Source organism: Topomyia yanbarensis, unplaced genomic scaffold, assembly GCF_030247195.1.
Source record: "Topomyia yanbarensis strain Yona2022 unplaced genomic scaffold, ASM3024719v1 HiC_scaffold_9, whole genome shotgun sequence".
Taxonomy (NCBI): Eukaryota; Metazoa; Arthropoda; class Insecta; order Diptera; family Culicidae; genus Topomyia; species Topomyia yanbarensis.
In genome coordinates this window covers 96,619-384,976 of record NW_026684157.1, presented here as the reverse complement: position 1 = coordinate 384,976, position 288,358 = coordinate 96,619, and the positions used below count along the sequence as shown (strand labels likewise).

The following is a 288,358-nucleotide window of genomic DNA, read 5'->3' as shown; positions in this document are numbered from 1 at the left end:
CGTTAATGGTGGATCTATTACTTCGAAAAGCTCCAGAATGTCACTGTAGTACTTTGAGAAGGGTTCATCCGAACCTTGCAGGCGCCAGTATAAGTCGCGCTTCATGTTTTGGGACTATGATTGGGTTAAAAACTCCTTTTATATTTCCATTTTGAAGTGTTCCCAAGTAGGCCTGTTTTGATAGGACCGAATGTACCATTCCAGTGCCCGCTCTTTCAGCAGATGTTTTACGCCACGGAGTAGCGCTAGTTCGTCTACCTTCTTTGTGTCTGCATAGGTCTTCACTCGATTTAAGAAAACAGCCAATTGTATAATGTTCGCTTCGCCCGCGTACGAGAAAGGCTACTTGTGAATGGGTTGGGTTGAACGGAATCGTTGTGGTGTGTTGCCAGTACCATTGCGAAATGGATCCCCTCGACTTTGAAGAAAATAGCGAATCACATCATCTCGAACATCCGCGGGTTCGTTGTTTGCTTGCTGTTGTCTTTGGACTTCCCTCTGGTTCTGTGGAATTACTGAGGGATTCGCTGTGGTGAATCCTGGAATCTACTCGCCTGTTATCTATTGATCATGTCTGGAACTTTCTAGTGGCGGTTTGGGTAAGTCAAAATTTCCGCTAACCGACCCAGGAGGAAACCTGTGAGGAGTAATTGGATGTCGATCCCTAAGACTGCACTGCAGCACCAGCTGTTCCATCTCTGGTAAGATAGGTGTATCTTCTGGAGCCATGGGAACCGGTGAGCTTAACAATGTGACGCTACTGAAGAACTCGGCAATTCGTAGAAGACACACTTCGATGTTATCCTCCAGCTTTTTGGTGCGTAAACTGAAGTCACGATCCACGATCATGGCAACTCTGCTTCTGTAGTGCAGTAACTTGCTCTTACATATCGCTAATTCCGTTGAGTTCTCTTCCTCAAAAGCCTTCTTTAACCGCTTGCTGATGATTTGCAACTTCCGTTGGCAGTAGTCCACATGTTATGCTTGATTGATGACATAGTCTGCTGTATCAGGAACATCCTTCGTCGATCTTTCAAGCTCGATCATTGCACGCAACTTTCTGGTTATAAGTAGGGGTTTGCCCACTACTCGGGTTCTTGTTTGCCCGGCGTACCCTTCTTTTCAGGGCGGCCTAAGTGCTTCTACAGAATTTCGGATTTTCGTTTCACAAGAAAAAAGTGTAAACAAACAAAATAAATTATTAAATTTACCGATTTTTATTCTCCGCTACTCTCTCAACTGCTGCTGCTGCTGGTGATCTGCTACTGCTGTTGGCGGGAAAGACGGGCGGTTTCTTCCGACCGACCGGGACTACAACGGCCGAGTTCTCCCGGAATGGCGTTGGCTGCTCCGGCAGCGGTCCTTGGCGTTTAGCTTGGCTCCTTTGTTGGAACCTCCCTAGCGACGTTGGCGACGAATCGCCGGATCGTCTACTCGCCGTAAACGATCCCGGAAGTTACCGCAGTAAACTTCCCAGGGGGAACCTTTGTCCGCCCTGCTTCGTTCTCCTTGGCTATTAGCTATAGAGGAGAGCTAGGCTCGTTCGACTTATCCTCTATAGCGAGAACGGTCGATGTCGTGGTTCCTTATTATTTAGCCGGGGAAGCGAAAGCACTCCTTTACACTTAGCTTACCCCTATTGGCGAACCGACACCGTACACTTCACTAATGCCCGAACCACGGCCGGCACTTTTGACGGTTTTAGCTTGCCGTCGCACGCGCGCACTGAAATACTTTTCTAGTGGCGGGAAACTGTCCCGAAAACAAAAACAACTGATCGGGCGTCTGATCGATGCCGTGGTGCGTCACTATCTGTCCTCTCTAAAAAACTCGATGGCCGCCTTCCTCCTTCGACCCAAAACAAACACCAAAAACCAGCACCAAAAAAACAGCACCGCCGCATAGCTGTCATTGCCATGGTACAGCATAGTTAGCAATCACTTTTACAGCGAGAGGAGAGCGGAGACCTACCTAAACCCTATGTTATTTATTTACAAATACACAACAAAAATTACTACACCTATCTGGACTAATAACAACGTTCATGGACTATTATTTAAACGAAATTTATACCAAAAACATGAACGAGCATAATGAGCAGCGGTGAGTTATGTTGCAATAACAATACACTCTACGGAGAGAGTACGCACAAATAGGTATATTTCCACCCAGCGCTAAATTGTTACCCTGACGGGTTACAATCTCGCCCACACCGGGTGGAAAAAAATTGGCAACAATTTTTTTTCTAACCTAACACCTAACACCGATACAATAATAATACGCAATGAATAAATAAATAAATAAACAAAGAAAAACTAACTACACCTAATTATTTCTTCCGCAATTTATCAAAATTCATCAAAAAAAAATAATCGACCGGATGTCCTCATTGGTGAAAAGTTTGCCTGTGTTTGGTCTGATAATACTGACAGTATACGCGAAGCGAGAGGCTATCAGCCATCGTCATTACTCGGTTATGGGTTGAATCCTAAATCCAACCCGAAAACAAGATCGGTAACAACTCGATATTCCCAAAATTCTGCAAGTGGCATTGACAATTTTCAATGTTTCAACTTGCAGGGGAACGGTTGTCGGCATTATATTGTTCTTTTCATCGACTGTCCAAAAATGTCTTTCGTGTCCTAACGGTACCAGTACTACAAGCTTGTGCTGGGGTTTCAATCCAAATACATTCATACAATTATCCCATTCATTCATCCTCAATCACTGGCCTACTCGATCATTCACATTCCGATAAGCACTTCGAATTGACCCCAAAACAATTTCATCTTATCATTCACACATGCATTCATTCCTTCAATATGATTCTGCACTCATACATCCACACATACCATACCGCTTAACACGTCATCGTTTCTCCCACTCACAGACATTCCGGACAAATTTTGTATATTCGTCCCTTTTCGCCTCAAAACGCTTCGTACATGGCAAAAGAAACGTTTGAGAGGGACCAAAGAATGTCTTTCGCATAATTTAAACAGATCAAAATGATTCCCGCTGGAATCAAACGAACCACCCCAGGTTTAACCACAAACCCAAAATTATACGAAATAAAATTTAATTATTCGATTCGAGATCGAAGATGCGTGGCGCTTTTTAACCCACATCTCCCCCTAACACCCATACCATCCTGATCTGAATCGGGCTACACCTGCATGATGCAGAGCATTGGTGCGAATATCGAGGAAAGTGTCAAATCGATGATCCATTCGATATGATGAATGAATCATCAAAATTGTAAATAAAAACAAAACAGTTCGCGAAATTGGCGGTCGCAAATTGTTTTTATTCGCGATTTTTATACCGTTTCCGCGCGATTTCTCGTGATAGTTTCGGTCGGGAATCAGCCGCGTGAGTTTTTTTGTGTCCCTATCGAAGAAGGGAAAAGAATTTTTATTCGGTTCAGTGCCCAAACAAGGGAGATTTTATATAATTTAGTGCACCCGTAGGTGCGAGTGTTCCCCACTAAGAGGGTTTTTTTTTTTGGAAAAGAAAGTGTATTTAGATGCGTCCGGTACCCGGGAGAATGGCATGGATAGTGGATTTGTGTTTCTTTAGTGGAGAATTACACCCTATCCTTATCGTCTCCGGTACCGGAGCATATATTACATGTAAATAGTTGGTTACCTCACTGCGCGAGTGGGGCGCAAAAGAATTTTGTTTTTGTTTGCCGAACACGGCAGAAAGTGTTATTGATGCGTTCGGGGACAACGGCGTAAGATTTGTGTGTTTATTCAAGTGGATAATTCTATCCCTCTGTGGCCAAGACGGGTCCCCGACCATACATTAAGTGCGATAATTTGATTACGCCGCTGCTCGAGCGGCGCGCCGAAAAAGGTATAGAAAGTGTGTTTTAAAAACCTTTCATACGGCAGTTTCGGTCTTCTAGAATGAAGATAGAGAAGACGGAGAAACTTATTTTGGTTTTATTCGGACCAAAGTCCGTGGTGTTGCCGTCGGGAACTGACGGCAACTTTTGAAAAACTCCCAAGTGAGTAATCCATATAAAAGCATACCGTCAGTCCACAGACGGCACGGAAAAGATTTATGCTGGTTTAAGGAGATTTGCTGGCCAAACTCCAAGATTTTTACCTGCTAAATCCTCCAGCTCGTAGGAGGATACACCCTTTTTTGAGACAATTTTTGCCGGTAAGTATTATGGTCCAAGTTTAGCATTGTAAGACTCGAGTGCATTCGACAACTTCATGTTTCGACGGTACACCATTTGTCCCGTTTCAAAAGGTTTAGAGAACTTTCGATGACGCAAGTTGTACTGATGTCGAATGCCCTCGCTTGCCTTTGCCAAACTTTTGACCACAATCTCCCGGATTTTGTCTATCTGTTGGTGTCTTGTTTCTAGGTCACCCTCACCGGAAATCCTGCTGAAGTCATCGGCAGATGCCATTTCACACCCGTGTATAATGAAATGAGGACTAAACCCAGTGGAGGAATGAACGGTAGTATTTAGGATGCGCTCCACATCGGTGATGTGGACATCCCAGTTGCGCTGCTCGGTTCGAGCATATGCCCGGATTGCGGTGTTTATCGAGCGATTTGTTCGCTCCACTGGGTTAGCCTGCGAATGATAGCGGGAGTTCAGCCAATGTTAGAAGTTTGTTTCTTTTATGAATTGACTGAACTCCTTCGAGGTGAAAGTGGAGGCATTGTCGCTTAGCAGAATTTCCGGGCTGCCATGGCGATTGAACCACTGTTCGCGTAGTATCGTACAGAGTGACGTACAAGCGATTTTGCGAACTGGGGTTAACATGACGTACTTGCTGAAGACGTCGAGGACGACTAGCAAGTGTTGATTGCCACGTTTGCTTTTTGGAAGAGGACCAATATAGTCCACAGAAACCATTCGCCATGGTGCATTAGTCGCACGCGACTGACCCATTTCAGGCTGGACTGGGACGAAAGGAGCTTTCATTTCCTTGCACGTCCCGCATTCTCGAATAAACTTTCGTATTTCCGATCCCATACGAGGCCAGTAATATCGCAACTGCACTTCGTGGATCGTTTTATCGTATCCCACGTGAAGCAATTTTTCGTGGGTATGTTGGATCAAATCTTGACGGAACTCGGGTGCTGGGACGAGTTTCCAACTGAACCGCGAGTCGCACGGAACAACTTTCGAGTTTACATACTTGAAAAGTTGATCATTTTCTACTTTGAAGTCGGCATAGTCGTCAGGATTTTGGATAACTTTGGACTTCATGGAACAGTACCAGTCTGAGGTGGACAAAGCGGAAACGGCTGCTACGGCCCGGGATAACGCATCTGGAACGACATTGTCCTTGCCTTTCCGGTGCTCAATAGACATGTCGTAGAGTTGCAATTTTAAACTCCAACGACTCAAACGTGAACTGGTTTTCCATTTAGTCTTCAGTATCCATGTAATCGCTGACGAATCAGTGACCAGTCGAAAATGATAACCTTCCAAGTAACCTCGGAAGTGTTCAACCGCCATTATCACCGCCAGACCTTCCTTCTCAGTTGCATGGTAGTTCCTTTGGGGAGTGGTCAGTTTATGCGAAAAGTAAGCAACTACTTTCTCACCCTCGGGATACTCCTGCACCAGAACAGCAGCGACTGCTACGTCACTAGCGTCTGTCTGAAGGATGAACTCTTTGGAGAAGTCTGGTGGGACTAAAACTGGAGGAGTGACTAGAAGTTCCTTAATTTTAAGGAACGCGAGTTCTGCCTCGGAGTTCCAAACTAAGCTCTTGGTTTTCGTTTTGAGCAGATCGGTCAAGGGAGCAGTGACCTCACTGAACCGATCAATGAAACGGCGGTAATAACCGCACATACCGAGGAAACGACGAAGTTTCGTCACGGTAACCGGTCTCTCGTAGTCGAGAATCGGTTGAATTTTGTCAGGATTGACCTTGAGTCCGTCCCGATTCAACAAATAACCAAGAAACTTTAGTTCGGGGACTCCAAAACGGGATTTTTCCAAATTGATGGTTAGATTGGCTCTTGCTAGACAATCGGCCACTGCTTTGAGCAACTGTATGTGATGCTCGAACGTTTCGCTTACCACGATGATGTCATCTAGGTAGACGAAAACGTAAGGTTCCCATTTACCTCGTCCTAGAACCTGGTCCATCAGTCGCGCCAGAGTAGCGGGGCTGTTGACGAGACCAAATGGTAGACGAGTAAATTGGAACATACCCCTGCCGGGAACACTGAAAGCGGTATATTTGCGACTATCCTTAGCCAGGGGTACCTGGAGAAAGGCCTCCTTCAAGTCTATGGTAGACAGGTACTTCGCCTTGGGTAAGCCGCCCAATATTCGCCCAGGGTGGGGCAAAGGGTATGCATCCCGTACAGTACGCTCATTGAGAGGCCTAGCGTCTAGACAAAGGCGGATTGAGTCGTCTGGTTTCGTGACAGCCACAATATTAAGCGACCAATCCGAATCAGACTCCTCGATAATTCCCATAGACCGCCATCGGTCAACTTCTTCCCAGACCTTAGACAGTTTCTTTGGGCTCATGTAATAAGGATATCGGCAAACGGGTGCCGCACCTTGGAATTCATCTTTGATGACAATCCTGTGCTCTGTGAATGAGGTTGGGTTTAGATTTCCGGGCTCTACTGCCTGGAAACACTTCTTTACTTCTTCTACGCGCGCTAACTGTTCCGAAGTGAGTATCGACTCACGCGGTACTTCATCTTCTTCGTCGTCTTCCGATTCCTGACCTGAGTTCAACAGAGTACAGTTTTGTATCTCAGGAGAAATCCCAAAGGCGCGCCAAAAGTCCATACCTAGAATGGAGTTGACGGTCAGATGCTCTACTACAAGAGTGCATAGGACCTTTGTCAAATTTTGAAAAGTATACGGGAGATACGCTTGTCCAATGATTGGTAAGGATTGACCATTTGCAGAACGTAGTTCGAATGGTCGTTCCAACCTTTTCAATGGACTTTTCGAAAACTTTCGGTATAGCTTTTTAGTTATAATTGTGGCGTTACTACCACTGTCGAGCAAGGCTTTGAAGGATTTGCCGTACACTGCGACAATTGCAAATGGACGATTATCGAACGGGTCGTCAAGGACGATGGTTTCGACAGACAACGAATTATCATAGTCCTCATCACGAGCCGGTCGAAAACTGTCGTAAATCTGGGGATTAATTATTAGTTGTTTGGAGCGCTGCTTTACTGCCAACTGCGGCTTCAGTTGGTTCTGATCCCGTTTTTTAGGCAGTAAGGGCAACGAGAAACATCAAAGCCTTTAAACCCACACACGATACAGAAGACCCGTTTTGGTTTCCGGCATTCCTCATATCCGTGTCCTTTGTCTCCACAATTGTAGCAGACGCCGAGCACGGGAGGACGATGCTTTTCCACCAAATACTCCAGACACATTATAGGTTTCTGCGGTGGTTCGATTGGTTTTTGCTTGTTTCCTTCGAGATTCTTGCCATCCTGATTCCCTTGCTGTTTCTTTTTCTGGTTGTCAGGAGGCTTGTTTGAATCAAGACATGCCGGTTTGGCATACTTGCTCCAAAACGTTTTGGATTTTGCGTTGCCGTTATTCTGTCCACCTCCCTTTTGGTTTTGATTATTTTGTTTTTGTTTGTTTTGTGGTGGATTATCAGAATAAGCAGCAACTTCCCGAGAAGAACCGAAAACTTTCTGATAAATCGGCGTCTTGGAGGCGTCGATCGATTTACCAAGACTCATCAATTCTGAAAGCGTGTTCACTGGCCTGAGAATCAGCATTTGTTTATAATCGGCTTTCAGGTTCCGCTTGAGCACGTCGAGTTTTTCGCTCGGTGCCATTGGAACCGTCATAGCACGAAATATTTTTTCCATTTCCAGGAAGTATTCCTGGAAAGATTCGTTACGCATCTGCCGGCGCTGGAGAGCCTTCATTTTGAGCTCAGGATGTACGAAATTTACCTTGAGCTCGCAAACAAGATAGTTCCAGTTAAACAACCGGTTTTGCGCACGCATAGCCTGATACCAGGTCAAAGCATTGCCAGTGAACAGATGCATCGCAGAATTGAAAAGTTCTTCTTCGCACATTTGTTCACACGCAGCGTAATTTGCTACGGTGTCCAAAAACTCATTAAGTCCAGTTCCTTCATCAGTTCCAGCATACTTCCGAATCTTCCAATCAGCGACGCGTTGCGGGTTTCGCGAGTAATTCCTGGGGGCCACCATCGATCCGTTTCCCGCATGGGTGGATATCGAAAAGTTCGGATATGATTGTCCCGCCAGCTGTTCGGTCAATTCAGGAACGTAAGGCTGGTTCTGAGTTTGGTACGGGGCTGTGAATCCAGTATTCTGTTTCGGTTTCTCGATAGGAAGTGATGGACATAGATTTTGTTGACCCGAGAATCCTCGCTTCAACACAAATTGATCGGGACTGGGCGCCAGTGTTGGGCGAGGAATCTCTGGTGCATCAAATGAATCGGGTACGTCCATCAAACGCAAATCTTCCAGATCGGTCTGCAGATCCTTCTCGGGAGCACTTTCCTTCTGATGTACTAGTGCCCGAAGTTCATTCACGGATTCACGAAGTGAGACAACTTCTTGAACCGTCTTTCTCAAAACTGACGAAATTGTTGTCAGTGAAGCAATCCCGCCCATTAGCGTTTCGGTAGCTTTTGAAAAAGCATCAGACCCCTGAGACGCTAGGGCTTTATTATCGTCGGATTGCTGTCGCAATTGTCGAATCTCGTCCCTCATCTCGCACAAGACACGCAACAGGTCGTCTCCTACGAGCTGTTTGGAAAGAGATCCTTCGTTATCGGAAGGATTGGATCCCTGTGGAATTGCAGGTACGTCTGTACTCAGCAAATCTCCCAAAATTTCTCCATCCTCCCCTTCTTGGTTGTCGGGAGGAAGTGCTGCCTGTTCGTCACTGAAATGACTGGCATAAACTGCTAGAACTTCCTCCAGCAACCCCGAAATTTCCTGGTTGACCTCCCCTGCCGCATAATTTCGGATTACCTGGAGCCTAGACCCCAAATGAAGCAACCGTGTTCGGTAAACCTCCTTGTTTGGGCACCGGTACTGGAGATCTTCCTTGATTGTTAGTAATTTACCAAGGCAGATCTCCTTCTCTTCACCCACGTCACCCCGGAAATTGCGTACTAATTCCCTCCGAGACGACCGCTCATGCAACAAAATTTCCCGAAGACGCCGCTGCCGCTGGACACCCGAAAGATCCGAATCAGGAGAGATAAAAATGCTTCGAGATAGCAACTCAAAATCCAGCTCATCGAAATGCAAATGATCGACGCGCATGAACACACACGCTTGGTTGAATTTCTTCAACGCCATCATAACTTGCGCTATATTGGAAGAAATCACCAAGACACAAAGCATGTAAGTACTGACACGGTATTATTTTCGATTTTTCGCCCACTAACGATTCCCTCAAAATTTCAGGAAATCAAGCTGCTCCAAAAATGTCTCAAATCGAATTGAGAATTCAAGGCAATTGGCCACCGCAACCGAATAAATGACAACAACCTTCAAACTACTCGTCCGGCAGACCAAACACAAACAACGCAATCCACAAATTCGGACAAAAAAGGAAAATGCAAAAATCAAAAAAAAATATACCAGAAAATGTAAATAAATAATAAATATACGACCGCAGAACAATATTGCGGAAGAAACCTCACCGACTGTTCTACGAAAATCCTAGATTTAGTAGAAGCACACTCCGGAAGAAAAAAATATTTTCCAAAATAGGAAAATATTTTTTCAGTGTGTTTTGCGCTGTGCGCCAAATGTAAGTAGGGGTTTGCCCACTACTCGGGTTCTTGTTTGCCCGGCGTACCCTTTTTTTCAGGGCGGCCTAAGTGCTTCTACAGAATTTCGGATTTTCGTTTCACAAGAAAAAAAGTGTAAACAAACAAAATAAATTATTAAATTTACCGATTTTTATTCTCCGCTACTCTCTCAACTGCTGCTGCTGCTGGTGATCTGCTACTGCTGTTGGCGGGAAAGACAGGCGGTTTCTTCCGACCGACCGGGACGGCCGAGTTCTCCCGGAATGGCGTTGGCTGCTCCGGCAGCGGTCCTTGGCGTTTAGCTAGGGAGGTGAGCTTGGCTCCTTTGTTGGAACCTCCCTAGCGACGTTGGCGACGAATCGCCGGATCGTCTACTCGCCGTAAACGATCCCGGAAGTTACCGCAGTAAACTTCCCAGGGGGAACCTTTGTCCGCCCTGCTTCGTTCTCCTTGGCTATTAGCTATAGAGGAGAGCTAAGCTCGTTCGACTTATCCTCTATAGCGAGAACGGTCGGTGTCGTGGTTCCTTATTATTTAGCCGGGGAAGCGAAAGCACTCCTTTACACTTAGCTTACCCCTATTGGCGAACCGACACCGTACACTTCACTAATGCTTGAACCACGGCCGGCACTTTTGACGGTTTTAGCTTGCCGTCGCACGCGCGCTGAAATACTTTCCTAGTGGCGGGAAACTGTCCCGAAAACAAAAACAACTGATCGGGCGTCTGATCGATGCCGTGGTCCGTCACTATCTGTCCTCTCTAAAAAACTCGATGGCCGCCTTCCTCCTTCGACCCAAAACAAACACCAAAAACCAGCACCAAAAAAACAGCACCGCCGCATAGCTGTCATTGCCATGGTACAGCATAGTTAGCAATCACTTTTACAGCGAGAGGAGAGCGGAGACCTACCTAAACCCTATGTTATTTATTTACAAATTCACAACAAAAATTACTACACCTATCTGGACTAATAACAACGTTCATGGACTATTATTTAAACGAAATTTATATCAAAAACATGAACGAGCATAATGAGCAGCGGTGAGCTATGTTGCAATAACAATACACTCTACGGAGAGAGTACGCACAAATAGGTATATTTCCACCCAGCGCTAAATTGTTACCCTGACGGGTTACATGGTTTTGTCTCGTCGCGTCGTTAAGCTGCTCACGTTCTCCTTCCGCAATTGAATCTCATAGTCCAAATCGTTATCTGATAGGTGCAGAATATCCATGGCGATCCACACATCTACAACTCACGTTTCACTTATTACTTACTAATTTCAAAATTGATAGCCACTAAAGAGAAATAGTGGGATTTTTATTTGGGCGCTTTTATTACTATTTCATTTTGTTATATTAACGGAATGGAAATCATAAACAAACATTAAATCTAGTCAACAGACTAAGACATGCCATGCTCGACTCATTGGGTGAACGAGATATGTTCTCCTTTCTATTCTCGCCCGGTTAAAGCTCACTTAATGTGTATAAGATGCTCGGGCAGCCAATGAGCATTTAAAAGATATTTAATTTTAACATTCACTGTATTGTGCCCATGTTTTTAACAACGACTCTTAATTTCTAATGCTAGCCTAAAGTCATCTGCTACATCTACTGCTTTTGCCGCTCCATGCTGTTGTCGATGGACGATCCTGGATGCGAGGAAGAGGGGCCCCTTTTCTGCTTCATCACAGTTGTTGTTCGATCGCTCGCTTCTGAGCGCTAAATTATTCGACCGCGCTAATTGCGCACTATTTAGTCAGCTCGTCCATGTAACACAACACCAAGTCAACGAGAACGAAATTTTTGTGAATGGGCATGACGGTGAAAATTCACTAAAAAATCCTTCGTCCTAACTTGGCTTCCGAACTCTGTTTGGGTGATATCCGGAACATAAATCTTGGCTCTACACAAAGATGACTACTTGGTTCCACTTTTGGTTAGTGACAGATTTGCAAGAGTATTTTCGCCCATAGGGGCTACTACAGAAGGAATGCACTTGCTGAGTACGGCTACATATAATGTTAACTGCTAACTATAATTAGTAGCTATTATTTACAACTATTACATAGCACAAAAATAGTAACATATATATATATATATATATATATATATATATATATATATATATATATATATATATATATATATATATATATATATATATATATATATATATATATATATATATATATATATATATATATATATATATATATATATATATATATATATATATATATATATATATATATATATATATATATATATATATATATATATATATATATATATATATATATATATATATATATATATATATATATACCCTTAGTTTTTGGGTAATCGTGCTTCGTTTGTCGTCCTATGCTAATTCTTCTATCAGTTCTACCAGAATTTTGTTGAACTGGTTTTGTTACGTATTGTGAGTTGGTAAGTTGATTGTAGTATTAGAGGATGGAATTGGCGGTTGTTCCTCAGTTGGAGATGTCGTCTATGACGAGGTTTTGATTTTTGTTGTTGGTCCTCAAGCCAAAATCCGCGTTGGGTGTTTTTGTGGAAATGATGCTCGTAGTCAGAAAGCAATTTTGATGCTCTGCACATAGCTAGATTTTTGTTTTTCGTCGTAGTTCTGCTTCCTTACTATGTGGTCTAGGGAAAGCGATTGCACGTATGAGTTCTGGTGCCGCTCGTGCAGAACTGATCGGGTGAGTTTAAGGGTGAAATCGGTGGCGAAATTTCGAGTGGTACGAAGCGTGGAGTCAGTGTGGTCCTTCCTGAACGGTGGAATTCGTTTTCGATGAAGCACGCTTCGCTGTCAGCTTGTGCCGAGCACTGTTGTCAAACTGTTTTCCTTTCGTGTCCTTATTTTGTGTAATTCCAGTTCGCATACTGCGTTCTTTTGATTAACGCTGAACGGATTTTGTGAAGGTGCGTTTAAGGCAGCTCAATCGGAACTGAGAACATAGCTGAGGGAATAATTGCAACCGAGGTCGGTATCTACATGGTTGGTATTGGTACTTTCGCGGGTGGTGACTAATCCGCCTTGATGTCTTTGGGATGGCCAACTGCTGATGTCTTCACGTCTTCGAGGAGGTGGTTGTTTGCTCCTCGTACCTCTCGAACGTAACAGGGGATAAATTTCGGGCCGACTTTTTTCGTTCGTAGAGCTATTGCTGAGGACTTTTGGAAGGATCTTCGCCAGACAAGCTCTCCGACTGAGAACCTTGTTTCTCGCGTCCGTAAATCGTAACGTTGCTTACTCTTTTCGTGTGCCAAACGAATACGATCTACCACGAAACGCCGTATGTTCTGTGCCGCTTTAAGTCTTGCTTCTTGAGCCTGCGCTTCATCTTCTGGTGTATTCATCGCTGCTGTCGTGTACTGTTCCGTGAATAAGATGTGATTTCGGCCAAAATTGGCAAGGTGCGGGCTGCATCCAAGAGTTTCATGTTTCGCTGTATTGATTGCTCAAACGATCTGTTGTAGGTATTCGTCCCAGTTTCGTTGGTTTTGATCAACAAGTGCTCTAACACAGGTGGCAAGAGTTCTATTCGTGCGTTCAGCTGCGTTGCACATTGGCGTGTAGTAGGCTGTCCGCATATGCATGATGTTATAACGGAGTTGGAGAGAGCGAAACACATGAGACGTGAACTGAGATCCTGAGTCCGTCACGATGATTCTCGGTATTGAAAATCGTAGGAATACATAACTCTCCAAGTACGCTGTCATGTTGTGCGCGTTCGCTATGTGAAAGGGTTCAACAACAACGAATTTTGTGATACAATCAACGATCACTAGCAGAACAGTATTTCCGCTGCGTGATCTAATCATGGGTCCTACCCAGCCGATGGAGATGAGTTCCCAAGATTGCTTGGCAGGTTTGGTCGCTCTCATTGGTGGAGTTAACAGTGCTTTAGATTAAGTTGGTGCTTTAGATGATTTGCAGACTTCACAACGTTGAATGTAGCGCTTCACGTCAATCGCCATGTTGGGCCAATAGTTATCTTGCTGAATTTTACGTAGAGTTCGGTCATATCCCAGGTGGGCCGCTGTAGGGAGATCGTGAAACCTTCGGTGTTGTCGCTGTGAATCCGGAACGACACGCTTCCATCTTTGAGCTCGTGTGCCGGTCTCGTTCGCAGCCATGCAGTTCTTGTATAACAGTCCTTCTACAATTCGGAAATTTGGATAGTTGTCTCCGTCTTCCTCTACCTTTTTCAAGAGATCCTCATACCATTTGTCGGTCAACCCTGATGCGTTTGTTGTGACCGCACTGGTGTCTCCAATTCTGCTAAGGCAGCCCTGAACAGCATTAATCGGTATTTAATGTCGAAGGTGAACGCGTTGAGAGGTAGTATCCAGCGGGCCATTAATGGAGTTGGATTCTTCATCGTCTTCAAGTACGTAAGGCTTGAACGATCGCAGTAGACTGTGAAGCGACTTCCCTCTACATAACCTCTGAACTTTTCGATGGCCTTGATGACCGCCAGGCATTCTCGTTCTGTAACAGAATATTCGCGCTCCGACGGAGACAGTTTTTGTGTCATGTAGCAGATTACTTTCTCGTTACCTGCATCACACGCTATTGAAAATGACTTAGTGTAGTCTGGTGTGCACAACACCGGCGCACTGCAAAGGTGTTGCTTAAGCGTGTTAAAAGCGATTTCACAGGCTTCATTCCACGTAAACTTGACTTTCGCTTTTGTTAGTTCCGTTAGTGTCATTGCGGTGCGGGAAAAATCCTTGATGAAGCGACGGTACCATCCAATCATTCCCAAGAATCGCTGTAGATAGTGCTTGGCTAGCAGTGGATAACCCCAAAGAAACCCTTCGGAACTGGTAGTGACCCCGCTGTGGAATTGTGAAGGCCGTCTTCTGCTTGGATTCGTCATCGAGTGGGATTTGCCATAATGCATTTTCCAGATCAATCGATAAAAGAAATCGGCTTCCACTGAGATTACTCATAATGGAGGCTATCTGTGGAATGAGATAGGCCTCTTGGATTATTATTCTATTTAACCGTCGTGCGTCTAGACATAACCGAATTGATCCATCCTTCTTTTTACAGCTACAATGGTATTATTCCAAGGACAGCAAACCGCTTCTTCAATCACTCCTAAGGAGAGTATCCTGTCCACTTCCTTGTTAAGGTCATCCAGAACAAACTTGGAAATGGGGTAATATTTCTGCTTAAATGGTTTTGCAATTGCCGTGTCAATCTTATGTTGGTAAATATTGGTGCACCCCAACCGTCCTGTGTTTTCTGATGTAGGAAAAAGATTGACAGTTCTTCTCAAAGACTCTTGTTCTGCTGGGGTCAGTGACGATATTGTAGAGCTGCTGATTTCACTGGATGTTTAGATTCCACAGAGTCAGATGTTAATGCCAAATTTGGTCCAGAAGTTCATCCCAAGGACTAATGTTGCAGGAAGAGTTTCTACACATAATATTGGCAAAATTTGATTTTTATTGTTATACTCGATAGGTATGTGTACGAAGAAAGACAAGGAGTGTTATGTATTGTCCGCTGTTTTTATTGATCCCTGCACTGTGAACTTGGTTAATCCCAGCTCATCGACGATTGATATGAGTGATCCTCCCATGAGGCTGCAGGTAACTCCACTGTCCAGTAGACCACAAACAGTTTTTTCCATGATTGTTACGTCTGCGTACGGTGTGTTACCTCCTGCCGATGTGTTGAACAGGAATGGGATATGAAAGCGACCGGAGAGTCAACACCCTTCATTGAGGAATCCCCGGACGCGCGTTTCCTCGAACTGTCGAGTGATCTGGAAGCGCTTGGGCAAGCCTGGCGCTGCAATCTGGACAAATACGTGTTATTGCCCCCTTCTTTCCACAGCGATAGCAGAAAATGTAAATAAATGGGAAATGTGTGTCTCTGTTGCTTGCATTGCCAGCAGATGATATTTGGTGGTTGCAGTGATATAAATGTTGTCTGTACGGGCGGTCTTGGTTGCGCGCTTCATCGTAATCCTTACAGACATTGACAAGTTCTTCCACTGTGGCCACTCGAGATGCTGAAGCTATGGCTGTAAATTCAGGATTGAGATTTGACTTCATTATGTAGAACCTGTCCTGATGTGTTTAACGGTGGATCTATCACTTCGAAAAGCGCCAGAATGTCCCTGTAGTACATCCGAACCTTGCAGGCGCCAGTATAAGTCGCGCTTCATGTTTTGGGACTATGATTGGGTTAAAAACTCCTTTTATATTTCCATTTTGAAGTGTTCCCAAGTAGGCCAGTTTTGATAGGACCGAATGTACCATTCCAGAGCCCGCCCTTTCAGCAGATGTTTTACGCCACGGAGTAGCGCTAGTTTGTCTACCTCCTCTGTGCACGCATAGGTCTTCACTCGATTTAAGAAAACAGCTAATTGTATAATGTTCGCTTCGCCTGCGTACGAGAAAGGCTACTTGTGAATGGGTTGGGTTGAATGGAATCGTTGTGGTGTGTTGCCAGTACCATTGCGAAATGGATCCCCTCGACTTTGAAGCAAATAGCGAATCACATCATCTCGAACATCCGCGGGTTCGTTGTTTGCTTGCTGTTGTCTTTGGACTTCCCTCTGGTTCCGTGGAATTACTGTGGGATTCGCTGTGGTGAATCCTGGAATCTGCTCGCCTGTTATCTGTTGATCATGTCTGGAACTTTCTAGTGGCGGTTTGGGTAAGTCGATGTCGATGGACAATCCTGCTGCTTCATCACAGTTGTTGTTCGCTTCTGAGCGCTAAATTATTCGACCGCGCTAATTGCGCACTAACGTGGCAGCTTCGTTTCTGCCGCTTTATACAACCTGCGTCACTGGTTGAGGCTACGCAGACACCGCTTATCTTGATCAGAATGAAATAACAAGATTATAACAGAACACAATTTTTGTAACATATTGTGTTATAAATTAGGTCTCGTTATTAGTTAAAATAATAGCAATTTATAACAAGTAATAATGCGAGATATAATTTTGAAATATTTCTGTTATGTGTTTCTGATCTGCTGGTGCACTTTCCCACCACTCTCCCACACTATCACATGCCCTGCTTCCGGCGATCGCAAACTTGTTGCTCTTTTCTCCTCTCACGCTCACGCAGAGCGTAGGTAGGTGAATGGATCAAACCTCAAAATGGCTCTCACCCCGTTCTGTCTCTTCGTGTCACTGCGCCTTCCGCTGACGGCTGACTTTTGATACCTGTGTCGTTTGACAATTTCTGAACACTAGTTCACGACCGTGCATAAACGTCCCGCCAGCAGATGACTAACTATACTCTCCTCCAGTGACGACACGCACCGTCTGACGTTTCACGGCTGGCTGATTGACTACTGCTTCTCTGCAACAGCTTTGCCTTGTATTCTGAGGTTGACACGTATGCTTTCCCACCTACACTATCGCTCCTTATTTGGCTCCAACACGAGCGCCCGTGGATGCACTACTAGAGCACCGAACAGTGGTAATGCCTCGATCGGTTCGTTTGCTGCTTACGATTGAGGACCGGGGGAAAATGCCGGGAATGCCGATGCGATTGTACGATAAGGGCACGTACCACTTGTATAGCACATAATAAAAGGCTTTGAAAGAATCATTATGAATATGTATGTCATTTCGAGGTTGTGTCAGTTTTACCTCTGACGAGAGTCTTCTTTGCTAATCGTGCTGTGTGTGCGCGGTTCTAGTTCCTGTGATATGGTCCTGCTGAATTGCGTGTGCTGTTGGAAGTTAATTTCGTTAGTTAAATTCGAACGCTTCTCCGTCGGAATAATTCACCTAGTGGTGGGCAAAATGGCGGCTCAACCGATGCTGTGCTGAGGTGTTCTTTTGTAGCGGCTCCTTTTTTTTCCTCCGAGTGTACGTGCATTGAATTAAATTAAATTGAATTAAAGGCAAAGACCTTTGCATTGCTTCCAGCTACATTCCCCCTAGAGCCTCAGTTAGCCACCTACGGCTTTGCGGAACTCCTCCCCGCGCCGAGGTTAGTTTTAGGTGACTTCAACTCCCACGGTACGGCATGGTGTTGCCTTCATGAAGATAATAGCTCTACCTCTGCCCCTCCAGCACCTCAGACCTGTCCCTCTGCTCGCCATCGCTGCGGTTAGATGTGGAAGGTAGTGTCTGATCCTCACGGTAGCGAGTATCTGCCAATTGTAGTTAATATTGCTAACGGTTCAGGGCCGCCGAATACGATCCATGTTTCGTATGATCTCACACGAAATTTTGATTGGAAGAGCTACGCGTCCGCGATATCCGGAAAAGTAGAATCGACACAAGAGCTTCCTCCAGAGGAAAAATACGGATTCCTGGCTGGCTTGATTCTCAATACCGCGATGCAAGCTCAGACTAAACGCTTACCAGACGCGAACTCTCGAGGGCGTCCTCCCAATTCATGGTAGGACAAAGATTGCTCAGACATGTACGCGGAGAGTGCCGTCGCGAATAAGACCTTTCGAGACGACGAACTGTCAGCTAGCTACAGACAATACGCGATGGCGGAAAAGCGCATGAGAAGTTTGATGAAAGCCAAAAAACGAAGTTACTGGCGCCGGTTTATCGACGAGCTAACGAAAGAAACATCGATGAGCTCTGTTTGGGGCACTGTCCGGCGCTTACGAAACTGAAACAGTACAAATAAGAGCGTAGAACATTCTAACCGTTGGATATTCGATTTTGTCAAGAAGGTTTGTCTGGATTCCGCCACGGCACAGAAAATCTACCGCGACGCGCCCCTCACTATAACGCGAACGAAACACCGTTTTCGATGGTGGAGTTCTCATTTGCTCTCTTGTCATATAACAATAAAGCCCCAGGGCCAGACAGAATCAAATTTAACTTGTAAAAGGATCTGCCAAACTCTACCAAGAGGCGCTGTTGAATTTATTTAATAAGTTTCTTGAGGGTAATATTGTTCTTCATGACTGGAGGCAAGTGAAGGCCAATGCAATTAAAAACCAGGAAAACCTGCCTCCGACCACAACTCGTATTGACCGATTGCAACGCTGTCCTGTATCCGAAAGTTGTTCGAAAAAATTATCTTGTTTCACCTCGACAATTGAGTTGAAGCAAACGGCTTGCTATCAGATAAACAAATTGGTTTCCGCAAAGGCAAAGGCACGAACGATTGTCTTTCGTTGCTATCAACAGAAATTGAAATGGGTTATGCTAGCAAAGAGCGAATGGCACAAATTTTCCTAGATATAAAGGGTGCTTGCGATTCAGTTTCTATCAAAATTCTTTCTGAAAAGCTGCACCAGCATGGTCTTTCACAGACTCTAAACAACTTTTTGCTAAACTTGCTGTCTGAAAAACATATGAATTTTTCGCATGGTCATTTATCGACATCACGAATTAGCCACTTGGGTCTTCCCCAGGGCTCATATCTAAGCCCCCTTCTCTTTAACTTTTACGTGAATAACATTGACGAAAATCTTGTCAAATCCTGCACGCTAAGGCAATTTGCAGATGACGGTATGGTCTCTATTACAGAACCCAAACCCGTCGATCTGCAAGATACCTTGGACAATTTGTCTGCTTGGGCTCTCCAGCTGGGTATCAAGTTCTCCACGGAGAAAACTGAGCTAGTCACATTTTCTAGGAAGCGTGAGCCAGCGCAACTACAGCTTCAATTAATGGGTCAAACTATTGCTCAGGTTTCAACTTTGAAATGTCTAGGTGTCTGGTTCGATTCTGAAGGTACCTGAGGATGTCACATTAGGTATCTGAAACAGAAGTGCTAACAAAGGATCAACTTTCTGCTTACAATAACCGGAACATGGTGGAGCGCCCACCCAGGAGACCTGATCAGGTTATACCAAACAACGATATTGTCGGTGATGGAGTACGGGTGTTTCTGTTTCCGCTCCGCTGCGAACATACATTTCATTAAACTAGAGCGAATCCAATATTGTTGTTTTTGTATTGCTTTAGGTTGCAAGCACTCGACATATATGATGAGTCTAGAAGTTCCTGGGCGTTCTTCTGCTGAAAAATCGATTTTGGGACCTCTCATATCGATTGCTCATCCGATGTGGTATCTTGGACCCGTAAGTAATTGCAAATTTCAAAAGGCTTGTCAAGCTCAATTCTCAAACCCGATTTATGTCCTTGTAGTTCGATTACATAGCACAAAATAGCAATCCTTCTTCATATTATCCCAACCGTGTTAATCTCCTTCATGCTTCTGATTCAAATGTATTCTTCGACACATCCATCAAAGACTAGATTCGTGGAATCTCGGATCACAAACGTCCGCAAGTGATCCCAAGCATCTTTCATAGTAAATTTCTAGAAGTCGACTGCAACAAGATGTTTTACACCGATGGGTTAAACATCGACGGCTCCACTGGCTTCGGCATATTCAATGAAAACCTCACCGCCTCATTCAAACTCAATGATCCTGCTTCAGTTTACGTCGCAGAACTTGCTGCTATCCAGTATACCCTTGGGATTATTGATACTTTGCCCACCGATCATTATTTTATTGGCTCGGATAGCCTCAGCTCAATCGGAGCTCTCCGTTTAATAAAACCTAGAAAGCACATTCCATATTTTCTGGGGAAAATCTTGGAGCGCCTGTGTGCTTTGTTTGTAAGATCGTACAATATTATCTTAGTTTGTGTTCCCTTGCATTGCTCCATTCCAGGTAATGAAGAACGGGACTCTTTAGCTAAGGCTGGCGCTTTAGAAGGTGGCATATATGAAAGGCCAATTTACTTCAGCGAACTTTTCAGTATTACTCATCAGAGAACCCTCGAAAGTTGGAAAACTTCATGGAGCAATGAACTGAACAAGGAAGGTGGCTACATTCGATAATCCCTAAGGTATAGACGAAACCTTGGTTCAGGGGGATGGATGTGGGTCGGGATTTCATTCGCGTGATGTCTCGGCTCATGTTCAATCACTACATGCTGGACGCTCATTTCCGACGTATTGTATCTGCGCTTGTGGCAACGGTTATCATGAGATCGAACATATTGTGCGCCGAGCACTGTTCTGTCAGATCTCAACTATTCAATCCCCTTCGGGCCCGAGGAAGATCATTTAATCTCCCGGTTCGAGATACACTGGTAAGCCGCGATCTCCTCTATATGTCCCTCATATACACCTTCTTAAAAACCTTTAATATCCAGTTTTAACTGCCCCTAACGTTTTCCTTATCATTCTCAGAAGTACCCTCTTCCACCTGCCATACCCCAACGATGGTTTGATGCGATGCGTATTTCCAAGACGAGACAAAACATCTCTGTCGAATGGCCCAACAAACACGAGACCTACAGCACAACGCAGTGTGTTGCCGATCCGCGTCTGAGCCGTACTCCGAAATCGTCTGGGCGAACCCCTGCCGGCTCGAGGAAAACCGCCCGGCGTTCCAATACATGATGTATCCGTCCGAATCTGTAATCTTTACCGTTGATTCCCGATGCCGGAAACTGAAAGTTTTTTATCTCTCCCCCTGTCAGCTTTGCCCACCCCCTCTCGAATGTCTCTGATACACAGATGTAGGACTACACACCGCCCCCTCCTCCCCCTTGAATATCTTCCCAAAACTTGTGTGCCCCCTATCTTCTAATTTTAGATAATTAATAATAGTTTAATCTCGTTAAGAAATGCCACTACTTCCATTGATTAAAAATCGCCCTAATTAATCCCCCCTAATCTTAATAAAATTGAACCACTCCCTCTAGTTATTTCTAATAAATATGCTTGTAAAATGGTCCGCTTAGTCAATAATTAATTGCTCAAATAATATTCCTTCTAAAAATCCCGAAGGGCACTACTATGCAAAGAACACACAAAATGACCAACCCCCTTATCTTACGAATATATTATCCTCTCTTGTATAAGTTAGCTGTAAAATATTTTTTGTTGCATTATATAAAAACAAAATAATATTGCAATGTGTAACTCTTCCTAGTTTTAAGAAATTCAAAATGTAAAACAAAAAATAGCACCTTTAAGCTAACGCAAACGTACCTTATCCAATAAACGAATTGAATTTAAGTACACAAATAAAGACAGAGAGAACATTATAAGACTATAAATTAATGTTTGGCGTCCAAAAGTGGCTACCCTAATAAAAATAATTATACACGAACTTTAACCCATATAATCCAACGATTCCACATATCGTTTGGATTATACCCTGAACAGCTCGTTAGGTTCTTGGATCATAAGATGTTTATTAGGGTAACCCACATGTTTTCCGAAATCGACATTTTTGTATTTTTTGATAGATCTAAGTAGTCCACGTGTACTGCTATTTAAGAATTTTGAAAATAATTTTTATATTTTTTGCTATTAGCAATCAAAGTTTACCATGGAGGTAACCTTAGTACTAGCTGGCGTCCAAAAGGGGCTAACCCCACATTGAGTCTTATGGAAATTAAAGTTTTCTAGTTCGTTATCCGAGGTTTTAAGAAAAAGTAGTTATTCGATTCGCAATCAGTAAATTTTGTGTTATAGCTCACATATCGGTGAGCTAGATTTAAAACTGGTTTTAGTTGGATTGCACTGTAGGTTGACGTTTCGGCCCAAACAGTCGTTCCTGAAGGTAAGGGTCGCTCATACACTTGCTATGTATGGCTATTTTCTATCTAAAATATATTTCTTGCACAAATGCATATTATTGAGCAAATTTTTGCGAAAATTCCAGTGAAGGTATCATGCCTCTACATTGAAAGTTCACCGAGCAATAAGAAATTAAGAGAAAAACGGTACATTGTGGTCGGAAAGTTAAATAACGTGGAATCAGTTATCATCTTTCTTTATAGAGTTATGCTGTCTTCGGAAGAGATGCTTTATGACACTTTATTTGGTTTGGGCGCTTTATTTGGTTGAATCACTTTAGTTCGGAATGCAGTCGCTAAAGCAGCGCCGTTATCAACTTTTTAATGAAGCTATAGAGAAATGTGATATCTTCAAGGAAGATTTATCATTTTAAACATATCTTTCGCATATGCAAACTTCGTAGGTCGTGTATGTTTCGAGATAGAGAAAGTTTTAGTTGAAATATTTACTTACAGATTATGTTTTCAAAAATGTGCCATATTTCAAAACCTGTAAGACTTAGAAAGTTGGCATCTTCAGAAGATATATTTATAATTACCTGACATACAACTTTGCCGTATAAACCATCTTTCTATCGTATTCTTTTAAAAAGTTGATAACAGCGCCGCCCTAGCGACTGAATTCCGAACTAATATGAAATGGTCAAATAAAGCGCTAGATGTCACACGACAACTTTGCCAAAGGCACCATAGCTCTAAAACGAAAGATAAGGAAATGACGTGTGAATTGTGGGTTAGCCCATTTTGGATTCTAGGTATTTCCAGAGTTAGCCGAATTACAAAAATGCTCGTGAATTGAAAAATAGTATAAGTAATGATCTTATTTTTTATAGCAAACATGTGTCAATAAAATAATTTATTTTTGCAAAAGAAACAATGTTAATTTGGAAATGCGGAAGTTTTTTCCATGTCCTGTAAAAATGCAAAATGTGGGTTAGCCCCGTTTGGATGCCAGACATTCAAATGTTGATGCTTCCAGAAATTGTAGCTAGCATCATTTTTAATCAATTGGTGCATTCAAATTTGTCAGTTATTCCATTGAATTCAAAGCTCTTTGCTATATACGATAAATTTCTATATTTTTATGCAATTAACATAAATGAAAACATGAAGTTTGAATTAATAATTAGCTTCTGTTCAAATCCATTGGTGCTTGAGATGTACATCATAGTATTGTATTCGAGGCTACATTTTTGTAATAAATTATCCTAGAACATTACACCTACTTTTTTACCTTAGAACCTTGCACTGAGGGACCAGCACACCCAACGCATTTGATCGCAATTTTCGCAAAAATGCTAATGCAAACAAAATAAATGTAGGGTGATGTGCCTATTATGGCAGTAGAGCCTATTGTGACCCTATTTCGTACCCCTTGGTTTCGAACCAAGCATATGAGATAATGACACTATCGATTTGGCTAAACAGGTGAGAAAAAATAAGCTCAAGTTATATGCTTTATTTGTTGTGCACATATGTATTTAGAACTATCCTCAAAATCCAACTTTTAATTAAAACAAAATCACCTTATTGAAATATCTACTAATCCGCCTCACTCACGTAGTGAACCGAAACTGGATGCAACGGCGCTTAACAAAATAAACACTTACGAGCCAGCATTTACCGCCTCATATCTCGTTATTCCGGCACAAATATACTAAACATTGCACTGATACATACCTTTATTTTAGCTGGAGAACCTTTTTACGATAATTTCACTTTAAAATCACTCGTCAAACACTAGAATAGGCCTAGTGTTATAATAGGATAAAACTAAATACGGGGGTTCCTATTATTGGCATGTTTTGCTGATACACTACCACAATCAAAACCAACTTTTTGCATCCATCATACAGAAAAGAATCACCAGTGCGGCCAAACCAAAACATAAAATTGTAAATATAATGTAATGCAATTTCAAGTATAAGTAATCAATTATTTCAAGTTATTCAACTAATTGTTGATTGCAGATATTTTATTTTCATCTGCACATACAATTCGGATCGGGAGAAAGCAATATGTGATGTGAAACTTGTCATTCCATTTGCTAACTTTCGAATGGTTTTTTTTCTGCTTGCGCAATTCTGGGCGCTCTTCTACTAACAGCTGATGAGTTTCATTGATGTGCGTGATGTTTACGTTTGTTTTGATCGGCTGAAAAAAGCAGAGTGATTCGTTTTACAAATCACACGTTGGCGTCCATGATCTGGATACCTAGTTAGAATTGACGCAAATGGAATATGAGGCATTGCGTTTCAACTAGATTGCTTTTCGATGAGGTGGAAATTGGCACACCCATGAGGCGATATTTGGATCGTTGAGGTGGGAATAGATTCACAGAATGGAACATTTATTTTTATTTATGCCGAAAATTGAGGCAATTCTGCTAAATAAGCATTATATAGATGTTTAAGAAACAGTACACTGATACTTTATTCTGAGAAAGGTTATAGATAATATGGCTTCTTTCAAAGTTGTTCAAAAAATAGTGCAACCCTCTCCCTAATGGTGCCAAAATAGGCTCATCACCCTATAATATATTATTTTCTTCGTTATCGCCTTTCTCATATAGAAAGGTTATTCAATCGCTTTAAAAAATATCAACCTAATCCCAGCCCGGAGGGCCGTGTGTCATGTGCCATTCGACTCAGTTCGTCGAGATCGGAAAATGCCTGTGTGTGTATGTATGAATGTATGTGTGTATGTGGAAAAAAATGTGACCTCTGTTTTTCAGAGATGGCCGGACCGATTTGCACAAACTTAGTCTCAAATGAAAGGTACAACCTTCCCATCGGCTGCTATTGAATTTTTTATGGATTGGACTTCCGGTTCCGTAGCTACTGGTTGAAGAGTGCGACCACACAGCAAATTCTCATATAAACTGAAATGAAAAATTCTCAAAGGGGGAGAAATTGACTTTTTTGGACTTTGGCATATTTTTGCCTTTCTCATATAGAATGGTTATCACTCTAAAAATCGTCAACCTAATCCCGGCCTATGAAGGTTTAGGTAGGGGTATGCAATGAGGGGTTGCTACTTTAAAATTAAAACTAGTTTAAAATTTCTTAACAAGTTGAAAATTTTCGGCAGGGTCCGGACCCCTCGAATCTGCCACTGGTTTCAAGCGATGTTTCAGTGTCGATTCATAGTATCTCAAGATCTTGGCTGTCGATCCATTATATGTATGTGCAAATCGTACTCAATATGTAATATACATTTCCATCATTGTATTGAACATAACCAGCCATGGAATCGTAGTTTGGACAAAAGAGAAAGGCATAATTGCACCACTAGGTGGATTGAAACAGGTTTTTAATTGTGAAAACAGCTGTGTAGCGTGAAGTATGGAATTTATTGAATCAATGACACATAAATTGGCTTTAACAAAAAATTAAAAAAAGAGGATTTTTTTTACAAAAATCAGTAAAACTTTTCAAACTTTCAACCGATTTGAAAAAAAATCAAATAATTCTAAAAGTTGAAACCATGATCTGGAAACGGTATTAAATGGAGATTCGAGATTTCTAAAAAAGTGCAGCTACTGTTACAGAAGTTACTGTAAGGTGTAACGAGTACATATATGCATATAGGTTGTTTGCAGCGTTGCATACAAATATTGTTTGCAATGTTGTATACAAATAGTCTTGGTATATTAAGTTTAGTTCATTAATGTTTATGTTGTGAAATGCATGTTAAATAAGGAATGAAGATTAAATAAATAAATTCAAGTTGAATTCAAAGATTTGGTCGACTATTAAGTCGACACAAATCTTCAATTGGGATTACCGCATCCTACGCTCCCATATAGGATAGGACTTGGCATAATATAAGCAAATGAGTTCCTAGCATTCGTCTACCAATGAGACTGCTACCGACGCACCCGCTGATACGATGAAGATTTGCTACCGATTGAGGCCACTGACCCTTACGCAATGTGCCGGGGGAAAGATTCTTTTTCGCTCTTTCATGTGGGAGGGAAGCGGCTTGGTATGATTAAAACTGTCCGTTAGAAAAAGATGACCCTTGCTGCAATTTGGGATTTCGTGCATTTAAACACGATTTTCAAGAACTTCGCTAAGCAAGTTCCGGTACGAAGATTACCAAATGCCCGGTTAATCTGAGGATTCCCAATGCTAGATTTCTCACTTTGGTCTGACTAGTGGAAGAGGCAGGAGTTGTCCGTTTCTAAAATTCGCGTCGTGGTGTGTTTTAACAAGGTAGAAAAATGGCATGAAGAATCCTTAACAGTTTGCTAAAACGTCACGTTTCCTTTCCCAAACAGCTAGATAGAATCCCATTCAGTGGCAGTCAGTGTAGGCAGTGTCGTGTGCGTATTTGTGAGACTAAAGGTAAGCCTCGTGTTCTCGTCCAATGTGCAATGTGCTTATTTGTCGCGTCGTATGCGATCTTAATTTTCTCGCAGATTCGCAACGGTCAAACGCCCAACACACCACACCATACCGCTAGTGACAGCTTCTGACCCCACCGTCAGCTCTCAAGGTTTCCCGGTGGTACACGTGGCCGGAAGAGGGTCGCTGACGTCATCAACGCGCCCTTGGCAGGGCAGACCAGCCGACACGCTACGATCGGCAACCAACATCATCTACGTTTTCGGTTGCTACCGGAATTTGCGGCGTCCGTACCACGTCGAGCGAATCTGGGGTGACGACTTCGGCACAGATTCCAGGCGAAGAAAGACAGCAGAAAAACAGCTCCGTCGTCACCCGCAGTATGCAGTAAGCAGAACGTCAAAAGGTCGTGAGTAAAATAAATGCACGTTTTCCGTTTTGTGATTGTCCATGCGCATGTGACTTAAAACAGGGCCGCTACCCTTAAATTTGAAAGCGAGCCTTTAGAAGTACCGGCCGCTTGCATACAGCAGGCCGAGAAAAGCACACAAAAGAGAACACACGAGGCACGAAAATAGACGCCACAATGTGATCACAAACTATATAGGAGATAAACGATGGGAAAGGGCAAGGAAAAGAGAGGAGACTAGGCCTAGGATATGAATGAAAAACGCATGTGTTAGTATAGGAACGAAAATAAAATGTGTAAAAAGCTCAAGTTAAACTTTATTTGGAAGCAATATAAATGTGTTCAGGAATGAAGCTTTCTCCGTTTTAGATGCACCAAGAATGCATTAGATTTGCCTTACGTGAAATAGTCCCGTCTTGGTTTATTGTGCTGGTTTTTTCATGTCGTCGGTTTTCGTTTATTTTTTGTAGTTTGCTGTTTACTGGAGAGGTTGACTCCGAGAACATTCGGGACAAATCCCAATTCTTTCATTTTGTAGTCTGTGGTGGGATTTGTAGACTTTGCCAGTGATGAGAAAACCCGTGGCGACGGACATTGTATTTGAAGGTACGGATATCCTGACTGCCGTTTAGGTCTGTAGGTCGAGTACATCGGACACGTTTTGAGTCAGCTAGCTCGCTTCCCTTCCCGTATTAGGGATAAATAGAACCTTCCCTTGAAAGGTCTCAGGCCGGGCAAACCTTCATCTGGTGGGTGGTCTCTCAATTAGAGAGTGGCGCTTAAATCACCCACTTAACAGCGGGGAGCGGTTCGGCTGGCCAGTTACATTGGCGCCCAACAATACAAGGCTTTTCTGTTTCGTTGAAACCTGTTACATTGTCGCTCAAATTAAATTTGAGGACCGACAAGACAAATCTTTTTGTATTTTTTTTCCGAGTCAAATAGCACTTTCCATCCAAAAAAAATTTTATTTTCTTAAAATTTTCTGAGACGAACGCTACGGTTTCAAAACCTTCTATTCGGTTCCAAGAAAGGGAACATTTTTCAATCATACTTCCGGAATAAAACTCAAACATTTGCAACATTTTCGTTTATATTCATATATTTTTTCCTAACTTTGTCCTTATCTGTTATTTATTTATTTATTCACATATATATTTATTTATCTAGCAGTTTATATACATATTTACATATATTCGTTAGTTTGTTGGTACATATAATTGCATGTTATTTATTATCTAATTGTGCCATATAAGACACTTAGCCTATTGGCAACTACTATTTAATTGGTACAAACACATCAATTCTCTACTTACTATAACATCTTATAACTATAAACATACACACAAAATGAACCGATTATTCCCACATGCGGAAGATCTTACACAGGAAGAGGTTGATTACGAATTGATGATCCGCAATCAACCACAAAATGTGTTCAATCTGGATTTGACTGGGAAGCAGAGACTGCTAAGGAATTTATTTAGGGCGGATAAAACTGAAGGTCGGAATTTTCGGTCGTTTTTGAATATTACCGATGAAGCTCTCCACATTGAGGGACGAATCGGAGACTTACGGAAAGCATTGGAGAGAAAAGTGGAGCCAAAATTGGAATCGAGAGTGTTACATTATTGGTACAGGGTAAAGAGATGCATAGCTTCCAATGAAGAAGAAAAAATGGTAAGAAGGGAATTAACGAGGAAGATTGAAAAAGTAATGCAGGATTTCCAATTTGGTCCACCGCTGTCACCGTATAAAGAGCATATTAGCAGCATTATTCAAGGGGCCGAAGGAAACACGGGCATGCAAGGTGAAAGTGGTACCCAGCTTACTCCAAATTCGTCGAAAGGGGCCATCCCCAAACAACAGCAAAACTCGGATGAAACAGTCGTGGTATCCAGGGGGGAATGGGAGGAGATGAAGAAACAGTTAGCTGAATTGGTCGGACGTGTATCGAACAAAATCCAGGGGGACACGTCGCATAGGTTTCTGACACCAGAAAGAACGACTGAGACCTCACGACGGGACGTTAGAGCAAAAGGTAACAAACAGCAGTCATCAACATCTCTACCATACCAAACAGTCAGCTTTTCGGGACGATACCGGGACACAGACTCGAGCGATGATGAAAGTCAAAGCTCACGCGGATACAAAAGCGGGTTCAGAAACACTCAAGAGGACGTGTTGGACAGTACAGAAGAATCAAATGTCAGTTGCGGACGATACCCAACACCCAGATATTCCAGCAGACGAGCACAAGTTGGAAGAAGACCATACTACCACCGAGGACAACTTGAGGGCTATGGGCGAGTCGAAAAGTGGAAAGTACGCTTCACCGGGGAATCGAGGTCAATGCCAGTTGAGAACTTCTTGTACAAGACCAAGAAACTCGCTGAACGAGAGGGAGTATCGCAGCAGATTTTATTGAGGGACATCCACATCCTGCTGGAAGGAGCCGCGTCGGATTGGTTTTTCACCTACGTAGACGATTTTGTCTCATGGGAGGTGTTTGAAACCAATATCATATATCGGTTTGGAAATCCCAACAAAGACCAAGGGATACGATCAAAAATTCAGGAACGGAAGCAACAAAGAGGAGAACCATTCATTGCTTTCGTTACCGAAATTGAGAAGCTTAACCGTATGTTGTCCCAACCACTTTCTAAAAGAAGAAAGTTTGAAGTGATTTGGGATAACATGCGTCAGCACTATCGATCAAAAATTTCGATAGTGGAGGTGAACGATCTCCAACACTTGATCTGCTTGAACTATCGCATCGATGCAGCAGATCCCCACTTGCAACAACAACCCATGGATGGACCAGCCCGCCGCTCAATTAATCAAATCGAAGCAGAAGAGAGCGACTACGGTAGCGACCGGTCAGCATCGGTGAACGCGATCAGGGGACGATCAAACAACGATAGGCCATCAACGATCATGAGACCAAATAGCAGACAACAATTGAATGATACACATCAAGCTGGTCGAACGATGCAGGACCAATCAAAGTTGAAATGCTGGAACTGCCAAGGAGAAGGTCACGGATGGAGACAATGTACCAAGCCGAAGATAGTTTTCTGTTATGGTTGTGGAAATCTTGGGAGGACAACGCGGACTTGCGAACGTTGTTCCAGATCAGGAGGGTTCATAACTGGTCAAGAGTCTCAGGGAAACGAATAGGGGGGTGTAAAACTGGGAATCCTAGCATCCCATCTGGAAAAGAGATTCCCAAACAACTGAATTATGATCCATTATCGCAGATTTACCATATTAAAATTTCGGTGGGCAAATGCCCCCACATTAAAGTCAACATTTTTGAGTCGGAGTTTGAAGCGTTATTAGACTCGGGAGCGGGGATTAGCGTTATGAATTCGTTGGACGTGGTGGCTAAATATGTGTTAAAATTACAACCTGCCTCGATTCGAGTATCAACAGCAGATGGTACCAATTATAAATGTCTCGGTTGCCTAAACATTCCTTATACATACAAGAACGTCACTAAGGTAATTCCGACGATTGTAGTACCCGAAATTTCTAGGGAGTTAATTCTAGGTGCGGATTTCTGGGAAGCTTTCAAAATCAAGCTTGATTGATTTGGGAAAGGGGCCCGAGGAAATTCAAACGGTAAAAGAACAAAAAAGTGAGCTTCTTTGTTTCACCATAGAGCCATCTGGAGTTCCAGCATTCGCAGAAGAGTCGGAAGATGACGAAACTCTAGACATTCCAGTCTACGAGGGTCCAACGGAGTCGACACCGGACCCCGAAGCAATCGAAACTGAACATCCGTTAACGGCGGAACAGCGCAAGCAGCTTACAGAAGTGATCAAGTCGTTCGAGCTAACAGGTTCTGGAAAGCTAGGGAGAACGCACCTCATGCAACATGAAATCACATTGAAGGAGGGAGCAATTCCGCGGAATCCACCCAGGTACAAATGCTCACCGTACATACAAGAAGCCATTAACGCAGAAGTGGAGCGCTTTAAGAAGCTTGACGCGATAGAAGAGTGTTACTCCGAATGGACAAACCCCCTCGTACCTGTTCTCAAGAAAAACGGGAAAGTGCGAGTATGCTTAGATTCGAGAAAGATTAATAAGCTAACCATTAAGGATTCCTACCCAATGAGAAATATGCAGGACATATTTCGTCGATTGGGTAAAGCCAAATTTTTCTCTGTAATCGATCTTAAAGACGCCTACTTTCAGATACCACTGAAAGAGGAAAGTCGGAATTTGACAGCATTTCGCACAGCAGAGGGAATTTTTCGCTTTAAGGTTCTACCGTTCGGCCTAATGAACGCTCCATTCACCATGTCGCGGTTGATGGCAAAGGCGATCGGCTTTGACTTAGAGCCGAAAGTTTTTGTTTACCTGGACGACATTGTGATTGCAGCGGAAACGTTCGAGGAGCACCTTAGGCTATTGAAGATAGTGGCAGAGAGACTCCGGAAAGCAGGACTAACGATCTCGTTGGACAAGTCTCGATTTTGCCGGAAACAGGTCATGTATTTAGGGTACCTGCTAAACGAGAACGGAGTGGCTATTGATAACTCTCGTATCCAGCCGATTTTGGATTATGCTCGACCAAAAACACAGCAAGACATCCGGAGATTGATGGGCTTAGCAGGATTCTATCAGCGATTCATCCGAGACTACAGTAGGATCACGGCCCCGATCACTGATCTATTGTCGAAAGAGCACAAACGATTCTCGTGGACAAAAGAAGCAGAAGAAGGCTTTAATGAGCTGAAGTCCGTGTTAACATCGGCGCCAATCCTGGGCAACCCGGACTTCACGAAACCATTCACTATCGAGTCGGATGCATCCGACCGAGCGGTAGGCGCAGCCCTCGTACAAGAACAGGATGGTGAGACACGGATTATCAGCTATTTTAGCAAAAAGCTTAATCGGACACAGCGTAGATATGCTGCAGTCGAAAAAGAGTGCTTAGGCGTCTTATCAGCCATTCAGCATTTTCGCCATTACGTGGAGGGGACAAAATTTCGAGTCGTTACTGATGCCCGAAGTCTACTATGGCTATTCAACGTAGGAACAGAGACTGGAAATGCGAAGTTACTTCGGTGGGCTCTTCGTATCCAGGCGTACGACTTCGACCTCGAGTACCGGAAGGGAAAAAGTAACGTTCTTGCCGATTGCTTATCGCGTTCGATAGAAGTTGAGTCCATCATGGTTCTACAGCCGGATCCGGAATATGAGAAGTTGTTGGAGAAGATTAGAGATAACCCCGCAAAGCACAGTGATATGCGAGTGGTCGATGGGAAAGTCTTCCGATATGTGCGAACAGAAAACCGACAGAGCGACCCGCGGTTCACGTGGAAATATTATCCTCCAAAAGATAAGCGAGTAGAAATTGTCAAGAAGGAACACGATAAGGCACACTTTGGTTTCGAAAAAACTTTGGCAGCCGTGAAGAAGCACTTCCACTGGCCCAAGATGAACGAGGAAGTACGTAAGTTCTGCAGGGAATGTCTGAGGTGTCAGGTGAGCAAATCGGGAAACGTAAACGTCACCCCGCCGATGGGAAGCCAAAAACCCGTCGAGTATCCGTGGCAATTCGTAACTCTCGACTATATTGGTCCACTACCACCCTCGGGAAGGAATCGCAATACGTGTCTGCTGGTTGCCACCGACGTGTTTAGTAAATTTGTGCTAGTCCAACCGTTCCGAGAAGCAAAGGCGAATTCATTGGTAGAATTCGTCGAGAATATGATCTTCCGATTATTTGGGGTCCCGGAAATCATCCTGACTGACAACGGGTCTCAGTTCGTGTCTAAAGCGTTCAAAAACTTACTAGAAATCTACCACGTGTCGCACTGGTTAACACCAGCCTACCACCCGCAGGTCAATAACACCGAAAGAGTGAATCGAGTGATTACCACGACCATCCGAGCAACGCTGAAGAAGGACCACAGCCATTGGGCAGACGACATCCAAGAGATCGCGAATGCGATAAGAAACGCTGTGCATGACTCCACCAAGTACAATCCGTACTTCGTCGTGTTTGGTCGGAACAAAATTTCTGACGGCAGAGAGTACAGCTGGGTGCGGGACAGCTACCAGCCGAGCGAAGAAGACAGCAATGCAGTGGCTGATAGGAGGAAAAAGTTGTTCGAGGAGATAAGGGGCAACCTAACGGCAGCTTATAAGCGGCATGCCAAGACTTACAACCTTCGGTCCAATGCTCAGTGTGCTACATACGGTGTCGGGGAGAAGGTACTGAAACAGACCTTTGACCTTTCTGACAAAGGCAAAGGGTTCTGTAAGAAGCTAGCTCCGAAGTACGAACCCGCAGTGGTTCGGAAAATCCTTGGTCCCAACACCTACGAACTGGAAGATCTGTCGGGAAAACGGTTTGGAGTCTACTTTGCGAATAGGCTGAAGAAGATGCCTTCTTCTCGTCTAAGCCATTGAGTGGAACAAATTCAAGCTATGAACCTCCGTAAGGAGTGACCACAGATTACGACGAGCAAGAAAACACCTTCGAGGGTCATTACGGACAAACTTGAACTCGTACAGGAAAGTCCTTTGATTGACCTGCTACTGAGTGTACCAAGTTTGACCCTAAACCGAATTAATTTTGCCAGCTATGAATAAGCTTCTTGAAAGTGACGAAGAGTTGAACTCACGAAAACACCATGAATGGGCCGAACTTTGTTAGAGTCAACGACACAATAAGACCAAACGACAAAGTAACCGCGAATACGCGAGTATTTATTCCATATTCAATGGAACTTGTACATACATTGTAAATAGTAGTTTAGTTTGTTAGTTATACATAAATTCCTAACCCTTATCTTAGTATTAGTACTTAATCTATGTTAGTGCTTAGTCCTACACAGAACACTCACGGTTTTCCATCGTTGGTCGAAACCCATTCAAAGTGCATCCTTCCTTCCTTATGAGGGGATATTTGCCAACGAAAACCCTTAATGATTTGCATACGTCCTTCCTTCTGAATGGGTGGTTGCAGGATAAATCCTTTGTTTGTTTCACTATTTTTTCGTTGTGGGTTTTTGTTTTTTTCATTATCGTCTTCCTATTTATTAAAAAGTTAGAATTAGATTTGTATAGAAAATATTTACCTTATTATATTTCTCTTCTATTGCGCGATATTCCTTGATAGCAGCTTATTCTGATGAAGTAGATGACCGTTGATTTCTCGCTTTTCTTCCAGTTTTCCTTTCCAGCCATCCAGTATCACGTTTTCGTTCCTTATCACCATGCATCCCATTTTCAGTTATTCCTTGATGGCAAATCTGACGCCGTTTTTTTTAGAATCCTCCAATCCATTTAGTTTCTCCACATTTTCATAAAGTTTTTCCTTTTCATGTCCTTGTAGTTTTTCCTTCTTCATCCATCCAAACCGTCCTTCAAAATTTCCAGCTCCTACTTCAGTTAGTGTCATCCCATGGCAAATCTCATTTTTCCTTTGTCCTCTTTCCATCCATCCAATCCGTATCTCCTTTTAAATTTCCAACATCGACTTCAATTAATTGCATCCCATAGCAAATCTCTTCGTAAGTTTTATCCTTTCCGATTTTTTTTCATTTTTCCTTTGTCCTCTTCCATCCATCCAATCCGTTTCTCCTTTAAATTTCCAACATCGACTGCAATTAATTGCATCCCATAGCAAATCTCTTCCTAAGTTTTTATCCTTTCCGATTTTTTTTCTCTTTTCCTTTGTCCTCTTTTCATCCAATTTCCCAGTCCTTCTTCTGCTAGTACAGTACTCTTCTTCCATCAGCGGTTGATCAAGAAACCTGAAAAAAAGAAAACCAACCTTTACACCTGATAGGTGGAACGAACACAATTTTCACTCTCCTCGTATAAAATCATCCATAGAGCACTTATTCCATTTCACGTCCATAATGTACAGCATTCTCACTCGATTTTGACGGTTTGATCCACACATTTTCCACGTTCTAATTCTTTTTTCACCGACCGACTTTTTTTTCTCGTCGCGCACGCGAACACGATTTTTTCCCATTTGACGTTTGTGGTAAAAGGTGCAGTTGAACTTGAATGGTTGACAGACTGGTAAAGCTTGTTGTCGGAGTTCGTTCTAGAGATGGATTCTGACGCGCGCAGAGTGCAAGGGGTGTCTGAATGAGTTTGTGTTTTGTGTAATTATTTTTCTTGGAGAATTTTGTTGTCGGATTTATTCCGGTGTTTAAAAATTCTCTTAAGAAGTACAATTTTTGTTCCAAGGTCGCAATGAACGTATATCGCGGAGATGTTTCTCTGTGGCAGTGAATTGCGAATAGGAACGGGCTTATTTTGTGGGAAAATTTGGGTCCTGTATATCTCGCTACGTGCTGGGGGAGGACACCAAACTGGACCTGCTAGTTTTGGTTTTTCACGTAGGTGAATTATTTCGTGAGTATTGTTTTCGTGAATCGGTACGTCCAGGTGTAGAAGACAATACTCCAGTTAAATGTTTCGTGAGCTTGCTCGAAGTTTGTCGACAACTTCGAGTTGAAGCCATTTTAATGTTGTATGTTTTGAATGTGGGCATAATAGGGATGAATGAATGAGTAGAGTGAATGAGTTCATCTGTAACCAAAACTGATTCGTCTTAAATTCTTTAATTTCCTTTGTAGTTCTTTGCTTCTAATGTCTTTCTATGCAAGTGTAATATAATATGTTATAGTTGGCTTTAAGTCGTATATTAGAAAATTGCGAGTAAATTTTTGCTGGAGACTGGAGACGAAAGTTGATGATAGTCAGTGGCAGACTTTGTCTGTGATGGATGATGATCTGTAAATAGATAATGAGCCAACTTCGGTTGGTGATGACCATATATGACCCCGAAGATTGAAACAATTTTTGAGATACAATTTGTTTGCCTACGAAAATTTGATTGGTTATTTGATGATTATTCCAATGCCAATCAAATTTTCGTAAATTTAGTGGGGAATGATGTAACGAGTACATATATGCATATAGGTTGTTTGCAGCGTTGCATACAAATATTGTTTGCAATGTTGTATACAAATAGTCTTGGTATATTAAGTTTAGTTCATTAATGTTTATGTTGTGAAATGCATGTTAAATAAGGAATGAAGATTAAATCAATAAATTCAAGTTGAATTCAAAGATTTGGTCGACTATTAAGTCGACACAAATCTTCAATTGGGATTACCGCATCCTACGCTCCCATATAGGATAGGACTTGGCATAATATAAGCAAATGAGTTCCTAGCATTCGTCTACCAATGAGACTGCTACCGACGCACCCGCTGATACGATGAAGATTTGCTACCGATTGAGGCCACTGACCCTTACGCAATGTGCCGGGGGAAAGATTCTTTTTCGCTCTTTCATGTGGGAGGGAAGCGGCTTGGTATGATTAAAACTGTCCGTTAGAAAAAGATGACCCTTGCTGCAATTTGGGATTTCGTGCATTTAAACACGATTTTCAAGAACTTCGCTAAGCAAGTTCCGGTACGAAGATTACCAAATGCCCGGTTAATCTGAGGATTCCCAATGCTAGATTTCTCACTTTGGTCTGACTAGTGGAAGAGGCAGGAGTTGTCCGTTTCTAAAATTCGCGTCGTGGTGTGTTTTAACAAGGTAGAAAAATGGCATGAAGAATCCTTAACAGTTTGCTAAAACGTCACGTTTCCTTTCCCAAACAGCTAGATAGAATCCCATTCAGTGGCAGTCAGTGTAGGCAGTGTCGTGTGCGTATTTGTGAGACTAAAGGTAAGCCTCGTGTTCTCGTCCAATGTGCAATGTGCTTATTTGTCGCGTCGTATGCGATCTTAATTTTCTCGCAGATTCGCAACGGTCAAACGCCCAACACACCACACCATACCGCTAGTGACAGCTTCTGACCCCACCGTCAGCTCTCAAGGTTTCCCGGTGGTACACGTGGCCGGAAGAGGGTCGCTGACGTCATCAACGCGCCCTTGGCAGGGCAGACCAGCCGACACGCTACGATCGGCAACCAACATCATCTACGTTTTCGGTTGCTACCGGAATTTGCGGCGTCCGTATCACGTCGAGCGAATCTGGGGTGACGACTTCGGCACAGATTCCAGGCGAAGAAAGACAGCAGAAAAACAGCTCCGTCGTCACCCGCAGTATGCAGTAAGCAGAACGTCAAAAGGTCGTGAGTAAAATAAATGCACGTTTTCCGTTTTGTGATTGTCCATGCGCATGTGACTTAAAACAGGGCCGCTACCCTTAAATTTGAAAGCGAGCCTTTAGAAGTACCGGCCGCTTGCATACAGCAGGCCGAGAAAAGCACACAAAAGAGAACACACGAGGCACGAAAATAGACGCCACAATGTGATCACAAACTATATAGGAGATAAACGATGGGAAAGGGCAAGGAAAAGAGAGGAGACTAGGCCTAGGATATGAATGAAAAACGCATGTGTTAGTATAGGAACGAAAATAAAATGTGTAAAAAGCTCAAGTTAAACTTTATTTGGAAGCAATATAAATGTGTTCAGGAATGAAGCTTTCTCCGTTTTAGATGCACCAAGAATGCATTAGATTTGCCTTACGTGAAATAGTCCCGTCTTGGTTTATTGTGCTGGTTTTTTCATGTCGTCGGTTTTCGTTTATTTTTTGTAGTTTGCTGTTTACTGGAGAGGTTGACTCCGAGAACAACTGGGACAAATCCCAATTCTTTCATTTTGTAGTCTGTGGTGGGATTTGTAGACTTTGCCAGTGATGAGAAAACCCGTGGCGACGGACATTGTATTTGAAGGTACGGATATCCTGACTGCCGTTTAGGTCTGTAGGTCGAGTACATCGGACACGTTTTGAGTCAGCTAGCTCGCTTCCCTTCCCGTATTAGGGATAAATAGAACCTTCCCTTGAAAGGTCTCAGGCCGGGCAAACCTTCATCTGGTGGGTGGTCTCTCAATTAGAGAGTGGCGCTTAAATCACCCACTTAACAGCGGGGAGCGGTTCGGCTGGCCAGTTACAAAGGTACACAGGGGCAAGTTGAAACGGGGTTTTCAAAGTTGAAATTTGATCTTCTCTAATAATATTATAGAATAAACAATTTCCAATCTGCTAGCGGTATATATTAGCACATTTTGTCTATTGTTGATAAAATATAAACATTCATATTAAGATTAAGTTATATAGTGGTTATTGAAAATTCCAATTTTCAGGTGCTTCGTTTCGGCTTGCCCCTCGTAGCGGGGTAAGTTGAAATAATATGATTTCATGAGTTGAAAGTTTGGCCTTTGTACCAATTGCTACATAATACCGTAAAACGGGGGAACATTGATCAAGTTTTCTACAGTTTTTCGAATAACTTTCTTCAATTCAAGTAAATGTAACTGTTTGCATTTTTAAAACAAGTACTGGTACCCATTGATTGAAAATGTCCAAATTGTTTGGTAATCTACTTCGTTTTTCCGTTGTTTTCGGGATAACTTTGATCAGCAAAATATGTCTATCGATATGAGAAATAACGCTCCAAATGTTGTGTAAATCGCATATCTGCAGGCGACTTCATGGCCCGATATTGTGACGTCTCGAGAGAAAACAAAATTGCCAAGAAGGATACAGCTGATTTTTATCGAACTTTTTTAGGAAAATAGTCGAAATTAAATAGTTAACAATAAAAATTTCAATTTGAATTTGTGTTCATTAAAGGTACATTAAATGACGAAATAATCATTGCTGGTAGATGCTGATAATGTTTAGAATATGGTTTATATTTTTTTTTCGATGATTTTGGTAAAGCGAATCATCTTATCGATCGTTACTGAAAAAAGTCTCATTTGATCAAACTTACCCCGGTGATCAAAGATACCCCGTTTTACGGTACACATGTTTGATATTTTACGGTACACATGTTTGATGTTGATGACATTTTTTGATTAATATTCTTTTGTTTTATTATTTTTTTTCAAAAACTGCCTAAAACTTTAAGAAGGTACCGTGGATGACGTTTCTCAAATGTAGGTGTGTATAGAAACTATTCAAAAGTGCAGAAAAATTATATGTTTATTATTTTGATACACTTTATCCGATAAGTTTCATAAAACGTTGAGCTTATTCATTTAATTGATATACGTTACTATGTTTTAATTGCCGCAAGGTTCTACTGTATCGATTTTGTTGGCTATTTTCGGCAAATCTGAGAATAAGAGAAACGAAAGCAATGAAATTGAAAGACGGATAGGTATTCTTAGGGTTCGTCGCTGTGCGGATGTGGGCGGTAAATGGATTGTCCCCACCGCAAACGCAAAAAAAAAACCGCACCGCTTACCGCAACCGCACTTTATTTACCGCACTGCACCGCGCGGTAATGCGGTAAAATTTTTATATTTTAAAAAATAGTGTTGGAAAATTGTTCATTTGTGTAACAGTATACAATAAAATGTTATTTTTATTCACACGAAATTTAACGTTAAGAGACTCCTCAGAATGTATTGTTTATGAAAAAATCAACTTTTTCATTTTCTCTTAATAAAATTCCGTTCATTTTAAGGCAAACATTATACATTCAAAAACGTTCTACTGCAGTAATAGGAAAACTTTTATTTTAGCAACCCTTCAGTTAATTGTAAAAAGGGGAATAAAATGAAGTTGCATATTCTTTTCTTAAAATTTTCATATTTTCAATGCTTTTGACATTTGAAAATAAAATGTATGATTTTCGCATTTACGTAGTAAAACCACCTTTCATTCTTAAAGGAATTTCACCAAAAAAAATTTAAAGTCGAAATACCAGTACTTCTATATAGTAGCGCATATATTCCAATATTGTGAAATAAAAACAGATTGTATTTCATCAATAAGAACGGCGCCATATTTGACGAAAAAATTGCTGTATACATTACATCTAATCAGGTGTTCGGTAGGGCATCGCAAAAAAATTTTTTTTTTGAATTCTCAAAGGCCCCCCCCTCTCATATTGTGACAAATGTCAAAGTAAGCTCAGATGCCAAATTTTACATCATTTGGACAATTTTAGACCCCCGCCCACTTCGCTTGAAATTTTTTGAAATTGGTGCTATGGGAAAATATGGAGGAAAAATACATTAAATGCAATAACTTTTGAAGTAGCAATCAGAAAATTACAATTTATACCTCTTTTGAAAGGAAATAATTTTAATATTTGAATAAAGATGTATTTGTTTCTAGAAAAATACGGGAAAGTGGGGTACTGGGTCATTTTGGCCCAAAAAACACCTATTTTTAATGATTGTTCTGCTCCGTGATGCAAATCATACATATTTTGTAGTTTTTCTAATGTAACAAAATCTCAGAAATCGAACGGAATCCTTTTGACTTTAGTCCGAATACGAGAAGTTGGGGTTATAGGCCTTTTTGTCAGTCATATTAAATTTTATCATTTTCTCATGCATATATCTCTATTATTCTTCAATCAATTTTCATAAAATGTAACTTATTGAACGTGTAAAATTCTGAGGAATAGAACAAAAATAAAAACGTTAAAGGTAAAATTCAGAAACATCAAACTTTTTGATATTTACTCTACAAATCTCATTTTTTCATTATTTGTCCTAATACCTCAACTTCCCCTATTTTTCCAGGGATGAAACTTTTCTCATGTGATCCCTAAGCATATTTTACACTAAAAGTAGTAAATTAAATAAGAATTTTGTTGTTAAATGGAGTTAATATGTGCGATTTTATGATAAAAATGTGAAATCGACACTATATGTCAGATAATTTGATGTTCATGAATTTTACCGGTAACGAATCTATTTTTGTTATAATCCTAAGGATTTTCCACGTTCAACAAGGTATAGTTTATGAAAATTGAGTGAAGAATAATAGAGATATATTCACGAGAAAATGATGAAGTTTAATATGAATGACAAAAGGCCATTTAACCCCAACTTCTCGTATTCGGACTAAGGTCAAAAGGGTTCCGTTCGATTTCTGAGATTTTTTCACATTAGAAAAACTACAAAATATGTATGATTTGCATCACGGAGCAGAAAAATCATTAAAAATAGGGGATTTTGGGGCCAAAATGATCCAGTACCCCACTTCCTCGTATTTTTCTAGAAACAAATACATCTCCGTTCAAATACTAAGATTATTTCCTTCCAAAAGAGGTATAAATTTTAATTTTCTGATTGCTACTTCAAAAGTTATTCCATTTAATGTATTTTTCCTCCATATTTTCCCATAGCACCAATTTCAAAAAAATTCAAGCGAAGTGGGCGGGGGTCTAAAATTGTCCAAATGATGTGAAATTTGGCATCTGAGCTTACTTTGACATTTGTCACAATATGAGAGGGGGGGCCTTCGAGAATTCAAAAAAAAAATTTTTTTGCAATGCCCTAGTGTTCGGTCTCAACCGGTACAGAATTATTGAACATTAGAAAAACTGCAAAAAATGTATGATTTGTAGCATACAGCAGAAATGACTTTTAAAAATAGGGGGTTTTACGGACAATATATCTCAAAACTCTAACTTCCGCATTCTTCAAGAAACAGATGTATTCTCATTCAACAACTAAGATTGCTCCCTTTGAAAATGTATGAAGTGTAATTTTCCTAAGGCTAGTTCGAAAGTTCTAGCATTTAATGTATTTTCCTCTAATATTTTGACAATAAGCCAAAGGCAAAAACTTCAATTGCAGTGAACGGGAGTCAAACTATGTGGTATTTGGCAAAAAAAAGCTTAAAAAAAGCTACAAAATAGTCTTAACTGAAAAATATTAGGACTTAATTTGGTAGAAAAATATAGTAAATTTGAATGGAAGCACGCGAAAAAAAGTTATGCATACTTTTTGAGAAAGAGTCCATTAAAATTTACTGTAGAAAAATTCACATTGAATTTACACAGCAATCAAAGAAGATAGAAATACGATGCTGATGAACGAATGATAGAATAATCATCCAAATTTGGATCCCTCCTTATTTTGGACGCTTTCATACATTTGTATCCTTTACTGCCAATTATTGCAAATTCGTTTGGTTTGACGAAGATAATTATATTCTTTGGGTTTGTGTTTAAGTCCCAGCATAATTAGAGATCCTTTAAATTAGTCAAAATTCGCAATTGAAAAATTGATATCGATAACGATTCACAATTCCACGATTACCAACAGAAATCGGGAGAAGTGATGCACTTTTAAATTGGATTTAAGAGTACAAATTTATTGTTTTTAATTGATCTAATAATTTTGTCTCTATTTGGATCTTGCATTTTATGTATTTGAAATGGTTAGTTTGTGAATTTTTACTTAGAAATATCCAATAACTAGTCCAAAATATGTCGTAAAAATAATAGCGTCAAAATATTTCGGGCACAGCTAGATTTTCTTTTGTAATAGCAGTCTGTTTATCAATTTAGAATAATCAAAATTATCACTTTATCAATTATTTTTTTTGCGGTGCGGTTGCGGTAAAACCGCGCGGTAAAAGCTTTTTCCCGCACCGCATCTGCGGGAAAAAGTGTCTCACCGCACCGCAGATTTTGCGGTGCGGGTGTGGTAAATACCGAGCGGTTGCGGTAATTACCGCAACCGCGACGAACCCTAGGTATTCTAGAGCAAATCAGTTATAAACTTAGAACGGAAAACTAGAACTAGGCAGGCTCATATGGGCATGATCGAAAGGAAATGTGAAGAATTCTTTGCCTTCTGCAGAGTAGGAGTTGGGCGTTGCACCCAAGTCTGCCGCATGGTCTATGGTAGAACATAACTCATCATCATGTTTTACCGCCGACGCCGGCGATAATAAATTCAAGCCATGTATACTACCTAGTAGAGCTCTGAAATATTGACATCCCCATATGAGCTTGAACGAGAAACGAAAAAAAATCACGCTCGGCGCGCTGAAGGGTATGCTTCGGTTGTTTGTCTTGTTGTTCAATCGTGCGCCGTAGCGCATTCATTCAGTTATTTTCGATTCAAATTCAATTTCAGTTGCAAACTGAATTTTGATTCTATGCTGACTATGAGTTAACGAGCAAAAATGCATCAGGCATAGATTACACTCTTCACTTATACTCGAAAATATAAAAGATGTCACCTTCTGCCTACATAAAACAAATGAATGCGTTGGTTGGAATATTTTTCCGGCACTGAAGGGAGTCGATTCTGCGAGAAACTTCAGTCAGCTTGGAAGTGAATGTGTGAGGGAGGCGTTGAAACTGAATGCTGGTTTCGGTAAATTCACACAGCAATTGGCAACTGAATATGAGATTGCGCAGGAAATTACAAACGAAAATAAATCAAGTATGTAACTAGGGTGATGTGCCTATTATGGCAGTAGAGCCTATTGTGACCCTATTTCGTACCCCTTGGTTTCGAACCAAGCATATGAGATAATGACACTATCGATTTGGCTAAACAGGTGAGAAAAAATAAGCTCAAGTTATATGCTTTATTTGTTGTGCACATATGTATTTAGAACTATCCTCAAAATCCAACTTTTAATTAAAACAAAATCACCTTATTGAAATATCTACTAATCCGCCTCACTCACGTAGTGAACCGAAACTGGATGCAACGGCGCTTAACAAAATAAACACTTACGAGCCAGCATTTACCGCCTCATATCTCGTTATTCCGGCACAAATATACTAAACATTGCACTGATACATACCTTTATTTTAGCTGGAGAACCTTTTTACGATAATTTCACTTTAAAATCACTCGTCAAACACTAGAATAGGCCTAGTGTTATAATAGGATAAAACTAAATACGGGGGTTCCTATTATTGGCATGTTTTGCTGATACACTACCACAATCAAAACCAACTTTTTGCATCCATCATACAGAAAAGAATCACCAGTGCGGCCAAACCAAAACATAAAATTGTAAATATAATGTAATGCAATTTCAAGTATAAGTAATCAATTATTTCAAGTTATTCAACTAATTGTTGATTGCAGATATTTTATTTTCATCTGCACATACAATTCGGATCGGGAGAAAGCAATATGTGATGTGAAACTTGTCATTCCAGTTGCTAAGTTTCGAATGGTTTTTTTTCTGCGTGCGCAATTCTGGGCGCTCTTCTACTAACAGCTGATGAGTTTCATTGATGTGCGTGATGTTTACGTTTGTTTTGATCGGCTGAAAAAAGCAGAGTGATTCGTTTTACAAATCACACGTTGGCGTCCATGATCTGGATACCTAGTTAGAATTGACGCAAATGGAATATGAGGCATTGCGTTTCAACTAGATTGCTTTTCGATGAGGTGGAAATTGGCACACCCATGAGGCGATATTTGGATCGTTGAGGTGGGAATAGATTCACAGAATGGAACATTTATTTTTATTTATGCTGAAAATTGTGGCAATTTGTGCTAAATACGCATTATATAGATGTTTAAGAAACAGTACACTGATACTTTATTCTGAGAAAGGTTATAGATAATATGGCTTCTTTCAAAGTTGTTCAAAAAATAGTGCAACCCTCTCCCTAATGGTGCCAAAATAGGCTCATCACCCTATTTGTTATTAACTTGTGAAAGAAATATTCAGTCGGCTTCCTGGTGTACTAGCAGCCAATAACGGATGCTAAAACAAAATGATCAATCCCGAATTGCAGAATTATTACTCTGAAATATTGACATCTTGACTACACTTGACAGATCCTAAACAGTTGTTTAACATACAACTTTTGACATTAAAAATGTCTTACTCCAGTATCTGGGGCTAGGTATCATTCTAAAATCTAAACTATCTCCCATGTAACGAAGCTATGTAAGGTTTGCACGCTTATAACTCCGATGTTACTAGATGGATTTTAAACCGATTCAGAAACACCTAACTTAAATGTTGGTAATAATTTAATATCTCCCCAACAAAAGTAGACTTTTGGAAATCGGTAAAATTAAAAAGTTCACAAAAAACGGGAAAATTACCATTCGTGAGGAAGATTTCTCAGACACAGCCGTCAATAGAAGGCACCTTAGTCGCTCAATCAAACATGAAAAGTCATAAATAGAAGCGACGCATGTCCGTTTAAATCAGTTGTTGCTAATATCCCATACGAGCAACATCGTCTCTGGGCGATGCAATAAGCGCTATGGATTTTCAGCAACGTTTGCATTTGCACACACTCGCACCTAAGTGACTAAACCATATACGGTTAGTTTATAAATAGAGGGGACGCGTACACATTTGAATCAGTTTTTGTTCTTATGTCGAACGGGTAAGATCATGGCTGCAGCGTCTGGACCAGGGTTGTTAATCGATAATTAATCGTCATCGTCGATAACGTTAACCACCCGTCAACGTCATCGGAAACTCCGTTAACAATAATGTATCGTCAGATTCATCGTCATCGTCGATAATTCATCGGTGGTTATCGCGATACATTTTGCGTTACTTTCCCGTTTATTGGAGTTGAAGTTGATGCGGTCAACTTTCAATTGTTTAGAAATAAATAACTATAAAAGGACCTGTTGTTGGCAGTTGAAAATCAATAGTATTGGACATTTTCTATGCATAGGGGGGGGGGGGGGGGGGTTCGACGATGTGTCAAAATGGAATTTTTTTGTCAACTTTTCGGGAGTGTTTTATATTAAAGGGAAAGTTATTGGCAGTTGACAATCAATAGTTTTGGACATTTCAATACACAGGGGGCTCGAAGATATGTCAAAATGGATTTTTTTCAACTTTTAGGGAAAGTTTATTATATTGAAGAAGTTATTAATAAGTGAAAATTAATAGTTTTGGGCATGTACCGTCGGTGCGTCAAAATAGAATTTTTTTCAACTTTTCGCAAACTTTTTATAATGAAGGGCAGTTGAAAATCGATAGTTTTGGACATTTTCAATTCACAGGAGAATCCACCAGTGCACAGTGTCTCCAAAATGGCAAAAAGGTGAAAGAAATTCTTTGAACCATGAAAAACATTTTTTGGCTATAGTGTCTTCAGCAAAGTTTATTTATATTTTTTTGCATTTAAAAAGTATTAGTTGGGTGATTAATCCCTCTAAAGCTGAGAAGCAAGTTTTTGTTTGGACATTTATGAAAATAAAAAAAAACTTTTTTGGCAAAGTTGTTGAGAATATCTTTAGTATTAACTTCGCTGAAGAGACTATGTGTCCATCTGTCGATTTAATTATACGTTTGTAAAGATTTCTTTGATATACCCCACAAAATTGCTTATTTCAAAATACTTTTCCTGGCAATTTTGTAGAATTTCAAAATGTTCCAAGATTTCGTTCAGCATAAGAAAATACAGAATTTTTGTAATGTTAGTTTATTTGTATCTCTTACAACTTAGAAGTTATCGAATGATTTAGTGTCCAAAAAGCAATGTTTTGGTATGGAAGCCACAAATTTCCGCAGGTATAGCTTCACCAAGATGAATCTGTAAAACAAACACTATCAAAACCGTTTGGTGGTCTCTAGTCTACGTTCAAGTCAAATTCGAGTAAATTCCTTCTTTAGCATATCTGTCTTATCTGTGAGATTCAAAATATACAAAAATAATACTACTGTACTGTAAGACCTCCTATAGGAAATTTTTACTAAATAATCAGAACGGGTTATTAGGCTTTGTCGAGGGACTAAAGAAGATTATTTTAACTACTGCGGTTTATTAAAAAGAAAGGAAAAAATATATTAGTCTTGGTGTTTGCGTTTCTACATCGTCTCTTCAGAACCAGAAAAAATATGTGCCGATTTTGTCAATGTCAATTCACCAAGGGGCTGATAAAAACGGGTCTTCACTGTATTCAAAAACGACTGAAACGCTATTATGAGGCCGTTCATAAATTACACTACATATTTGAGGGTAAAAGAAGGAAGCATGAAGCATCTTGTTACATAGTGGAGAGAAGAAACGGAGGAGGGGCTAAAAGCTTCCCAACTAGAAAAAAATATACATTGGAAATATGTATATTCTCCTTTTTAAAATTCAAAATCTTCTAGTTTAAATTAAAATTATAATAAAATCTGTTTATCACCACACCACTTAAATTTGTAGTATAATTTGTGAATGGCCTAATAATAGTGGTTTAGTAGTTTTTTCAATATATGTCTTTGCGTGATAAAAATTACTAATTACACAATAGCTCAAAATTTGTTTTTTTCATGGTCGGAACAACCGCGCGGTATTTAAAGATGGTCACCAATATTGACGCAATTGAATCAAACTTGATAGAATTGTTTTACAGCAGAAAAAAAATCTGTCACGTTACATAAGATAAACTGTGTTTTCTTAAAAATTAATAAAACTTCAAAGTTTTCACAATACAGTTTCAAAAAGTAGACTCAAAGTAGTAAGAAAAAATGCAGGTTAGACATTGTATGCATGCTGTTGGTGTGGTCCACAACACTTTTTTGAATTTTTGATCTGTCACGTTGCAAGTTATTTGGTTTCCATTATTTCACAACTGAAAATAAGCAATAATCCATATTCATCAAATTTTTTCAAGCGATATCATCAAACTTAAATTAGACTACGATAGAAAAATGTGGTTGCAAACAAAAAGTTGAAAATATGGATTTTGTTTACCTTTTTATCTCCTTACGGCCTTGTAGTCTCTTTCAGGTCATGCAAGTAGCATCAACAAACTTTCATAAAGGACAGACATGATTTTTTTTCTGGGATCGCCATTCATATTTTTTAATATTAGTGGTTATATAAATACGGAAAACAGCTTGACGCAAAATTTGAAAAAAAAAAAATTTCGCCTGTTGTTGCCTTTTTGCGGAGCCTTGACCATATATGGTTACACAAATGTACAATTTTTCAACACTATTTTTAAAAATATAAAAAAAAATTACCGCATTTACTGCACTACCGCGCGGTGCGGTGTGGTAAATAAAGTGCGGTTGCGGTAAGCGGTGCGGTTTTATTATTTTTTTGCGGTTGCGGTGCGGACAATCCATTTACCGCCCACATCCGCACCGCGACGAACCCTACTTCTGTGCACCAACTTACTCGAAAAGTTAAAAAAAAATCCATTTTGACACATCGTCGGACCCTTCTGCGTATTGAAAATGTCCAAAATTATTGATTTTCAACTGCCAAAAACTTTCCCTTCAGTATGATACACTTTCCCGAAAAGTTGAAAAAAAATTCTCCGCTGTGCATAGAAAATGTCCAAAACTATTGATTTTCAACTGCCAACAATAGGTATTTATTTCTAAACAATTGAAAGTTAACCGCATCAACTTTAACTCCAATAAACGGGAAAGTAACGCAAAATGTATCGCGATAACCGATGAACCGACGATGATGATGAATACGACGATACAATTATCGACGATGACGATGAAGGCGACGATACATTATCGTTAACGGAGTTTTCGATGACGATACATTATCGTTAATGAGTAACGCCGATAAATTATCGCGAAAAATGTATCGTATTAACAACCCTGGTCTGGACGCTACTCTAAGCATTTTCGGCAGCGGTGGCCGTGTGCAGATTTTTCGGGTACCAGCACGGTGTCACAGAATGATTTGCAAAGTGGGTGGGTGGGGTGGTTTGCATTTAATTCAATACGGCAAGCAGGGTTGCCAAAATTAAATCTGTATTTTTTACCTAAAAAATCTTTTCATCTGTATTTACTCTTCGAAAAATCTGTGTCAATATCTGTAGCGAATCAGTTGAGTCGTTTAAACTTTTGCTGGATTATCTATCGAAGATATTAATTCCTGTTGTTTAAGTCAGTCAAGCCCTTTATAATTTCGTAAAAAACACTACCTGTTTATAATTTCGTAAAAAAAACACTACAAATCGTTCTGATACTTTACATCCAGAAACTTGAACTTTATCGATGTACACAATTGAAAAATAATTTTCTTCTTCATTAGTTCTGTTGTTGTTTCGGGAAGCACATCGACGCTCTGATTTTTTGCCTTTTCTGAGGTGTTGTTTGTTTCAAACCCGCGAAATATTTCGTTGCTGACATCCAGATCATACGAGGCACTAGTTAGTTTGGAATGATCCTAGCGAAAATGGCCGCAATTATAATTCAAAAAGTGAACTGAAAATAGACTGCATCTATCACTTATTACTGTCCGGCTTTGTGTTGTTGTATACCAACGAATACGTATTGCGATGAGCTGCCACAAGTGTTCTTTACCTGTTGTTGGTGGTGAGCTGTACGCGATGTGCGAGGGCCGATGTAAGCAAGGTTTTCACGCAAAGTGTGTTGGCCTTGGTGAGATGAATATTTACGGCCTCAACAAGAATTTAATATGGCTTTGTGACGAATGTCTGTGTTTTTTCCACAAGACGCGGTATGTTGATGAGCCCTCCGGTTCATCAAAGCAGATGGAGGAGCAAATAAAATGCATGAACGATAAAATTACGCTAATATACAACGCACTTGCGCTGAATGAACAGCCACACTCCCATCCAGAACGTAATTCTACGCCAATGTTGACTACGCAGAAAGCAATGGAATCGAAAGTAAGCAATCTTCACCGATCTGTTGTTCCAGATCAGACCGACTCGCTGCAGGAAGAAAATAAGTTCGCTCTATGCCTTACGAACATTGATGGGTGTGCGACTGAAAGTGATGTTAGCTGTATGGTAGCTGAGTCGCTAAGCCTTACTGAGGTCGATGAGGTGGAAGTTAAAAAGTTAGTACCTAAATGGAAGAACTGCGAAACTCTTGACATTGCATCATTCAAAGTCGTCGTAAGCAAGAAATGGAAATCGGTAGCAATGAAAAATTCTACTTGGCCTCCGGGAGTGAAACACCGAGAATTCGTCAGTTTACGTAACTCAACATGGAAACCTGCCTATTGGGAATCAACTCACTTATAATTCTAGGCAACTAGTGAGATGTTTTTTATTGTGCTGAGTTGTTCTGAACGAATTGTAATTTCGTTAATGTTGTTAATGTTTACATTATGTTGTAGAGTATTATTAAATTTGTCCACTGTTTGTCTGTTGAATATGATACCAACTGGAGCTCTCGAAAGACATACACGTAAGATTTCCTAGTATAGATATACGTTACTCATAAGAAATACATAGTTTTAAAAATCGTCTGTACGGTGTATACCGAAGATATGAAAATAAAATAAAAAATAAATGACATTTGTTGATATATAATGTTATATACATTAAGTTAGGGTTACCAACCGTCCTTATTTTAAAGGACATGTCCTTAATTTCGATGATTTGGGAAGGCGTCCTTAATTTTACTTCAAATGTCCTTAGTTTTAATCTCAATCCATGTTATATTTGAAATCAATTAGATTAAATTCACTTAAGCGAATGAAACATTTTACTCGTCATTTTAGTTGTGCACTTCCTTAGAGTCTTTTGATTTTTTATGTTCATATTAATGATTCAAAAAGTTTAGTTCAGCCAAAAATTTTATTGCCTGAAGAAAAGTTACAAACTAATACTTTTCATGTTTCTCATCTTGTTGAGCGCTGACAGAAAAAAAAGATTTGTCCTCTAATTCGAACCATCGTAATTTAAACAGCTATCACTTTTTAGCACAGGCGGCAAATTTCTTAGTAACTTCATGGACTTTAATCAATAAGTTCTCTTAAGGAAAAACTTTGATTTTTGGAAATGAAGATGAAAAATATAGGATTTCTCGCAATAATACCCATACAAATTTCAAATGCAACACGGTATGCCACGACCTAATATTCTGCATAGTTTCTTAGGACCCCAGAAGAACAAAAACAGCGCTGTTCTAAAAAAATATTGGAAATCTTTTCTTAACACCACTCAACCAAACACATTTAGTCAAAGATTAGTAAAATTTGTCAATCTCGGTCAAAATTCAAAATGTCCTTTTTTCGCTTTCAGCCCATTTGGTAACCCTAATTAAGTTGAGCAATGTAGCAGTCGAATTTTGAAACCAAAAATTGAGAGTTAACAATGTCACAGAACTTTACAATTAACGTTTCTGGAAGTAGACTTCAGCCAGGCGTTTGCTGAGTGCTAACCTGAGAGTATTCAAAGCTTTAGATTTCAGAGTGAGCGACCATTCTGAAAAGTGAAGATATATTTTAATATAGAGGGCTAAGCTGAAAGAGACAGAGTGGAAGTATTGCGGAAACTGAAAAAAATATTTCTAAAAAGAGGTTTTGTAACATCATTTCTCAAAAATCTGTATATCTGTAGATACATGCAAAAATCTGTATATCTGTAAATACAGATTCTTGATCTGGAAATAGCCAAAAAATCTGTATAAACACAGATTATTCTGTATTTTTGGTAACCCTGACGGCAAGATGCGACTTATGTGAGCTGCTTGAGAGTGTTGCGTTGAAAAAAAATATTTATTTTTATGCATGCGTGTGCGTTATAAATTGTTAATCCATGTTTACGGCGCTTTCTAGCTGCGTAGGGTAAAGAGCCTATTGGCTTTCATATGTTTCATATTTCGGTTATATGTTTTTATCAGTAAGGCATCTGACAACGTGCTTCTGTAGTTATTGCACTGTTCAGCAGCGTAGTTTTTTATATAGGAGAGTACACTCAGGTTTTTTACGCGGTTTTTTGCGCGGTATTTTGTTACGCGGATTTTGAAATTTACACGGTTTTCATTTACGCGTTTTTTGAAATTTACGCGGTTTTCATTTAGGCGGCCTGTATCCCTGCGTAAAAAAACCCTGTAATTGCATCGGAAATCACATTCCCAGCAGAACCTTTTGTTTTCTAATTTCAAACACTTTTGTTTCGTACTGTACAAAACGGAAAATTTTAAAACAGAACTTACCGTCCCAGCAGCAGTTTAAGCGTGTGCTTTTTCGATTAAAATTCAAGCCATGTCTTAAGCGTTACTGGACTTAAAATTGTTTTCCCAGTTTATCCAGTCGGAGTATCTGTCCTGCCCTATGTATTTAAAACACAGTTCTAATCGCGTTTCAAAGTATACAACAAATAGAACGGTTTAAAATAAATCTGTTTTAAATTATGAAACAAACCGCTGTACTGGAGATATAATTATGTCAGTCCTATTACCACATAAAACAACTATATAACATAAAACGCTGTAGAATTGGTTTAATAATACAATGTTTACACTACAGAGTTATAAGACGTTATAATAATTAGTAACAAGAAAAATGTCACCAAGATAGCATAAAAACCCGTTTTAACCGGTAGTGCGAAAGTTGTATAACAATGTAATTTACCAAATAATTTCATTTGTTCAGCCACTAATCGATCAAGAAATACATAACCTTAAAATTGTTTACTTAAGTTCATTAGTACATTATTGAATATTTAAATGGAAAATGAAATTTCATATTTCATGGAGAATCTGTATATTACCGTTGGCGGGCGTGGGCTTCCTCATTACAGTTCTCAATATGGAACTTTTCTTTTGAATATATTTTCTGGCCAGACCAGCCTATTTTTAATAGATGGATCAGCCAAATAATGCCAATCACGTAGTGAGATACTTGATTAATTGTAATAATAGATTACCGTTAAATGACCTTCAATAAATTATGTTTTAATGGGGAGGGTATATAGCAAAATGTAACATATGAAAATAGGCGAGTGAGCAAGAACGTGAGTCGATATGTGTGATAGATAAAATTCATTTGCACGTCTTGAAAAAAGCTACATTTTTAATGTCACTGTGGTCGTGTCCTGTACACAACCCTTTAATTTTTATAGTAATAATCTGCAACCATAACATTTTTCGATCGATTGATCTGGTTAAGAAAAAATGAGGTTTTTGATTTCGCGAACGACGAAAAATAAACAAAAGTGCGAAAATAGTGAAGATGTTTCAAACCACCGCTTATGGTATTCAAAAGGTACGTTTAAGGAGCTGGAAAAATAATCTCAGCGATTACTCTTTTCTGGTGAAGATTCAGACTTCCGATCCAACTTACCCCGCATTTCAACTTGCCTCGGTGTACCTTACTTGCAAGTCATTATTGTGGAAAAAGAAAACTCTGAAGAAGCGGAAATTGAAAAGTAAAAATGATAACATTTTTTTCTACTTCTAAATTAAATTAAATTTATTGAATAAATGATTAAAAACGATTCCATAATACTTATTGTCCGAAGTAGCGATTTTTTTTCAGTAACTATTTCAAAACCACTTGGCAACAAAAAATAGATGCTGTTGCGACTGACATCCAACTTCCTACGCGACCCAAAAAGCGCAGTTTTAGGCCAATTTTCAACATAATTATGATTGAGTAGAACAGTAAAAACTTGTTACCGCTTTGTTGCAATAACGATGCTAGAATTACTCAATGAAATCATATTGTTGTCAACATGTAGAATGTAGATCGCAACAAGATTACTCAATCATTCCTTTTTGTCGTTCAACTGAAAAGTAGCATATTTTCATGCAAATAGGGTTAATGTGCTAGTAATGGACCCCGCAGTAGATGGTAAACAACGTATTTTTCCATCCGATATTTGGACTTTACATGCTATGATATGTAAAATTGAATATTGTGACTCTGAATGACCTAGGAAAAGCCGAACAACTCGCATTTTTACATGTAATTAGGGTAGACGAGCCCTTATTCATCTCATTAGTCAGGATGTCACACTATTTCGTTGATAACTCGACTTAGAGCGAAAGGATTGTGCTCAAATAGGTATCATCATCTTTGCTTCGTTTCTAAGAAGCAGTACAGTTAAAAATTTTGCCTGGAAAATGTAAAATGCTCACGCTTGAGCGAAGCGAAAAGTTGACTACAACGTACCCTTATTCATCTCACCATTTGAGCTAATGCGTTGAATAGAGATAGCAGATACTGCTCTAACTAATGTGTTCAAATGGGTGGGATGAATAGAGGTGCTAAGATGAATTAGGGAGCAGTAACCCTACATGTAAATTTATGTGAATAGGGACGCTATTTTTATGTGCATGTGGCATGACGTAAAATTACACTACTTTTTTTTGCTGTATAGTACTTTTAATGTAATATTTTATCAATTGATGATACCAAGTCTCTTAAACAATATAAATAATAATTTAATGAAAATTTAAAGCATTTCAACTTGATTTCTTTAGTAAAATGCGATAATTCTAACTGGTATCCATATTCCTATAATGGACCCGTTTTCCTATTTTGGACCCAAGGTCTAATATGCGCATAGGGTTCGTCGCGGTGCATATGTGGGCGATAAATGGATTGTCCGCACCGCAATCGCAAAAAAAAAATAAAACCACTCCGCTTACTGCTACCGCATCGCACCGTGCGGTAATGCGGTAATTTTTTTATATTTTTCAAAATAGTGTTGAAAAATTGTTCATTTGTGTAACCATATATAATAAAATGTTATTCTTATTCACACGAAATTTAACTTTAAGAGATTCCTCAGAATGTAATGTTTATGAAAAAAATCAACTTCTGCATTTTCTGTTAATAAAATTCCGTTTATTTTAAGGCAAACATTATAGATTCAAAAACTATCTACTGCAGTAATAGGAAAACTTATATTTTAACAACCCTTCAGTTAGTGAAAAAAGTGGAATAAAAATGTAATAAGAAATGAAGTTGCATATTGTTTTCATTAAATTTTCATATTTTCAATGTTTTGCCTTTCTCAATAGAAAGGTATTGCACTTGCTCTGAAAAATGACTTTTTAACGGAGGCCCGGATGGCCGAGTGTCATATACCATTCGATTCAGCTCGTCGAGTTCGGCAAATGTCTGTGTGTATGCATGTGTGTGTATGCATATGTGTGTATGTGCGTCTGTGTGTGTGTACGCGAACACAATCTCACTCACTTTTCTCAGAGATGGCTGAACCGATTTTCACAATCTTGGTCCCAAATGAAAGGTGCAACGTTTCCATAGGCTGCTATTAAATTTCTAATGTATCCGACTTCCGGTTCCGGAATTACAGAGTGATGAGTACGATCACGTAGAAAATGTCGATTTTAATAAATTCTGCAATGAATGTATAATGGTGACAATTTTTCCAAAATGTGACAACAACTACTTCGATTTGTAGTACTAGGTCACTATCATGCCTGCAATAAAGTTGTTTTAAGTGATATCCTCACCAAATTCGCTAAAGAAACGAACTCCATAATTTTAAAACTTCAAAGAGTACTGGTTTCAGAATTACGCCATTTGGACAGTAAGTTCGATTTTCACCAAACTCCCTCCAAACGGAATTTATGGATACGCCGCTGACTCCAAGTAAGTAGAAACAAAGTCGTCCTATACTCGTCCACAAGAAACTTTTGTGAATACTGCCTATTATAATACATTGAATATTTTAACAGCTTCAGCTTATTATAAAGAAAGTAAAAATATTCCCGAGTTAGTCAATGTCCCCATTTCGTCACCCTAAAATACACCATGGTTCTGAAAAATGGAGTCTTTACTGTATTTATTATTCACTGTGTATAACATTAATAGGTACATCCCATTTTTTGAGGATATTTTTTTCAATTGCATCGAACTACACCATTTTTTTGGTAGTTTTCAAGGGGTTATTTTTCGACTTCTGCCAAAATTTGGGAACCTTTTCCCATTCGTGCGATAGTTTATGTTAAAAGGGTACCCTAAATTAATTGGTATACTTAAGGGTTTATAACTTACAGATAGAGAAAATATAGAAATTTTTAGTTTTTTTTACAACACAATATTATAAAAGCTTACTAAACAACTTTCCCGAATAAAATTGTGAAAATTATAAAGCATTTGAGAAGAACATGCTTCATAAAACCCGTTTTAAATATATTAGAATATAAAAATCGGACAGGAGCTCTTATATGTAAGAATCGATTAAAAAACCTTCGGTATTAAAAGCGTGGAAAATTCGGTTTTTCGGTTCGGTTCTTACAATGACCTCTTCTTTAGCCAATTTTAAATCTTGAATGTAACGTTATACGGATTTTCTTGTGAGCCAATTAAGCTGGAGGTTTCTTGCCGAATTTTTGAGTAAGATCTCTGTTCGATTTTTACGTTTGATGTTTACATTCGATTTTTACATTTGAAAATATTTAAAATGGGTTTTCAAAGCATGTTCTATCCTTGTGACTTTAATTTTCGGTTACTTAAATCGAAATACAAGATGCTTAAAAAACATCAAACAAACATTGTAAATGCGATAAAACGAAAAAACCCAGGTTTCGACCGCACGGTGTTCCTAAAACCGTTATTAACAAAAAATGACCATAAATTTGTCATACGGCATTCGAAAGATACAGTATCCAAGCATCTTTTCAGTGAATTTCAAAATGATCCATCGAGGGATTCGAGAGAAATTGCGATTTGAAGTTTTATGACACGTTTCACAAGGCTACCAGCAAACACCCACGGGTTTGGTCCTATCTCTATAAACAAAAAAAAATATTTGTCTACTTATTTAGTACATGGCATTTGGAAGACATAGTAATCAAGTATATCCCCTGCAAGTTTGAAAATATTTCATTGACGAAATCGAAATTTATAACGGTTTGGATGTGGTATGCAGTCATAGTCTACCAGACTTCATGCGTGAATCCATGTTTGTCCAATTACTATTTAGATTGTTTATACGTGTCGCGGTTTTTAAAGGAAAACCTTACCATTTAGTTACATAAATATAATGTACAAAAGGTGTTATTTATATGCACTGAAAAAATATGAAAATATGGTTGTCTACCAAACGTTAAATATAATGTGTAAATTAAAAAAATGGATAAAAGTCGGAATGTTTACTTCAAATGGCCATATCTCAATGGTTTTTTGACCGATTCTAATTATTTTTTCATTATTGAACAAGTAGACGTGTCATCGTTAATTTCCATCAAGAAGAATATAAAATAGAGTTGCCTACTTCTAACAATAGACAACATAATTATCCTCAACCATATGTATTATTACTATTTAGTGAATATCTTTATATTCAAAACGACGACCTATCAATTTCTATATATTAGTTGAATGCAACGAACGCAAACTACAAATCATGGAAGAATAAAACCATAAATTTAAAAAATATGAAGGTATTTGCTGATTCAGATCAATTTATGTTATGATACGGTTTTTGTTGGAAATTTTGTACAATCGCTGGTTGGGTTGACAGATGTTAAAACTGGTCAAAGGGGATGGTATTAGTACAAGTTCATCTGCTCATATCTCTAACTATTGTCAATTTTATTGTCGAATTGAACTTATCACGAGAATTTGATATTCAGATGTTTATACAGCAATTGCAATCAACTAGTATATAAAAATGGATAGGCCGCTATTTTTAAAACAAAAATTTTCACTAAATAATGATAATACATATAGTTGAGATCAATTATATTGTCTATTTATTGATGTAGATAACTCTATTTTATATTTTTCTTAATGAAAATTAACGACGAAACGTCTACCTGTTCAATAATGAAAAAAAAAATTAGAATCGGTCAACAAACCATTGAGATATGGCCTTTTGAAGTAAGCATTCCGACTTTTATCCATTTTTTTTAATTTACACATTATATTTAACGTTTGGTAGACAACCCTATTTTCATGTTTTTTCAGTGCAACATATAAATAACACCTTTTGTATCTTATATTTAAGTAACTAAATGGTACGGTTTTCCTTTAAAAACCGCGACACGTATAAACGATCTGAATAGTCATTGGACAAACACGGATTCACGCATGAAGTCTGGTAGAAAACCCATCTATGACCGCATACCACGTCCAAACCGTTATAAATTTCGAAATGAAATATTTTTAAACTTACAGGGGATATACTTGATTACTATATCTTTCGAATTCCATGTACTAAATAAGTAGACAAATATTTTTTGTTTATAGAGATAGGACCAAACCCGTGGGTGTTTGCTGGTAGCCTTATGAAACGTGTCATAAAACTTCAAATTACAATTTCTCTCGAATCCCTTGATGGATCATTTTGAAATTCACTGAGAAGATGCTTGGATATTGTATCTTTCGAATGCCATATGACAAATTTATGGTCATTTTTTTGTTAATAACGGTTTTAGGAACACCGTGGCCCGGGTTAAATTATTTGGGAAAAAACCCAGTTAAAACCCAAAAATAAAAACCCGGGAAGAAGGAATTTTTCCAGCGGTACATCAATGATTATAATAGATAGGCAGTATTCGAAGAAATGTCTTGTGGATGAGTGTAGAACGGCTTTGATTCTACTTACTTGGAATCAGCAAGGTAGCTAGAAATTCGGTTTGGTGAACATCGAACCTACTGTCCAAATGGCATAATTCCGAAACTGTCATCTTTAAGTTTTAAAATTATGCTGAATAATTTTTCAAAAATAGTAACAAAGTTCATGTCCTTAGCAAATTTATTGTGATTATCCTTTAACTGTTATGTGTCCAACAAAAAACACCTTTAACAGGCCAACGAGGGTACTCGGGTACCCACAAATTGAAATGCTCATAACTATGGCTTCCTATAGCCGATTTGGACACTTTTAAATGTTTTGGATTTAGAAACTCGTCCACTTTTGGATTTTGTAAAATTGAGCTGGATGAACGGATCTGGTTCTCGGTAATCTGGATTTTCCAGAGTTATGTTCCAGTACAAGGGCATGATTTGTAAATTTTAATAATATTTTAGCAATATAAGTATCAACATTCTTCAAATTGTCTCGGAAGTTTGTTATTTATCGTTACGGGACCCTATGACCAATTTAAAAATGGAATTGGAATGGAATGGCCACTCACAGCCCCACGGGAACCTGCTCCGGAATGACCGTTCCGGGGTCAAATCAACAAATGGTTCCAAAACCACAAGATACAGCCTACTGATGCAATTCCAAGAATTTTGATACCCATATTGCTAGTATTTCATTGAAATTCACAAATAGTATCTCAGCACTGCAACATGCTTCCGGAAATCCGGATTCCCGTGAACCGAATGAAGTAACCCGATTCATGTTTACCTAGTCTAAAAGTGGATGAGTTTCTAAATCCAAAACACTTAAAAGTATCAAAATCGGTTATAAATTACCATAGTTATTGGCATTTCAGTTTTGTGGGTACCCGGGTACCCACGCCGGCCTGTTACGTAGTAAAAAATTCCTCTTCTCACTCCCCCCTTACTATATCAACAATATTATTAACCCAAAAGCTTAACTTAGTGAAGTTCTAAGATGTCACAAAGTTTTAATTTCCAGCTGTGAATAAAACATGGGAATTTCATTAATTAAAACCTAAAAAGATACCCGGGTACCGCGTCGGATACATAACGGTTAAAACAATTTTATTGCAGGCATGAACACTACATGTAGGGAGCATATCCAGTTATGAAATGATATTTACGAAATGTTCGTTAATCTATTTTTTTTTCTAAAATAACAAACAGTAGTAGAAAATTGACATGAACAGTGAAATCATAATAATTTATTTTAAAGGTAAATACAAATGCCTAAAATATTTTGATACCATGAACACATGGAACCAGGGCTATAGAGATAAATTATGGGCCTGGAGGCTCAGCATGAGGGCCCCTTCACCATTGTAGATTTTTCGATCTCAGGAACTGTTAAGCTCGAAATATATTGGAAAAACTAGTTCTCTGCTATTATGTATTGTGGATAGAAACCTTTGTCGAGAACTATAGGAGAATACTTTTGTGCCATTTATTCTAATGTTTTCATTTCGAAGGGTGTTACGGTCAATTTTTATTTCGTTTATGTTTCGTCGGTCTCTGTACGCACTGATTGTCTATCACCGATGCCAGAGAGGTGACTCTACAACCAGATATCGGTTCATCAACACAAGGACCGGTACCAAAGACTATTTGCCTTGCGAAGGAAGACGTGACACTGAGTTTTTACATCAGAAAATCACGTCACGCATACCACTCAACCACCGGCGCCGTCCATGGTCAAACAACAATGAATAATTTTTAAATTAGTATAAAATACAGAGAATATTAAATTAGTATAAAATACAGAGAAATATTCAGCTAAGCTTTCAGTTGAGCGTCTTTTAGCTATTGCCATCAAATTCTGTACAGCCACCTCGTCCACTTTGTTCGCCAGCGCCCGTTTATTTACACAGTTTGGATCTATTTTCGGTTCCGCTTGACAATGGACCAATATTCCACGATTAGGCCGAGCTTTAGTCTATTGGTAGGCGCCACCTGAACCTTGTAGGCGTCATACCACTACATGTCCTTTTTCAGTAATGGCAGAATTCTAGATGCGGTCAAAATAACGTGGAACAATCATGTTGCTTCTGGAAAGGTGGCAGGTGTTTTTTCTTGACTGTTTCACGGAATTTTCCATGTTGACGGCCTCGGTCACAATGAAAATGTTGCTTTTCAACTCACAGGCACAGAGAGCCTGTCAAACCAAATAATTCTGTGTGAACTTCGATAGCTTCATATGCTTGCAAATATCCGCCACTATTTCTTCCGGTTGCTATTCTGCTGGTGACAGTTTATTTGGTCACTTTTAATGATGTCCTTAACTTGGTGTGCAAGTAGTTCGGATTCAGGCTAATTTCGAGTAAAATTGCTCTGTGTTGCTGCTCTTGCTTCGACAACGCTTTTATAACTGAAGAGCAAATGACAAAATAAAAAAAATCGACATTTTTATGCACGCAGGCAAATGAGGGTTCTTCAAATTTGTTGAATTACGTGCATACATATGCGTCAAGTTTAAGACAACCAAATTTTGATCGTAAAATCTTTTAAATAATGAAATTTTTAGTGGCTTTGAAAGTAGTCGATTAAGGTGTTAAGTTTGTATTGTATGTATTTGGTCTGATCTTTGTTTGATTTCACCTAGAATTTTTTAAAGAAACAACACATTCGACCAAGTTGGTGCGCTACAACATCGCCAACTTCTAGCTGACTTTTTTAGTTTTAGGGAAAACTGATTCAAGTGACTTTTGCGATTCGTTCATTTATATATTTGGTACAATATTATTGAAAAACTCCTAATTAAAACGTTAAACAAATTGTGAAAATAGCAGCCAAATAGAAAACAAACAATACAACACGAGAAATCCAAACAATTACATATAAAATAATGGAAAAAGATTAATAACATGTAAATAAAATAGTTGAAAACATACCAATATTCTAAAATAGAAAAAAAAATTAACAGGAAAACAAAACTAAGGCAACGGAAAAGTTAAAATTTGAAAGTATGTAAACAACTTGAAGATATGACAAAATAAAACAGATTACATAATTGAAATAATCAAATTAAGCAAAGGAAATAAAAAAAGGAAATTATACAAAAATTGAAGGAATAGAAAAATATTGCAAAATACTTAAAATAGTGAAAAATGGGTTAACATGAAAATGAAGAAAAATATCATGAGCATTGAAGACAGGAAAAACGGCAAAAGGAAGAAAAATTAAACAACAAAAAATATAAAAAAGAGACTACAAAAAAGTAAACGAATATAGAAATAAACGAAGTGGATCCACTAAGCTAGACGTAAAAATAACAATAATAAAAATGTTGGAAATATAAAAATTAGCAGCGAAATAAAAAATGAAAAGCATGAAAATCGGAAAATGGGGAAAAATTAAAATGCTTCAAAATAGGATAAAGAACAAGGATGGAATAAATATATAAAAATAAAATAGCTATGAAAAATCTAAAGGTGACCAAGTGAATTCTCAATAAATTTTAGGATTGAATAAGAGCAATGGAATAATAGAAATAGAAAAAATACATGGGAACCATTGGTCGGAATAGATTAAAGAAAAATTAGAAAACAGAAGGAAGTAGAAATATCTCAAAAACATACCAAAAGTGAAATTAAAGAAAACATGTTTAATCAAAATGGCTTAAATGGGTAAAAATGAAAATGCCAGATGAAATGGAAAAAATAAGAATATTACCTTACAGAAAAATAAGAGAAATTTTTAAAAATAAATGGGTTGAATAATAAATAAATCTGTATAAAGTAAAAGTGGAAAAAATATAAAATTTGATGAAATGGAAAACAGGATGGTAATTCAAAATTGTTTAAAAGGGTAAAAAAGCAAAATGTTAAAGGTAATGGAACATAAAATAATGAAAAAAAGGAAAATATTGAGGAAATCTTCACAAAAGAAAAGTATTAATTTAAAAACTGATAAATGGAGACCAAAGAAATTCATAGCGTGAAAAAAGTAAAACGAAAAATAGAAAAATGTTTTTTAAGAAAATGAGAGAGACCTAAAATGAAAAAGGGCGGATAGAGAAATACTAAAATAGGTTTAATGAAAAATATAAAAAAAAACAACAAAAGTTTAGCTTATCTAAATAAATTTAATGAAATTACTGATTACTGAGTTTTCTTCTTCCTTCTATTAGATTCTTTTGTGATTTATTTTTCAGTTACGACGGTTTGAAATAAGTAGAAATAGAAGTCACATATCGTCCTGAAAAGATAAGAAATCGCGATTGGACTAATGATTTTATTTTATAGCAAAAAATACTGGTTTAAACCTATTCATAGATTGCAAAGTTTCGAATTATTTAGTGAAATACGAATTAAAATCAATTTCGAGAACCCGGCACTCAAAAATACTTAAGAATTTTTCAAATAGCCGATCAAAAACCATGAGATAATTATAGTAAAGTATGAAATTGAAAATAAATTTCAGTCTTTTAATAAACAATTTACAAAAAAGATCTAATGTCTTTGTGCCCACTGCGCGTTAAAACCGTTTTTGAGTTCTAAGTTTCAAAGTTTTTTTTATTACTATTTCATACAATATAAACTTTATGATATAATTTACGATTAACTTTGTGATACAAATTGGAGGAAATTAATACCAATATTAAAAGAGTCATTGAATTTTCAAATAAATTGTTATTGAAATAATATTTGACAGAATCATTCCTTCTGTTCAAACTCCGGGCCGCTCCATGACTCCGGGCCCGGGGGAAACACTCTCGGCAGCCCGGCATGGAGCCTTCATGACTTCAACAGACCTAAAATTAGCCGTTTTGGCGTTAATAATAGATTGCATGTTTTTGGTCTCATATCTGGCTATGAAAAATGCTAAAACATTTTCGTCCGTATTTAATGTTGAATATCTCTTTTTATAATGCAGTGGAGACCCGATTTTATCAGCACCCGATTTTATCAGCCCACGATTTTATCTATCCCCGATTTTATCTACCCCCGATTTTCTCAGATTTATGACCCGATTTTATCAGCTTCATATAAAAATTGATAGTTGGTAGTTTGATGGGCTCTAGCAGACGAACCAAGTTGAATTCGAGTAAATCCTTTCTTGAGCATATACTTCTTATCTTAGACATAAAAATATTATTTTTTTTTTTAATTTTGCGCTGTCCGACCCCCTTAAACAATCAGAAAAGATTGCAAGTATATATCTAAGGAACAAAGAAGAATATTTTAAGAGCTTCGGTTTGTTAAAACACCTGTTTTAATCCACCTAGCGGTGCAATTGTGCCTTTCTCAATCATGAACACGAGAATTTTTTAGTTGCTTATATTTATTAAAAGCTTTCAAATATATACATTACAATTTTATTATACATGACTTGACAACTATATACAAGAAAAGAAATCATTATTCGAGTTCTAAAATTTTGCAAAAGAAAAACCAGTCACGATAATATTGAATTGAAAAAAGGAGCGAAATTGGTTAAGTTTTTTTAGAGATATCATACAACTCGATTTTATCAGCACCCGATTTTATCATCCCACGATTTTATCTATCCCCGATTTTATCTACCCCCGATTTTCTCAGATTTTTGACCCGATTTTATCAGCTTCATATAAAAATTGATAGTTGGTAGTTTGATGGGCTCTAGCAGACGAACCAAGTTGAATTCGAGTAAATCCTTTCTTGAGCATATACTTCTTATCTTAGACATAAAAATATTATTTTTTTTAAATTTTGCGCTGTCCGACCCCCTTGTTAAAACACCTGTTTTAATCCACCTAGCGGTGCAATTGTGTCTTTCTCAATCATGAACACGAGAATTTTTTAGTTGCTTATATTTATTAAAAGCTTTCAAATGTATACATTACAATTTTATTATACTTGACTTGACAACTATATACAAGAAAAGAAATCATTATTCGAGTTCAAAAATTTTGCAAAAGAAAAACCAGCCATGATAATATTGAATTGAAAAAAGGAACGAAATCGGTTAAGTTTTTTTTTCGAGATATCATACAATCTCGACGTTTCATGCATTTTAAAGATGTTTGGCATCAAAAATACGTATTCAATTTCTGAAATTTCGTGAGGTTCCCCGTTGAAAAAAAATTTTGAGTTCCGGCTTATATGGGAATTTCATATGTGACCGGACGGTTTAGTCTATATTTCTGGACCCATAGAAGCGATCCGTACGAAATTGTATAGACATCTGTGGGGATATTATAGCTATCTTTTGGGACTAAGTTTGTGAAAATCGGCCCAACCATTTCTGGGAAACTGATGTGAGTTCGTTAATTTTGAAAGATGGCGGTTTTTTCCGGGCACTTCCGGAATGGTCTATGGTGGTCAATGTAGTCAACGAAAGTTTGGCCGTCGGTGACCTAGAACTGCAAATTGAGGTTCTATGCTATATTTCACCCTAAGGAGGAAAATTTGGTAAACACCAAAATTTCTCATTAGGGTGAAAATTTGTTGGTAAAACCAGTCTTTGCACTTGAGGGCACAAATCCTTATTTCTTACACAGTTGCGTTTTGGCTTCGCCTTATCAGAAACCGACGCTAACTTTTTGTAGGAATAGATTAGCGCCGGCTTGACGCAAATCCCTTAAAACTAAAACACACTTTGTGTTTCATTCGAACTACTGATCAGACGTGATGTCCCGTCCGAGCAGAAGTTCTGTTTATGCCGATGAGACACAGTGAAGCCGAAACCTGTCTTGGCTTAGCAGGCCTATGCGAAAGCACTATGCTATATTTCACCCTAAGGAGGAATATTTGGTAAACACCAAAATTTCTCACTAGGGTGAAAATTTGTAGGTAAAACCAGTCTTTGCACTTGAGGGCACAAATCCTTATTTCTTACACAGTTGCGTTTCGGCTTCGCCTCATCAGAAACCGACACTAACTTTTTGTCGGAATAGATTAGCGCCGGCTTGACGCAAATCCCTTAAAACTAAAACACACTTTGTGTTTCAATCGAACGACTGATCAAACGTGATGTCCCGTCCGAGCAGAAGTTCTGTTTATGCCGATGAGACACAAGCCTCGGTTTCTGATGAGGCGAAGCCGAAACGCAACTGCGTAAGAAATTTAAGTTGTTTGAGAGACAATACGGTCTAGCCATCTCCCAGAAACCGATGTGACTGTTATTATGAATTTTAATACTTCCGCCGGGGCTTCCAGAACCGATGATGGTGGCTAATGTGGCCAAAGAGACTTTGAATGGATGTTAGTGACCTAATGCTACAAATCGAAGCAGTTGTGGTCATATTTTGGAAAAATTTCCACTTTTATACATTCATTGCAGAATTTATTAAAATCGTGCTCACCACTCTGTAATTCCGGAACCGGAAGTCGGATCTATCAGAAATTCAATAGCAGCCTATGGGAACGTTGTATTTTTCATTTGAGATTAAGTTTGTCAAAATCGGTTCAGCCATCTCTGACAACAATAAGTGACATTTTTGGTCACATACACATACACATACATACATACACACATACATACACGGCCCTTGGGCAGGATGTGCGTAGCGTAAGACGCACCAATACGGGAGAGATGCTCCTGGTGCTGAAGCGAGGCGCACAATCAAGTGCAGTATATAACGCCTTGGCCCAAGAGGTCCTTGGTGAGGGCGCCCAAATCAGGTCGCTAGGTGCGGAAACAACTCTCCAGTGCAAGCACTTGGACGAGTTCGCGACCGCAGAAGACGTCGTCGCAGCCGTCAAGGAGCAATGCGGCGTCACAATCGAGCGGGCCTCTGTGCGATTGAGGGACGGACCCTCTGGCACCCAGGTAGCCTACCTCAGGCTACTGAATGCGGATGCCAAAAAGGTAACCGAGAAAGGGAAGCTGAAGATCGGCTGGTCGGTATGCCCTATTAGTATACCCCAGCCGCTTTCAGTGGACAGGTGCTATCGGTGCCTAGAATCCGGCCATAAAGCTTACGAATGCAAAGGCCTAGACAGGAGCAAGCTATGTCGTCGATGCGGCGAGGAGGGGCATAAAGAGCGGGGGTGCACTAAGGCATATAAGTGCCTTATCTGCACCGCTAAGAAGCAAGCCCATAAACATGCTATGGGCGGACCTTCGTGTCCCTTCGGCGAGTTAAATAAGAAGAAGCCGTGAGAGTCACACAGCTAAATCTTAACCATTGTGCAGCAGCCCAGCAGCTGCTGTGGCAGTCGGTCTCGGAGTCGAGGACAGATGTCGCCCTCTTATCAGACCCGTACAGCATCCCTGCCGGCAACGGCAACTGGGTGTCGGACGGGTCTGGAATGGTGGCAATCTGTACAACGGGAAGGTTCCCGGTTCAAGAGGTAATACACCCCTCCGCCGAGGGTGTGGCGATTGCCAAGATCAATGGTGTGTTCTATTGCAGCTGCTACGCCCCACCAAGGTGGCCAATAGAACAGTTCTACCAGATGATCGACAGGCTCTCGTCGGACCTCGTGGGCCGGAAACCGGTAGTAATAGCGGGAGACTTCAACGCTTGGGCAGTGGAGTGGGGCAGCCGCTGTACAAATAGCAGGGGTCAAGCGCTAATGGAAGCGTTTGCGAAACTCGATACTGTGCTAGCTAATGATGGCTCCGCTAGTACATTCCGTAGAAACGGAGTGGAGGCGTGGATTGATTTGACCTTTGCCAGCCCGAGTCTGGCTCCAGGCATGGAATGGAGGGTAGACGAAGGCTACACCCATAGCGATCATCTAGCAATCCGCTTTAAGATCAACTATGGTGTGCAGCATCCGAGGGCGGGAGATCCCTGTCAGGTACGCGGGTGGAAGTCCAATCACTTCGACAGCGAAGCTTTCACCGCGGCCCTGGGACTGGAGGCCAACACCGACAGTCTAAGCGGGGATGCGCTGGTAGCTGTTCTATCACGCGCGTGCGACGCCACTATGCCGAGAAAAACACTGCCAAGAAACGGTAGATGCCCGGTATACTGGTGGAGTGCCGAGATTGCAGCTCTACGGTCAGCCTGTCTCAGAGCTAGACGTAGGTTGCAAAGAGCTCGCACCGAGGATGCAAGAGAGAACCGCCGTGAAGTGTTTCGAGCTGCGAAATTAGCCCTTAACAAGGCTATTAAAAGCAGCAAGAGAGCGTGTTTCGACAACCTGTGTGAGAGTGCCAACGCGAATCCGTGGGGTGACGCCTACCGGATTGTGATGGCCAAGACCAAAGGGGGCTCCTCACCCCCAGAACGGTCTCCGGACCGGTTGGCAACGATTATCGAAGTACTCTTCCCGTCTCGAGCCACAAGCCCCTGGCCACCTGCACTACGAGACAGTGCGGGCACGGTCGAAATGGTGGCTCCAGTGACGAACGAAGAACTACTCGCAGTGGCTAAATCCCTAGCAATGAACAAAGCTCCAGGGCCGGATGGAGTCCCGAACAACGCTCTCAAGGCAGCGATCATAGCGAACCCGAACATGTTCAGGCTAGCTATGCAGAGATGCCTTGACGAGTGCCGTTTCCCCGATAGATGGAAAAGGCAGAAACTGGTGCTGTTGCCGAAGCCCGGGAAGCCGCCAGGCGACCCATCGGCGTACAGACCAATCTGTCTGATAGACACGACTGGCAAACTGCTTGAGAGGATCATCCTCAACAGGCTCACCCCGTACGCGGAAGGTACGGACGGTCTGTCAAGCAACCAGTTTGGCTTTCGGAAGGGTAAGTCCACAGTGGACGCTCTCAACTCAGTGATAAATACTGCCGAGATAGCGATCCAACGAAAAAGGCGAGGTATTCGATACTGTGCGTTAGTGACACTTGACGTGAAGAATGCATTCAACAGCGCAAGCTGGGATGCCATCGCGCTCTCGTTACACCGGCTTAGTCTACCGGTGGGTCTGTACCGGATCCTGGAAAGTTACTTCCAAAACCGCGTACTGCTATACGAGACCGATGCCGGTCAGAAAAGGGTTCCGATTACCGCCGGAGTCCCGCAGGGCTCGATCCTAGGCCCGGTGCTATGGAACCTCATGTATGACGGGGTTCTGAGACTGAAGTTCCCTCCTGGGGTCAAGATCGTCGGCTTTGCCGACGACGTAACCTTGGAGGTCTACGGGGAGTCAATTCCTGAGGTAGAACTAACCGCAGAACACGCGATTAGCACGGTGGAGGAATGGATGAGCGCGAGAGGCCTGGAGCTCGCTCATCATAAGACGGAGGTAGTTATCGTCAACAACCGCAAGTCGGCACAACATGCAGTTATCCATGTGGGAGAAGTCGCGATCACTTCACAGCGAAGTCTGAAGTCTCTCGGAGTCATTATAGACGACAAGCTGACCTTCGGCAGCCATGTCGACTATACGTGCAAGAGAGCGTCGACTGCTGTTGCGGCACTATCGAGAATGATGTCCAACAGCTCAAAGGTGTGCGCCAGTAGACGTAGGTTACTGGCAGGCGTTGCCGTATCTATCCTCAGGTACGGCGGCCCGTCATGGTCAAGAGCACTGAGGGTAACCAGTTACCTACAGAAACTGGAGAGCACCTACCGCGTGATGTGCCTCAGAGTGATATCTGCCTACCGCACGGTATCACACGATGCATCCTGCGTGATAGCGAGCATGATGCCAGTCGGGCTGGTCATTCGGGAAGATGAGGAGTGCTTTGAGCTACGTGGAAATAGGGGAGCCCGCGAGCGCACCAGGGTGACCTCGGTCGCCAGATGGCAGCGTGAGTGGGACAACTCCTCGAAAGGTAGGTGGACCCACCGGCTGATACCTAGCATATCGAGCTGGGTGGGAAGACCCCATGGGGAAGTTCACTTCCACCTGACACAATTCCTGTCAGGCCATGGCTGTTTCCGTCAGTACCTCCACAGGTTCGGACACGCGGAGGTCCCAGTCTGCCCGGACTGCCCAGGTGTAGATGAAACTGCCGAACACATACTGTTCGTATGTCATCGGTTCGACGTCGAAAGAAGAGCAATGCTTGACGTCTGTGGCTGGGACACAACCCCGGATACCCTTATTCAGCGGATGTGTCAAACGGTGGAGAAGTGGAACGCAGTCTCGGCTGCTACCATCCAGATTGCCAGTAGGCTACAGGTAATCTGGCGAACCGAGCAACAGACGGCGGGCACGGCTAACTAGTGATTGGTTAGTTGGAGCGAAAAAGGCCAAGCGCAAAATAAGAGAGTGAATGGTCTGTTCATGCCGAGGTAGGTTGGCGCAGCGAATGGCAACCGCGTAAGGGGTAAACCCAGCCACCCCGAAGCAAGACAGAAGAGTGAGTGTATAGGCGTATAAGTGGACTGCCTCATGCCAAGACGGGAGGGTCGTAGCGTAGTATGTTGGAACTAAGCTATCGATGCCTCATGGCGTGGCAGAGGAGTGAAAGGGTGAGCATCCAAGTCAGTCTCACACTGCATGTTAAGGGTGAGCATAAAAGTCAGCCTCACAGGTTGGTAGAGGCTAGCACAAAAGTCAGCCTAGCAAGGAATGAAAAAGGTGAGCACAAAAGTCAGCCTCGCATGGTATGTCAGAAGTGGGGCCTAAGAAAAATGTCCCACATGGGATGCCAGGGGGAGTGACAAAGGTACAATAGAGTGGCACGATTGAGAGTGAATCAGGCGATAGGGTGAGCACCCAAGTCAGCCTCACATGGATGGGTAGGGCGAGCACAAAAGTAAGCCTAGCAAGGAATGAGTAAGGTGAGCACACAAGTCAGCCTCGCATGGAACGTAAAAGGTGAGCACAAAAGTCAGCCTCATGTGGGAGTGTTTGAGAGTGAATCAAAGTGTGATTGAGAGAGCACCCAAGTAAGCCTCATACAGGATGTATGATCGTGCGAGTGAGAGTGAATGAGTACATTCAGTACAGCCATCCCCCCAGAAGTAATACCGAGAGGTAGTTCCTGGGAGGAATGATGGCGGAGCCCAATGGAGTTTAGTCGGTATTAATGGCTGGTCACCATTCGAGTCCGACACGCCCCCAGTGCACCCCGTGTGGTAGATTGGACCCTACCGTTAGCACGTGTACTGGGCTAGGACATAAAGGTCTTCTCCATTGTAAAAAAAAAACACATACATACACGCACAGACATTTGCCGAACTCGACGAACTGAGTCGAATGGTATATGTTACTCGGGCCTCTGTTCAAGAGTCGGTTTTCCAGAGCAATTGCAATACCTTTCTATTGAGAAAGATAAAAAGGTGCAAAATCGGCATGGCAAAAAAAATCGATTTTTATAAAAAAAAAATTCGAGATAACATACAATCTCGACGTTTCATGCATTTTAAAGATGTTTGGAATCAAAAATACGAATTCGATTTCTGAAATTTCATGGGCCCCTCCCCTTGAAAAAAAAAATGTTGAGATCCGGCTTACATGGGAATTTCATGTGTGGCCGGACGGTTTAGTCTATATTTTCGGAACCGTATAACCGATCCGTACAAAATTGTATAGACATCTGTGGGGATATTATAGCTATCCTTTGGGACTGAGTTTGTGAAAATCGGCCCAACCATTTCCAAGAAACTGATGTGAGTTCGTTAATTTTGAAAGATGGCGGTTTTTCCCGGGCACTTCCGGAACCGTCTATGTTGGTCAATGTAGTCAACGAAAGTTTGGTTGGCCGTCGGTGACCTAGAACAGCAAATTTAAGTTGTTTGAGAGACATTTTAGCGAAATGTTTACTTTTTTGCTTTCATCGGAGTATCGGTTTGAATCGCAATTTGCTATGTGATCGCACGCCACAACCTGTAACTCCGAAACCGGAAGTCGTATCGGGATGAAATTAAATAACCATTTACGGGGGCACAACACCTTTCCTTTGAGACTAAGTTTGGTTGAATCGGTCTAGCCATCTCCGAGAAACCGATGTGATTGTTATTCTGAATTTGGATACTTCCGCCAAGGCTTCCGACACCTCCACTTCTTCAAGTGTCTCACCCATCACCGTTAGTGACGTTAAGGCCCCATCGTACATCCCGTTCCAAAGAGTTGGACCGAGAACGGAGCCCTGAGGAACGCCCGCTGTGACACGCAATGACATCTGCCCTTCGCTCGTCTCGTACAGCAGCACTCTGCTCTGAAAGTAGCTCTTCAGGATCTGGCATAGATAGTCGGGAACCCTCATTCTATGCAGCGCTGCAGCGATGGCTTCCCAGCTGGCACTGTTGAACGCGTTCTTCACATCTATCGTGACCACAGCGCAGTATCGATCTTCTCTTCGCTTCTGTTTAGATGACTTCTCAACACTCTCGAGCACTGTCCGAATTGCATCCACTGTCGATGCTCCTTTGCGGAAACCGAACTCCATCTTGGACAGTCTGCGCTCACCTTCCGTGAATTTCGTCAACCTGTTAAGAATGATCCTTTCCAGGAGTTTTCCGAGTGTAACCAGTAGGCATATGGGCCGGTACGAGGCCGGATCACCAGGTGGCTTCCCTGGCTTTTTGCAGCAACACCAGCTTCTGGATCTTCCACATTTCGGGGAAGTTGCCTTCATTTAGGCACTTCTGCATCACTATCCCGAACATGTCCGGATATGCCAGGATCGCAGCTTTCAGTACCACGTTTGGTATTCCATCCGGACCAGGGGCTTTCTTTGATTTTAGGCGCTTCGATGTTTCTGCTAACTCGTCGTTAGTCACTTGCCGATCCGTGTTTGTTCCTTCTTCTTCGTGGTACGGTGTCGGTGGCCATATAGTTGGATCGTGCTTCGGGAAAAGACCCTCGACGATTATCTTCAGCTTGCTCGGACACATTTCGGCTGGCGTCGTCGGGCCCTTCATTTTCGCCATCACGACTCGGTACGCGTCACCCCAGGGATAGGCGTCTACTTCTCGGCATTGCTTCTTGTTGCACTCTGATTTGCTAGGTCTGATCTCCCGTTTTAAAGCGGCCCTAGCTTCCCGAAATACTGCCTTACGCACTTCTCTAACTGGTTCCGACCTTGCTATTTGAGCCCGCCTTCTGGCTCTGAGAGAAGCAGCGCGTAACGTACTAGGCGTCTCGTTCCACAAGTAAGCTGGACGCCGTATGTTGCGTGGTTCCAGGTTTCGCGGCATTGTGGCGTCACAAGCTGCCGCAATCCTTCTTGTTAGGTCAGCCGCATCCACGTTCTCGGTCCCGCCGTTCGGCCGAAGTGCCTCAACAAAGAGGTCTTTGTTGAAGGCTTTCGTCTTCCACTTTCGTTCGCCGGTCACCCTTCTCTGTACTGCCGCGGGATTCCGTTGACCGATACGGTAGCGAATCGCCTGGTGGTCACTATGCGTATACGTTTCGCATACTCTGCAATCCATGTTCGCCGTCAATGAGGGACTGCAAAATGTGACGTCGATGATAGACTCTCTCTCGTCTCTCCGAAATGTGATAACAGAACCTTCATTACACAATCGTACGTCTAACTTCGCTAGAGCTTCCTGCAGGATACACCCTTGTGTTGGTTACTCTACTGCCCCATTCCACAGCCCAGGTGCTGAAGTTACCACCAATGACTACCGACTTCCGATCGATCAACTGCTCGGTTAACTGCTCCAGCATTAGACTGAACTGCTCTACTGTCCACCTTGGAGGAGCGTAGCAGCTACATACGAAGATGTCGCTATCACTAAACCCTCATATGAACGTTCTACCACTTCTTGGATGGGGAATCTACTCATTACTTGTATCACAGCGGTTCCTGATCTATCCGCCACCCAGTTACCATTATTAGGGAGGACTCTCAGCTCGTCTTCCGTCGTTATTTCATCAAGGTCCTTGCACACAATTACCATCTCCGGACTTAAGGCGTTAACTTCTGCCTTTCCACCCATTGATTTAGTCATAGTCTCCTGCAAGGCAGAGCTACTAGTCGTAGTGTTCTTCTTAAGCTCGAGGAGCATCTCATTTTTTTGGGTACGCCTGGCTCTTAACACGTTTTCCCCCAAATCTTTCAGCTCCGGGCCCTCTCAAACCTATTTGAGCAGTGCTGCGTACGTAGTCTCGTAATTTGCTTTGACGAGCACGGCTTCTTCTTTAGGCGCCTTCTGACTAGGCGAGGGTTCTGATTTCCTCTTCTCCCCTTTTCGCTCCTCCTTCTTTTTTTTGCTGTTTCCCGTGTTTCTCCTTCCGACCTACAACGGTACTCCAATTTTCACCCTGTAAGGTGGCGTCCTTTCCTTCGGCAGCAACAGCGTCCTCGAGCGTTTGCCTCTTTGACCCGCCTGGTCTTCCGTCTCCTGTCGAGGATCTTGTCCTCTTTGGAGTTATGGGAACTGACGTGTTCTCAACTCAAATCTGCCTCTCCTTACCCTGTTTCGGAGGGGCTAGGAGGATAGTGGCCTTAGCCAACGCCGATGCTCGCTCAGCTGCATCCGCCCTCTGCGTTGCCGCATCATACTCTTTCACGGCAGACAGTAGCGCTTTCCGGATTCTGATGAGCATCTCCTTAATGTCCTTATGGATATTGTTTCTCGTGTCCACAAACTTGTGGACAAAAGGTGCAACAAATGCTTCGCCGCCACTACTTTTCGTGTTTGTGGGGTGTAGCTCATTCCGCTCTGCTCTGGCTGTTTTTGCTGCTGCTGTTGCTGTTGCTTCGGCTTCCACTCCTCTTGCTCTTGCTGAATGACTTGAGCTACGATTGGTAATGGTGACCTCACCAACCCACCTCTGGCGAACGGGTTCGCCGTGCCTGCTCCATTTATATTAGTTGCCTGTTGTTTCTCCATTTTATTGGTCCCAACTCCGGGCCGCTAACGCTGCACATAGTCGCCTTTCGCGATTTCATGATTATCTATGCTGCCAAAAAGCAGCAGTGAAGCCATGAAAGGGTTGACACTATCCTTCATGGGGAGTAGTGTTCAGAGGCGGATCTGCTTATATCGGGAATATTCCAACCGAACCTAGTACCACCAAAGAAATGATGACGAGTTTCGAAAGTACCCGGAGATCTGCAAGGGTTTTGTTGAGACGGAGGCAGCCATGCTGTTAGCCCACTCGCAATTTCAAGTCGGTGTCATCCTTCCTTATCCAGGAAGTAGAACAGCACGCCTGTCAGCCCAAAGTTGCCATCCTATTCGTGATCCGTGTCCTGTCCGCTCACGTTACTGGCGTTGATCCTGATGTGCCGGTTGGCACTCCGGTTGGGCTAGAGTGCTTTCCGACGAAGCGAGTCTGTGCCACTTTTGCTAAGATCCTAAGATCCCAATAATCTAAGATCTTAGCAAAAGTGGCACAGACTCGCTTCGTCGGAGCTGCTTTCGGAGTTATGGCTTTTTCGAGGTTGAGAAGAGCCCAATCCTAGCCCCACCATACCCAAGCAAAACTCCCCAACTCGCAGTATGGACGTGAGGGGGGGATTCGTTAAGCCCCTAGACTCCTGTCCTTCCTGTCCCTGCTACCCCCTGGCAAATGTCTGTGTGTGTATGTATGTGTGTGTATGTGCGTCTGTGTGTATGTACGCGAACACAATCTCACTCACTTTTCTCAGAGATGGCTGAACCGCTTTTCACAAACTTAGTCCCAAACTAAAGGTGCAACGTTTCCATACGCTGCTATTGAATTTCTAATAGGTCCGACTTCCGGTTCCGGAATTACAGGGTGATGAGTACGATCACGCAGAAAATGTCGATTTTAATAAATACTGCAATGAATGTATAAAGGTGAAATTTTTTCAAAAATGGGACTACAACTGCTTCGATTTGTAGTACTAGGTCACTAACAGCTATTCGAAGTCTCTTTGGTCACATTGACAACCATCATCGGTTCCGGAAGCCCCGGCGGAAGTATCCAAATTCAGAATAACAGTCACATCGGTTTCTCGGAGATGGCTATACCGAATCAACCAAACTTAGTCTCAAATGAAAGATATTGCGTCCACGTAAATAGCTATTAAATTTCCTCCTGAACCGACTTCCGGTTCCGGAGTTACGGGATGTGGCGTGCGATCACATAGCAAATTCAAAACTAGCAAACTCATATCAGTTTCTCGGAAATGGTTGGGCCAATTTTCACAAACTTAGTCCCAAAGGATAGTTATAATATCCTCATAGATGTCTATAATACTTCGTACGGATCACTTATATTGTTCTGGAAATATAGACTAAACCGTCCGGTCACATATGAAATTCTCATATAAACCGGAACCGGGGGGACCCCATGAAATTTCAGAAATCGAATTTGTATTTTTGATGCCAAACATTTTCAACATGCATGAAACTTCGAGATTTTATGTTATCTCGATTTTTTTTTTATTTAACTCGACTTTTTGGAACTTTGCCGATTTCGTACCTTTTTGCCGTTCTCAATAGAAAGGTATTGCTATTGCTCTGAAAAGCGACTTTTCAACGGAGGCCTGAGTGACATATACCAGTCGATTCAGCTCGTCGAGTTCGGCCAATGTCTGTGTGTATGTATGTGTGCGTATGTATGTGTGTGTATGTGCGTCTGTGCGTGTGTACGCGAATACAATCTCACTCACTTTTCTCAGAGATGGCTGAAGCGATTTTGACAAATTTAGTTTCAAATGAAAGGTGCAACGTTCCCATAGGCTGCTATTCTAATATATCCGACTTCCGGTTCCGGAATTACAGGGTGATGAGTACGATCACGTAGAAAATGTCGATTTTAATAAATTCTGCAATGAATGTATAATGGTGAATTTTTTTCCAAAATGTGACCACAACTGCTTCGATTGTAGTACTAGGTCACTATCAGCCATTCAAAGTCTTTTTGGTCACATTGGCCACCATAATCGGTTCCGGGAGCCCGGCGGAAGTATCCAAAATTCAGAATAACAGTCACATCGGATTCTCGGAGATGGCTAGACCGAATCAACCAAACTCAAATCAAAGATGTTGCGTCCCCGTAAATTACTATTAAATATTATCCCGAACCGACTTCCGGTTCCGGAGTTACGAATTGTGGCGTGCGATCACATAGCAAATTGTGATTCAAACCGATACTCCGATGAAAGCAAAAAAGGTAAAAATTTCGCTAAAATGTATCTCAAACAACTTAAATTGCCAGTTCTAGGTCACCGACGGCCAACCAAACTTTCGTTGATTACATTGACCACCATAGACGGTTCCGTGAGTGCCCGGGAAAAGCGGCCATCTTTCAAAATTAACGAACTCACATCAGTTTCCCGGAAATGGTTGGGCGATTTTCACAAATTTAGTCCATAGATGTCTATAAAATTTTGTACGGATCGTTTATATGGTTCCGGAAATATAGACTAAACTGTCCGGTCACATACGAAATTCCCATATAAACCGGAACTCATTTTTTTCGAAGGGGGGACCCCATGAAATTGCAGAAATCGAATTCGTATTTTTGATGCCAAACATCTTTAAAATGCATGAAACTTCGAGATTTTATGTTATCTCGAATTTTTTTTTATGAAACTCGACTTTTTGGAACTGCCGATATTGTACCTTGTTGCCTTTCTCATATAGAAAGGTTATGCATTTGCTCCAAAAACCGACTTTCTAACCGAGGCACGGAGGGCCGAAACCCCTGTACCATTCAACTCAGTTCGTCGAGATCGGAAAAAATCTGTATGTGTGTGTATGTGTGTGTATGTATGTGCGTATGTGTCAAAAAATGTCACTCATTTTTCTCAGAGATGGCTGAACCGATTTGCCCAAACTTAGTCTCAACTGATAGATACAACCTTCCCATCGGCTGCTATTGGATATTGTGTCGGAATTCTGGTTTCGGAGTTACGGGTTTAAGAGTGTGGCCACACAGCAATTTCCCATATAAACTGGTACCACTATGATATCAAATCAAAATGATGCAAAACTTTTTAATTTAAAATAGGTGCAAAATTACTTGAATTTGCCAGTCTATGCATGAAACACCGATATTTGAAGCAATTTCGAAAGAAAAATTTACGAAGATTGACTTTTTTGGATTTTGGCAATTTTTTTGTCTTTCTCATATAGAAAGGTTATGCAATCGCTCCGAACTTCGACTTTTTAACCGAGGCCCGGAGGGCCGAGTCCGCTGTAGCATTCGACTCAGTTCGTCGAGATCGGAAAGTCTGTATGTATGTGTATGTATGTGCGTATGTGTCAAAAATGTTACTCATCCGTTGCTCATGTATCCGATTTCCGGTTCCTGAATTACAGGATGCATGCAGCAAATCCCGGTTTTAACAGATTTCTGCGATGAATGTAAAAGGTGAAAATTTTTCCAAAATATGTCAACATCTGCTTGAATATGTAGTACTTGGTCACAAACAGCTATTCAAAGTCTCTTTGGCCACATTGGCCCCAATCATCGGTTCTGGAAACCCCGGCGGAAACAACTAAATTCAGAACAACAGTGACATCGTTTTCTCTGGTATGGCTTGACATTTTGGACTAAACTTAGTCTGAAATGAAAGGTAAATGGTAAATGGATGCCAAATTTAATCCCAATAAAAATTCCGGTTCCGAAGTTACGGGTTGTGGCGTGGGGTCACATAGAAAATTCCAATTCAAACCGACGCCACGATTTTTAAAAATTTCACTGAAATGTATGTCAAATAATTTGCATTTGTAGTTGTCACTGACGGCCAACCGAAGTCTCATTGACCATATTGATAACCATGGACGGCTCCGGAAGTGCCCTTGAAAAGTGGCTACCTATCAAAATTAACACACTCACACCAGTTTATCGGATATGATTGGGTCGATTTTCATAAACTTTGTCCCAAATAAAACGTATATTTTCCCATAGACGTCTATGAAACTTCGCACGGATCGCTTACATTGTTCCGGAAATATGGACTGAACCGTCCGGTCACATATGAAATTCCCATATAAGCCGGAACTAAACTTTTTGACTTTCTCATATAGAAAGGTTATGCAATTGCTCCAAAAACCGACTTTCTAACGGAGGCCCGGAGGGCCGAGTGTCATTTACCATTCGACTCAGTTCGTCGAGATCGGAAAATGTCTGTGTGTATGTATGTGTGTATGTGTATGTGCGGATATATTAACAAAATGTCTACGTCGTTTTCTCGGAGATGGCTGAACCGTTTTTAACAAACTTAGTCACGAATGGAAGGTACAAGGCTCCCATCGGCCGCTATTGAATTTCATTTAATTCTGATTTCCGGTTCCGGAGTTACGAGTTGAGAAGTACGGTTACATATAAAATCTTGTTATAATTTGTCCACATTGGTTTCTCGGAATTTTCTGAACCGATTATCACAAACTTAGTCTTAAATGAAAGGTACAATGTTGCCATCGGCTGCTATTGAATTTTGTTTGGATTGGACTCCTGGTTCCTGAATTACAGTATGATGAGTACGATCACATAGCAAATCCCGATTTGAACGTATACTGCGATTAATGTATAAAGGTGAGATTTTTGCCTTTCTTCTATAGAAAGGTTAAGCAATCACTTTTAACAACATCAACCTAATCCCGACCCGGAAGGCCGTCTATCATATACCATTTGACTCAGTTCGTCGAATTCGGCAAATGTCTTCTTTTTACAATGGAGATGACCTTTACGTCCTAGCCCAGTACACGTGCTATTGGTAGGGTCCAATCTACCGCACGGGGTGCACTGGGGGCGTGTCGGGCTCGAATGGCGACGCTGCCGTTAATATCGACTAAACTCCATTGGGCTCCGCCATCGTTCCTCCCAGGAACTACCTCTCGGTATTACTTCTGGGGGGATGGCTGTACTTAGTGTACTCATTCACTCTCACTCACGCGTTCATACGTCCTGTATGAGGCTTACTTGGGTGCTCTCTCTATCGCACCTTGATTCACTCTCAAACACTCCCACATGAGGCTGACTTTTGCGCTCACCTTTTTCGTTCCTTACGAGGCTGACTTGTGTGCTCACCTTACTCATTCCTTGCTAGGCTTGCTTTTGTGCTCGCCCCACCCATACCATGTGAGGCTGACTTGGGTGCTCACCCTATCTCCTTATTTACTCTCGATCGTGCCACTCTATTGTACCTCTGTCACTCCCCCTGGCATCCCATGTGGGACATTTTTCTTAGGCTCCACTTCTGACATACCATGCGAGGCTGACTTGTGTGCTCACCTTTTTATTTATTTATTTATTTTTATTTATTTATTTTTCATCTGACTTACATGGTCTACATGAAATATAGAAATATATTTTTCATTCCTTGCTAGGCTTACTTTTGTGCTAGCCTCTACCATACCATGTGAGGTTGAATTTTGTGCTCACCCTTAACATGCCGTGTGAGACTGACTTGGATGCTCACCCTTTCACTCCTCTGTAACGCATGAACAGACCATTCACTCCCTTTTTTGTGCTTGGCCTTTTTCGCTCCAGCTAACCAATCACTAGTTAGCCGTGCCCGTCGTCTGTTGCTCGGTTCGCCAGATTACCTGTAGCCTACTGGCAATCTGGATGGTAGCAGCCGAGACTGCGTTCCACTTTTCCACCGATTGACACATCCGCTGAATAAGGGTATCAGGGGTTGTGTCCCAGCCACAGACGTCAAACATTGCTCTTCTTTCGACGTCGAACCGATGACATACGAACAGTATGTGTTCGGCAGTTGGAGATACTGTCGGAAACAGCCATGGCCTGACAGGAATTGTGTCAGGTGGAAGTGAACTTCCCCATGGGGTCTTCCCACCCAGCTCGATATGCTAGGTATCAGCCGGTGGGTCAACCTACCTTTCGAGGAGTTGTCCCACTCACGCTGCCATCTGGCGACCGAGGTCACCCTGGTGCGCTCGCGGGCTCCCCTATTTCCACGTAGCTCGAAGCACTCCTCATCTTCTCGAATGACCAGCCCGACTGGCATCATGCTCGCTATCACGCAGGATGCATCGTGTGATACCGTGCGGTAGGCAGATATCACTCTGAGGCACATCACGTGGTAGGTGCTCTCCAGTTTCTGTAGGTAACTGGTTACCCTCAGTGCTCTTGACCATGACGGGCCGCCGTACCTGAGGATAGATACGGCAACGCCTGCCAGTAACCTACGTCTACTGGCGCACACCTTTGAGCTGTTGGACATCATTCTCGATAGAGCCGCAACAGCAGTCGACGCTCTCTTGCATGTATAGTCGACATGGCTGCCGAAGGTCAGCTTGTCGTCTATAATGACTCCGAGAGACTTCAGACTTCGCTGTGAAGTGATCGCGACTTCTCCCACATGGATAACTGCATGTTGTGCCGACTTGCGGTTGTTGACGATAACTACCTCCGTCTTATGATGAGCGAGCTCCAGGCCTCTCGCGCTCATCCATTCACCCACCGTGCTGATCGCGTGTTCTGCGGTTAGCTCTACCTCAGGAATTGACTCCCCGTAGACTTCCAAGGTTACGTCGTCAGCAAAGTCGACGATCTTGACCCCAGGAGGGAACTTCAGTCTCAGAACCCCGTCATACATGAGGTTCCATAGCACCGGGCCTAGGATCGAGCCCTGCGGGACTCCGGCAGTAATCGGAACCCTTTTCTGACCGGCATCAGTCTCGTATAGCAGTACGCGGTTCTGGAAGTAACTTTCCAGGATCCGGTACAGACCCACCGGTAGGCTAAGCCGGTGTAACGAGAGCGCGATGGCATCCCAGCTTGCGCTGTTGAATGCGTTCTTCACGTCAAGTGTCACTAACGCACAATATCGAATACCTCGCCTTTTCCGTTGGATCGCTATCTCGGCAGTATTTATCACTGAGTTGAGAGCGTCCACTGTGGACTTACCCTTCCGAAAGCCAAACTGGTTGCTTGACAGACCGTCCGCACCTTCCGCGTATGATTTTTGGCCTGTTGAGGATGATCCTCGCAAGCAGATTGCCAGTCGTGTCGATCAGACAGATTGGTCTGTACGCCGATGGGTCTTCCCGGGCTTCGGCAACAGCACCAATTTCTGCCTTTTCCATCTCTGCATAGCTAGCCTGAACATGTTCGGGTTCGCTATGATCGCTGCCTTGAGAGCGTCGTTTGGAACTCCATCCGGCCCTGGAGCTTTGTTCATTGCTAGGGATTTAGCCACTGCGAGTAGTTCTTCATTCGTCACTGGAGCCACCATTTCGGCCGTGCCCGCACTGTCTCGGAGTGCAGGTGGCCAGGGGCTTGTGGCTCGAGACGGGAAGAGTACTTCGATAATCGTTGCCAACCGGTCCGGAGACCGTTCTGGGGGTGAGTAGCCCCCTTTGGTCTTGCCCATCACAATCCTGTAGGCGTCACCCCACGGATTCGCGTTGGCACTCTCACACAGGTTGTCGAAACTGCTTTTAATGGCCTTGTTAAGGGCCAATTTCGCAGCTCGAAACACTTCACGGCGGTTCTCTCTTGCATCCTCGGTGCGAGCTCTTTGCATCCTACGTCTAGCTCTGAGGCAGGCTGACCGTAGAGCTGCAATCTCGGTACTCCACCAGTATACCGGGTATCTGCCGTTTCTTGACAGTGTTTTGCTCGGCATAGTGGCGTCGCACGCGCGTGATAGAACAGCTACCAGCGCATCCCCGCTTAGACTGTCGGTGCTGGCCTTCAGTCCCAGGGCCGCGGTGAAAGCTTCGCTGTCGAAGTGATTGGACTTCCACCCGCGTACCTGACAGGGATCTCCCGCCCTCGTATGCTGCACACCATAGTTGATCCTAAAGCGGATTGCTAAATGATCGCTATAGGTGTAGTCTTCGTCTACCCTCCATTCCATGCCTGGAGCCAGACTCGGGCTGGCAAATGTTACGTCAATCCACGCCTCCATCCCATTTCTACGGAATGTACTAGCGGAGCCATTATTAGCTAGCACAGTATCGAGTTTCGCAAGCGCCTCCATTAGCGCTTGACCCCTGCTATTTGTACAGCGGCTGCCCCATTCCACTGCCCAAGCGTTAAAGTCTCCCGCTATGACTACCGGTCTCCGGCCCACTAGGTCCGACGAGAGCCTGTCGATCATCTGGTTGAACTGTTCTATTGGCCACCTTGGTGGGGCGTAGCAGCTGCAATAGAACACACCATTGATCTTGGAAATCGCAACACCCTCGGCGGAGGAGTGTATTACCTCTTGAACTGGGAACCGTCCCGTTATACAGATTGCCACCATTCCAGACCCGTCCGACACCCAATTGCCGTTTCCGGCAGGGATGCGGTACGGGTCTGATAAGAGGGTGACATCTGTCCTCGACTTCGAGATCGACTGCCACAGCAGCTGTTGGGCTGCTGCACAATGGTTAAGATTTAGCTGTGTGACGTTCACGGCTTCTTCTTATTTGCCTCACCGAAGGGACACGAAGGTCCGCCCATAGCATGTTTATGGGCTTGCTTCTTAGCGGTGCAGATAAGGCACTTGTGCGCCTTAGTGCAACCCCGCTCCTTATGCCCCTCCTCGCCGCAGCGACGACATAGTTTGCTCCTGTCTATGTTCTTGCTCATAGGCTTTGTGGCCGGACTCAAGGCACCGATAGCACCTATCCACTGAAGGCGGCTGGGGTATGCTAATTGGGCATACCGACCAGCCGATCTTCAGCTTACCTTTCTCGGTTACCTTTTTGGCATCCGCCTTCAGTAGCCTAAGGTAGGCTACTTGGGTGCCATAGGGTCCATCTCTAAATCGCACAGAGGCCCGCTCGATTGTGACGTCGCATTGCCCCTTAACGACTGTGACGACATCTTCTGCGGTCGTGAACTCGTCCAGATGCTTGCACTGGAGAGTCATTTCCGCCCCTAGCGACATGACCTGGGCGCCTTCATCAAGGACCTCTTGGGCCAAGGCCTTGTACACCGCACTAGATTGTGCGCCTCGCTTGAGCACCAGAAGCATTTCTCCCGTGTTGGTGCGTCTCACGCTACGCACATCTTGTCCAAGGGCCGAAAGGCGACTTTAGGACGTCGGCGTATTTGTCCTTGTCGGTTTTTAACCACAAAGCCTCGCCTCTCTCCTTGGCCTTCTTCGCTGGCCGCGGTACCTCCAGTGTCAGTGCCGGCTTCTTCTTGGTGACCAGCGTCCAGGGGTTAACGCCCCGCTGCCCCGGTCGCACCGGGTTGCTGGTACCAACGCTCTGCTCAGCAAGGTCACTCTCGCCCTCGCTTACCTCAGCCAGACGGCGTTTGGCCTTAACGGTTGCACGCCGTGTGGTGTCGGTTTTTGCACCCTCGCCTGGCGACTTCCTAGGGCGCTTCGCGTTCGACGCCGTCTTACGATTGCCCTTGCCCTTGCTCTTGCCTTTTCCCTTCGAGGGGAACTCGGCCGCCGCTTCGAGCGACGTGGCTGCTCCGTAGAAGGTGAAGGCCACTGTCTGAGTGCCTGTATCGACCTTCTCTCTTCCCTCCCTCTTGGAGGCCACTGTCTGGGTTTCTCTGTCGGACTTCTTCCGACATTCCACCCTCTTGGCATAAGCTTGCTGTTTCTGTCTTGCGACACGAAGAGTTTTCCGGAGCTCCAAGAGACTCTGCTTTAACTCCTTGCTTATGTTTTGCTTTGCGCTAGTGAACTCGAGCATTGAATCGAGCTGCTCCACTACTTTGCGCATCGCGGATAGTGGCCCATCCAGTGCGTTGGTAGGACTATTTCCTACCACTACTGGGGGGTCACTGGTGCTACAAGATGCAGCACTCGTCACTCCACTACTCTCCCCACGGGGGGAGACCTCGCCAAACCACCTCTAGCAAAGGGTTTGGCACCTCCGTTTGTTTATTATAGTTTTTGTTTTTGTTCTCCATATCAGTTCCCACGAGTAGCGCGAGAATAAATGTCCGCCACGCCAGAGCTCTGCATTAGCGTAGGAAGGGACGCTTACTGTGGGGGTTGCTCAGGTACCCTACAGGCTTCGTTAACGATCGAGCATCTTTTTCACCCCCTCGATCACTCATCCCTCGGCACGGGTCGCTTCACGCCTTGGAATTGGGGTTATGACCTATCTTGCTTTACGTGGTGACCGCGGCCCAGATCATCACAACCATCCTCCTTTACCAGGGCTTTGGACCTGTAGCTCTGGTTCTCAATAGTTTCATGTACGTATATTATTACAGACATGCTACTATTGAGATCCGTCATTCGCTAGTGGAGTTACCGGCAAATGTCTGTGTGTGTGTCTGAATCCAATTTTTTTGGTTAATTTATTGCATTTCAAAGCCCTCTTTCGCATGTATGAAAAAAAAGCCTTATGTTTACATTTGTAAGTTTCGCCCTTTTCACAAAAAAGCGTTGAACTGTATAAACTGCATCAATATTGAGTAGAATGGGGCCAAATAGGTATGGGGCATTATCTTTGCTATGTTATTGCAGAGGTCGCTTGTGTTGCGTGAATTAGATACACGGTAGAGAACATCGTTGACGACTGTCATTTCGGCTGTTACCGGCTAGATCGGCTGTATTAGTTACGGCATCGTTTATGGTTTCGCGTGTTGTTCTGCGAAAACGCATTGTCTTTCGTCCTCAGTACTGTACATTTAATTAATGTAAAAATGTCAGTGAGTTTTCTCCTATGTAAAAATTAATGCTGAATACGAGTTTTGTGTTGGTTTTTCGATAAATTTGTTCTTTTTTTGAACTCGTGCATCAACGTGAAACATACGCTTGGGGGCACGATAGGTCAGCCGTTCGGAGACGCTACAGGCAACTACTATAATATAGAATTTTTTGAACAGTAAAATTGTGCATAATTTCGTGCGAAAAACGTCAAAACGAAGTGTAGAGGACATAAAGAACGCAATTCCATCTGTTCAAGATTGCGCCAGTCTTCGATCAGCCTCTAAACAATTCAAGGTTCCGTTAGAAACATTACGTGCTCGTGTGTGAGGAAAGTTTTCATCATCAATAGAAGCACGCCTGATATTTTGTGTGATTTAACAATATAACAATTTAGTGTTTGTTTAAGTGTATAATCGAAAAAAAACATGATTGAAAAAGAGAAAGAAAAGGAATCCAAAAAAAGCTCCGAAACGTAAACGTCATCGTCGCACAGCTAAGCAACTGACCTACTTTACCCTACTCTACTCTACCTGTACGAAACAAGCCCAAGATGGTGATGATTACCATTACTATTATTGGAATCGTGACATTATATAGCGCACTTCCCACTAACCTGGACTCCGCACTTTCATAGACAGACCTGTTAAACTAACCAGTCTATCAGAAGAATTAAAAAGAAGAACGGTAAGTGCGCAGTACGATTAGAATCAAGTTTTTAGTGCCCCAAGCAATATTATATTGAGAACAAGAGCACTATAAGGCAGTGATGCCACAAGTACAGATTTATATTGAAACGTACAGAACAATTTTAAAAAGTATTATTGGTACAGCTCTGTAATGTGTGGATTAAAGAATTTTGTAAAAAAAAGTATAAATTATTTTTACTTCAATTTAACGCTCGATGCATCTCAATCAACAGTAGACAAATGTTAAGTTTAGAGAAGCTAGAGAATATACTAAATCTGAATATAAATGAGACAGGATGTGAGAAACCTACTTGCAACAAATCAAAGGATGTCAAAGTGAAGGCCGAGCAGATCCTCGCTTACGATTGTTCTGATAAGCTACATTTGATTTGCTGCATGCAGTTTTTTCGCATCTTACATCCAAATGTCAGCATCAGGTCCAGCTTAAGATCTCGCCATCACGAATGAAAAATAGTTCCATAAAATTAGTTTTGAGCAACCTTGCTATTGTTTTGGTCCAGATTCAGGTACAAATTAGTCTGTAGAAGAGTACTTACAGATAAAAAAATTCTTCAACTCTCAGTACAGATTTAATTGTGGCAACACAGCTGCAAAGTACAAATCGAATCTTACAGACTTAAACCAAATTCACACCTTTCCGATCCGAGTCAGTGACGGTTCAGGACCGTGCACGGACATCAACTTTATTTCATACAGATCAATTGTACAGCACCGTGCCGGACAAGTGTGAATGCTCGCATTTAAACTATATTGGTGTCTGTGCACAACACTGAACCGTCACTTAATCGGATCGGGTAGGTATAAATAGCGCTTTAGAGTGCGTTAAGAAACAGGATAGAGTTAGGCAAGGGAACACTAGGGAGCATTCAAAAATTACGCAACGCAAAAATTGCCCAAAATTGACACGCCCCTCTCCCATGTAACAAATTGTCACAAATTTTTCTATCAACCGCCCGCCCCTCTCCACCAATTACGTAATAAATTCTTTGAAGTTTTATTTCTTCAGTAGACATGTTACGTAACGTTCGAGCTTACTCCCCCTCCCTCATATGTAACAATATGTCACAACTTGTCGAAGCCCCCACCTCCTAAAAGCGCTACGTAATTTATGAATCGTCCCTTAGAAACTAAATTATTTCATCTAAATAGTATAGTTAATTCTGTAAACATTGAAAACCCCTGCATTCTCATACTCTTACTGATTTTTGCATACATTTCACAATTATTTCATAACAAACACTAAATTAGCACCTCACTATACATACTGTTCTCAATATAATCAATAATCTTTCTTTCTCGTATAAGCCGGAACTAAACTTTTTGCCTTTCTCATATAGAAAGGTTATGCAATTGCTCCAAAAACCGACTTTCTAACGGAGGCCCGGAGGGCCGAGTGTCATCGAATGGTGACGCTGCCATTAATACCGACTAAACCCCATTGGGCTCCGCCATCGTTCCTCCCAGGAACTACCTCTCGGTATTACTTCTGGGGGGATGGCTGTACTTAGTGTACTCATTCACTCTCACTCACGCGTTCATACGTCCTGTATGAGGCTTACTTGGGTGCTCTCTCTATCGCACCTTGATTCACTCTCAAACACTCCCACATGAGGCTGACTTTTGTGCTCACCTTTTTCGTTCCTTACGAGCCTGACTTGTGTGCTCACCTTACTCATTCCTTGCTAAGCTTACTTTTGTGCTCGCCCCACCCATACCATGTGAGGCTGACATGGGTGCTCACCCTATCACCTGATTCACTCTCGATCGTGCCACTCTATTGTACCTCTGTCACTCCCCCTGGTATCCCATGTGGGAATTTTTCCTTAGGCCCCACTTCTGACATACCATGCGAGGCTGACTTGTGTGCTCACCTTTTTCATTCCTTGCTAGGCTTACTTTTGTGCTATCCTCTACCATACCATGCGAGGTTGAATTTTGTGCTCACCCTTAACATGCCGTGTGAGACTGATTTGGATGCTCACCCTTTCACTCCTCTGCCACGCCATGAGGCATCGATAGCTAAGTCCCAACATACTACGCTACGACCCTCCTGTCTTGGCATGAGGCAGTCCACTTATACGCCTATACACTCACTCTTCTGTCTTGCTTCGGGGTGGCTGGGTTTACCCCTTACGCGGGTGCCATTCGCTGCGCCAACCTACCTCGGCATGAACAGACCATTCACTCCCTTTTTTGCGCTTGGCCTTTTTCGCTCCAGCTAACCAATCACTAGTTAGCCGTGCCCGTCGTCTGTTGCTCGGTTCGCCAGATTACCTGTAGCCTACTGGCAATCTGGATGGTAGCAGCCGAGACTGCGTTCCACTTCTCCACCGTTTGACACATCCGCTGAATAAGGGTATCCGGGGTTGTGTCCCAGCCACAGACGTCAAGCATTGCTCTTCTTTCGACGTCGAACCGATGACATACGAACAGTATGTGTTCGGCAGTTTCATCTACACCTGGGCAGTCCGGGCAGACTGGGACCTCCGCGTGTCCGAACCTGTGGAGGTACTGACGGAAACAGCCATGGCCTGACAGGAATTGTGTCAGGTGGAAGTGAACTTCCCCATGGGGTCTTCCCACCCAGCTCGATATGCTAGGTATCAGCCGGTGGGTCCACCTACCTTTCGAGGAGTTGTCCCACTCACGCTGCCATCTGGCGACCGAGGTCACCCTGGTGCGCTCGCGGGCTCCCCTATTTCCACGTAGCTCGAAGCACTCCTCATCTTCTCGAATGACCAGCCCGACTGGCATCATGCTCGCTATCACGCAGTATGCATCGTGTGATACCGTGCGGTAGGCAGATATCACTCTGAGGCACATCACGCGGTAGGTGCTCTCCAGTTTCTGTAGGTAACTGGTTACCCTCAGTGCTCTTGACCATGACGGGCCGCCGTACCTGAGGATAGATACGACAACGCCTGCCAGTAACCTACGTCTACTGGCGCACACCTTTGAGCTGTTGGACATCATTCTCGATAGAGCCGCAACAGCAGTCGACGCTCTCTTGCATGTATAGTCGACATGGCTGCCGAAGGTCAGCTTGTCGTCTATAATGACTCCGAGAGACTTCAGACTTCGCTGTGAAGTGATCGCGACTTCTCCCACATGGATAACTGCATGTTGTGCCGACTTGCGGTTGTTGACGATAACTACCTCCGTCTTATGATGAGCGAGCTCCAGGCCTCTCGCGCTCATCCATTCACCCACCGTGCTGATCGCGTGTTCTGCGGTTAGCTCTACCTCAGGAATTGACTCCCCGTAGACCTCCAAGGTTACGTCGTCAGCAAAGTCGACGATCTTGACCCCAGGAGGGAACTTCAGTCTCAGAACCCCGTCATACATGAGGTTCCATAGCACCGGGCCTAGGATCGAGCCCTGCGGGACTCCGGCAGTAATCGGAACCCTTTTCTGACCGGCATCAGTCTCGTATAGCAGTACGCGGTTCTGGAAGTAACTTTCCAGGATCCGGTACAGACCCACCGGTAGGCTAAGCCGGTGTAACAAGAGCGCGATGGCATCCCAGCTTGCGCTGTTGAATGCGTTCTTCACGTCAAGTGTCACTAACGCACAGTATCGAATACCTTGCCTTTTCCGTTGGATCGCTATCTCGGCAGTATTTATCACTGAGTTGAGAGCGTCCACTGTGGACTTACCCTTCCGAAAGCCAAACTGGTTGCTTGACAGACCGTCCGTACCTTCCGCGTATGATTTTTGGCCTGTTGAGGATGATCCTCGCAAGCAGATTGCCAGTCGTGTCGATCAGACAGATTGGTCTGTACGCCGATGGGTCTTCCCGGGCTTCGGCAACAGCACCAATTTCTGCCTTTTCCATCTATCGGGGAAACGGCACTCGTCAAGGCATCTCTGCATAGCTAGCCTGAACATGTTCGGGTTCGCTATGATCGCTGCCTTGAGAGCGTCGTTTGGAACTCCATCCGGCCCTGGAGCTTTGTTCATTGCTAGGGATTTAGCCACTGCGAGTAGTTCTTCATTCGTCACTGGAGCCACCATTTCGGCCGTGCCCGCACTGTCTCGGAGTGCAGGTGGCCAGGGGCTTGTGGCTCGAGACGGGAAGAGTACTTCGATAATCGTTGCCAACCGGTCCGGAGACCGTTCTGGGGGTGAGTAGCCCCCTTTGGTCTTGCCCATCACAATCCTGTAGGCGTCACCCCACGGATTCGCGTTGGCACTCTCACACAGGTTGTCGAAACTGCTTTTAATGGCCTTGTTAAGGGCCAATTTCGCAGCTCGAAACACTTCACGGCGGTTCTCTCTTGCATCCTCGGTGCGAGCTCTTTGCATCCTACGTCTAGCTCTGAGGCAGGCTGACCGTAGAGCTGCAATCTCGGTACTCCACCAGTATACCGGGTATCTGCCGTTTCTTGACAGTGTTTTGCTCGGCATAGTGGCGTCGCACGCGCGTGATAGAACAGCTACCAGCGCATCCCCGCTTAGACTGTCGGTGCTGGCCTTCAGTCCCAGGGCCGCGGTGAAAGCTTCGCTGTCGAAGTGATTGGACTTCCACCCGCGTACCTGACAGGGATCTCCCGCCCTCGTATGCTGCACACCATAGTTGATCCTAAAGCGGATTGCTAAATGATCGCTATAGGTGTAGTCTTCGTCTACCCTCCATTCCATGCCTGGAGCCAGACTCGGGCTGGCAAATGTTACGTCAATCCACGCCTCCACCCCGTTTCTACGGAATGTACTAGCGGAGCCATTATTAGCTAGCACAGTATCGAGTTTCGCAAGCGCCTCCATTAGCGCTTGACCCCTGCTATTTGTACAGCGGCTGCCCCACTCCACTGCCCAAGCGTTAAAGTCTCCCGCTATGACTACCGGTTTCCGGCCCACTAGGTCCGACGAGAACCTGTCGATCATCTGGTTGAACTGTTCTATTGGCCACCTTGGTGGGGCGTAGCAGCTGCAATAGAACACACCATTGATCTTGGAAATCGCAACACCCTCGGCGGAGGAGTGTATTACCTCTTGAACTGGGAACCGTCCCGTTATACAGATTGCCACCATTCCAGACCCGTCCGACACCCAATTGCCGTTTCCGGCAGGGATGCGGTACGGGTCTGATAAGAGGGTGACATCTGTCCTCGACTTCGAGATCGACTGCCACAGCAGCTGTTGGGCTGCTGCACAATGGTTAAGATTTAGCTGTGTGACGTTCACGGCTTCTTCTTATTTGCCTCACCGAAGGGACACGAAGGTCCGCCCATAGCATGTTTATGGGCTTGCTTCTTAGCGGTGCAGATAAGGCACTTGTGCGCCTTAGTGCAACCCCGCTCCTTATGCCCCTCCTCGCCGCAGCGACGACATAGTTTGCTCCTGTCTATGTTCTTTCTCGGTTACCTTTTTGGCATCCGCCTTCAGTAGCCTAAGGTAGGCTACTTGGGTGCCATAGGGTCCATCTCTAAATCGCACAGAGGCCCGCTCGATTGTGACGTCGCATTGCCCCTTAACGACTGTGACGACATCTTCTGCGGTCGTGAACTCGTCCAGATGCTTGCACTGGAGAGTCATTTCCGCCCCTAGCGACCTGACTTGGGCGCCTTCACCAAGGACCTCTTGGGCCAAGGCCTTGTACACCGCACTAGATTGTGCGCCTCGCTTGAGCACCAGAAGCATTTCTCCCGTGCTGATGCGTCTCACGCTACGCACATCTTGCTCAAGGGCCGAAAGGCTTTCGGCCGCCTTCATCGACTTTAAGACGTCGGCATATTTGTCCTTGTCGGTTTTTAACCACAAGACTTAGCCTCTCTCCTTGGCCTTCTTCGCTGGCCGCGGTACCTCCAGTGTCGGTGCCGGCTTTTTCCTGGTGACCAGCGTCCAAAGGTTAACGCCCCCTGCCCCGGTCGCGCCGGGTTGCTGGTACCAACGCTCTGCTCAGAGAGGTCACTCTCGCCCTCGCTTACCTCAGCCAGACGGCATTTGGCCTTAACGGTTGCACGCCGTGTGGTGTCGGTTTTTGCACCCTCGCCTGGCGACTTCCTAGGGCGCTTCGCGTTCGACGCCGTCTTACGATTGCCCTTGCCCTTGCTCTTGCCTTTTCCCTTCGAGGGGAACTCGGCCGCCGCTTCGAGCGACGTGGCTGCTCCGTAGAAGGTGAAGGCCACTGTCAGTGCCTGTATCGACCTTCTCTCTTCCCTCCCTCTTGGAGGCCACTGTCTGGGTTTCTCTGTCGGACTTCTTCCGACATTCCACCCTCTTGGCATAAGCCTGCTGTTTCTGTCTTGCGACACGAAGAGTTTTCCGGAGCTCCAAGAGACTCTGCTTTAACTCCTTGCTTATGTTTTGCTTTGCGCTAGTGAACTCGATTATTGAATAGAGCTGCTCCACCACTTTGCGCATCGCGGATAGTGGCCCGTCCAGTGCGTTGGTAGGGCTATTTCCTACCACTACTGGGGGGGTCACTCGTCGCTCCACTACTCTCCCCACGGGGGGAGACCTCGCCAAACCACCTCTAGCAAAGGGTTTGGCACCTCCGTTTGTTTATTAAAGTTTTTGTTTTTGTTCTCCATATCAGTTCCCACGAGTAGCGCGAGAATAAATGTCCGCCACGCCAGAGCTCCGCATTAGCGTGGTAAGGGACGCTTACTGTGGGGGTTGCCCAGGTACCCCACAGGCTCCGTTAACGATCGAGCATCTTTTTCACCCCCTCGATCACTCATCCCTCGGCACGGGTCGCTTCACGCCTTGGAATTGGGGTTATGACCTATCTTGCTTTACGTGGTGACCGCGGCCCAGATCATCACAACCATCCTCCTTTACCAGGGCTTTGGACCTGTAGCTCTGGTTCTCAATAGTTTCATGTACGTATATTATTACGGACATGCTACTATTCAGATCCGTCATTCGCTAGCGGAGTTACCGGCAAATGTCTGTATGTGTGTGTGAATCCAATTTTTTTGGTTAATTTATTGCGTTTCAAAGCCCTCATTCGCATGTATGAAAAAAGCCTTATGTTTACATTTGAAAGTTTCGCCCTTTTCACAAAAAAAGCGTTGAACTGTATAAACTGCATCCATATTGAGTAAAATGGGGCCAAATAGGTATGGGGGTACAAAAAGTATAGAGCATTATCTTTGCTATGTTATTGCAGAGGTCGCTTGTGTTGCGTGAATTAGATACACGGTAGAGAACATCGTTGACGACTGTCATTTCGGCTGTTACCGGCTAGATCGGCTGTATTAGTTACGGCATCGTTTATGGTTTCGCGTGTTGTTCTGCGAAAACGCATTGTCTTTCGTCCTCAGTACTGTACATTTAATCAATGTAAAAAATGTCAAGTGAGTTTTCTCCTATGTAAAAATTAATGCTGAATACGAGTTTTGTGTTGGTTTTTCGATAAATTTGTTCTTTTTTTGAACTCGTGCATCAACGTGAAACATACGCTTGGGGGCACGATAGGTCAGCCGTTCGGAGGCGCTACAGGCAACTACTATAATATAGATTTGAATTTTTTGGACAGTAAAATTGTGCATAATTTCGTGCGAAAAACGTCAAAACGAAGTGTAGAGGACTTAAAGAACGCAATTCCATCTGTTCAAGATTGCGCCAGTCTTCGATCAGCCTCTAAACAATTCAAGGTTCCGTTAGAAACATTACGTGCTCGTATGTGAGGAAAGTGTTCATCATCAATAGAAGCACGCCTGATATTTTGTGTGATTTAACAATATCACAATTTAGTGTTTGTTTATGTATATAATCGAAAAAAAAAACATGATTGAAAAAAAGAAAGAAAAGGAATCCAAAAAAAGCTTCGAAGCGTAAACGTCATCGTCGCACAGCTAAGCAACTGACCTACTTTACCCTACTCTACTCTACCTGTACGAAACAAGCCCAAGATGGTGATGATTACCATTACTATTCTTGGAATCGTGACATTATATAGCGCACTTCCCACTAACCTGGACTCCGCACTTTCATAGACAGACCTGTTAAACTAACCAGTCTATCAGAAGAATTAAAAAGAAGAACGGTAAGTGCGCAGTACGATTAGAATCAAGTTTTTAGTGCCTCAAGCAATATTATATTGAGAACAAGAGCACTATAAGGCAGTGATGCCACAAGTACAGATTTATATTGAAACGTACAGAACAATTTTAAAAAGTATTATTGGTACAGCTCTGTAATGTATGGATTAAAGAATTTTGTAAAAAAGTATAAATTATTTTTACTTCAATTTAACGCTCGATGCATCTCAATCAACAGTAGACAAATGTTAAGTTTAGAGAAGCTAGAGAATATACTAAATCTGAATATAAATGAGACAGGATGTGAGAAACCTACTTGCAACAAATCAAAGGATGTCAAAGTGAAGGCCGAGCAGATCCTCACTTACGATTGTTCTGATAAGCTACATTTGATTTGCTGCATGCAGTTTTTTCGCATCTTACATCCAAATGTCAGCATCAGGTCCAGCTTAAGATCTCGCCATCACGAATGAAAAATAGTTCCATAAAATTAGTTTTGAGCAACCTTGCTATTGTTTTGGTACAGATTCAGGTACAAATTAATCTGTAGAAGAGTACTTACAGAAATTCTTCAATTCTCAGTACAGATTTAATTGTGGCAACACAGCTGCAAAGTACAAATCGAATCTTACAGACTTAAACCAAATTCACACCTTTCCGATCCGAGTCAGTGACGGTTCAGGACCGTGCACGGACATCAACTTTATTTCATACAGATCAATTGTACAGCACCGTGCCGGACAAGTGTGAATGCTCGCATTTAAACTATATTGGTGTCCGTGCACAACACTGAACCGTCACTTAATCGGATCGGGTAGGTATAAATAGCGCTTTAGAGTGCGTTAAGAAACAGGATAGAGTTAGGCAAGGGAACACTAGGGAGCATTCAAAAATTACGCAACGCAAAAATTGCCCAAAATTGACACGCCCCTCTACCATGTAACAAATTGTCACAAATTTTTCTATCAACCGCCCGCCCCTCTCCACCAGTTACGTAATAAATTCTTTGAATTTTTATTTCTTCAGTAGAAATATGTTACGTAACGTTCGAGCTTACTCCCCTTCCCTCATATGTAACAATATGTCACAACTTGTCGAAGCCCCCACCCCCTAAAAGCGCTACGTAATTTATGAATCGTCCCTTAGAAACTAAATTATTTCATCTAAATAGTATAGTTAATTCTGTAAACATTGAAAACCCCTGCATTATCATACTCTTACTGATTTTTGCATACATTTCATAATTATTTCATAACAAACACTAATTTAGCACCTCACTATACATACTGTTCTCAATATAATCAATAATCTCTCTTCATGTTCTGATTCATTCTCGATTATCATTTCCTATCATACCAAAATAATATCGAATGTTTGGAAATGTGAAAAATCAACGATGGAACGAAATAAATCGCATATCAATCCAACGCTCGACCTGTTATATGCCATTTGATGCGCTCTGCCAGTACGTAGTAAAATGTGTAATAGTTGCTATAAAAACCATAGGCAACATTATGCTAGTGACATATCTACTTCAATTTATGTTTGCAGTTATTGGAGTACAATTGTTCAAGGTAATTTATTGTATTACTTTATGTAAAAGTTCTATATTTTGTTCATCATTAAATGCACTGAATTAAAATTGTGGTAGAATTAGCAAGATCCTTTTCGTTCTAAGGTTATCATTACACGATTTTACATTATAATAGATATTATATCATATTTAAATACGAAATAGCACTAATGTGTCAAGCATTTTCTAGTCATAACATCTATTTTGGAGCAAATGATAGCCCATCTTGATCAGAAGCACATTGTTGTCCACCCCGAAAATCATAACAAAATCATATCTAAACTATGTATGCCTCGCATTGATACCTCCTTAATTATTTAAACAACTAACCAAACCTGCTTTCTAAAACAGTTTGTTACAAAAAATGCATTTGTTTTATTTTTTATTTTATTTTTGGTCGGAATTAGTTCGCATGTGTGTATCCTAATGTCACTCTAGTACTGATCCGAACAAGACGAACCAAGGGTGACATTCCACATCTTGATTCGAGTGTCTCGTTTCGAAAATTTTTAACTGTTATGTGTCCAACAAAAAAACACCTTTAACAGGCCAACGTGGGTACCCGGCTACCCACAAATTGAAATGCTTGTAACTATGGCTTCCTTTATCCGATTTGGACACCTTTAGATTTTTTGGATTCAGGAACTCGTCCACTTTTTGATTTGTAAAATTGAACCGGATGAATGGATCTGGTACTTGGTAATCCGGATTTTCCGGGATAATGTTCTAGTACTAGGGTATGATTTGTAAATTTTTAATAATGTCCTAGCAATATGAGTATTAAAACTCTTCAAATTGTCTCGGAAGTCTGTTATTTATTGTTACGGGACTCTATGGCAATTTAAAAAATGGAATTGGAATGGAATGGCCACTCACGGCCCCACGGGAACCTGATCCGGAATGTCCGTTCCGGGGTCAAATCACCAAATGGTTCCATAACCACTAGATATAGCCTACTGATGCAATTCTAAGAATTTTGATACCCATATTGCTACTATTCCATTGAAGTTCACAAATAGTATCCCAGCACTGGAACCTGCTTCCGGAAATCCGGATTCCCGGAAACCGAATTAAGTAACTCGATTCATTTTTAATAAGTCCAAAAGCGGATGAGTTCCTGAATCCAAAACACCTAAAAGCATAAAAATCGGTTGGAAATAACCTTAGTTATTAGTATTTCAGTTTTGTGGTACCCGGGTACCCACGTCGCCCTGTTACGTAGTAAAAAAATCAGGAGCCCCTCCTAACTCCCCCTTACTATATCAACAATATTATTAACCCAAAAGCTTGATTTAGTGAAGTTCTAAGATGTCACAAAGTTTCAATTTCCAGCTATGGATAAAACATAGGAATTTCATTAGTTGAAACCTAAAAAGGTACCCGTATACCGCGTCGGATACATAACGGTTAAATTGCATCGACTAAATTGCGGCATTACGTATGGCCTTCGATCAAGCGCCCGAGATTGTTAGATTGCGATACTAGATTTCAACCGTAACCCGATCAGAAATTCACATCAAAATTATATCAAAATAAGATATTATATCACGGCAAAATATATATCTCTTTTTGATATAAAATATAGCTGGATAGTTGTTAAAATATCAAGTGTTTATACCAAGAAAATGTATCGGTTATATCTTATTATATCTCAGTCTTTTTCAGTATAATGTATTTTGGTTGTATCTTGGTTTGATAAATATTTATATCATACAAACGGATATTTAAGATATTTTATATCTAATTGAGCGCAGTAAATATATCTGAAAATATCAGAATTTTATAACAAAAATCTTTTTTTTTTATTATTTTTAATTAATAAATCAAATATTTTCTTGTGAAAGATAATTCATTATTCTCTTTAGTACAAGTGTCTCTCAAAAAATGTGCATTTAATTTCCCTGTGTTACTAATTTTATAATTTTTATTACCGACGCAGCTACTTGTTAGAACTTGAAGTTAGTTCAGCATATAATTTTAAAATTTGTTCATTTATTTTTTCGAAGGCGTTCCTGTTTTTCACTTCACATCCTTCACAGTTTTAAGGGACCATGCATAAATGACGTAGCATTTTTTGAGTGATTTTTAACATCCCCCTTCCCCATGGTAGCATTTTGTCACAAACCTCTAAATACCCACCTGGTAATTACGTAGCTTGACGGTAACTCCCCCACACCCTGGACCCCGCAAAAATAAAAAAACGATGTTAGATGAAACGGGTAAGATTGTCGTGATATCAGGTCAACCCCTATTCCCCTTTAAAAAAAAACTACGTAGCATGACATGACCCCCTGTCGTCACACAACATCACAAAATACAAAACTCCCCGTCCCCTATATAATGCTACGTCATTTATGGATGATCCCTTAAAATGCATGTTCCTATTTTTTCGTATGTTCTTCTCTCTTTGACTCTTCTTTAGTAGTTTACCTGCACTTGTTACAGGTTTTGCTTCCATTCCTGCTCTTTCAGCTTGTCATATTCCGAAACCTATCTAATCAAATCTTTAAAACTACTTGCTGCTTCGTGGCACTACATCGGAACTTTTTCTCTGTTATGATCTGTAATCATCGAGTAGCATTACAAAGAGTACATTATCTTATGTATGTACATTCCAACATATGACAAGACAAGACCACTAGTAATGCGATTTGGAGCCAGTTCTTGGGAGGATCCATCTCTGGTGATATCGTTATAGCTTTTTATTTTTTTTAAAGTAAAATCATGTATTGGTATGTTTATTAATAAAATATCTACAGTTCAATATCTAATCTAAATTGCAATGAATTTGTGTTTATTGCATTTTCGCTATCATTGATGAATTGTATGTATATCACAAACAGTTTTAGAAGCGATGGTTTTGTAGTCCGAGGAACTCCATTCAAGGTTGGTTGCATTAAGTCCATGAAGTTTATTCTTCGCCACCCATTCAGCAACGTCGTAATCTTCTGTTGCAGTAGTGTCCATGCTTGCGTTACCCGAGGGCACTCGCTGAATTTGTGTTTCAGTGTTTCTATTGCTGCGTTGCAGTGTAAGCAGTTTTCACCATCTGCACGTCGCATTACGTTCATGAGACGCCGGTGCACCGTTTTCCCATTCACCATCAAGTATAGATCGGTTCGCTCTTGAGATGACAAATTTCGCGCTTTATGGATGTTCATCCATATTCTAGGCCAATCCATTTGACGGTTCTCTCGCTCGATTTTGGGCGTCCACGTAAAATTGGTGGATGAGATTAGCAGTAGGGTTTTGCTGGATTTGGGGAGGGATTTGGGATATGCTCTGTTGTATTAGTTTCAGACAGGAGCAGTCTGCGGGAGGGTTTATTGGATTGGGATTATTTTGACGGAAAAACGACTTGTAAAACGGCATAGAGTCTATCTCTGTCAAATGTCTGTTTATCAGCAGTAATTTGCATTTCAACGCTGGTAAGTGCAGTTTTAATCCACCTTGTGCAAAATTTCGTGCTAGCTGTTGGATAGGTACACGGGCTGGAATGCCATGCCAGAGAAAGTTTCCCATCGTTGTGGTTCGCGTATATACATGCTGTTGAATCATTCAGATTCATTCTGTACTACTAAATCTGAATATAAAATTCATCTGGCCATATCAGTAGTTTTCAGTGTACTTTGCTACGTCAGTAAGAATATATGGCTTATGGAGCGGACTTTAGGCAAAAGATATCGCTAATTTGATCCTATAGAGGTTCGGGAGAAAAAAAATGAATTTGCTTAACCCTCTAGTGCTCAATTTTTTTTTGGCTTGAAAAAACTTTTGGAGGTGGGCCTCGTGATAAGAAAAACGAAAATAATGTTGAAAATTCTTGGAAGTAATGGATTCTTCATTAATACCTTAAAATAAGTAGGCCGCCTAGAGGCGGTGTTGGGCACCTGGGCGAATAAAAAACAAAAACTTTTTTTCTTCTAGTTACTTCAACATAATCGAATACAGATCGTTTCTTATATTTTGGACTCCATCAGAACGCAAAATACCTAAACTGTAAGGAATATTTCTCTAGTGCTTTGGTTGTTTAATTATTGCCTTCTAATTTATAGTAGGGGAGTCCAGGGTCTGCTGGCGATGGTTTCACTTATCATGTTTTATGTTTTTAATTTGAGAAGATCGTGTAAAAGTGAATGCGTTTCATAAAAGAGCGGACTGTTGGCTGCATTACAGAATTTTAAATATATGACGCGGAAATCTCACCAATTTATGACTATACGCACAATAATGCCACCTGGCCACTTTTGATGATAAAGTATGGATCGCGTGAGATGTTTTTTGAATATAACTGCAAATCAATGATACTGGTTATTATTTTTCAACCTCAATGCTCCTGCATTTTAATTTCGGCACCCACTTTGTATTTAAAAGCTAAATTTTCGAAATTTTCCAGGTGAAATTCCGAAGTAAACAAACAAAAAAAAACAAATTTTACTTGTGGTTACGTATATTACATATACGGCCAAGGAAAGTTCTTTTCGCGCGGTATCGAAAAATCTAGTCATTCGTGGAATAGCCTCTAACTCGCCCTAAATAACAGAAATGCTGAAATTTAAAAACTTTGCATAGGGTGATGATCCTATTTTCATGTAAACCATGTACCATGTAAAACCCTAGGTTAGAGCGGCGTTAGCCATTTTTGTTCAACGTATTGGTTCAAATGGCGATTTTTGATATCATAATGGTTCATAAGAAGAAAGCAAAGATATTGATGTCAATTGATACGCATTGCTTGAATTGTATTCCGAGTAATTAATGAAATTGCGAGTAGAGGTGTGCGCCGATGCATTTTTAATCGGCGGCGGCGTAAGCGACATATTTGGCCGGCGACGGCGGCGTTGGCGGCGTCACGCCGTTGGACCCTATGGGCGGCGGCGCGCCGGCGTGTGTCGGCGTGACGAATATTGACGCCTATGTAACTAAAAACAATTCTTGGCAGTAAAATTCCTTTCCCAAATTGGTAACAGACTTCGCAGCACATACAAACAGACGTTACCAGCTTGAAGAAAATTCTAAAAAAAATCATCGCTCACAATGTTTTAGCGACATCTGTTGAACACATTGCACAAAATGGAATTCTCGCAATCATATCAAGTAATTTTTTTTCAACTGAAGCTCCAATAGTGCCCACCTAGGGCAGATCACTTTTAGAGTGTATTACAAATTTGCTTCAAATTAGAAAAAATGCATTTAATTTCCATTTTTGCAACAACTTTGCACTCCTTCGCAGAAAAGATTGTTTAACAATCATCCTACGCTGATCCACTTTGTTAGATGTTTTGTTGAATGTAGGGCTGGTTTTTTGTAGGGTTTTGACGTCTTACACGCAACGCAAAATGCATTTTGAATTTCTATTTTGATGGAAAGAAATGCATTTAATTTCGCTGATGCGTCACAAGTGCCCACCCTGCTTGCCAAATGCAAGCTAATAAATGAATGGCGGGACTATTTTTACAGTTGCAAAATTTAAAGAACGAAATAGAAAAATTGTCGATGTCGCATACTACGACTTCGCATGAAATAATGATTGCAATGGACAAATTTAAAGAATGCAGAGTAACGACTGTATTTCAATGACCCATAATAATTATTTATTGTTCTATGTTTGGGAAATTAAAACGGTAAAATAGTTTTTGTTTTGTTTGAGGAAATTAATTCTTGTTGTTGTTTCATTGTTTTTTGTTTCATTTTAGTCTTCTTTACCGTCGCTCTTGAAGAATCCCACAGATATCGGGTACCCTAACACGAGGCGTTACTAATGGCATTAATGGCATTACTGCGCAGAAATGTCACTTTTAATGGTCATGTAAGGACCTTTCAAGGAATATACATTACTTCATTTGCCTGGTTGGCATTTACTTTTACTTCTTGTAAGTACAAAATAACGCATACGATTCCGTGACACCACATTTTCTTTCATCTTAAGATTTGCTTCTATCTAGAGTGCAAAGTATGCTCGATGTGCTGGAGTCATACAGATCTACACCATAACGAAACCTAAATATACAGTTATTATCATTCATAATAATTCCACGACTTGATGTTGGGTTGAAACTGATCACTAAACAAGTCTGATTGAAAATGGTCTGAGCGTATCTCTAGTTTTCGTAACACCTGCACTCCGCCAATTCCTCCAGCAGATCCGGGGACCAACAAATTCGAATCCATTGCATACATCTAGTCAGATTCGATACACCGAATCAATTAAATTACTAACATCCTATTAAGTGCTTACTCGGCGATCGGCATCGTGTTGTAACTTAAGAAATAATTGTGAACAACTCCCGCCTTGGGCACTTCGACAAGAATGAATTGTTTTGGTTTGCATGAGATTAAAAAGACGGTAACGTTTTTGGGTGGGAGCGGAAACTAAGTAACGCATTTAGCTCTGTGTCAAAATCTCTTCACTAACACCACGCTCGCTGATATGGCGCATTTTTTGTAATTTAAAACGACCGTTTTTTCTACGAGTGATGAAAATTCATCTCGTGTTACGTCCTTTTGTCTGTGATACCGGATTGATGCAACTGACACTGAAAATCTTTCCTGAGTGGGGCTAGATCACACGATGAATAATTTTCGAGACCAGAAATCTTACCCTCCGCATCGCCACATCAGTGCACCAGCGTCGCGAAAAGTCAAGATCATTCTGTCCAACTATTCTTCGAGAAGTTTTTTTTTAAATAGGTCACGATTCAATCAATGATAAGTAAACCTCGCATTGAAAATAATTTTTGTGTTTTCAAAAAACTAGTTCACGCAAAAAAGATGGCATTATACTCAAATGTTTAGTAGGTGGTTGTGTCTGAATATGCTTAATATTTTTATGATTCTAGTTCATAACTTGATGATACATTGATTTGTATTAACTTTATTGACAAAAAAAGTCAAGAATTGAATGATATGCAACGATTTTCGTAAGTTCTCTTCGTGTTAACGTGATATTTTAGTCTTGAGTTTATCGTCGGATTTTTTACACAGAGTCACGTGTCTTATAGTTTTCTTAATTATTTCACGGACTTGAATTGTGGCTAAGTAATGTATTTTTGATGCTTAGCGCAGTGTCATTTAATTCCGAACATTACACTGAATCTTAACAAAAGAATAACAGGGTTACAGGTCCTGGTAGTTTTCTTGTATCTAATGCTCGCGTCTATGAGACTGGTTGCTAGCATTTGTACACAATATCTCACATAGAAATTTCAAAACCAAAGAGCAGAGCGAATAATCCATGAATAATAGTCTGAGTTCCTTGAAATTGTTTTCGTAAGTATATTAAGATTATGTGGAAAATTAATTACTTCATAAACTATATCATGAACAGATTCACGAGCTCGACGGGTAATCGTGTCTAGCATACTAGGAATCATGAATCGGTTAAAAAATCGATGAATAATACACTGTATTTCAGTGAAATTGATTACGTGCAAATATTAAGATCAGGGACATTATCGTAAATTTCATTACTTATATCTTGAAAGTGGAAGGGTTTTTTAATTTGTGGACATTTCCACGCGCACGAATGGTGAATTGTAACTTATATGCTCGCAATCATAACCAGTTGACGATGCAAGAATGGATCCATGAATTGTATTCCGAGTGTCGTGTAATGATTTGCGAGAAAATATCAAGACTTTGTTAATTTTGTGATCTAATTCACAACCACTAATACCAAATAAATATCAATATGTGATTAATCATGAATCAGTTAACGTCGTATATTCGGACCATAGACAATGTTTCTAGGTTTGTGGTTAAAATTATAAGCCAACGATTTTCAAGTTCGCGAATTGTCGGCGTGGGAAAAAAGCGTCGGCGGCGCGCCGCCGGTCTACCATTCGGCGTCGGCGTTTGTTAAAATTTACCGGCGGCGGCGGCGAGGCGCGGCGGCGTGGCGCGGCGGCGCACAGGTCTAATTGCGAGGCACCCTTCCTAATACGACTAAAGTAGGCTCTTCACTCTAATACGCTCGAAAACTCAATATCACTTCCAACGTGTACGAAACAGAATTTAATCCAACATAAACACATTGGAGAATGGATTAAACAGTACTTGAAGAGCAGAACTAGAGACAGCGCCATTTGTATAATACAAAAGGAGAAAAAAGATTCCGCCAACTAGCCCCGGACTCCCCTAAATATTATTAAATGATAAGAATATCCATATTCTAACCGCAACATTCACCCAAAGTTTTTAAAACATACTTTTTTCATCTAAAATTGCACATAATGCTAGTTTCGGTACGATAAGAAATCACTAAAGACTGAAAAAAAAATTTCGCTAAGGTGCCCAAAACCGCCTTTAGGCGGGCAAAGTATTTTACCAAAAAAGCTAAACTTCCGAATTATTCCACTAAACCAATTCACATCTACAGTGAAATGCTAGTAACAGGCTACTCAAAAATATTTTTTTTAGTTATTGAAATTTTCAAAAACAGTTAAAATTTGTTTAATGAAGATTACCACTAAACACAAAATAGTTTTTTTCCACGTTTTCCTCGAATTTTCAACTTTGAGCTTCAAATACCTTTGACAGAAAGCTACGAATATTCAAATAATGTGTGTGTATGAAGGGTCTGAGCGTTGGGAAGAAATGCTATTGCGGAATGCAACATACTATCATATTTTAGTAGTTTTATTTAGATTTTTATAGAGGCGGTGTTGGGAACTAGAGGGTTAATAGAATCGTGAGATGAGGCAAGGATATTTAAACATCAATATGCATTTTATCAGTTTTTTTTTATGATAGTCCCTCAGATGGCTACGTAAATGCTGAATGCCAAAAATTGAGGGTTCAGTTTATTCTTATATTTAATCTCTAGCTCACGAATATTTGGAATTTTATAATCCAAGAAACGAAGAGGTTATAAGTTATTCGGATTTTTCAACGACAATGTATGTTACTATGATTTCATTGCCGCAAGGTTCTACTGTATCGGTTTTGCTGGTTATTTTCGGTAAATTTAAGATTAATAGAAACGAAAACAATTAAAATGAAAGACGGATAGGTATTCTAGAGCGAATCAGTTATAAACTTAGAACGGAAAACTAGGACTAGGCAGGCTCATATGGACATGATCGAAAAGAAATGTGGCAAAGGATTCTTCACATTTTCGAATTGCTGAATTGAAAATTATGGAATTGAAGTTATTTTTTAGTATTCTTTACAGATTTAACCCGACGAAAATCGCGCTAATAGCTCTGAATGAGACCCGCTGCAGCGCTGGTGCCCTGAGACGATTTCGCTAGATTTTCAGAGCAGCGTGCACCCAGTACACTAACGCAAGTGATAGAAGGTTATCAAAGAGTTTCGTGAAAAAGAAAGTTCCAATAATTATGATAATTTTCACTAACAGGTTTCGAAAGTTTTTTTTTTATTTGTTCTTTGATATCGATAATAATTCAAATCAAAGCATCTTCTCAGTGAATTTCAAAATGATCCATCGAGGGATTCGAGAGATATGGCGATTTGAAGTTTTATGATACGTTTCATAAGGCTACCAGCAAACACCCACGGGTTTGGTCCAATCTTTATGAACAAAAAAATATTTGTCTACTTATTTAGTACATGGCATTCAAAAGCTATAGTAATCAAGTATATCCCCTGCAAGTTTGAAAATATTTCATTGACGGAATCGGAAGTTATAACAGTTTGGATGTGGTATGCGGTCATAGATGGGTTTTCTACCAGACTTCAAGCGTGAATCCATATTTGTCCATTGACTATTTAGATCGTTTATACGTGTATACCCTTACCATTTTATTACATAAATATAATGTACAAATGGTGTTATTAATATGGTGCACTGAAAAAATATGAAAATAGGGTTGTCTACCAAACGTTAAATATAATGTGTAATTTAAAAAAAATAGATGAAAGTTGGAATGTTTACTTCAAAACGCCATATCTCAATGGTATGTTGACTGATTCTAATTATTTTTTCATTATTGAACAGGTAGACGTTTCATCGTTAATTTTCATCAAGAAGAATATAAAATATAGTTGGCTACTTCAAACAATAGACAACTTAATTATCCTCAACTATATGTATTATCACTATTTAGTAAATATCTTTATATTCAAAACGACGACCTATCAATTTCTATACATTAGTTGAATGCAACGAACGCAAACTATAAATCATGGAAAAATAAAACCATAAATTCAATACATATATTCAAAAATATGAAGGTATTTATGTTATGATACGGTTTTTGTTGGAAATTTTGTACAATCGTGATTCGCTGGTTGGGTTGACAGATGGTAAAACTGGGGGATGTTATTAGTAGGGGGATCAAAGGGGATGCTATTAGTACAAGTTCATCTGCTCATATCTCTAACTATTGTTAGTTTGATTGTCGAATTGAATTTAACATGAGAATTTGACATTCAGATGTCGACAATGGACCAACTAGCGCGGAGGTCCAACTAAAAAGGGGCTCCTGTTAAAAATTGATCGACCAGCGAATCACGACTGTGTTAGTTTTAACATTTCATATATCCATAATTTGTAGTAAACAGCAATTGCAATCAACTAGTATATAAAAATTGATAGGCCGCTATTTTTAATACAAAAATAATCACTAAATAATTATAATACATATAGTTGAGACCAATTATATTGTCTATTTATTTAACTCTATTTTATATTCTTCTTGATGAAAATTAACAATGAAACGTCTACCTGTTCAATAATGAAAAAAGAATTAGAATCAGGCAACATACCATTGAGATATTGTTTTTTTCAAGTAAACATTCCAACTTTCATCTATTTTTTTTAATTTACACATTATATTTAACGTTTGGTAGACAACCCTATTTCCATATTTTTTCAGTGCACCATATAAATAACACCTTTCGTGCATTATATTTATGTAATTAAATGGTAAGGTTTTCCTTTAAAAGTCGCGACACGTATAAACGATCTAAATAGTCAATGGACAAACATGGATTCACGCTTGAAGTCTGGTAGAAAACCCATCTATGACCGCATACCACATCCAAACCGTTATAACTTTCGATTCCGTCAATGAAATATTTTCAAACTTGCAAGGGATATACTTGATTACTATATCTTTCGAATTCCATGTACTAAATAAGTAGACAAATATTTTTTTGTTTATAGAGATTGGACCAACCCCGTGGGTGTTTGCTGGTAGCCTTATGAAACGTATCATAAAACTTCAAATCGCCATATATCTCGAATCCCTCGATGGATCATTTTGAAATTCACTGAGAAGATGCTTGGATACTGTATCTTTCGAATGCCGTATGCCAAATTTATGGTCATTTTTTTTAGTTAATAACGGTTTTAGGAACACCGTATTTTAGAAAAAGTCGATATTGAAGTAAAGTTTGAACTATGTGCGCATGGACTTCAGAGGTAGCGTGATATCGAGAGCAGCAATTCCAGTTAGTTCTCAGTCGCGTTGGAATTTTGAGTAAACGCTATTGAGCGTATGAACTGCATATTAATTAAAAACACTAACAGAGCAAATTCCAAATTCGTTTGGATATCAATTTTATGGACAATTTTTCCGCTTTTCCATTGATTTGGTTTAGCCTTTAAGATTTCTAGCGCTGATGCTGATTTGAGCGATTCTCAGAATCTTGCCACCATCCCATGCAGAGTTAAAAATAATCGAAGCTCTTTTTTGACGGCTGAAAATGAACCTGATGCGACTCGCGGTGAATAGAAAAAATATTCATTCAAATATCCATGTTATTCATTCAGTTGAATATCGTACAATATATTTATTTCACTAATTATCTAGGAAAATGTTTTCAAATGCTGGTAAAGCATATGAATCAAAACCTCTAATGAGTAGAAGCACAGCAATCCGCTACAGTGTTCTCCAATTAGGTCTTAATGTTCCTGTTCTGCAACCGTCTCCTATGCTACTCCAGGGAGAGATTTTAAATTTAGAGGCATCGGAAGAATTCCCGAGCTTCAATGTTCCACCCGTCCGGTTATCATATGACAAAACAAAACCACCATCGAGAAATGTTTACACGAATATTCCGCCTGCTTTCAAGATAGAAACGGAAAGAAGACTCCGTGATCTACTAAACTCAGGAATCATTGAACATGTCACTGAAACAATGGACAGAATTTTGTTCATCTTTATTGGTCGTGCCCAAGGGGAAAGAGGATATCAGACTAGTAGTGGATTTAAGAGGACCAAACAAATGCATCATAAGAACTCCTTTCCAAATGCCGACTTTGGAGTCAATATTGGCCGATCTACCCGAAGCATCCTGGTTTTCTACGATCGATTTGACGAACGCATTCTTTCACGTGATCCTCCACGAAGATTCAAGGCATTTAACCAATTTCTTTGCCGGGCAAGCGACATATAGATTCAAAAGACTTCCCTTTGGGCTTTGTAATGCTCCAGATATTTTCCAAGAGATTCTTCAGACAATAATCTTGGCAGACTGTCCAGGGACTCGAAACTATTTAGACGACATCATTGTATTTGGAAAAACAAAAGCAGAGCATGACCAAAATTTAAATATCGTTTTAAGTCGCTTACGAGAGCATAATGTATGCCTAAACATGAAAAAGTGTGTAATTGGCAAACAGTCTGTGAGATTTTTGGGTTTTTCTATGTCGCATGACGGAATGAGAATAGTAGATGACAAATTGAAAGCAATCAGGGAATTTCGCAGACCGGAAACAATATCAGAGGTGAAAACTTTTTTGGGCCTTATGAACTTTACCGAAAGATTCATTCTAAAAAGAGCAGATAGAACAGAAAAACTGAGAAATCTCGCAAAATCAGCACAATTTTACTGTAATCAAGATGAGGAAGACGAGTTCAATTTTTTAAAGAATGAAGCATTGAAAACTATCACTACTTTAGGATATTTTAGCTACAAAGATGAGACAGAGCTGTTTGTGGACGCTTCCCCGGTCGGTTTAGGTGCTGTTCTACCTCAGTATAACGAAAAAGGTATTCCTCGAGTTATTGCATGTGCATCCAAAGCTCTGACGAATGCGGAGAAAAAATATCCACATACGCAAAAAGAAGCGTTAGCCATAGTTTGGGGTATAGAGAGGTTCTCATTCTATCTGATGAACAAATCATTTTCAGTCCGAACAGATTCCGAGGCAAACGAATTTATCTTCGGAGACGGGTACAGAATTAGCAAGCGAGCTGTTTCTCGTGCCGAAGCGTGGGCTTTACGAATTCAAGCATACGATTTCACCGTTAAGCGCATCCCAGGTGATTTAAATATAGCAGATGCGTTATCACGATTGATTAAAAAAACTCAGATTGATGAGCCTTTCGACGAGGAAAATGACAAACATTTACTTTATGCCATTGACGGGGGATCAATGGATATTTCGCGGCGGGATATTGAAACAGCTTCGGAGCTGGACGTTACATTTCAATCAATAAGAATGGCCATAATGTCAGGAATATGGCCCGAATCACTCCGGTGCTTTGAAGCACAGAAGAAAGAATTGCGAGTTTTTGGATCAATGATTTTCAAAACGGATAGAATTGTTTTACCCGAGGCACTTCATTCCAGGGCCATCAAATCAGCTCATCAAGGACACATAGGATGTGCGGCTATGAAAAAAATTATGAGAGAATATTTCTGGTGGCCTGGTATCAGTAATGATGTGGAAACATTAGTGAAAAAGTGTGAGACATGCCTCGTAATATCAAGAAGAAATCCGCCAATTCCATTATCCAGCCGCGAGCTTCCCGATGGTCCTTGGCGAATTTTACAAATGGAGCGAACTGTTATATATTCCTGTTATTACTGAGTGGTTGCATAGCAACTACGTGAGCGTCTGAAAAGTTTGTTTGCACAACACATTAGTTGTCATAGCAACATTGCTAGCAGCGTGATTGAAAATTTATAGTTTTATGATACGAATTCGCATGCGAGTAGCAATGAAATCATTTTTCAATGGCGATATTTTTGTGAGAATATGATAGAACTACTGATTATTATGTAGTGTTGATTTATTTCTTTCTATACGAATAGTGTTTCGGTAATACCTATATGAATTTCACTGCAACAGTACTTGTTTTTTCCATATTGTGGTAATAAAAATTGGAATGTGTGATATTTTTATGAACATATGAAGGCAATGGTAGAAGAACTATGACATATAATTATGTGATCATAAAATGATGGCCTTCGATTAACGAACTACATGGTTTGTAAGTACAAATGATGTTTTATAAGAATAATGGTGAAAAATCAAATATGTATATAATAAATAAAATAAAATGTGTTTTCTTTGAACTTATGAAAAATATCATTATTTGCAGAATTTAAATTATTTTGCAATAAAATTTCGGAACAGTTGCTAAGGGATGTTGATTCCTCTAACCGTTATTTTATTGCAAAATTGCAGTGAAAACCGATCCAGCTGGGCCAAAATAGAATAACTTCGAGTGGCTATACTTGCGCCTAACTACTAATAATTATCCTGAGTTAAAATTTTACGACTCCAAGTGACTGCTTAAAAAAATAAAAAAAAAAGTTTCTTTTGAGTGGAAATAATAATGCTTTGAGTCTGTTTGCTTTTCATCTATAATTCCTTCGAGTGGAAATGTAATGGCTGTAAGCGGTTATAGTCTTCCATTTTTTTTTTCAAATTATTGAATAAAACAAAATCGATTCCTCTGAGTGGGAATTGTAGAGCTTCGAGTGGCTCTACATGCAGTTAGGTGATAATTCCTCTGAGTTGGAATGTTACGGCTCCGTGTGGCTGTTTAAAAAAAAAATAATAAATTCCTCTGAGTGGGAATAGTGGGGCTTTGAGTGGCTCAACTTACATTTCATTTATAATTCCTCCAAGTGAAAATATAACGGTTCTGAGCGACCAAATAGAATATTCAGTTAATTGATAATTCCTTTGAGTTGAAATGTTACGACTTCGACCGTCTGTTTTTTTCTTTGGAGTGTTAAAACAAACAAAAAATCCTCTGAGTGGGAAGAATAGGGCTTTGAGTGGCTCTATTTTCATTTCATCAATAATTCCTCTGAGTGGGAATGTAACGGCTCTGAGTGGCCATTTTCCTATTGTTTCTTCGATGATTGGATGAAATAAAACAAATTTCTTTGAGTGGGAATTGTAGAGCTTCGAGTGGCTCTACTTACAGTTATATGATGGTTCCTCTGAGTGGGAATAATGGGTGGGGCTTTCAGTGGCTCTAGTTACGTTTCATTCATAATTCCTCTGAGTGGGAATATATCAGCTCTGAGCGGCCAGAGAGAATCATCTGAGTGGGTATTGTAGAGCTTCGAGTGGCCCGACATACAGTTAACTGACAATTCCTCTAAGTTGGAATGTTACGGCCTCGAATGGCTGTTTTCAAACATTCCTTTGAGGTGGAATAATATGACATTGAGAGGTTCCATTTGCATTTCATCTATAATTCCTTCGAGTGAAAATTCAACGGCTTTGAACAGCCATTTTCTTCTAATATTTTTTAAGGTGATTATTTAAAAAAAGAGATTTCTCTAAGTGGGGAGTAGAGTTTTGAGTGACTTTACATAAAGTTAACTAGCAAATTCTCCGAATTAAAATGTTGTGGTTTCAGGTATCTGTTTTCAAAATATGATTCCTCCGAGCAGGAAGAGTAGGGTTTTGAGTAGAATATAATGTTTTGAGCAGAAATATTAGTGTCGCTACTAATCGATTCTGTTTGGGAATGTTAAGAATCAATGTGAATAATTCTAAACATTTCTTGAATTGATAATATTCCAATATCAAGGAAGCATAATCTTAATTCTCAATCCCTGCTCTGAATTTGATTTCAGAAAAACGAAGATTGCTACGAAAAAGAAGATGAGCATTCTATCTCAGGCATTGAAGACAGAAAAAAAACGTTCTGCTTTTCTTTCTAAGAAATTAAAGAAAATAATGGCTGAAAAACAGCAATTACCAGAGCTACTTGAACCCATGAGCAATACTCTCGGGTTCATGCAACGACACTCCACAATGCGTAAAGATCAGAGCGCGGAATTAGATAACTCGTTACTCCTAACATCAATGAACAACTTATCGTTTGCTTCACTCAATGTTCCAGAGTGTAAACCTAACGATGGCGAGGAGGAAATTGACAGAAAGTCGTTTGAGCAATGGAAAGATTTGCTTGATGCTTCGATGCAGCTTGCGGGTGTGACTGACGAATCTGTGAAAATCAGTATTTTCAAGATTAAAGCGGGACCCAAGCTATTGGATATACTTGAAGGAACAACGGGCTCCGAAGGTTTGCCGTCTGCGGACACGGAACCATATTCAAACGCAATTTCCCGTTTAAAGAATTTTTATGGCTCTCGCGATTATTGTTTGATGCAGCGTCAGAAACTTCGATCAATGGCACAAGGCTCTGGCGAATCAGTTTTGAAGCAGATTTTGTCACGAGCAGATCAGGAGATCAGAATATTAAATAAACGTGTGGAAGTTACTTGTGATAGTGCATTTATTTAAAGTAATCCTAGCCATGGCGGAACGACAACGATCCTCAAGTCACAACACCACCAAAATCATCCATACGCATCTTCAAAACAACAATTACCCGAGAACCCTAATCAACCGGCTGATACAGAAATACAAAAACAAGAGCAACATCAGACAGGACGAAACATCAATACATGCACCAAATGATCATCCCACCATTCACCAGACACCAGGTTGTTCGACATTTAATCACCATGCACAGCAGCTCAACCAGGATACCGACGAACATCACAGCACGCAAACGAATTCTACTGCCAACATAGTATACCGGTCAATTGTATACATTCCTAAACTAACCGAACTCATCATCAAAACACTTTCCCAAGACCACGAACAACAGCAGATTAAAATAAGCACCAGACAGCAACAAACCGTGAGCATATTCCACTCAAACGTTAAAGACAAAATCGAAACCAAAGATCAACATAATGTTATGTACAAAATACCATTTATTTATTTATCGCACGCATCAACAGGCCGCACTCGGCCCCAATGATGGAAACTTAAATTAATTACATTTAAAAAACTGCAGGAATCGCTTTCTTAAAGTTATCCGAGACAAATGAAAGTCGAACAGGTGCGACACACGATTGAAGAGGCGTTGTAGTCCCGTGATAGCGGCATTAGCTGTTTGAATAGTTCGTCGAAACGGCACTCTCAGAAGAACGTTTCCGCGTAACGTTCTGGACCTTGCTTGGATGTTGACTCGCTCTAATAAATCTGGAGAATCGATGCGTCCTGACAGAAGATCAGAGATGAATAAGGCTCTTGCAGTTTCTCTACGGCGCTGAAGGGTATCGAGCTGGATGAGTTGACACCGACTCTCGTAGCTTGGTAGACGAAAAGGATCGCGCCAAGGCAGGCGTCGAAGAGCATACCGTATAAATTTTCGTTGAACGCCTTCAATTCGATCGCTGCTGTTCATGTAATTCGGGTTCCAGACTGACGAACAATACTCCAGCGTGGAGCGCACTAAAGAGCAGTAGAGGCTTTTGAGACAATAAATGTCTGTGAAGGATTTAGCCGTACGGAAGATGAAGCCCAGGCTTCGCGATGCTTTACCAACAACATACGAAATGTGATTCTTAAATGTAAGTTTCGAATCTAACAGCACTCCAAGATCCTTAACGCAGCTCACCCGGGAAACAAGAGCTCCAGACAAGTTATATTCAAACTCAATGGGATCCTTTTTTCTGGAGAACGATATCACAGAACATTTCGCCGGATTCAGATTCATTCGGTTGTTTTCACACCATCTGCTGAAAGTGTCAAATTGCTGCTGCAAATAAAGTGCGTCCGTTCGGCTCTTAATTCTGTTGAAAATTTTCAGGTCATCTGCATACGACAACCGTGGCCCTTTCAGCTGATAGTTTACATCGTTGAAATAGAGAGTGAATATCAAAGGTCCGAGATGACTTCCTTGCGGAATTCCAGACGTTGCGGAGAATAGTTTGGAGTATGCATCACCTATGTTCACACTGAGTTGACGGCCAACGAGATAGGATTGGAACCATCGCAGGAGTGATCCACTGAAGCCAAGTTTTTCCAATTTAGCGATTGCGATATCGTGATTGATTTTGTCAAAAGCTGCAGATAAGTCAGTATATATAACATCAGTTTGTTGACTCGCATCGAACCCTTCGGACACAAAAGAGGTTAGAGATAGTAGATTCGTCGACGTCGATCGATTCGGCATGAATCCATGTTGGTCTTTAGAAATATATTCCTTACAGTGAAAAAACACTGACTCCACCACGACTAACTCAAAGAGCTTGGAAATGGCACAGAGCGCAGAAATTCCTCTATAATTGTCAATGTTCCTCTTATCACCTTTTTTGTGGACAGGAAAGATGAAAGCTGCTTTCCACAATTGAGGAAAAATCGCGGTTGTCAGTGACATTTTGAATAGTTGACAGAGTGGTTCCACCAAACCAGATATACACTTTTTCAAAAACACAGCAGGGACACCATCTGGCCCGGGAGATGACGATGCTTTAAGCTTGGATGCTGCTGATACAATATCCGAGTGCTCTACACGAATCTCATTCACTGACCGTTCGAGTTGGGCCACGCCGCTAGCTGCAACGTCAATCTGCTGCGAGGACAATGTCTCACTGACGAACACACTCGCAAATTTAGAGGCGAACAATTTGCATATGGCTTGTGAATCATGACCAGCTTCGCCATTCAAAAACATTGCAGAAGGCAAGCCGGTTTCTTTCCGCTGGTCATTGACGTATCTCCAAAACGATTTAGGATCCGACTTAAGCTTACGTTGCATTTTTTGTTGATAGTTTGAAAAACAAAAACTGTTCAGTTTTTTAAAATCGTTATTGAGCCTTACATAATAAGCTCTCAGTGACAAGGTACGGCGTTTGGTAAACTTTCGTAATGCTGCTCTTTTCGCAGTTTTTAGCTGACGTAGCTCGGCTGTCTGCCAGGGGGATTGATCACTTCGTTGATTACACTTTGGGACATGACGATCGATAAGGTAGCTCATTATATGGCAGAACGTTTCAGCGGCGGAGTTCACATCATCCTTACTTAGCACAGAATCCCAGTTAATACTTTGTAAAATATTCAAAATGCTGCTATAGTCGGCCCGCTTATAATTGTAACACACGGTGGGCGCGTGGCTCGAAAACTTCATAGGCGGTACGTCCTGGAGTGTAAGATGAAGAGGCGGATGGTGGCGAACATACTTTACTAGCGGGGCGAGGGCGGTGGAAATATGCGGCGATTGATCTCTGGCATTAACGAAGCATAGATCTAAAATCCGGTCGTTCTCGTTCGTTGTGCTGTTAATCTGCAGAAGTGTAGCCGTGCTATAGCCATCCAGAAGAGTAAAGCTGCCAGGATGAAAAACTGATTCGTCTGGGTCGGGTTGTAGAAATCCGTTATGAATGGAACGCCACTTTATTGTAGAAAGGTTGAAATCGCCGAGGATCATGATTTCGTCAGTGGGTTGCGCCATCGCAACAACAGAAGTCAATGATTCAGAATGAGAATCAACTAGTGCTGAGTCGCGAATTTTATCGGGAGGGAAATAAACCACACATATATATAATGTTCGATTTCCCAATTTTATCGCTGCCCATACTTGTTCGATGCTGCTCCAAGCATCATTTGTTATATGTTGAACTTTTAATCCACGACGCACAGCGAGCAAAACACCGCCTCCGGAGGATTTGTGGCTGTTGAGAGGACTCCGGTCACATCTGAGAACCTCGTAGTCAGAGCAAATCACCTGGCTGGAAAGGGTCTGCTCATTTAGCCATGTTTCTGTCAATGCGATAATGTCGTAACAGCAGTCCGAGGTAGCTAGGCGATAGGTATTTGCACAGGAATTCATGCCACCCACATTTTGATAGTATAAGTGGATGGGTGACGATTTTAGACACGAAAGGCTGACCGGCACTCCTTGATTCCGTCGTCTGGAATGCACACCGGGGCGACTGGAATGACTGCTAACAGCAGAAGGCGCGGGTGAACTGCATGAATTGGTAGCACCCGTGATGGAAGTTGGAGTGCTCCTCAGGAGGTTTCCAGCTGACGGCTGACATCGTTGACTTATTAATTGACAGTCGGAAGCATTCGAGCTAGAACAAGCAGTTCCATCAGGAAAAACGGTTGATTCATCAAAATTATTTTTAAAATACTTGCCAAAGAGGGCAATTTGGAAGTCCCCCTCTCCATTCCCAGACACAGGGCCGGGACGACTGAAGATACTGCTGACTGCGAGAGGCACGACTGTGCTGGGAGGATTGGGGGATTCCATATTGCTTTCTACGGTGCGTCCCGGTTGCCGTTGATCAACAGGCGAATTGTCGGTGCGTAGTCTAAAATAACTGCTATTTGCGATGGATTTATCCCAGTCGAGGTGTTTTCCGAAACCCCTGCTTCCCGTCATTAGTACGTTCTTGCCGAAAGTCGATGAACTCGCGGAAATACATCCCATCCGGCCAAGTTTCGGCATTGAGGGCCATTTCACGAAGTTTAGGGTCAACACCAATTTTGAAAGAAATGAAATTAAGCCCGCTCAAATTTGCGTCTTTTTTCACTAACTTCTTCACTTCGACCGGATCGTCCGTTGAAAGGCACTCCTTAACCATAGCACCAACCTCGTCTTCAGAAACGGTGGTGGCAATTCGCGACAAATAAATCCAGCATTTACTAGTGGCGGGTGGAACAGTGATTGTGGGTACCTTTGCTACATCACCCTTTTTCTTGCCACACGTTAGGCTGGGGACATCGGATTTAGAAAGAGATTTATTATCCTCGGTCTCGCGAGCACGTTTGGCTCCAGCTCTATTTGGAACGGGCCATGATATGGGAGTTGCAGGCAGTGTCGTTGCGGATTCCACTGATTTTCTGGTTTTCTCCATTTCAGCCTTTAATGCTTCAAGCGCTGTTTTATGTGTGTCGGTCAACAAACGGAACGCTTCGCTCAATGCTGTAAAAGCTGCATTCACTGCGGAGGATTTCATCAAATCCACACAGCTGTCGCAGAGCCAGAATATATTCGCTGAGTCGTTAATCATGTCCAATTTTGGACGAGTGAGCGTTGAACACGATAGATGCATGATTCTGTCGCAGAATCCTTGGCATTTCAGCTGATTCAAAGTGGTTACCGGCTCGGAGCACTGCAGGCAGATCGAATCCATTGCGAATCGCCTACAGGTAGGCAACAGTAGCTACTTCGTGAATAAGCTTTCCCGATATGCATCCACGGTTTCACCACAAGGATTCTATCACTACCGACGACACTTTGGGAGAACAAAATGTTTGTCAATTGTCACCGCACGACCGAGAATCACAAATTATGAGTCAATTGATCAATAACTGCAGCTTAGGCGAGGGCACAAACTCTATTCTAGATGAAAAATCACTGAATATACACAAAAAAACGATCCAAAATACGCGAACAAAAATAAACAAACTGATTCACAACAGTGTTACCAGAAGAAGTGCAATAGCTGCTGCTTTTGCTACATTGGTATGACAAAGAACAAATTAAGAACAAGACTAGCAGGCCACAAAACGAATGTAAACAAACTAGACCAGCTGATTCAATCAAACGCGCACATTGACGAGATAGAAAATTTGAAAGGCAAAACAGCACTGATAGAACATAGTATTGATATGGAGCACAGGTTCAATCTAGAAAATACAACTGTAATAGACCGCACTTTCCACACCGCCACACTCCCATTCTTAGAGATGTGTCATATTTACAACACCCCCAACACGGTCAAACGCCGTAAAGATGTTGAAGGTCTCAACACAACTTACGCTGGTATACTACACTCGTTGAAAACACACACCAAAAATAACGTAACGTTGAACAATCTCTTGCTTTCTCTTTCCATCTAAAGAGCCAAATGTCAACAATATCGACTATTTATCGATGCCCAAAACTATGACCGCCATTGCACACACAGTATATATATACAACAGGGCGCAAGGAGTAGATACAACAGGGCGCAAATAATCGAAATAACAGGTTCAACCAAAATTGATATTAGGCGACTTGTAAGCAATATTTCAAAATTTATATTTTTATTTTATTTTTTACAACTTATGGCACATATTACGTAAGATTTATATCATTGTCCATCCAGATACGCACAGATGTACGAACAACAAACAATGTCTCAGACATTCAGCTTATCAAAGCATTTAGACAAAGGACGAACTATATTGTAAGTACAAGAACTATGTATCAACCCAAAACCAGACTAATCATGACATTATAAACTAGTTTCCCCTGAAGATGATGCCAAAAAGCATCGAAACGTCGGACAAATATTAAAATTCGTTCCATTATTTATCAAAAGACTGGCAAAGCCGTTAAAATAAATCTTATTTTTAATACAAATTTTTGGTTTTTGTGAAAAACGACGCAATATTTTTTTCCGTATATATTTTTTCCGTTCATAAATATTTATTCCCTGAAACTTGCTCTAAGAAAGTTTTGCTCTATAAAATACAATAATCGAAATGTTTAAACCGTTTTAAAAAATTACTCCTTAGTCAAAATAATCTTACTGATTGTGGAAAATTTTTAGTCTTCCATGCGGGTGAAACGTGTAAAGTTTCATAGGAATCTAAGATGGTCGGTCACGATTTTAAATATTTTCGGACGGATCTTCGTGGAATTTACCCCGCCCCCCCTTATCGACCAGCTGTTGTTTTGGTAAGAAGATATTTGCATTTCCCCACATCAATATGCTACTATTTTGGAAAAGATCAACAAGGTAATCAGTTTGTTTCTTTCTTTGTACCACTTTATTTAACCAAGTGAAAGCAAATTCATCAACTTTGGTAACAAACGCGATTTCGAATTTTTAGCAATAAGCAAAGCATACCTATAGTGGGAACAAAAATGCTGGTTTCGAGCTCAATACTACCCATCTACAGGACGTTGTATCCTAACTTTCGTTGACTAAGTTCTTGCGTTAGCAGAGCCCCAAATTCGTATATGCTGTGACCCTCTCTATACATGCCTTTGTAGAGTGTAATTGAAAACCCGAACTTACAAACTGGAAACTAACTTTTTACCACCTTTTACCTTGATCAAATCTTTCAACATAAGTGCCCATTTCGAAATATCGACCAGCAATGTGGTATTATAAGTTTAATAGATCGAAAATAATTGCAACGATCTTGTTTTAAATTTCAAAGTATTTGCAACGAATGGAAAATATGATTTTTAAAAACGTTTCATAAGCGAAATTCTGATTAGTTGTGGCAGGTTTTGATTTGCTAATATTTTTCTGCAAAAAACAAACGCCGATTTAGTGAATAATTTGACGCTCGATCCACATGAATCACTTCGAATGGCGAGTGGAAGTCGTCACTAGTAACCGGTCGACCACAAAATATGACCATCGTCGATTCCAACGAAACTTTGAAGTTGTATTCGGTTTATGAGTCTCCGTTATTTTCTCTGACAATTGCAATATTTTGATACAAGAGTGATTTTTCAAAAGGGCGTAAACATTTCTACGCGTATTAATTTTTACAAATTACTTTCTGAGAACGAGTTTCAGAGAATGAATATTTATGAACGAAAAAAATATACACTGGAAAAAGGTTGCGTCATTTTTCACAAAAACAAAAATTGGTGTTAAAAATTTAAATTGCAAAAAATTTGCTTTTTTATAATTTTTTATATTTTAGAAACGAAAACCTATAGCGAAAAGAAATATTTTGAATGTGATTGTATGATGGAGAACTTATCGGTAAAAAAGTTTTTCTAACAATAACTTTATACATGTTTTTAAATTTCATACTAATTGACATACAAAACTGTAATTTTATTAAAAAATAGAATTCTTATTCTTATTTTAAATCAAAATGTATTTAACAAATTTCTTCCAAAATACGATAGTTTTCGAGATATTTGCAATTTTGTTCTGACAAAAACAGTTAATTCGTGTGATTTTACTCTTTTTGAAAGTTTGAAAGGAGAAGCTTTCAATAAAAAAGTTTTCCTAACAACAACTTTTGACATATTTTTATAATTCATTATATTTACAGTCAAAAATGCAATTTTCTTTTTGAATATGATTCCAAACGCTATTTTAAATCAAAATGCTCATAACAAAATTTTTATGAAATGTATTAGTTCTCGAGATATTTTTTTGTTTTCTTTTGTTTTCTTACGACCTTTTCAGAAGTTATTCGCATTTCTCCATCAACAATAGTAAGTTTTTCAAAAGGCCCATAATATTTCCTGTAACTTTCTCTTTGACATCAAGGTGATATTGTGAACCATTTGAAAGCTATACGAAAACAACCTTTGATTCCTAATGCATCTTGTTCGTTTGTTATGACAATTTAAGTGAAAATGTGTCCCTTACCCGATCAGAACGACATAACAGAAAACTATCAAATTTATATCTCATGTCGATATTTATTACTCACTGTGTTATTTTTGTGATATCCCAATCAGCAAGGCAAGCAAACTTATATCAAGATTATATCTTCTGGTAATATCATTGAACTGCTAATATGATTTTAATGTACGCATATAACGATGGTGTTATAATATATTACATATTCTTCCACAATTATCATTGATTGCTAACTGAAAACTGTAAAGCGGGCAAATGACCATTTGGTTAAAGCCCCAATAAACAATATTATGCTAAAACTAAACATCGGTCGAAAGCAACTTCGTTGGTTCATGCAGGAAACATCCCCATAAAACTTAGAATACCCAGGTTCAAATCGCTATATCCACAAATAACAATCAGCATGTCATATATTCATAATAACAATCAGCCAAGCATGTATGCAATCATTTGACAAAACTATAGAAAGCTTTTGCTACATGAAGCATTTTGCTTCCAAACGAAAAGCGCCTTAATGTATGCTATATTTTTCTATTTTATTCTATTCTTAGACCTGCACGCTAAATTCGTTGATACTATACAATAGGTAATAAAAGCTATATTGGCCGTGGAAGAACCTAACAAATTTTGTTATAATTCTGATAGAAGCCTATCACAGGTTGTCATATTTTTGATACCATTTTTTTACCAACTAACGAGACCAAAGTTATAACACAACTTGTTATCATAACAAAGTAACTCAGTCTGTAATAATTTTGTTAATTCTTTCTGATCGGGTTCGTATACTGCCTATTTATTGCAATACAGTGAAGACCCCATTTGATTAGACCCCGATTTTGTAAGTCTCATATGTTAATGTGTTTGACGGGCTCTAGCAGACGACCAAGGCTGAAATTGAATAAATTTCTTGAGTATATTTTTCTTACCTTAAAGATGCAAATATGCAGAAACAACAAAATCATTTTTTTTTTTTAAATTTGCGCTAGAAGGCCCCTTTAAGACAAATTTATATTATAAATTCAGAAATAGCTATCAGACTAGATCAAGGGAAGAGAAGAATATTTTAACAGCTTCTGTTCATTATAAAGAAGGAAAGAAATATGTCCCGATTTAGTCAATGTCAGCTTAAAACACACCATGAGGCTGATAAAAACGGGTCTTTACTGTATTTATTATTCACTGTGTCCTACATTAATAGGTACATCCCATTTTCTGAGGATATTTTCTTTCAATTGCATCGAACTACACCAATTGTTTGGTAGTTTTCAAGGAGTTATTTTATCGACTTCTTCCAACATTTTGGCGAACCTTTTCCTATTCGTGCGATAGTTTATGTTAAAAGGGCTTCCTAAATTAATTGGTATACTTTAGGGCTTATATGTTGCAATTGAGTAAATGTAGAAATTTTCAGCATTTTTTTCCTACACAATATTACAAAAGCTTATCAACACTACAACGGTTTCGTGACTTTTTCTATACGTAAACGATTTTGTGGGGTACATTCATACCCCAAAACTAAAATCGCTCCGAATTATGTCTAATTTTCATTGGATTTATAATTAGAATGGGATAGTTCCCTTTTATACTTACTATTGCTCCGGTAGTTTCTAACAGATTTTAAGCATCTATACGGCGCTGTGAAGATTGTTAAAATGCCGTTTGAAGACGTAGTCAATTATTCAAAAACTGGTCAAAAAGTGGAAGGAAGAAGAAGAGACATATAAAAAGTAAGAATGTGCTAGAGCCTGGGCTACAGAAGATGACGAATCGAGTTGTGCTTGGTGTATATTAAATACAAATCATATTCACGAATGTATTTTGCCTCTTTTATCTGCAAAAGCAAAAAGTACGATCTAAGCAATTTTTCTACTAATTTGCTCTAGTAGTTTTATTATATAAAATAACAGATTCTATTGTTCAGCAATATTGAACTTTATACAATTTCACATAAGTTTAACGCTTACTATGTATTGATATTTTGGTTTAAAAAAAAGATATAACAAATTTTCCGAATCATGTACACATGGCAAAACACTAACGTAAACGGTTTTGTGGGGTACATTTGTACCCCAGATAAACTTAAAGCAGGCTCTGTTAAGTTGGTCAAGTAAAACAAATAGTTTGCACCTGCTTTTATGGAAGTTTAATGATCAAATTGATTTATGATAAGGATTGCTTGCAGTTAAAATAAACCGTAACGGAATAACAGGGATTGCAAATAGCTCTGGGGTACAAATGTACCCCACAAAACCGTTCTAGGGTTAAACAACTTTCCCTAATAAGGTTGAAAAACTTAAAAAGTATTTGAGAATTATTAATAGCTTTAGTAAACGGTGCCCTAAGACGATTTCGTTAGATTTTCAGAGCAGCGTGCACCCAGTGCAATAACACAATAACAAGTGACGGAAGGTTATCGAAAAGTCTCGTGGAAACGAAAATTCCGGTGATGATGATTTTCTTTAACGGCATTCGAGAGTTTTTTATTTGTTCTTTGGCATTAGGATGAGAGATAATAATTCAAATCAAAGATACTACTGGCAAGTCACTTTTAGAAAAAGTCGATATTGAAGTAAAATTTGAACTATGCACGCATGCACTCCACAGGTAGCGTGATATCAAGAGCTACAATTTCAGCTTTTAGTTCTCTGCATGTGTTATCAAAAACATCGCGAAACATAAAGTTCTAAATATTCTCAATCGATATAAAATGAGAAGAGAGTGATAAGAGTTATAAGAATTGTCTCATCACACTGTTAGGTGGATTAAAAAAGTTTTTGACATATGAAAATGAAATGGATGATTTTCGCATTAACGTAGTAAAAACCACCTTTCATTCTTAAAGGAATTTCACCAAAAAAAAAATTTAAAGTCGAAATACCAGTACTTCTATATAGTAGCGCATATATTCCAATACAGTGAAATAAAAACATATTGTAGTTCATCAATAAGAACGACGCCATATTTGACGAAAAAAATTGCTCTATACATTACATTACATTACATTGCATTACATCAGGAGTTTGGTCTCAACCGGTACAGAATTATTGAACATTAGAAAAACTGCAAACAATGTATGACTTGTAGCATACAGCAGAAATGATTTTTAAAAATAGAGGGTGTTCGTAAAACCCTCTATTTTTAAAAATCATTTCTGCTGTATGCTACAAATCATACATTTTTTGCAGTTTTTCTAATGTTCAATAATTCTGTACCGGTTGAGACCAAACTCCTAATATCCTAAAACTCTAACTTCCGCATTCTTCAAGAAACAGATGTATTCTCATTCGAAAATTAAGATTGCTCCTGTTCGCGCGCACTGTGGTTCTTCGGATACTTGGACTTAACAAAAACTGATATATATATATTGAAATTCGCAGAGATTTCAAGGCGGCCGGCGTATGTTGAAGCAAGAAGAAAAATTAGGGAAACTTAATTTTGACAACCACCCTACAACTCCGACAAAGCGGAGAATGGTTTATTCCCGTTCTAGCGCGTAGCGTTCTTCGGTCTATCTCATCCATCTGATGCAGGTAAACACGAAGCAATAGGCCTTTTTGGCACGATCGTTCGCCGGCAGCTGTTCAGTATGATATATAGGTCAGAGGATTTAAGTATCAAATATACAGTCCATTGGAATAATCGTTCTTTTACGCAAGTTTGCGTTTCTGTTCGCGCAGTGAAGTTTTTCAGTTTTTGTTAAGTCCAAGTATCCGAAGAACCACAGTGCGCGCGAACAGGAGCAATCTTAATTTTCGAATGAGAATACATCTGTTTCTTGAAGAATGCGGAAGTTAGAGTTTTAGGATATTAGGAGTTTGGTCTCAACCGGTACAGAATTATTGAACATTAGAAAAACTGCAAAAAATGTATGATTTGTAGCATACAGCAGAAATGATTTTTAAAAATAGAGGGTTTTACGAACACCCTCTATTTTTAAAAATCATTTCTGCTGTATGCTACAAGTCATACATTGTTTGCAGTTTTTCTAATGTTCAATAATTCTGTACCGGTTGAGACCAAACTCCTGATGTAATGCAATGTAATGTAATGTAATGTATAGAGCAATTTTTTTCGTCAAATATGGCGTCGTTCTTATTGATGAACTACAATATGTTTTTATTTCACTGTATTGGAATATATGCGCTACTATATAGAAGTACTGGTATTTCGACTTTAAATTTTTTTTTGGTGAAATTCCTTTAAGAATGAAAGGTGGTTTTTACTACGTTAATGCGAAAATCATCCATTTCATTTTCATATGTCAAAAACTTTTTTAATCCACCTAACAGTGTGATATGCTACAAATCATACATTTTTTGCAGTTTTTCTAATGTTCAATAATTCTGTACCGGTTGAGACCAAACTCCTAATATCCTAAAACTCTAACTTCCGCATTCTTCAAGAAACAGATGTATTCTCATTCGAAAATTAAGATTGCTCCTGTTCGCGCGCACTGTGGTTCTTCGGATACTTGGACTTAACAAAAACTGAAAAACTTCACTGCGCGAACAGAAACGCAAACTTGCGTAAAAGAACGATTATTCCAATGGACTGTATATTTGATACTTAAATCCTCTGACCTATATATCATACTGAACAGCTGCCGGCGAACGATCGTGCCAAAAAGGCCTATTGCTTCGTGTTTACCTGCATCAGATGGATGAGATAGACCGAAGAACGCTACGCGCTAGAACGGGAATAAACCATTCTCCGCTTTGTCGGAGTTGTAGGGTGGTTGTCAAAATTAAGTTTCCCTAATTTTTCTTCTTGCTTCAACATACGCCGGCCGCCTTGAAATCTCTGCGAATTTCAATATATATATATATATATATATATATATATATATATATATATATATATATATATATATATATATATATATATATATATATATATATATATATATATATATATATATATATATATATATATATATATATATATATATATATATATATATATATATATATATATATATATATATATATATATATATATATATATATATATATATATATATATATATATATATATATATATATATATATATATATATATATATATATATATATATATATATATATATATATATATATATATATATATATATATATATATATATATATATATCTCCTACTCTAACTACTGTTCAAATCTACATTTCAAATCATATTATATAATTATATAATTCATCACAAAAACTAAACAATATTTTCGGCTTGTGTTTACCAATACTCGGTGGCGCCAGTGCGACAGTTAATCGGTTGACATTGACCCAATTCTACTTTGCGGTGATAATTCTTCTGCTGTTGGGTCGATCGAAAGTGTATTCGAGATGCAACGTATTTGTTGTTTTGCTGATATTGTGTCCGTGCTGTTGCTGTGTGAAGATAGTTTACCGAAACCATCTCGCTGCTGCTGTTATTCGTGGGCAGTCGGTGCCCTTTGCTGCTACGGTGGAATGCATTTCTGCGCTGCTGGTAAGTGGTGATTTTGCTGGTTTTTCTGCTGTTTGTTTATTAGCTGGATTGCTGACTGAACTGGAAATTTTTGAACTGGAAATTTTGCAGGATATTCTTCCTTCTCGCTGTGGACTCGATCACGATTGGTTGCCGGTTGATTCGTGACTTCTTGGTTGGTTCCAACGGACATTCCGCCGGACTGGGTGCGTCTCTCAGGACTTCGGTGTAAGTACCAACGAATGTTCATTGGTTTGCTGGTGTGCTGGTGGATGTTGCTCGGGTGCGGAGAGATTAGACGATACGCTGGTGATTTTCGGTATGCTACGAATGTGCTGTGACTGCGATGGATCTCTACGCTACTTTAATCGTCAAGTCATGCTCGCCAACGACTCCGGCGTGGACATCAAGAGGATGAATTGACCACTTCTTCCTCCGCTGCAGGTTAGACGCAGTTGTACCTCGAAAGACCAAGCGTGATGTATGGGTTTAGAACGGATTCTTCACCGAGGACAGTACAGACTCGAACATAATGCAAGCATGCAACATCAAAACATGGACCATCACCGAAACAAAACAGATTACCTCAGAATGTGGGGAATCAAACAAGGATACTCATTTAACTTGAGTGCGGGTCGTCGAGCATTCCGGGAGATGACCGAAACCTGACGTTACGATGGTGGTTGCGGAGATCCAGAGGAGACATCTAGGTCTCTTCGGGCGTTGAGTTAAAGTTGTCACGGATGGGTAGCACGCAGATTTTGGAAATCCCTCTTCGGAAGCTACCATCCTTCGTTTGTACTGTTGCGACACGAATATTTCCATCCGGTCCAGGATGAATTTCCGTTATGCGCCCCAACTGCCATTTTAGTGGGGGCTGATTTTCGTCTTTCAGGACAACCATGGTCCCAATCGCTAAATTTTCCTTCCGTCGCATCCATCTGGTTCTGTTTTGCAGATCAGACAGATATTGTTCCGACCATCTTTTCCACAATTGCTGAAGAAAGTGCTGATTTCGTTGCCATGCTGCTAGTCGACCTTCAGGAATACTGTCCAGGTTTGGTTCTGGTATAGCCGTTAGTGGCCGATGAATAAGAAAGTGTCCTGGAGTTAACGCTTCGAAATCTGCTGGATCGTTGCTAACAGGTGTAAGCGGACGAGAGTTTAAAATCGCTTCGATTTGTACTAGTACTGTAAGCATTTCGTCGTGAAGCAAACTTCGTGTTCCGATAGTGCGTTTGTATAGGGTTTTGAACGACTTCACTGCTGACTCCCATAGTCCGCCAAAGTTCGGCGATCGTGCTGGTATGAATTTGAAGTTAATTTTGTCCTCTGAAGCTTCCCTTATCGCCTTTTCTTGAAACTGCTGATTGTTGAACAATTTACGAAGCTCATCAAGCTCCCGTTTTGCGCCGACGAAATTTCGAGCTTGCCTCGCCGGGATGAAAAACGTTTCAGTGTGGCCAAGAAGGCCTGGGTTGTCAAATCTGCTGCTAATTCCAGGTGCACTGCTTTGGTGACCAGGCAAACGTAGATGGCTACAAAGCACTTCACTGGGCGATTTTTGCGATACGGGTAGCCTACTAAAAACGGTCCACAGTAGTCAACTCCAACACGACGACACGGTAAACATGGTGTGACTCTTTCTGGCGGTAGATCCGCCATCAGTTGATCCTGGACTCTCGGTTTCACCCGAAAACATGCGACGCACTTATGGATTACGCTTCTTGCTAAGTCACGGGCGAATGTCGGCCAGAATCGTTCTCGAACTGCCGATATCAGTAGCTGTTGACCCGCCTGGAACAGCTTCTGATGATAGTACTCCATTACTACCCTTGCAAGAGGGTGACGACGATACAAAATTAACGGATGCTTTCGACTGTTCGACAGATGTGCGTGCCGTAGCCGGCCGCCAACGCATAGTATGCCTTCAATTAACTGAGGATCGAGCGAAAGGATCGATGAATCACGCAGTGGACGATTGTTGGTCAAATCCGCCAGCTCTTGTGGGAAACATTCTCGCTGAGACATAGAGACAAGTGTCCGTATAGCGCCGTCGAGTTTTTTGACGGTTAAACTTCCAAGGTTTCGGCAATTCCGATTTGCAGCTTGAGCGTTGAAACGGAACCGACAAATGTATGCTGTGAGTCGCACCAATCCATTGTAAGTTGATCGCAGGTTAAACAGCTCACTGGGAGAAACGGATTTCAGAACTGCGACAACGGCTCCTTTTTCTTCTAGTACTGATCTGTCAATGTTGTCTTCGCAAGCTTGCAGGGTTCCCGGCCAGTTATCTTGCTCCAGAAGCAGCCAGTGAGGTCCACCAAACCATAGCGATTGGTACTGCAGCTGCGCAGGCGTCATACCGCGAGAAACTATATCGGCTGGGTTTTCAACTCCTGATACGTGATTCCAGATGCTGCCTTTCGTTATATGCTGGATTTCTGAAACTCGATTCGCAACGAATTCTTTCCATCGCGACGGTGATGATGCTAACCAGCACTTAACAATCATCGAATCTGTCCAAAAGAAAGCTGGGGCTGTGATGTGTGTGCTACTGACCACTCTTTCGTAGAGGTGGGAAAGGAGTAAAGCTGAAGAAAGCTCCAAGCGCGGAATCGTCTGGCGTTGCTTCTTCCTTTTCAGGTTCTCAAGAGGGGCGACACGGGACTTCGATGCTAGTAGGTGTATAGCAACTGACCCGCTATTGGAGACACTTCTCACGTAGATGCAGGCCCCATATGCCTTCTCAGAAGCATCACAGAACCCATGGAGCTGTATGTCGATGGTATCGGATCTGATTTCAACCCAGCGAGGTACAGACAATCCCTCAAGGCCAGTCAAGTTTCGACGATATTCATGCCAGCGATCCTGCATGACTTCGGCAAGTGGTTCATCCCAACCACAGTCAAGTTTCCACAATTCTTGAATGAACATCTTGGCCTGTATGATAACGGGCCCTACCAGTCCGAGTGGATCGAAAAGTCGAGAGACATCCGACAGAACGGTGCGTTTGGTGATGACCGCCGATGAGTTCCACTGCGGGGTGCTGAATTGGAATCGATCTGTACTGGGTTCCCACAGTAAACCTAGCGTTTTAACGGTGGATGTTGGGGTATCAAGCTGAAGAATAGTGCGATTATCTCTCAGATGTTCTGGTACCTCTAACAAAATCTCCCTGCAGTTGGAGTTCCACTTTCGTAACGAGAATCCCGCTGATTCCATTAGGCTGATCATCTCGTTGACAAACATTCTACCTTCCTCAGGTTCGTCTACTCTGGACAACATATCGTCTACATAAAAATCCTGCCGGACCACCTTCGCAGCAATAGGGTGTGTCTGTTGACCATCTTCTGCTAATGTCTGTAAACATTTTGTCGCCAAATACGGCGTGGAAGCCGTGCCATACGTGACCGTAGTCAATTGGAAGATTTTGATGGGTTCTGCTGATGAATCTCGCCATAGAATCCTTTGCAGAGGCTGATCGGCAGGCTGAACTTGCACCATGCGGTACATTTTTGCAATGTCCGCGACTAGTGCGTAACGATGTAGACGGAATCTGAGAATAACATCCAACAAATCGTCTTGTACGACAGGACCGACCATCAGAGCATCGTTCATAGAGTACCCTGAGCTAGTTCGACATGAAGCATCAAACACTACGCGCAGCTTCGTAGTTGTGCTGTCAGGTTTCAAAACAGCGTGATGTGGCAGGTGGTAAACGGTGTCTGAAGTATCTTCGACGACTTCGCTCATATGACCAAGAGCTTGATACTCGTGTATAAATTCACTGTATTGCGCTTTCAACTCGGGATTCGCTGCCAGACGTCGCTCTAAACTCATAAACCGCTTAACAGCTGTACCTTTAGAATCACCGAGCTGCTTGACGATCGATTGCTTTTTTGGAAGTGTGACTACGAATCTTCCCGTCTCATCTCTGAATGTAGTCTCGCTGAAGATTTTCTCGCAAGCCGACTCTTCCGTGGAATTCGTGCTCGTTGTTCGACAAGTTTCTAACTCCCAAAACTTGGCTAATTGATCTTGAATCTCGGCTGTTGAACAAACGTCGTCGTCGAAATTGCACCGCTAGATGATGAACTGGGAACGCGACCGGAAACTATCCAGCCAAAAACAGTTTTCTGCAGAGTAGGCCCGCCTTCAGTTGCTTTGTATCTACCCTCTTCAAACAGGTCGACGTAATATTCCACCCCGATAATCATGTCATTCGGACCGGATTCATAAAGCCAGGGATCGGCAAGAGCTGCTGCTTCTGGTAGACACAACTGCGATGGATTGAAGCTTGCTGTCGGTAACGCCAATGTTAGCTTCGGCAAAACATGGAAACACATCTCCTCGGCATACGACGAAATCTCACTAGACCGTGCAGCAACTGCTGCACTGATGGATCTTGTTGACGCTACACTCGGCGAACCAATGCCCTGAATGCACAAAAATGCTGGCGATTCACGGAACTTAAGCTTATTTGAAAAACTAGCCGTCATCAGGCAATGCTGCGAGCAAGAATCTAGCAAGGCTCGCGCAAGCAACGAATTGCCGTGACGGTCCTTAACGGTCACAAGCGCCGTCGAGAGAACAATATTGTGTGTAGATGCGTTGGGAAGTGCTATACATGTTTGGCTAGTGGAGGCTGTGTTGGTGTTGGACGGTGATGTGGTTGTGTTATGCGAGTTGGCGGTGTTCGTCTGTGCATTGGTCGGATGAGTGTGTATTTGTTGGTTCGGACTGTGTTGCTTGGTTTGTGGCTGTCGTGGCTGCTGGGGTACTGTCTGAGGTCTTGACTGCGGAAGTGAAACGGAGGATCCTGCCTGCGGTGTTTCAGTATGCAGCATCGAGTGGTAACGCTGATGACAGTGATGACAGGCTCCTCTCTCGCAGGTTCTTGCAACGTGTCCTGGACGCAGACAGTTGCGACAAAGCTTACTCCTCATAACAGCGCTGATGCGATCTGGAACGGACTGCTTCTGAAACTTCGCACACTGAAACGCTGAATGCCACGACTCGCCACAGAATGGACACTTCCCAGATGTCTTCACAAGCGTGTGACAAACTGCTACCTTCTGGGAACGTGGATCGCTGTTCATCTTGGATGGGATGGAAATGGATTGCAGAACGGAGCACTGACTACGCAGAAATCCCATCAAATCTCGATAATTTGGGACATCCTTGGAATTATGATGAGACTCCCATTGTCGAAGTGTCGAGGAATCCAACCTCGTGCATACCATATAGGCAAGAATCGTGCTCCAGTTCTCTGTAGACTCACCAATCTTCTCTAACATCTGCAAGTTTTTCTCAAACTGGCCGATCAGTTGACTAAGCCCGTCGTAACTCTCCTTCTTCAGTGGCTCGATGAAAAAGAGAGCATCTAAGTACGCTTTCACAAGCAGCTTTTTATTCTCGTACCGTTCTGGCAACGCCTTCCAAGCCACATCATAGTTTGCAGCAGAAATCTCGACCGAGTTAATTTCCTGAAGCGCTTCACCAGAAAGTGACGCCCTCAGGTATGTGAATTTATCGATCTCGTTCAGCTGCGCGCTTTGGTCTATGAGACTACGAAAAGTGTCACGGAATGTCACCCACCAAAACTTGGAAGTCGTATCTCTGGAAGTTTTACTCGGGAGATAGACGTATACGTCCGATGCGCCGATGAATCGGAGTCGTTGTGGCTGGTATGCAACGGGTCCTTGCACAACTGCAGCTCTAGTAGCTCAGCCTTCAGGGTACAAAAACGATCGTCGAAGTCGTGCATTGCCTGGTAGTTTGTCTCTTCGAGGTGGTGCAATGCTTCCTCTTTCACTGCAGGTTCAGCACTAGCCTGCTTCTTCTTCTTCCTGCAGAAGCTCCAGTTTTTCACGCACCGTATAATATTCTGCACCCACTTGCTCTAGCACGTTCAATCGCACACTTAATTGACGCGCATCCCGTTCATCGTCATAGTTCTGGATAAACTTGTCGATGAACGTTAAACTGTTCTGCAACTGTTGTTCACGCTTCAACAGTGCCTTCACTTCACGAGCCATTTTCAAATTTTACACCTCTCACTCACTGCACTGTAGAAATCAGGAACTATCACGCACTAATCACCTTCACTAGCACACCCGTTTCCGAAAATTCAACGATCGACTCGACGTTCCACGACCGCGACCTCGCGAGACAGAATATAGACTTATCAACCCAATTGACAGCAGCGAAAGAAAATTGATCAGAGGAGCAAACGACAACCAGTAATAACCAGCGAAATACCGAGACCAAATTTAATGGTGGACACGACTCATGCACTCGCCAAGAATAAAACTCGCATGCATTTGATAACTTTATTGAACCGTCACACGTTTGGTGGCCACATGCAACAAACCACCATACATACACTTTACTTCCCCGGTATTCTAGGTTGCGATCCAGTCCGCCGCCGTCCGCAATCGTCGCCGTCCAATTTTCCTCGTTGCTTCAGTGCCGATGGGGCCAGAAATCCGCTTCGCGATGGCGTCCACTCGCGTCGTCCAGCGTCGAAAATGGAGCACTTCCTATTGTTCTATTCACGGGATTTCGATTGTTCCGCACTTGCCCGGCACTTAGTGTCACTTTTCAAAGGGACAACGTCCCGCCAAGTATCCGAAAACCGTCACCGTGATCCGGCTCGAAGGACCAAATGTTCGCGCTTTGTGGTTCTTCGGATACTTGGACTTAACAAAAACTGAAAAACTTCACTGCGCGAACAGAAACGCAAACTTGCGTAAAAGAACGTTTATTCCAATGGACTGTATATTTGATACTAAAATCCTCTGACCTATATCTCATACTGAACAGCTGACCGGCGAACGATCGTGCCAAAAAGGCCTATTGCTTCGTGTTTACCTGCATCAGATGGATGAGATAGACCGAAGAACGCTACGCGCTAGAACGGGAATAAACCATTCTCCGCTTTGTCGGAGTTGTAGGGTGGTTGTCAAAATTAAGTTTCCCTAATTTTTCTTCTTGCTTCAACAGCTCCCTTTAAAAATGTATGAAGCGTAATTTTCTAAAGGCTAGCTCGAAAGTTCTAGCATTTAATGTATTTTCAACTGATATTTTCCCAAAGAGCAAATGGCAAAAGCTTCAATTAAAGTGAACGCGAGACAAACTATTATTTGGCAAAAAAGCTTAAAAAATGCTACAAAATAGTCTTAATTGAAAAATATTAGGACTTCATTTGGTAGAAAATTATAGTTAATTTGAATGGAAGTGCGCGAAAAAAGTTATGTAGCATACTTTTTGAGAAAGAGTCCAATAAAATTGACTGCAGAAAAATTCACATTGAATTTACACAGCAATCAAAGAAGATAGAAATACGATGTTGATGAACGAATGATAGAATAATCATCCTAATTTGGACCTCTCCTTATTTTGGACGCTTTCATACATTTGTATCCTTTACTGCTAATTACTCCAAATTCGTTTGGTTTGATGAAGATAATTATATTCTTTGAGTTGTGTTTAAGTCCCAGCATAATTAGTTCATCTCTAATTCCTTTAAATTAGTTAAAATTCACAGTTGATAAATTGACATCGAAAACGATTCATAATTCCACGATTGCCAACAGAAATCAAGAGAAGTGATGCACTTTTAAATTGGATTCAAGAGTACAAATTTATTGTTTTTAAATGATCTAATAATTTTATCTCTATTTGGATCTTGCATTTTATGTATTTGAAATGGTTAGTTTGTGAAGTTTTTCTTAGAAGTATAAAATAACTAGTCCAAAATATGTCGTAAAAATAATAGTGTCAAAATATTTCGGACGCAGCTAGATTTTCTTTCGTAATAGCAGTCTGTTTATCAATTTAGAATAATCAAAATTATCACTTTATCAATTATTTTTTTGGATTTGCGGTAAAACTGCGCGGTAAAAGCTCTTCCCGCACCACATCTGCGGGAAAAAGTGTCTCACCGCACCGCAGATTTTGCGGAGCGGGTGCGGTAAATACCGCGCGGTTGCGGTAATTACCGCAACCTCGACGAACCTCAGCAATGGCTGAAGCGATCTTGTTCAAACCAATTTCAAATGAAAGGCCTACCATCCAGACAGAACGCTATTAATTTGTTTTGACATTAAAAATATCTTACTCCACTATCTGGGGCTACACACTTAATTTTGTTCTACCGAATTCCAGCTTCTTACCGAGTTTTGCACAGCTGAACACTCAGCTAACAAAGCTTTTACCGAGATCTCAGTAGAAGTGGCGTTTGTTTTGCTGGAACTCGGAAAATATATTGCAGAAAATCAGTAAATTGAAGCCAATTTGCTGAACTATCGGTTCAAAAATCTTACTGACTGTTCAGCTGTGCGGAAATTACCGAACTGAATTGAGTGTGTAGGTGTCATTCTAAAATCTAAACTATCTCCCATGTAACGAAACTATGTAAGGTTTGCACGCTTATAACTCCGATATTACTAGATGGATTTTAATCATTCATACACCAACCGATTCAGAAACACCTAACTTAAATATTGGTAATAATTAAATATCTCCCCAATAAGAGTAGACTTTTAAAAATTGGTAAAATGAAAAAATTCACGAAAAACGGGAAAATTACCATTCGTGAGGCAGATTTCTCAGACACAGCCGTCATTAGAGGGTAGGTTAGTAGCTCAATCACACACGAAAAGTCATAAATAGAAGCTACGCATGTCCGTTTAAATCAGTTGTTGCTCTTATCCCATACGAGCAACATCTTCTCCGGGCGATGCAATAAGCGCTATCGATTTTCGGCAACGTTGGCATTTGCACACACTCGCACCTAAGTGACTAAACCATATACGGTTAGTTTATAAATAGAGGTGACGCGTACCGGTTTGAATCAGTTTTGGTTCTTATGTCAAACGGGTAAGATCATGGCTGCAGCGTCTGGGCACTACAATAAGCGGTAGACGCTATGCATTTTCGGCAGCGGTGGCCGAGTGCGGATTTTTCGGGTACCAGCACGGTGTCACAGAATGATTTGCAAAGTGGGTGGGGTGTTTTGGATTTAATTCAATACGGTGTGTGCTGCTTAAGAGTGTTGCATTTGAATAAAATATATTTATTTTTATGCATGCGTGTGCGTTGTAACTTGTTAATCCATGTTTACGGCGCCTTGATGATGCGTAGGGTAAAGAGCCTATTGGTTTTCATATGTTTCATATTTCGGTTATGTTTTTTTTCAGTAAGGCATCTGACAACGTGCTTCTGTAGTTATTGCACTGTTCAGCAGCGTAGTATTTTATATAGGAGAGTACACTCAGGTTTTTTTACGCGGATTATGAAATTTACGCGGTTTTCATTTACGCGTTTTTTTTTGAAATTTACGCGGTTTTTGTTTTCTAATTTCAAACACTTTTGTTTCGTACTGCACACAACGGAAAATTTTAAAACAGAACTTACCGTCCCAGCAGCAGTTTAAGCGGGTGTTCTTTTTCGATTCAAATTCAAGCGATGTCTTAAGCGTTACTGGTCTTAAAATTGTTTTCCCAGTTTATCCAGTCAGAGTATCTGTCCTACCCTATGCATTTAAAACACAGTTCTAATTGCGTTTTAAAGTGCACAACAAATAGAGCGGTTGAGTATACTAATTTAAATTTTAAAATAAATCCGCTTTAAATTATGAAACAAACCGCTGTACTGAAGATATAATTATGTCAGTCCTATTACCAGGCAGAATTGGTTTAATAATACAATGTTTACACTACAGAGTTATAACATGTTTTAATAATTAGCAACAAGAAAAATGTCACCAAGATAGCATAAAAATCCGTTTTAACTGGTAGTGCGAACGTTGCATAACAATGTAATTTATCAAATAATTTCATTTTTTCCACCACTAATCGATCAAGAAATACTTAACCTTAAGATTGTTTACTTAAGTTCATTAGTACATTATTGAAAATTTAAATGGAAAATGAAATTTCATATTTCATGGAGAATCTGTATATTTCCGTTGGCGGGCGTGGACTTCCTCATCACAGTTCTCAATATGGAACTCTTCTTTTGAATATATTTTCTGGACAGACCAGCCTATTTTGACTAGATGATTGATGATAGCCAAATAATGCCAATCACATAGTGAGATACTTGATTAATTGTAATAATAGATTACCGTTAAATGACCTTCAATAAATTATGTTTTAATGGGGAGGGTATATAGCAAATTGTAACATATGAAAACAGGCGAGTGAGCAAGAACGTGAGTCGATATGTGTGTTAGATAAAATTCATTTGCACGCTCTTGAAAAAAGCTACATTTTTAATGTCACCGTGGTCGTGTCCTGTACACAACCCTTTAATTTTTGATTCTGCTGTTTAGTTCCTGGGAGATGGATGTTTGAAAGTCTAAAATTGGCACCTTTTGCAGTTTTTTTGAAATTACTGTCGAAATTTACAACATAGGAAAACACTTCATTTATCTCAGCTTGCTTTTACGAATGCCTTTCGAACAAGCTATATTTTGTTGAAATCAGACTATTATCAAAATAGATATTTAACATTAAATACGAATGATGGATTATTACCGTTTTCCAGTACCTAGAAATAAGTCCAAAAATATGAAATTGATTATTAACGCCAAAACGGCTGAGTTAAGGTCAACAGCATCTTCGGAGAAATTGTTCTATTTAATATGCTCTTTCTTTCGAAATTATGTTTTCACAGATTAATCCTCCTATAAGTGAGATATTTCCATTATTTTGTTTTAAGTGATTATATTGAGATGATGTCTTCTGCAAATTTATAGCTCTTTCTCTTGCGGACAACTTTGCTGAAAACACCAAGTATCCATCTTGTACGCTTCAAAAGTTATAGCATGTTATATATTGTTCAATATAGTAATGATCCGTTTTAATATGCAAGCCGATTTTTTTTTCGATAAAACGAAAAAGGATGTTATCAGGACATATTTTGTACTTTATTTCTTTCTACCACCGCTAAATATAAGCACCAAACAACTTCAAGTTGTCTGATTACAATTTCAAAAAAAGTTGTCTGATTGAGTCTCGATCATTTTTCAATGTGCAATCTTTCATTTACCAGAAGGAACCTATGACAAAAGGTCGAAAGACAAAAGGCCGAAGAGTTAAAAGGTCGAAAAACAAATGGTCGAAAATACAAAAGGTCGAATCGACGAAAGGTCAAAAATACGAAAGATGGAAAGGACAAAATGTTGAAAGACAAAAGGTTGGATAAATTTAAAGTCAAAACCAAAATTTTAACCTTTCATTTTTTTTAAAGTGCCCTTCCAGGTGCGGTGTAAATAAAGAAAACACAATGGATTGTGAAAACAAAAACACTATATATTTTCCATACTTTTTCTTACACGATCTCACTTCCTAAACTACCCTACTGTGCGATTCTTTCGCGCCTAATTAATCTACTACTTATCCCACCGCTGTCACCAAATGCACCTCCCCGCAACGGCTACTCCCGCGCAACACGTTACCAACATAGTATTCCCCTCCGAACACGGGGAAAACGCGAACGGAAAAACACAAAAGTCAGGTTTACGATTCTAGAAAAAAAAGCTATATTACTCCTATTTTTTGTACACATCTGTATAGACTACCCTGCACGCGATTCTTTCGCGCCTAATTATTCTACTACTTAAAATTGATCTCGATTGTTGGCAGCCAGAGGTACGCACAGTACATGGGGCCCAGCCTCGATCGAGTTAATTGAAAAAGAAAAAAAAACCTCGACTCTAAATCTTCTGAAGATTATATAGTAAATTTCTTGATTACTTCAGCAAAATTACAATTATTGAGTATCTATCCCTGTTCAGCATGCGATTGACATTATATTTGTATTAGTGTCGCATGGCTTTCTATCTTTCTCCTTCGTATGTAATTTTTATGTTAATGTATTCCTATTCTCCTCTATCTTAAAGTAACTCTTGCTGTCTTCTATTATTTTACGAAGGTTCCCCGAACGTGAGTACTTCCTAATTGGTTTAGTGTTAGTGAGCCTTCGGCTCTCGCTAGAACCTCGTGTTCTCCTGTTCTAACTAAAGCTATTCGTAAGTAGTTGAACGCTCTATTTCCCGAACATAATTATGCATTTGTATCGATGCGCTCACAATCATGAAAATGCCACGCCTATGTAAATAATTACGTTAATTAATATTGGCACAGCAAAATTCTATACAATCGTAAAAACACCTGCAGCCGGTGTCATTGGAAATCGATTATTTACCGCGGATACCTATAAACAATCATTAATTCTTCGAGCAACACAATGACTCACGTTTGTTGTGCTATGTGCACCGCGACTTAAGCCGGTACGTTTGCAAATTCGCTAGTGGCGAGTTCTTTCAGGTCAACCTTAAAATTGTTGGTTGCGCAATTTTAGGTGTTTACCATTGTGGGGCTGTTCATCTCCCCTTTGTTATTGAGTTGATAATTATCTTGAATAGACCATTATCAATGTTACGTGTTGGTTTTATATTAATTTCTTTACTGTTCTCCTAAATATGTTACCATGCTGCCCTCCCAGAAGCCGTTGTAGTTGCTGTTGCTTGAAGTCTGCCTTGGGATGTCGTCTTCTGGGTTGTTCGTTCATATAGTACTGCCTGTACATATGTTCCGTGTATCTTGGGACTTTTCAATTGGTCGACTTTGGATATCGGGTGTGGGTGTTTCGGCTGCCATCTCGTGAGTCCGGGGTTGGTTTTCCGTTCGTTTGCCTCAGCTTCCTTCATCTATGCTGCATCTGGGGCTTGGTTTGCGTCCTCTTCGAGTGGATTATGTGATTTCGTTACTTCGTTTCCTTCCTCTCCTTCTTCTCCGTTTGTTGTTGTCGTTCTTGTGGTTTCCGAGGATGGGATATTTGACTTATCCTGCCTCGTGAATTGTAAAATGTTGCAGACGAAATGCGATGTGTAACTTATCTCAGTCGTCTTTGCAATGCGTAATCTGTAGCTGACTTGCTAGTGTTACGACCTTTTCCTACTGGATTCTTCCTACTGACGTTTAATCTGCCTTGCTGATTTCCTGATGCCTACTTTATTCCTGCCATATAGTTTGTAAAAATGCTTCCCGCATGATGTGGTGTTGATGCGTTTCTTTAGTTCATTGTTTATATATTTTGTTGGTGTTTAGCTCCAGCCAGAGTTTGACGGTTCTGACTGCGCTTTACTGAACACTGCATAATGACTGGCAGTATGTCCAGCTTGAGTCGATTTTTTTTCAGTGGTTGCGACTCCGATTCTTTGCTATGGTTTTTCTTTTACTTGCTTCATATTGCAGCTTGTCTTGCGACCATTCTCTACCTTCGATTTATTTGCTCGCTCCGGTCTTGCTCTTTCGTTCGTTGGTCCAGTTCTCATCCTTCATTGTTGCTCCGCCCGTGCCGTCACAACCCAACACCTTCAACCCTCTGTCTTCCGCCTGATTTGTCCTTTGTCATCATAAATTTTCAGACCAAAAGTATGTGGTGATGTAGGCTTCCTGGGGGTGAAAAATTTCTTTTGTCCCTGATCTTCAGATTTCACTTGTTTGTTTGTTGCTTTCAAAAAAAAAATTCTTTGTGGATAATAAACTGATATTAAATTGTGTAATTTTATCCGCTTATTAACAGTTATGTGTCCAACAAAAAAAATACCTTTAACAGGCCAACGAGGGTACCCGGGTACCCACAAATTGAAATGCTCATAACTATGGCTTCCTTTAACCGATTTGGACACTTTTAGATGTTTTGGATTCAGGAACTCGTCTACTTTTTGATTCGGTACAATAGAACCGGAATAATGGATCTGGTTTTTGGTAATCCGGATTTTCCGGAGTAATGTTCCAGTACTAGGATATGATTTGTAAATTTTAATAATGTCCTAGCAATATGAGTATCAAAACTCTTCAAATTGTCTCGGAAGTCTGTTTTTTATTGTTACGGGGCCCTATGGCAATTTGAAAAATGGAATTGGAATGGAATGGCCACTCACGGCCTCACGGGAACCTGCTCCGGAATGTCCGTTCCGGGGTCAAATCACCAAATGGTTCCAAAACCACGAGATGCAGCCTACTGATGCAATTCCAAGAATTTTGATGCCCATATTGCTAGTATTCCATTGAAGTTCGCAAATAGTACCCCCGCACTGGAACCTGCTTCCAGAAACCCGGATTCCCGGGAATTGAATAGAGTAACCCGATTCATTTTTACCAGGTCCAAAAGTGGATGAGTTCCTGAATCCAAAACGGCCAAAAGTATCGAAATCGGTTGGATATTACCTTAGTTATGAGCATTTTAGTTTTGTGGGTACCCGGGTACCCACGCCGGCCTGTTACGTAGTAAAAAAATTCAGGAGCCCCTCCTCACTCCCACCCTTACTATAACAACAATATTATTAACCCAAAAGCTTGACTTAGTGAAGTTCTAAGATGTCACAAAATTTCAATTTCCAGTTATGGATAAAACATAGGAATTTCATTAATTAAAACTTAAAAAGGTACCCGGGTACCGCGTCGGACACACAACGGTTAATGTTATTATGTAACTTTCATCGCTTATCAAATCATATATTGTCGCTTGGGCATTCAATCTAATCTATCTTCACGTTCGGGTATTCTATCTGATCTATGTTTTTTCGAACAAATGGTTAGTAATGTTAGTTATGTTATGTTTTTGCCTTTCTCATATAGAAAGGTTATGCAATCACTCTGAAAAACGTCAACTTAATCCCGGCCCGGAGGGCGAGTGTCATATCCCATTCGACTCAGTTCGTCGAGATCGGAAAAAGTCTGTATGTGTGTGTGTGTATGTATGTGTTTTTTTTTTTTTTTACAATGGAGAAGACCTTTATGTCCTAGCCCAGTACACGTGCTAACGGTAGGGTCCAATCTACCACACGGGGTGCACTGGGGGCGTGTCGGACTCGAATGGTGACCAGCCATTAATACCGACTAAACTCCATTGGGCTCCGCCATCATTCCTCCCAGGAACTACCTCTCGGTATTACTTCTGGGGGGATGGCTGTACTAAATGTACTCATTCACTCTCACTCACGCGATCATACATCCTGTATGAGGCTTACTTGGGTGCTCTCTCAATCACACTTTGATTCACTCTCAAACACTCCCACATGAGGCTGACTTTTGTGCTCACCTTTTACGTTCCATGCGAGGCTGACTTGTGTGCTCACCTTACTCATTCCTTGCTAGGCTTACTTTTGTGCTCGCCCTACCCATCCATGTGAGGCTGACTTGGGTGCTCACCCTATCACCTGATTCACTCTCAATCGTGCCACTCTATTGTACCTTTGTCACTCCCTCTGGCATCCCATGTGGGACATTTTTCTTAGGCCCCACTTCTGACATACCATGCGAGGCTGACTTTTGTGCTCACCTTTTTCATTCCTTGCTAGGCTGACTTTTGTGCTAGCCTCTACCAACCTGTGAGGCTGACTTTTATGCTCACCCTTAACATGCAGTGTGAGACTGACTTGGATGCTCACCCTTTCACTCCTCTGCCACGCCATGAGGCATCGATAGCTTAGTTCCAACATACTACGCTACGACCCTCCCGTCTTGGCATGAGGCAGTCCACTTATACGCCTATACACTCACTCTTCTGTCTTGCTTCGGGGTGGCTGGGTTTACCCCTTACGCGGTTGCCATTCGCTGCGCCAACCTACCTCGGCATGAACAGACCATTCACTCTCTTATTTTGCGCTTGGCCTTTTTTCGCTCCAACTAACCAATCACTAGTTAGCCGTGCCCGCCGTCTGTTGCTCGGTTCGCCAGATTACCTGTAGCCTACTGGCAATCTGGATGGTAGCAGCCGAGACTGCGTTCCACTTCTCCACCGTTTGACACATCCGCTGAATAAGGGTATCCGGGGTTGTGTCCCAGCCACAGACGTCAAGCATTGCTCTTCTTTCGACGTCGAACCGATGACATACGAACAGTATGTGTTCGGCAGTTTCATCTACACCTGGGCAGTCCGGGCAGACTGGGACCTCCGCGTGTCCGAACCTGTGGAGGTACTGACGGAAACAGCCATGGCCTGACAGGAATTGTGTCAGGTGGAAGTGAACTTCCCCATGGGGTCTTCCCACCCAGCTCGATATGCTAGGTATCAGCCGGTGGGTCCACCTACCTTTCGAGGAGTTGTCCCACTCACGCTGCCATCTGGCGACTGAGGTCACCCTGGTGCGCTCGCGGGCTCCCCTATTTCCACGTAGCTCAAAGCACTCCTCATCTTCCCGAATGACCAGCCCGACTGGCATCATGCTCGCTATCACGCAGGATGCATCGTGTGATACCGTGCGGTAGGCAGATATCACTCTGAGGCACATCACGCGGTAGGTGCTCTCCAGTTTCTGTAGGTAACTGGTTACCCTTAGTGCTCTTGACCATGACGGGCCGCCGTACCTGAGGATAGATACGGCAACGCCTGCCAGTAACCTACGTCTACTGGCGCACACCTTTGAGCTGTTGGACATCATTCTCGATAGTGCCGCAACAGCAGTCGACGCTCTCTTGCACGTATAGTCGACATGGCTGCCGAAGGTCAGCTTGTCGTCTATAATGACTCCGAGAGACTTCAGACTTCGCTGTGAAGTGATCGCGACTTCTCCCACATGGATAACTGCATGTTGTGCCGACTTGTATGTGTGTGTATGTGTGTGTGTATGTATGTGCGTATGTGTCAAATAATGTCACTAATTTTTCTCAGAGATGGCTGGACCGATTTGCCCAAACTTAGTCTCAAATGAAAGGTGCAACCTTCCCATCGGCTGCTATTGAATTTTGGATCGATCGGAAGTCTGGTTCCGGAATTACGGGTTTCAGAGTGCGGCCACACAGAAATTTCGCATAAAAACTATAGGAAAAATTAAAAATAGAATTTTTATTTTTGATGCTAAATGTATTCAAGGTGCATAAAACGTCGAGATTTGATGCAAACACGAAAAAAATTTGACGAAGATTCACTTTTTTGAATTTTGCACATTTTTGCCTTTCTCATATAGAAAGGTTATGCAATCACTCTGAAAAACGTCAACCTAATCCCGGCCCGGAGGGCCGAGTGTCATATCCCATTCGACTCAGTTCGTCGAGATCGGAAAAAGTCTGTATGTGTGTGTATGTGTGTGTGTGTGTGTGTGTGTGTGTATGTGCGTATGTGTCAAATAATGTCACTAATTTTTCTCAGAGATGGCTGGACCGATTTGCCCAAACTTAGTCTCAAATGAAAGGTGCAACCTTCCCATCGGCTGCTATTGAATTTTGGATCGATCGGAATTCTGGTTCCGGAATTACGGGTTTCAGAGTGCGGCCACACAGAAATTTCGCATAAAAACTATAGGAAAAATTAAAAATAGAATTTTTATTTTTGATGCTAAATGTATTCAAGGTGCATAAAACGTCGAGATTTGATGCAAACACGAAAAAAATTTGACGAAGATTCACTTTTTTGAATTTTGCACATTTTTGCCTTTCTCATATAGAAAGGTTATGCAATCACTCTGAAAAACGTCAACCTAATCCCGGCCCGGAGGGCCGAGTGTCATATCCCATTCGACTCAGTTCATCGAGATCGGAAAAAGTCTGTATGTGTGTGTGTGTGTGTGTATGTGTGTGTGTATGTATGTGCGTATGTGTCAAATAATGTCACTAATTTTTCTCAGAGATGGCTGGACCGATTTGCCCAAACTTAGTCTCAAATGAAAGGTGCAACCTTCCCATCGGCTGCTATTGAATTTTGGATCGATCGGAATTCTGGTTCAGGAATTACGGGTTTCAGAGTGCGGCTACACAGAAATTTCGCATAAAAACTATAGGAAAAATTAAAAATAGAATTTTTATTTTTGATGCTAAATGTATTCAAGGTGCATAAAACGTCGAGATTTGATGCAAACACGAAAAAAATTTGACGAAGATTCACTTTTTTGAATTTTGCACATTTTTGCCTTTCTCATATAGAAAGGTTATGCAATCACTCTGAAAAACGTCAACCTAATCCCGGCCCGGAGGGCCGAGTGTCATATCCCATTCGACTCAGTTCGTCGAGATCGGAAAAAGTCTGTATGTGTGTGTATGTGTGTATGTATGTGTGTGTGTATGTGTGTGTATGTGTGTGTGTGTATGTATGTGCGTATGTGTCAAATAATGTCACTAATTTTTCTCAGAGATGGCTGGACCGATTTGCCCAAACTTAGTCTCAAATGAAAGGTGCAACCTTCCCATCGGCTGCTATTGAATTTTGGATCGATCGGAATTCTGGTTCCGGAATTACGGGTTTCAGAGTGCGGCCACACAGAAATTTCGCATAAAAACTATAGGAAAAATTAAAAATAGAATTTTTATTTTTGATGCTAAATGTATTCAAGGTGCATAAAACGTCGAGATTTGATGCAAACACGAAAAAAAATTGACGAAGATTCACTTTTTTGAATTTTGCACATTTTTGCCTTTCTCATATAGAAAGGTTATGCAATCACTCTGAAAAACGTCAAACTAATCCCGGCCAAATTTTTTTTTCGACTCGCATAAGGTTTCTGGATTTTAACAGGGGCGTAGTTGATGGTTTACGGAGAGGGGTTACACCCCCCTCTACTGTTCACTCCCCTCCTTTAAAAATCTCCTTAAATCACCCCTCAGACCACCACCTCATACCCTTCCCTTTCAACCCCATCATCTTTAAACCAGCACTATATTACAAAGCATACCAATTTAAGCTGGGGAGTCGTTCATTCATGGGACTTTCGCCCCCTCACATACCCATCCCCGCATGACAAAATGAGTTAGCAAGCAGATAACATTGATCTAATGCTGATTAGGCTAATGGAGTATGATATTTTTTTGTTTCAAGTGTTTCACCGTCGACACGTAGCTCATCAAGTTCGTGGCTGGCATGCCATTGTGTATAAGTGCAAAGTGTACTAAGAATGTAATGGACATTTCCACAATTATGTTGAACATAAAAAGCCTCCGTGCCATAGGTTAGAGAAATGAGAAAGGCACAATTGCACCGCTAGGTGGATTAAAACAGGTTTTTCATATGGGGGAATAACCGTTTGTTAGTAATATGCTGTTTTGCCTTTCTCATATAATGAAAGGCTATGCAATCACTGTAAAAATCGACTTTTTAACCGAGGCCCGGAGGGCCGAGTGTCATACACCATTCGATTCAGTTCGTCGAGATCGGCAAATGTCTGTGTGTGTATGTATGTGTGTATGTATGTTTGTGTGTGTATGTGTGCGTGTATATGTGTGTGTGTGTCATTTAAACTTACACAATTTTCTCAGAGATGGCTGAACCGATTTTCGCAAACTTAGTTTAATATGAAAGGTATAACGCTCCCATAAGCTGCTATTGAATTTTTAGTTGATCCGACTTCCGGTTCCGGAGTTACGGGTTGAAGAGTGCGGTCACACAGCAAATTCCCATATAAACTGGTATCACCATGATGTTCAAATGATGTAAAACATATTAAAATTGATGTAACATTACTCTAGTTTGCGGGTCTGGATCACTAATAATCAATCAAAGCAGCTTTGACCACATTGGCCACCTATGACAGTTCATGTCGCCCCCGGGGAACTCGCCAAGTTCCGAAACTAATATCACACCCATTCCCCAACGAATTCTCTACCGATTTTTACAAACTTGATTTCAAATGAAAGATACAGTAATACCATTGACTGCTGCTGAATTTCATTCCGTTCTGACTCTTGCTTCCGGAGTTACAGGGGTGTTAGTTAGGATACACTGGAATTTCCCATATAAATCGGTACAATCGTAATACCTCAGAGGCTAAAAACTATTGAAATGGTCACCAAATTACTTCTAATCGCAGATCTAGATCACTGATTGCCAATCAAACATTCTTTGAATTTATTGTCCACTATCGACGATTCCGGAAGTCCGGAATTCCGGGCATATTCCACAAATAAAGTCACATCGGTTCTTCGGTGATGACTGAAACGATTTTCTCAAACCAAGTCTCAAATGGAAGGCAAAATATGCAGCTGAGTATTGCATCAGAGCCCCTCCGCCCCCCCCGCCTTGCCCTTACATCTCCCTCCTTCATCACTACCGTCCCATTGGACCACCCTCACGCCCGCATTTCCTTCATCCACCTCGTATACCAAAATAAGATGAAGGATTTCTGACGCATCCTCCACTCCCACTCTACTAACCCCCCATTCCCACCACTTTTAAACCCATTCCACCAACATTTCAAAATATAATCACATGAAGATAACATTGAACTCATGCTGATTAAGCTAATTAAATACTATTCTTTTGCCTTTCTCATATAGAAAGGTTACGCAATTGCTCCAAAACCCGACTTTCTAACCGAGGCCCGGAGGGCCGAGTCTCATATAACATTCGACTCAGTTCGCCGAGATCGCAAAATATCTGTGTGTATGTGTGTATGTATGTATGTATGTATGTATGTATGTATGTATGTATGTATGTATGTATGTATGTATGTATGTATATATGTATGTATGTATGTATGTATGTATGTATGTATGTATGTGTGTATGTGCGTTAACAAAATGTCCACATCGGTTTTTTGAAGATGGCTGAACCGATTTTTACAAACTAAGATTCAAATGAAAGGTATACTATTCCCATAGGTTGCTATTGAATTTGATTTTCAACCGACATCTTGTCCCGCATTACGAGTTGAAAAGTATGGTTACAAAACAAAATTTGTTGATTTGTCCACATCGGTTTCTCGGAATTTTCTGAACCTATTTTCACAAACTTGATTTTAAATGGAAGGTCCATCAGCTGCTGTTGAATTTTGTGTGGATCCGAGTTCTGGTTCCTGAATGACAGGGTGATACGTACGATCACGCAGCAAATCTCGATTCTAACGAATTCTGCGATGAATGTAAAAAGGTGAAATTTTTGCCTTTCTCAATAGAAAGGTATTGCATATATACCATTCGATTCAGTTCGTCGAGTTCGGCAAATGTCTGTGTGTGTATGTATGTGTGTATGTATGTATGTGTGTGTATGTGCGTATGTCACTCAAAAATGTCACTCATTTTTCTCAGAGATGGCTGAACCGATTTTGACAAACTTAGTCTCAAATGCAAGGTGCAACGTTCCCATAGACTGCTATTGAATTTCTAATGAATCCGACTTCCGGTTCCGGAATTACAGGGTGATGAGTACGAACACGCAGAAAATGTCGATTTTAATAAATTCTGCAATGAATGCATAAAGGTGAAATTTTTTCGAAAATATGACCACAACTGCTTCGATTTGTAGTATTAGGTCACTAACATCCATTCAAAGTCTATTTGGCTACATTGGCCACCATCATCGGTTCCGGAAGCCCCGGCGGAAGTATCTAAATTAAGAATAACAGTCACATCGGTTTCTCGGAGATGGCTAGACCGATTCGACTAAACTTGACCTCAAATGAAAAGTATTGCGTCCCCGTAAATGGCTATTTAATTTCATCCCGATCCGACTTCCGGTTCCGGAGTTACAGGTGCGATCACATAGCAAATTGTGATTCAAACCGATACTCCGATGAAAGCAAAAAAGGTAAAAATTTCGCTAAAATGTCTCTCAAACAACTTAAATTTGCTGTTCTAGGTCACCGACGGCCAACCAAACTTTCGTTCACTACATTGACCACCATAGACGGTTCCGGAAGTGCCCGGGAAAAGCGGCCATCTTTCAAAATTTACGAACTCACATCAGTTTCCCGGAAATGGTTGGGCCGATTTTCACAAACTTAGTCCCAAATGATAGCTATATTATCCCCATAGATGTCTATAAAATTTCGCACGGATCGCTTATATGGGGCCGGAAATATAGACTAAATCGTCCGGTCACATATGAAATTCCCATATAAGCCGGAACTCAATTTTTTTTTCAAAGGGGGGACCCCATGAAATTTCAGAAATCGCATTCGTATTTTTTATGCCAAATATCTTTAAAATGCATGAAACGTCGAGATTTTATGTTATCTCGAAATTTTTTTTTTTTTGCAAGAATCGACTTTTTGGGATTTTGCCGATTTTGCACCTTTTTGCCTTTCTCATATAAAGAAAGGCTATGCAATCACTGTAAAAATCGACTATTTAACCGAGGCCCGGAGGGCCGAGTTTCATACACCATTCGATTCAGTTCGTCGAGATCGGCAAATGTCTGTGTGTGTATGTATGGTGTGTGTGTGTGTATGTGTGTGTATGTGTGTGTATGTGTGTGTATGTGTGTGTGTGTCATTTAACCTTTGCGTCCCCGTGATACTTTTCACTCATAAATTTAGGTGCTTAATTCGCTCTAGTTTTAACAATTGTCAACGGATTTCAACCAAACCACTTGCAAACGATCGGGAATTCATTCATGTTTCTTAAACTGTACACGTTGGTCATGCTAGAAACCGGTTCCGGATTTATACGGAAATTCCGTGGGGTCTGTCCGAGAGTCATTTAAGCTATTTTTTTAATTTTTCAACGTCTAGCTTTAAGTGAGCTATTATTATAGCCCGTATATGATTAAATCTTATGTGCGAATCCTTCAAAGTCATTTTAGGATAGTAATGGCCATCTCCGGGCATCCTGGAACCGGTTCCGGGGAACCTAGTAAATCCGAAATACGCCATCTATTCCAAAAGGCATATCAAATATTACAAATTTTCATGAAAAATACACAACGATGCACATTGGATGCTCGTAGACTATTCCTGGACCTTTTCGGAACCATCCGGGACATCCAGGGACCGATTCCGAGAGACTTTCTGGAACCGATTTCCGGAAACAGCTAGCCTTATCTATGAAATAATTGAAGAAACCATATACCTCTTATGCGGCACACCAAATTACATCAGTTTGATGATCTATGAACATTGCGATCACGTTGTATGTCACCCGGCCACAAGGGGACACTTTACGACTGGTTCCGGATGTTCCGGAATCCGGTTCTTCGGACCAGACATTTTTGGTGAATATGCCTGTCATGCGGCACATCAAATTACATCAGTTTGACGATCTATGAACATTGCGATCACGTTGTATGTCATGCGGCCACAAGGGGACACTTTACGACCGGTTCCGGATGTTCCGGAATCCGGTTCTTCGGAACAAACGTTTTTGGTGAATATGCCTGTCGTGCGGCACATCAAATTACATCAGTTTGGTGATCTATGGACATTGCGATCACGTTGCAGGTCATGCGGCCACAAGGGGACACTTTACGACCGGTTCCGGATGTTCCGGAATCCGGTTCTTCGGATCAGACATTTTTGGTGAATATGCCTGTCGTGCGGCACATCAAATTACATCAGTTTGATGATCTATGAACATTGCGATCACGTTATATGTCACCCGGCCACAAGGACCGGATGTTCCAGAATCCGGTTCTTCGGACTAGACATTTTTGGTGAATATGCCTGTCGTGCGGCACATCAAATTACATCAGTTTGACGATCTATGAACATTGCGATCACGTTGTATGTCATCCGGCCACAAGGGGACACTTTACGACTGGTTCCGGATGTTCCGGAATCCGGTTCTTCGGACCAGACAGTTTTGGTGAATGTACCTGTCGTGCGGCACATTAAATTACATCAGTTTGATGATCTATGAACATTGCGATCACGTTGTATGTCATCCGGCCACAAGGGGACACTTTACGACTGGTTCCGGATGTTCCGGAATCCGGTTCTTCGGAACAAACATTTTTGGTGAATATGCCTGTCATGCGGCACATCAAATTACATCAGTTTGACGATCTATGAACATTGCGATCACGTTGTATGTCACCCGGCCACAAGGGGACACTTTGCATCCGGAATCCGGTTCTTCGGAACAAACATTTTTGGTGAATATGCCTGTCATGCGGCACATCAAATTACATCAGTGATCTTTGTGCAATACAATCACGTTTTAGCTCAATGGTTTTCAACCGGGGGTGAATTCACCCCCAGGGATGGATTAGAATTCTGTTGGGGGTGAATTGTGCGGGTAAATTTCAACTTATTATCCTAACATTCCTGTCGGAAACATTTACATATTGGTGCAGTGAGTCAAGAATAAAAATGCTGGTTGAGGGTGATCAGGAACACTGGTCAAATTGAAAAACTATGGCGTTCATCCAATAGAAAATCATTTTTCTTTTCTTTGCACGCTAAGGATCAATACTCGGAAAGGGGTGCATGGAACGAAAATGGTTGAAAACCACTGTTTAGCTGATATGGGCAAACGAGGACACTTTTCGACTGGTTCCGGTTATTCCGGAGTCCGGAGTCCGGAGTCAGCGGATAAAACATTTTTTGGTGAATATATTGGACATGCGGTACATCAAATAACATTATTTTGCTATGTAGGACATTAATTCGGTTTCATTATTTCAAAAATACACTGATTTTTCTTGTATTTAGTTACGAAAGTTGGTGAACTGATGAATTAAAAAAAGTTTCTCGCTAGTGCAACTGGTTGTAACAAGTGATACACATTGAATGCAATTTGCGTACTGTATTGTGCTTCTTGCAAACAGGTGTATTGCAGTTGCAACAGATTATATATGTTTTGATGTCTTTTTTCCTGGCACAAATCCCACATCTCTTTTTTTCGGACTTCATGCACCATTCGATTCAGTTCGTCGAGATCGGAAAATGTCTGTGTGTGTATGTATGTGTGTGTATGTGTGTGTATGTGTGTGTGTCATTTAACCTTTGCGTCCCCGTGATACTTTTCACTCATAAATTTAGGTGCTTAATTCGCTCTAGTTTTAACAATTGTCAACGGATTTCAACCAAACCACTTGCAAACGATCGGGAATTCATTCATGTTTCTTAAACTGTACACGTTGGTCATGCTAGAAACCGGTTCCGGATTTATACGGAAATTCCGTGGGGTCTGTCCGAGAGTCATTTAAGCTATTTTTTTAATTTTTCAACGTATAGCTTTAAGTGAGCTATTATTATAGCCCGTATATGATTAAATCTTATATGCGAACCCTTCAAAGTCATTTTAGGATAGTAATGGTCATCTCCGGGCATCCTGGAACCGGTTCCGGGGAACCTAGTAAATCCGAAATACGCCATCTTTTCCAAAAGGCATATCAAATATTACAAATTTTCATGAAAAATACACAACGATGCAAATTGGATGCTCGTAGACTATTCCTGGACCTTTTCGGAACCATCCGGGACATCCAGGGACCGATTCCGAGAGACTTTCTGGAACCGATTTCCGGAAACAGCTAGCCTTATCTATGAAATAATTGAAGAAACCATTTACCTCTCATGCGGCACATCAAATTACATCAGTTTGATGATCTATGAACATTGCGATCACGTTGTATGTCACCCGGCCACAAGGGGACACTTTACGACTGGTTCCGGATGTTCCGGTTCTTCGGACCAGACATTTTTGGTGAATATGCCTGTCATGCGGCACATCAAATTACATCAGTTTGACGATCTATGAACATTGCGATCACGTTGTATGTCATGCGGCCACAAGGGGACATTTTACGACCGGTTCCGGATGTTCCGGAATCCGGTTCTTCGGACCAAACATTTTTGGTAAATATGCCTGTCATGCGGCACATAAAATTACATCAGTTTGATGATCTATGAACATTGCGATCACGTTGTATGTCACCCGGCCACAAGGGGACACTTTACGACCGGTTCCGGATGTTCCGGAATCCGGTTCTTCGGACCAGACATTTTTGGTGAATACGCCTGTCATGCGGCACATCGAATTACATCAGTTTGACGATCTATGAACATTGCGATCACGTTGTATGTCATGCGGCCACAAGGGGACACTTTACGACCGGTTCCGGATGTTCCGGAATCCGGTTCTTCGGAACAAACGTTTTTGGTGAATATGCCTGTCGTGCGGCACATCAAATTACATCAGTTTGGTGATCTATGGACATTGCGATCACGTTGCATGTCATCCCGCCACAAAGGTACACTTTACGACCGGTTCCGGATGTTCCGGAATCCGGTTCTTCGGATCAGACATTTTTGGTGAATATGCCTGTCGTGCGGCATATCAAATTACATCAGTTTGATGATCTATGAACATTGCGATCACGTTTTATGTCACCCGGCCACAAGGACTTTACGACCGGTTCCGGATGTTCCAGAATCCGGTTCTTCGGACCAGACATTTTTGGTGAATATGCCTGTCGTGCGGCACATCAAATTACATCAGTTTGACGATCTATGAACATTGCGATCACGTTGTATGTCATCCGGCCACAAGGGGACACTTTACAACTGGTTCCGGATGTTCCGGAATCCGGTTCTTCGGACCAGACAGTTTTGGTGAATGTGCCTGTCGTGCGGCACATTAAATTACATCAGTTTGATGATCTATGAACATTGCGATCACGTTGTATGTCATCCGGCCACAAGGGGACACTTTACGACTGGTTCCGGATGTTCCGGAATCCGGTTCTTCGGAACAAACATTTTTGGTGAATATGCCTGTCATGCGGCACATCAAATTACATCAGTTTGACGATCTATGAACATTGCGATCACGTTGTATGTCACCCGGCCACAAGGGGACACTTTGCATCCGGAATCCGGTTCTTCGGAACAAACATTTTTGGTGAATATGCCTGTCATGCGGCACATCAAATTACATCAGTGATCTTTGTGCAATACAATCACGTTTTAGCTCAATGGTTTTCAACCGGGGGTGAATTCACCCCCAGGGATGGATTAGAATTCTGTTGGGGGTGAATTGTGCGGGTAAATTTCAACTTATTATCCTAACATTCCTGTCGGAAACATTTACATATTGGTGCAGTGAGTCAAGAATAAAAATGCTGGTTGAGGGTGATCAGGAACACTGGTCAAATTGAAAAACTATGGCGTTCATCCAATAGAAAATCATTTTTCTTTTCTTTGCACGCTAAGGATCAATACTCGGAAAGGGGTGCATGGAACGAAAATGGTTGAAAACCACTGTTTAGCTGATATGGGCAAACGAGGCCACTTTTCGACTGGTTCCGGTTATTCCGGAGTCAGCGGATAAAACATTTTTGGTGAATATATTGGACATGCGGTACATCAAATAACATTACTTTGCTATGTAGGACATTAATTCGGTTTCATTATTTCAAAAATACACTGATTTTTCTTGTATTTAGTTACGAAAGTTGGTGAACTGATGAATTAAAAAAAGTTTCTCGCTAGTGCAACTGGTTGTAACAAGTGATACACATTGAATGCAGTTTGCGTACTGTATTGTGCTTCTTGCAAACAGGTGTACTGCAGTTGCAACAGATTATATATGTTTTGATGTCTTTTTTCCTGGCACAAATCCCACATCTCTTTTTTTCGTACTTCATTCGGAAACTCGGATGTATTGTCACAAGAGGAACTTGTTCACAAACATGGCACTGATAAAGCAACTTTTCGGTGATGTGATTTTTACAAAAGTTATTACCGCATTTTTTTACACTTCGTAAGTTGCCTCCTGCTTGTACAAGAAGTACAAGTACTGTACATTTGGTCGTAATTTGTCATAAAGGTTGTAATTTTATGAATCGTATCTTCATGTAGTTGATCACATTCAACTCGACGGCGAACATTTTCCAATGCTAATTGTTTGGCTAACCATCCAATGAAACTCCGCTTCCTACTTTTATCGGACGGTAAAAAGTCTGGGTTGGCCGCAACAAATAGGTGATACGCATTATGTGTACTTATGTCCACCATGTTGAAAAATATCGCCATACTCCATCTATTCGTCCTTCTACGACAAGAATAGTACATCGTTGACTTATCTAACGTGTCTACTCCTCCTTTCAACATGTTGTACATAAGTACACATTTTGGCTTCAATATATCCTTCTTTTTCTGAAACAATAAAAACAACCATCTTATTATTGGAATTTTCAATTTCGAAATATTTAAAAATTACTTCTGCTTTCATGGCTTTTCGCAATTTTGGTTTCGCCTTAGGGTTCTGATTCTCATTTATTTCTATTACCGAAGGCATGGAAATTTTTTCTGTTGAAAGTAGCAACACCGTCTTATTCTTTCGTTCCGTCCAAGATAAAAGCATCATTTGATCGGAAAACCCGTAGAGTGCAGTTCCAGCTTCAAGATTTTTTTTTGTAACGAACTCCGGCGGCACTTCTTTTTTGTTGGCACGTAGAATTCCAATGGAAGTAATTCCTTGATCAAGCATGTGTTTTGCCAACGGAATCGAGGCGAAGAAGTTGTCAAATGTGCTTCGTCGTCCGGAGTTGTAGTAAGGAGAGAGCAACTGAGTTACCCTATAACCTTGGTTCTTTTCGGGTTTTTTGTCAATTTTTCCTACCAAACCATAACAAAGAAATATAAACATCTTCGAAACTTGCAAATGTTGTCTATATACCTGCATATATGTCAAAGTTACATAAGACAGAGTTTGAAGGATCAACGGCTGCCCAAATCTTGATGCCATATTTGCAAGGTTTTCCCTTCATATACACACGAAACGAACAACGACCTCGAAATGGAACCATCCTTTCGTCTACTGTTATATCAGTGGAAGGCTTGTAAGACAAGCAAATATTTTTTTTTAATTTTGTCTGTTACTGGACGGATACATCGCAACCGATCGGCCGAAGAAACGATTGCTGAAGTTGATGGTTCTTGTTTCAGATTGATCCTTCTCTGAGAAGAGCTGTCTCTTGACGAATCACGCGTTGTTTTTTGTTTTTTCAGCATGCTTCTTGCAGGACGCCTGGCCAAAGAATCATCAAACCGAATATAACGATAAATTGATTCAAACCTATTCATCCGCAAGAAAGTAATTAGAAGGCTTCATGTTTGCTATAATATTTTTACTATTTTTGTGTTAACATTAGAAAGAACCATGTTCTCATTATTTTAAAAAAAATATATAAGGTATTCTGAATAATTTGGCGCCAAACTCTAATAAAATAAATAATGTACATACCTGTTACGGCCCATTACAGCTGCATAAAACAGTCTAGCATTTACTACATCCGAAGACCAAAGTTCCTTTATATGTGTTTTTGAATCGTGATTTTTGCCTGCGTTTATTAAAACTCCCAGCCATGCGCGCAAATCAGGAATATCTATTGGTTTGAATGAAGGGTCAAACCCACCTTCAGCGTTAGTATATTGACAAATCATTTTCAGAATGCTTTGATCAAAAAACACCTCAAACGCATCCATCGGTGTTCTTATAGTGCTAATATCCACCAAAAATTCACCAGGTTTTCCGGCAAACGACTGGTCTGGTGCTGTTGGAGGTATTTGAAACAATAGAGTTTTCTCCCACTTGATGCTTCCACACTTGGATTCATAAAAGCAATCTTCTTCGACTTCCGATTCAAACAATTGTGCGTCTACATCTGAATCTCCTGAAATGTCACAATCTAAGTCAGCCATATCAACATCCACATGACTTTCCCAATCCGAAGATTCGTCTGATTCACTGTCTTCCATGTTTGCTTTTTTTCTATCGACAATCCAAATTCAACAACACGATCATTGATAAAAATTCGTTGAATATGTACACAGCAATCAAAAGAAACGTCAAAGCCGGTCTGTTGTAAATCATTGAGTTTTACAAGATGACGACACGAATGAACTCTTGATGAATGATGTTCATGTTTGACAATATTCTATGTGGATTGTTTACCTTGTCAGTTGCGTGAGTTCGAGCGCAAAAGGTGCTCATCTGTTACAATCGAACTCACGTAACTCCCGTGTAAACAAACCACCGAGAATTGTCAAACGTAGTTCATCCGGCTCATTTTGTGCGGTTCATGTAAAACCTAATAGCATATTGTTATTTTCTCCACATCACACACCAGAATTTGGCTGTCACTTTTAGTAAAATTTTGCCGAATTTTGATCAGCTGAAAGTTTCAGCAATTTCAATTTAGTCTTTTTGACAGATTCGCTTTGCTAAAAGTTCAGAAATTCTAATTGTCAAATTGATAGCGCTCTTATCGCAATTACAGTAATCCAGCCTGAAATACTGAGATTTGACAGATTCAATAGCTGATTGTCGGCAAAGTGAATCTGTCAAATGGAAATTGCTGAACTTTCGGCATATTGAATTACTGAAACTTTCAGCAGATGAAAATTCATCAAAACTTTGCTGACTATCGGCGAAAAAAATGTGTGTGTTCATATAAAACCTGGTTCTCATCGGTACATAATTTCTATTGAATTTGTTTTCATCCGTCACGTAATACATATGGTATTTTAGTTACTGACTTTACACTACACCGGAGTGTGTACTTGGTGATACATTCATTCAAATTTGAGTGTAATCAGTCTACCTCTTTTTTGACCTGGACCAGTGCTGCACGAGGTAAACAAGAAGGTTATTGATGTTTGAAAACTGTAACGGGGGTGAAATATAACGAATTTACCAAATACGTGAATGATTATTCATAGATAATCGAGTCGATGTCATTTGGTGTCTTATATGAGAGAACAAAAATCCGGAAACGAATGATTTCAAACGTGATTGCATTGCTCATTCACCAAGCTGAAGTGTTTTGACGTACAACATGGCAGGAATGTCTACTAAAAGCATTTGGTCCGAAGAACTGGATTCAAGAAAAACTGGAACCGGTCGTAAAGTGTCCTCATGTGACCGAATGATTTCAAACATGACCGCATTTTCATAGATTCTCAAACTGATGTAATTTGATGTGCCGCATGATATGTATATTCACCAAAAATGAATGGTCCGAAGAATCGGATTCCGACATATTCAGAACCGGTCGTAAAGTGTCCCCGTATCGCCAGATGGCATACAACGTGACTGCATTGTTCAAAGATTATCATGCCGATGTAATTTGATGTGCCGCATGACAGGCATATTCACCAAAAAAGTTTGGTCCGAAGAACCGGGTTCCAGAACATCCGGAACCGGTCGTAAAGTGTCCCCTTGTGACCAGATAGCATACAACGTGATCGCAATGTTCATAGATCATCAAACTGATGTAATTTTATGTGCCGTATAACAGGCATATTTACCAAAAAAATTTAGTCCGAAGAACCGAATTTCGGAACATCCGGAACCGGTCGTAAAGTGTCCCCTTGTGGCCGGGTGGCATACAACGTGATCGCAATGTTCATAGATCATCAAATTGATGTAACTTGATGTGCCGCATGACAGGCATATTCACCAAAAATGTTTGTTCCGAAGAACCGGATTCCGCAACATCCGGAACCGGTCGTAAAGTGTCCCCTTGTGGCCGGGTGGCATACAACGTGATTGCAATGTTCATAGATCACCAAACTGATGTAACTTGATGTGCCGCATGACAGGCGTATTCACCAAAAATGTTTGTTTCGAAGAACCGAATTCCGGAACATCCGGATTCCGGATGCAAAGTGTCACCTTGTGGCCGGATGACATACAACGTGATCGCAATGTTTATAGATCGTCAAACTGATGTAATTTGATGTGCCGCACGACAGGCATATTCACCAAAAATGTCTGGTCCGAAGAACCGGATTCCGGAACATCCGGAACCGGACGTAAAGTGTCCCCTTGTGGCCGGGGTAATGTAATTTGATGTGCCGCATGACAGGCATATTCACCAAAAATGTCTGGTCCGAAGAACCGGATTCCGGAACATCCGGAACCGGTCGTAAAGTGTCCCCTTGTGGCCGGGTGACATACAACGTGATCGCAATGTTCATAGATCATCAAACTGATGTAATTTGATGTGCCGCATGAGAGGTATATGGTTTCTTCAATTATTTCATAGATAAGGCTTGCTGTTTCCGGAAATCGGTTCCAGAAAATCTCTCGGAATCGGTCCCTGGATGTCCCGGATGGTTCCGAAAAGGTCCAGGAATAGTCTACGAGCATTCAATTTGCATCGTTGTGTATTTTTCATGAAAATTTGTAATATTTGATATGCCTTTTGGAAAAGATGGCGTATTTCGGATTTACTAGGTTCCCCAGAACCGGTTCCATGGTGCCCGGAGATGGCCATTACTATCCTAAAATGACTTTGAAGGGTTCGCATATAAGATTTAATCATATACGGGCTATAATAATAGCACACTTAAAGCTATACGTTGAAAAATTAAAAAAAAATAGCTTGAATGACTCTCGGACAGACCCCACGGAATTTCCGTATAAATCCGGAACCGGTTTCTAGCATGACCAACCTGTACAGTTTAAGAAACTTGAATGAATTCCCGATCGTTTGCAAGTGGTTTGGTTGAAATCCGTTGACAATTGTTAAAACTAGAGCGAATTAAGCACCTAAATTTATGAGTGAAAAGTATCATGGGGACGCAAAGGTTAAACTCACACAATTTTCTCAGAGATGGCTGAACCGATTTTCGCAAACTTAGTTTCATCTGAAAGCTACAACGCTCCCATAAGCTGCTATTGAATTTTTAGTTGATCCGACTTCCGGTTCCGGAGTTACGGGTTGAAGAGTGCAGTCACACAGCAAATTCCCATATAAACTGGTACCACCATGATGTTCAAATGATGTAAAACATATTAAAATAGATGCAACATTACTCTAGTTTGCGGGTCTGGATCACTAATGATCAATCAAAGCAGCTTTGATCACATTGGACACCTATGACGGTTCATGGCGCCCCCGGGGAACCCGCCAAATTCCGAAGCTAATATCACACCCATTCCCCAACGAATTCTCTACCGATTTTTACAAACTTGATTTCAAATGAAAGATACAGTAATACCGTTGACTGCTGCTGAATTTCATTCGTTTCTGACTCTTGCTTTCGGAGTTACAGTGGTGTTAGTAAGTTAGTAGTTATATTAGAGAAATACACTGGTATTTCCCAAATAAATCGGTACAATCGTAATACCTCAGAGGCTAAAAACTATTGAAATGGTCACCAAATTACTTCTAATCGCAGATCTAGATCACCGATTGCCAATTAAACATTCTTTGAACATATTGTCCACTATCGACGATTCCGGAAGTCCGGAATTCCGGGCATATTCCACAATTAAAGTCACATCGGTTCTTCGGTGATGACTGAACCGATTTTCACAAACCAAGTCTCAAATGGAAGGCAAAATATGCAGTTGAGCATTGCGTCGCCGCCCCTTACACCTTGCCCTTACACCTCCCTCCTTCATCACTTCCCTCCCCTTGGACCACCCTCACGCCCGCATTTCCTTCGTCCACCCCGTATACCGAAATATGATGAAGGATTTCTGACGCATCCTCGACTCCCACTCCACTAACCCCCCATTCCCTTCACTTTCAGACCCATTCCGCCAACATTTCAAAATATAATCACATGAAGATAACATTGAACTCATGCTGATCAAACCAATTGAATATTATTCTTTCGCCTTTCTCATATAGAAAGGTTTGTAGCGGGCCAAATGGCCGTTTACGGGGTCCGTCTACCAAAACGCTCCTCAGGACGTTTTAAACGAGTAGCTTTAGCGCCACCCCCGAAGAGGACCACTCGTCAGGTTAGAATTGCCCAGCATGAAACCTAACCTCAGGGCAGGTTATAGAAATTGATCCCGAAATAGCGCAAAGGAACGGTAGGTAAACACAAAATGTGAAAAGATGCACTCCGTTTCGCGTATAGATGGAGCCACTACTATGTTTAGCAAAGACGCAAGAGAAATGATCGTTATACCAACTCGAAAGCTCATGCACTAAAAAAACGATCAGTTATCATCACAGGCAGAACTCAGTCGAACACTCTTTCCCTCTCGCTTCGTAAGTAGTAGTGGGGACTAATTCCCGATAGACCATCGGAGTAAAACAAACACAAAGAAAATTCAAATCTACGGAAACGACGCGAAACGTGAGAAATCTTCTCGAACCAAATTCACTACACGGGAAAGCTAATTAACATAAAAAATACCAACATTTCAGGTAACACTAACTAACAGGAAAACATTTTATTGGACGGATTAAAATACGGCATTTTATTCTTAACCTAGGTTTCATATATTCATTTAGCTTTACATTTTTCGTGTTCCTTCCCTTTCTAGCTTTCCCCTTTCCTGTCTACCAATGTGCGGTCAAAATTTCCTGCTAGCGGATAAAGCTGCGCTGAGCAGTACAAATGCGCGCTCGGCTTTAGCTTTCGAGCGGCAAAGAAAGCTTTCGAAGGTTTGAGTGTTGTGTGTGTACGGATCTACGTGCACGGATCAATGATCTATTTTTAACTTACATGTGTTATTTCAGGAACAGCATCGATCTAGTAGAGCTGCATCTCAGCTGGGTGCCGACTGGTATTGCGGCTTCGGCACCGACTTCCTATCGCAAACCTATTCAGCGATGGCGACGAACGGCGTCTACAATGGCGTCGCAATGATGACGCTATTTAGGCCTTTGCCTACCGGGTGTTGAATTCGGCCGACTTTTCAATGATGAAGATGGCCGTCGCTCTAACGAAGCGCGTTGATGGTTTTGCTGCTTCCTTCCGACCTTTTGCCAAAAGCGTCGGGAACTTTCGAAGCCGGAACGTGGGGTCAGCAGGGTGGTAAACGAGACGGACGGTGTGCCGAGCGTATGCGTCGCTAGAACGCGGATGGCGGAAAATCTCCAAACTTTCGCAATAAAAGAAAAGAAGCCGTCGATCGGCTATTCGACGCTTTGAAGCTTTTTATCACACAGCTCAATTATTAGTTCTTACCTTCTTTTCACACACAAGTTCGCACGAAATGTAACGAATTCAAATTTGTTGACCGCACAATTCACTGACCGCACTAGCTATGCCTATCGGAAAGGAACTTTTTTAAATAAATTTAAATTTAAAAAAAGAACTTCACACTGCTGCCTCTTCCACGATCAGGATCGAAATGGACGAGTTGCAGTTCTGTAAATCCTCAGATAGGCGTCAAGTGATTCGAGTATTCGTAGTCGGAAGTACGTATTTTTACAAATACTACTCTTTCGACAACCATTTCTCTCGCTTGAATTTTAGGAATACTCTTTCCTCTTAACACATTCGTATCTATCCATTTCATTCTAATGCGCATTTGGGTTTCGGTGAGACGGAATATTTTGAAAGTTCATCCGAAATAGGCTAAAATTGCATGCAAGGGAATATTTGTACACAAGCGTCTGAATATTTCTTGATGTGATGCGTTTTGGCATAGTGAACGAATAATGACAAAAATTACGAAAAAGGTGAACATGCTACAGGTTATGCAATTGCTCCAAAAACCGACTTTCTAACCGAGGCCCGGAGGGCCGAGTCTCGTATAACATTCGACTCAGTTCGCCGAGATTGCAAAATATCTGTGCGTATGTATGTGTGTATGTATGTGTGTATGTATGTATGTATGTATGTATGTATGTATGTGTGTGTATGTGCGGATTTGTTAACAAAATGTCCACATCGGTTTCTCGGAGATGGCTGAACCGATTTTTACAAACTAAGATTCAAATGAAAGGTATAATATTCCCATAGGTTGCTATTGAATTTCATTTTCAACCGACATCTTGTTCCGGATTACGAGTTGAAGAGTATGGTTACAAAACAAAATTTCTTGATTTGTCCACATCGGTTTCTCGGAATTTTCTGAACCGATTTTGACAAACTTGATTTTAAATGAAAAGTCCATCAGTTGCTGTTGAATTTTGTGTGGATCCGAGTTCTGGTTCCTGAATGACAGGGTGATACGTACGATCACGCAGCAAATCCCGATTCTAACGAATTCAGCGATGAATATAAAAAGGTGAAAATTTTTCCAAAATGTAAACACAACTGTTGAATTTGTAGATCTAGGTCACATACAATCATTCAAAGTCTCTTTGGCCACACTGGCCACCATCGACGGATCCGGAAGCATCCAAATTCAGAATAACGGTTATATTGGTTTGTCGAAAATGGCTAGACCGATTTGATCAACTTAGTCTCAAATGAAAGGTGTTGCGTCCCCGGAAACTGATATTAAAATCCATCTCTATCCGACTTCCAGCTCCGGAGTTACGGGTTGTGGAGTGCGATCACATAGAAAACTCCGATTCAAACCGATACCGCGATGAATGCAAAAAGGTGCTCTTATATATACTTACCAAGTGTAATAAGAATGAAAGACATTTCCATAATGTTATATTGTATGAACCGGCTATTAAATCATCGTTTGGAGAAATGAGAAAGGCACAATTGCACCTCTAGGTGGATTAAAACAGGTTTTTTTTTATATATATGAAGAAATAGTAGTTTGTTAGTAATATACTTCGAATTGATGTGATTAGTTTGTTAGTACGCTGTAAATGTGATTGAGTGTTACCTATGCTACCGATGTTTCCTTCTTTCGGCGAGATTTTGGTATCCTTTATTCGGATTGGTGTGGCCTCCTCCCCCTTTCCAGTTAGGTGGTTGCAGGTGGGACCTGGTTTTACTGAAATTAAACTTAGATTCTTCCTTTATTATTTTGTTTTATTTATGTATTCATAATTCTCCACTTTATTTATTTTTCTCTTGTTTCCCGTTTCCATATATGTTGTTTGTTAGGTGTTTTTGTTATATTATTTAATTTCATCCTATGAAGTTCCCTGCAGTTGGGCATGGGTTTTCTGATTGATTCGTATCCAGTATTATTTATATATTTTACGTGTTTGTTGAAACATTCCTTCAATCATTGGTTTTCCATCTGTTTCCTCTATGTCATTACTCCTTTAATTATCCCCCTCAGACGCTTTTCTTCATTTCATCTAAATTCGTATTCTTCTCAATTTGGCAACCCAGGGTGATCCTATAAAGATACCGTAAAAATGTTATTCCCCGGAAGTATGTAAGCTTCCTATTATTAACCCTTCTATTTTGTTTTCTTTAGTCCCCCTTGAATACTTTCTTTGCTTTTTTTTCATGATTGCATTGGTTTTTATCACTTTTGCCGCTTTAATTAAACGTTACTCTTGTTTAACTTTTTTTCTTCTCTTTATTGTATTATCTTCTCTGTAGGTCATGTTATATTTGTGTTTCTTCTTGTTGTGTCCTTCTGTCGTTGCGTTCATGTTTTACGTTTTTCTTTTTCGTATGTATTTTAAATCGACTGCGAATCTTAGTCGTCATGTAAATAGAATTTGTCATCACGTTCATAAAATAAAGACATTCGTACTCGGGTTCCGGTTCCCTTGTCCACTCATATGTGTATTAGCTTTCATACTTGTATTAAGTGATATAAATGATTCTTAATCAATATTGCATATGTTTTATCCGCTGGCCAGCGTAGGGTGAAAAAAAAATAATTCCAATTAAAAATTGTTCATTCTTTTCGTATATTGTTGTCCATGTTTTCTTTGTGTCTAGGTTCTGCTTCATGATTTCCAGAGTGAGTCTCCATCTTTTATTATTTGTAAATCATGCATTGTAATTCTGCGTTACTCGCAGGCGTTTCCCGTTTCCTTTTTATTGCAGCTTTTCTGATATACTTTTTCATTCCAATACTTTTAACCTTTCATTTATATTGCGCCGTAGTGTCTTTATAAACTATGAGTTTTCAATAAATTCTGTCGTTATCTTTTCCTTCTTGTATTGTAGTGTGTTCTTTGTTTCTTCCATACTTTTGCTTCTGGCTCTGTAAATATAACTTTCTTAGTTGCAAATAAATATTTTCGCCAATTATACTCCTTTTTTGTATTCGCATTTTAAAAGCTTTTCTTCAACTTATATCAAACAAACGATTACCCATTTCGTGGTAATTTTGTTCATTTTTATCATATTTTTATACCTTTACCTTTATCTAATTTTTTTTTCACAAAATAAATCCCATATTTCCGAAATTTTATGTTCTCGCTGTTGATTATTAATTTTTATTTTCCTTTCACTTTCGCTTTTCCTCATATTGTAAATTGTTTATATCCATGTTAATTAATGACAACGATTATCATGTTCATTTAATTTGCATTGTGTATCTTGCTTACCAAAATTTTCTTATTCTTTTCAATTTATTTCGTATCACATTCTTGTTTTATTTATCCCTCGTCTTTCTTATATGAAGTGTTTTCAAGAATTGATTGATTTAATACAATAATGTTTTATTTACTATTTTATTATTTAGGACAGTTTGATTTTAATGGCTAGCCTTAAACGAGGAGTAATAGCTATTTACTAATTTTAAACATGTACACTAGTATCTACAGCTATGTACATTTTTCGCTTCTGTAGTTTAATCCACATACTTTTTGAGTCGGTTATTATGAACCTTCTCTAATTTATTTCCGTTTTTGACCACGGTCGTATGCTCACTTGGGAGCTCGACGACTTCATATGGACCTCTCCAAAGAGATTGCAATTTCTGTCCGGTACCTGTGGGGTTGGCTTTAATTAACACCATTTCGCCCCACATAGGTTGCCATTCGTTAGTGTTTCTATCGTATAATTCTTTCCTTTTTTGTTTCGATAGAATTAGATTTTCGCGTGCATGAGTATGCATGTTCTTGAATGTAGATCGCATCTCATTCACGTAATCCTCATAATATACGCCCTCATTATCCCATTTGTAAACTGAATTAGGGATGTTGGCGCGTTTGCCATATACTAATTCAAATGGTGTGAAACCTGTTGATGAATTAGTTGTTGTATTATATTCAAACGTAAAGAAGGGTAAAAGTTGATCCCAAGTTTTCGGATCTCTTCCTACGTATTGTCGCAAATAGATTTTCAGTTCTCTATTTGACCTTTCCACCAAATTTGCTTGTGGATGATAAGTACTTGTTGTAATTTTCTTTATTTTTAAAATTCTGCAGACGTTTTTCATTAGGGAGCTTACAAAATTTGTCCCATTATCTGTTACCAACTCCAAGGGAGTTCCAAATTTGCAGATATAATTCTCAACAAATGTTTGCGCGACCGTTGCGCTTTCTTGATTTTCCATCGCTGCTACAATCAAGTATCTTGTTAGGTCGTCTTGCATAACTAGACCGTATGTGTTACCCCAATCGGATTCTGGTAATACCACAATGTCCATATATAACTTTTCAAATGGTTCGGACGATGTGGTTGTTATTTTCATTGAAATTTTGTTGGATCGTCCAATCTTGTTCTTTTGGCACGAATCACATTGTTTGACGTAGTTCTCTACATCTCGTCGCATATTTTTCCACTCGAATAGTGGGCTTATGCGTTTCAACATTCAACATTAAACTTAGATTCTTCCTTTATTATTTTGTTTTATTTATGTATTCATAATTCTCCACTTTATTTATTTTTCTCTTGTTTCCCGTTTCCATATATGTTGTTTGTTAGGTGTTTTTGTTATATTATTTAATTTCATCCTATGAAGTTCCCTGCAGTTGGGCATGGGTTTTCTGATTGATTCGTATCCAGTATTATTTATATATTTTACGTGTTTGTTGAAACATTCCTTCAATCATTGGTTTTCCATCTGTTTCCTCTATGTCATTACTCCTTTAATTATCCCCCTCAGACGCTTTTCTTCATTTCATCTAAATTCGTATTCTTCTCAATTTGGCAACCCAGGGTGATCCTATAAAGATACCGTAAAAATGTTATTCCCCGGAAGTATGTAAGCTTCCTATTATTAACTCTTCTATTTTGTTTTCTTTAGTCCCCCTTGAATACTTTCTTTGCTTTTTTTTCATGATTGCATTGGTTTTTATCACTTTTGCCGCTTTAATTAAACGTTACTCTTGTTTAACTTTTTTTCTTCTCTTTATTGTATTATCTTCTCTGTAGGTCATGTTATATTTGTGTTTCTTCTTGTTGTGTCCTTCTGTCGTTGCGTTCATGTTTTACGTTTTTCTTTTTCGTATGTATTTTAAATCGACTGCGAATCTTAGTCGTCATGTAAATAGAATTTGTCATCACGTTCATAAAATAAAGACATTCGTACTCGGGTTCCGGTTCCCTTGTCCACTCATATGTGTATTAGCTTTCATACTTGTATTAAGTGATATAAATGATTCTTAATCAATATTGCATATGTTTTATCCGCTGGCCAGCGTAGGGTGAAAAAAAATAATTCCAATTAAAAATTGTTCATTCTTTTCGTATATTGTTGTCCATGTTTTCTTTGTGTCTAGGTTCTGCTTCATGATTTCCAGAGTGAGTCTCCATCTTTTATTATTTGTAAATCATGCATTGTAATTCTGCGTTACTCGCAGGCGTTTCCCGCTTCCTTTTTATTGCAGCTTTTCTGATATACTTTTTCATTCCAATACTTTTAACCTTTCATTTATATTGCGCCGTAGTGTCTTTATAAACTATGAGTTTTCAATAAATTCTGTCGTTATCTTTTCCTTCTTGTATTGTAGTGTGTTCTTTGTTTCTTCCATACTTTTGCTTCTGGCTCTGTAAATATAACTTTCTTAGTTGCAAATAAATATTTTCGCCAATTATACTCCTTTTTTGTATTCGCATTTTAAAAGCTTTTCTTCAACTTATATCAAACAAACGATTACCCATTTCGTGGTAATTTTGTTCATTTTTATCATATTTTTATACCTTTACCTTTATCTAATTTTTTTTCACAAAATAAATCCCATATTTCCGAAATTTTATGTTCTCGCTGTTGATTATTAATTTTTATTTTCCTTTCACTTTCGCTTTTCCTCATATTGTAAATTGTTTATATCCATGTTAATTAATGACAACGATTATCATGTTCATTTAATTTGCATTGTGTATCTTGCTTACCAAAATTTTCTTATTCTTTTCAATTTATTTCGTATCACATTCTTGTTTTATTTATCCCTCGTCTTTCTTATATGAAGTGTTTTCAAGAATTGATTGATTTAATACAATAATGTTTTATTTACTATTTTATTATTTAGGACAGTTTGATTTTAATGGCTAGCCTTAAACGAGGAGTAATAGCTATTTACTAATTTTAAACATGTACACTAGTATCTACAGCTATGTACATTTTTCGCTTCTGTAGTTTAATCCACATACTTTTTGAGTCGGTTATTATGAACCTTCTCTAATTTATTTCCGTTTTTGACCACGGTCGTATGCTCACTTGGGAGCTCGACGACTTCATATGGACCTCTCCAAAGAGATTGCAATTTCTGTCCGGTACCTGTGGGGTTGGCTTTAATTAACACCATTTCGCCCCACATAGGTTGCCATTCGTTAGTGTTTCTATCGTATAATTCTTTCCTTTTTTGTTTCGATAGAATTAGATTTTCGCGTGCATGAGTATGCATGTTCTTGAATGTAGATCGCATCTCATTCACGTAATCCTCATAATATACGCCCTCATTATCCCATTTGTAAACTGAATTAGGGATGTTGGCGCGTTTGCCATATACTAATTCAAATGGTGTGAAACCTGTTGATGAATTAGTTGTTGTATTATATTCAAACGTAAAGAAGGGTAAAAGTTGATCCCAAGTTTTCGGATCGCTTCCTACGTATTGTCGCAAATAGATTTTCAGTTCTCTATTTGACCTTTCCACCAAATTTGCTTGTGGATGATAAGTACTTGTTGTAATTTTCTTTATTTTTAAAATTCTGCAGACGTTTTTCATTAGGGAGCTTACAAAATTTGTCCCATTATCTGTTACCAACTCCAAGGGAGTTCCAAATTTGCAGATATAATTCTCAACAAATGTTTGCGCGACCGTTGCGCTTTCTTGATTTTCCATCGCTGCTACAATCAAGTATCTTGTTAGGTCGTCTTGCATAACTAGACCGTATGTGTTACCCCAATCGGATTCTGGTAATACCACAATGTCCATATATAACTTTTCAAATGGTTCGGACGATGTGGTTGTTATTTTCATTGAAATTTTGTTGGATCGTCCAATCTTGTTCTTTTGGCACGAATCACATTGTTTGACGTAGTTCTCTACATCTCGTCGCATATTTTTCCACTCGAATAGTGGGCTTATGCGTTTCAACATTCAACATTAAACTTAGATTCTTCCTTTATTATTTTGTTTTATTTATGTATTCATAATTCTCCACTTTATTTATTTTTCTCTTGTTTCCCGTTTCCATATATGTTGTTTGTTAGGTGTTTTTGTTATATTATTTAATTTCATCCTATGAAGTTCCCTGCAGTTGGGCATGGGTTTTCTGATTGATTCGTATCCAGTATTATTTATATATTTTACGTGTTTGTTGAAACATTCCTTCAATCATTGGTTTTCCATCTGTTTCCTCTATGTCATTACTCCTTTAATTATCCCCCTCAGACGCTTTTCTTCATTTCATCTAAATTCGTATTCTTCTCAATTTGGCAACCCAGGGTGATCCTATAAAGATACCGTAAAAATGTTATTCCCCGGAAGTATGTAAGCTTCCTATTATTAACCCTTCTATTTTGTTTTCTTTAGTCCCCCTTGAATACTTTCTTTGCTTTTTTTTTCATGATTGCATTGGTTTTTATCACTTTTGCCGCTTTAATTAAACGTTACTCTTGTTTAACTTTTTTTCTTCTCTTTATTGTATTATCTTCTCTGTAGGTCATGTTATATTTGTGTTTCTTCTTGTTGTGTCCTTCTGTCGTTGCGTTCATGTTTTACGTTTTTCTTTTTCGTATGTATTTTAAATCGACTGCGAATCTTAGTCGTCATGTAAATAGAATTTGTCATCACGTTCATAAAATAAAGACATTCGTACTCGGGTTCCGGTTCCCTTGTCCACTCATATGTGTATTAGCTTTCATACTTGTATTAAGTGATATAAATGATTCTTAATCAATATTGCATATGTTTTATCCGCTGGCCAGCGTAGGGTGAAAAAAAATAATTCCAATTAAAAATTGTTCATTCTTTTCGTATATTGTTGTCCATGTTTTCTTTGTGTCTAGGTTCTGCTTCATGATTTCCAGAGTGAGTCTCCATCTTTTATTATTTGTAAATCATGCATTGTAATTCTGCGTTACTCGCAGGCGTTTCCCGCTTCCTTTTTATTGCAGCTTTTCTGATATACTTTTTCATTCCAATACTTTTAACCTTTCATTTATATTGCGCCGTAGTGTCTTTATAAACTATGAGTTTTCAATAAATTCTGTCGTTATCTTTTCCTTCTTGTATTGTAGTGTGTTCTTTGTTTCTTCCATACTTTTGCTTCTGGCTCTGTAAATATAACTTTCTTAGTTGCAAATAAATATTTTCGCCAATTATACTCCTTTTTTGTATTCGCATTTTAAAAGCTTTTCTTCAACTTATATCAAACAAACGATTACCCATTTCGTGGTAATTTTGTTCATTTTTATCATATTTTTATACCTTTACCTTTATCTAATTTTTTTTTCACAAAATAAATCCCATATTTCCGAAATTTTATGTTCTCGCTGTTGATTATTAATTTTTATTTTCCTTTCACTTTCGCTTTTCCTCATATTGTAAATTGTTTATATCCATGTTAATTAATGACAACGATTATCATGTTCATTTAATTTGCATTGTGTATCTTGCTTACCAAAATTTTCTTATTCTTTTCAATTTATTTCGTATCACATTCTTGTTTTATTTATCCCTCGTCTTTCTTATATGAAGTGTTTTCAAGAATTGATTGATTTAATACAATAATGTTTTATTTACTATTTTATTATTTAGGACAGTTTGATTTTAATGGCTAGCCTTAAACGAGGAGTAATAGCTATTTACTAATTTTAAACATGTACACTAGTATCTACAGCTATGTACATTTTTCGCTTCTGTAGTTTAATCCACATACTTTTTGAGTCGGTTATTATGAACCTTCTCTAATTTATTTCCGTTTTTGACCACGGTCGTATGCTCACTTGGGAGCTCGACGACTTCATATGGACCTCTCCAAAGAGATTGCAATTTCTGTCCGGTACCTGTGGGGTTGGCTTTAATTAACACCATTTCGCCCCACATAGGTTGCCATTCGTTAGTGTTTCTATCGTATAATTCTTTCCTTTTTTGTTTCGATAGAATTAGATTTTCGCGTGCATGAGTATGCATGTTCTTGAATGTAGATCGCATCTCATTCACGTAATCCTCATAATATACGCCCTCATTATCCCATTTGTAAACTGAATTAGGGATGTTGGCGCGTTTGCCATATACTAATTCAAATGGTGTGAAACCTGTTGATGAATTAGTTGTTGTATTATATTCAAACGTAAAGAAGGGTAAAAGTTGATCCCAAGTTTTCGGATCGCTTCCTACGTATTGTCGCAAATAGATTTTCAGTTCTCTATTTGACCTTTCCACCAAATTTGCTTGTGGATGATAAGTACTTGTTGTAATTTTCTTTATTTTTAAAATTCTGCAGACGTTTTTCATTAGGGAGCTTACAAAATTTGTCCCATTATCTGTTACCAACTCCAAGGGAGTTCCAAATTTGCAGATATAATTCTCAACAAATGTTTGCGCGACCGTTGCGCTTTCTTGATTTTCCATCGCTGCTACAATCAAGTATCTTGTTAGGTCGTCTTGCATAACTAGACCGTATGTGTTACCCCAATCGGATTCTGGTAATACCACAATGTCCATATATAACTTTTCAAATGGTTCGGACGATGTGGTTGTTATTTTCATTGAAATTTTGTTGGATCGTCCAATCTTGTTCTTTTGGCACGAATCACATTGTTTGACGTAGTTCTCTACATCTCGTCGCATATTTTTCCACTCGAATAGTGGGCTTATGCGTTTCAACATTCTTTTACTGCCGACATGTCCGCCCAGCGGAGAATTATGAAACTTTTTAAGAACGATTTCTCTTTCTTCTACTGGTACATGCATTCGGTCTTTTTCTGGTGCAAAGAGGGTGAATACCTTATTAAATTTACCTGCTATAAATCGTAAAATGTTAGTTTCTGGTGGCGTTTGTATGTTTCTAAAGGAGATAATTTGAATATTCTTATCTTCTTTCATGTTTTCGGGACAGTTCCCGAACGCGTCAACTAATCCTTGGAAAAATACTTTTGTGTCAGCTCTTGATCGGCTTGACCCATTTAGAATCATACCCCATATTTTTCTGTTTGGGATGGCAAATATTCTACCATTTAAAAAATCTTTCAACCCATGAGGGAGGTCGACCAATTCGCTCAGCTCTTTATAGGCTGACCTACTATTAACGATAACGAATGTGGCGTCTGTTTCGCTCTCGTCGATCTTGCTTTTTGAAAACTTTAATAGTTTAAAATCTATACGTCCCTGTTCTAGATCATTTTCAAAATCTTCATGTGTGATTGATACTTCTAGATCATCTTTTTCGTCCCATTCAAAATCGATATTTTCTAGCCCGTCCATGTGAGGGTTCCATTCGGATTGCTGTGTGTCCTTGAATAGCCCAAATCTTCCGGATGGGTCTGCAATCTGTTTCGTGATCTTTGATTCGGTTTGCTTGGCAAGTTTTTCGTCTTCTTCTTGCTGTTGCTGCATTTTATGTTGCCGTGTGACTACAGCGACCGTGTGAGATTTTTCATCTATCTCAGCATCAGGATTAAGTCTTGATAGAAAATCTGCTACAACATTATCTTTTCCTTGTTTGTAGCGTATGTCCATTTCCAACCCTTGGAGCTTTAAACGAAGCCGTGTCAGGGTAGGTGATGTTTCCTTCAATCTCCAAATAGAGATTAAAGGTCTATGATCTGTGTAGACGATAAATTTCTGATTATAAATAAAATGTTTGAATCTTTGAATTCTTTCTCTATCGTATGCTATCTTCTTTCTGCACCTACTAGACCTCTGCTCGCATAGGCTATGGGTCTATCGGTGGACTTTTCATTAGAGAGTACTGTACCAATGGTATACTCGCTTGCATCTGTTGTGATCACAAAAGTATCTTTGTAGTTCGGTCTTACCAACAGAGTATTTGAAGTTAAAAAATCTTTCAATTCTTCGAATGCTGGCATTCATTAGTCCAAATAAATTTTACATTTTTCTTTAGCAGATCGTTCAATGGTTTACGTTTTTCTGCTATTTGTGGTATGAATTTACCATAAAAATTAACCGTTCCTAAAAACGAACGGACTCCTTTAACTGTTTTTGGCACAGTCATTTCTTTGATGGCCTTTTTATTATCCTCCATTGGCCGAATGCCTTCAGCATCAATTGCATGTCCGAGATATTTAATTTCGGTCCATAAAATTTGGCATTTTCCTGCCTCAATTTTTAAATTGTGTCGGCGCATAGCCTTCAAAACTTTTATGAGGTTTTCATTGTGTTCCTCAATAGTTGAACCGTAAATGATAATATCGTCTAGGTAAACGATAGCTTTCACATCTTCTGCTTCATACAATATTGTGTTCATCAACTTCTGAAATGTTGATGGACTATTTCTAAGGCCCATAGACATTCTTGTAAATTCAAAATGCCCTTTAGGGGTTGAAAAGGCTGTTTTAGCCGCATCTTTTGGGTTAATTGGGACTTGATAAAAACCTGATTTCAGGTCCAATGTTGAAAAATATTTAGCTCCTCCGAGATTATCAAGTATCTCGTCGATCAGTGGGATCGGATATACAAACGGTTTTGTTATTAAATTCAGCGCTCTAAAGTCAGACATGATTTTATACTTTGTTGCGGGTTCCCTGCAGCGGGTAGAGCAGAACTACCAAAAGCGAATCCAAACGCAAACACTAAGGACAAAATGCACCAACTCAAATCAAAAGAATGTGTGTTACTCAAATCAATAAACATATATTGTTCCCATATTCACTTTTCCTCTTCTTATTCCTTTCTCTTTGATTGCTCCTATCTACTATGCCTCTACCATGGCTTCTTTCTTCTTACTTCCTCTCTTCCACCATGCTTACACCCTAACCTCTTCTCATGCCTTTTCTCTTCTTCCTACTGCACTCTTCTTACATTTTACTACTCACTATTCCGCCATTTTCCTATTGCCCACGCTCCTGCGCGTTCCGATACGACGTTGGCGTTTCGGTACGTCGTCCTCGCCGACTAGCAGCCTTTATGCTTCCTTTTCCATCCGTCCGCAATTATGCGCCTTGTTCACGAGCAGAAGTCCAGCCAGCCTCCGTTTTTAACACCAACTTGGCTTCGTCGAACTATTGGCTCTGTGACCTTGACCGTCCGACGAACTGCAGAGTGCTAGAAAGCAAGGGGAGAAAAAAGACCCTATCGGGCACATGCCGTTAGTCTTCCGCGTTGCGTTTTCTTTTTGCTTACTCACCCTTCAAGAAGGGGTCTTCACTCTCACTGTAATTGCGGAACGCCAGTCGATTTGCCTCTGCCGGATCCTTTCTGGTTACTTCCAGCCTGGCGTGGTTCACGTGCACTTTCGTCGTCTCGTGCCACTCGAGGCAAGCCAGTTTAGACGGCGTCGTTTGAATGCTGGAAATTTTACAGCTTTAGATTGGTTTTCATGGCGTGCTTATTTTTCTTACCGCTTCTGTGGTCTGGTGGACTAAATCCGGTCTCCGTGAATCCAGTCCGAACTGATTCCCTGACGGCTGCTGCTCGTGAAAAAACCGCAAAATCACTTGCCGCGCTACTGCGGATTAGGAAACAAACAGAGTGAAATTTGTTCGTCCTTCTTCTGCGGCGTACGTTTTTCGTTTGCCGGCAGTGCATAAATGCTGAGGCGGTTTCTAGCACCATCGTTATACATCGTTGGTTGTGTGAGTGATTTTTGTTCGCTCTGTTTCGTGCTATGTTTTCGCTGCGGTATTTTTATGGCGCTTTCCGAAAGGCCTTTTGCATTCGATATAGCATTTGAATTGACGGTTGAGCTGGGAGTTTTGATTGAACGGTTTTACGGCAAATATAACAGTTGTAGTTTTCGCTTAGGGTGTATATTACAGTCAAATCTTAACATATCTAAACATATCGTAACAACTTTTTATTTCCGTTTTCATCGTCCTTTTTGGGTACGCACAAAACCGGTGCATTCCATGGACTTTTACTGGGCTTAATAATGCCTTGCTTCAACATTTCCTCGATTTCTGTATTTATATGCTTTTTTGTTGCTTCGGGAAATCTATATTGTCTTTTATTTATTGGTACGTTCGACGTCGTCTCTATTTCATGGACCGCCGCGTCTGTAGTTGTTAAATGGTCTCCTTTTTGGTAAAACACATCACTATATTCCGCCATAATTGATTCCATGGCTTGGAAATTGTTTCTTTTCAAATGATCCAAATTAAGGTTCTCTAATAATTTTTCAGTTCGTTCATTACCATGTAACTGATCGTACCTTTTATTGTCAACCAGACTATAGTCCTGGTTGTCATCCAAGTTTTCTAAAACCTGTTCTTCATAGTAGGAATCCATGTAATTTTTTCCGTTGGACTCATTCGTGTAATTCTTTTTATAGTAATCTTTCTTGTTTGTATCATAATCATTAAAATCTACCCTATATTCTGATCCGCATTCCGGGATCATGCTAGTCATGCACTTTCTTCTGTGAGATGTGTCTGATTCAATAAAACTTTTCCTTGACGTTTTATTGTTATTTCTGTTTCCTATTAGTTTGGTCATATCTGTTATATGATTCATTTCTTCGTTATCATACTGTGTCTTATCATCAGTGTATTTTGTAATTGCCTCTGTCTGGCATGCCTTCTCGGCCAACATTTCGCATTTTCGCGTCATGTTTGAGGGCATTTCATCATCCCTTGCTATTTTATTTTGATATCTATTATTCATCCCATCCCTTCCTCCGGGGTCTTGTTACGTACTTCTTCAATGTTTTTCGTTGAATTCATGTTATCCGCGTAGTTGGGAATATTTTCCTCTCTTGACGCAAAAGTATCAGGACTTTGTATTTTATCTCCAGTTGGCTCATTGTCGCACTTATTCGATTTACGGAAGGCGATGTAGTTCAATTGCTGAGATATAAAAATTGTACATTCCTTAAGAAATTTCGCTCCTATAATTCCCGGGACGCACAAATCCTTTACAATATAAAATTTTATTGGATACTTCGAGTTCCCAATTATTAATGTGGTTTCTACTGACCCAATAGTTTCTGATTGTGTCAGATTAAAACCTGTAATGTATAACTTATCCCGATAGTTAATAAATCTGGCTCCAATTTTCGAGACCGTATCCCATCTTATTACATTAAGAAACGCTCCTGTATCAAGCATATATTTAATCCTAATGTCAGGCCTTTCTATTGAGGCGATATTTACTAGTAATTGATGATTTCTGGTACATTCTATGTCCAGTTTCTCATATGGAGGCATGGTTCTTTGGAATTGATTACTCGTGTTTTCTTGCAATGTGGTGGGCCATCCGTGGCCATTATATCGTATATTGAGCGACTTAGTACTCAGTCGTTGTCTAGTTGTATTAAAATTTCTTAAATTCTTATTTGTGCTTGTTTTACTGTATGTACCGCAATTTACGCCTACTTGTATATTATTATTTCCGTAGTGACCCACATTAGGGTAGCAATCTAGTTCTCGAATTATCTTGTATTGATGATAATTTCTACGTTGTACCTTTGTATTTATATTACCATAATAATCTTTCCAGTAAGTTCCTGCATATTCTCGCGGTGCACGCTCGAAATCATTTTCACCTCTTTCTGGCCAATAATTTTTCTCAGGTAGCTCATAGTGCCTACCTTCCTCTGTGTATTCATATTGGCCTGTGTTTCCTATATTTCTGTTTGGTTCCCCTTGTCGCGTATCAATAGCTACTCGCGCTAATTCTAATAATTCCAGTCTCTGTTCAATTTCATCCAAATACTGGCTTTCGAAATCTACTTTCTCTAAGTAGTCGTGCAATTGCGTTAGTGGCACATTCTGGTGTCCACGCGCCAATAATTTTAAGTCTCCATTTCGCAATCCTGCTATAAAATGCAATCTAAGACTAATAAGTATTGGCCCGTCCCTGATTCTAGCCCCTTCATTGTAAAAATCAAGTTGCTCTTGTATTCCAATCACTCGAGTTTTGTATTCTTTAAATGATTCCTCCGGGTTTTGTCGAAGGGTTTCAATCTTTAAAATAACTTCTTCTATAGGCTCCCATTTACTAAATATACGTATTAAATTTTCTTTTAATTCCGGCCAAGTATCAGCCTTTATGCTTAATAATTGCGCCGCTGCTTTCTGTTTTAATTTTAAGAGTACCACATATAACAATTCATTTCGTGACACACCCTCAGGTATTTGTTTGTTAAAATGTTCTATATGATAGATGAATGCATCTAGCTCATCGGTAGACCCATCAAATTCTGGAATACATTGAATTGCTTCCGTCGTTGGAAATTTGTAATCCATCTTTTCAAAATAGAATAAATATTTAATATGGTTGTTAGCTATTACTAAGTATAATTGGAATATTAACTGGATTAAATCCTTTTATTATTATATTTTTATATTTATTGAAATATTTTCGTTCCACAGCACTCTCTGCTGCCATGCGATTTTTAATAAATTTTTCAATATTATTAATTTATTTATTTTTCAGTAATAGTGTATTCCTTTATTATGAATTTTAATTGTCCCTAATTAATAAATTATAGTGGTATCAAAACTTTATTGACTTCTTACAATCAATAATAACGAACCACCCTAATCTTGCTCACAGCGATATATTTCCAACGCATTATAGTCCATTCAATTATATTTTAAAATTCTTCTCCGGTTGTTTCAAACAAATCCATATACAAATATTTTGTCATTTTTCTCTTTACTATGTTTGAATAAAATTGACAATATAGATTAACGATTTATACAGGGTGTTTGGTTCATGGTTAAGAATCTCTCGGGGGGTGATAGACTGCCATATTTGGAGAAAAAAATTGTTCTACACATACCATCAAATCTCAACCGTTACAGAGTTATTGAACTTTTTGTGTAAAAACTTATTTGTCTTAAAATACCTCTAACTTTAAAAGTATACTTTGTATTTTAAATGTTTCAGTTCCATTTGAAAGGTGAGAAAATTTCCTATTGAATGGTGTTCTCATATCTTTTAAGTAATTAGTTTTAATTACCTTTTAACTGTAAAGTAGTTAAAAGTTAGTGTTTTTGAGGAGGTTTTTGCTAATTTTCTCGAAATAATGAAGTATGATTATAGCAATATCCAGTATCCAAAAGTTGAGTTTTGGGACGATTCATAATTTGTTCTTGGACGTCATATTTCTATCTCTTCTCATTTCTTAGTAATTTCATTACTATACTTTTCCCGTAACCGACTTGCAAGTGCTTAAAAGACTCTAATCTAAAAAATATGCTTTATATCATTATTTACAAGATTTCATTGGAAAGCTGAGAAAATTTCCTATCAATGTATGTACAAATGTCTTTTAGTTAAGTGTACTAAATGATTTTTTACTAACGAAATAACTCAAAATTTGTGTTTTTGGAGAGTTTTTTAAGTATTCTAATTATTAATCAACAAAATTTATCGTTACTATTGTTCATTTGATGCCCCTTAATGTTCTCTATAACTTTTAATTTGACACTTTGTCTACATCTCTTTTCATTTTGCTGCTATTTAATAGTTAACACAGCATGAGCTCGCCACAAATGTAGTGGGTTCGAAATCGTTATTTTTGCGTATGAAACGATGTGATAAAAACGATTTTGCATCGAAACCAAAAGAGATAATTGAATGGAGTCAAAGAAAGAATTGTAGAGCTTGCTGAGATGCATTATTTCCATGATAATAATGGTGATGTTTATAATTTACTATTTTAAGAAAATTAACGAAAATGCTAATAATAGCACTAACTTTAAACTAATTTACTTTTAAAAGAATACTAAATTCACTTAACTGAAAGGTATTAATACATTTTTCACTGTAAAATTTTCCTGGCTTTCGAATAAAAAGAAAAAAAGTACAATAAGTGCCGTAATTTTTCAATTAGAGCTGGTACTAGTGAAAATAACATAAAAATATCCAAGTTGAATAACCCAAAATCATGAAAATAAGAAAAGGTAAGTGTATCATGTCAAAGAACAAATTAAGCAGCTCATCAAGACTAACAATCTGAATTATTAAAATGATGAGGTTAACTATTAGGATTTTCAAGAAATGAACGAAGAATCGTCTGAAATTGTTTAATTTTCAATAAATTACTTTGAAAAGGCTATTTAAACTCATTAGCTGAAACATGTGAGGGCATCACTCAATGCGAAATTTTCTCACCTTTCGAATGGAACTAAAACATTTAAAATACAAAGTATACTTTTAAAGTTAAAGGTATTTTAAGACAAATAAGTTTTTTACACTAAAAGTTCAATAACTCTGTAACGGTTGAGATTTGATGGTATGTGTAGAACAATTTTTTTCTCCAAATATGGCAGTCTATCACCCCCCGAGAGATTCTTAACCATGAACCAAACACCCTGTATGTTTTTAGACAGCTTTAACAAATACCTTGTAATCTGGGGGAGTCGGGACCGGAACCTTCATTTAACTAGTGAATGATTTTCGCGCCACTCCCTTAGGAGACCATTCACCTTGGTGGCTTGTCCAGCTAGAGCCCCTATCCAAAGGCGGGTTTTGGTTGTTTCTGAAACGGTTCCAAAACAATCCGACTTTCCCCAAACAACTTCAGAAAGCCACCAATACATTCAAAAAAGTCGCCAGAAACTTCATATCCAGAATTTCAAGACAACATCGGTTGGCAAGAAGAGCATTCCGCTAAATTATCATCACGGGCACAATTCTGTGTGTATCCTTCGCGCTGTTCGCTTCAGAGGTGGGAGAAGAGGCTGAAACATAAGGGTCAACCCAACCCGCAAAAAAAAGAAGGAAAAACTATCGACCCGAACAGCGTGAGAAAACCTTCACCAGAACCACTTAAAAAATGCACCTTTGCTAGTTCAAATCGACTTCATCTCACTTCAAAATTTATTCAAAAAAAAAAAATAATTCAAGCACTTTCCACATCTGGATTCGAACCCATACTCTCTCAACCTTGCTAACTCTCATCACCACCTTTGCGGTCTCGGCTAATTTCCTGCTCGGTTCGCCGCTTTCATTTAGTGCTTTTTTGTGCGCATTCCCTTTTCACATTTCGTGGCCCTAGGGTCTTAGCGTGTGTTGTGTACTGTTCCCTAACATGCGCATGTAATAAAAATATGGAACGTACTTACAACATCGATTTACGTGAGGCGTGGTGGATGGTGGTTTCCGGGGACCGGAACTGATGTTGGCCGGAACGTTGACGATGCTCACCAGAATGCTGACGATACTCTGCGAAACGTAAGCGATGCTCACGGTCGGTTGGCGATTTGGAACCGAAGATGGCAATGCTTCAGTTGGCTTTCCTCTCGTCGTTATATTGCTGACGACTCCTTGATGGTTTCCCTGCCTAGCAGCCTCGCTGCTCTTCCGGCACGTGGATTGAACTACCGGGTTCTTTGAAGCTGGATGGTGGGGTCAGAAGCGTCTCTGGCTACGAATGCGGTGTGGCGGGATCTTAATCACAAATTACCTATATGTGAAAATAATGCCAACATTCGGTTGGTATGAGAATACGCACTTGCACACAAAAAGCCAAAAATACGGGAATTTACCTTAATTCGTCGATCTACCTTTAGCACTCCGAAACCGTGCGAATGAACTTGCGCACTCACTTTTCGATCAAGCTAATTCTGCACAGGAAAAGGGAAATTTCTTAGTGAAACTAATTAAAAGAATCTCACGCTGTTTCAAAAAAAAACTACTTTAAGTCCTACACCGCGGCACAACTATTTGAACAACTCCTGCCTCTTTCACGATCCACAACAAAGTGAACGCAAGAAACTGTGATTTCCTCAGAATAAGCGTTTATTCGAAACTTCGTTACCGGAAATGGTAAACTATTTCACGAAGTGCAATAGTTTCCCACCACAAATTTTTTGCCGAAGTCGTCCTTTCATTCCCGATACAAAACCTCCTTAAACCATTTCTAGGGCATTGACTTTCAACCTCAGAAGTTCAGGTCAAATCGGGTTGTCTTTTTCCCGAAGTCAGAAACAACCTTTGCCCTCAGTTCGCTGTCTCTTTTTGTTCCCCGCGACAAAGTACTTGCAATGTACATACACTGTACGTACTCAAATCAAAGGGCGCGACGCCGACGTCGCAACCACCCGTTAAATGAGATTCCAACCACCGACGAGATTGCCAGGCGCGTGCACGCATGAGCTCTCGAAGCGCAGAGCCCCAGCTTCTAGGTTCACCCCCACTCACTCTCTGGAAGAGAACGAGAGAAAAGAGCAGTATTTTATGTTGTACTGCCTGAATGGCCGAGGGGCTATTCTCTAATATTTTTGGTACTTCATGGTAATGCTTATTTTAATTCCTAAAAATTATATGTACAACGCTACAACCTTTCGAACAAGCTATAGATTGTTGAAATCAGACTATTATCAAAAGAGATATTTAACATTAAATGCGGACGAAAGATTTTTATCATTTCCCGTTGCCAGAAATATGACCAAAAACATGTAATTTATTATTAACGCCAAAACGGCTTATTTGAGGTCAATAGTGTCTTCGGAAAATTTAATGGAGGCAATATGCCCTTTCTTTTGGTATTGTGCTTTTGCTGATGCCCCCTATGAGTGAGATATTTTCACAAATTTTCTTGGAAGTGATTATATCGAAATCATGCACTTAGCAAATTTGTAGCTCTTACGTTTGCGAATAACTTTACTGAAGACTTCACATATCTATTTTGAATACTTTAAAAGTTATGGCTTGTTGTTTATTGATTACTCTTTGTCGCCTATTTATTGTTCAATATAGTAATAATCCATTGAAATAAGCCAAACATTATTTCGATAAAACGAATTTTGTATTTCATTTTACTATCTACAACCGCTAGAAATAATCACTGAACACTTCCAAGTTGTCTGGAAGGAACTTGATAACTTATCAGTGCAAAAATGTTCATTTGTGCGAACCTTCTGACTGCAATTTTTCTAACTTATAACCATCGGATCGCTCTGAAACATATCGGAAAATGAAAAACGAAATAAATAACTCCAAGCAACGGCGTAGCCAAGAGAAGGTTTTGGGGTTTAACACCATACAACCCCCCCCCCCCCCCCCACAACACCAAAAAAAAATATTGAATTGAAGTTGAACATTTGTTGATGCAGACTGATTTGATTCAATATTACAATAACAATTATCTGATCCGTAGATTGATAACCTGTTGTTGTAAACATCATGAGGACTTTTGATAAATTGTCGGAATGGGGTCCTGATATGTAACTGATCTATTGGTCTTGATTTCACAGTTGACTAAGAGCATCAATATCAAATTCTTGCCTGAAAACATTCCAATATAAAATTCCAGAGTTCTGTAATTAATCATAATCCTCAGATTTCTTTTCAAATTGAGCTCGCTTTTGTAGAGATGTACTGTAATGACGGTCTTTATTTAACAGAAAGCGAAGTTAAAATTGATTTAATGTCTATAAAACATAGAACTGCTCCCCAAAAAAATGCATAACTTTCAACATTTGCTAAAAATGTTTTTGCCTTTCTCATTCACTCTAAAATTCGTCAATCAGATCCCGACCCGGAGAGCCGAGTGTCATATGCCAATTGACTGAGTTCGTCGAGATCGGAAATGTCTGTGTGTGTATGTATGTGTGTATGTGGAAAAAAATGTGACCTCTGTTTCTCAGAGATGGCTGGACCGATTTGCACAAAGTTAGTCTCAAATGAAAGGTACAACCTTCCCATCGGCAGCTATTGAATTTTTTATTGATTGGACTTCCGGTCCCGGAGTTAGGAGTTGAAGAGTGCAATCATACAGCAAATACCTCCCGGATCTTTCTCCATGATCCGCCGCTGGTTTCAAGCAATGTGTCAGTATCACATAGTATCTCAAGATCGTGGCTGTCGATCCATTGTATGTATGTGTAAATCGTACTGAACATGTAATATTCATTTCCACCATTGTATTGAACATGGAATCGTAGTCTGGACAAATGAGAAAAGCACAATTGCACCACTAGGTGGATTAAAACAGGTTTTTATTTTGGGAATGCGTCGAGTTGAGACGAAAACGTAATATGATTAATAATGAGGATAACACTTTCCGAATGAAGAGAGAAATTTATGAAAAATGACGATATATATATATATATATATATATATATATATATATATATATATATATATATATATATATATATATATATATATATATATATATATATATATATATATATATATATATATATATATATATATATATATATATATATATATATATATATATATATATATATATATATATATATATATATATATATATATATATATATATATATATATATATATATATATATATATATATATATATATACTATCGCTTTGTCAATTTGAATAGCAAACACAAATTTTAGTTTAATATTTTCAAATACTTCATGAAGTTTTGGGTTTCGATCACTGAATCATGCAATCTAGGATGTAAAAAAACACAATAGTTCTTAAATAGGAAATAAAAAAAGTCTGGAAATATTCACTGTTGATTTTCTTTGAATGGTATCACTGCTAGTATCGCCCTTTTCAAGAAAAAGCGTTGATTTCTTAGTTCTTAGTCGCGTTGGAAATTTGAGTAAAGTATAAACTTCAAATCGATTCAAAAAAAAAATTCGATTTTGTGGCTCAGTACATTATACATAACCCCTTTAGGAAAATTCAGTTTTCCCACCACAATGCATTGATTGAGGAACTTAGATGTTTTATTAACAGAGCATTAGCAATAATTCGTTTGAATGTCTATTTTATGGACAATTTTTTCGCTTTTCCATTGATTTGGTTTGAGATTTCTAGCACTGATGTTGTCCTATGCTAATTTGAACGATTCTCTGAGTCCTGCCACTATCCCATGTAGTATGTGTTATCAAAAACATAGCGAAGCATCAAGTTCTAAATGTTTGTAGCGGGCCAAATGGCCATTTACGGTTTCCGTCTACCAAAACGCTCCTCAGGACGTTTTAAACGAGTAGCTTTAGCGCCACCCCCGAAGAGGACCACTCGTCAGGTTAGAATTGCCCAGCATGAAACCTAACCTCAGGGCAGGTTATAGAAATTGATCCCGAAATGGCGCAAAGGAACGGTAGGTAAACACAAAATGTGAAAAGATGCACTCCGTTTCGCGTATAGATGGAGCCACTACTATATTTAGCAAAGACGCAAGAGAAATGATCGTTATACCAACTCGAAAGCTCATACACTAAAAAAACGATCAGTTATCATCACAGGCAGAACTCAATCGAACATTCTTTCCCTCTCGCTTTGTAGGTAGTAGTGGGGACTAATTCCCGATAGCCCATCGGAGTAAAACAAACACAAAGAAAATTCAAATCTACGGAAACGACGCGAAACGTGAGAAATCTTCTCGAACCAAATTCACTACACGGGAAAGCTAATCAACATAAAAAATACAAACATTTCAGGTAACACTAACTAACAGGAAAACATTTTATTGGACGGATTAAATTACGGCATTTTATTCTTAACCTAGGTTTCATATATTCATTTAGCTTTACATTTTTCGTGTTCCTTCCCTTTCTAGCTTTCCCCTTTCCTGTCTACCTATGTGCGGTCAAAATTTCCTGCTAGCGGATAAAGCTGCGCTGAGCAGTACAAAAGCGCGCTCGGCTTTAGCTTTCGAGCGGCAAAGAAAGCTTTCGAAGGTTTGAGTGTTGTGTGTGTATGGATCTACGTGCACGGATCAATGATCTATTTTTAACTTACATGCGTTATTTCAGGAACAGCGTCGATCTAGTAGAGCTGCATCTCAGCTGGGTGCCGACTGGTATTGCGGCTTCGGCACCGACTTCCTATCGCAAACCTATTCAGCGATGGCGACGAACGGCGTCTACAATGGCGTCGCAATGATGACGCTATTTAGGCCTTTGCCTACCGGGTGTTGAATTCGGCCGACTTTTCAATGATGAAGATGGCCGTCGCTCTAACGAAGCGCGTTGATGGTTTTGCTGCTTCCTTCCGACCTTTTGCCAAAAGCGTCGGGAACTTTCGAAGCCGGAACGTGGGGTCAGCAGGGTGGTAAACGAGACGGGCGGCGTGTCGAGCGTATGCGTCGCTAGAACACGGATGGCGAAAAATCTCCAAACTTTCAAAAGAGAAGAAGCCGTCGATCGGCTATTCGACGCTTTGAAGCTTTTTATCACACAACTCAATTATTTAATCTTACCTTCTTTTCACACACAAGTTCACAATTTATATTTCTGACCGCACAATTCACTGACCGCACTAGCTATGCCTATCGGAAAGGAACTTTTTTAATAAATTTAATCCTAAAAGAGCTTCACACATTTTTGACAAACTACCTTTTAAAACACACCGCGATACTAAAAAAGAACTTCACACTGCTGCCTCTTCCACGATCAGGATCGAAATGGACGAGTTGCAGTTCTGTAGATCCTCAGATAGGCGTCAAATGATTCGAGTATTCGTAGTCGGAAGTACGTATTTTTACAAATACTACTCTTTCGACAACCATTTCTCTCGCTTGAATTTTAAGAATACTCTTTCCTCTTAACACATTCGTATCTATCCATTTCATTCTAATGCGCATTTGGGTTTCGGTGAGACGGAATATTTTTTGAAAGTTCATCCGAAATAGGCTAAAATTGCATGCAAGGGAATATTTGTACACAAGCGTCTGAATATTTCTTGATGTGATGCGTTTTGGCATAGTGAGCGTAGTGAACGAATAATGACAAAAATTACGAAAAAGGTGAACATGCTACATGTTATCAAACGATATAATATCCGAGAGTGATAAGAGTTATAAGAAATGTCTCCTCACACGGTTAGGTGGATAAAAAGCGTTTTTTTGACTACCATTAGTTTCCATGCTATGTTAACCCGCGCAACTCAGCGCGCAGGTTTGTGCAAAACGGTTTAATTATTTGTCATCGGTATCTAGTTTCATTTGGTTCTTGCTCGCTTGCGCGAGACATAGGGTGGTGGATATATTTCCACCATTGTCTACGTATTTTTCGATCGTGTTCAATTTCCTCTATCATAGTGTTTAATATTTGAGTTTCGTAAAATGGGATATCTTTGATCATGGTCAATGGTCTCTCATTCTACGGGTTATGTACACACTTCGAAAAAGTGGAATGCTTTGGCCTCCTAGCTGTTTTTTCATTGCTTCGTGGTGCGTCATTACACCGTTTCTAGTGTTTATTATGAGATTTCCGCATATTGTTGGAAGAAAGGTTCTTACGTAGAATTTTAGCTGGTTTGCTGTCGCTTTAATAGCTGTATGTGGGGTTTGAATGAGTATTAGTTCTTCGTGTAGTTTTACCTGGACTATTTCACCCTGCTCTTTGATTATTTCAATAATTTTTTCCCTGCGTAGTAGTTCAACAACCTCTTTGGTGTTAGCTACGCTAGTATTAATAAGTACAGTTTCCGATGTGAATTGTATGTTCACTAAGGCTTTCAATATTCTTCCAGCCCTCATTATTTGTTCAATAACAGTTTAAGGTAATTTGTTTTATTTACCCAATCGTTTTCGTTTTTTTCACTTTCCATGAGAAACGAACGTTTGGTCGAGAAAATTAAAAGCTTTCCAATGAGTATAGTGTAATCGCGGGCATTCGCGGGCGCCGCTGTTGCTATCGCATTCGAATTCAATGAAAATTCATGGTGAACAGTTATTTAAACTATAACTAAACCAACTAGTGGCGTATTTTGGTGAAGTAATGCAATGTACAAAATTAACCGTTTCTTCGAAAAAAACGAAAATAGCCAGATGTAGTTCCTATGATCCTACTATCGTGGCGTAAACGCTCAATAAAGTTGATCTTTTTATATTGTCCCTGCGTAGTATAAAAGAAAATTTCTTTTTCTCACTTACCTGAGCTGCATTGTTGATCTGCTCGTTAGTTCCTGTCGAGATGATGTAGATCGGTAGTTTAGCTGGTGGTTTGTATCACCTCCCCCACCAAACTGAGGAACGACACTCTAAAGCGCCGAGGTAAGCGCTCGACTTTTTCTATCGCACCCTTTTTCGTCTGTTATTTTTTTTCGTGTTATCCACTTTTGTAATTAGTTTTATTCGATAAAAATTAATTACTTCTCTTCTTTCAACTCTTTTTTGTCTTTGACGATAGCAGTCGGTAAAATGCCAACTTATTCACTAAAAAACGTTCAAACACTTTCAAAATGTAACCTTTCTTCTCACTTTATGGCCTTTTTTCCTTTACCATTTACAATTCCCACTTTTGTACTAATTGTCACGCTTTTCGACAGAGTTGCGTTTTATCCGTATACACTGATCTGAAGATATTGCTGATTTTGGACTCCAGTCATAAACGCGTTCTGCAATCTCTCAGGATTGCTAAACCTGTAGGAAACACTTTTCAAACTCGTAGCAAGCGCATATGTATTTGTAGAGATCGTTGACGCAGTCTGTCAAAGTTTTGCGAACAAAGAAACTTGCACTGAATCGATCAGATATGCTGAGTGTTTGCCTTTTTCCACTTTTAAGCTATCGCATTTTTCGTGGTTTGTTATTTTTCTTCAGTTTTCAACATCAAATTACGCAGACAATTTACGAATTTTTTTCTTCACATTCAATATTAACACAATCAGAAATCGTCGAATTTCTGTTTTTCACGAATCTAGTCGAGGTGACTACACTTATGGTCAAGGTTTTTGGCGTTTCCTAGCCTTTCACTTTTGCGGCTTTAAGTTTTCGCTGTCACCACATGCGGCGTAAATAACGAAAACACAATGGATTGTAAAAACACGAGCACTTTATATTTTCCCTACTTTTCTTACAGGATCTTCCTAAACTTCCTTCCTAAACTACCCTACTGTGCGATTCTTTCGCGCCTAATTAATCTACTACTTATCCCACCGCTGCCACCAAATGCACCTCCCCGCAACGGCTACTCCCGCGCAACACGTTACCAACATAGTATTCCCCTCCTAATACGGCGAAAACGCGAACGGAAAAACACAAAAGTCAGGTTTACGATTCTAGAAAAAAAAGCTATATTACTCCTATTTTTTGTACACATCTGTATAGACTACCCTGCACGCGATTCTTTCGCGCCTAATTATTCTACTACTTAAAATTGATCTCGGTTGTTGGCAGCCAGAGGTACGCACAGTACATGGGGCCCAGCCTCGATCGAGTTAATTGAAAAAGAAAAAAAAAGCCTCGATTCTAAATCTTCTGAAGATTATATAGTAAATTTTCTTGATTACTTCAGCAAAATTACAATTATTGACTATCTATCCCTGTTCAGCATGCGATTGACATTATATTTGTATTAGTGTCGCATGGCTTTCTATCTTTCGCCTTCGTATGTAATTTTTATGTTAATGTATTCCTATTCTCCTCTATCTTAAAGTAACTCTTGCTGTCTTCTATTATTTTACGAAGGTTCCCCGAACGTGAGTACTTCCTGATTGGTTTAGTGTTAGTGAGCCTTCGGCTCTCGCTAGAACCTCGTGTTCTCCTGTTCTAACTGAAGCTATTCGTAAGTAGTTGAACGCTTATTTCCCGAACATAATTATGCATTTGTATCGATGCGCTCACCAGGGTTACCAAAAATACAGAATAATCTGTGTTTATACAGATTTTTTGGCTATTTCCAGATCAAGAATCTGTATTTACAGATATACAGATTTTTGCATGTATCTACAGATATACAGATTTTTGAGAAATGATGTTACAAAACCGCTTTTTAGAAATATTTTTTTCAGTTTCCGCAATACTTCCACTCTGTCTCTTTCAGCTTAGCCCTCTATATTAAAATATATCTTCACTTTTCAGAATGGTCGCTCACTCTGAAATCTAAAGCTTTGAATACTCTCAGGTTAGCACTCAGCAAACGCCTGGCTGAAGTCTACTTCCAGAAACGTTAATTGTAAAGTTCTGTGACATTGTTAATTCTCAATTTTTGGTTTCAAAATTCGACTGCTACATTGCTCAACTTAATTAGGGTTACCAAATGGGCTGAAAGCGAAAAAAGGACATTTTGAATTTTGACCGAGATTGACAAATTTTACTAATCTTTGACTAAATGTGTTTGGTTGAGTGGTGTTAAGAAAAGATTTCCAATATTTTTTTTAGAACAGCGCTGTTTTTGTTCTTCTGGGGTCCTAAGAAACTATGCAGAATATTAGGTCGTGGCATACCGTGTTGCATTTGAAATTTGTATGGGTATTATTGCGAGAAATCCTATATTTTTCATCTTCATTTCCAAAAATCAAAGTTTTTCCTTAAGAGAACTTATTGATTAAAGTCCATGAAGTTACTAAGAAATTTGCCGCCTGTGCTAAAAAGTGATAGCTGTTTAAATTACGATGGTTCGAATTAGAGGACAAATCTTTTTTTTCTGTCAGCGCTCAACAAGATGAGAAACATGAAAAGTATTAGTTTGTAACTTTTCTTCAGGCAATAAAATTTTTGGCTGAACTAAACTTTTTGAATCATTAATATGAACATAAAAAATCAAAAGACTCTAAGGAAGTGCACAACTAAAATGACGAGTAAAATGTTTCATTCGCTTAAGTGAATTTAATCTAATTGATTTCAAATATAACATGGATTGAGATTAAAACTAAGGACATTTGAAGTAAAATTAAGGACGCCTTCCCAAATCATCGAAATTAAGGACATGTCCTTTAAAATAAGGACGGTTGGTAACCCTAACTTAATGTATATAACATTATATATCAACAAATGTCATTTATTTTTTATTTTATTTTCATATCTTCGGTATACACCGTACAGACGATTTTTAAAACTATGTATTTCTTATGAGTAACGTATATCTATACTAGGAAATCTTACGTGTATGTCTTTCGAGAGCTCCAGTTGGTATCATATTCAACAGACAAACAGTGGACAAATTTAATAATACTCTACAACATAATGTAAACATTAACAGCATTAACGAAATTACAATTCGTTCAGAACAACTCAGCACAATAAAAAACATCTCACTAGTTGCCTAGAATTATAAGTGAGTTGATTCCCAATAGGCAGGTTTCCATGTTGAGTTACGTAAACTGACGAATTCTCGGTGTTTCACTCCCGGAGGCCAAGTAGAATTTTTCATTGCTACCGATTTCCATTTCTTGCTTACGACGACTTTGAATGATGCAATGTCAAGAGTTTCGCAGTTCTTCCATTTAGGTACTAACTTTTTAACTTCCACCTCATCGACCTCAGTAAGGCTTAGCGACTCAGCTACCATACAGCTAACATCACTTTCAGTCGCACACCCATCAATGTTCGTAAGGCATAGAGCGAACTTATTTTCTTCCTGCAGCGAGTCGGTCTGATCTGGAACAACAGATCGGTGAAGATTGCTTACTTTCGATTCCATTGCTTTCTGCGTAGTCAACATTGGCGTAGAATTACGTTCTGGATGGGAGTGTGGCTGTTCATTCAGCGCAAGTGCGTTGTATATTAGCGTAATTTTATCGTTCATGCATTTTATTTGCTCCTCCATCTGCTTTGATGAACCGGAGGGCTCATCAACATACCGCGTCTTGTGGAAAAAACACAGACATTCGTCACAAAGCCATATTAAATTCTTGTTGAGGCCGTAAATATTCATCTCACCAAGGCCAACACACTTTGCGTGAAAACCTTGCTTACATCGGCCCTCGCACATCGCGTACAGCTCACCACCAACAACAGGTAAAGAACACTTGTGGCAGCTCATCGCAATACGTATTCGTTGGTATACAACAACACAAAGCCGGACAGTAATAAGTGATAGATGCAGTCTATTTTCAGTTCACTTTTTGAATTATAATTGCGGCCATTTTCGCTAGGATCATTCCAAACTAACTAGTGCCTCGTATGATCTGGATGTCAGCAACGAAATATTTCGCGGGTTTGAAACAAACAACACCTCAGAAAAGGCAAAAAATCAGAGCGTCGATGTGCTTCCCGAAACAACAACAGAACTAATGAAGAAGAAAATTATTTTTCAATTGTGTACATCGATAAAGTTCAAGTTTCTGGATGTAAAGTATCAGAACGATTTGTAGTGTTTTTTTTACGAAATTATAAACAGGTAGTGTTTTTTACGAAATTATAAAGGGCTTGACTGACTTAAACAACAGGAATTAATATCTTCGATAGATAATCCAGCAAAAGTTTAAACGACTCAACTGATTCGCTACAGATATTGACACAGATTTTTCGAAGAGTAAATACAGATGAAAAGATTTTTTAGGTAAAAAATACAGATTTAATTTTGGCAACCCTGGCGCTCACAATCATGAAAACGCCACGCCTATGTAAATAATTACGTTAATTAATATTGGTACAGCCAAATTCTATACAATCGTAAAAACACCTGCAGCCGGTGTCATTGGAAATCGATTGTTTACCGCGGATACCTATAAACAATCATTAATTCTTCGAGCAACACAATGACTCACGTTTGTTGTGCTATGTGCACCGCGACTTAAACCGCTGCGTTTGCAAATTCGCTAGTGGCGAGTTCTTTCAGGTCAACCTTAAAATTGTTGGTTGCGCAATTTTAGGTGTTTACCATTGTGGGGCTGTTCACAGGAACGGAAAATCAAATATTATAGCCAATATATTCATAGATAAAATTTTAAAGGATTTACAATGCAATGTAGCAGTCGCGTATATCAGAGTTCAAGTTGCTTCCAACTCAGTAACTTCAGTTTACTGTTTACTGTAAATATAATCTGTTCACTTCTTCCATCTCCTATGATGAAGAACGAATACCGGGCGGCTAGAACAAATGTTCTGCTTGTGTACAAACCAAACGACGTTCTCTCCATGTCGTTTTCTCTTTGCTATAGCGCGGACTTTGGACTTATAGGCGATATGAAGTGCGTCGTTGCAACCAAAGGCCAGACAAAGGCACGTCGCCACGTGCGTAAGGCGGCATTTCTAAACGCCGTCAGCCAAATCGGTAGCATCCGTATTTTGTTTGTGGTACGCTGTCCGGAGGTCCGACACTAGCAGCACTTACCCAAAATCCAAGCTAGGACCTTAACAACACCCTCGGCGCTAGGTAGCACAAAACAGCCGAATCGTCGCCAAATAGCCTTCATCAAATTTGCTGCAAGCAGCGCAGTGCCAGCAGTCGTCAACATTTTAAAGGTGTGAGTGCGCAACGAAAGCAGTAATGCGATCGTCGGCTCCCTGCGCAGGGTGACAAAAGCTCGAGCCGAATATTAAAAATTATAGCGTTCTCCACCCGCACATGCTAAGGCCCCAAACCGGCAAAAAAGAAAGAAAAGAATGTTTGAAGAATTATGTTCGTTTTGTGGAATAATTCTTAAAAATAAATTGCGTGCCAATCTATTATCCAATGTTAAGGTGTTTGAAGTGATATTTCTGTAGATTTGTTTATTTGAAGGGTCTCCTGTCTCGATTCTTGTAGTTTTTACAATGTACTCCGGGGTACTCGGGAAAACAGTCCCCGCTCTGGTTTCGGAAGCTGGCTAATTATTGGTAGTTATCAGAGACTCTGCAAGTGATGATAACCTGGAGTTGACAGTTTAGTCGCAATCTTTTGATTGATGTTTGGTATCGTCCCGCGAGACGGAGTACCCTTCTGCTTTTGCGTCTACTGTTTCATTTCACCCAAAATTTAGTAAAAGTAACCCGCCCCGAGGGTTGGCTTTCTGGTCGGGTCACTTTGAACGTGACAAATGGTCATCGTAAGAGGTGGCGCTTAAACCACTTGTTCAGTGATCCGGGAAACGCAAAAGCAGACAGATTGTTTATAATTTATTAAGAGTTATATATTTCTCTGTATGTTATAGTGGTACAAAAAAAAGTTTAACAATATCATATATAAAATTTAAAATGTCGCATACCAATCTTAGTTAGATCATCATTTTTAAAGCAGAACAGTAAAATCAATAAATAAAACAACATTGCCGCCTATTGTAGCTATGCCATATTGCTTTACTTCGTGTGATATCCGACGTCGCTCCGTTCAGTCGGACTTAAACTAATTTATCTACCCTATGGTTGAGTGAGCCGGGCAAAAGAGTGGATCACAGTGAAAAGGTGCGAAGGGTCGCCTCTTCGGACATATATTATGCCGCAACGCCTGTTATGTATACCCTGAATGTACTGAAAACTTTAATTGTGTTTTTCTTTAAACCACATTTTTTGCGGTGGTCGAAAATCAAAATATCGTCACATTCTGTCATTCTAAGTAATCAAAAAACCTTTCTTTTTTTGTCTCTAGGTAAAAAAATACAGAAGATACATTTCCGGCCGTGGACTTTTTCCACAAGAACTAGTCTGTGGGACTATGTCCAGCCGCACTTTTAGTTTTTGTACAACAAACAAAGTATTATAAATCTCATTTTACGAGATCTCGATCCATCTTTACATGGCATCAAGTAAAATTTCCGAAGTATGCCTATGTTTTCGTGCTCTACTGTGATATACACCCTTAATAAAATTTTAGAGAAAATAATGAAAAATTCTAATCTTTGCAGCGCTAGATAAATCGAATAATATATGACAACAATGTTTCTAGATTTTTTAAGATTCTAACAAACATTTTAATCATTTCTGTGGAACGTTAGTATCCAAAATTGTTGCCAGAAATGCGTAATTTCTAAAAGACCGCGAAAATGGGTACGGAAAATCAAACAGAATGTACACGGTAAACTGCATATACCTAGAAAATTGGTAGTGGCGTAGTACCCAAAAAAGGGGTACAAATTACCTGCTAATAGGTTCCAATCCCTATAATATTAACCTATTTCTAGGTAATATCCGCTCAGATTTGATTACCAATTAGCTAATTTTAGGTGGTTTCAAGTTACCTACTGGTGAGTATGTGCAGTTTTGTGGAATTTAGGTATTATTTACTTAGGCATCCAGAAAAGTTCACGAACTTAGAAGTGGGTATATTCACTCTACCTAAACTAGGTGATTACGAATCAATTATAAATACCTTGTACACGAAAAAGAATAAATATTATAGAGATTTCCACCTATTAGTGGGTAAATCGTACCTTCTGTTTGGGTTCAGCGCTAGTACCAATTCTCTAGGTACATCCAGTTTACTGTGTAGAGAAGACCGAGGAGAGTTGAAACAATTTTTTATTTTTGTTAGATAAATCGACAAAAACTGTTATGCGATGATTGCTTACTTTTGAATTTCTTCCTCTGTTTATGCTTTATCAAATTACATCAGAATAACTGGTACAAATCAATAACAAAGCTTCAATATATTGATTTTTGTAACAGTGTTCTTTTTGTTTCAACTCTCCACATACCGAGGTAAGATGAAACAGCAATGAATGTGAGTTGTCCAAATTCTTCCAAATCTACCAGGCACAAAATATGTTCGATGAAGCTAGGACGAAACTGCTTTGAAGTTGACCACATTGTCAGCGTAATGCGGTGTAACCGCATAACCAAGGCGGCGCAAAGCCGCTGAAGATCTGATGGACGAGGTGGTCGCCGCCCGCTGTCCGAAGCGGCGGCCCCTCGCACCTTTTCACTGTGATCCAGTGAAATAATTTTTAATATTCGGCTCGAGCTTTTGTCACCCTGCGCAGGGAGCCGACGATTGCATTACTGCGTTCGGTGCGCACTCACACCTTTAAAATGTTGACGACTGCCGACACTGCGCTGCTTGCAGCAAATTTGATGAAATCTATTTGGCGACGATGCGGCTGTTTTGTGCTACTTAGCGCCGAGGGTGTTGTTAAGGTCCTAGCTTGGATTTTGGGTAAGTGCTGCTAGTGTCGGACCTCCGGACAGCATACCACAAACAAAATACGGAAGCTACCGATTTGGCTGACGGCGTTTAGCAATGCCGCCTTACGCACGTGGCGACGTGCCTTTGTCTGGCCTTTGGTTGCAACGACGCACTTCATATCGCCTATAAGTCCAAAGTCCGCGCTATAGCAAAGAGAAAACGACATGGAGAGAAAACGTCGTTTGGTTTGTACACAAGCAGAACATTTGTTCTAGCCGCCCGGTATTCGTTCTTCATCATAGGAGATGGAAGAAGTGAACAGATTATATTTACAACAGTAAACTGAAGTTACTGAATTGGAGGCTATTTGAACTCTGATATACGCGACTGCTACATTGCATTGCCAATCCTTTAAAATTTTATCTATGAATATATTGGCTATAATATTTGATTTCCCGTTTCTGGAAGGGCACTTTAAAAAATGAAAGGTTAAAATTTTGGTTTTGACTATAAATTTATCCAACCTTTTGTCTTTCAACATTTTGTCCTTTCAATCTTTCGTATTTTTGACCTTTCGTCCATTCGACCTTTTGTATTTTCTACCATTTGTTTTTCGACCTTTTAACTCTTCGGACTTTTGTCTTTCGACCTTTTGTCATAGGTTCCTTCTGGTAAATGAAAGATTGCACATTGAAAAATGATCGAGCCACAATCAGACAACTTTTTTTTTGAAATTGTAATCAGACAACTTGAAATTTTTTTTTATTCATTTCGTTTATTTGATAGGCACAAATGCGTTAGCTTGGCGGTGCCAAATTCTTTTGTTTTTACATTTTGGATATTTTAAAACTAGGAGGTTACAATGTTGAATTATTTTTTTTTAAAAGAGAAAAATTTTACAGCTTTCTTAAGACTCGAAATATGATTCAATATACAAGAGAGGGCCAAAAGATTTTTTTATAAAAAAATTAAAGCAGGAATTCAATAGTAATAGTTTTTTAGGAAATATTTACAGTTATCTTAAAACTAACAATATAGTTTGGAACACAAAAGGGGGAACAAATATTTATAAAAAATTTCACAGGTGTTTTAGAACTAGGGATACAATTCTATTTACAAGATGGGGGACAATAATTTTAACAAAGAGGTAAAATTACAACTATCTTAAAACTAGGAGTACGGAATTCAAATTTAATTTTTATCGGAGACTTATGCTTGGTCAAGACATTCAGAGGGGGTCTTATTTCCAAAATCGGTGTAGAAGCAGTTGTATCAAGGACAGGGGAGAGAAGGCGTAGATGGTGACCAGGAGAGAAGAGCAAAACTTGCATCTTTCGGACAAACGGGAGATCAGCGAAACAAATTAGCGCCTCAGTCTAGTAGGTCAGATTGGCGGATGGTATTCTTCGGACCCGCGGGGAATCCTTCAAAAGTCATCGGACCTCCAGTCGCTCTCGCTTCAGTTTCCGTAGTGGTAAGGGCGACGGCGGTTACATAGTGGCAGTCTGGAGCTGATCGGTTCCACAAGGCAGGAGGAAACTTCTAAAAACGAGAAATAAAGAGAGAGGGGCTAAATTGGGACATTTATCGTTTTTTATGAAAGTATAAATAAGGGACATATAGAGGAAATCACGATTTGCCAGCATATCTCGGACTGGGACATTGGGTGGTCTATCGCGGGCCCGAAGGGAATCCTTTAACTGAGACCTGGCATCACAATATCCGGCGCATACCCAGACAACGTGCTCGATGTCGTGATAGCCCTCGTCACAAGCGCAAACACTACTCTCCGAAAGCCCAATACGCCGCAAATGCACATCTAAGGTGTAGTGGTTGGACATAAGTCGGGACATTACACGAATAAAATCCCGACCCACATCCATCCCCCTGAACCAAGGCTTCGTTGATACCTTTGGGATAATGAAATGTAGCCATCGTCCAAGTTCACCATTGCTCCACGAGGTTTGCCAACTGTTGAGTGTTCTCTGACGACAAATGCTAAAAAATTCGTTGAAGCAGATTGGTCTTTCGTATATGTCACCATCTAATGCGCCCACCTTAGCTAATAAGTCGGCCTTTTCATTGCCCGGGATAGAGCAATGAGAGTGGACCCAAACAAAGGTAATCTGATAAGATTTTTCAGATAACGTACACAAGGACTCCCGTATCTTCCCCAGGAAATATGGAAATTGCTTTTTGGGCTTCATCGAACGAAGAGCCTCGGTAGAGCTGAGGCTGTCCGTAATGATGAAGTAGTGATCTGTGGGCAGAGTGTCGATGATCCCAAGGGTGTACTGAATTGCAGCTAATTCTGCGACGTAAACTGAAGCGGGATCATTGAGCTTGAATGAAGCGGTGATAGAATTGTTGAAGATACCGAAGCCAGTGGACCCATCGAGATTTGATCCGTCAGGGTAAAACATTTTGTCACATTCGACTTCTCGGAATTTATTATAAAATATATTGGGGATCACTTGCGGGCGTATATGGTCCGGGATTCCACGAATCTTTTCCTTCATGGATGTGTCGAAGAATACAGTAGAATCAGAAGTATCTAGGAAACGAACACGGTTGGGAGTATATGAAGAAGGATTAATGCTCTGTGCATGTAGTCGAAGTACAATGACATAAATCGGGTTTGAGAATTAAGCTCGACGAGCCTCTCGAAGTTTTCAATCACCAACGGGTTCAGAATGTCGCATCGGATGAGCAATCTATATGAGAGTTCCCAAAATCGATTTTTTAGCGGAAGAACGCCCGCCAGCACTTCGAGACTCATCGTATGGGTCGAGTGCATGCAACCCAAGGCAATGCGCAAGCAACGATACTGGATTCTCTCCAGTTTGATGAAGTGTATGTTCGCAGCGGAGCGGAAACAGAAACACCCGTACTCCATCACCGACAATATCGTTGTTTGGTATAACCTGATCAGGTCTCCTTGGTGGGCACCCCACCATGTTCCAGTTATTGTACGGAGAAAATTGATCCTTTGTTGGCATTTCTGTTTCAGATACCTAATGTGACATCCCCAGGTACCTTTAGAGTCGAACCAGACCCCGAGATATTTAAATGTGAAAACCTGATTGATCGTTGCACCCATTAATAGAAGCTGGAGTTGCGCCGGCTCACGCTTCCTAGAAAAAACAACCAACTCAGTTTTCTCCGTGGAGAACTCAATGTCCAGCTGAAGAGCCCAAAAAGACAAATTGTCCAAGGTATCTTGTAATGGTCCTTGCAAGTCGGCAGCTTTGGGCCCTGTAACAGAGACCACCCCGTCGTTTACAAGTTGCCTTAGCGTGCATGAATTGGCAAGACAATCGTCAATGTCATTCACGCAAAAATTGTAGAGTAGGGGACTTAGATATGAGCCCTGGGGAAGACCCATGTAGCTAAATCGCAATGTTGTTAAATCGCCATGCGAAAAGTGCATGTGCTTTTCAGACAACAGGTTTAGCAAAAAGTTATTTAAAATTGGTGTAAGACCATGCTGGTGCAGCTTCTCTGACAGAATGTTGATAGAAACTGAATCAAAAGCCCCCTTAATATCCAAGAAGACTGATGCCATCTGCTCTTTGTTAGCATAGGCCATTTGTATTTCTGTAGAAAGCAATGCAAGGCAATCGTTCGTCCCTTTGCCTTTGCGAAAGCCAAATTGTGTATCTGACAGTAAGCCATTTGCTTCAACCCAATTGTCGAGGCGAAACAAGATTATTTTCTCAAACAACTTCCGAATACAGGACAGCATTGCAATCGGTCGATACGAGTTGTTGGGCAGTGGAGTGGGGCAGCCGCTGTACAAATAGCAGGGGTCAAGCGCTAATGGAAGCGTTTGCGAAACTCGATACTGTGCTAGCTAATGATGGCTCCGCTAGTACATTCCGTAGAAACGGAGTGGAGGCGTGGATTGATTTGACCTTTGCCAGCCCGAGTCTGGCTCCAGGCATGGAATGGAGGGTAGACGAAGGCTACACCCATAGTGATCATTTAGCAATCCGCTTTAAGATAAACTATGGTGTGCAGCATCCGAGGGCGGGAGATCCCTGTCAGGTACGCGGGTGGAAGTCCAATCACTTCGACAGCGAAGCTTTCACCGCGGCCCTGGGACTGGAGGCCAACACCGACAGTCTAAGCGGGGATGCGCTGGTAGCTGTTCTATCACGCGCGTGCGACGCCACTATGCCGAGAAAAACACTGCCAAGAAACGGTAGATGCCCGGTATACTGGTGGAGTGCCGAGATTGCAGCTCTACGGTCAGCCTGTCTCAGAGCTAGACGTAGGATGCAAAGAGCTCGCACCGAGGATGCAAGAGAGAACCGCCGTGAAGTGTTTCGAGCTGCGAAATTAGCCCTTAACAAGGCTATTAAAAGCAGCAAGAGAGCGTGTTTCGACAACCTGTGTGAGAGTGCCAACGCGAATCCGTGAGGTGACGCCTACCGGATTGTGATGGCCAAGACCAAAGGGGGCTCCTCACCCCCAGAACGGTCTCCGGACCGGTTGGCAACGATTATCGAAGTACTCTTCCCGTCTCGAGCCACAAGCCCCTGGCCACCTGCACTACGAGACAGTGCGGGCACGGTCGAAATGGTGGCTCCAGTGACGAACGAAGAACTACTCGCAGTGGCTAAATCCCTAGCAATGAACAAAGCTCCAGGGCCGGATGGAGTCCCGAACAACGCTCTCAAGGCAGCGATCATAGCGAACCCGAACATGTTCAGGCTAGCTATGCAGAGATGCCTTGACGAGTGCCGTTTCCCCGATAGATGGAAAAGGCAGAAACTGGTGCTGTTGCCGAAGCCCGGGAAGCCGCCAGGCGACCCATCGGCGTACAGACCAATCTGTCTGATAGACACGACTGGCAAACTGCTTGAGAGGATCATCCTCAACAGGCTCACCCCGTACGCGGAAGGTACGGACGGTCTGTCAAGCAACCAGTTTGGCTTTCGGAAGGGTAAGTCCACAGTGGACGCTCTCAACTCAGTGATAAATACTGCCGAGATAGCGATCCAACGAAAAAGGCGAGGTATTCGATACTGTGCGTTAGTGACACTTGACGTGAAGAATGCATTCAACAGCGCAAGCTGGGATGCCATCGCGCTCTCGTTACACCGGCTTAGCCTACCGGTGGGTCTGTACCGGATCCTGGAAAGTTACTTCCAAAACCGCGTGCTGCTATACGAGACCGATGCCGGTCAGAAAAGGGTTCCGATTACCGCCGGAGTCCCGCAGGGCTCGATCCTAGGCCCGGTGCTATGGAACCTCATGTATGACGGGGTTCTGAGACTGAAGTTCCCTCCTGGGGTCAAGATCGTCGGCTTTGCCGACGACGTAACCTTGGAGGTCTACGGGGAGTCAATTCCTGAGGTAGAACTAACCGCAGAACACGCGATTAGCACGGTGGAGGAATGGATGAGCGCGAGAGGCCTGGAGCTCGCTCATCATAAGACGGAGGTAGTTATCGTCAACAACCGCAAGTCGGCACAACATGCAGTTATCCATGTGGGAGAAGTCGCGATCACTTCACAGCGAAGTCTGAAGTCTCTCGGAGTCATTATAGACGACAAGCTGACCTTCGGCAGCCATGTCGACTATACGTGCAAGAGAGCGTCGACTGCTGTTGCGGCACTATCGAGAATGATGTCCAACAGCTCAAAGGTGTGCGCCAGTAGACGTAGGTTACTGGCAGGCGTTGCCGTATCTATCCTCAGGTACGGCGGCCCGTCATGGTCAAGAGCACTGAGGGTAACCAGTTACCTACAGAAACTGGAGAGCACCTACCGCGTGATGTGCCTCAGAGTGATATCTGCCTACCGCACGGTATCACACGATGCATCCTGCGTGATAGCGAGCATGATGCCAGTCGGGCTGGTCATTCGGGAAGATGAGGAGTGCTTTGAGCTACGTGGAAATAGGGGAGCCCGCGAGCGCACCAGGGTGACCTCGGTCGCCAGATGACAGCGTGAGTGGGACAACTCCTCAAAAGGTAGGTGGACCCACCGGCTGATACCTAGCATATCGAGCTGGGTGGGAAGACCCCATGGGGAAGTTCACTTCCACCTGACACAATTCCTGTCAGGCCATGGCTGTTTCCGTCAGTACCTCCACAGGTTCGGACACGCGGAGGTCCCAGTCTGCCCGGACTGCCCAGGTGTAGACGAAACTGCCGAACACATACTGTTCGTATGTCATCGGTTCGACGTCGAAAGAAGAGCAGTGCTTGACGTCTGTGGCTGGGACACAACCCCGGATACCCTTATTCAGCGGATGTGTCAAACGGTGGAGAAGTGGAACGCAGTCTCGGCTGCTACCATCCAGATTGCCAGTAGGCTACAGGTAATCTGGCGAACCGAGCAACAGACGGCGGGCACGGCTAACTAGTGATTGGTTAGTTGGAGCGAAAAAGGCCAAGCGCAAAATAAGAGAGTGAATGGTCTGTTCATGCCGAGGTAGGTTGGCGCAGCGAATGGCAACCGCGTAAGGGGTAAACCCAGCCACCCCGAAGCAAGACAGAAGAGTGAGTGTATAGGCGTATAAGTGGACTGCCTCATGCCAAGACGGGAGGGTCGTAGCGTAGTATGTTGGAACTAAGCTATCGATGCCTCATGGCATGGCAGAGGAGTGATAGGGTGAGCATCCAAGTCAGTCTCACACTGCATGTTAAGGGTGAGCATAAAAGTCAGCCTCACAGGTTGGTAGAGGCTAGCACAAAAGTCAGCCTAGCAAGGAATGAAAAAGGTGAGCACAAAAGTCAGCCTCGCATGGTATGTCAGAAGTGGGGCCTAAGAAAAATGTCCCACATGGGATGCCAGAGGGAGTGACAAAGGTACAATAGAGTGGCACGATTGAGAGTGAATCAGGTGATAGGGTGAGCACCCAAGTCAGCCTCACATGTATGGGTAGGGCGAGCACAAAAGTAAGCCTAGCAAGGAATGAGTAAGGTGAGCACACAAGTCAGCCTCGCATGGAACGTAAAAGGTGAGCACAAAAGTCAGCCTCATGTGGGAGTGTTTGAGAGTGAATCAAAGTGTGATTGAGAGAGCACCCAAGTAAGCCTCATACAGGATGTATGATCGCGTGAGTGAGAGTGAATGAGTACATTTAGTACAGCCATCCCCCCAGAAGTAATACCGAGAGGTAGTTCCTGGGAGGAATGATGGCGGAGCCCAATGGAGTTTAGTCGGTATTAATGGCTGGTCACCATTCGAGTCCGACACGCCCCCAGTGCACCCCGTGTGGTAGATTGGACCCTACCGTTAGCACGTGTACTGGGCTAGGACATAAAGGTCTTCTCCATTGTAAAAAAAAAAAAAAAATACGAGTTGTGGTCGGAGGCTGGTTTTCCTGGTTTTTGGATGGCGATGATCTTCACTTGCCTCCAATCGTGTGGGACAATGTTACCCTCAAGAAACTTGTTAAATAAATTCAACAAGCGCCTTTTTGCAGTGTCAGGCAGATTCTTCAGCAAGTTGAATTTGATTCTGTCTAACCCTGGGGCGTTATTGTTGCATGATAAGAGAGCAAGTGAGAACTCCACCATAGAAAACTGTGTTTAGTTCACAGTATCGTGAGGAGACGCGGTGCGGTACGTTTTCTGTACCGGGACAGAGTCCGGACAGATCTTCTTGGCGAAAGCGAATATCCAACGGTTTGAATATTCCACGTTCTCGTTGGGTACTGTTCCGGTTACGCATACGTCGAGCCGTACCCCAAAGAGTGCTCATCGCTGTTTCTCTCGTTAACCCGTCGACGAACCGGCGCCAATAACTGCGTTTTTTGGCTTTCATTAAACTCTTCATTCGCCTTTCTAGCGACGCGTACTGCTGATAGCTAGCGAGTAACCCGTCTTCCCGGAAGGCCTTATATGCAGTGGACTTTTCCGCGTACAGCTCTGAGCACTCTTTATCCCACCACAGGGTGGGAGACCGTCCATGGGTATTCGCGCTGGGTACTGGTTTAGCCTGAGCTTGACTCGCACTGTCGAGAATCAGGCCAGCCAAAAACCTGTACTCTTCCTCCGGTGGAAGTTCTTGAGTGGATTCGATTTTAACGGATATCGCGGTCGCGTAACTCTTCCAATCCATTTTCCGTGTGAGGTCATACGAGAGATTGAATGTTTCCGATGGCCTTGAACCGTTAGCAATTGAAATCACGATAGGCAAATGATCGCTACCGTGGGGATCAGGGATCACCTTCCACCTGCAATCTAACTGTAGCGATGTCGAGCAAAGCGATAAATCCAACGCGCTTGCGCGTGCTGGTGGTGTAGGAATCCGCGTCATTTCTCCCGTTTTAAGATGGTCATGTTGAAATTGTCGCAAAGATCTTGGATTAATGTTGATCTATTATCATCGTGAAGACAACCCCATACCGTACCGTGCGAGTTAAAATCTCCTAGAACTAGCCGCGGTGCCGGTAAGGATTCCGTGATATTACAAAGCGTTCGGTGCCCTACCGAGGCTATAGGAGGAATGTAGATGGAAGCAATGCAAAGGTCTTTGCCTTTGATTAGAACTTGACAAGCGACAATTTCAATGCCTGGTGTCGAAGGGAGGTTAATTCGGTTGAAAGAATAGCACTTTTTAATCTTCAAAAGTACTCCTCCGTAAGGATTTTCTCGATCCAGACGAATTATATTAAAGTCGTAAAAGTTGATATTTATATCGGAAGTTAACCAAGTTTCACATAATGCGAAAACATCACATTTTAAACTGTTTAGTAACAATTTGAAGGAATCGATTTTCGGGAGGATACTTCTGCAATTCCACTGTAAGACAGTGATCGAATCAGTGACCTCGTTTGATGACTTAGCCATCGAAGGATACGATCGCTGCAAGGAGGGGCCATTTAGCAGTCAACTACTTCAAAAATGTTTGCACTATAGGGAGAAAATGTATCAGAATGCTTTTAAGAGGATCAGTAACATTGAAAGTTGTGAAAATTAAGTCCACTATGTCAGAAAATTTCATTAGTCCGCTACTGGACTGAGTGTCTGTTAGAAAGAAGGGGACACTTGGGGTTTTTGGTGCCCCTGGAAGTGGTGGTTACTCCTTGTTAGAATTAATATTTCCAAGTCCTAGAACAAATTGCTGCGGCTTTTGTGCATCACTTCCGTTGGATTTATTGATTGTAGTTGGCGCATTCTGAGGGGACGACACCTTGGCACCCTTACGAGGCAATTTAGGGGAGGCTAGATTTCTCTTCCTGGATTCCCCTGGGTTAACCAAAGATGTTCCCTCTCGTGGGTCGTCAGATTCTTGCTCAACGTTAGCCAAACCAGCATAGGGATTTTCGGACAAGACAGATGGCGAAGTATTCTTAAGCTTTTCTGCATAAGAACGCCTCGAGCGTTCCTTAAGGGAGCGCTTAATTTTATCCCCGCGCTGCTTGTACGTGGGGCATGATTTAAGAGCATGTGAAGGGCCCCCGCAGCAAATACACTTTTCAGTTTCTTTGTCGCAAGAGTCGTCCTCGTGCTCTCCTTCGCATTTGCCGCATCGTTTCTTATTTCCACAATATGTGGCTGTGTGGCCCAACTGCTTGCAATTGCTGCAGCTCAAGACCCGCGGTACAAACAGGCGAACTGGTAGGCCAACCTTGTCAAGGAGGATGTAGTTGGGAAGAGAGGACCCGGCGAATGTCACCCGAAGCGAGCCTGATAGAGAGTAGGTAGTCTTACCTCCCTCGGTGTTTGCGGTATACAATTGTTTGCATTCCAAGATCTTAATCTGTTCAAGTGAGGGGTCCTTAAAGCAGCCAACCCCATGCTCCAACAGTTCTTCGCATTTCAGGCCCGGTTCGGACACTACCCCATCGATTTCTACGGCCACACAAGGCATGTACGCTTTAAATTTCCGCGTAAAGCGCTCACAGCAAGCAATCGCGTTTGCCTGGCCGAGATCATTCACTAGAACACGTATCTTGTTTGCCCGAACACGTGTTATCTGAGTTACGGCCGGGTAATTAGCAGTCAGATCTCGAGAAAGTTTTAATATATTAACCGGTTTCTCTCCGGTCCGAAAATATACCACCCATGGCCCAGAGGAACCTTCTGGGTACTGCTTTATATGGGCAAAACTTATCTGCAAACAACGTCGATTGTTCCGCACCAGCGAAAACAATGTACTGGATTTACTGCCGGCACCAGCAGAACGGCAGCTGACGAACGAACAAAGGATGACCTTCACTCACTGAAATTTACACACCGAACACCACTGTGAAATACAACGATTCGTTCTGTTCAAAGGTTGGGAGACGTATGAAAATCTCTTCCTTCATGGATGTGTCGAAGAATACAGTAGAATCAGAAGTATCTAGGAAACGAACACGGTTGGGAGTATATGAAGAAGGATTAATGCTCTGTGCATGTAGTCGAGGTACAAGGCCATAAATCGGGTTTGAGAATTAAGCTCGACGAGCCTCTCGAAGTTTTCAATCATCAACGGGTTCAGAATGTCGCATCGGATGAGCAATCTATATGAGAGTTCCCAAAATTGATTTTTTTAGCGGAAGAACGCCCGCCAGCACTTCGAGACTCATCGTATGGGTCGAGTGTATGCAACCCAAGGCAATGCGCAAGCAACGATACTGGATTCTCTCCAGTTTGATGAAGTGTATGTTCGCAGCGGAGCGGAAACAAAAACACCCGTACTCCATCACCGACAATATCGTTGTTTGGTATAACCTGATCAGGTCTCATGGGAGGGCACCCCACCATGTTCCAGTTATTGTTCGGAGAAAATTGATCCTTTGTTGGCATTTCTGTTTCAGATACCTAATGTGACATCCCCAGGTACCTTTAGAGTCGAACCAGACCCCGAAATATTGAAATGTGAAAACCTGATTGATCGTTGCACCCATTAATAGAAGCTGGAGTTGCGCCGGCTCACGCTTCCTAGAAAAAACAAGCAACTCAGTTTTCTCCGTGGAGAACTCAATACCCAGCTGAAGAGTCTGTTCGCGCCTCTGTTCAGCGCTAATCACTGCCTATTAAAATTGTCCACACCATTTCATTATAATCTAGCAACATCTCCAACTAGCAAGAACATTCTCGAATGAACGCCAAATATTACATTCGCGCACGATCATCACACACACAGCAGTAGTAACAACAATAGCAGCAGCAGCGATACGCGCGACAATGCATCATTCCCAGCAAGCGTGAATGTGCCAAATATACAATCGCCCGATGCGGAAAGGAGACGACAAACAATCGATGTATGGCATGGCATCGCGGATGATCCATGCGTTTCTAGAATGCGTGATGATTATTATAAATAAGCGCGCTCAGCGCACATCAGAACCAGTATTATTCCAACAAGTGAAGTGTAAAGTGCAAGTGACAGAGTGAAATTCCAAATAAAGTGTAAAGTACAAATCGAAAGTTATAATACAAATAGAGTAAAGTGCAAAACAGTGCTTTCCATTCTAATTAATCACATCCAGTAGCAAGTGGTTTTCCAACATACAGTCCGCTAAAGTTGTTTGTGGTTTTGCTTTGAGTGGTCCATCCAAGAGTTTTATTTGTCTGCGGACAAGTGTAAACATAGCCAGCCACCAAAAGCAAGCTGCCAATTTCCCACACCAAGGGCCACCACTAGGCCCAAATAGAGCCCAAGCAGACAAATTGTCCAAGGTATTTTGTAATGGTCCTTGCAAGTCGGCAGCTTTGGGCCCTGTAACAGAGACCACCCCGTCATCTGCAAGTTGCCTTAGCGTGCATGAATTGGCAAGACAATCGTCAATGTCATTCACGTAAAAATTGTAGAGCAGGGGACTTAGACATGAGCCCTGGGGAAGACCCGTGTAGCTAAATCGCGATGTTGTTAAATCGCCATGCGAAAAGTGCATGTGCTTTTCAGACAACAGGTTTAGCAAAAAGTTATTTAAAATTGGTGAAAGACCATGCTGGTGCAATTTCTCATTAAGAATGTTGATAGAAACTGAATCGAAAGCCCCCTTAATATCCAAGAAGACTGATGCCATCTGCTCTTTGTTAGCATAGGCCATTTGGATTTCTGTAGAAAGCAACGCAAGGCAATCATTCGTCCCTTTGCCTTTGCGGAAGCCAAATTGTGTATCTGACAGTAAGCCATTTGCTTCAACCCAATTGTCGAGGCGAAACAAGATTATTTTCTCGAACAACTTCCGAATACAGGACAGCATTGCAATCGGCCGATACGAGTTGTGGTCAGAGGCTGGTTTTCCTGGTTTTTGGATGGCGATGACCTTCACTTGCCTCCAGTCATGAGGGACAATGTTACCCTCGAGAAACTTGTTAAATAAATTCAACAAGCGCCTTTTTGCAGTGTCAGGCAGATTCTTCAGTAAGTTGAATTTGATTCTGTATAACACTGGGGCGTTATTGTTGCATGATAAGAGAGCAAGTGAAAACTCCACCATCGAAAACGGTGTTTCGTTCACAGTATCGTGAGGGGACGCGGCGCGGCACGTTTTCTGTAGCGGGACAGAGTCCGGACAGATCTTCTTGGCGAAAGCGAATATCCAACGGTTTGAATATTCCACGTTCTCGTTGGTACTATTACGGTCACGCATACGTCGAGCCGTACCCCAAAGAGTGCTCATCGCTGTTTCTCTCGTTAACCCGTCGACGAACCACCGCTAATAACTGCGTTTTTTGGCTTTCATTAGACTCTTCATTCTCCTTTCTAACGACGCGTACTGTTGATAGCTAGCGGGTAACCCGTCTTCCCGGAAGGCCCTATATGCTGTGGACTTTTCCGCGTACAGCTCTGAGCACTCTTTATCCCACCACAAGGCGGGAGACCGTCCATGGGTATTCGCGCTGGGTACTGGTTTAGTCTGAGCTTGATTCGCACTGTCGAGAATCAAGCCAGCCAAAAACCTATACTCTTCCTCCGGAGGAAGTTCTTGAGTCGATTCGACTTTAACGGATATAGCGGTCGCGTAACTCTTCCAATCAATGTAACAACTTGAAGTTGTTTGGTGTTTATATCTAGCGGTGGTAGATAGAAATAAAGTACAAAATATGTCCTGATAACATCCTTTTTCGTTTTATCGAAATAAAATTGGGCTAGCATATTAAAACGGATCATTACTATATTGAACAATATATAACATGCTATAACTTTTAAAGCGTACAAGATGGACACTTGGTGTTTTCAGCAAAGTTGTCCGCAAGAGAAAGAGCTATAAATTTGTAGAAGACATCATCTCAGTATAATCACTTAAAACAAAATTAATGGAAATATCTCACTTATAGGAGGATCAACCTGTGAAAATATAATTTCAAAAGAAAGAACATATTATATAGAATAATTTCTCCGAAGATGCTGTTGACCTTAACTTAGCCGTTTTGGCGTTAATAATCAATTTCATATTTTTGGTCTTATTTCTAGGTACTGGAAAACGGTAATAATCCGTCATCCGTATTAAATGTTAAATATCTATTTTGATAATAGTCCGATTTCAACAAACTATAGCTTGTTCGAAAGGTATTCGTCTAAGCTATCTGAGATATATGAAGTGTTTTCCTATGTTGTCAATTTCGACAGTAATTTCAAAAAAACTGCAAAATGTGCCATTTTTAGACTTTCAAACATCCACCTCCCAGAAACTAAACATCAGAATCAAAAACAAATTAATAGCGTTCCGTCTGGGTGGTAGGCCTTTCATTTGAAATTGGTTTGAACCAGATCGCTTCAGCCATTGCTAAGGTTCGTCGAGGTTGCGGTAATTACCACAACCGCGCGGTATTTACCGCACCCGCTCCGCAAAATCTGCGGTGCGGTGAGACACTTTTTCCCGCAGATGTGGTGCGGGAAGAGCTTTTACCGCGCGGTTTTACCGCAAAGCAAAAAAATAATTGATAAAGTGATAATTTTGATTATTCTAAATTGATAAACAGACTGCTATTACGAAAGAAAATCTAACTGTGTCCGAAATATTTTGACGCTATTATTTTTACGACATATTTTGGACTAGTTATTTTATACTTCTAAGAAAAACTTCACAAACTAACCATTTCAAATACATAAAATGCAAGATCCAAATAGAGATAAAATTATTAGATCACTTAAAAACAATAAATTTGTGCTCTTAAATCCCATTTAAAACTTCTTTTGATTTCTGTTGGCAATAGTGGAATTATGAATCGTTTTCGATGTCAATTTTTCAACTGTGAATTTTGACTAATTTAAAGGAATTGGAGATGAACTAATTATGCTGGGACTTAAACACAACCCAAAGAATATAATTATCTTCATTAAACCAAACGAATTTGGAGTAATTGGCAGTAAACGATACGAATGTATGAAAGCGTCCAAAATAAGGAGAGGTCCAAATTAGCATGATTATTCTATCATTCGTTCATCAACATCGTATTTCTATCTTCTTTGATTGCTGTGTAAATTCAATGTGAATTTTTCTGCAGTCAATTTTATTGTACTCATTCTCAAAAAGTATGCTACATAACTTTTTTCGCGTACTTCCATTCAAATTTACTATAATTTTCTACCAAATTAAGTCCTAATATTTTTCAGTTAAGACTATTTTGTAGCTTTTTTAAGCTTTTTTTTTGCCAAATAATAGTTTGACTCGCGTTCACTTTAATTGAAGTTTTTGCCAGTTGCTCTTTGGGAACTTTAGAAAATTACACTTCATACATTTTTAAAGGAAGCAATCTTAATTTTTGAATGAGAATACATCTGTTTCTTGAAGAATGAGGAAGTTAGAGTTTTAGGATATTTTGTTCGTAAAACCCTCTATTTTTAAAAATCATTTGAATTAATGAATTAATATATTGTCTTCGAATTAATAAATTTTCGTGCATACTGAAATACTATACTAACTTAAACCTATTTTCAATTTGAACATTTCTCTACTTAAGTTAAAGTCAAAATGATGAAAAACGCTATTGAAGAGCTGACAGCAAACATCTACCGGGTTATTCTGGCCGTACTGCGTGCGATGAGTAGAGCGCGGAAAGAAGTCCATTCTCCGCAGAGACCTACCAGGTACGTTGAAGTCCAGCTTAGCGAGAAGCAGAGGGCAGTCAATGTTGTCAGGGAGAAGATCGAACACAAAAAGTCGCTGCAGAAAAACTCTCCTGTTTCGTAGCGTAGGCAGGTTGATAAGAGAACAACGATGCTCATACGGTGGTAGTTCAAATCGATTTCGCCAGGGAAGCCGTCGAAGGGCATACCGGACGAAGCTCTTTTGCACCCGTTCTATGTGATTAATGTGTACGGTGTGATACGGGACCCAAACGATAACTCCATACTCTAGAATGCTGCATACCAGACTGATGTACAGTGCCTTCAGGCAGTAGACGTCATTGAAATCTTGGGTGTTTCGTTTGATGAGTCCTAGTACTGCATAGGCTTTAGCAGTTACTGCATTGAAGTGTTCGATGAAACGTAGCTTACGGTCAAGTACAACACCAAGGTCCTTGATTGATGAAACTCGTTTTACTGGGGCAGCGCTCACTGCATACTCAAACGTAATTGGCGAGAGTATTCGTGTGAATGTGATTATGTTGCATTTCTGAATGTTTATAGTCATTCCGTTTCTATCACACCAACTCATGATCCTATCTATGTCCATCTGAAGTGCACAACAATCTACCAGAGTTGTTATGATGCGATAAATTTTCAGATCATCTGCGTACATCACCTTACACGATGTCATTCGCTGCAAATGTCATTCACAAAGAGCACGAAGAGAAGAGGTCCAAGGTGACTCCCTTGAGGTACACCCGATGTGATGTCGAATGGGTCTGAAAGTACAGTTCCAAGTCGCACAGATGCACTGCGGTTTGTGAGGTATGAGAAGATCCAATTGGTCAGCCAGTCTGGAAATCCGATTCGCCTCAACTTTTCAACAGCTAGCTGATGAGGAAGGCGATCGAAGGCTTTGGAGAAATCTACATACACTGCATCAATTTGTTGTCGTTTCTCTAATTTATCAATCAGCTTTGACACATAGCTCATTAAGTTCGTCGTTGTTGAGCGCTTCCTAACAAACCCATGCTGATCTGTAGTGATGATGTGTTTTACTGCAGGGTAGAGAATATCTAACAGCATACTTTCAAAAACTTTTGGGAGGCAGCTCAGGATTGAAATTCCCCTGTAATTTATGACGCCATGGACGTTACCGGCTTTATGAATTGGTGTTATTAAAGCCTCCTTCCACTTGGCGGGAAAAATACTTTCACCGAGAGAGCGATTGAAAAGCATGGATATCGATACAGCTAACGATGAAGAGCATTCCTTGACGAAACATGATTGTATTCCGTCCGATCCTGGTCCCTTTGAACCGTCAACACCACGTAGATTGGTGTATACTTCGCGTTCGGTGAAAGATGTTACAGGCAAATTCAAGGAGAACGTCGGTAGACTATTCAGGTACGATGCAGAAAAAGGTGGTGGGTTATTATTTATCACACTTTGAAAGAAAGACGAGAATAGATTTGCTGACTCCGCAGGTGTCGTTGAAGTCCTGTCACGGTAGTTCACGTTTTCAGGAAAACCACCGGTGGATGTTTTGTTCCGCAAATAAGCCCAAAATTGCTTCGGCTCGTCCTTCATGTTACTCTCAAGTCGTGAAACGTATGATCGAAAGCAAGATGCATTCAATGATTGAAATTGTCGCTCTAAATCTCGCACAAACGATTTATCATCTTCACCTCTTTTCCGGAAAAATCGTTTACGAGCCTTCCTTAACCGATTTCGCAGATTGCGCAGCTCATCGTTCCACCAGGGGCGATTATTTGTGCAACGGCGCTTTCGTCTTCTCAGAGGCACGTGTTGTTGAAAAATTAAGTCCAATTCGCGATAAAACCTGTCCACAGCCTCGTCGAGAGTACCCAGTGATAATATTTCAATCCAATTGATGTTTGAGATTCTCGCATTTAGCTCGTCATAATCGCATTGATTAAAATCATACCACACATCTACCTCGCCAATCACTGGTGAACCGTAAAGAGTCTCAATGGTCAAAACAAACGGATGATGATGACTATCCAATTTCATTAGCGGTACGGGTGGTTCTAGGATTTCAAAATCACTGGCACTACTTACAAAGGCTAAATCAAGTAATCTTCCATTGTCATTCGTCAGGTAGTTTACTTGTTGTAAACCAGAAGCGATCATAGTTTCGACTAACAATAGCTCGTGCTCAGAGGATGCATAATTAGGGATAAAGCATCCGATTCCGTCATCAAAGCTCCAGCGTAGCAACGGTAAATTATAATCACCGAGAACAACAACCCTAGTGCGATCATCAATGTGATTGAGCAGCTTATCCAAGGCGGCGTGCTGCTTATATAAAGCGAGCTCGGAATTTGGTGGTAGGTAAATCACACAAATAACGATAGATACGGTCCCACATGTCACTCGAACGGCAATCTGCTCTAGAGACTCAGCCCCATCGATAGCTACAATATTGCTTCGATTGTTTTTCTTTATGCCTATTAAAACACCACCACCACGGCTTGTGGAAAAATTTTGATCACAACGATATATTGCATACTCATCGGTCAGCTCAGTATTAAGTACATTGTCGTTGAGCCATGTTTCGGTAAACACCACAACGTCATAATCAGTAATCGAAAGGGCTCCGAAGAGTTGCCGGGTCTTTGAGCGGAGACCTCTCGTGTTTTGAAAAAAGATTGTGAATGGACGTTTTGTTTCGTTATCGGTAGTCGGGTCGGATTCAGAGCTCTGTGATTTTAATTGCGAGTGTACCGTCTGATTACTGTTAGCGATTGGCGAGATACATGCAGTGAGCGGGGTAGTGCTGATTGTTGTTATTTCATATCTGCTGTTGTGATTGAAACCAAAAAGTAGATCGCGTGTGAAAATCAAACTCACGGAAGATTATTCCCTTCTGCCAGGAGGATTTTAACAGGGAGACCGTTTTCAGCTGTAATCCAACTCCGACTTTGAACGACACGAAGGAAAGTTCTTCAAGATTTTTGCCCTTGGGAACTAACTTACGGACGTCAACAGTCTCGCTGGTGTTGAGGTTTTACTGCACTAAATTTCGTATGTCTTCCTCTGTAGCCTTCGGGTCAAAACCAGACAAGTAAAGCCAAAACAATTCTTCGCCGTCCAAGCGGGGACGTTTTCGGGAGCTGCTGGAGCTACCCTTACGGCCGATTTTTTCGTTTAGCACGGCTGGAATGTGCTGCAAAATTTTATTTATTTTTGCGCTATTCTGCTCCATCTCATTCCTAAGCTCCAACAGTGCCTTATTGTGTTCAACACTAATGGCATCCATGGCATTGTTGGTTGATGAGATGGTTTGCCGGAAAGTAGCATTTTGCATCATTTTCGAACAGGCATTGCACATCCAGAATAGGTTGGAAGATTTTGCGATTGAATCACGTATGACATATGATTGTTTTACACACTTTAGATGGAATGAAGATCTACAAAATCCGCTGCACACGATTTCATCTGCTTTATCCAATTCGCAAGTGCAAGCAAAACAAACCGAAGAGGCATCCATTGCTTAAACTTACTCAGGAAAAAGCAGAAATATATTTTCGTTGAATTCGTTTAATTTGTGGCTCGGGATAAGTGTACTCCAGATGTGACGGACGTAGTACAGGTTGAGGCGTAGGATTAAAACGTCGAACTTAGTGAAACCGGTTTAAAACACATAAAAACACCTATTAGAACACGGGTAAGTTACACAATCAACAATATTATTTACCTTGAACGTCGAGAATATATGTTTCTGCTGTATGCTACAAATCATACATTTTTTGCAGTTTTTCTAATTTTCAATAATTCTGTACCGGTTGAGACTGGACTCCTGATTAGATGTAATGTATATATAATTTCTTTAAGAATGAAAGGTGGTTTTTACTACGTTAATGCGAAAATCATCCATTTCATTCTCATATGTCAAAAACGTTTTGAATCTACCTAAGAGTGTGATGAGACATTTCTTATAACTCTTATCACTCTCTTCTCATTTTATATCGATTGAGAATATTTAGAACTTCATGTTTCGCGATGTTTTTGATAACACATGCAGAGAACTAAAAGCTGAAATTGTAGCTCTTGATATCACGCTACCTGTGGAGTGCATGCGTGCATAGTTCAAATTTTACTTCAATATCGACTTTTTCTAAAAGTGACTTGCCAGTAGTATCTTTGATTTGAATTATTATCGCTCATCCTAATGCCAAAGAACAAATAAAAAACTCTCGAATGCCGTTAAACAAAATCATCATCACCGGAAGTTTCGTTTCCACGAAACTTTTCGATAACCTTCCGTCACTTGTTATTGTGTTATTGCACTGGGTGCACGCTGCTCTGAAAATCTAACGAAATCGTCTTAGGGCACCGTTTACTAAAGCTATTAATAATTCTCAAATACTTTTTAAGTTTTTCAACCTTATTAGGGAAAGTTGTTTAACCCTAGAACGGTTTTGTGGAGTACATTTGTACCCCAGAGCTATTTGCAATCCCTGTTATTCCGTTACGGTTTATTTTAACTGCAAGCAATCCTTTTCATAAATCAATTTGATCATTAAACTTCCATAAAAGCAGGTGCAAACTATTTGTTTTACTTGACCAACTTAACAGAGCCTGCTTAAAGTTTATCTGGGGTACAAATGTACCCCACAAAACCGTTTACGTTAGTGTTTTGCCATGTGTATATGATTCGGAAAATTTATTATATCTTGTTTTAAAAGAAAAATATCAATAATAGTAAACGTTAAACTTATGTGAAATTGTATAAACTTCAATATTGCTGAACAATAGAATCTGTTTTTTTTTATTTTTTATTCATTTCGTTTATTTGATAGGCACAAATGCGTTAGCTTGGCGGTGCCAAATTCTTTTGTTTTTACATTTTGGATATTTTAAAACTAGGAGGTTACAATGTTGAAATATTTTTTTTAAAAGAGAAAAATTTTACAGCTATCTTAAGACTAAAAATAAGATTCTATATACAAAAGATTCTTTTTATGAGAAATTTTAAAACAAGGAATTCAATAGTAATAGTTTTTTAGGAAATATTTACAGTTATCTTAAAACTAACAATATAGTTTGGTATACAAAAGGGGGAACAAATATTTATGAAAAATTTCACAGGTGTTTTAAAACTAGGGATACAATTCTATTAACAAGATGGGGGACAATAATTTTAACAAAGAGGTAAAATTACAACTATCTTAAAACTAGGAATACGGAATATAAATTTAAAAATTTTTACCGGAGACTTATGCTTGGTCAAGATATTCAGAGGGGGGCTTATTTCCAAAATCGGCGTAGAAGCAGTTGTATCAAGAACGGGGGATGGTGACCGGGAGAGAATTAGCGCCTCAGTCTAGTAGGTCGGATTGGCGGATGGTATTCTTCGGACCCGCGGGGAATCCTTCAAAAGTCATCGGACCTCCAGTCGCTCTCGCTTCAGTTTCCGTAGTGGTAAGGGCGACGGCGGTTACATAGTGGCAGTCTGGAGCTGATCGGTTCCACAAGGCAGGAGGAAACTTCTAAAAACGAGAAATAAAAAGAGGGGAGCTAAATTGGGATATTTATCGTTTTTATGAAAGTATAAATAAGGGACATATAGGGAAAATCACGATTTGCCAGCATATCTCGGACTGGAGCATTGGGTGGTCTACCGCGGGCCCGAAGGGAATCCTTTAACTGAGACCTGGCGTCCAAATACCCGGTGCATACCCAGACAACGTGCTCGATGTCGTGATAGCCCTCGTCACAAGCGCACAGACTACTCTCCGCAATCCCAATACGCCGCAAATGCGCATCTAAGATGTAGTGGTCGTAGTGGTAAGTCGGGACATTACACGAATAAAATCCCGACCCACATCCATCCGCCTGAACCAAGGCTTCGTTGATACCTTTGGGATAATGGAATGTAGCCATCGTCCAAGTTCACCATTGCTCCACAAGGTTTGCCAACTGTTGAGTGTTCTCTGACGACAAATGCTAAAAAATTCGTTGAAGCAGATTGGTCTTTCGTATATGTCACCATCTAATGCGCCCACCTTTGCTAATAAGTTGGCCTTTTCATTGCCCGGGATAGAGCAATGAGAGTGGACCCAAACAAAGGTAATTTGATAAGATTTTTCAGATAACGTACACAAGGACTCCCGTATCTTCCCCAGGAAATATGAAAATTGCTTTTTGGGCTTCATCGAACGAAGAGCCTCGGTAGAGCTGAGGCTGTCCGTAATGATGAAGTAGTGATCTGTGGGCAGAGTGTCGATGATCCCAAGGGTGTACTGAATTGCAGCTAACTCTGCGACGTAAACTGAAGCGGGATCATTGAGCTTGAATGAAGCGGTGATAGAATTGTTGAAGATACCGAAGCCAGTGGACCCATCGAGATTTGATCCGTCAGTGTAAAACATTTTGTCACATTCGACTTCTCGGAATTTATTATAAAATATATTGGGGATCACTTGCGGGCGTATATGGTCCGGGATTCCACGAATCTTTTCCTTCATGGATGTGTCGAAGAATACAGTAGAATCAGAAGTATCTAGGAAACGAACACGGTTGGGAGTATATGAAGAAGGATTAATGCTCTGTGCATGTAGTCGAAGTACAAGGACATAAATCGGGTTTGAGAATTAAGCTCGACGAGCCTCTCGAAGTTTTCAATCACCAACGGGTTCAGAATGTCGCATCGGATGAGCGATCTATATGAGAGTTCCCAACATCGATTTTTTAGCGGAAGAACGCCCGCCAGCACTTCGAGACTCATCGTATGGGTCGAGTGCATGCAACCCAAGGCAATGCGCAAGCAACGATACTGGATTCTCTCCAGTTTGATGAAGTGTATGTTCGCAGCGGAGCGGAAACAGAAACACCCGTACTCCATCACCGACAATATCGTTGTTTGGTATAACCTGATCAGGTCTCCTGGGTTGGCACCCCACCATGTTCCAGTTATTGTTCGGAGAAAATTGATCCTTTGTTGGCATTTCTTTTTCAGATACCTAATGTGACATCCCCAGGTACCTTTAGAGTCGAACCAGACCACGAGATATTTAAATGTGAAAACCTGATTGATCATTGCACCCATTAATAGAAGCTAAAGTTGCGCCGGCTCACGCTTCCTAGAAAAAACAACCAACTCAGTTTTCTCCGTGGAGAACTCGATACCCAGCTGAAGAGCCCAAGCAGACAAATTGTCCAAGGTATTTTGTAATGGTCCTTGAAAGTCGGCAGTTTTGGGTCCTGTAACAGAGACCACCCCGTCGTCTGCAAGTTGCCTTAGCGTGCATGAATTGGCAAGACAATCGTCAATGTCATTCACGTAAAAATTGTAGAGCAGGGGACTTAGACATGAGCCCTGGGGAAGACCCATGTATCTAAATCGCGATGTTGTTAAATCGCCATGCGAAAAGTGCATGTGCTTTTCAGACAACAGGTTTAGCAAAAAGTTATTTAAAATTGGTGAAAGACCATGCTGGTGCAGTTTCTCAAAAGCCCCCTTAATATCCAAGAAGACTGATGCCATCTGCTCTTTGTTAGCATAGGCCATTTGGATTTCTGTAGAAAGCAACGCAAGGCAATCGTTCGTCCCTTTGCCTTTGCGGAAGCCAAATTGTGTATCTGACAATAAGCCATTTGCTTCAACCCAATTGTCGAGGCGAAACAAGATCACTTTCTCGAACAACTTCCGAATACAGGACAGCATTGCAATCGGCCGATACGAGTTGTGGTCGGAGGCTGGTTTTCCTAGTTTTTGGATGGCGATGATCTTCACTTGCCTCCAGTCATGAGGGACAATGTTACCCTCGAGAAACTTGTTAAATAAATTCAACAAGCGCCTTTTTGCAGTGTCAGGCAGATTCTTCAGCAAGTTGAATTTGATTCTGTATAACACTGGGGCGTTATTGTTGCATGATAAGAGAGCAAGTGAAAACTCCACCATCGAAAACGGTGTTTCGTTCACAGTATCGTGAGGGGACGCGGCGCGGCACGTTTTCTGTACCGGGACAGAATCCGGACAGATCTTCTTGGCGAAAGCGAATATCCAACGGTTTGAATATTCCACGTTCTCGTTGGTACTGTTTCGGTTACGCATACGTCGAGCCATACCCCAAAGAGTGCTCATCGCTGTTTCTCTCGTTAACCCGTCGACGAACCGGCGCCAATAACTGCGTTTTTTGGCTTTCATTAGACTCTTCATTCGCCTTTCTTACGACGCGTACTGTTGATAGCTAGCGGGTAACCCGTCTTCCCGGAAGGCCTTATATGCAGTGGACTTTTCCGCGTACAGCTCTGAGCATTCTTTATCCCACCCCGGGGTGGGAGACCGTCCATGGGTATTCGCGCTGGGTACTGGTTTAGCCTGAGCTTGATTCGCACTGTCGAGGATCAAGCCAGCCAAAAACCTGTACTCTTCCTCCGGAGGAAGTTCTTGAGTGGATTCGATTTTAACGGATATCGCGGTCGCGTAACTCTTCCAATCAATGTTCTGTGTGAGGTCATACGAGACATTGATTGTTTCCGATGGCTTTGAACCGTTAGCAATTGAAATTGCGATAGGCAAATGATCGCTACCGTGGGGATCAGGGATCACCTTCCACATGCAATCTAACTGTAGCGATGTCGAGCAAAGCGATAAATCCAACGCGCTTGCCCGTGCTGGTGGTGCAGGAATCCGCGTCATTTCTCCCGTTTTTAAGATGGTCATGTTGAAATTGTCGCAAAGATCTTGGATTAATGTTGATCTATTATCATCGTGAAGACAACCCCATACCGTACCGTGCGAGTTAAAGTCTCCTAGAACTAGCCGCGATGCCGGTAAGGATTCCGTGGTATTACAAAGCGTTCGGTGCCCTACCGAGGCTCTAGGAGGAATGTAGATGGAAGCAATGCAAAGGTCTTTACCTTTGATTAGAACTTGACAAGCGACAATTTCAATGCCTGGTGTCGAAGGGAGGTTAATTCGGTTGAAAGAATAGCACTTTTTGATCCCCAAAAGTACTCCTCCATAAGGGTTTTCTCGATCCAGACGGATTATATTAAAGTCGTGGAAGTTGAGATTTATATCGGAAGTTAACCAAGTTTCACATAATGCGAAAGCATCACATTTTAAACTGTTTAGTAAAAATTTGAAGGAATCGATTTTCGGGAGGATATTTCTGCAATTCCACTGCAGGACAGTGATCGAATCAGTGACCTCATTTGATGACTTAGCCATCGAAGGATACGATCGCTGCAAGGAGAGGCCATTTAGCAGTCAACTGTTTTAAAAATGTTTGCACTATAGGTAGAAAATGTATCAGAATGCTTTTAAGAGGATCAGTAACATTGAAAGCTGTGAAAATTAAGTCCACTATGTCAGAAAATTTCATTAGTCCGCTACTGGACTGAGTATTTGTTTGAAAAAAGGGAACACTTGCGGTTTTTGGTGTCCCTGGAAGTGGTGGATACTCCTTGTTAGAATTAAAAGTTCCAAGTCCTGGAACAAATTGCTTCGGCTTTAGTGCATTACTTCCGTTGGATTTATTGATTGTAGTTGGCGCACTCTGAGTGGACGACACCTTGGCACCCTTACGAGGCAATCTAGGGAAAGCTAGATTTTTCCTCTTTCTGGACTCCCTTGGGTTAACTAAAGATGTTCCCTCTTGTGGGTCGTCAGATTCTTGCTCAACGCCAGCCAAAAGAGCGAATAAATTTTCGGAAGGGACAGATGGCGAAGCATTCTTAAGAATTTCTGCATAAGAGCGCTTAATTTTATATCCGCGCTGTTTTTACGCGGGGCATGATTTAAGATCATGCGGAGGGACCCCGCAGTAAATACACTTTTAAGTTTCTCCACCGCAAGCGTCATCCTCATGTTCTCCCTCGCATTTGCTGCACCTTTTCTTATTGCCACAATAGGTGGCTGTGTGGCCGAGCTGCTTGCAATTGCTGCAGTTCATTACCCGCGGTACAAACAGGCGAACCGGTAGACGAACCTTATCCAGGAGGACATAGTTGGGGAGGGAAGACCTGGAGAAAGTCACCCGAATCGAGTCTGACAATGAATATATTGTCTTAATATTCTCAGTTTTTGCTGAATACAATTTCTTGCATTCCAGAATCTTCACATGTTCAAGTGAGGGGTCCTTAAAGCAACCAACTCCATACTTCAACACGTCTTCGCACTTCAGACCCGGTTCGGCGACGACCCCGTCGATCTCCACTGCCAAACAATGTATATACGCCTTAAATTGCTTTGTAAAGCGCTCGCTGCGAGCAATCTGGTTTGCCTGGTCGAGGTCATTCACTAATATGTGTATCTTATTACCTCTAACACGTGTTATCTGAGCTACAGCCGGGTAGTTAGCAGTCAGCTCCCGTGAGATCTCTAAAATATTAAGCGATTTCGTGAAGGGCCGGAAATAGACCACCCAGGGTCCATTTGAACTGGCTGGGTATGTTTTAATACGAGGAGGACTGGGGGAATCAGGGGAGGGAGTAATTTCGGGTTTATCCGGTAAATCCATGGGAATATCATTCCCATCCAATGTTACTTCGCCCTCGGTCATTTAGGCACGAGGATAGCACGTGGTGTAAACGAGAGATGAAACTTATATTCAGGGGAAAGGGATCTAAGAAGTAGCGACAGATCGGGGGAAAGGGAAATGAGAAAAAAAGATACATAGCTTATATAGCGGCTTGTCCGGTTATTGAACTTTTTTTTTTTTTTTTTTAATCAGTGTATATTAAAATTCATTAAAACTATTTACAGATTATATTCTAAGTTAAACTTCAGTTCATCTATATCTACATCATTATTGCATCTATTTATGAAGTTCACGTAATTTATTAGTAGTTTGAGGATATTGCTTTTTGCTGTTCTGGACACTCCATTTAGTGTTGGTCTAACTAGATCGGTGAACGTGAAGCTTCTCCAGCCGCCCATCGATGCAGTCGTCATACGCCGTAACATTGTCCAAGCCGCTGCTACTCGTTGACACTCGCTAAATTTATGTTGTATGGTTTCCTGTACAGCGTTGCAGTGTACGCACTGCTCTCCATCTGACCGTCGAATGATGTACATCAGTCGCCGGTGTTCTGTTTTACCGTTTACGAGCAGGAATAAGTCGGTTCTTTGTTGCGACGATAGTCTTCGCGTTTGATGAATGTTTAGCCATATTCGGTTCCAGTCAACGTGCACATTTTCCCGCTCGATTCGTGGTAACTCCGTACTATTTACGTAGAATCTGTGGATAACATCAGCAGTAGGGTTTTGTTGGATTTGCGGGGGCAAGAGTGGGAAATGCTGGCGGATTAGTTTCACATCCGGGCAGTCTGCTGGTACGTTTATAGGATTTGCATTGTCTTGAAAAATGAGTGATTTGTAGAACGGTATGGAGTTGATCTCCTGGATGTGACGGTTTATCAGCAACGCTTTACATTTCAACCCCGGGAGTTGAAGATTGAGTCCCCCCGCTGTTCGATCTCGCGCCAATTGCAGCATTGGAACACGCGCTGCCAGCCCGCGCCACAGGAATGTTCCCATCGACGCAGTCAATTTCGCTGTATGTACACTCGACGGGGGAAGAATGGAGGATATGTACCAAATTCTGGAGGTGACGAAAGTGTTTAATAAAATCACCTTTTGCAGAAGTGTCAACGTACGAAGCGAATGTAGCCATAAGAGTCGTGCAAATTTTTCCACCAGGGACTCCCAATTTAGTCTTATCATAAGCCGCACTGAGTTAGCGAATATCACACCTAAAATCTTCACGGTGTTGTTTGTCTGCAACCATGGTACATTCAGCTGGTTCCCATCAATGAGGCCTACATCAATTGACGTCGTCTTTGCCAAATTTAATAGCGCTCCCGATACACGAGAGAAACGAGAGAATATTTCGTGTATCTGCTCTATTTTCCGTACGCATGTAACGATTACACTGATATCATCGGCATATGCTATGATTAAATCGTTTCCGCACACATTTTCAATCTGCTTCAGTAAAGGTACCAAGTATAGTGCGAAAGTGAGCGACGATAAAGGATTGCCTTGAGCAATCGATCGTTGTATAGGGAAAGAGGGTGATAGATGACCGTTGACGATCAGTCGACACGATGTCATTGTAGCAAATCTGGAGAGTAGTGCCACTAACCGGCGATTGATGCCGAGTGCGCACATGTTGTCGAATAGGTACTCACGGTTTACCCGATCGAACGCATGGTCCAGATCGAACGAGATCAGTTTTCCACTTTGCTTTCGTGCGATCAGCTGAGCAATCCTATCTTTTATAGACAGAGTGGCTTGAAAAATATTGCGATCGGAATTCGAGCATTTTTGTACATCTCCTAAAATCTGGTGGTTAGTTACGATTCTCTCAAGCCTTGCTTTGAGGATACGAGACAGCAACTTATAGTCGAAATTTATTAGCGAGATGGGTCTATATGAGCGAGCGGTATCCCCAGTGTTTTTCTTTTTCACTAATACCATAGTAGTTTCTACGAACTCTGTGGGGAAGTTCGACGAAAGGGCCTCGTTTAGTATAAGATTGATCTCACGGTGTATCACGTCGAAAGTTCGTAGATAGAACTCTCTCGGCAAACCGTCAGAGCCCGGCGATTTTCGAGGTGCGCTCGTTTTTATTGCCTCAAGAATCTCGGTTGTTGTGATTTCACTCATGCTAGCTTCGTTCGCTGCGTCGTTGTCTGGTATCACCCTGGTGCACATAAAATCGTCGTGTCTCACCCCTCCTGTATCAACAGCAGTGTACAAATCTTTGTAATATTGTAACATGTGTCTCTCGATATCTTCGGCCCGGTCTATAATTTCATCTCTTTCGTTCCGTACTATATCGATCGTTGTTCTTTTCCTTTTCCTTTCTGCGAGTTGAAACGTGGACATTGATTCACCGGCGATATGCGTCTCGTTGATACGTACAAACATGTGCGTGAACTCTCGTTGATGTGACAACATTTCCGCTTTCAGACGATTGATGGTTGTCAACATTGTTGGATCTCTATAGTATCCGTCGTACGCTATCCGTAATTGTGTATACAGCCGTTGATGCTCGCAGTGAAAATCGTCATATGCTAATTTTGATTTCCACCGGAAAAAGGATTTTATTTTAGGCTTAGCGTACGACGTCCACCAGCCTATCCACGATTGGAAATTTTGTCGTTGACGAGTCCAATACTGCCATCGAGTTTGGAATTCTTCGATATTCTCTGTGTTTAGGATGTGAGGACGTAAGGACCAGAAACCACGACCAGGCTCCCGACCGAGGTGGGGAAGACAGAGACGGATGGATACCGCTTTATGGTTTGTAAACGAGCATACATGTGTAGTCGTGCTTCGCAAGTGTTCACAGAGGCCCGAACTTACGTAGAAGCGGTCCAATCTCGACATCGAGTTGTGAGTGATGTAAGTATGTCCGGCTGTTTGTGGGCAAAGTTTTACCCACACGTCGTGGAGTCTCATTTGTTGTACGGACGTTCGTAGAGGTGGGCTAATGTTGTTTCCTGTCGCGTCGCATGTCCTCACCACGCTGTTGAAGTCTCCCGCCAAAACGATGTGCTCGGTCGGGTGCCGAAGGTAATAGGCCAGTGTGTTGTTGAAGAATCTTTCTCTTTCTGCTCGCAAGGCTGTACCGGAGGGAGCGTACACATTGCATAGCGTTGTATTGTGTATTCGTACGGCTGTTAAACGGCTGTCCAGACTTTTCTCGATGTGAGAAAATCGTATGTGATCTCGGAGGGCGATCGCAGTGCCTCTCCTTGTATGGTCGACATTACAGATCACGTTATATCCAGGCAAAGTAAGTTGGCCGTTTTCTACCTCCTGGAGAAATACGATGTCGAGCTCTAGAGTTCGGACGAGAGTACGGAGAGCATTAAGTTTGGTTGCGTTCGTGATTGTGTTTATATTGATGGTTGCGAGATTATAGCTTGTGAGCTCCATTATAAGGCGTCGTTCTCTTCACCATGTACATCGTCCCCTTCGTCGTTTCGTTGTTTTTTTCCTGGCGGGCGTCGAAGCGATCGTCGGCTACTTGTGGAGGATGTAGATTGATCAGTTTCATTACCATCGTTGGGTGCAGATTTGCGCGGTGTGTCCCCGATGTTGAACGATAGCGGTTGTAGATTTGGAACCTTAAACCTGCTGTCTGCCGGCGGATCGGTCTCTGGACGTCGTGTTGGTTTGCTCGTGTGTAGGAGAGTTTGCGAGACAGATGTCGTACTTTGCTTCAGTTGGTATCCTGATGTGCTCACTGTCACCTGCAGTGGTGTTGGTTTCGAGATCGGTGGTTTGTTTATGGGCTGCTTTTTCATCATCGACGGGGTTGTATTCGGTCTGGCCGGTTGTTTAGCAACGTTCGCGTACGACGCGTTGGCTTGATCAGCGCTATATTTTTGCACCAGAAGCTTCTTGTTTTGAATGCACGAGATGCCATTATGCACAAACTCGGTGCAATGTCGACAGGTTTGTTGCTGTCCATGATAGGACAGGGCCGTGGTTTCTCCGTCAATGGTGACAAATGACGGAATGTTTTTCTTAACCATCATTTTCGCTACTCGGGCTCCAGTGGGGATACCACCAAACGTATATCGTTCATCCCACATGATCTCGTGGAGAGAGTGTACATCACCATATGTGTTTAAGAATTCGATGATTTTCTCGTTCGTTACGTCCTCAGAGAGATCAAACAGCTTCACTTTCACTGCTCCGTCCTCCATCGTGATCCTCAGTTTGTAGATTTTGCCATCGATCTCCGTCTCGTGCTTATCGTCGTGCTCTTCGACGATTTGCTGTGCAAGCGATAGTTAATTGACCTTAATAAAGGCACACCCGAGGCTTCTGCTTGGCTGTATTCGCACTACTTGTTCTTTTTTCAACTCAAGAGTTGTGCTTACGAAATTGTGTAACTCCTCGTAAGATGGCTTCCGTGGAAGATGCGCATAATCGATGCGGAAAGTGTTTTCGCGACGTCTCATTTCCGCACTACACGCGACGATACACTTAAAACGAAATCTAGGGCCTCGATGCCCAGAACTTCTTTTATAGCGAAACCGAATATGTCAATAGTCCGTGCACGACTTCCGTAGCTCAGTAATAGCAAAACGTGTCTGCTCGACTCGGAAGTTGAGTGCTAACTGGACTATTCACTTCACCAACCTAGGCACCGGCGAACAAAGCCTGCCTCAAACAATGACTGGCCTTCACAAATGTATATATTTATATTGATTTACTCTATGCACAGCACAAGAAAACGATCTGCTTCGATCGAGAGCTCAGACGATTGTGAATCTGTTATTTGATATAATAAAACTATTATAACAAAGTAGTAGAAAAATTGCTTGGATCGTATTTTTTTGCTTTTGCGGATAAAAGAGGCAAAATACATTCGTATCATATTCACGTATTATATTTTTAATATAAACCAAGCAAAACTCGATTCGTCATCTTCTGTAGCCCAGGCTCTAGCACATTCTTACTTTTTATATAGCTCTTCTCCTTCCTTCAACTTATTGACCAGTTTTTGAATAATTGACTATGTCTTCAAAAGGCAATTTAACAATCTTCACAACGCCGTATAGATGTTTAAAATCGGTTAGAAACTACCGGAGCAATAGCAATATTAAGTATAAAAGGGAACTATCCCATTCTAATTATAAATCCAATGAAAACTAGACATAATCCGGAGCGATTTTAGTTTTGGGGTATGAATGTACCCCACAAAATCGTTTACGTATAGAAAAAGTCACGAAACCGTTGTAGTGTTGATAAGCTTTTGTAATATTGTGTAGGAAAAAAATGCTGAAAATTTCTATATTTACTCAATTCGCAACATATAAGCCCTAAAGTATACCAATTAATTTAGGAAGCCCTTTTAACATAAACTATCGCACGAATAGGAAAAGGTTCGCTAAAATGTTGGAAGAAGTCGATAAAATAACTCCTTGAAAACCACCAAATAATTGGTGTAGTTCGATGCAATTGAAAGAAAATATCCTCAGAAAACGGGATGTACTTATTAATGTAGGACACAGTGAATAATAAATAAAGACCCGTTTTTATCAGCTTCATGGTGTGTTTTAAGCTGACATTGACTAAATCGGGACATATTTCTTTCCATCTTTATAATGAACAGAAGCTGTTGAAATATTCTCTCTTCCCTTGATCTAGTCTGATAGCTATTTCTGAATTTATAACATAAATTTGTCTTAAAAGGGCCTTCTAGCGCAAATTTAAAAAAAATGGTTTTTTATTTCTGCATATTTTCATCTTTAAAATTTACTCAAGAAAGGGTTTACTCAATTTCAGCCTTGGTCGTCTGCTAGAGCCCGCCAACATATTAACATATGAGACTTACAAAATCGGGGGCTAATCAAATGGGGTCATCACTGTATTGCAATAAATAGGCAGTATACGAAGAAGTTTCTGGTGGACGAGTGTAGAATGACTTTGTTTCTACTTACTTAGGGTCAGCGGCGTAGCTAGAAATTCGGTTTGGTGGGGGTTTGGTGAAAATCGAACTTAATCTCCAAATGGCATAATTCCGAAACCGTCATATTTGAAGTTTTAAGATTGAAGAATTAATTTTTAAAGAAATAGTAACAGAGTTCGTTTCTTTAGCGAATTTATTGAGACTATCATTTAAAACAACTCTATTTGCAGGAATGAATACTACGTGTAGGAAGTATATCGAGTTTTAAAATGATATTTTTTTATTTTAAACAAGTTTTTATTGCGAGCATCACAAACTCAAGCTTTGGATAAAATGTAAAATATAATGTTTATAAATAGTGGAAGATCATAAACAGTAAAATAATAATAATTTATTTTAAAGGTGCAAATAGCCTAAAATATGTTGATACCCTGTGCACACGGAGCCTTTATGTCTTCAACAAAGTGGTTTGTAATAGCACTCCCCAAAATTTGGCTGAAGACATTAAGTCTCGAACTAGATTTGTTTGAAGAGTAAATTCTCCATAAATACTTCTTAAAGGATATAACGCCAAAGTTATTTTATCAGGTGATGTGCTGTTTAACGTTTGTAAAATTCATCCAAAATACTAAATCTCCGGAATTGGCGGTTGCAAAATGATGTAATCTGGACCTTAAATTACTGTTTGCGAACATTTATTTTACCTCTTCATATAATTGGTAACACAATAAAAATTAAAAGCTCATCAAAATTGATCAGGATCTGCTAGAGTCGAACGGAAAACGCCATTTTTCATAAGTTTTTGTCTATTTTCAGTAAGTGCTATTCTCGTTATTAATCATATTACTTTTCGTCTCAACTCTACGCATTCCCAAAATAAAGACATGTTCAGCAAATGTTAAATGCTGTGCAATTTTTCGATGAGCAGTTCTATGTTTCATATTTCTGTTTTTCCAACTTCGCTTCCTATTAAAAAAGACCCTAAGCCATATTACAGTACAACCATACAAAAGTGAGCTCAATATCGAAATACGAAATACGAAATACGAAATCTGAGGATTATGATTGATTTCAGAACTCTGGAATGAGTGTCTATTGGAATGTTTTCAGGCAGGTATTTTATGTGGGAGCAGGGAAAAGCCCGCTGGAGCTGACTTTAGCTTCAACTCTCTCTCCAGCAGGCATAAAACCTCCTCATCTTTTATATCAACAGATAACAAATATCCAAATGATACAATTCAACACTTATAACTACAATTAAAGCTAACAGCAAATCTTAATAACTATGAACTATTACTAGACTACAGCTAACAAGATAATGAGCTCAAAAACGATTTTTTGATGGCATTACGGGACAAATGAAAGTCGAAGTCGTTGGAACAGCGATTGAAAAGACGGCACATACTGACGAAAGATCCGTTATAGCCATAATTTGTTCTGGCTACCGGAATGCGAAAGAAAGGATGGGTTCGAAGACTACGACGATGAATGTCTATGTCCAAAAGTAGTAGAAGTTCAGAGCAGTCGATTCGAGATTGCAGTAAATCGGCGATGAAAACTGCTTTCGAAACATCTCGGCGTACAGACAGGAGATCGAGGTCAATAAGCTTACAACGATCTATGTAGCTCGGTAGGTGCAGTGGGTCCCTCCATGGGAGTCTACGAAGTGCGAAACGAACGAATTTGCGCTGAATGGCTTCGATGCGTTGAATATCATTATGGTAATAAGGTGCCCAGACTACATTGCCATATTCGAGTGTAAAACAGACTAAAGCACAATAGAGTGCTTTTAAACAATGTATGTCGGTAAAGTTCTTGGAGACTCTAAAAATGAATCCTAGCAGCTTGGAGGCCTTAGAAATAGTGTACTCAATATGGTGTTTGAAGTTTAGTTTGGGATCTAAGTAGACTCCCAAATCTTTAACATATGATTCCCGTTTGAGAACGGTTTGTTAGATATTGTAGTCGAAAATCACTATCGAGTGTTTGCGAGTAAAGGATATAACCGAACACTTGGAGGCATTTAACATCATCCTATTGGAATAGCACCAATTGGTGAATACATCCAACTGGGATTGCAAGAATTCTGCGTCTTTGGCATTCCTGATAAGGTGAAATAGTTTAAAGTCGTCGGCAAATGAAAGTTTCTTGCACTTAAGTAAATGGTTTAGGTCGTTTAAATAGAGCAAAAATAGGAATGGTCCGAGATGACTACCCTGAGGAACTCCGGAGCTGATGGCAAATGGTGGAGTCGTGCAGTCACCAATTTTCACTGCCATTTCACGTTCGGCTAGGTACGAGTGGAGCCAGTCCAGGAAGGAGCCATTAAATCCAAGTCTGCTTAATTTGGAAACCGTTATCTGATGATTAATTTTGTCGAATGCCGCGGAGAAGTCGGTGTATATGGCATCTACCTGCAGTCTTGCTTGCAAGCATTGACTTATGAAAGATGTGTAAGATACCAAGTTTGTGGTAGTTGACCGTTTAATCATGAAGCCGTGTTGAGTCTCGGATATGTAGCTAGAGCAGTTATGAGTGATGAAATCAAGCACAATCAGTTCGAATAACTTAGACACTGCACATAATGCAGCTATTCCGCGATAATTCGAAATTTCGCTTTTGTTCCCTTTTTTGAACACTGGGAAAATGTATGATTTTTTCCATAAGTCGGGAAACATTCCTTATGACAGAGAGCTATTGAACAGCATTGATAATGGAAGCTGGAGACTATCAGAGCATTTTTTTAGTACGATAGATGGAATTCCATCGGGCCCTGGACTGGACGATGACTTCAGCTTAGAAAATGCTCTGCTGACTGTAGCGGGTGTAATAATAGGGTGAGAGCCGATTGGAGAACGTGGAGGAACGACGTTAGCAGCTTCGGAGATTTGATTATTAGTTAAGATTTCTTCAGAAAAAACGCTACTGAAATGTTGGCGGAAGAGGTTACATATTTCGGTAGGAGATGATGCTTGAACCCCGTCAAGTGACATATAAGATGGTAAACCGACTTCCTTCCTCTGGCCATTGACAACCGGCAGCATTATAGTCCTCCAGAAGTCTCAGAATATTTGAAGTTTTTGTAGAATAAGTAGCATCTGGGTACAGGTAGTTAGATGAGCAGCGGATCCATTTAATACCGGGAAGATTGAAATCCCCTAATACAATGATCTTGTCATTCAAAGCCATTCGATCCGTTATCAATGACAGTGAGCTCAAATGTTGGTCGATTATGCCATAATCAGACACACGATCGGGCGGAAAATAGAGAACGCAAACGTCAAGTGCATAATTTGAGAGCGTGAGAGCAATCCAAACTTGTTCGACACTGGCACAATCTGGGAGAGGCACGAGATGCGATTTGTATTCAGAACGGCAAGCTATTACAACCCCCCCCGCTCTTCTTAGAACTATTTTGTTCGTTTCTATCCTATCTATATACTGTATAAGAGCTACCAAAAATTTGCCTCGATAGAGTGTTGTTGTTCAGCCAAGTTTCGGTAAATATATACAGATCATAGGCGCCGTCGGAGCACGCAAGACGATACTGATCGAGCGAACTATTTAAACCTCCGATATTCTGATAAAATAAATTTATACTAGAGTTGTTTGAAATTGCCGTGTTGTCTGGTAAAAAGTTTGCCCTTGCGTTGCGGGACGGGGAGAGAATTGACGGTACGGTTGGAATGCTCTTGTAAACGAGAGTGGGGATTGAGTGTTGCTGTTGGGGATCTCTTGTAACCGAGGTGGCAGGAAGCGGGACGAACTCGGTCTGCGTTGCGTGTTTTGTTTTGGGCCGGTTGGTGCAAGCTGCTGTTTGGGATTGTAGTCTAAAAAAGGAGCGATTGTTACTCCGTTGAGCCAGTTGTTTAGTAATTGACTCTTCAAATTCAGAAGGAACATTCAATTTGAATGAGATGAAAGATAGGGGACGATCTTAGTTTGGGCGCACTAACTTCAAGCACTGAATACGGTTACGGATACATTTGATGCGGGCTTGTACGTATGTGACAATATTTTCTTCTTTTTCGCTTGGCAAAAATCTAGTAAGATAGTATCAATTACCTTCGTAAGAGGCAACTGGTACATGCTGAGTGGTGGGGGCTACGGTAGTTGTAGTTTCAGTTTCGGTTGGTTCGAAATCAGTTGTAATGGTATAAGTGGGTGCTGGGTTGAAATGTGAACTGGCAGCAGCAGTCGGTGCCGCGGCGGTGGAGTCGAAGAAGTCCATTCGGCTGTGAACGGATGGAGCAGAGGCATACGGTAGACCGCAGGTGGTACTGTTGTTAAGTTGATCGTTTGTTATTATGCCGTCGGAGTTTGAAGAGCCGGGTAGCAGATTCGTGTGACTATTCGAATCTGAAACGGAGGAAGCTATAATGTTTGTGGCAGAAGGACTGGATATAGGAACGTCGACTCTCGGTATTTTATCAGGTTGCGACAGGGAAGGTCTAGAAGTACTGCTTGTGCGAGGCCGTTTATTGTTGTCGTCAATTAACGATTCGTAGAGGTTGCTAATGTTGAATTGCAAATCGTCGAGAAACTCAATGAATAGGGCGCCATCGTTGCTGATTTTATCCGCGTTATTGCGAAGTCCGGAATGACAGCTTGGTTTCGTACATTGTTGGGAATACATACGACAGAGAATCTGCATGGTATCCGACAAACCACCAATCAGTTTTAAAGCGATGTTCGTGCGTTGTAGAATTAGATTCATGGTATCATTGGACGAATTGTTCCGGTTGGATTGGACTCGGCACTGGGGACAAAGCCAACAAACACCAGGAGCATCCCGAATTGACTTGACGAGAGAGCTATTTGAATTGGCGCATTTGAGGTGGAGGCCTTTAGAGCAGAGTTCGCATAAAATTTTGCCAATTCGCGATCCTGATCCACCAAAACAAGTATCGGCATCGCATTTGCTTCTTGTCATGTTGTCGGCGAGATGAAGCGATGACAGAAGCGTGAGTGACTGTGGGTGTCGTTGATGCGGTGAGTGTCGTAGAGCGAACAATGGCTTCTGATGTTAATTTGCAAAAAACTTTTTGCGATTATAGGCACTAATTATGAAGCGTATTCCAGAAGTGAATAACTTAGAGAAGACGATCAAGAATCTTTCACTAAACAAAGTCCAAGCTATTGAACAGCCGGTAGTATTTCACTGGTAATTGATCGAAGTTTGAAGCGCGGAAAAAAACACTTGTAATACTGGCTATACACTGAACCCGTTCTTTGATGTTGATGTGGTTAGACAACTGTTAAATGATCATGTCCTATTTAAACCTGATATGGCTCTCTATATGCGTTAACATCCCAATTCACTTGGTGTCCTCTAGTTGTTGTGCAATTTGTGTTGGAGATGAAATGTACAGTTCTCTAATCAACAATGGTTAGAATAGCACAAATCAATCTCCAACATAAACGTACAGCAACTATGAATTTATCTCGACTCATGCAGGAAGGTAAAGCTTCCATAGCATTGGTTCAAGAACCGTATTTCCATAAAGGAAACTTCTATTTTGGAAAGTTACTTAACACTGCCTTCATTGCTTACAACAAGACAGGCATGACTAACCCACGTGAAATGCCTCGTGCTTGCATTCTTGCAAATAAGGCTGTTGACGCGTGTCTCATATCGGAGCTCACAACTCGCGATATCTGTGTTGTCACAGTTACACTGACTGTCGGAAACATAGACAAAAAATATATATATTGTTCAGCATACCTACCGCATAACGAATCATCTCCTTCTGATGATTTCGAAAGCGTTGTATCATATTTTAGCAGAAATGGGCTTCCGCTCATTATCAGCAGTGATGCGAATGCTCATCACATCATTTGGAGCAGCTCGGACATCAATCTGAGAGGCTCTGAACTGATGAAGTACATAAGTAGTACAAATATCCTTATTCTGAATGTGGGCAACCGACCAACTTTTGTGAGATCTGGGAGGGAGGAGGTGTTAGATATAACACTTTGCTCTGATAGAATTTTGCATGAACTGGGAAATTGGCAGGTTCCAAATGAAACTGAACCGTCTCTTTCCGCTCATAAATATATAATTTTCGATCATTTTGATGTCACCTTCAATGTGGTGACATATCGTAATCCTAAATCTACAAACTAGGACCTCTTTTTGGAAAACTTGGCGACTAAATTTCATGGATATTTTCCAACAATTAGTCAATTAGACGACTTAGATGACGTCGTGAATACGACAAACTCATTCATATTAGCATCCTACGAAGAAGCTTGTCCACTTCGTACTGTTAAATCGACTAGGGAAACCCCTTGGTGGAGGGCTGAGCTTGAAAGAATGAAGAAAGTTATGAGAAGAGCTTGGAACCGGCGTCAGCGTGATGACTCCAGGGCTTTAAGGTCAGCTCGTAGTGCATATAAGAAATGTCTTAGATCTGCAGAACGGGCTGGCTGGCAAAGCCTATGCACGAATGTCTCTAGTCTGAACGAGGCTAGCAGATTAAATAAAATTCTCTCCAAATCGAATAATTTTCAGATGAACTCCCTAAAAACCAGAGATGGTGTTTGTGTAACGGACGAAAAAGATGTTCTTAATTGTCTCTTCGACACACACTTTCCAGGTTGTATCGATCCGGAGTTGAACAATGTTCACAGATCTCATTCTGGTGATTCGGACTCGTGGGCGTTAGCACGCACATTGGTCTCCACTGAATCGGTCAAGTGGGAAATCTACGATCACTCTGCTTCACGATGTTGTTTACAACATTGAGAAAGCCTTCTCGCTCAAGCAATGTAGCTTGGGTGTATTCCTAGATACTGCTTTTGACAATGTGTCCTTCCAGTCTATTCTGGAAGCGACGCGCGGTCATGGGATATTGCTCGTCACTGCGACAGGCTAAGATACGGAAGTTGAGTATTTGCGGTTGTCCTCAGGGCGGCGTTCTGTCACCTTTGTTATGGAACTTATTAGCTGACGGCTTGTTGAAGATACTCAATGAGCTTGGATTTCCAACCTACGGGTTTGTTGACGATTACCAAATACTAGTTACTGGATTTTGCATCAGAACAATCTTTGACTTAATGCAACAGGCATTAAGAGCTGTCGAACAGTGGTGTCGACAAGTTAAACTATCAGTTAACCCAAGCAAAACTTCAATGGTTCTTTTCACGAAGAAGCGAATAACAACCGGGGTTCGTCCCTTGCAGTTCTTTGATTCTGAGCTACTGTGTGCAGATCAAGTCAAATACGTTGGAGTCATATTGGATTCCAAACTGAATTGGTCTGCTCACATTGAGTTCAGAGTCAAGAAAGCATGCATGGCCTTCGGGCAGTGCAGACGAACTTTTGGAAAGACCTGGGGTCTCAAACCTAAATACATCTATTGGATTTAGACGACAATTGTACGTCCAATACTGTCATACGGATGCCTTGTGTGGTGGCAGAGGGGAGAGGTGGTGACAGTCCAGTCAAAGCTAAACCATCTGCAAAGAATGGCGCTCATGGCGTTGACTGGTGCTTTCACCACGACTCCGACTGCTGCTCTTGAGGCACTTCTAAATATCAAACCATTACACATACACTTAAAACAAGAAGCACTATCATGTGCATACAGACTGCAGGTTACTGGGCTTTGGAACAGTAATCATGTTGATCTTGCTACCAGTCATACACGATTGTGGTCACAAATGGTTACATGGGGTGAAGATATTCTTGCTCCCAGCGATATTACACTCACTTGTAGTTTTCCTTACAGGACATTCCATGTGAAGATTCCCTCTCGAGAGGAGTGGTTGTCTGGCTTTATGGAAAGACAACAACAAACGCAAGTAGTCTGTTACACTGACGGTTCTCTGATGGAGGGACGTGCTGGTGCAGGTGTCTACTGTCGTGAAATGAGATTGGAACAATCTCACTCACTAGGTAGATACTGTACTGTATTCCAAGCAGAAATCTTTGCGATTATGTGCGGGGTGCAATCGGCCCTTCAACTGAGTTTGTCCGGCAGAGTTATAAACTTCTGCTCCGATAGTCAGGCTGCAATCAAGGCCCTTAGCTCAGACAAATCCCGGTCCAAGCTAGTGATCGCGTGCCGAACCCAAATCGAAGAACTAAGCATTGTCAACACTATCTACCTTGTCTGGGTGCCCGGACATTGCGGTATTACTGGAAATGAATGGGCTGACGAATTGGCCAGGGCAGGTTCAGCGATTGACTTCGTTGGTCCTGAGCCCGCGCTGCCAATTTCGACAAGTTGGATACGGGAAAAAATACGGTCCTGGGCTTCGTCCGAGCACCGCAATTGTTGGAGAAATCTACAAACGTGTCGCCATACAAAGGCGTTTCTAGAACAACCATGCCCAGTGGTTTCGAAAAATCTCTTACATTTTTCGAAGCGCCACTGCGGCATGCTGACCAGGGCTTTAACCGGCCACTGCAAACTCAATTATCACATGGCAACTATTCAGCGCGCTGAGTCTTTTTCATGTGATCTTTGTGAATCCGACTACGGAACCTCATATCATCTGATATGCAGCTGTCCAGCGGTAGCGCAATTGCGATTTCGAATCTTCAGCCGTCCTTATATAGACGAAACCATGTTTGGTCAACTGAAACTCAGAGACATACTAAGTTTCTTATCCAATGTGGTAAAGAGCTTTAGGCTTATTCGCAGGCAAGTTGAACTACTTGTGAGTTTAACTTACCTGTTGTTTATTTTTGTTTTGTGCTGTTATTTTTCCCACCCTTCCAATTCTACTTCCCCACACCTCCTTATCCTTTCTATCCGCTCAGGAAATGATGAAAACACACGGCAAGGCACAAATCCCCGACTATGTACGGGGAACGTGCCATTTGAGCCAATATATTCTGGTTCCTGATTCCTGATTCACTAAACAAAGTCCAAGCTATTGAACAGCCGGTAGTATTTCACTGGTAATTGATCGAAGTTTGAAGCGCGGAAAAAACACTTGTAATGACTGGCTATACACTGAACCCGTTCTTTGATGTTGATGTGATTAGACAACTGTTAGATCAAGACCAATAGATCAGTTACAGGTCAGGATCCCATTCCCACAACTTTTCAAAATTTCTCATGATGTTTAAAACGACAGGTAATCAATGCTGATTTGTTAATTATTCTTGTAATATTGAATGAAGTCCGTCAACATCAATGAATTATTTTCATCAATCCGAGTATTTTTTGGGTGGGTGGCAAGGGGTGGGGTTGAATTTTGAAGCCTTCTCTTGGCTACGCCGTTGCTTGGAGTGCTATATAGCTTTTAATTTTCTAAGATATGTTTCAGATCGATCCGATGTTAGTAACTTAGAAACTTTTCAGTCATCAGGTTCACGCAAATAAAAAAAATTGCATCGATAAGCGGTCAAGCTCCATGTAGACAAATTGGAATTGTTCGGCGTTTATTTTAAGCGATTGTAGATAAAAAATGGAAATACGGAACTTGTTTTATCGAAATAATATTTGGCTAATTTAAATGCTTTACTACTATATTGAACAATAAATAGGCGACAAAGGGTAATTTACAAACAACAAGCTATAACTTTTATAGCCGTAAGCACAAAGCCGTACTAACTGTTTTTAATCCGGACTAACTTTTAAACCGGCCTAAAATATTTGGTAAGCTTTAATCACACGATGCTGTCATTTATATGGCTGCGTTCTGATCTGCGTTACACGTCAATGTTAAAAAACAACAAATTCAAGTTAAAGAAAATTAGTAAATTCATTCCGATATTTTCTTGCAGTAAAATAGCTTTTCTTCGTCAAATATCTCGTTCCATAGGGTTTGAGAACAATTTTGTCAACTTGTTGCCGATATGTTTCTGAACATAGAACTTTAACGTGTTGGATAGTTGAAAGTTGGCCGATGATGTGCAGTACTTTGTAGTGACATAATATGCACAAAAGAAAATAAATTGATATATATATATATATATATATATATATATATATATATATATATATATATATATATATATATATATATATATATATATATATATATATATATATATATATATATATATATATATATATATATATATATATATATATATATATATATATATATATATATATATATATATATATATATATATATATATATATATATATATATATATATATATATATATATATACATATATATATATGTGCATGTTTTTATTCAGTTTGAATAGGCGCTCGTCGAGTTAGAAGTGGCTAAACCATCGGTTGTAATTGGTGCCATGATAGTTATTTCTCGACAAAAATATGATTACTGGTTAAAATCCAACTGTCAAAATTCTCTTTGAAAGGAAATTCCGGACAAACCGTCGCTGGATAAACACAGTTCATAGCAGTTAATGGAAGAGAAAATTTTTCTCTTTTGTTTACTGCCAACATATGTGATTGGCAAGTAACGATTTGTCCGGAATTCCCTTTCAAAGAGAATTTTGACAGTTGGCTTTTAAGCCGGAATTATATGTTTGTCGAGATTTCATACTTTGATTAAAAAATTGGTTAAAATATTTCAATTTGAATTTAAAATGAACTGTGAGTGTCATTCAAATTGAACATGATACCAATCGACGTGGGGGAGAACATTTATTTTCGTTTCAAGTGAATTTTCACAAGTTTGGAATAAAGATCAATTATAAATGAAGGTCTGCGAATTAAAATTATACACGTTTTTCAGCGAGGTTTAAATAAAAAATAAACAAAGATCAAACAGAAAATTAAACTTTGACAGGATGATCATTTATATTCACGAGCGTTATATTTAATTTTTTTGCACTGTGGCAGACATAATATAGATATATTTCTATAATGCATCAATGCAAATTGGAACGATTTATGCCAAAAATCGAAATAAATATATTGATCACCGTTGTCTTCACAATAAATTTCAAAACATTTTGTATTCAGAAGTTTTATGTGATTTTATTCTTATTGGAACATTGCACATATTTAAAATCAATTATTTACTCTTAGTTTAGGGTATTTGTGGAGCTAATTTCTAAGCTGTTAACATTCTGATTCAATTTGCTAACGACCAGTGTAAGTAAATTCATAAAATATTGCATTTTACGATCTATATCCAATTGTCATTTGTTTGGATCTATCCCCTAAAAACAATAATTTTCTTCCGTTATTTACTTTCTTTGATGTGTGATACAATAGATATATGGGCAATCATTCGTGAAAATATGTTATCGATTTATATTAACGAATTAAATGGTCCCGTTTATTCTCTTAGCGATAAGCAAAAAGAAAAGAATCAAAACAATTCTTATTGTAGTTCTGTTTCTAATTCACAAAAACAACTTTGATCTGAAAAGATTGAATAGATCTCAATTTATCCAAACGTGCTGTACTGTAACCCTTTGATGTGCAATTGGAATCAAGCGTGTAGAGAGAAGGAAAGAACGAGGAAATAAAAAAAATGCAGGTAGATAAACACGGTAAAAAAAACTTTACCCATTTTATGAGCTGTCAAAAAATGGGTATCTTATTGCTTATAACAATTGGTGCTTTTATTCATTTCACAACTACTCGATAAGATAATGTCAATGGATATACTGATCTTAATAATGAGTGAAAAGTCATTAAGAATTATTTTAAGCGAGTTAACCTGCAAACTAATGTTCGTAGCGGAAGCTGCAAATTACCGGCCTGCATCTGAGTACGTGGCGGAAACGGAACATTTCGGCAATGCTCATAAAAAACGGCTGTTTAAACTACTGAGGATGTTGCAAATATGCGTTTGGTCTTTTTAGAGCAGCTAAAAGATCCAGCCATTAAAAATATATCCAGTTGGCGGTTTTATTTTGTTAAGTAGTTAAGGAGACAATAATGTGAAATTAATGTTATTTTATGTTTTTTGGTAATTCAGAAATAATTCTATTGATAGTATTTTTCATTCTGGCGCGATTTTCATAAATGGATATTTTTCACGCGTTTTGTTGTAACAGTTCTGCGAAAAATAAAGGGTAAAACATACCCAGGTTGACGTACTAGAGCTGTATTCATTTATGGATACGAACTCTTTACCCACTTGATGGGTTATTCCACTTTTATTGAAAATGCGTAGTTTTCTACGCATTAATTGGTATTTTATTTTATTAGTGTAGTTCGACAGTGCTTGTCTTTCCTACCTGATAAACTGGCTTATTTATTGCCATCTTTATTGCGAGCAAAGAGAGCCATATTTATCCAGAAGAAAGCCGAAGAGAGGATTGAAAATAACGAAATGTATGCAAGAGAAGCATGACAAATTTTTGCATATTTTTGTCTTCTTCCGGTAACATGATGCTGCCATTTGCATTGCTGCGTTCTGATCAGCAATACACGGCTATGTTAAAAAACTGTACAATAAAGTTAATTTAAAATTCACTGTTTATGCCATTTGGTCGGTGTTAAGTCAGACCGGACTAAGTCGCAAAACATCAAAAAATGAGATAATGATAGCACTGGATAAAGAAAATCGTCAGCTACAATCGACTGTTTCCAGATTTGAAATATGTAACAATAAACAAGAATTATGGCAAAAATTAATTTCCAGTCATAATGTAAAGGATGCTGCGATTCAAACTTTAAACTCGTTTTTCTCGAAATCAATATTTTGTCACTTAGTCCGGTCTGACTTAACACCGACCATTTAATAGTCTGATTATTTCGAGAATTTTTTTATTGCTCAATAAAATGGTGAATTGACATCTTGTTGAATGGGATTTATAACATAAGCATTGAATCAAATAAAATAAATTTTTTGAGCAATTTCATCACAAGATGGCGGCTCTGCAGCATTTTCACCTCATGCGCGTTTATTTGGAAGGGGTCCTCGGTCGGAAATCTATCTCCCGTGATTTTTGACCTAGCGCCAAAAACTAAAGTTTTTCTGATTCCTTATGTCAATAGCGATGTACGTAGGATTTCTTCGATATTTTGATTTTAAGCAAAATGGCGCAGTTTTAAGTGAAAAAACGTAGAGAATGTCATAAAAATCTACACAAAATCGTTAATCAATAAAAAGGTAAGAAATAAAAAATTTAATCCTGTCCTGCGTACGTACTAGAAAAATCAATTTTGAATATACTGTGAAAAATGCCATAAAATTTTTTTATTTGCTTCAGATAATTATGTCGTCTATGGAATGGAAATCTGAAATTTTAGCCTGGTGGGGTTTATTATACCATCCTACCCAACTAGTCTACTAACCATGCATATAGAATTTGGCAGACCTACTTTGCTGAAAATGAAGTAATTCAAAGTATCAGCACGATTATCCAATCATGCTTGAAATACCAAAAGTCCAGTAATTTTAATCAATAAAAATTATAATTAGTTACTTCCTATAGTCTTTCATCTGTCTGATAATGAATTGACAATTATAAATTTACAGGTTGATCCTGATACTGGATGCAGACAAAATTTCTTGGACCAATCGTTCTGAATTTTGCACAATTCTTCTTCTTCACATCATTGCCCAGGCAACTACAAAAGTTTTTTACAAACTGCAAAAATATTATTATTTTACAATAACATGTTAATCGTTGTTTTAGCTAGGTTTCAAAGTACTACGAAAAAATCGAAAATCGACCAAAAAATAAAAGCTCCCTTAATTACTTGTGAAATGCTGTAAAAAACAACTGTGCAAATGTCTCAACGTTTGTCCAGTAGATTTTGAGTTATGGTGTATACCGCAAAACAAGATTTCGATGTGGCGCATGACTGAAAAGACAAAAAAAAATCTTTGCATCGAAAAAAATTAAAGTATCCAATTTTTGCCGATAATGCCTTACACAACCCCCCTTAAGTCCCGACACGATTTAAGCGATTTTTCCGTATTCAACTTTTTGCGTCATTTTGCCAAGTCATCTGTCTAGTCTCAGCTTTAACAGCTCTTTCATACCCTGTGCATATCTGTTCTATCATAAAGAATTAAACGAAAATTTGTACTACAGCGGAAATGCAAATCGTTCAATAGCATATCTTTAATTATAAATTACGAAACAATACAAGCAAGCTCCGATAACTTAAATAACGATCAAAATGAGAATATTTGTAACAGTTTGTTTGCTGTCATATTTAAAAGTGTTACTTAGGCTATATGGCATGGCTTCATTTACAATTTTTTATTCAATCTTAGTTTTGAACTCTTTCAAAATCAGTAAAAATATAAACAAAAAACTTCCACTTGCTTATGGTGTTCTTTGTGAGAAAATACAACTAGAAAAGGGAACAAATTGTGATTGTATATTCTTTTCCTCATGTAAAAATAACTAAAAAATTGTGAGCAAATTAAACTTCACTCATTTTGATAGCCATAGGTAAACTAACGAACGAAAACAATTTTCATCTCTGAATCCAATTATAAAATTTCGTTCGACAGTTTCCTTCAATATGATTCGACTTCTGCTAACCTGCAATATAACTCTTCGATGTGGCGTTTTGAAATGAGCGTGTAGCACTTTCTAGATATAGGACGATAAAACATATTAAAAAAAGCATTTAAAATTCGATTACACCTGTTTTTCGTACGGGATAAAACTTGCTTACTTGCCCTCATATGGTTTGTGTGCAACATGGGCCATAATATTGCACATAAAGTTCGAAAAGTTGATTCAAATTATTGAGATGTATGCAAGAGGAACATGGCGGCCTTTTACACTGTTTTCATTTGGCTTCAGGATGCAGCCATTTCTGCAATGACAGGTACTAACGTCTTAGGCCGGACTAAACTCAGGCCTAAAATCAAAGATAGTACCGTGTGGCGGTACCAACTAGATTCAAGCTTACCGCTATTAAAGTATTCAAAATAGATATTTGATGTCTTCAGTAAAGTTAGTCGCAAAAGTAAGAGCTACAATTTTGCTGAAGACATTATTTCAATACAATCACTGCTAAAAATTTATGAAAATATCTCACTCGTATGTGGATTAATCAGCAAAACAATAATACTAAAAGAAAGGCCATATTACATCCATCAAATTCTCCGAAGATACTATTGACCCAAAATTAACTGTTTTGGCGTTAAAAATAGATTGCCTGTTTTTGGTCTTATTTGTGGCTTTGGGAAATGATAAAAATCTAAAAGTTCGATTTCAACAATCTATCTCGTTCGAAAGGTATTCGTATAGGCTATCCAAAGATATATAAATTGTTTATCTATGTCGTCAATTTTGGCAGATAATTTAAAAAAACTGTTAAAAACACAATTTTTACACTTTCAAACATTCATATCTTGGAAACTGGACATCAGAATCAAAAACAAATCAATAGCGTTCTGTCTGGCTGATAGGTCTTCCATTTAAAATTGGTTTGGATAAGATCGTTTCAGCCATCGCTGAGAAACACGAATGAGAGTTTGTCCGTCACTCACACACACACACACACACACACACACACACATATACACATACACACACACATACACACACATACACACATACACACACACAAACTCCGCTAGCGAATGACGGATCCCAATAGTAGCATGTCTGTAATAACATACGTACATGGAACTATTGAGAACCAGAGCTACAGGTCCAAAGCCCTGGTAAAGGAGGATGGTTGTGATGATCCGGGCCGAGATCACCACGTAAAGCAAGGTAGGGCATAACCCCAATTCCAAGGCGTGAAGCGACCCGTGCCGAGGGATGAGTGATCGAGGGGGTGAAAAAGATGCTCGATCGTTAACGGAGCCTGTGGGGTACCTGGGCAACCCCCACAGTAAGCGTCCCTTACCACGCTAATGCGGAGCTCTGGCGTGGCGGACATATATTTCTCGCGCTACTCGTGGGACTATACATGGAGGTAAATAAAAATAAAAACAAACAGACGGAGGTGCCAAACCCCTTCGCAAGAGGTGGTTTGGCGAGGTCTCCCCCCCCGTGGGGAGAGTAGTGGAGCGATGAGTGCTGCATCCGAAAGCACCAGTGACCCCCCAGCGGCGGTAGGCAATAACCCTACCAATGCATCGGAGGTGCCAATAGCTGCGATGCGCAAAGTAGCGAAGCAACTCGATTCTATAATCGACTTCGCTAGCGCAAAGCAGAACATAGCCAAGGAGTTGAAGTTGAGCCTTGTGGAGCTCCGGAAAGCTGTTCGTGTCGCAAGACAGGAACAGCAGGCCTATGTTGAGAGGGTGGAATGTCGGGAGAGGCCCGACAGAGAAACCCAGACAGTGGCCTCCAATAGGGAGGAAAGAGAGAAGGTCGATAGAGGTTCACAGACAGTGGCCTTTCCCTTCTACGGAGCAGCCACGTCGATCGGAGCGGCGACCGAGTTCCCCTCGAAGGGAAAAGGAAAGGGCAATCGCAAGACGGCATCGAATGCGAAGCGCCCTAGGAAGTCGCCAGGCGAGGGTGCCAAAACCGACACCACTCGGCGTGCAACCGTCAAGGTCAAACGCCGCCTGGGTGAGGTAAGCGAGGGCGAGAGTGACCTCGCTGTGGAGAGCGATGGTACGAGCAACCCGGCACGACCGGGGCAGGGGGGCTCAAACCCCTGGACGCTGGTCACCAAGAAAAAGCCGGCACCGAAACCGGAGGTACCGCGGCCTGCGAGGAAGGCCAAGGACAGAGGCGACAAGGACAAATACGCCGATGTCCTTAAATCGATGAAGGCGGCCGAAAGTCTCTCGGCCCTTGGGCAGGATGTGCGTAGCGTAAGACGCACCAACACGGGAGAGATGCTCCTGGTGCTGAAGCGAGGCGCACAATCAAGTGCAGTATATAAGGCCTTGGCCCAAGAGGTCCTTGGTGAGGGCGCCCAAATCAGGTCGCTAGGTGCGGAAACAACTCTCCAGTGCAAGCACCTGGACGAGTTCGCGACCGCAGAAGACGTCGTCGCAGCCGTCAAGGAGCACTGCGGCGTCACAATCGAGCGGGCCTCTGTGCGATTGAGGGACGGACCCTCTGGCACCCAAGTAGCCTACCTCAGGCTACTGAATGCGGATGCCAAAAAGGTAACCGAGAAAGGGAAGCTGAAGATCGGCTGGTCGGTATGCCCTATTAGTATACCCCAGCCGCCTTCAGTGGACAGGTGCTATCGGTGCCTAGAATCCGGCCATAAAGCATACGAATGCAAAGGCATAGATAAGAGCAAGCTATGTCGTCGCTGCGGCGAGGAGGGGCATAAAGAGCGGGGGTGCACTAAGGCATATAAGTGCCTTATCTGCACCGCTAAGAAGCAAGCCCATAAACATGCTATGGGCGGACCTTCGTGTCCCTTCGGCGAGTTAAATAAGAAGAAGCCGTGAGAGTCACACAGCTAAATCTTAACCATTGTGCAGCAGCCCAACAGCTGCTGTGGCAGTCGGTCTCGGAGTCGAGGACAGATGTCGCCCTCTTATCAGACCCGTACAGCATCCCTGCCGGCAACGGCAATTGGGTGTCGGACGGGTCTGGAATGGTGGCAATCTGTACAACGGGAAGGTTCCCGGTTCAAGAGGTAATACACCCCTCCGCCGAGGGTGTGGCGATTGCCAAGATCAATGGTGTGTTCTATTGCAGCTGCTACGCCCCACCAAGGTGGCCAATAGAACAGTTCTACCAGATGATCGACAGGCTCTCGTCGGACCTCGTGGGCCGGAAACCGGTAGTAATAGCGGGAGACTTCAACGCTTGGGCAGTGGAGTGGGGCAGCCGCTGTACAAATAGCAGGGGTCAAGCGCTAATGGAAGCGTTTGCGAAACTCGATACTGTGCTAGCTAATGATGGCTCCGCTAGTACATTCCGTAGAAACGGAGTGGAGGCGTGGATTGATTTGACCTTTGCCAGCCCGAGTCTGGCTCCAGGCATGGAATGGAGGGTAGACGAAGGCTACACCCATAGCGATCATTTAGCAATCCGCTTTAAGATCAACTATGGTGTGCAGCATCCGAGGGCGGGAGATCCCTGTCAGGTACGCGGGTGGAAGTCCAATCACTTCGACAGCGAAGCTTTCACCGCGGCCCTGAGACTGGAGGCCAACACCGACAGTCTAAGCGGGGATGCGCTGGTAGCTGTTCTATCACGCGCGTGCGACGCCACTATGCCGAGAAAAACACTGCCAAGAAACGGTAGATGCCCGGTATACTGGTGGAGTGCCGAGATTGCAGCTCTACGGTCAGCCTGTCTCAGAGCTAGACGTAGGATGCAAAGAGCTCGCACCGAGGATGCAAGAGAGAACCGCCGTAAAGTGTTTCGAGCTGCGAAATTAGCCCTTAACAAGGCTATTAAAAGCAGCAAGAGAGCGTGTTTCGACAACCTGTGTGAGAGTGCCAACGCGAATCCGTGGGGTGACGCCTACCGGATTGTGATGGCCAAGACCAAAGGGGGCTCCTCACCCCCAGAACGGTCTCCGGACCGGTTGGCAACGATTATCGAAGTACTCTTCCCGTCTCGAGCCACAAGCCCCTGGCCACCTGCACTACGAGACAGTGCGGGCACGGTCGAAATGGTGGCTCCAGTGACGAATGAAGAACTACTCGCAGTGGCTAAATCCCTAGCAATGAACAAAGCTCCAGGGCCGGATGGAGTTCCAAACGACGCTCTCAAGGCAGCGATCATAGCGAACCCGAACATGTTCAGGCTAGCTATGCAGAGATGCCTTGACGAGTGCCGTTTCCCCGATAGATGGAAAAGGCAGAAACTGGTGCTGTTGCCGAAGCCCGGGAAGCCGCCAGGCGACCCATCGGCGTACAGACCAATCTGTCTGATAGACACGACTGGCAAACTGCTTGAGAGGATCATCCTCAACAGGCTCACCCCGTACGCGGAAGGTACGGACGGTCTGTCAAGCAACCAGTTTGGCTTTCGGAAGGGTAAGTCCACAGTGGACGCTCTCAACTCAGTGATAAATACTGCCGAGATAGCGATCCAACGAAAAAGGCGAGGTATTCGATACTGTGCGTTAGTGACACTTGACGTGAAGAACGCATTCAACAGCGCAAGCTGGGATGCCATCGCGCTCTCGTTACACCGGCTTAGCCTACCGGTGGGTCTGTACCGGATCCTGGAAAGTTACTTCCAAAACCGCGTACTGCTATACGAGACCGATGCCGGTCAGAAAAGGGTTCCGATTACCGCCGGAGTACCGCAGGGCTCGATCCTAGGCCCGGTGCTATGGAACCTCATGTATGACGGGGTTCTGAGACTGAAGTTCCCTCCTGGGGTCAAGATCGTCGGCTTTGCCGACGACGTAACCTTGGAGGTCTACGGGGAGTCAATTCCTGAGGTAGAACTAACCGCAGAACACGCGTTTAGCACGGTGGAGGAATGGATGAGCGCGAGAGGCCTGGAGCTCGCTCATCATAAGACGGAGGTAGTTATCGTCAACAACCGCAAGTCGGCACAACATGCAGTTATCCATGTGGGAGAAGTCGCGATCACTTCACAGCGAAGTCTGAAGTCTCTCGGAGTCATTATAGACGACAAGCTGACCTTCGGCAGCCATGTCGACTATACGTGCAAGAGAGCGTCGACTGCTGTTGCGGCACTATCGAGAATGATGTCCAACAGCTCAAAGGTGTGCGCCAGTAGACGTAGGTTACTGGCAGGCGTTGCCGTATCTATCCTCAGGTACGGCGGCCCGTCATGGTCAAGAGCACTGAGGGTAATCAGTTACCTACAGAAACTGGAGAGCACCTACCGCGTGATGTGCCTCAGAGTGATATCTGCCTACCGCACGGTATCACACGATGCATCCTGCGTGATAGCGAGCATGATGCCAGTCGGGCTGGTCATTCGGGAATATGAGGAGTGCTTTGAGCTACGTGGAAATAGGAGAGCCCGCGAGCGCACCAGGGCGACCTCGGTCGCCAGATGGCAGCGTGAGTGGGACAACTCCTCGAAAGGTAGGTGGACCCACCGGCTGATACCTAGCATATCGAGCTGGGTGGGAAGACCCCATGGGGAAGTTCACTTCCACCTGACACAATTCCTGTCAGGCCATGGCTGTTTCCGTCAGTACCTCCACAGGTTCGGGCACGCGGAGGTCCCAGTCTGCCCGGACTGCCCAGGTGTAGATGAAACTGCCGAACACATACTGTTCGTATGTCATCGGTTCGACGTCGAAAGAAGAGCAATGCTTGACGTCTGTGGCTGGGACACAACCCCTGATATCCTTATTCAGAGGATGTGTCAATCGGTGGAGAAGTGGAACGCAGTCTCGGCTGCTACCATCCAGATTGCCAGTAGGCTACAGGTAATCTGGCGAACTGAGCAACAGACGACGGGCACGGCTAACTAGTGATTGGTTAGCTTGAGCGAAAAAGGCCAAGCGCAAAATAAGAGAATGAATGGTCTGTTCATGCCGAGGTAGGTTGGCGCAGCGAATGGCAACCGCGTAAGGGGTAAACCCAGCCACCCCGAAGCAAGATAGAAGAGTGAGTGTATGAGCGTATAAGTGGACTGCCTCCTGCCAAGACGGGAGGGTCGTAGCGTAGTATGTTGGAACTAAGCTATCGATGCCTCATGGCGTGGCAGAGGAGTGAAAGGGTGAGCATCCAAGTCAGTCTCACACTGCATGTTAAGGGTGAGCATAAAAGTCAGCCTCACAGGTTGGTAGAGGCTAGCACAAAAGTCAGCCTAGCAAGGAATGAAAAAGGTGAGCACAAAAGTCAGCCTCGCATGGTATGTCAGAAGTGGGGCCTAAGAAAAATGTCCCACAAGGGATGCCAGAGGGAGTGACAAAGGTACAATAGAGTGGCACGTTTGAGAGTGAATCAGGTGATAGCACCCAAATCAGCCTCACATGGTATGGGTAGGGCGAGCACAAAAGTAAGCCTAGCAAGGAATGAGTAAGGTGAGCGTACAAGTCAGCCTCGCATGGAACGTAAAAGGTGAGCACAAAAGTCAGCCTCATGTGGGAGTGTTTGAGAGTGAATCAAAGTGCGATTGAGAGAGCACCCAAGTAAGCCTCATACAGGATGTATGAACGCGTGAGTGAGAGTGAATGAGTACATTTAGTACAGCCATCCCCCCAGAAGTAATACCGAGAGGTAGTTCCTGGGAGGAATGATGGCGGAGCCCAATGGAGTTTAGTCGGTATTAATGGCTGGTCACCATTTGAGTCCGACACGCCCCCAGTGCACCCCGTGCGGTAGATTGGACCCTACCAATAGCACGTGTACTGGGCTAGGACATAAAGGTCTTCTCCATTGTAAAAAAAAACACACGCACACACACACACACACACACACAGCGGAACCGTGAAAAGCTAAACAGGACATTCCGACTGATGGCCGTAAGAGTCGCGAGTGCCTACAGAACAATATCGTCGGAGGCAGTATGCGTTATCGCCGGGATGATCCCCATCTGTATTACCCTGGCGGAGGACGTGGAATGCCATCAGCGGAGAAATGCACGTAACGCTAGGAGACTGGTTCGAGCGGACTCGTTGGCTAAATGGCAACAGGAGTGGGACAACGCGGAGAATGGAAGGTGGACCCACCGACTCATCCCAAATGTATCGGCCTGAGTACATAGGAAGCATGGAGAGGTAAACTTCCATTTGACGCAGTTTTTGTCCAGGCGCGGATGCTTCCGGAAGTACTTTCATCGGTTTGGACATGCTTCGTCACTCCTTTGCCCGGAGTACGCGACTGTGCAGGAGACACCAGAACACGTGGTCTTCGAATGCCCTATATTCGAAGAAGTTCGTAGGGGTATACCTGGTATGACAGTAGACAATATCGTCGAAGAGATGTACCGTGACGAACATACCTGGGACGCTGTCAATAGAGTGGTCTCGAGCATACTCTCCGAGCTCCAGAGGAAGTGGCGAAGAAACCAACAAGAAGCCACTAATCGGGTTTCGAGAGAAATTCCGCCGCCGGGGAACTCTCCAACTGTGAAGACTAGGTCCACCGCCGGGGACCAGTTGAGTAGTACGCGACGTAGCACCGAGCTGGGTCGTCGGAGCGCCTGTGAACCGGACGTCAAGCTTCACCGGAATCGCAGAACCGACCTCGACATCCTACCGGGTAGCTCGTGAGTAGGCTAGATCCACCACTGGGGATTAGACAGAGTAGACCGCGTCGCAGAGCTAGCAGTGGGTCGTTGGGGCGCTGGTGAACCGGAAGTTACGCTCCACCCGGAATCGCCGGATAGACGTCAGCATTTACTGTATGGCCCGTTGAGTAGGCTAGATCCACCGCCGGGGACTAAATCAAGTAGATCGGGACGACGCGGAGAGCTAAATGGCTCACAAAAACGAACATCGGAATCAGGAGAAATCTACCGCTCGGTTGCAGGAGAATAGGCTAGATCCATTGTTGGGAATAGACTGAGTAGTTCGCGAACAAGTGAGGGCGGGAGCTGAATGGCTCATCGGGAAAGTAGAGCGAAACGGAACGAGAGGAAGCCAAAGGGCTTAAGAAATTGTGGTGCTAAAACAAAAGAAGAATCGTTAACGGGAGAGCCTCCTTCACCGGGGAACTCTCCGTCGGCGTAAGCTAGATCCACCGCCGGGGACTAGACTGAGTAGACCACTACGAAATACCACCAGTCGCAGGTCGTCGGGACATCAGCGAACCTGAAGTTTGCAGCCCAGACTGTATTCGTAGGGGAGGAGTACTAAGCCTCGACTCACAGCCAGCTTACCGACTGCCATGCAGAACTTGCCAGTCTGTGTGGATGGTAGAGAATTGGTGGTGTGTAGAGGAGTGGGGCTGTAACCCTGCGGAAGAAACGAACTAGTAAGTAGTTGAATTAGAGTGTGTGCTGTGCACATAAGAACCCCTCCCCAAAGTAATGCCGTACGGTAGTGCCGGGGAGGAATCAGGTTCTGGGCAAGAGCAGTGGTTTTTTAGCGGGTCGGGTGATGGCAGCCCAAACTCGTTCCCTGAGACATTGGGGTTTTGTACATTTTCCCTCAGGTCTAGGTTTTCCTGAAAAGTTTTTTACTGCTCTCTAAAAAAAGACAGACATTGTCCCAAATCGTCGAGCTGAGTCGATTGGTATATAAGACTCGGCCCTCCGGGCCTCGGAAAAAATCTTGAAAGTTTAAGCGAATTCTAAACATTTTTTTTATAAGAAATGTAAAACCCCTTAATTGAAAAATCTCAACGTAAGGATTAGGTATGTTTTACATAGAATGTGTATGCAAAGTTTGAAAGAAATCGGTTAAGTAGTTTTGGAATGGCAAGTAATACCGCAAATCATGTTTTTCGAGAGACGTTCTACAAAAAGCTTCGTCACCAAGTCGTTTGTCGATATTTTAGCATAGAAAAATTACAGCATGATATTGAAATTGTATAATCGCAAAAATATGTTTTTTTCTCGCCGGAAACCTTATCCCCCTTAAACCAGAGTTAGAGAGATTTAAAAACTGTTCTTCGGACCAATTTCACTACTTTACAGCATTTCTCCTGTGGTCATTTTTAATGTAAAATCGTGTGCTGAATCCGAAAATGAAGGCCAAAAAATTTACAGTAGAACAGTTTTTGAGTTACAGTAAAACAAATGAATTTCACCTTTAAAATTAAAAGTGCGTTCTGCAAAATGCATAGATATGAAATGCTGCTGTAGTGTATAGATATGAAATATTATTATGTTGTATTAAAGGTAGTTGAATGTCGTTTGAACATTGTGTTTTAGTGCGACTACTGGTTCTGACGTTATTTACGAGTTCAGTGAACTTTTTCTTAATCTTAATCGTTTGGTCAAAATTTTGGGCAGATTAAACAATTCCAAAAATTATATTTTTATGGAAACTCAGAGCCTACTAATAACCAATTAAAATAAGTACCTATTAGTTTAAATCGGATGAAAATTGCGAAAGTTTTTCAAATTTTTGTAAGATGAAAATTTTTGTGTTCCTTTAGGTCAACTTATTGAACCGTCTCGATTTCATTTTTTTCTAGGGCTTGTTAAATAATATATGAGGACTCTCTGTCTGAAATAAATTAAAGAATTTTGAATGAATTTAATGTGGTGTAATATTCGAAATCGTTTATCCAAATGATTCAAAACTCCTTTTAACTATAATTGTATACTCAGTGGAGGAATGTCATCAAAAATTTGACATTAAGAATACGCATAATATAGATATGTGTCATACAGAATCGTATATGTGCAAAATACGTTATAAACTGCACGCTCTACAACGCCTTCATACACATAATTGACGGCGCAAAATGTTAAATGGGGGCACTAGCTACGAATTATGACTTATCCACCTATTTCGTCACATTTTGCTCTAGTAACAATTTATTTTACGTTATTAAAACGTCTAGAGGTTCGTAATTTGAAATTATATTGGATTCACATTGGCTTCTACGATGAACTGATTTTACTGTACTGGTCCGCAAAACTTCAATATAGTACAATACGTTACGTAGAATATCCAAGCGCAATTATAAAATATTCTGCGTTCTTCAAATCATTCTGAAGTTCAGATTTTGAGATTTTAAACCTAAAATAAGTCTTGTTCGCTGTCCTACATAATTTCAAAACACAAACTGCTAGATGTTCTAGGAGGGAAAATAAATTGAATGTTTTACAAATTATTAGTTTTATAATACATGACGTATGTAGCATCACATATATCTACGGGTTCATATAGTTTGTATTAACATTGTACAAAAACCATTTTAACACCTAGCATTTCAAAACACAAATTTTATGAAAATTTTTCATAAAAAAAATATTTTGCCCCTCTCTTGTATATAGAATTTTATTTCCAGTCTTAAGATAGCTGTAAAATTTTTCTTTTTTATAAAAAAAAATATTTCAACATTGTAACCTCCTAGTTTTAAGGTATCCAAAATGTAAAAACAAAAGAATTTGGCACCGCCAAGCTAACGTATTTGTGCCTATCAAATAAACGAAATGAATAAAAAAAATTACTCCACATTAAATTCTTTCAAAATTCTTCAATTTACTTGTTAAACAGAATTCTAACAGAGAGTCCCCCATAGATTATGAAACAAGCCCTAGAAAAAATTGAAATTGAGACGGTTCATAAGTTGACCCAAAGAAATTCAAAAATTCTCATGTTACAAAAAAATGAATAACTTTCGCATCTTTCATCAGATTTAAACTAACAAGTGCTTATTTTCATTGGTCATTAGCAGGCTTTAAGTTTACATAAACATATAATTTTTAGCATTGCTTTATCGAACCTTTACCAAACGAACATTTTTCTATAAAAAAAATTAGAAGAAATTAAGAAAAATTTCAATAAACTCGTAAATAACGTCAGGACTAGTAACCTCACTAAAACACAACGTTCAAACGACCGAAATTGAATTCATTTAATTCAACATAATAGTATTTCATATCTATGCACTACAGCCGAAGATATTAGGATTTTACTGAACGTACTTTTTATTTTAAACGCGAAATTCATTTTTTTACTGTAAATCTAAAACTGTCCTACTATTAATTTTTTGGACTTCATTTTCGAATTCAGCACACAATTTTACATTAGAAATAGTGTTCAAATATTGAAGTTCAGATTTTTATTTTTATTTTGTAACCTAGTGTTTTCAATGCTTCCATCCCACATATGCACAAACTATAAAATTTTCATCAAAATCGGGGCAATACAACCTCTCGAACAATAGGGTTTTAAAATAGTCTGTAGAACATCGCTAGAGAGCGCTGCAAATCGATTTCGTTCGGCTTCATGCAAATTGACTCGCCCTACTCTATCTATAGGTATTTGTGAGTTGCGCTCAGTACTAATTTAAATCATATTAACATGTGTTTCAATCACGATTCTTACTATCTTGTGTTGTTTCTACAGGGAAAATTTTTCTCGTGCTCTGACGGTTCGAAGATGCAAGAAGCTGATTGCCAGTAAGTAATTTCAACATCCTCCGTCACCTAAAACATGACATCTTACGATCTATTGTCTCTTATGTATTTCGTTTCTAGTGGGACATATCTCGTTTACGAGGATGGAAATGTTGACAAGCCTGTTTCTAAAGAACGAGAATGGACCAGAAACCGTTTCCACTTTGATGATGTTTCGAAAGCAATGCTCACTCTATTCACAGTGTCAACGTTTGAGGGGTGGCCAGGGTATGTTTATAAAACCACATAAAATAATAATTGACAATTACTTTACTTTTATTGTAGTCTTCTATATGTCTCGATTGACTCTCATGAGGAAGATTCCGGCCCCATACATAATTTTAGGCCTATTGTTGCAGCATATTATATTATCTACATCATTATTATCGCTTTTTTTATGGTTAACATATTCGTTGGTTTCGTTATTGTAACATTCCAAAATGAAGGCGAGCAGGAATATAAAAATTGCGATTTGGATAAAAATCAACGAAACTGCATAGAATTTGCCCTTAAAGCCAAACCCATTCGTCGGTATATTCCGAAGCATAGAATACAATATAAAGTATGGTGGTTCGTGACATCGCAGCCATTTGAATATATGATATTCATGTTAATCATGATCAACACAATTACGCTATCAATGAAATTCTACCGCCAACCAGAAATGTATACTGATGTACTTGATTCCTTAAATTTGATATTTACTGCAGTTTTCGCTTTAGAATTTGTTTTCAAACTGGCTGCGTTCAGATTCAAGGTAAATATTCTAGACTGCTATAGTTCAATTGGAAAGTTGTCAAAATCGCATGTGCACTACGCAGAGAACAGTCTTTCATATTGAAACAAATAAGACTACATCCATGCCATTTAAAATTGATATGAGGTTAGTAGCGCACCTGGCGCAATTACCGAACTACATTTGAATACAGGGGAATTATGGGTAAAACCGACACTGTGGATAAAACCGACAGTCCACGACTTCACCCAGAAATCAAATTTTTATTCGTTTTATAATAACAGGTACGACTACCTATGTTGCTCATTTCGTGATAAATTTCATTTATATGGGTATGACAAATGTCAAAAAATAAACAAAACATACGCAAGCATACCGTTCATGCTGGTTTGGATGCTAGATTTTGTTTGTTGATTTTAGCACAGAGAACAGACATATAAGCTAGAACAAACTTTCCCGAAAAGTTTTCAACTTGTGTAAGAAATAAAACTGTCGCTTTGAAATGACAACAGCAAGTAGCAACTTGCCACTGGTCGGCGCTTCGATCGGCCAGCAATCGCGATACGTGACTTGTGTGCAAACTTGGATACAATGATGATTCACGCATGCGAACCTGTATACAATGGTGATTTTCAACGTATTTTCTTTTAAGTGTTTACACAGGTTTTTCGGGAAAGTTTGTTCTAGCTTATATGTCTGTTCTCTGTGGTTAGACCGAACTAGGTAACAATTTATTGATTTCAAGAAAAACGAGTTTAAAGTTTGAATCGCAGTATCCTCTACATAATAATTAGAAATTACTTTTTGCCATAATTTTTGCTTTTTCTTACATATTTAAAATCTGGCAAAAGTCAAATGTTGCTGAAGTAATTCTGTATCCAATTCTATCAATATCTCATTTTTTGATGTTTGTATACCTAGTTGATTCGTGCAAAATCAGAACCCGAATCTGGTAGCTTTACTACGAAGTGTATCTTTCTTCCAAGCAGTGATGTACCGATGGGAAAAATTCCATCTTCCCGGGTTTTTATTTTTGGGCTTTAACCGGGTTTTTTCCCAAATCATTTTAACCCGGACGAAATATGGTTTTTTTCGTTTTATCGAATGTATGATGTTCATTTAATGTTTTGCCTTTTTCAATAGAAAGGTATTGCAATTGCTCTGAAAACCGACTTTTTAACGAAGGCCCGGAGGGCCGAGTGACATATACCATTCGATTCAGTTCGTCGAGTTCGGCAAATGTCTGTGCGTGTATATGTATGTGTGTATGTATGTATGTGTGTATGTGCGTCTGTATGTGCATGTGACCAAAAATGGCACTCATTTTTCTAAGAGATGGCTGAACCGATTTTGACAAACTTAGTCTCAAATGAAAGGTGTTGCAGGGTGAAAGGGTTCCCATAAGCTGCTATTGAATCTCTAGTGGATCCGACTTCCGGTTCCGGAATTACAGGGTGGTGAGCACGATCAAGCAGAAAATGTCGATTTTAATAAATTCTGCAATGAATGCATAAAGGTGAATTTTTTACCAAAATATGACCACAACTGCTTCGATTTGTAGTATTAGGTCACTAACATCCATTCAAAGTCTATTTGGTAAATTGGCAACCATCGTCGGTTCTGGAAGCCCCAGCGGAAGTATCCAAGTTCAGAATAACAGTCACATCGGTTTCTCGAAAATGGCTAGACCGATTCAACCAAACTTAGTCTCAAATGAAAGGTGTTGAGTCCCCGTATATGGCAATTAAATTTCATCCCGATCCGACTTCCAGTTCTGGAGTTACGGGTTGTGGCGTGCGATCACATAGCAAATTGTGATTCAAACCGATACTCCGATGAAAGCAAAAAAGGTAAAAATTTCGCTAAAATGTCTCTCAAACTACTTAAATTTGCAGTTCTAGATCACCGACGGCCAACCAAACTTTCGTTGGCTACATCGACTACCATAGACGGTTCCGGAAGTGCCCGGGAAAAGCGGCCATCTTTCAAAATTGACGAACTCACATCAGTTTCCCGGAAATGGTTGGGCCGATTTTCACAAGCTTAGTCTCAAATGATAGCTACAATATCCCACAGATGTCTATAAAATTTCGTACGGATCTCTTATATGGGTCCGGATATATAGACTAAACCATCAGGTCACATATGAAATTCCCATATAAGCCGGAACTCAATTTTTTTTTCAATGGGGGAATCCCATGAAATTTCAGAAATCGAATTCGTATTTTTGATGCCAAACATCTTTAAAATGCATGAAACGTCGAGATTTTATGTTATCTCGATTTTTTTTTTATAAACATCGACTTTTTGGGACTTATCCGATTTCGCTCCGTTTTTCAATTCAATGTTACCGTGGCTGGTTTTTCTTTTGCAAAATTTTAGAACTCGAATAATGATTTCTTTTCTTGTATATAGTTGTCAAGTCATGTATAATAAAATTGTAATGTATATATTTGAAAATTTTTAATAAATATAAGCAACTAAAAAATTCTCGTGTTCACGATTGAGAAAGGCACAATTGCACCGCTAGGTGGATTAAAACAGGTTTTTAACCTTTGGGCAGTCGCGCTAGTGCACGCTGCTCTGAAAATCTAGCGAAATCGTCTTAGGGCACCAGCGGCTGCTCGTTCAGTAGGCCATAAGCGCGACTTCCGGAGGGTTAAGGAATCTTGCATTTACATTTGAGAGACCGAAAATAAAAGTCGCAAGGATAAAACATACTTTGTAGAACCCCCTCCTGATATCTTAGCATGTAAAGATCGAATGTATACATCAAGCGTAAAAATCGGAGATCCTTGAGTATAAGAATCGCTTAGAATATTCTCACCTGAAAAAGTCGGCAAGTATGAACCTCCAGTATAATTCGCTCACAGGAAATTCCGTACAACGCTACATTCAATATTAAAAGTTGGATAAAGAAAAGTCCTTTGTAAGAACCGGATATACTTTTTTACGGTTTTTATTCTATATGACATAATCGAAAAGCTCCTGTCCGATTTTGAAATATTTTCACATTCTAGTATATTTATAACGGGTTTTACGACTTTAATTTCAATCCATTCTATATTCCAACTTGTTTCATATAATACTGGGAACAATATTCATTGTTACTCTGACTAGTGAAAATTAGAATAATCGTATGATGCCAAAACTACTTTTATTCTGCTTGTTACTCATTTTAAGGGCAACAGTAGAAAAAATGTTTAGTACGTTTAGGTGCATTCACAGTAAGAAACGCAACCCAAAAAGTGTTTTATCACTTATTTAACCACAATATTTGTAAAGAAATGTTGGATCACCGCTATAACAATGATTCAATCGAGGAAAACCATTCAGAATTCATATACATGCAAAACTTTATGACAATAACGCTCATAAATAAAATAAAAATGTTTGGATAACAATACATTAATGTTCAATTACTAAAATATCAAAAAATTGCAAAAAAACCCAATTTTCCCGCGAAAAAAACCTTGGGTTTTTGGGTAAACAGGTCTAATACGCCCCCCTTAAGCAAAAATAGCTATATTTCAACATTCGACACTATGATCCCCGCACCAACTTACTAATTTATTGTTATATTAGTTTGAAATTAGTACCCGTTTCATTTTTTATTAAAAACGCTTTTAATCCACCTGTGTGATGAGACATTTCTTATAACTCTTATCACGTTCTTCGGATATTATACCGATTAAAAACGCTTTTAATCCACCTAACAGTGTGATGAGACATTTCTTATAACTCTTATCACTCTCTTCGGATATTATATAATTTGAGAAAATTTAGAACTTGATGCTTCGCGATGTTTTTGATAACACATACTACATGGGATTGTGGCAGGACACAGAGAATCGCTCAAATCAGCATAGGACAACATCAGTGCTAGAAATCTCAAACCAAATCAATGGGAAAGCGAAAAAATGGCCCATAAAATAGACATACAAACGAATTATTGCTAATGCTCTGTTAATAAAATATCTAAATTCCTCAATCAATGCATTGTGGTGGGAAAACTGAATTTTCCTAAAGGGGTTATGTATATTGTACTGTGCCAAAAAATCGATTTTTTTTTAATCGAAATGAAGTTTATACTTTACTCAAATTTCCAAAGCGATGAGATCTAAAAATCAACGCTTTTTCTGAAAAAAAAACGCGATACTAGCAGTGATACCATTCAAAGAAAATCAACAATGAATATTTCTAGGCTTGGTTTTATTTCCTATTTAAGAACTATTGTGTTTTTTACATCCTAGTTTACATGATTCAGTGATCGAAACCCAAAACTTCATCAAGTATTTGAAATTATTAAATTAAAATTTTTGTTTGCTATTGAAATTGACAAAATGATAGTATCGCCCCTTTGACGATTGTTTACTTTTTCGGTCCCACCTATCAGCATTGAAGTATCGCCCTTACGTTTTTTTACAATACCAATTTTACAATTGGTGGGGGTTTGTGGAAAATCGATCTTACTATCCAAACGGCATAATTCCGAAACCGTAATTTTTGAAGTTTTAAAATTATGCAGAATTATTTTTTCAGAAAATAGTAACAGAATTCGTGTCTTTAGCGAATTTGTTGAGACTTTATTGTAGTCATGAATATTAACCTGAGAAAATTCACCATAAATACTTCGTGGACGATATACCGACAAAATTATTTTATCAAATGATGCGCTGTTTAACGTTTGTAAAATTCATCGAGGATATTAAACCTCCGAAATTGGCGGTTTCAAAACGATGTTATCTTGACCTTAAATTACTGTTTTTGAACATTAGACCTACACATATAATTGGTCATACAACAAAAATCAAATTCTCATCAAAATCGATCAGGACCTGCTAGAGTCGAATGGAAATCGTCATTTCTCATAAATTTCTCTCTACATTCGGAAAGTGTTATCCTCGATATTAATCATATTACGTTTTCGTCTCAACTCGACGCATTCCCAAAATAAAAACCTGTTTTAATCCACCTAGTAATGCAATTGTGCTATTCTCATTTGTCCAGACTACGATTCCATGGCGGGTTATGTTCAATACAATGGTGGAAATGAATATTACATGTTCAGTACGATTTGTTATATTTGTTATACGTACAATGGATCGACAACCACGATCTTGAGATACTATGTGATACTGAAACATCGCTTGACCGCCGCTGGTTTCAAGCAATGTTTCAGTATCACATAAGTAAGTAAGATCCGGGAGGTCCGGGTCCTGCCGAAAATTTTCAACTTGTTAAGAAATTTTAAACTAGTTTTAATTTTAAAGTAGCAACCACTCACTGCATACTCCCTCCGGGCCGGTATGATTGACGATTTTTAGAGTGATTGCATAACCTTTCTATATGAGAAAGGCAAAAATGTACCAAAGTCCAAAAAATCAATTTTTGTCAAACATTTTTTTTCGAGTTAACATCAAATCTCGATGTGTCATGCATTATAAGGTCATTTGGCATCAAAAATACAAAATTCATTTCGAAAATTTTTCATTTCAGTTTATATGGGAATTTACTGTGTGATTTCACTCTTCAACTCGTAACTCCGGAACCGGAAGTCCAATCAATAAAAAAATCAATTGCAGCCGATGGAAAGGTTGTACCTTTCATTTGAGACTAACTTTGTGCAAATCGATCCAGCCATCTCTGATTAACAGAGGTCACATTTATTTCCACATACACACATACATACCGTAAACCGGGATGACATTGATCACTTTTCAAAGTAATCTTTACATATTTGTAGACGCAACACATTTTTTTCAAGTTTAATAGTTTTAAACCATGTACTGATGTATGGAGAACAAGATTGGATGGTTTTACCTAAAATTGTCCGCTTACAGCTATTTTTCCAAAAATGATTTCAAGTTGAAGTACGTTTTCGTATTCCGGGGTGACTTTGATATCCTGCATGTTCACCCACATTAAGTTATCATTGTCAATGTTTTTCATTGAAATGCTTGTTTAAACTGATTCAGGAAAGATATTCATTGTTAAATAGATGTTAATTGGTATTATACAAAGTATTTCAATGTACTGTAAAATTCGAGTAATCAAAATTCCTATAATTAGTGTCCAACTAGAATAAAAGATTCTGAAAACCTTTAAAACTGCTAGAATTGTTTTATTTCAGTGCTTTATCGATGTACAAAAAGTTTCATCCATTCTAACACGTTGGAATATTGAACAATAAAAAAATGTTGCGAATTTTAGCTTAAAATAATTTGAAATAATTGCCAACTAGTTTTACAAAAAATGTATTAAAAATAAACAAACTCTTAAAACTAAAGTTGGTACATCCCAATCTAAAGGAAAATAAAAACTTCGCTTGTAATTTATTACTTTTGCTCAAATCTGAGATTTATTTGATTTATAAAAAATAGACACTTCATGAAGCTTCGTAAAAATAAGATAAAGTCAAATATCGGTTTTTTGTAGTTTTTGTACCCAAAAACCGAACAATATACTCAAAAAGTATAACAAATCAGTATTTTATAAGTTTAGAGTAAAACTCAGTTCAAATTAAAATGATTCGGTAGATTATTCTGGTTTAATAAGCGATCTAGGAAAAAAGTTTCGAGTGATCAAAGTCACCCCGCTGATCAAAGTCACCCCGGTTTACGGTACACACACAGACATTTTCCGATCTCGACGAACTGAGTCGATTGGCATATGACACTCGGCTCTCCCGGTCGGAATTAGATTGACGAATTTTAGAGTGAATGAGAAAGGCAAAAACATTTTTAGCAAATGTTGAAAGTTATGCATTTTTGATGGGCTGTTCTATGTTTTAGAGACATTAAATCAATTTTAACTTCGCTTCCTATTAAATAAAGACCCTTATTACAGTACATCTCTACAAAAATGAGCTCAATTTGAAAATAAATCTGAGGATTATGATTGATTACAGAACTGGAACTTTCCATTGGAATGTTTTCAGGCAGGAATTGGATATTGATGCAATTAGACAACTGTGAAATCAAGACCAATAGATCAGTTACATATCAGGACCCCATTCCGACAATTTATCAAAAGTCCTCATGATGTTTACAACAACAGGATATCAATGTACGGATCAGATAATTGTTATTGTAATATTGAATTAAAACAGTCTGCATCAATAAATTTTCAACTTCAATCCAATATTTTTTTGGGTGTGTTGGGGGGGGGGGGGTTGTATGGTGTTAAACCCCAAAACCTTATCTTGGTTACGCTGTTGCTTGGAGTTATTTATTTCGCTTTTCATTTTCCTATATGTTTCAGATCGATCCGATGGTTATAAGTTAGAAAAATTGCAGTCAGAAGGTTCGCACAAATGAACATTTTTGCACTGATAAGTTATCAAGTTCCTTCCAGACAACTTGAGAGGTGTTCGGTGATTATTTCTAGCGGTTGTAGATAGAAAAATGAAATACAAAATTCGATTTATCGAAATAATGTTTGGCATATTTCAATGGATTATTACTATATTGAACAAAAAATAGGCGACAAAGAGTAATCCACGAACAACAAGCCATAACTTCTACAGTATTCAAAATAGATATTTAAAGTCTTCAGTAAAGTTATTCGCAAAAGTAAGAGCTACAAATTTGCTGAAGGCATCATTTCGATATAATCACTTCCAAGAAAATTTGTGAAAATATCTCACTCATAGGGGGATTAATCAGCAAAAGCACAATACCAAAAGAAAGGGCATATTGCCTCCATTAAATTCACTGAAGATACTATTGACCTAAAATTAACCGTTTTGGCGTTAAAAATAGATTACATGTTATTGGTCATATTTTTGGCAATGGGAAATGATAAAAATCTTTCGTCCGCATTTAATGTTAAATATCTCTTTTGATAATAGTCCGATTTCAACAATCTATAGCTTGTTCGAAAGGTATTTGTTGAAGCTGTCTAAAAACATGTGAATTGTTAATCTATATTGTCAATTTTGGCAGATAATTCAAAAAAACTGCAAAAAACGCTATTTTTACGCATTCAAACATTCATATCTTGGAAACTAAACATCAGAATCAAAAACAAATTAATAGCGTTCATACTGTTTTTTAGTTCTTTCATTTAAAATTAGTTTGGATAAGATCGGTTCAGCCATTTCTGAGAAACAAGAATGAGAATTTTTCCGTTACATACACACACAGACATTGTCCCAAATCGTCGAGCTGAGTCGATTGGTATATAAGACTCGGCCCTCCGGGCCTCGGAAAAAATCTTGAAAGTTTGAGCGAATTCTATACATTTCTTTTATAAGAAATGTAAAACATTTTGAACATGATGCTTCGCGATTTTTTGATAACAAATACTCAATGGTATAGTGGCAGGACTCAGAGAATCGCTCAACAACAGGACAACATCAGGGCTAGAAATCTCAAAAGCGTAACCAAATCAATGGAAAAGCAGACATACAAACGAATTATTACTAAGGCTCTGTTATATGTCATTATATCAAAATTCTTCAATCAATGCATTGTGTAAGGAAAACTGAATTTTCCTAATGTGCATATATGTTGTGCTGAGCCAAAAAAATCGAATTTCCTTTTGAATCAGTTTGAAGTTCATACTCTCAATAGCGTTTACTCAAATTTCCAACGCCACTGATAACTAAGAACTGGAATTGCAGCTCTTGATATCGCGCAACCTCTGAAGTGTTCACTTTACTTCGATATCGACTTTCCAGTAGTATCTTTGATTTGAATTATTATCGCTAATCCTAATGCCAAAGAACAAATAAAAAACTTTGGAAACCCGTTAGGGAAAATCATCGTCAATAACTGAAATTTTCTTTTTCACAAAACTTTTCGGTAACCCTCCGTCACTTAGGTTAGTGCACTGGGTGCACGTTGTTCTGAATATCTAACGAAATCGTCTTAGCGCACCAACTGGTCTCATTCAGATCCATTTGCGCGATTTTCGGCGGGGTAAATCTGAAATGAATTCTAAAAACCAAGTTCAATTTCATAATTTTTAGTTCAGTAATTCGAGAGACCGTGCTCACCGCAAGCCATAAAAGAATAAACTGCGTTGTGAAGCGACGGTCACTGTCCGTTTATTAAAAAAATAATAAAAATTATTGTATAATTTTATAATTATTAATACTTTATAATTTTCACAACCTTACTAGAGAAAGTTGTTCAATAAGCTTTTGTAATATTGTGTAGGATAGCGATTCTCAACCTGGGGTCCGCGGACCCCTAGGGGATGATGAAGTCGTTGTTGGGGGGTCGTGAGGGTTCGCAACCGCCCAGGGTAATTTCGAAGCGCTCCGCGATCGCCCAGCATAATTTCTAAGGGGTCCGCGATGACCTAAGGTGATATCGAAGGGGTCCGCGGAGCAAACAAGGTTGAGAACTGCTGGTGTAGGACAAAAGTTGAAAATTTCTGTATTTTCTCAATCTGCAACAAAAACAAAACAACAACTCTTAAGTATACCGATTAATTTAGGATACCCTTTTAACATTAACTATCGTGCGAATGGGAACAAGTTTTTCAAATTTTGGACGAATTCGACATAATAACTTCTTGAAAACTATAAAAAATTGGTGTATTTTGATGCAATTGATAACAATATCCTTAAACAATTGGATGTATCTATTATTGTGAGACACTTTGAATAATAAATACAGGTAAGACTCGTTTTTATCAGCCCCATGGTGTATTTTAGGCTGACAAAATGAGGACATTGACTAAATCGGGACATATTTTTTCTTTCTTTATAATCAACTGAAGCTGTTGAAATATTCTTCCCTTTCCTTGATGTAGTCTGATAGCTATTTCTGATTATCTAATATAAATTTGTCTTAAAAGGGTCTTCTATTTCTATTTTTCCATTTCTATTCTCTTATCTTTGCATCTTTAAGATAAGAAAAACATGATCAAGAAAGGAATTCAGTCTTGCTCTATCTAATTAGCATAATTCCGAAACCGTCATCTTTGAAGCATTAAAATTATGGAGTTTTTCAAAAAATTGTAACCAAGTTCCGTCTTTAGCGAATTTGTTGAGACTATCATTTAAAAAATATATTGCAGGCATGAATACTACGTGTAGGCTGTATGTCGAGTTTTAAAAAAATATTTATGAAATGACCCTTAATCAATTTTTTTCTAAAATTACTTTCTATTGTGAGCTTTACAAACTCAAGCTTTGCATAAAATGTAAATTTTATTAACTATAAACAGTAGAAGAGATTTATCATAAACAGTAAAATCATAATAACTTATTTTAAAGTTAAATACAAATAGCCCAAAGTATTTTGATACCCTGGACACATGGAGCCTTCAAGTCCTCAACAAAGTGGTTTGTAATAGCACTCCCCAAGATTTTGCTGAAGACATTAAGTCTCGATTTTTTTTTAAAATTTTGATTATATATAGCTTTAAACCATAGGGTCAGAGAAATCTCTTTTAGAAAAATCTCTGATCCTATGTGCGTGGTTGGGAATCGAACCCAGGTGAGCTGCGTACAAAACAATCGATTTACCAACTACGCTATGCGCGTTCCCCAAGAATTAAATTTGTTTGAAGAGTAAATTCTCCATAAATACTTCTTGGAGGATACAACGCCAAAATTATTTTATCAAATGCTGTGCTGTTTAATGTTTGTAAAATTCATCGAAGATACTAAACCTCCGAAATTGGTGGTTTCAAAATGATGCGATCTTGACCTTAATTTGCTATTTTCGAACATTTATTATGGCTATTCATATAATTGGTAATACAACAAAAATAAAATACTCATCAAAATTGATCAGTACCTGTTAGAGTCGAACGGAAAACGCCATTTTTCATAAAAATCCCTTGACTTTCGGAAAGTGTTATACTCGTTATTAACCATTAGCAATTTTTCGGTGAGCAGTTCTATGTTTCATAGACAATAAATCAATTCCAACTTCGCTACTTATTAAAAAAGACCGTAACCCATATTACAGTACATCCCTTCAAAAGTGAGCTCTATATGATAGAAAATCTGAGAATTATGATTAATTTCAAAATTCTGGGATGAGTTTCTATTGGAATATTTTCATGCAGGTATTTGATATTGATGTGATTAGACAACTGTGAGATCATGACCAACAGGTCACTTACAGGTCATGATCCCAATTCCACAACTTTTCAAAAGTTCTCATGGTGTTTAAAACAACAGGTTATCTTTGTACTGATTTCATAATTATTGAATGAAGTCAGTCAGCATGAATAAATTTTTTCTGTTTATTCCAATTTTTTTATGTTGTTGGGGAGAGGACCCGATCAAAATGAAATAACAAGATTATAACAGAACACAATTTGTGTAACATATTGTGTTATAAATTTGGTCTCGTTAGTAGTTAAAATAACAGAAATTTATAACAAGTAACAACGTGAGATAAATTCTTGAAATATTTCTGTTATGTGTTTCTGATCGGGGAGGGGTGCTTTAAACTCCAAGCCTCCTCTTGGTTAGGCCATTGCTTGGAGTTATTTATATAGCTTTTCATTCTCCGAGATATGTTTCAGATTGATCCGCTGGTTATAAGTTAGAAATTTTGCACTCAGATTGCTCGCGAACAAATGAACATTTTGTGCACCGATAAGTAATCAACTTCCATCCAAGGAATTGTTCAGTGGTTATTTCCAGTGGTTTTAGATACAAAAATGAAATACCAAATTCGTTTTGTCGAAAAAATATTTGGCTTTTTTAAATGAATTATTACTATATTGAACAATAAACAGGCGACAAAGGGTAATCCACAAACAACAAGCCATAACATTTAAAGTGTTCAAAATAAATATTCGATGTCTTCAGTAAAGTTATTCGCAAAAGTAAGAGCTACAAATTTATTGAAGGCATCATTTTGATATAATCACTTCCAAGCAAATGTATGAAAATATCTCACTGTTAGGGGGATTAATCAGCCAAAACACAACACCAAAAGAAAGGGCATATTGTATCCAGTAAAATCTCTGAAGAAACTATTGACCTAAAATTAGCCGTTTTGGCGTTAATAATAGATTGCATGATTTTGGTTTTATTTCTGTCTATGGGAAAAGATAAAAATCTTTCGTCCGTATTTAATGTTAAATATCTCGTTTGATAAATATTCAACTTCAACAATCTATAGCTCGTTCGAAAGGTATTCGAATAAGCATTCTAAAAATATATAAATTGTTCAGTTGCGTCATCTGCGTCAATTTCGACAGTAAATTTAAAAAAAACTGCAAAACGCCATTTTTCACCTTCAAGCATTCAAATCTTGGAAACTAAACATCGGAATCAAAACCATTAAATAGCATTCTGTTTGTGTGATAGGCCTTTCATTTAAAATTGGTTTGGATAAGATCGGTTTAGCCATTGCTGAGAAACACGAATGAGTCTGTCCGTTACATACACACACAGACATTGTCCCAAATCGTCGAGCTGAGTCGATTGGTAGATAAGACTCGGCCCTCCGGGCTTCGGAAAGAAATCTTGAAAGTTTGAGCGAGATCTATACATTTCTTTTCTATGAAATGTAAAACATCCTGATACAAGTATTATTGAACATTTTTCAATGATGCCTAAATTATAGTTTTTGCTATCACTAGGGTTCGTCGCGGTTGCGGTAATTACCGCAACCGCTCGGTATTTACCACACCCGCACCGCAAAATCTGCGATGCGGTGACACTTTTTCCCGCAGATGCGGTGCGGGAAAGAACTTTTACCGCGCGGTACCGTACTGCAAAAAAATAATTGATAAAGTGATAATTTTGATTATTCTAAATTGATAAACAGACTGCTATTACAAAAGAAAATCTAGCTGTGCCCAAAATATTTTGACGCTATTATTTTTACGACATATTTTGGACTAGTTATTGGATACTTTTAAGCAAAAATTCACAAACTAACCATTTCAAATACATAAAATGCAAGATCCAAAAAGAGACAAAATTATTAGATCATTTAAAAAAATAAATTTGTACTCTTAAATCCAATTTAAAAGTGCATCACTTCTCCCGATTTCTGTTGGTAATCGTGGAATTGTGAATCGTTATCGATATCAATTTTTCAATTGCGAATTTTGACTAATTTAAAGGAATTAGAGATGAACTAATTATGCTGGGACTTAAACACAAACTCAAAGAATATAATTATCTTCGTCAAACCAAACGAATTTGCAATAATTGGCAGTAAAGCATACAAATGTATGAAAGCGTCCAAAATAAGGAGGGGTCCAAATTTGGATGATTATTCTATCATTCGATCATCAGCATCGTATTTCTATCTTCTTTGATTGCTGTGTAAATTCAATGTGAATTTTTCTACAGTAAATTTTAATGGACTCTTTCTCAAAAAGTATGCATAACTTTTTTTCGCGTACTTCCATTCAAATTTACTATATTTTTCTACCAAATTAAGTCCTAATATTTTTCAGTTAAGACTATTTTGTAGCTTTTTTTGCCAAATACCACATAGTTTGACTCCCGTTCACTGCAATTGAAGTTTTTGCCTTTGGCTTATTGTCAAAATATTCGAGGAAAATACATTAAATGCTAGAACTTTCGAACTAGCCTTAGGAAAATTACACTTCATACATTTTCAAAGGGAGCAATCTTAGTTGTTGAATGAGAATACATCTGTTTCTTGAAGAATGCGGAAGTTAGAGTTTTGAGATATATTGTCCGTAAAACCCCCTATTTTTAAAAGTCATTTCTGCTGTATGCTACAAATCATACATTTTTTGCAGTTTTTCTAATGTTCAATAATTCTGTACCGGTTGAGACCGAACACCTGATTAGATGTAATGTATACAGCAATTTTTTCGTCAAATATGGCGCCGTTCTTATTGATGAAATACAATATGGTTTTATTTCACTGTATTGGAATATATGCGCTACTATATAGAAGTACTGGCATTTCGACTTTAAATTTTTTTTGGTGAAATTCCTTTAAGAATGAAAGGTGGTTTTACTACGTAAATGCGAAAATCATACATTTTATTTTCAAATGTCAAAAGCATTGAAAATATGAATTTTTAAAGAAAAAAATATGCAACTTCATTCCTTATTACATTTTTATTCCACTTTTTACAATTAACTGAAGGGTTGCTAAAATAAAAGTTTTCCTATTACTGCAGTAGAACGTTTTTGAATGTATAATGTTTGCCTTAAAATGAACGGAATTTTATTAAGAGAAAATGAAAAGTTGATTTTTTCATAAACAATACATTCTGATTCTTAAAGTTAAATTTCGTGTGAATAAAAATAACATTTTATTATATACTGTTACACAAATGAACAATTTTCCAACACTATTTTTTAAAAATATGAAAATTTTACCGCATTTACCGCATTACCGCGCGGTGCAGTGCGGTAAGTAAAGTGCGGTTGCGGTAAGCGGTGCGGTTTTATTATTTTTTTGCGGTTGCGGTGCGGACAATCCATTTACCGCCCACATCCGCACCGCGACGAACCCTAGCTATCACCCAATGTCCCTGGTTACAGTGTAATATGCCCCACAACAAGAGGATGGTATGCCCCACAGCAATCGGTGAGTAGGGGAAACCTAGGAGATTTGAAACAAAGGAAAGTTAAAACAGTGCCTATTATTAGCGAAACAGTACCGTTAGGGATAAAACAATAAAGGCTCAAACAGAATAGAACTTCACCGTCAGCGCCGACTTCGACTTCACCGTATCCGTTGAGTACTAAAACGTATGACGGATGCTTTGACGCACCATGCACGCACAATGGCAGATTGCGTTGCGTTCAAATCCTGACAACAGTCATTGTTTTTCATTTTTTTTCAAGCATGTAGCACAATATTCCTTTAAATGGTCGCAGTGGAAACCAAGACTCTACAGCTAAAAAAAGCATGTAGGTTTCGAAGCAATTGAAGAATTGTATCCGTGTTCTGCGAGTAACTGGATTTATTCTTAAAGGAAATTATGAAACTTGGTTTGGATCCTTTTTCCTAAGCTTATGTGAAATATTTTTTTTTAGAAATAAAATACGATTTGAGTACAAGCAAAACTCTGCATCTATACATTTTGATAAATTGAATCTATCTCAAAAGATAACAAATGTAAACCTACAACGCAAAGATTTTTTTCTCTTTCAATCATCTTTCTTTTAATGTTGAAATGGTCAAACGGGCTTCTCAATCAAAAGTTACAATGAACTCCTTCATTAAGGTTGTTGCGGCTAGTTTTGAAAGGAAACACCGTTTTGATAGTCCTGCTATACAGCGGCTTCAAAGCTGTAATAGTTTTATTAATAAATTCACAAATTCAAATCAACGGTTTCATTTAATAAATTACATTTCAGTGTTCTTTCGGTTCCCTGTACTAGTTCCGCTAACATTTAATTTCGAGGATTACGACATTTTTCCATGCCGTCTCTGTTTCGTCCTATAACACTTCTAGCACTCAATAGCAAACTAGCCCGTATTGACAGATGCGCGAGGGAATGATCATTAGTTTCACTGCCATATAATTGCGTATAAAGGGCGTCGCAATTTACAGAAAAACTATTAATAGGTTTACAATGAAATTCAAGAAAATAGAGTATAATTAAAAACATTCAAAATGATGATTATCCTCAGTGTTAGCATTAGAATTTTTTTTTTTATAACGTGATAGTCTTAAGAACCTTTGTAACATGTTATGTAAAAAAAACCCCGGCGTAAAAAGCTTTTGCAACTGCCGTGTCAAATAAACGTTTTATGAAAAAAGGGGCGTCGCAACATACCCCCACCCGTGCACTAATTCATCTCTCGAGTAGCACATAGATGCATATTTTACATAAAACAACTTGTTAACTCAGATCCAGGGTCCCAAATTCTTATTGGGTAAGATTTCCCATTATCGGTGAGCAGAATACTTTGCTCCCACCGTGCAATATAAGATATTTCGTCTGCAATTACAACAAGCACAACAACTGAAAAACAGTAATATTGATCAAACTATTTTGCGCTATCTCTAAAACGCAGGGACGGGTTTCCATGCCGTACAAATATGAACAATATTTGAAGTATTTCATTTGCCTGGTCTTTATTGTTACACGGTTTCGCCTTCTCTCGGGTGATCGTCTCATCCGCAATATTTTTTGATCGATCTCGAAATAAAGTTCTGGGTTCGTTAGGTGGGTTTCGCACGTCTTTGCACTGCATAGCAACTGATTCACGGTCATATTTTTGCCGAATATTAGCAAGCTTGCGTTCGTAATCCTCCTGGATCGTGGCTGATATGAGGTAGTACTTTTGCTCCATGACAACTATTTGACGATCGTACTCTCGTTCTCTCACACGGCGTTCTTTTTCCCATTGTTCATTTTGCAGCAACTGTTCATTTTCTAGCATTTGTAACCGTTGCTCCAAAATTTGCAATCGTTCGCTTGATCCTATAAATGATGAATCCCATAATGATTGGCTGCTTCTGATATCCACCGTCGTCGGCCACAGCCCATTTGATTGATATTTCAACAAAGGTGATTCTTTTTTCAAAATGTTGAATAATATAGTAAACCGTTTTTATTTTTCTTACCATGTATGCGTGCCTTCTTTCTATTTTCGTTTCTCACTCTATGGGATGGGCATTGTAATCTAAAAATGCCCTATCGAATAAGTTTGCTCAGCAATTCTCTATACCGAGTTCAGACAACATTTTATTGGCAGCCAGTATTTCAGCTGAAAATATAATTTTTTCGCATACAATGGGACTTTGTAAACGCTTAAATTCATTTGAATACACTGTTCATCTAAATCTAATAATTTTTTGAAAGTCCTTTTAAATCGACTTCCTAACCAGTAGACCCTGTGCAAATCTAAAATACCTACTAATGAAATTTTAATAACTTTCTCGGATGATTTTATATCGATATTCTAGTTTCCTGTGAAGTTGTAGTCAATGAAATTGTTCGCCAGATTCACTTTTATTATTATTTGAAAATGTGAATTAGTTTCATTGTAAAACTTAAGTTCCCAACCACAAAGCTTTAAACAAAAAATTGTTCTAGATCCCCCGACGAATTATTCTCCTTTTGGTTACAAATGAAAGGCAAAAGTCCATTCTTTCATATCCTGAAGTAAACCAGATGCCGATTTTTTAGCATTGAAAATGCTTTACTCTACTATAAGGGGCTGGGACTAGGTGTAAAACTAAGATTTACTAAGAGTCACGAAAATGTGGCATAATTTTAAACGACTGTAGCGATGTTAATTGTTGATGGATTAGCGTTATTTATATACCAATAGATTCAGAGAAGTCCATCATAAAATTTGATTTCAACTTTAAATTGGTATTTCAACTGTACACTATTGAAAAATTCGTATTATTGCAAATCCACTGGAAAAATGTATGAAAACAAAGTTTTTACTTACGTTTTGTAAATTGGTGATGGATTTTCATGATTCTAACACCAATCGATTCAGAAAATTGCCAGTAAAAAATTGTTATCAAATTTATCTGTTTATTTTATTAGCACACTATTGACAAAACCGTAAATCCGAAAACAAAATCGGCAAAACATATAATTTTCATAAATTTGCGCAATACTTTCCCTAACAAAGACCTCATCTCGTCTCGACACTCATAAACGTCTTACACATTTCATCGCTTGATATAAAAGGAATGTTTCTGGCCGAATTCTTTCATTGCCATAATTATTCTGCTGAATGCTGATAGAACGAGGTAGGTTATCGCTACTGCTGCTAGTAGGATATCTGTTAAATCTTTCATTTGATGCACGGAAGGGGAACGTTTGTGTGCACTGGAAGGATTTTGCTCGCAGTTTCAAGCGACGATGGCGGAACAAATGCGAGATGGCGTATTGCTGATTTATGCAGTGCGTTTAGTCATGCAGACAAGGCTCAAATCGTTTCATGGAACTATCACCCTATATCACAAGACAGTTATTAGCAAACCGTTCTTATTAGGACGAATACATAATGGAGAAAGAATTGATGAAGAAAATTGAATTTTATTAACTTGTATTAGATTTGTGCTTGTTAATTCTGTACCATTACCAGTAAATTATAATATAAGCAAATATTCATCAAATTAATAATGTACAAACAAAAGCATTCGTTTGCAAAATGAATGAATGATGAAAATATTTGTATATGTCGTACCAAAGGATGGTCTTCCATCTGCAATAAAAAGTTGATAAAAGAGATCATTTTGTTTCTCAAAGTGCTTATATGACATGAGCTGCGAAAGGGAAATGTTCGTGTGTGTACGTGTGTGTAGCAGAAACGAATCGCCGCCCAAGTTGGAATAGTTTCAAATGATTCTCGTCCCGTATCACAAAACGTTGTTATCAGCAAAACGTTCGTATTAGAACGAATACATAATGGAAAAAAATCAATTAGGAAATTCCTTTTATTATTTTGTATTAAGTTCGCGCTTGTCGATTCTGTACCTTTACCAGTGAATCATAATTTAAACAAATATTCACACATGATGCAAACACCCCTTTCATTAACTTGTCTTAAATTTTTGCTTGTTAATAATCAATTATGTATCTTTACCAGTGAACAATAACATTAAAAGTAACAACGTAATGCGTGTGTGACCTGAAAAATACTGCTATATTGATGCGATGATGGTGCACATGGTGCTCGCTAGTTATGTCGCATTTTCAATGTCGGTGGTGGTGTCTTGTACACAACTTTCTATTTTTTTTAATAAACTACTTCAACAAACACGCTTTGTCCAGAAGAATTATTCGCCAAGTTTATTTTTACAAATGATGTATTGTATTGAAACTTTTTCGAAGATACTAAATCGTCAAAGTTGACGGTTACAAAATTATGTCTTCCATTGAATTTTATTTTAGAATTCATGACTTTAAATGTACATAATACGAGAACGCGATTTTGTGTAGAAAATCTCCGTTCAATTTAGCGCTCAAATGTCTTTTTTTTATTTTAGTGAAATTTTCAAAAAAAAATTGATTTTTGCGAAATTTTCAATCCCGTAAATATTGATAATACAAAATATCTTAAAACCGATTCTAATGTACTAAAACGGACAACGCAATTATTCATTATGTATTTTCCTTCTTTTTTCCAAAAACCAATATGCGGTATAAACACACTCAAGTTGTTTTTTACTGTCGAACAGTGCATTAAATGTTTAATAAACATGAATCCCTCTGTTTGGAAAGCAGGTAAAAGGATGATTTTTTTTGTTGAAAACGCCGTGGCTCTGTCCCACATTATGCCAAACATCCATCCATCTTTAACTTTATTAACTCATAGATGGCGTTACTGAGCATATCTAGCTACCATAGAAACGTCATACTTGTTTGTGTGAGTTCGACACCTGTTTACATTAATCATTGCACATCATAAGCAATTTCATATGACAACTTACATTATCCCTTGCGTAATCAGGTCTAAGTTTGTGTCACAATAAGAGCATATGCGAGAAGATCTAATTTCCTTTAATTGGAAGAAATTGTCTACCTAATCGAATCGAATGCTTGTGGAGGCCTGTAGCGACAGTGCGTTATCGGAAAATAAAAAAAAAATTAAAAAAATTAAAAATACATTAGGAAAAATTTAAAAAAAAAAACAGAAACTGTCAATGTTTATTGCTACCACCAATAACTAATCAAATTGCGCCGTGTTGTGAGTGAAAAAGGCTAGCTTTTAAACAAAGGCATGAGAAGCCCCGATCGCACCAGTCAAAATGGTCCAAAACAACTTGGTGACACTCAACTGGGAGATGCCACCTCCCCCGCCAATTCACCAGACCCTGACCCCTTTCGATTATCATCTGTTTTCATCGACGGGTTACGCGCCCGGAGAAAAGCACTTCGATTCGTACAAAGACACCGAAAACGGCAAAGATAAAACAAAATGGCAGAGATAAAAAAAGCAAAAAAAAAATTATCGAGAGCGAGGAAAACAATTATTTTTTTTGCGTTCTATATAAAAATCAATTTTTACATTTCTTAGAAAAGAAATGTATAGAATTCACTCAAACTTGCAAGATTTTTTCCGAGGCTCGGAGGGCTGAGTCTTATATACCAATCGACTTAGCTCGACGATGTGGGACAATGTCTGTGTGTGTATGTAACTGACAGACTCTCATACGTGTTTCTCAGCAATGGCTAAACCGATCTTATCCAAATCAATTTTAAATGAAAGGCCTATCACCTAGACAGAACGCTATTTAATGGTTTTTGATTCTGATGTTTAGTTTCCAAGATATGAATGCTTGAAGGTGCAAAAATGGCGTTTTTTGCAGTTTTTTGAAACTTACTGCCGAAATTGATGACGTAACTGAACAATTTATATATTTTTAGAAAGCTTATTCGAATACCTTTCGAATATTTATCAAACGAGATATTAACCATTAAATACGGACGAAAGATTTTTATCATTTCCCATAGCCAGAAATAAGACTAAAATCATGCAATCTATTATTAACCCCAAAACGGCTAATTTTAGGTCAATAGTTTCTTCAGAGATTTTACTGGATACAATATGCCCTTTCTTTTGGTGTTGTGTTTTGGCCGATTAATCCCTCTAACAGTGAGATATTTTCATACATTTTCTTGGAAGTGATTATATCAAAATGATGCCTTCAGTAAATTTGTAGCTCTTACTTTTGCAAATAACTTTACTGAAGACATCAAATATCTATTTTGAACACTTTAAAAGTTATGGCTTGTTGTTTGTGGATTACCCTTTGTCGCCTGTTTATTGTTCAATATAGTAATAATTCATTTAAATAAGCCAAATATTATTTCGATAAAACGAATTTTGTATTTTATTTTTGTATCTACAACCACTGGAAATAACCACTGAACAATTTCTTGGATGGAAGTTGATTACTTATCGGTGCACAAAATGTTCATTTGCGCGAGCAATCTGAGAGCAAAATTTCTATCTTTTAACCAGCGGATCAATCTGAAACATATCTCGGAGAATGAAAAGCTATATAAATAACTCCAAGCAATGGCCTAACCAGGAGGAGGCTTGGAGTTTAAAGCACCCCTCCTCTCCCCAACAACATAAAAAAATGGAAAGAACAGAAAAAATTATTCATGCTGACAAACTTCATTCAATATTACAAGAATAATTATGAAATCAGTATATAAATAACCTGTTGTTTTAAACACCATGAGAACTTTTGAAAAGTTGTGAAATTGGGATCATGACCTGTAAGTGACCTGTTGATCATGATCTCACAGTTGTCAAATCACATCAATATCAAATACCTGCATGAAAATATTCCAATAGAAACTCATCTCAGAATTCTGAAATTAATCATAATTCTCAGATTTTCTATCATATAGAGCTCACTTTTGAAGGGATGTACTGTAATATGGATTACGGTCTTTTTTAATAAGTAGCGAAGTTGGAATTGATTTATTGTCTATGAAACATAGAACTGCTCACCGAAAAATTGATAATGGTTAATAACGAGTATAACACTTTCCGAAAGTAAAGGTATTTTTATGAAAAATAATGTTTTCCGTTCGACTCTAACAGGTCCTGATCGATTTTGATGAGCATTTTATTTTTGTTGTATTACCAATTATATGAATAGCTATAATAAATGTTCGATAATAGTAATTTAAGGTCAAGATCGCATCATTTTGAAACCGCCAATTTCGGAGGTTTAGTATCTTCGATGAATTTTACAAACATTAGACAGCACATCATTTGATAAAATAATTTTGGCGTTGTATCCTCCAAGAAGTATTTATGGAGAATTCACTCTTCAAACACATTTAATTCTTGGGGAACGCGCATAGCGTAGTTGGTAAATCGATTGTTTTGTACGCAGCTCACCTGGGTTCGATTCCCAACCACGCACATAGGATCAGAGATTTTTCCAAAAGAGATTACTCTAACCCGAAAAGAGGCCATCGAGCTTTAGAGCTTTAAACCATCGGCCATATGGTTTAAAGCTCTATAATCAAAATTTAAAAAATAATAATTCGAGGCATAATGTCTTCAGCAAAATCTTAGCGAGTGCTATTACAAACCACTTTGTTGAAGACATGAAGGCTCCATGTGTTCAGGGTATCAAAATTCTTTAGGCTATTTGTGTTTATCTTTAAAATAAGTTGTTATTATTTTACTGTTTATGATAAATCTCTTCTACTGTTTATAATCAATAAAAATTTTCATTTTATGCAAAGCTTGAGTTTGTAAAGCTCTCAATAGTAATTTTAGAAACAAAAAATAGATTAAGGATCATATCATAAATATCATTTTAAAACTCGATATACTGCCTACACGTAGTATTCATGCCTGCAATAATTTTTTTTAAATGATAGTCTCAACAAATTCGCTAAAGACAGGAACTTGGTTACAATTTTTTGAAAAACTGATTCTCCATAATTTTAATGCTTCAAAGATGCCGGTTTCGGAATTATGCTAATTCCTTTCTTGATCATGTTTTCCTATCTTAAAGATGCAAAGATAAGAGAATAGAATTGGAAAAATAGAAATAGAAGACCCTTTTAAGAAAAAATTATATTAGATAATCAGAAATGGCTATCAGACTACATCAAGGAAAGGGAAGAATATTTCAACAGATTCAGTTCATTATAAAGAAAGAAAACAATATGTCCCGATTTAGTCAATTGCCCTCATTTTGTCAGCCTAAAATACACCACGGGGCTAATAAAAACGGGTCTTAATTGCATTTATTATTCAAAGTATATTAATGGGCACATCCAATTGTTTAAGGATGTTGTTATCAATTGCATCAAATTACACCAATTTTTTATAGTTTTCAAGAAGTTATTATGTCGAATTCTTCCAAAATTTGACAAACCTGTTCCCATTCGTACGATAGTTAATGTTAAAAGGGTATCCTAATTTAACCGGTATACTTTTTTTTGTTTCGTTTATTTGACACGGCTCATAGCGGTAGCTTAACGGAGCAGTGGATCTTTTATGTGTTCACAGTATGTAAAAAATAAAAATAAAAACAAATATTATTCATTGTCCGTTGGATCTCGTGCGCGCAACTTTTTATTGTGAGCAGACCTACTTTCGCGGCTCGCCTGTTGCGTCATGGGGACCATTTAATTCTCTCCTGTCCTCCACATCAAGGTCATCATCGTTAAAAGTGCCTTGGTGCTCGCGACCAGATGTTCTTTCCTGCTTTTTGCACTTGCGGGTGACCAATGTAAATCCGTCGTCATTGTTATTATCTTCATCACCGATGTTGCTTACAGTGGTTTCTGGAGTGCTGGATGCTGCTTTAGCAGTTGTTAATTTGGACTGAACAGCTGCCACAAATTTGACAACCGTTTGTGGTTCAGGTATTGGTATTGAAAACTCTTTTTTGGGTTGGTTTGCCGTGGATGCGTTGGCAATCGGTAGAGATACATTCTCCTCTGTATCTTCCGCGCAAGGTTGTCCGTGGTGCGCTGTCTGATTGCAATACTTGCACGTAGGGGTTTGCCCCTCATGGGTGCATAACGTAGTTTGACTAATAGTACCTTCGTGGGTTTTGAGTTTTATAGTCAAGTGGGAGGGGATTGGTCTTTCGATCCGCATCCTCACCACAAGAACACAGTCAGGTGTACCCAGGAAGAAGTTTCTCCACGTATCGCGTGTAACAGATTCTACTTCTCCCTATTGCGAGAGGTATTTTGCGATTAGATCAGGAGGGGTACGTGGTGATAGGTCATGTAACTTTACATCTACATAGTCTTTTTCTATATACACGGGAATCTTAATTCCCACTTTATCACTTTCAGCCACGTGCTTCAAGTTGTTCTGCAAAACGAAACGTTCAGCTTGTGCTAACGTGTTGAATGATATGAGTACTACATTGCGAAAGTGATGGTACTATAGATACATAACCTCCTTGAGCTTAAGCTGCATCTTCACCTTCAGCATCTTCACTCAATCTTATTGACCAGAATTTAAAGTCAACGACCGCTGTGTTTGGTCGGAGCAGAGATTTTTCGTCTACTTTACTCATGATGGCAAGAATAAATTAAAAGTTTCCTTTGTTCTCGAGACAATGTATACTAGATCGAGAGGTTGCTAGTTGTTGTTCACTTGGTTCAATTGTACGTCTGACTTGGGCAGAAGTAAAAAAGATGGGTAGGTAATGTCAGAGACATAACCGAAGTGAAGTAGAATTCACTTAGGCTGATAATTCGAATTCTGTAATTTTCACTATCTTCTGCATGGTTGCATTAAATTCAGCTATCAAGTATTTCTGTTATATACATATATATATATATATATATATATATATATATATATATATATATATATATATATATATATATATATATATATATATATATATATATATATATATATATATATATATATATATATATATATATATATATATATATATATATATATATATATATATATATATATATATATATATATATATATATATATATATATATATATATATATATATATATATATATATATATGTGTGTGCATTACATACACGTACATCGCGTTTATGCAAATGAAATTTCGGTCCTACCTCGAAACTTGCAAACGTCTGCCAGAGACACATCTGTGGCAAAATTCATCCGCTAGATTTGTTCCCAAGTTTCTAGTGGGTAATAATTTTTCAGGTGGATAGTACTCACATTATTGAATATTTCTTTACACAAATGTATAGTGGGATCAAAAGGCACTCGTCTCGCTGCTTTATTTTAGAAATAGGCCACTTTAAAGCATGACATGCACAAATAAAATAAATTAAAGTACACATCGGATAACAAATACTATTTGGACTCACTGGAAGTTAAACTAACTCCACAGTTAAAAGCCAGTAGAAAGGCATTTGCGCATGGAATGTCAACATTAGAGAGCTCAGGCGAATTTCCTATAAAAATAATATATTCAAACATTAACCAACCAGGTTTCTTCGCAATAACCCTGCATAATTGAAAGAGCAAGAGAGCGCGATGTCTCGCACCCAACCACCCCATCGGCTTGAAATTCGTTTATTTAGCTCCGAAAGAAAGAGCGTTCTGTTTTTTCTATGGTCAGTGATCATTGTATACATAAAACTGGCGCGCCTGTACATCATTGAATGATGCTTGGCGGCAGTCATGGAATATATTGCTTCGAGCTGACGGAACGTAGCAACTACTACGAGGTCAGAAAGCAAACTGACTATTTTTCTCTTATGTGCTGCTTTTATATGTATGTCGCGGTTCATTGGATGGCAAAGAGGCGGTCCTAGTAACGCTCGCTGCTTGGTTGAATTGTTCGAACCAATCAGTGCTGATAATTACCACTTTCACAAAATACATTATTTTTGTTATTTATAGTAATCGTACATTTTACGGAATCAAATACAATATACGTGCACATATTTCCAATCAGATAGTGCAAAAATATAGCGATTTCGATCAGTGCAACAGAAGTTATTCGCATTTGAAAACTGGGAAAATATCTCAGCAGAAACTTTGAAACGGGACCCCTATATTGAAACGTTAGAAGTATTCTACTTCAAAATAGACTGAATCGGTATACTTAAGAGTTTATATGTTGCAGATTCAGAAAATACAGAAATTTTCAGCTTTTGTCCCACACCAGCGGTTCTCAACCTTGTTTGCTCCGCGGACCCCTTCGAAATCACCTTGGGTCATCACGGATCCCTTCGAAATTATATTGGGCAGTCACGGACCACTTCGAAACTACCCTGGGCGGTTGCGGACCCCCACGGCTTAACATCGATTTATATGCTGTCAATATATTATTTTCAGTCTGGTACGATAAATGAACTTAAAGTTTCAATACCCGTCCGGAAAAGATTGTAATCTGGGGGAGTCGGGACCGGAACCTTCATTTAACTAGTGAATGATTTTCGCGCCACTCCCTTAGGAGACCATTCACCTTGGTGGCTTGCCCAGCTAGAGACCCTATCCAAAGGCGGGTTTTGATTGTTTCTGAAACGCTTCCAAAACAATCCGACCTTCCCAAACAACTTCAGAAGGCCACCAATAAATTCAAAAAAGCCGCCAGAAACTTCGTACCCAGATTTTCAAGACAACATCGGTCGGCAAGAAGAGCATTCCGCTAAATTATCATAACGGGCACAATTCTGTGTGTACCCTTCGCGCTGTGAGAAAACCTTCACCAGAACCACTAAAAAATACGCCTTTGCTAGGATATTCAAATCGACTTCATCTCACTACAAAGTTTATTCCAACAAAAAAATAATTCAAACAATTTCCACATCCGGATTCGAACCCATACTCTCTCAACCTAACTCTCATCCCCGCCTTTGCGGTGTCGGCTAATTCCCTGCTCGGTTGGTCGCTTTCATTTAGTGCTCTACCCTGTGCAGCTAATCGGTACCGTGTTCATTGAGTGGCTTTTGTGTGCGTATTCCCTTTTCACATTTCGTGGCCCTAGGGTCTTAGCGTGTGTTGTGTACTGTTCCCTAACATGCGCATGTAATAAAAATATGGAACGTATTTACAACATCGATTTACGTGAGGCGTGGTGGTTGGCGGTTTCTGGGGACCGGAACTGATGCTGGCCGGAACGTTGACGATGCTCAGCAGAGTGCTGACGATACTCTGCGAAACGTAAGCGATGCTCACGGTCGATTGACGATTTGGAACCGATGATGGCAATGCTTCAGTTGGCTTTCCTCCCGTCGTTATATTACTGACGGCTCGTTGATGGCTTTCCTGCCTAGCAGCCTCGCTGCTCTTCCGGCACGTGGATCGATCTACCGGGTTCTTTGAAGCTGGATGGTGGGGTCAGAAGCGTCTCTGGCTACGAATGCGGTGTGGCGGGATCTTGATCACAAATTGCCTATATGTGAAAATAATGCCAACATTCGGTTGGTATGAGAATACGCACTTGCACACAAAAAGCCAAAAATACGGGAATTTACCTTAATTCGTCGATCTACTTTTAGCACTCCGAAACCGTGCGAATGAACTTGCGCACTCACTTTTCGACCTAGCTAATTCTGCACAGGAAAAGGGAAATTTCTTAGTGAAACTAATTAAAAGAATCTCACGCTGTTTAAAAAAAACTACCTTAAGTCCTACACCGCGGCACAACTATTTGAACAACTCCTGCCTCTTCCACGATCCAGAACAAAGTGAACGCAACAAACTGTGATTTCCTCAGAATAAGCGTTTATTCGAAACTTCGTTACCGGAAATGGTTAACTATTTCACGAAGTGCAATAGTTTCCCACCACAAATTTTGTGCCGAAGTCGTCCTTTCATTCCCGATACAAAACCTCCTTAAACCATTTCTAGGGCATTGACTTTCAACCTCAGAAGTTCAGGTCAAATCGGGTTGTCTTTTTCCCGAAGTCAGAAACAACCTTTGCCCTCAGTTCGCTGTCCCTTTTTGTTTCCCGCGACAAAGTACTTGCAATGTACATACACTGTACCTACTCAAATCAAAGGGCGCGACGCCGACGTCGCAACCACCCGCTAAATGAGATTCCAACCACCGACGAGATTGCTAGGCGCGTGCACGCATGAGCTCTCGAAGCGCAGAGCCCCAGCTTCTAGGTTCACCCCACTCACTCTATGAAAGATAACGAGAGAAACGAGCAGTATTTTATGTTGTACTGCCTGAATGGCCGAGGGGCTATTCTCCAATATTTTTGGTACTTCATGGTAATGCTTATTTTAATTCTTAAATATTATATGTACAACGCTACAAGATTTTCCTCTTCGCGGACCCCCAGCAACGACTTCACGGCCCCCTAGGGGTCCGCGGACCCCAGGTTGAGAATCGCTGTCCTACACAATATTACAAAAGCTTATTGAACAACTTTCCCTAGTAAGGTTGTGAAAATTATAAAGTATTAATAATTATAAAATTATACAATAATTTTAATAGTTTTATTTTTTAATAAACAGACAATGACCGTCGCTGCACAACGCAGTTTATTCTTTTATGGCTTGCAGTAGGTTTTGTCGCGGTGCGGATGTGGGCGGTAAATGGATAGTCCACACCGCAACCGCAAAAAAAAATAATAAAACCGCACCACTTACCGCAATCGCACCAATGCTCCAGTAATGCGGTAAAATTCATGTACTTTTAAAAATTGTGTTTAAATTATTCATTTATTTTTTATAACCATATATAATAAAATGTTATTCTTATTTACACAAAAATTAACTTTGGCGGACACCTAAGAATGTAACAATGCGAGTTTGCGATTTTTATTAATAAAATGCCCTACATTTTGAGACCAGTACTTTCAAAACAAGGTGAAACATTGTCATTCCTCTTAATATTAACATAGCGCTGATGGAATGTAGCTGTATTTGATCATTATATATACAAAAACGTTCTTCCGCAGCAATTAATAGGAAAACTTTTAATTTGGTTTTAATCAGTAAATTGGAAAAAATAGAATAATGAAATTGTATAACTCGAACGTTCTGACAGAGGAGTTTTCCTAATCGAAAACGAAAAAAATAAACTGATCAGAGTCAATTCAAAGAATGAAACGATTAAAATAGATTATATAAATCCAAATGAACAAAATGAATATAGAGAATGCTGAATGAAATAAATAATTAAAATACAAAGACCACATACTTAAAATTAGTCATATGTTCAAAATGAATCAAATAAATAAGACAGAAAAAATCCATGAAATGAAGAAACTGCGGATTCTTTATTCATTCGGGGGCAGTCTAATAGAGCCTGAAGGTGACGTTTCTTCAACAAATAAAAGCATCAAATTGCGATTTTTATTAAAAAAATGCCCTACATTTTGAGCCCAGTACTTTCAAAACAAAATAAATATTGTCATTCCTCTTAACCCTCTAGTTCCCAACACCGCTTCTAGGCAGTCTCTATAAAAATCTAAATAAAACTCCTAAAACATGATTGTATGTTGTCATCCGCACTAGTATTTCTTCCCAACGCTCACACCTTTCATACACACACATTATTTGAATATTCGTAGCTTTCTGTCAAAGGCAATTTAAGCTCAAAGTTGAAAACTCGAGGAAAACGTGGAAAAAAATTATTTTGTGTTTAGTGGTAATCTACATTAAACAAATTTTAACTATTTTTGGAAATTTCAAAAACTAAAAAAAATATTTTTGAGTAGCCTGTTACTAGAATTTCACTGTAGATGTGAATTGGTTTAGTGGAATAATTCGGAAGTTTTGGTTTTTTGGTAAAAAACTTTGCCCGCCTAGAGGCGGTGTTGGGCACCTGAGCGAAAAAAAAATTCAGTCTTTAGTGATTACTTATCGTACTGAAACAAGCATTATGCGCAATTTTAGCTGAAATGAAGTATGTTTTAAAAACTTTGGGTGAATGTTGCTGTTAGAATATGGATATTCTTATCATTTAATAATATTTAGGGGAGTCTGGGGCTAGCTGGCGTTTTTTCTCCTTTTGTTTTAGACATATGGTGCTGTCTCTAGTTCTGCACTCTGAGTACTGTTTAATCCATTCTTCAATGTGTTTATGTTGCATTAAATTCTGTTTCGTACTCGTTGTAAGTGATATTTAGTTTTCGAGCGTATTAGAGTGAAGAGCCTACTTTAGTCGTATTGGGAAGAATGCCTCACCATTTTATTAATTACTCGGAATACAATTGATGCAATGCGTATGAATTGGCACCAATATCTTTGCTTTCTTCTTATGAACTATTATGATATCAAAAATCGCCATTTGAACCAATACGTTGAACAAAGATCGCTAACGCCGCTCTAACCAACGGTTTTACATAGTTATGACGAAAATAGGCTCATTACCCTAGGTAACGTTCTTAAATTTCAGCATTTTTATTATTTAGGGCGAGTTCAAAGCTATTCCACGAATGACTAGATTTTTCGATAGCGTGCGAATAGAACTATTCTTGGCCGTATATGTAATATACGTTACCACAAGCAAAATTTGTTTTTTTTGGTTTGTTTGCTTCGGAATTTCACCTGAAAAATTTCGAAAATTTAGCTTTTGAATACAAATTGTGCGCCGAAATTAAAATGCAGGAGCATTGAGACTGAAAAATAATAACAAGTATCATTGATTTGCAGTTTTATTCAAAAAACATCTCACGCGATCCATACTTTATCATCAAAAGTGGCCAGGTGGCATCATTGGCGAGATTTCCGCGTCACATATTTAAAATTCTGTAATGCAGCCAACAGTCCGCTCTTTTATGAAACGCATTCACTGTTACACGATCTTCTTAAATTAAAAACATAAAACATGATAAGTGAAACCATCGCCAGCAGACCCTGGACTCCCCTACTATAAATTAGAAGTCAATAATTAAACAACCAAAGCACTAGAGAAATACTACTTACAGTTTAGGTATTTTGCGTTCTGATGGAGTCCAAAATATAAGAAACCATCTGTATTCGCTTATGTTGAAGTAACTAGAAGAAAAAAAAGTTTTTGTTTTTTATTCGCCCAGGTGCCCAACACCGCCTCTAGGCGGCCTACTTATTTTAAGGTATTAATGAAGAATCCATTACTTCCAAGAATTTTCAACATTATTTTCGTTTTTCTTATCACGAGGCCCACCTCCAAAAGTTTTTTCAAGCCAAAAAAAATTTGAGCACTAGAGGGTTAACTGAATCATGTAAACAATAGGGATGAAAAGTCACCACTTGTGGCTGAACACCCAATATACTAAATTAGAAATGGAATGCAAACAAAACAATATAATCAAATAGAAAATAATATATAAAAAATATCGAAAAACAAAAATAATAGTGTCAAATGGTCCCATTAGGCCTTTCATTTGGAACTAGTTTCATTAAGATTGGTTCAGCCATTGCTGAGATAATTACATGACATTTTGTACATACATACATGCACCCATACACACACATACAGACATTGTCTCATTTTGTCGAGCTGAGTAGATTGTTGCGATGAGCTATGACGTTTTTAACCTTCCGGCACTCGCGCCGTAGTATTTGTGCAACACCTTCAGAAACTCTAGCGAAATCTTCTTTCAGCATCAGTGGCTGCTGAGCCATTCGCGCGAGTGCTGGAGGGTTAAAATTATGGGAGACTGAGGAGACTTGATCCCCGGGGAGACTTGATCCCATCATTGTAACTCAAAGGCGGATCAGAGTACATTAATCGAATATACTAAAAGTTGCGTAGTTTTATCTAAACATAAATTTCATAAACACAGAAAAAAGAAATTGGACTTTTGTGTAACCGAATTTTTACCGATTTAAAAATCTCAGAAGAACTGAAGAAGATTTATTTTTCAAATTTTCAAACTTTTATAAAATTGATAAAATCACCCACTACATACTCTACTTTTGCATACAGAATTACAGGAGAATGTCAATTATATGAATACGTTATGATTGAGCTGATTCTTTTGTTCAACTAGAGGGTTAACTGAATCATGTAAACAATAGGGATGAAAAGTCACCACTTGTGGCTGAACACCCAATATACTAAATTAGAAATGGAATGCAAACAAAACAATATAATCAAATAGAAAATAATATATAAAAAATATCGAAAAACAAAAATAATAGTGTCAAATGGTCCCATTAGGCCTTTCATTTGGAACTAGTTTCATTAAGATTGGTTCAGCCATTGCTGAGATAATTACATGACATTTTGTACGTACATACATGCACCCATACACACACATACAGACATTGTCTCATTTTGTCGAGCTGAGTAGATTGTTGCGATGAGCTATGACGTTTTTAACCTTCCGGCACTCGCGCCGTAGTATTTGTGCAACACCTTCAGAAACTCTAGCGAAATCTTCTTTCAGCATCAGTGGCTGCTGAGCCATTCGCGCGAGTGCTGGAGGGTTAAAATTATGGGAGACTGAGGAGACTTGATCCCCGGGGAGACTTGATCCCATCATTGTAACTCAAAGGCGGATCAGAGTACATTAATCGAATATACTAAAAGTTGCGTAGTTTTATCTAAACATAAATTTCATAAACACAGAAAAAAGAAATTGGACTTTTGTGTAACCGAATTTTTACCGATTTAAAAAAAAAATCTCAGAAGAACTGAAGAAGATTTATTTTTCAAATTTTCAAACTTTTATAAAATTGATAAAATCACCCACTACATACTCTACTTTTGCATACAGAATTACAGGAGAATGTCAATTATATGAATACGTTATGATTGAGCTGATTCTTTTGTTCAACTATATTTTTACTAAAGTTTGCTGAAATAGATGCTATGGGTTCACTTGATCCCTTCAAATTCGTGGAGATTTGATCCCCTTCGCCATACTTCATACACACCACTGAAAATAACCAAATTCACACCAGAACAATTGAAGTCATTGTTGTCATAAAAAAATGTCAAAAATGAACGCTTCATCGTAAAGAAACATAACTGTAATTGTTTACTACAGTATACGTAGCAACCATCCCACATTTGACGTTCCTCAACCATAATAAAGACAGCTTTCAAATAATTGCACGGAGATTTGGGGAATTCGTAAAAAATCAGGTGAGAGATGCGTAATATGTAGTAACAAAAATAACAATATCTAATCATAACAATTTAATCAATACTACAATCCATTTATAAAATTGAATGGGGTAATGTACCCGTTTTTGCCCTATTAAGAAGGGTACCACATTATTACTACAATAATTTTATTATTTCAGCTTCTTTGATTTGTTATGAAGGCCCATTTTTTTATTTCGATTATGGAGGTTTTAACGTTAAGGTCATTCGCCTCTTATTAAGAGCCAATATAATAACAAAATTGTCTTGAGAATGGTGAAAATCTTCTGTTTGAGCGCAGGAAAATCTCTAATCGAGTACCCCCATTATCGCAATACCATTTGAGTCAATGAGTTGAGCAAAGATGGCAGACGCTGCTCTAACTAAAAGCTTCAGATGGGTAGGATGATAGTAGAAACAGGGCAAAAATAGGCTTATTACCCCACATGCTCTTTTAAACTCGTTTTCATAAAGGAATCAAGTGTCCCCAAATTAGGGATCGAGTCTCCACTAATCTAAGAATTTTCCATTTTTTTGTTGTTTTCCATGTAATTTTTTTAAGATTATTAGTCATCCCTAGAAACAATATAAAACTACAAAAAAATACATAGTTTTTTATCATTCCACGGAGTTGGACTGAAAAATAAAAAAAGGGGATCAAGTCTCCTCAGTCTCCCCTATTATTTTTTCAATGTAAAATATGTATATTTTTACATGTATCGATTAAAAATTTGAAGAGGTATCCATCATTTCAATTCCTCTCCAAGATTTTCCAGAAAAACTAAGTAGTATTAGATTTCATCAGGTTGAACCAGACTTGGAGAGGTTTTAAAATTTAAACCTATGCTTCGGACCAATTTTCCTATTTTCAACCTATTTTTTCGTACCAATATTCCAGTTCACGCAAAGCAGAAATTAAATATTTTTCCCACATATGCACAAATAACCGCCAAAATTACCATTAAAATCGCAGAACATCAATAACAGGGACTAATGGCAAAATTAAAAAAAATCTGGCTCTTAACTAAATTTTGCAAACCTAAACTTTCCCAAATACTTGTAAATAGAATTTTCTGAATCAGCAACTCTCTAATATAGCAGTTCTGTGTGAAATATTGAAAAACATTATAACGCAATGGTTGGGTTGATCCTCTGGCGCGAATTCCGTTGAAAATGTTTTGCATAGTCATGGAACTCGAGGACCTTTAGGAGAAATTGATCGTTTGCACTGCAGACCAGGAAGGCAAAAAGCGCGGTCGACGGGATGTGATAACTTGATATCAAGTGTAACTTGCAAACCTTCAATTACATCAGTCGTGATATCAAGCAAATGCCTACTTCAAGCATATTATCTACTGAACGCAGCGTTGAATTTGATTTTTTTTTAAATTTTGATCAGCGTCAGCGTTTTAGTACAACAACGTTATCCAGCATGCAACGCAGCATTGTGAACATATGCATTTTTCCCAAATCATTTTAACCCGGACGAAATATGGTTTTTTTTTTCTTTTTATCGAATGTATGATGTTCATTTAATGTTTTTAAATTTTCGGCAGTCGCGCTAGTGCACTGAGTACACGCTGCTCTGAAAATCTAGCGAAATCGTCTTAAGGCACCAGCGGCTGCTCGTTCAGTAGGCCATTTGCGTGACTTCCGGAGGGTTAAAGAATCTTGCATTTACATTTGAGAGACCGAAAATAAAAGTCGCAAGGATAAAACATACTTTGTAGAACCCACTCCAGATATCTTAGCATATAAAAATCGAATGAAAATTAGAATAATCGTGTGATGCCCAAACTACTTTTATTCTGCTTGTTACTCATTTTAGGGGTTGCTATACTTTTAGCGAAATGAGGTAAGTATTCATACAAAATTTAGAAAATACCTATTTAGTTCGGTAAAAAGTAAAAGTGAGTAATATGCAGAAAGCGGGTGGCCTTGACATTCGTCATTAGTATGAAACGTAATCAGAACTCTCACAAATCGCAATACGAATTCTTTCAGCATCAACTACATCAGCAACAGTAGAAAATTTTTTTAGTACGTTTAGGTGGATTTACAGTAAGAAACGCAATCGACTTAGCCCAAAACGTGTTGAAAAGTTTTATCACTTATTCATCCACAATATTTGCAAAGAAATGTTGGATCACCGCTATAGCAATGATTCAATCGAGGAAAACCATTCAAAATTAATTTACATGCCAAACTTTATGACAACAATGCTCATAAATAAAATAAAAGTATTTGGATAACAATTAATTAATGTTCAATTACTAAAATATCACAAAATTGCAAAAAAACCCAATTTTCCCGCGAAAAAAACGTTTTAACCTGAAAAAAAACCTTGGGTTTTTTTCCCAAATTAAAAAAAAACCTGATTTGGTACATCACTGCTTGTAGCCATAAATAGTATCACTGTACACATCAATCACTTTAATGAATGCAGAGTGTTCTAGGGGAAGTGGTTGGAAAATAATACATAACTAAATATATGGAAAAGGTGGTATCAAATTTATTGATTTTACAGTTATAGTTAATTAGTGGTTAGGTAAAGTATCTTACTGTTATTACTGTTGAGATAATTGCAGAAATTCCTGCATTTGTAACCAAAATCCAACATTAATTTTCAAAACAAGTGTCAGTTTAGGGCCCATATTATTGGCTCGAATCAAAACTCGTCGAAATGTCAATTGACGATAGGTTCATCCGGAGTGTTCATTTGTGTTTACATTTTACTAGCGTTGCCAATTTTATTTTGTGTCCAGCACCCAATGTGGCTACGCCACATCGCTTTTGTGCGTGCTGTCCGACTTCGCTACCGCTCAGTCGGACTTAAACTAGGGATAGCCCCTATGTTTGAGTAAGCCGAGCAAACGAGTGGGTCACAGGTTCGCTTGCTTCCGACGGCGGGTCGGTGGCCACCTCGCCCTCTAGGCCTCGGTTATGCGGCTAAGCCGCATCGAAATGGTACCCCTTAAACATTCTAACTTGAATCGGTTGTGTCACCGGAGCCGGAATACGAATTAGAACCAGCCAGCATTCCGGCTGAGTTAAACTGGGAAGTTTAGTACAATTTGATCTGGAAATAAAATTTTTCTGGCAACGCTCCAGCACTCCGTTGATTTCACCACCTGGGCGCCAGGTTGACGATATGAAATGAACTTTGTTTACTTTCGACAAGTTTTGATTCGAGCCAACAACATCCAGCCGTCAGTTTATACGTAGATATACACTGTGAAAAATAATGATAAGAAGGCTGAAAACTAAGATACTAACAATAATATTCTAGTAAGCTACTTGAAATAATTCTATCAAATCCGACCGTTTCTAATTAGTTGTAATGTTATGGAAAAAGTGGGATATCAAAATATCTCTTTTGAAACTTTTGAGTATATTGTTGTTTTGCAACATATTAAAAATACCTAACTAACTTAGTACGTTGATTTCATGACACGATACTGTTATCAGTAATTTTTACTTTTTAGATAACTCAGAAGCCCTAGGAATTGAAGAGGGTCATTTTGCCCCGGTGGGGAGTATCATACCCTTTTACTCTACATCACACATCAGTCATATAGACATACATACTCTCATACGCGCATATCCCTTTTGTAATAAAAAAGTGGAGAGAAATTGAAATAGGGGAAGATGTCACTTTTCTCCAAGTTTTTGTAAATAAAAATTTTAAATCGTCGACAAAAATTAAGCCTTGATAAAAACCTTCTAAACAGCAATTTAGCACAACAAACATAATGTTATTGATTTTGTGGTAAGTCAGAAAAAAATAGCTAAAGGTGTCGGTTTTATTCTTATTTCTGCTATTTACACAACTTAAATGATCGAGATGAACGTCTGTTCTTCATGTGCAATCATCAACAATGACTAAAAACAAACCAGGTATCTATATCTTAATTTACTCTTGATAATATTACAGAACTATTTCGGCGATGCATGGAACGTTTTTGATTTTATTATCGTTCTTGGAAGTTTCATCGATATTGTATATTCGGAAGTAAACATTAATAAAGGCCAAAAGGTTAGTAAGATTAGCGCACTGATAATAGTTTTAATGTTTAGAACAAATAATGTATTACTTTACTATTTTAGCAAGCTTCCAGTATTATTTCAATAAACTTTTTTCGATTGTTTCGTGTAATGAGGCTGGTCAAACTGTTGGCTCGAGGTGAAGGCATTAGAACCCTATTATGGACATTTATCAAATCATTTCAAGCACTTCCATATGTTGCTCTGCTAATAGTTATGTTATTTTTCATCTACGCAGTAATCGGAATGCAGGTAGGAATTTAAGCAGTTAATGATGGTATAAACGAATTTCGCGCCAACTCGAACAAATGTTGGCAGCACCCTCTCAGATTTTAATGAAACTTTCTGTACATAAGAACTTTGTCATTAACTTGAGAGTGCCACCAATAGCATCAAATCCTTTTCCACGGAATGTTGCAAAAATGCCATTCTGCGCTTAATTCATACTTTGACAGGAATCTACAGAAGCTTGCGAAGTTTATCTAATGTTTGTATTATGTTGCTGCTCCATCAGACATAAAATAAATTTTAGAAAAGTTTGTCAATTGTTTCATAAAATTTATCATTTTTTGAGATGAACAAATGAACTGCAGTCTACAAGTCTTCCAGTCTTCATTTTAGTTGGTTACTGATTCGTTACTGATACTTATTGCATGTGATACTAGCAGTTGGTAAAAAGTGCCGAACTTGACGGTATGTAGGGAACATAATTACCTATCTTGGAACGAAGTTTCATCCAAATCAAAAATGTTTTTTTATGTAAAATGACTTTAAATTTTTAAAATCGATTTTTTCAGTGTAGGAGTCAATGAAGAATTTCTTCAATATTTTTATTCAAAAAATTGACTAATTTTGTGAAAATCACTCCTACAACATTTTTTTGTAGGATTTGTCAGTTTTAGATTATAGCCATTTGAAAGAAATGGTAAAAAAGTTTGGCCATTTTCAAAAGACAGTCTAGCTCATTTTTGGAAAAACAAAGTATGCGAACTGGCTTTTTGTAACGAAGTCTTCATGTACAGTAAGTTTCATTAAAATCTGAGTTGGTGCTGCTAACTCTGAATACGATTTGGCGCGAAATTCGTCTATGTAAGATGAATATATGATTGTATATTTTATTATTTTCTATTTACGTTCTCAACAATAGGAGTTCTCGCAATGTGAAATATTTTAAATGTAATTGAATTTGTCATTCTATTCATCCCTTGACGTTTTTCCGTAAATTTTGTCAAAGAAATGTGTAGTCACGAGTACCAGCAAAGGATAAATCAATGCACACTTTTTTCAAACGCTGTCAGAAGCAGTGTAGTAAAATTTCATTTCATTCAATCGAAACTGAATGAATGCAGTCAATCAGTCGTCTACGGTAGCATTCATATTCATTTAACGCATCCGTTGCTGTTGATCTGAAACTCGGTTCATGGCTCGTCACTCACCGTCGCTTTCACATGAGTCGCAGTTCATATTCAACCTCCTTCGTTTGATCCTTTCAAATGATAGATCTGCTTTCAATTTAATAGATCTGCTTGCAATCCGGGTAACCCAAGAGACAAATGGCTTCATATTTTTGGTTTTCTTGCCTTTCTTGGTCCCTGCTGCATAATTAATGACAGATGACTGCATGCAGATAACGAGGCTGGCAGTGCTGCCAATTTCTTTCTCATTTTTCGATATGTTGCTCTAATTCACACAACAATGACCGTTTTATTAACACACATTTCGCCAAAATTTATCTGATACTAATCAATCCAACATTTTTATCACATACTACATGTTTCTAGCAAATTTGGCCAGCATAACAGCCTATTCATTAGAATCGGTTTTTCAACAAAAATTTAAATAGAGGTAGACGTACTACCAAATAACGTTTGTCATAGCATTCAGTTTCAAGAAGCTGTTATTTGTATTTCACGTGGCACATTCTGTCACGATTTTTCTGATAATTTTCCTGTTGATGAGAACCTTCATTGTTGATACTACTACTGCCACTGCTAGTGGAATAGTAACATCCGGTGCTGGAACATGTCTGATACTAGTTCATTGTAT

General features: G+C 40.1%; 1 protein-coding gene across 1 annotated transcript; it reads left to right on the top strand.

Annotated features, from left to right (window-relative positions):
• The first annotated feature begins 94,575 nt into the window (after window positions 1-94,575).
• Window positions 94,576-286,576, top strand: LOC131696196 (muscle calcium channel subunit alpha-1-like). The gene is made up of 6 exons (XM_058984740.1): window positions 94,576-94,703; window positions 249,093-249,145; window positions 249,224-249,370; window positions 249,428-249,899; window positions 286,203-286,304; window positions 286,376-286,576. The coding sequence occupies exons 1-6, from the start codon at window positions 94,644-94,646 to the stop codon at window positions 286,574-286,576; spliced, it is 1,035 nt and encodes a 344-aa protein (XP_058840723.1). The 5' UTR covers window positions 94,576-94,643.
• Window positions 286,577-288,358: the final 1,782 nt, after the last annotated feature.

Excerpts from the sequence above, each read along its gene's own strand:
- LOC131696196 (XM_058984740.1), top strand. The coding sequence starts at position 94,644 with ATGCTAGTGACATATCTACTTCAATTTATGTTTGCAGTTATTGGAGTA. Across the intron at positions 249,146-249,223 it reads ATGCAAGAAGCTGATTGCCA|TGGGACATATCTCGTTTACG; the intron begins GTAAGTAATTTC and ends TTTCGTTTCTAG. Across the intron at positions 249,900-286,202 it reads TGGCTGCGTTCAGATTCAAG|AACTATTTCGGCGATGCATG; the intron begins GTAAATATTCTA and ends ATAATATTACAG.